At 39.0% G+C, this 288358-nt stretch overlaps 2 protein-coding genes across 6 annotated transcripts; both read left to right on the top strand.

Moving 5' to 3' along the window:
- The first annotated feature begins 62945 nt into the window (after positions 1 to 62945).
- MYRIP (myosin VIIA and Rab interacting protein) lies at positions 62946 to 262217 on the top strand. 5 transcript variants are annotated; one of them, XM_087947207.1, is made up of 17 exons: positions 62946 to 63300; positions 114642 to 114797; positions 155208 to 155429; positions 193375 to 193511; positions 195523 to 195584; positions 201488 to 201607; positions 204416 to 204496; positions 206144 to 206191; positions 209839 to 210016; positions 212314 to 212951; positions 215055 to 215291; positions 251450 to 251644; positions 251987 to 252148; positions 252349 to 252450; positions 252930 to 252990; positions 255813 to 255934; positions 258196 to 262217. In XM_087947207.1, exons 2-17 carry the CDS (start codon positions 114688 to 114690, stop codon positions 258226 to 258228), a joined length of 2508 nt encoding a protein of 835 aa, XP_087803333.1. In that variant the 5' UTR covers positions 62946 to 63300; positions 114642 to 114687; the 3' UTR covers positions 258229 to 262217. The 5 variants fall into 5 exon arrangements, with proteins under 5 accessions (XP_087803333.1, XP_087803331.1, XP_087803332.1 ...); XM_087947205.1 differs by having other exon boundaries at positions 206039 to 206191; XM_087947206.1 differs by having other exon boundaries at positions 62946 to 63643; positions 206039 to 206191.
- LOC148128894 (uncharacterized) lies at positions 70140 to 71261 on the top strand. Its single transcript, XM_087947320.1, is given in 3 exon segments — positions 70140 to 70260; positions 70263 to 71038; positions 71040 to 71261. Coding segments are annotated over 3 exon segments (1119 nt in total).
- Positions 262218 to 288358: the final 26141 nt, after the last annotated feature.

Here is a 288358-nt window from a genome sequence, read left to right as displayed (position 1 = left end):
AGAAAAAAAGAAACAATAGGACAGGGATGGTGGGCATGTTGGTGCGCTTATGCACGCCCCCTACAGACCTTTTAGGAAAGGGGTGAGATCAATAGTAGACAGTCTAAGGTTAAAGTTTTTGGGGTTTGGGGAAGAAACCACAGAGTCAGGTAGAGTATTCCAGACATTGACCACTCTGTTACTGAAGTCATATTTCCTGCAATCAAGTTTTTTGCTGCGGTTTACCTTGAGTTTGTATCTATTGTGTGCTCCTGTATTGTTGACAGGTTGGACATTGCAATATATAATTTTATGTACTATACTTAGATCAGACCGAAGGCAGCGTAGTTCTAGGTTTTCTAGGTCTAGAATTTCAAGTCTGGTGTCATAAGGTATTCTGCAACGAGTAGAGGAGTGGAGAACTCTTCTTGTGAAATATTTCTAGACTTTCTCAACTAATATCAGATATGTAATGCGGGTTCCAGACTGATGAGCTGTATTCAAGTATAGGTCTAGCAAATGTTTTGTATGCTTTAGTTAGTAGTGTGATATTACCAGAGAAAAAGCTATGCAGGATTAGGTTAATAACTCTTAATGCCTTTTTGGCTATGTAGTTACAGTGGGCTCTAGCACTTAGATCATTAGAGATGAGTACTCCAAGGTCCTTGACAAAGTTTGGATCATCAACAAGGTCTTGATTATTCAGCCTGTGTTTTATTTTCTGATTATTATTTTTTTTGCCAATATGTAAGACAGAGCATTTATTTGTTGAGATTTGAAGTTGCCATTTGTTTGACCATTCTGACACATAGTCGAGGTCTTTTTGAAGGGTAGCAGTATTGTTGGTGGTGTTGAATAGCTTTACATCATCAGCAAAAAGAATGCAGTTGCTCTTAATATGACCTACATGATAATGAAAGATCCAGCAAAAGGGGCAACACCAGGCAGCTACAGGCCAATTACCTGCTTACCAACAACTTTCAAATTGTTATGTGGTGTGGTAGTTGATGCAATCCAACAGCATCTCGTTGAAAACAATCTTTTTCCACCTGAACAGAAAGGAAACTGCCCCAATAGCAGAGGAACAAAAGATCAACTCCTAATTGACAAAATGATTTTGGAAAACTGAAAGATATTATTATTATTATTATTATTATTATTATTATTATTATTATTATTATTATTATTATTATTATTATTATTATTAATGCTGTTTGTATCAAAACAAATTATACCCAGAGGCTACACTGTTCATGTATTGATATTGATGTAGATTTAAAAATAAAAATCCAATAAAACTTTAAAATATGATTCTCTCTTAGTAATTTCAACTAGATGTTAAAAAACATAGATAGGCTGGGGTGGGGTGGGGGGAAACCTAAAGGGATAAGTCTTTCAGTGCTACTGTATGGGATTGGTTAACAAAGTTCAAAATCACTTTCAAGGAATAGTCATTAATATTAAATATCACTCTGAAATGCTCAAAGTGCATAAAGTAGCCCTTTCTGAAGAAGGTATTCCAAAATCGGAATGCCAGCACTGGAAATGTTCTTTGTTTAGTAGCCAATCTATGAAAGTACACTAAAGATGTTAAATCCAATTCTGTAAATTTAAGAGAAGGAAATCCTTTATGTAATCCGTCTCCAACTGTTTTGGCTTTAGCGTATTAAAGCCAGCATTTTAAATATGTCACAATACCAGACTAGAAGTTTCTTTCTTTAATTGCATATGCTGCTCTTAAGCCTTCTAATCACTCTAAGCAGCTCCAAACCTTGACCTATTTTTGTTCTGTGCTCATTCAATGAACACAAAAAGAGTTTTTGCTATCCACTATCTACACAGAAAGACTGTGAAAGAAATGCCAATAACCTGGATTAACCATCATGAATCAGAAACATGTCTATGGATCTGAATTGTCCAACATCAAGGACAGACAGAAACTGAGAGATTTAAGAAAAAAGAGAAATTGGGCTAGCATATGTGGTGGACTTGTAAAAAAGCAAGGAAATTTTGGCAACAAATCCAGATGTGGTTAGAAAAATAGTTGGACAATGTATAGAATTTAAACCAGAAATATTTCTATTAGGAATTATAACAGATGGTCAATCTGTAAAGAGTCAATATACCTAATATTACACATTCTTACAGTAGTATATGTCCAGCAATGAAAAAGTGAAAAAACACTCCTTCAGAAAAGGAGATAATAAAGAAGATATTAGTTTGTGTAGTATTGGACTAATCTGTTCTAACGTTAATCTATGTTAGAATTAAAAAAACAAAGGGGAGACAAAATATTATGGAACATATATTATCAATGGCTGGAATTAAGAGGTGGGAATCGGAACATGAAATAACCAGGCTAAGTAGACTCGCAATGGGATACTATATATGTATTAGAATGAATATGTTGGTCAAAAATAATTGTACAAGATTAGTAATGTATAAGTAGTGTATATGGAACAGAGGAGGATGTCCTATTTCAGTGGTGTCGGATAACGGGAGATATAGGAGACAAGGGGAGGGGGCAGGCATGGGGAATGTGACCTCAGTGTTTAGTACCAGACTTGTGTTCTTCCCCCTTGCACTCACCTCATTTTTCTGGTCAGCAAATCTGTTGTGGCCCTGGTCTTAGGCTGCTGCTTTTAAATGTCTTGTTGCTGATTTGATCCTCGAAAAGAAGGCTGATCTTTTTTTTTTTCAAAATTTTATTAAGTAAATTATTAAAAACATTGGAAGTGGTGTAATCATTCTGACAATCCTGTTTGTAATACATATTATGGCATAGAATACATATTTTATATACATATCTACATTTATACATCTGTACATCTATACATTTATGCAATAGTTTCCAATTCTAGTCATCAGTACTGCCAACTCTATTCTCTTTTAATTCAAATCTTTCCTTTTTCCCCACCATTGATAAAATTATCCCATACTTTGTAATTCTATCTCTTCTTTATCTTTCATCTCTAAAGTTAATTTATCCATCTCAGCACATGTCCAGATCTTTTTATTATGTCATTTTCATCGGGAATTTCTTTATCCTTCCATTTTTGAGCAAAAGTTAATCTTGCTACAATAATCACATGTATCATTAAGATCTATTTAAGATCTATTTTCTGTTATAATTCCAAGAAGAAAAATTCTTCTTGAGGTGGCTTGAGGAGATGCCCTACCGTCTCCTGAAGCCACCTCTGAATTCTCTGCCAAAATTCCTGGGTTTTTCTACATCTCCACCATATGTGATAATATGGACTATATTCTTTAGAGCAATTCCAGCAGTTAGATGATATATTTTGATGCATTTTAGACAATTTTCTTGGAGGAAGTTGCCACCTATAAACATTTTATATAGGTTTTCCTTATACAATGTAGCCAATGTTATTTTTTTTTATCTCCCATAAAGTTTGTCAATTGTCCAAATCGATACCATGCCCAAAGTTTTTTCCCCATGCCAGCATCGTTTCTTTTACCTGCTCTTCCTCTAGCTTACAATCCAATAAACATCTATAAATTTTCCTTATCATTTTGTCCTTTGATCCAAGTAATATTTTGTCCAATATCATAGGCTGTCTACTGATCCCCCATTCTTTCATATCTTGTTTGTATCTTGACTTGTATCTGGACTTGTAGGTAAGCCCACCATGTCTTTTAGTTCCTGTCTTGATTTTAATTCTCCTGCCTCATTTATGATGTCTTTATATGTGATAGTTTCCCCTAACTTGAAGAAATTCAGGTGGATTAAAGCTTTGAGTGTGGATAGCCAAACTGGGGTTTCTATGTATGTTTGTTGTTTGATTTTATTCCATACCAAAAGTAGTGCCTGTCTAATCTGATGTGAAAATATCAGTGGGCATCATGTCTGCCATACCACAGAAAGGCATGCCAGCCTGATTGTAGATTATGTCCTTCCAATGCTAACAATCTTCTATTTTTTAAAGTTATCCAATCCTTTACCCAGATAAGAGATGCTGCCGGAAAATATATTTCCCAATTTGGAAAACCAAAGCCTCTTCTTTCTGTGGTGTCTTGTAACCATTTTAGTTTAATCCTGGGTTTTTTCTTTTGCCATATAAAATTTAATGTTATTTTGTTTAATTTGCCAGAGAACTTTTTATCTAATTTTACCAGTATGTTTTGAAAAAGGAAGAGTAGTTTTGAGAGAGAGAGGTAATTCATTTTTATCACAGCTATTCAACCCATAAAAGATAACCTTAGGCTTCCCCATCTTTCCAGGTCTTCTGATATATGTTTCATTAATATACCATAATTGTCTTCTCTAATTGTTGTGCATCTTGCCAATATTTGAATCCTTAAATATTTTATTTTGTTAACTATCTGGATGCCCATTATCTTAGTCAATGATTCTTTTTGTTTGTTTGTCATATTAGTAATTATTTTAGTTTTGTTTTGTTAATTTTCAATCCTGCAACTTCTCCATATTCTTCTAATATTTCTAAAAGTTTTGGTCCTAAATGTTGTGGTTCTTCCAAAATAAAGACCAAGTCATCTGCTTGTAATTTAAATATTTCTTTCTTAATTTCTAGGCCTTTTATTGATTTTCTTTTCTAATTATCCTTGTTAATACTTCTAACATTAGTATAAAAGTGGGGATAATGGACAGTCTTGCCTCGTGTCTTTTTGAATTTTCTGTTGTTTCCCCATTTATTATTATCTTAGCTTCCTGTTTATTATATATTGCTGATATTACATTTATAAATGTCTGACCAAAATCCATGTATCTGAGTTGTTGTAGAATGGAATCCCATTTAATCAATAGCCTTTTGGGCATCCAAAACAATAGGGCCACCTGCTCCCCACTGTGTTCTTCATAAAATTCCAAGGTATTTAAAATTACTCTTATATTATTTTTAAGCTGTCTTTTTAGTAGAAAGCCATTTTGATTAGTATGTATGAAATTAGTTAAGAATTTTTTTCAGATAATCAGCTATTATTGATACAAAGATCTTATAGTCCATGTTTAAGAGAGATATTGGTCTATAGTTTTTGATAAGTTTTGGGTCTGTGTTTTCCTTGGGGATAACTATGGTTGCTTCTCTTTATGTTTGTAGTATTTTGTAGTATTTTCACCTCTTCCAGAACTGCATTATATACTTCAAATTAAACATTTCCTAAAATTTCTTGCTGATCTTTATAGAGCTCTGCCAGAAGTCCATCTGGGCCTGGTACCTTGTTATTTTTTTGTTTATTTATCACCACAATCAGGAGTGGGATTCTACCAGCTCGGACCAGTTCAGTAGAACTGGTTGTTATGATTCTGCACAGTTCAGAGAACTGGTAAATCACGCCCCTGGCTGGCCCCGTCCCTTCCTGCCCGCCCACTAACCACACCCTGCCCATTTATTCCTCATCTCACCCACCATTGCTAACCTGCCTTCTCCCGCCATTGCTGCCTGCTTTCCACCGTGGCCCTGATCTCCCTGGGTGAGTGAGCCTACACATAAGCCCCAGTCAAGTTGGCTCCTGGGCCAGCCTAGGACACTGTGCTGTCCCTCCCCCCTGTCCCCGGGCTTGCCTGTCTTGCTTCACAACAACCTCGCCTGCCCCCCCCCCCACTGCAAGGCCATGGCTGGGCTGGCCGGGAGAGAAGGGAATGTTCTCTTTCTCCCCCAGCCATGAAGAACCCACAGGACAATGGTAGCACTGGCTGGGAGAGAAGGGAACATTCTCTTTCTCCCCCAGCCACAAAGAAGGTGTGGGGTCATGGCAGCGCTGGCCGGGAGAGAAGGGAACGTTTTTCTCCCCTGGTGCTGCTGGATATGGCCAGGGGAATGCCCCGGTGTGCTCTGCTGGTGCTGGCACCAAAGCTACCCAATGAAATTCCCCACCATCAGCGCATTTCCAGGACGCTTTGCCACCTCTCTCTCCCCCTCTACCCCCCTCTCTCTGTGTGTATGTGTCCCTCAAAGCCACGGCTGAACCAAGCCAGCAAGTTCTCCCTGGCGCTCTTCGTTACTTCTTTCATTTCTTTGTTTTGGAATCCAGTGAACAACGATTGCCAGCCGTGGTGGAAGCATCCCTTCAAGCGACCCTCCTCCTCCTCCTCTCATGACTGGCAGCTGTGGTGGGGTGGGGGGTGCACATGCATGGCGAATTGTTCCTCAAGTGAGTGCCAAAGCACAGAAAAATCAGGTGCGAAGCGGGCGGCTACTCGCTTAAAGAGCATCCCCCTGCGTGTGCACCCCCTCTGCCCCAGCCATTGGTCACGAGAGAAGGAGGAGGAGGAAAAGGATCGCCCGAAGGGACACTTCCACTGTGGCTGGCGATAGTTGTTCAGCCAGTCTGGATTCCAAAAAGAAGAAATGAAAGAAGTAGCGAAGAGCACCAAGGAGAGCTTGCTGGCTTGACCCAGCCATGTCTTTGAGAGAGAGAGAGAGAGAGAGACAGACAGACAGACAGACAGACACACACACACACAGAGAGAGAGAGAGAGAGAGAGAGACAGAGACAGAGACAGAGACAGAGACACAGAGAGAGGGGGGAAGATAGGATGAGGGGCAGAGAGAGAGATACACACAGAGAGATACAGGAAGAGAGCCATAGAGAGACACAGAGAGAGAGGGGAAGAGAGGGGGAAGAGAGAAAAAGAGGGAATGAGAGAGGAAAAGAGAAAGAAAGAGAGAGAGAGAGAAGAAAAGAAAGAAAGAGAAAGAAAGAAAAAAGAGAAAGGAAGAAAAAGGATAGACAAAGAAAGGGAGAGATGGAAGGAAGGGACAAAGAAAAAGAAAGAGAGGGAGGGAGGAGAAAGTGAATGAGATATATGTATGGATAGATACATGGAGGGAGGGAAGGAGGGAGAGAGAGAAAAAGGAGAGGAAGGAAGGACACAAACCCTGGCTTCAGAAGACTCTGAAACAGCATAGTTTCCTAGGGCTGGAAGGGATCTCAGAAGTCATCTTCAAGTCCAACCCCCTGCACCAACAGGAGATCCTTACAGAATCATAGAATAGCAAGGTTAGAAGGATGTGTGTGCATGTGTGTGTGTGTGTGTGTGTGTGTGTGTGTGTGAGAGAGAGAGAGAGAGAGAGAGAGTGAGAGAGAGAGAGCAAGAAAGAAAGAGGAAGGGAGAGAAACAAAGAGAGAGAGAAAGAAAGCAAGAAAGGAAGGGGGAGAGAGAAAGAGCAAGAAAGAAAGAGGGAGAGAGAGAAAGAGCAAGAAAGAAAGAGAGAGAAAGAGCAAGAAAGAAAGAGGGAGAGAAAGAAAGAGGGAGAGAGAGAAAGAAAGAAAGAAAGAAAGAAAGAAAGAAAGAAAGAAAGAAAGAAAGAAAGAAAGAAAGAAAGAAAGAAAGAAAAAGAAATAGGAAGGAAGAAAGAAAAAAGAAATTGGAAGAAGGGGGGAGAGAGAAAACTCTGCTATTATTTTTAATTGTACCATTATTATCATATATTAATATTTTGCATTGTCCCTACACCTAGAGTGATTTTACTGCCTTTCTTTTGCCAAGGTATTTTTCAGGGTTTACATAATCTATAATCCAGAGCATAAATACATGTGTGTTTAACAGAGTTGAAAGGGACTATGGAGGTCTTCTCGTCCAACCCCCTGCTCAGGCAGGAAAACTGAGCATGCCTCTGAGTAGAGGTCCTGGGAAAGGTATCAGAATAACAGAATAACACTTAGAAGGGACTTTGTGGGGGAACCCTATATCATTTCAGAGAAATGGCTATTCAATCTTTTCTTAAAAACTTCCAATGATTGAGCACCCAGAACTTCTGGTGGCAAGCAGTTCCACTGATTAATTGTTCTCACTGTCAGGAAGTTTCTCCTTAGCTTTAGGTTGCTTCTCTCTTTGTTCAGTCTTTGCTTCTTGTTTGCCTTCTGGTGCTTTGGAAAATACATTGTCCCCCCTCTTCCCTTAAAAGCCCATTGCCTATCACACTCTTGAGCAAAGCATGTGAGCCATTTCTTCCTTTCAGTGGTCCATGAAAATACATCTATAGTACGCAGATAATAAAGTCAAAAAAATGGCGAACAACATTTTTACAGAACTATAAAGTTGATGCTGGGTGTGACAAGGAATGGCTGGGAGGGGAGGGGCCAGGTGAGGCACCCCTTGACATGAGTGACATTGAGGTGGTCATGCCCACACAGTCACATGACCACCAAGCCACGCCCAGCCAGTCAAGCCATGCCCAGCCAGCAAGTCACACCCACAAATTAAGCCACGCCCACAGAACCAGTTGTTAAGAAATTTGAAACCCACCCCTGACCACAATTATTTCTGATAGTCTTCATTTAACATATTTTTTTGTTTCTTCTGTTATTTTCAGTATGTGTTCTTTTTTAAGACATTGTATCACTTTATCCTCTGTAGTATAACTGTCTTCCTTATATAATTTCTCGTAGAACCCCTGAATTATATATTTTTCCTCCTCTTGGTGGCATATGATTGACCATGATTGGTGTCTATTTGAGTAAAAGATATATTCCCCTGTTCATTCTGTGATTTAGCAATCCAACTTTTCTCTCTCTGTTTTTTCAATTTATAGCCTAACCATCTACCCAATTTATTGGCATTCTCAAAGTTTTGTTTCGCCTTTTTTACTGTTGTTAAAAAAGTTGTCATGCCAACTTTTCTTTCTCAAGTATATTGTGTTTAATTAAATCCATTTGTTGTTTCAAATTTCTTTTTCATGGTTTTTCCTGGAGTTCCATTTCCAATCTTTTATATTCTTCTTCCAGAATTCTCTGTCGCTGTTTTTTCCCCTCTTTTTTTGCCATATATGCTATTGCCACCCCCACTCATGCAAGCCTTCACTGTGTCCCAGATAGCTTGTAGGGAAGTATCTTCTTTCTTATTTTCTTTGAAAATGAAACCCCAGTACTTTTCCCATTTTAGTTCTGAAATCTTTTTCTTTTAGTATTGATCTTTGCAGGGTCCATCTTGTTTTATTTCATCCTCTCCAATTAACTATCATATGATTGTGATCCGCCCATAAATTCGTTTCTATTTCTACATCTTTTATTTCTGAATTGATTATTTTTGACATCCATACCATGTCAATCCTTGACCATGATTGGTGTCTATTTGAGTAAAAGATATATTGCTTTTTCTCTGGATTTCTTTCTTTCCATATGTCTTGGATGTTTAGGTCTTCAGCCAATTCGGCCTTCTTTTTCTTTTTACATTTGATTAGCCAGGATCTTATATTTTACATACAACACTATCCCTCTCTTTTTTTGTTGGTCTAATGAGGCTAATGTTTTTCTGAATTTCTTATATTCTAGCAAATACTTCTGATTTTCTTTGATATGTACTTCCTGTAAAGCTATTATGTCTGCCCTTTGATTCTTTAATTTGCTAAAAAAAATCCTTTGCACCGGAGAGTTTTATCCATTTATATTCACTGTTAAGATCTTACATCCTTCTCTCATCTCTTTACCTAAATTTAGATCTTGTGCTTCTTGTTGCTCTAATCTCCTTTGGTTCTTTATCCCCTTTCTCATAAACCTCTATACTTTCTTTTCTTACATTTCTTTTATCTTTAATATACAATGAACTTCCTTCCTTGTTCAGTCTTTCTATCTCCCTTACTCGTTAGTAAAGTGTTGATTATGAAATTCTTCTGCTTTATCAATCGAGTCTAGCCCGTATCTTTTGTCTGTGATACCCTCTGGAGTCAACCATCTGAAGCTTACATTGTATCTGATTAGTTTCATCATTAAAAATTGACAGGGTCTTCTCAAGTCCCTTATCTGTCAGCTTTGGAAGCCATATTCCATGCTGCCACATAGCCTGGGAGAGTGGAAGAGGGGTGATTTCAATTAAGTAGCTCTAAGTAGACAAAATAAAAGTATTTGTTAGTTCAAAGTCATTTAGTATGGCACAGGATGAAATAAGGATCTTACTTTTGGATAGATCATGATTGGGCCATGTGATGTGATGACGACCAAGGAGGGATAGATTTGTAGTTTAAGAAATTGTGGAAAGCCAAAAAAACTTTTAAATTTGGGTTTCCACAGATGTGCTATTCTAATAAAGATACTTTTGAGATCTGTTTGTCTTGGAGCTACTGATTGGAATGGAGGTTTGCTGGAATGCTGACATTAACCCAAATCTACATTGAACTCCAGCACCCCAAAGGGGGGCTGTCAGGGATACTGAACACCAGCACTGATTCCAAAGATGGAGCAGTGCAAAGACTCAGAAAAGATGGAAGAAGATAAAGAAGGGGCTGTGGGGCTGGACATCAGAGGACTAATTGAAGCCCCCGGCCCCACTTCTGAAGAGGTGATGCAGGCATTAGAAGTTGCAGAGGAGAGATGGAGGTTGGGAGCCCGGCCCAAGGAGACTGACTCATGGAGAAGCTGCCAGACAGAGCTGAATCCAGGAATGGGACTGGAGGAGAAGCTGCCTCTTTCTCAAGCCCTCTATGAATGGCCCACAAGACAGAGTGGAGAAGTGGGGGGATGTTGGGATCAGACACCTCCCAAGACTGCAACCTGTGGCCTCCATCCCAAAGCCAGTCATTGGCAGGAATCCCAGAACAACTCCAGCAACTTAAGGTAGAAAATTATGTCTCACAGCCACAACCTCTCCAGACAAGCTGGATCTTAATGCAGCCTGCCTTTACTGTCCCTAGTCTGAGAAGGGAAGGGGGAATCAAGGTGGCATCAGTTGGAGAGCCTCTATGAAGCAGCCCAGGCCAGCAAGCTCGAGTTTCAGAGGAGAGACGGCTGATGCAGTTGACATTGGGTACATTACAAACCCCAAGCCCTCCCCCTCCACAACCAGAAAGGAAATTACCCCCTGCAGAGTATTCCTCCAGGGTGGGGATTTTATCCTGGTCAAGGGTGGGTCCAATGCCAGTGGATGCCAGCACCCATTGCACCAACTGGTCCAGAAACACTCTGGCCCCAAAAAGAATCAGTGATCCCTTTTCAGCAAAGGGATCTGCACATGCAGCAGATGGCAGCCACCCCCGTCTTTCTGTCGTGTGGAAGAAAGCAACAAACAGCCTCTTCACAGCAGGTGCCCAATCATCAGAGCAACCCTGCAGAGGCTTTTCTTCCAGAGAGCCCCAACTCAGTCGGGCCTCGGAGTATCCCTGCAAGGTTCATACGTTCCTCATCAGGCTCCATTCATTCCAGCTCAACCCGCAGTTGCTATAGCGATCCCACTCCCCCCCCCCTTAGACCAGATTAGATAGCTTTTAAAGCAACATTTAAGGCCTCCTAGGAGAACTGTGGCCAGACGGCCTCTGACCAGACTTGCTGAAGCTGCTGCTACCTGACCCACAAGAATGATAAAGTGCTATCATTGGTGGCCAGGGTGGCCATAGAGTAGCTGACTGTTTGGCATCTGCACCTGTTCCACAAGCTCCACAACGAAGGCCTAGGACCAGGGGTTGAAGAAATCCAAGGAAGCCTCCAGACACTAGCCAGTTGGCTAGACACACATGGAAGGTCCCCTCCACACAGACAAGAGCAATGAACTTCCGACCTGAAAAATTGTCCCCAGAGAAGCTGATGAAGAAGACGATCCTATGGTGAGTACTGCCATCACACCTTTTATAGTCAAAGTGAAGTTGGTGGTGCTTGACATGGGGAGGCAGGCAGTGGTGGGATTCAGCCAGTTCGTGCCAGTTTGGGAGAACCGGTTGTTAAACCTTCTGAGCCATTTGGTGAACTAGTTGTTGGAAGAAATCATTAGGGCAGAGAACCGGTTGTTAAATTATTTGAATCCCACCACTGGAGGTAGGGGAGATAGAAGCCGTAATAGATATCAGGTGTTCTAGATGCCTTATTGGCCTCCCCATCATTGAACAATTAGGAATAAAAACTAAAAACCTGAAATTCCCCATCAGGTTTGAACAAGTAGATGGGACTTTAATTGGGGGAGTCCCAGCCACCCAAATGACAGAGTTAATCAAATTAGAGATGGGCAGACACTGTGAATTCATACATTTTGTAGTGGCTCCAAAGATGTCAGAATCTGTCATATTGGAACTTGCTTGGCTGGATAAATGGGCCCCTACCATCAAGTGGGAGGACAGATACTGAAAAATCATAATTGGGGTTGGACCACTGCCCCCTTCCTCCCACAAAGAAATTGCCACCCAACAAAGATCCCCAACCTGAAGTAACAACCACTGCTTCAGACTCTCCTCCAGGTGTGCCCCAAGTCCCCAAACAATACAGGGACTTGGCTGAGGTGTTCAGCAAACAGGAATGCAATGTTTTACCTCCCCATCAAACCACTGATTGTACCATAGAATTAGAATCTGGGGCAAAACTGCCAAAACCAAATATGTATTCCATGACACCAGCTAAAATGAATGAGTTGAGAAAATACATCGATAACAATTTGGATAGAGGTTTCATTGAACCTGCCAAATCTAGGTTGGCTGCCACAGTGCTGTTCAAAGAAAAGAAAGATGGTGTCCTGAGATTATGCATGGATTTTAGGGACGTGAATGCAGTATGCATAATAAACATGTACCCCCTCCTCCTCATGACGGACTTATTAAATCACCTGTCTAAAAGCAAGGTCTTCACCAAACTAGATCTGAGAGAAGCTTACTACAGAGTCAGCATAAAGGAGGGAGATGAATGGAAAACTGCTTTCAATTGCCCTCTGGATAATTTCCAATTCTGAGTCATGCCTTTCAGACTCCAGGGGACTCCCACAGTATTTATGCAACTCATCAATGCAATCTTACATCCATACCTATACAAAGGGATCCTTGTCTACCTGAATGACATTCTTATATTCAGCGAAACCATCAAAGAACATGTCAAATTGGTCAGACAAGTGCTGAAAAAACTTTTAGCCATCAAGTTATATGTAAAGCTGTCAAAATGTGAATTCCACCAAGAGTCACTGGATTACCTAGGCTACCGAATATTCAACCCAGGAATTGAGATGTTTGGGTTTTGCCAATTTCTATAGACAATTTATTCCTTCTTTTGCTGAAGTCACCCTCTCTTTAACAGAGTTATTGAAAACTGGGCCTTCCCTGACCAAACTGAAGCCCAATTAACCCCTTGCTTGGACAATGGACTGTCAGAAATCTTTTTAAACTTTAAAACGCCTATTTGCCATTGAGCCAATTTTCCAGCAGCTGGACCTGACCAGACCTTTCATAGTCCAAGCTGATGCTAGTGATGTGACTGTTGTGGCCATTCTTCTCCAAAAGGACACTCAGAACCAGCTAATGCTTTGCGCTTATGTGTCCAAAAAATGGACAGACATAATGCATAGGTGGGTGGTTTGGGAAAAAGAAGTGTTTACACTGGAAGGACTTTACTGTCTTGGAGGCATTTCCTGGAAGGGGTGAAGGACCCGTTTGAGGTGTGGACTGATCACAAGAACCTCAAGGCTCTAAAGACACCTCGGAAGCTATCACCTAAACAAGTCCACTGGGCTCAATACTTCAAGCAGTTCAACTTTAACATGAAATATATCCCAGGAGGGAAATAAATACTGACAGAAGCCCTGTTGAGAAAACCCCAATTTGACAGTTGCCAAGAGGAAGTAATGCAAACTATGATATTAGAAGCCCAACCAGCAGGCCACGTAACCACCCAAGGCCAACCACAGCCCCAGGCGCCTAGAATACAAACTGATGACTGAGTTGAAAGCAGTCCTTTTGCCCAATCCCTGATTTGTTGAGCATCAAACCGATTTGACAATGAGCGAGGGATTGGCTTGGAAAGGGACAAAAATTTATGTACCCAATACTTTAAGACTAATGGTACTGAAGCGTAGCCATGACTTGCGGTTGGGGGGACACTTTGGGTTCTTAAAAACCCTACACTTAGTCAGGAGACAGTTCTGGTGGCCAAAAATGAAACCTGATGTTGAAGACTCCCTCTCCTGGGGGAGCTGCATTGGTTGCCGATTTGCTTCCAGGTGCAATTCAAGATGCTGGTTGTCACCTTTAAAGCCCTTCATAGCTTGGGACCAGGTTATCTGAGGGACTGTCTCTTGATGATCACATCTACCCAACCCATCAGAGCGGGGAGGCAGAGAATGCTGCGGGTCCCATCCCTGAGGGAGATACACCTGGTGGGGCCCAGAAGAAGGGCCTTCTCCATGGTGGTTCCCTCTCTCTGGAACATCATTCCCCTGGAGATTAGAATGGCATCCTCTCTAATACTCTTCTGGAAGGCACTGAAGACCTGGTTCTGCCAGTGGGCCTGGGGAACCCAGAACAGGATGGAGCCCATCAAATGGCTCATGTGATCTGCTCATGGTGGGGGGTGGGAGTTGGGGATGATTTTTTATTTATTTATTTTCCAGATTTTGTTCTATTGTGCTATATTTATTTGATTCTTTTTGTTAGCTTTTATTGTTTTTTGTTTTGCATATGGTTTTACATTCTGTAAGCTGCCTCAAGTTGCCATGGGTGAATAGGCAGCAATATAAATTCAATAAATAAATATTATTTGTCTTTCACTTTGGTGTGTATGATGGAGGAAATGCCAGGATGGTCATGCTGTGTTCGATATACCTATATGTAAATAATAAAAATATATTTAAAAAAAAGAAAAAAGAGAAATTGGGGAGGAGGAAGAACACTTTTTCAGAGTATATCAGTAATGATATTCTTTTTGTTTAGAGGAGTTCAACTGGAAAGAATATTTATATTTTAACAAATAGAAAGGCGGCTTTCCTTTAGACTTCACTACACTAAGGTAAATCCGAACACTAAACTAATCCCACCACCAATAGGATCCCAGTACTTATCCTATTACCTGTCCTAAAGATACCTATCCAGAACTTTGGGAAACTAGCTTAGAATTAATTAAAGATTGGAATAGGAAAAAGAAAGGGGGAAAAAAAGAACAGGTTAAACACATAAAACATGGTCATGATCTGGTTCTTTTCACTCACTATGCAAAGACCTTAAATTTGATATCTGCCAAATTATATCAGGAAGAATTATTCAATCTTTTGCTTCCAAAAATTTTACCATATGCTTACACACAAAGAAATGCAGAAATGCTGGTTCCTGACCTTCAGTTTGTACTTGTGAATGTCATAGACATTTAGTGTTTCAGTGTTTACAAATATCACTGTAAAGCAAATAACAATTTAACTAATTAAGTAACAAAATATCTACAAGCAACAAAGCTCAGGGAACACCAAGGGCTCCAAAGTGTCAGTAAGAATGTACCGTAAGTAAGAATATATGTAGTCTGTAAATGTAAAAATATGCAGACTTGTATGTCATATCCCGTTGGTTATTGTATCATTGAAATGTATAATTTGTCCAGCTTTGAAATTTCTAGTCTGTGAGATGATTTGGGCACCTATTATCTATTGGATCTTCATTTCATATTTAATAGGCAGTCTAAAATATCTGCTCCAGTTTTATCATACTTTTCACACAGAAGTCTAATTATGATCAATGAGAAGAATATAAATTTAGATTTTTGGCAATCATGCAGAGAATAAGCAACTGCTGTGCCAATCAAATGGCACCCAGATTTATTGCATTCACTCATTTCCCTTGCATGCATGTTGATGAATGAGACATATCCTATAGATGTTAAAATGCTAAATGAAATGAAATCCATTGATTTAATGGGTATGCATTTTCACTCAACCTGAACTGATCTCATTCATAGAGTGCCTCAGATTTCATTCAAGTGAATTTGTATGCCCATTTGATAAACTCATAAAGAGGAAAATCCTTTTTATTAAGAATAAACATGTGACTTTGCATTCAACAAATTGGAAAACCCAGGTTTGACACTGTATGAAATCTGGGGTTTCCAAAGTTGGAAACCCCACATTTCCTCCCAACACTTGCCCAGGCATGAAGATAGTTTATTCATTCCTCAAAGACTTGGTTTGTGGGATGCTTTCTTAATAGGATTTCATTTTGCTGTTGACTACATAAAATTGCTTAATAATGATCAAATATAAGCATTTCTATTGTTTGGAAGTTTATTTAGTTTTGCAACTTGTTCTTCTTTGTAATGCAGAGTATACCATTTTAATTATTAGTACCCTAAATATATACTCTAAATACATGAATAAGATAATGAAAATACAGTTTCCTATTGATAATAATTCTCAGCATCTCTACTGGGTTTCCTGTTTTGAAGATGTTTCCTTTTCCTTTCTTCAGAAGGTGATTCCAGTACTTACAAAATGGAAAGATACATGTAGTTCAGAGGTGGGATTCAATTTTTTTTACTACTGTAAAATCTCCAGTCAGATTTGGTATTTGCTCAACTACTCAAAATTTATCCAGAACTGGTCAGAACCTGCTGAATACCACTTGTGATGTAGTTCCTACAAAATTAGAGCTATGGATAAAATGGATTTTAGCAATTTGGATTAGATTCAGTAGTCTTGACTCTAATATAATAGGTTCTCTCTATAGATAAACCAATAGAGATCTACTCAATTATCTAATGGTTTTGTTGGATAACAAATAACAGATAATCAGAGTTGGAAGAGATCTTGTAGGTCATCTAGTCCAAACCCACACCCAAGCAGGAGACCCTACACCAGTGGTTCCCAAACTTTTTCAGTCCACTGCCCGTTGGTGCTACAAATTTATCCTTGGTTTCCCCCTGGGGGGACACCAATCCCAGGGATGGGATTCAGGGATTTGAATCCCAGGGATGGGATTCAAATTTATGTGGACATGGCCTAATTTGAGGGCATGGCTTGCTGGTCATGTGACTGGGTGGGCGTGGCTTGCTGGTCATGTAACTGGGGGGGCATGGCTTGTTGGTCACATGACTGGCTGGTGCAGCTTGCTGGCTGGGTGTGGCTTGCTGGTCACATGACTGGGTAGGTGTGGTTTGGTGGTCATGTGACTGGGTGGGTGTGGCCAGGTGACTGGCAAACCAAATACAAGTGGTCCTCACTTAATGGCCAGTTGTTTAGCAAGTGTTCTAATTTATGACTGGCCTCCCCAGAGATACTTGACCTGTTTTTGGAGTTTTGACAGTCATGCACACACATACACACACACTCCCTTCTAACCCTCCTGGAGCAGGTCATTGAACTAGAATCGGCAAAGCATCTCTGATTAGATTCTAGTAGTGAATAAAATCTAATCAGAGATGCTTTGCCAATTCTTGTTTATTTGTTTTATTTTTATTTCTTTATTTTATGTTGATGAATTGCATTGGCATGTGTGTCCCTTCTTGTGCACAACCCAGAAGCTTTTGTGATTGTTTGCAGCAAAAATTACCGATCTCTGGCTTTGCTCTACTTTTCAAACATGCCGCCACTGCTGCATTCTAGGTGCCGGCCCCGCAGGTCCACTCCATTGAGCTTGCTGCACCTGAGGGATGTGCCCAAGCAAGTCCAAGCGGAGTGGTGCACCAAGTCAATGGGGTGATCCTGAGAGAGGGAAAGAGAGAGAGAGAAAAGAAAGAGAGGGAGAAAGAGAGAAGGAAGAAAAGAAAGAGAGAAGGGAAAGAAAGAAAAAGGGACAAAGAAAGGGGGGTGGAAGGAAGGGACAGAAAGAAAAAGAAATAAAGGAGGGAGGGAGGGAGGAGAAAGATAATGAGACATCTATTCCAGTCCAATCACCTGCTCCAGCAGGGTTAGAAGAGAGTGAGTGTGAGTGTGTGTGTGTGTGTGTGTGTGTGTGTGTGTGTGTTCTCCTTGTAATTTACCAGTACATTTTGCCTTCTTCAGAATTGGCACTGTAATACATTGGGGAAAAGTAAATTTTTAGGGATCTGGTCCAATGAATCCTGTTTAAAGCCTCAACAAAATGTGAGAGCTTTCTGATAGTCTTGACCATATTTCATCCACAAAACCTTTAATAGAAGCCAAAGACGTTTCAATGTGCTGGCAAAGATGTTTCAATGTGGAAAAAGGGCCTCAGTCTAAACTAGGCCTCATTTCAATCTGATGCATCATCTCTCTCTCTCTCTCTTTCTCTCTCTCTTTCTCTCTCTCTCCCTCTCCCCCTCCCTCCCTCCCTCCCAGACTGGCTTTGCTCTACTTTCCCAGGTAGGTAGATAGATAGATAAGTAGGTAGGTAGGTAGGCAGGCAGGAAGACAGACAGACAGACAGACCTTTTGGACATATGTATGGATAGGTAGGTAGGTAGATGAGAGATAGATGAGAGATAGATGAGAGATAGATAGATAGAGTAGGTAGGTAGTAGGTAGATAGGTAGTAGGTAGGCAGGCAAGCAGGAAGACAGACAGACAGACCTTTTGGGTGGATGTATGGATAGATAGGTAGGTAGGTAAGTAGATTGATAGATAAGTAGGTAGGTAGGTAGGTAGGTAGATATATTGGTAGATAGATAGATAGGTAGGCAGGCAGGCAGGCATTTTGGATGAATGTATGGATAGATAGGTAGGTAGATAGGCAGGCAAGCAGGCAGAAAGATAGACAGACAGACCTTTTGGATGTATGTATGGATAGGTAGGTAGGTAGGTAGGTAGGTAGATAAATATATATATATAGAGAGAGATAACTAGGTAGGTAGGGAGGGAGGGAGGGAGGTGGATAGACAGACAGAAAGACAGACAGAATGTGACAGCGGCGGCACTTTGGGAAAGTAGAGCCACTCTGGCTTTGCTCTATTTTCCCAACGTGCTGCCGCACCGGAGTGGTGGAAGGGGCTCAATAGGGTGAGCTGGCGGAGCCAGTGTGTCGAACGCAGTGGCCGGCACATTACAAAAGTAGAGCAAAGCTGCCTGCCCTGGGCATCCTCCCTGCTCCAGGAAGGAGGGAACAGCACCACACTCTACGAAGTGAGTGCCCTGGGGGGGGCAGCTTGGGAGGCAGATCCCTGGTGGGAGGGGCAGCCTGTGAACTTGCTGTCAGGCATGGCAACTACAAAGAGGGGCGGGCTTGGCTGAGTGGGATATTGGGCATGTGATCAAAGCCCCCCTTCCTCTGCCTCCCCCTAGGTGATCCACGGATGCCATTGACTGTTGCACCAGAGTGGTGCATCGGAGCTGCCACATTTGAGGCGTTGGCTCCAGAATGGTGCAGCAGTCAATGGGGTGACCTTGAAGGGCTGGTGTCTCGAACACCCTCCTGCCACCTCTTAGCGCTCCCTGCTGGCCCCCTTGCCTCTTAGCACCCCCTAAGGCATCCCACTGCCCCCCAGGGGGCAGTACTGCCCACTTTGGGAACCACTGCCCTATACCATTTCTGATAAATGGCAATCCAATCTCTTCTTAAAAGTCTCAAGTGATGATGCTCCCACAACTTTTTTTTAAAATAAAGTTTTACTGAGTTTTAACAAAACAAATAAAACATCTTATTTGAGTACAGCATAGTTCCGGGTTATCACATTTCCATACAGATACAATTTCATATACATATTCATCTTATGTATTCAACTTCATATCTTATTACTCTTTTTCCAACTTCTCACTATTTCTCCCTTTATTTCTCTTAATTTTCTTTTATGGTTATCTCATTTTCTTCTTATTTCTTGTATTTCTTTTTTTCTTTTACCTACATTTCTATATCTTTTTATTCATTATATTATACTTTCGTCTGTCTTGTTTACAATTTCATATGTTCTCTTCCAACATTCTTAAAAAGCAAATTTCCCCCTATGATTGCCAATCGAAGTGCAACACCTTTAAATCTTATTGTTATTATCATATGAAATCTCATTAAACATTGAATTTGTGCATTCTAAAATTATAACATTCAAATTTCTAATATCTATTTTATATCATGTAAATCTCATCATTCAGACTCTGCTTGGTACTTCACCTTGAAAATGTAAAAAGAAAAATTCTAAAAACATAGTTTTATACACACACACACATTAGTAAACAAAATAGTTATTCAAATTCATTCTAGTACTGGTATGAGCCTTGTAAATCTTTCACGTTTCTTTTCAATATTTATCAATCTTTGAGAACTATTGAAATGTTTTCCTCCCTTCTTCATTATTACTTAACTGTTAATAAGCATACCATTGGATAGTCATACAGTTTTATCTTATACATGATTTACTATTAATAAGCAAAATATTTATTCAGAATCATTCTAATAACTGGTATAAATTTCCTTATAAATTTCCTTATAAATCTTTCACATTTCTTTTCAATATTTTATCACTTTGGAAACAATTGCAATGTTTCCCTCTCTTCTTTATTATTGCATTAATTATAAATAAACATACCATTACATAACAATACAGTTTTATCTCATAGATTATTATTTCATTTCTAACTCATTACAGTATTCTACTGTCACAACACTATCTTTTGTACCTTTGCAGAATCCTCACTTTTAACTTAATTTAACTATTGTCAATGTGTTTTCTAGCTGAGCAAATACCTTTAATCCTGGTACATTTCCCCTTTTTGTTTAATTCCTGCTTTTGTCCCTCATAAGTTCTTTCCCTTTCTATCTTTCCCCCCTTTTCTCATCCCTTTTTTTGTACCCTTCTCTCTAATTTTCCCTTCTGTAGTTTTGTTTTCTGCTTCTCCTTGCTGTTATACTTCTTTTTCAGACTATTTTTCTTTTTGACTGTTCCCTTTGATCTCAAACTTTTAACTCCCACAACTTCTGAGGGCAAGCTGTTCCATTGATTGATTGTTCTCACTATCAGAAAGTTTCTCTTTATTTCCAGGTTAAACCTCTCCTTGTTCAGTTTCCATCCATTATTCCTTGTGTGGCCTACAGCTGTTTTAGAAAATAGCTTGACCCTTTCCTCCCTGTGGCAGCCCCTCAAATATTGGAAGACCGCTATCATGTCTCCCCTGGTCCTTCTCTTCACTAGACTAGCCATGCACAGTTCCTGTAACCATTCTTCATATGTTTTAGTCTCCAGTCCCATAATCATCCTGGTTGCTCTTCTCTGTACTTTTTCTAGAGTCTCAATATCTTTTTTATAATGTGGTGACCAAAACTCGATGCAGTACTCTAGGTATGGTCTTACTAAAGCTTTATAGAGTGGTATTAGTATCTCACTTGATCTTGATTGTATCCCTCTGTTAATGCAATTTAGGATTGCATTAGCTTTTTTGGCTGCTGCTGCACACTGCTGGCTCATATTTAGCTGGTTGTCCACTAAGACTCCAAGATCCCTCTCACAGTTACTGCTATTGAGCCTGGTTTAACCCAGTTGGGTAGTTTTGGTTTTTCTTGCCAAAACTTTTCTCTACATTTTCTCTACAAGATAGACATCTGTGAAAGTGGAAAGCTGAGAGAAAAAACCTCTTCCTTAGAATAGTTACTGAGCTTGTGGTTCTTTGTAGTTTAAGATTTTTGGGGGGGAGAAGTGACAAGACTGTGGCTGAGGAGGAGGAGGAAGTATACATCATAAGAAGAGACATATCAGAGACTTCAACATACAAGAACATTTGATGAATTAAGGAAGGGAACTTTTGTGGAGAAAAAAACCCTGCAAATTAAATTGGGGGCATCTTTGTAATGCCCCAAAGTGAAGGACAATGGATATGTGGTGTGTTGGGAGTTAGTAGTATTTTTATTAATAAGAATATTAGCATTATTATTATTAGCGTTAGCATTAGCATTTAGGTTGTTATTGATAGGGGGATTATTATTATTAAGTATTAGTACTAATATATCTCTCTTTGTTTTTAATAAGATACTGACATTTAGCACTATAAGTATTCCTCTTATTCTAATTATTCTTATTATGTTATTCCCATTGATATGGTAATTTATAAGTTAATATAAAGAACAAAAGATAGCTTAATTAAGACAAGGTTGATATCCTGGGGTTAGTACAGATAACCTAACAGCGTTGAAGCAGTGGAGGGATATATTGGTGGGAAAAAGAAGTGGGATTGTTGGATTAAAAATAACGTGGTAAGGAGGTTGTTAAATATGACAAGTATCACAAATTTATCCAAGATTGGGACAGGGAGGAAGCAGGCTGCCCAGGCCTCATCTGTTACTTTGAGCCTATCCAATCAAAGATCTATTGATGAAATGATGCAAAGAGTCTAACTCATCTAAAGATCTACAAATTATGCTACAATCAATGCAGGAAGCCATGACAAGGAACCATGAGGAAATGAAGTAGGAGAGGTAAGAAATGATATGGGAGAACTTAAAGAAAAGATGCAAATGATGAATGAAAAATTTGAAACCTTCCAACAAGAGACACGAGAAATGAGCAAAAGCTACAAGAGGTGGAAGAGAGAACGCAGAAAGAAGAAAAAAGAGTGGACAAAATAATTGAGAAATTAATCCAAGCAAATAAAGAATTAGAAATGACTGTTATCTTTTTAGAATCCGAGGCACATCATTTACACTTCTAGTATGTAAAAGAAGAAAAAGGAGAAGATTTACCAGAAATGACGTTGGAGCTGTTAGGGATATACACCCTAGCAGAACGTGCAACGGCAGTCTAGCAGGCAGGCAGATATGTGAGATAAAAACGTTGTAGTAGCTTACACTCAGTAAGACAGATACACTGTGCAAGTTAAATAGTTTTTATTCCAGCAAGAGTTATAGCATAGTCAAATGGTCCATATGTCATACACTAAGTTCAGTCAGTCCGGGGGTTATGCAGTTTGCAAAGTCCAGTGCTCGAAAAAGAGTTCATTAAACTTACAATCAATCAGTCCAATGATATATCTCTTTTGCAGTCAGAGACATGAAGAAAAATCAAACCCCTTTTCTTCTCTCAGCAAACACGCAGTTATCACCATCAATCCATCATTGTCAGCATTCCAGTAAAAGCCGTCAAACAGTGAGCTCTCTTGCTCCCTCTTATGGTGATTTTACAACCGCACTCAAAATACCTGGTTTACAGTTTAAAGTGATACATACACTCAAACTCACTAACATAGTTTATATATTATTTTACCCAAACTAAGTTAGGTAACCAATGTTATCCCTAACATTCTCCCCTTTTGGATAATATAATTATATATAATTATATATATATATATATATATATATATATATATATATATATATATATATATATATATATATATATATATATATATATATATAAATTAATTATATATATATATATAAATTAATTATATATATATATATATATTTATAATTTCAACCCATAGTTTTCACAACTTTCCTTGTGCTTTACTGCACCTTGGGCTTTTGTAAATCCATCTGCAAAATTTTCTTCAGTCATGCAATAGACTAATCTTATCAGACCATTTTTCACAGATTGTCTAACATTCAAATATCTAAGGTCAGTGTGCTTAGATCTAGTTTTTACAGCAATATTTGTAGCCAACCGTATGGCTGCTTGATTGTCCTCATACACTACAATGGCATCGTTAACAGTTACTCCCATATCTAACAACAACTGTTTATACAGAATTAAATCAGTACATAATAATGATAAACATGAAAATTCTGCTTCCATTGTGGATATACTTATATGCTGCTGTCTAATTGACCTCCAACCAATCAGTGTTTTACCTAATAGTATAGCCATACCTGAAGTTGATTTTCTAGTTTTTATATCTGTTGCAAAACTTGCATCAGCATATGCACTTAAAATCAAATCATCTTTTGGCTCTAAATACAATGCATAGTGCACTGTCCTTTTAAGATACCTTAATATACGCTTTAGCGCTTGCCAGTGACGTTCATTTGGTTCAGCATTAAATCTCGCCAATTAATTAATGCCATAAGCAATATCTGGCCTTGTCCAATTACTTATATATGATAAACTACCTATTAATGACTGATAAATAGTCTTATCAAATTTTGAACTTTGAGCATCAGTACGACAAAATTCCTGACTCATTGGAGTTTTTACCGGTTTACAAAGTTCCATTTTATACATTTTTAGCAATTGGTATATTTTATCTTCTTGTGATATCTTAAAGCCACTATTGGTTTTGTTTATTGTCAATCCTAAATACTGTCTTATTTCTCCTAAATGCTTTAATTTTATCCTCTTACTTAATAATGATATTATCTCAGTAGCTTCATTATTAGTCTTCGTTATTAAAGCAATATCATATGTAAACAACAATAATAATGATACTATTCCATTTGTCTCTCTTGAATAAACATGGATCAGCTAAACCTGCTTTAAATCCTATATTGTTTAACTCTTTTACAATATATTGGTTCCATTCATAACCAGATTGTTTCAATCCATAGAGACTCTTTTTCAGCTTCCAACAGTCATTATTATTTTTATCATCCTTAATACCTACTGGTTTTCTTAAATATATAGTGTGCTGCAATGGTGCATGCAGATAGGCAGTTTCTACATCTAAATGATTTATAATATAATTTTTCTTAGCTGCCCACACTAAAGCTGCTCTCAAGGCTATTGCCTTTAAATTTGGTGCAAATACTTCATCATAATCACATGCAGTTTGATTAAATCCTTGAGCTACCAACCTAGCCTTATGGGTAACAGTCCCATTTTTACCAGTTTTTAATTTAAATATCCATTTGCAACCAATGGACTTTTCACCTGGAGGTAATTTGGCATTTTCATAAACTTTCATTTCTTTTAATGAATTTAACTCCTTTTCCATTGCCTTTTGCCAATTTTCCTGATCCTTTGCAGGATACATCCTAAGTTCTTCAACACTAGTTGGAACTTTACTAACTTGGCAAACTACACTTGCTTGATACCTATCAGGTGGTCTGGTTACACGTGTAGAACATCTAGGTATTACAGGGCTTACAGGTGGATTTTCATGTTCTACCTGTTCCTGGTTATCTATTTCTTCCTCTTCTAGTATTTTTTCCTGTTCTGGTCCTATATGCTCTTCATGTACTTCCTCTTTAATTGTGCTCTTCTTATTACTGATTTGTTCTTTTGGTCTTTTGTAGGTTTCTATAATTACTTCCTTACTTGAATCTTGTTCCAGTTTTTCCCATCCTACATGTTCCAGGAATTGTGCACTAGCACTACAGTAAACTCTAGATGTACCTTTTCCCCAGAATCTGTATGATTTGTGATTAGATTCATAACCTACAAAGAATAACCTTTTAGCCCTATGTTGCCCTTTCTTTCTCAGTTGTGTAGGGATATGCACCCATGCTGGTGCTCCAAATGTGTGCATGTAGCTTAGGTCAGGTTTTCTGCCATGCCACCGTGTGAATGGTAATTCACCTGTTGTTGAATTAACAACATTATTCAATATATGATTACCACACATTGCTTCTCCCCACAAAGTTTCAGGTAATCCTGAATCTGACAGCATAGTACGAGCCATTGCTTGTAATGTTTGGCCTCGTCTCTCAATAAAGGCATTATGTTGTGGCCTATATGGTGCAGACTTTTTATGTTCAACACCTGCCATCTTCAGTTTATTTTGGAATTTATTGTTTATAAATTCCATACCGTTATCAGTGATAAGAGTTACTAATTTCTTTTTAGTTTTTCTTTCAGCGAATTTAAGCCAATTAAAGAAATTTTGATATGTTTCCGTTTTGCTTTTCATTAGATAACAGAAACCATATCTGGAATAATGGTCCATTATACTTAGTATGTAACGAGCACCTCCCACACTTGGTTTTTTTAGGACCTATATTATCAGCAAATACTACCTCTAGAGGCTCCTTTGTTTTAAATCCATTAACTCTATTTGCTGGTATCACCTTGCTTTTCTCTTGACTACAAGAATTGCAGTGCAAATACTTACTGCAAGGTTTCAGTTTTATACCCTTAGATAGTTCTACCATTTGTTTAAGCATTTTAAAATTTATATGCCCTAAACGTCTGTGTAACAAATGTATGCACTCATCATGAGGTTTAACATTATTATAAACTGTGTTAGCCACCTCTAAATTATCATTTAACACATACAATTCACCTCTTAAAGTTGCAGTCACTTTTTACATTCTTTTTCAATTATGCAATTGTCTCCCCTAAAGGTAATTACATAACCTAGTTTAACCAAAACTCTAACCGAAAGCAAATTAAACTTAAGTTGTGGTACATATAACATTTTTACATTTTCTTTTATGCAAGAACAATATGCTATACTTTCACCTTTAGCCTTAAGTTTCCATCCATTAGCTAACGATATCTGCTGTGAACTCGTGGACATCTTAACAAATCTTTTCTTATCTTTCGTTATGCAGTGTGATGCTCCACTATCTACCACCCATAAATTATTATTCACAGTTTCGTTGCTATACATGGCTAACTCTATGCATTCTTTATCCTTTTGATGCTTTTTGCTTTCTTGCAGAATCTAGCCAAATGTCCTTTTCCTCCACAATTAAAACATTTTCTAATTGTATACGCTGACGAAGATATTTTTTCTTCTTCACATTGTGGTTGTTCCCTTCTGAGTTGATCCCTTTCAAGCCTTCTCCTGGCTTCTTCAATTAATCTGCCAGTAATGTCAGTTAGTGTAAGGTTATCTTTTGGCAGAACTTCAAGTGAAGTTACGTAGTCATCGTAGCTCTCATCCAAAGAAGACAAAATGATATAAACTTGGTGTAATTCAGTGAAGATAAGTTCTTTTTCATGCAGTTCTTGAAAAATTCTCTTCATAGAGTTTATATGACTCAGCATGTCTCCATTCTTTTGAAGATGTGTTCTAAACAGCTTCCATGTAAGATTAATATGTACTCCTACACTGTCTCGAACATAAATCTTCTTTAAATTCTCCCAACATTTCGCAGCTGTTTCTTCTCTACGTATATGGACAAGCTGCTGGTCAGAGGGTGTCAGGCCTATTATACAGAGAGCTTGCTCATTCTTCAGTTTATATTCTTGTATTTTCTGGGCATCATCCTCATCCTCCGGATCCCATGCATCTACCTCTGGTGGGTTTTGTATTATACTCCACAAACCTTCTCTTCGTAGAAGTAGGCTGCATTTCATAGACCATGAAACATAGTTTGTTCCATCCAGTTTGGATATGAGAGACAAACTTTGTAAATTGACTTGTGCCATCTTTATCTGGATATGAAAACTATAATTAATAAAACACAGCTGTCTGTTTACAGTATTGTGTTGCTACACAAACTCTCACTCTATATAAGCCTGTTATATCCTGGTTAGTCTGACTGTGCACCTGGGCCCATAACCAGTGTTAGGGATATACACCCTAGCAGAACGTGCAACAGCAGTCTAGCAGGCAGGCAGATATGTGAGATAAAAATGTCGTAGTAGCTTACACTCAGTAAGACAGATACACTGTGCAAGTTAAATAGTTTTTATTCCAGCAAGAGTTATAGCATAGTCAAACGGTCCATATGTCATACACTAAGTTCAGTCAGTCCGGGGGTTATGCAGTTTGCAAAGTCCAGTGTCGAAAAAGAGTTCATTAAACTTACAATCAATCAGTCCAGTGATATATCTCTTTTGCAGTCAGAGATATGAAGAAAAATCAAACCCCTTTTCTTCTCTCAGCAAACACGTAGTTATCACCATCAATCCATCATTGTCAGCATTCCAGTAAAAGCCGTCAAACAGTGAGCTCTCTTGCTCCCTCTTATGGTGATTTTACAACCGCACCCAAAATACCTGGTTTACAGTTTAAAGTGATACATACACTCAAACTCACTAACATAGTTTATATATTATTTTACCCAAACTAAGTTAGGTAACCAATGTTATCCCTAACAGGAGCTATTAGAGAAGAATAGAATAGGGAATAGAAGAGATGTTGGGAATAGAAGAGATGTTGATGGAAATAAACGAGATCTACAGAAATCATACAAACTATGCAAGATGGCACAATCTACCAAAAGAAATTCATGTCGGATTTGTGAAAAAGTCAATTCAAGATGAAGTTCTCCACAGGACAAAAGATGAACCAATAGAATACAGAGGGAAGCAGCTAGTAGTGCTTAAACAGGTACAGAGAAGAGTTAGAGAGCAGCGAAGACCGTATCAATTTTTGACATCAAAGCTGACTAGACATAATATTAATTTTAGATGGTTGATGCCAGAAGGTATAATGGTCTCATGGCATGATAAAAGATACAGAGTGGACACCCTGGATAAGGCAGATGAATTCTTTTTTAAAAAAATTTTATTGGTTTTTAAAACAAACATAAACAAACAAACATAAAAACATCAAGTCATTTTCCATATATATACATACAGTGTGCTGGTTGGTTTACAAATTGTTTTGTGCTTCCATTTCGTAGTCTTCAATTACAATTACATTGTATATAATCTCGTATTTTCAATCAAATATTAAATACATTAATATCATTATTAATCAATCATTTGACTATACTTTTATTCATTCGTGTTTTACAAAATAATCATATTTTACTTAATTTGTTTTATGACACTTCATATTATCATCCCAAATCTATCCTAGAATCATTTTGTAGATATAATAAGAAAAGAATACATCTTTATATAGTTATTATTTTCTAAAAGTCTACATATTTCATTACTATATTTTATTGTCTAACCATTGATAGAATAGATCCCAAATTTTATAAAATTGATTATCATCTTGTTCTCTAATTTCAAATGTCAATCTACTCATTTCAGCACATTCTAATATTTTCTTAATGATTTCCTCCTGTGATGGTGTTTTCTCATTTTTCCAGTTTTTAGCAAATACAATCCTAGCCGCTGTTAAGACATTTACAATCAGGTATTTCAAGTCTTTACTATATATTTCAGGTAGAATTCCCAATAAAAATATCTCTGGTTTCAAATCTATATGTTTTTTTGTCATTTTTTCCAACCACGTATGGATTTTAGTCCAATATTTTTTAGCGACCGCACAAGTCCACCACATATGGTAATGTGAGCCAGGTGTCTGATGACATTTCCAACATTTTGCAAAAGTTTTAACTTTATTCTCACTTTCTTACCTTGCCATATATATTTCAACACAATTTTATTTAAATCTTCAAAGTAATCTTTTCCAAGCCTAATTGGAATTGTTTGAAACAAATATAAAATTCTGGGTAATATATTCATCTTGATTGTTGATATTCTCCCTATTAATGACAGTTGTAAATTTTCCCATTTCGCCAAATCTAGCGCTATCTGCTGTTTAAGTTAGATATAATTATTCTCTTTTAGTGTACTGCATCTTGCTGTCAAGTATATCCCCAAGTACTTGATCTTATTCGTAACCTGAATTTTCAATAGGCCTGCCTGTTCTTCCTTTTGTCTTGATAGCGTATTCTTTGTCAAGATCTTTGTCTTATCTTTATTTATTTTCAAACCAGCCACTTTTCCATATGTCTCTTTCTTTTCTATCAATTTTGATGCTGTTTCTAGTGGGTCTTCTAAGATGAAAACCAGATCATCTGCAAATGCTTGCAACTTAAATTCTTCCTTTTTAATTTTCATCCCTTTTATATTCTTTTCATCTCTTATATTTCTATTTAGCACTTCCAAAGTTAACACAAACAACAGAGGTGATAGTGGGCGTCCTTGTTTTGTTCCTTTTCTTATATCGATAGAGTCTGTCAGTTCTCCCTCTATCATTACCTTTGCCGTTTGCTTAGGATATATAGCTTCTATTGCTTGAATAAATTTTCTAGCAAAGCCCATCTGTTCCAGCAGTAATAACATGAATCGCCAATTCACATTATCAAATGCCTTCTGTGTATCTAGAAATATCAGAGCCATTTGTTTTTCAGGATGTGCCTCGTAGTATTCCAAAGTGTTATAATTTTATAATCTGCATTTAGTAGGGAAATAGGTCAATAGTTCTTGATTTGTAATGGATTGGTCTCCTCTTTTGGAACGTGTGATATAAGCTTCTGTCCGTGATTTAGGTATCCTCTTCTTTAACATAACTTCATTCATAACTTCTAGCAATGGAGCTGGCATCGGAGAGGGTGGAGCTGGCATCGCGATGATACGGCATGTGATCTTGGAGGTCTGAGATCGCTGCCGATATCTTTGCTCCTGGACAGTCCAATCGGATCTAAACCGTCCCAAAGAGACAGTGAATGTAAAGCGCACATCCTGTCGATCCCAGGGATACCGCAAAGTCCCTGGTAGATCCAGGAGAAGCTCTTTTTGCCAGTGGCAAAGAGGCAGCCATTAAAGCTGCTGAAGTTGGGACAGCTCCGAAACGAAAGAGAACGGAAAGAGAGAGTGTGCCGGTTTGGTGAGAACTTTTTCTTTATTTTAAGATTTGAAAGGACACCCTAAGGAAAAGAAAGAATCTGTAAAAGTTTTGACAGAAGTGATTAAGTGGCGATTTTAAACAGGAATGTCAGAATAATATATATATTTTTTTCTCATTGCTGGATTTTCTACACATGATTTTATATTTTGAAACTGGACTGGTTTTTTTCTCTTCTTTCATCTATTCTTTTTCTCCTTTTTGACTTTTTAATATTTTAGGCTAGAGACTCCCTTTTAGTTATTTCTTTTTTTAAAATATATTTTTCTTTTTTTTATTAATTCTTCTATTTTGCTTGGAAAAGGAGAGGGAAAGTGAAAGCAAAAGAAACTTTGTAACACTGCCAACTAGAGGCTTGTAAATATTCTATTTCTCTTTTGACCAGGCAAAGGTGAGAAAGAACTGAGACTTCTTTTCAAGGATATTGCTATTTGATAAGATAGAGGGAAGAGCATGGGAGAGTATTATTGCAGGTGCTCTTCTGGGTTTCTATCAACAGCTGGAGTCTGGTGTTGAAGCTTACAGGAAAAGAAAAGGTGATAAGTCTCTGGAGAAGAGAGTTATAACAAGAGCCTTGGATAATTAAACAAAGTGCAGTGTGCTCTTTTTATTTTTTTTAAGCTGCGCTACCCTTCCTCATCACTTTACTTTTTGTAATAGCTATTTGGATTTTTGGCTCTTTGGAACTTGTGTTTGTTTTTTTTCTTGTCTTTGGAAGTTAAATTTCTACGCTTGCTTTTTTATTTTAAAGGAAAAGCTTTAGTATTAATGATTCCCTTCCTTTTCTTTTTAAGGGAGAAGCCTTTTTTCTCTCTCTCCCTTCCTGGTATTTTTGTCTTTCCATCTACCTTCCATATTGGGTTGTTGTTTTTTGGTTTATTTTTTTTTTTGGCCTTCTTTTTTTTTCTCTTATGCATCCTTTTATATTTGAGACCTCTTAATTGGATTAAGGTGTTGAAGAACCTGAACAATTTTTTGCTTCTTTCTTTAGCTTTTTATTCTTCACTTTTCTGCCTTTTTTAGGATTTTACAACTTTTTCTTTTTTGTGTGTGTTTATGGTCTTTTCCTTCATTTTTGAATTTTTACTGTTATCTAACCAATTGATTGGATTAAGGTATACAAGAACCTGAAGAAGTTTTTTTCTTTTTTTATTATTATTACTATTTGGCTTCTTTTTTCATACTATTTTTATTTGGAACTGCAATTGGTTATTTCACAATTGGATTAAAGTCTAGAAGAACCTGAAGATTTTGAATTGCTTAAAATGAGTAGGAAATTAACAGCTCCTAGTTCCTCAACTTCTACTTCTTCCTCTCCACCATCTGCAGGACAACGTTCAATACAGACAATGTTAAGGCAAGAAAAAGAACAAGAAAAAGTGACCCTGCAGATGATTATGCAAGGAATTCAAAATATTCAAACAAGATCAGAGAATATTGAAAAGAGAATAGGGAACATTGAACAAAGAACAGGGAAAACTGATGAAAAAGTGGAGAACATCTAACAAATGATGATGAAGTATGATGAGAGACTCCAAAAAATTGAAGAATATAAACAAAGAGACAAGAAGATTGGAGACATCGATAACAGATAAACTGTGGTTGAACAAGATAAAAGTGGGATGCTGAGATGGGAGATGGACAGATCAGAATTTTATCTTAGATTCCAAAACATAGAGGAAGAAAAGGGACAAAGCCTAGCTGAGATAATGATAGAAATATTGGCTGAAGCTTTGGAAATAACTGAAGAGAAGATGATGGATGGAATAGATGAGGTCTATCGAGTCTTCACATCAGATTTACAAAGAAAGCCATTAAAATGCAAATATTGCAAGTGGCAAGAGAGAAAACATTGAAATACAAAGAGAAGGAGATTGTGGTCTTGAAACAAGTACCCAGAAGAGTGAGAGAGATGAGAAGAGAATACCGATTCTTGACCAAATTGCTACTTAAAAAAGAGGTGAATTATAGATGGCTGATTCCAGAAGATTTAATATTCACATGGCAAGAACAGAGATATAGAATTGACTCAATTGAGAAAGCTGAATCATTTTACACAGAATTTTTCAGAGGGAAAGAGGAAGAGGCAGAAAAAGAAATTTCACTAATTGAATTCCAAGAGGACTGCCAAATGACGACTGAAAAAGAAGGTGCAGTAGGTGGAAAGGAGGAAGCCAAAGAACAACATGAACCAAGATCCACGTGAGCTGTCAAACCTAACTACAAAATATAACCATGGAAGAGAAAAAATGAATTACAATGAATATAAATGGACTTAATTCAGCTGTTAAAAGAAGGAAAACCTTCTATAAATTAGAGAAATTAAAATTTGATATAATCTGCCTCTAAGAAGTACATATTAAAAAACAATATGAACAATTGTTGATACAGCCAAAATTAGGGGAAATATTTACTTCCTTGACACAATGTAAGAAAAGAGGAGTGGTTTTATATATTAAAGAGACCATCCCAGCACAATTGATTTATACTGATGATGACGGAAGAATACTAATGGTGGAAATAATGGACAATACGAAAACACTCCTGATTGCAATCTATGCCTCGAATGACAATCAAGAAGAATTTTATAAAAAATTACATATGAAAATAATTGAACTGGACTATGCTAATTTAGTTATGATGGGAGATTTTAATGGAATTGTAGATAATAAACTGAATTATACAGCACAGAAAACAATAAAGCAAAACAGAAAGACTCTCCCTAAATCTTTTTTTTAATATGGTAGATGAAATAAACTTAAAAGATACATGGAGAGAAGGAAATGCTAAAACTAAACAATACACCTTCTACTCAAATAGACATTTATCATGGTCCAGAATAGATATGATATGAATATCAACAGAATTGTTAACTAATATTCAAGAAATAAATACTGAAACAAGTACTTGGGCAGATCACAATCCAATGACAATTAAATGGAAAGGACAAAGAAGAAGATCTAGATGGACATTAAATAATACTATTTTAAAGGAAAAAGACTTCACACAGTGGATGGAGAAAGAACTGGCTTTTTTCTTTAGAGAAAACACAAAAAAAGATACATCAATCCAGAATGTATGGGATACAATGAAGGCATATGCCAGAGGCTTGATAATAGACTATGCAAGGAAAAGAAATACCATGAAAAGATTAGCCTCTAAGGTATTAGAGGATGAGTATAAAGGACTTGAAAAGAGCTACAGAAAATGCCACAGAAAAAGGACATTAAGTTAAAAATGGATATAACCAAACATAAAATGGCTCTAATAGAAAAAGAAGAATTAGCACAGAAAATTAGAGGTGCTAAACAGAACTACTTTGAAGATGCAAATAAACCAGATAGATGGTTAGCATATAAATTGAGAAGGGAGAAAGAATCAAGGAAAATATTGCAATTAATAGATGACCAAGGCCAAGTTTGCTATGGTAGTAAAGAGAAGAAGGAAATCATTCGAGACTATTATGGGAAACTATACACACAAGAGAATATTGATGAGGAAAGAGTTAAACAGTATTTACAGAATGCTAATTTACCCCAGATACCTAAAGAGGTTGAAACAATGTTAGAAAGCAATATAACGATGATGGAGTTAACTGAAGCATTCAAGAAGCAAAATAATGGAAAGGCACCACGCCCAGATGGACTTCCGGCAGAATTTTACAAAGCAGATTAATTCTATAACCAGACCTGTGGCAGTGAAGAAAAACTAGAAGAGAGGGAAGTAAGAGAAGAAAGAGACTCAGAAGAGAAGGAATCACAACCCAGAGAGAGGGGAAATGGGAAAGGGGAAGGAACAGATAATAAAGAGAGAAGATTTAAAGAACTGAGAGAAATCAGAGCTACAAGAAGTATAAGACCTAGATAAAGGTGGAGAAATGCAGGAAGAAAAGATTTTATCACTGAACTTTAATGCTTTAAATTCCCCCCTAAAAAGGATATTTTAAAAACAAACTTAATAGACTGAATTTGGATATAATAGCGATACAAGAGGTCCACATAAAGGAGCAGCATAAACAGCTACTGGACCACCCCAAATTGAGGAATATGTTTACAACATTATCACAACACAAGAAAAGAGGGGTAGTGTTATACATTAAGGAGACGATCCCGACTAAACAAATTTATAAAGATGACAAGAATTTTGATTGTGGAAGCAACATTAAATCAAAAACAGGATGTACTAGTAGGAATGTGTGCCCCGAATGGGGGTCAAGAACAATTTTACAGAAAGCTACACAATATCATTCGAGAGACAGAATGTGATAATATTTGTATTTTGGGAAATTTTAACACAATAACTGATAAAAAACTGGATTATAAAAGCAACAAAGTAAAGAAAGGAATCAGAAGAATACTACCTAAAACCTTTTTTAAAATGGTAGATGAGTTGAGTGTTCAGGATATCTGGAGAGAGAGAAATCAGGGGAAAAAATCAGTATACATATTACTTGAGTAGTCACAAATCATGGTCTAGAATTGACTTGGTTTGGATGTCGACAGAATTACATTGGGAAGAAGTAAAAATAGATATAAACCCCTGGGCAGACCACAATCATGTGAGAGTTAGTTGGAAAGGATGAAAGAAAACTGTCAGATGGACTCTAAAAAGATTTATTTTAAAACATGAAAAATTTAGATTGAAAATGGAGGAACAAATGTGTCTCTTCTTCCAGGAAAATAAGAAAGATGATATAACTTTACAAAATTTGTTTTTCATGAGATAGCAGAAACCGTACCATGAGTAATGGTCCATTATACTCAAAACATAACAAGCACCTCCCAAACTAGCTTTCTTAGGACCAATTATGTCAGCAAACACAACCTCTAAAGGTTCTTTGGTGTTAAAACCATTCAGTCTGTTTGCTGGAGTAACCTTGCTTTTCTCTTGGCTCCAGGCATGACAGTTTAAGTACTTGTTACAGGGTTTTAATTTTACTCCCTCGATAATTCAACAGTTTGCTTCAGCATTTTGAAATTAATGTGCCCAGACGTCTATGTAGTAAATGTATACATTCATCATGTGGCTTAACATTGTTATAAACCGAGTTAGCCATCTTCAACTGGTCATCATGTATCACATATAAATCATTCTCTAAAGTAACAATAAAACTTTTACCCTCTTTCTCTATTATACAGTTATCTCCCCTAAAAGTTACTACATAACCAATATTAACTAAAGCCCTTACTGATAGCAAATTAAATTTCAGTTTAGATACATATAACATGGAATCAATTATTAACCAATCCATTCATCCTCCACTTAGAGACAAACAACCTACTCTCCAATAAACAATTTGGTTTCAGAAAAAAACTATCCTGTAATCTGCAACTCTTACACTGCAAAAACATATGGACGACACAACTCGACCAGGGCAAAGCAATAGACGCAATCTACATAGACTTCTGTAAAGCCTTTGATTCAGTGGTACACGACAAACTACTCCTAAAAATAAAATCCTATGGTATCTCTGGACAACTGAATAACTGGATAGAAGCATTCCTGTCAAACAGACAACAAATGGTCAAAATCGGAGCGCCCTATCAAATCCAGTACCTGTCAATAGTGGTGTCCCCCAGGGCAGTGTTCTAGGACCAACTCTCTTCATACTCTACATAAACGACCTCTGTGATCATATTAAGAGCAATTGCGTTCTCTTCGCTGATGATGTAAAGCTGTTCAATACCACAGACAATACTGCTACCCTACAAAAAGATCTTGACTATGTATCTGAATGGTCAAACAAATGGCAACTTCAAATCTCAACAAATAAATGCTCTGTCTTACATATTGGCAAAAATCAGAAAATAAAATACAAGCTGAATAGTCAAGATCTTGTTGATGACCCAAGCTCTGTAAAGGACCTTGGAATACTCACCTCTAATGATCTAAGTGCTAGAGCCCACTGCAACTACATAGCCAAAAAGGCATTAAGAGTTGATAACCTAATCCTCACGTAGTTTTTCTCTGGTAATATCACACTACTAACCAGAGCATACAAAACATTTGCTAGACCAATACTCAAATACAGTTCATCAGTCTGGAACCCTCATTACGTATCTGATATTAGCACAATTGAGAAAGTCCAGAAATATTTCACAAGAAGAGTTCTCCACTCTTCTACTCATTGTAGAATACCTTATGCCACCAGACTTGAAATTCTAAAACTAGAAAACCTTGAATTACGCCGTCTTCGGTCTGACTTAAGCATGGTATATAAAATCATACATTGCAATGTCCTACCTGTCAATGAATACTTCAGCTTCAACCATAACAACACAAGAGCACACAATAGATACAAACTCAAAGTAAACCGCACCAAACTTGATTGCAGGAAATATGACTTCAGCAATAGAGTGGTCAATGTCTGGAATACTCTACCCGACTCTGTAGTCTCTTCCCCAAACCCCAAAAACTTTAACCTTATACTGTCTACTATTGACCTCACCCCTTTCCTAAGAGGTCTGTAGGGGCGTGCATAAGCGCACCATCGTGCCTACCGTCCCTGTCCTATTGTTTCTCTTATTCTTTTATTTTTCTTATATGTACCCATTTCATGTATTCACAACTATGTATACACTTATACTTATTATCTTGTAAACAATTGGCAAATCAAATAAATAAATAAAATAAAATTAAAATAAATAAATAAATAAATAAATAAATAAAACATAGTTAAATGTTCGTTTATACAAGAACACTATGCAGTACCTTCACCAGATGCATTAAATCTTCATTTGCCAATGATACATGTTGCTTACTCGTGGACATCTTTACAAACCTCTCTCTACCTTTAGTAATGCATTGCCATGCTCCACTATCAATAACCCACAAATCATGGTTTACAGTTGAATTGCTAGAAATAGCTAAACTAACATTCTTCTTAGCCTTCTGGTGATTACCAGTATTCTGTCATTTTCCCTTCTTACAGAATCTACCTATATGTCCCCTAGCCCCACAAGAAAAACGTTTCCTAACAGTATAGGCAGTTGAACACAAATCCTCTTCTTGTGGTTGTTCCTTTCTCAGTTGGTCCCTATCCAGCCGTCTTCTTGCCTCTTCTAACAACCTTCCGGTTATGTCAGTCAATGTCAGTTTATCTCTGGGCAGGACTTCCAGTGAAGATATGAACTCATCATAACTTTCATGCAATGAAGAAAGAATGATATAAACTTGATGCAGCTCTGAAAATATCAGTTCCTTTTCATGTAGCTCTTGAAAAGTTCTTTTCATAAAGATATTTAAAAAGAGTTTTATATATATAACTATACAGTTAGATATATTGATTTTTTACTTAGACATTTACCTTGCAAACATAGAGTATAATTGGGAATTCTGCTAATTGAACATAGGGTGATTATTTTATTTTCTTCTTTCCCTTCTATTGGATACAATAACCGGAATGCTTTCTGGAAATTATTAAGTATAAAACTAATTGGTATTTAAACCCAGATATATTATAATATATATACTCTAGATTTAGACTTAAGCTATAATTAATTAAGCAGAGTTTAGTGTAATTACTTAATTACTTTTACTTAATTTATTTTATAAATGGTTAATCAAGATAAATAATTAATCCTGTATATTTATTTAATGATTGAAAGTTCTAGGTAATTTATACTTACAGTACAGTTAATAGTTTAATTAAATTCTTCTCTTTATATTTTGTATTTATATTAATATAGAATTTAGATTATCTGATGTTTATCATAATACTTATGTGCATAATACTTCATAATGTAAACTGTAAATTATACTTATATTGATGCATATATAGTTATATATCTAAAAAGAATTTTATATTGATATCTATACAGTTAGATATATTGATTTCTTATCTGGATATTTATCTTGCAAATATAGAATAGAATTGTGATTAGTGAGACTTTAAATAAGAACATAACGTTATAAAAGCTCTTAACAAGTACCATACCTCATTAACAGTTAAATCTTAAGAAAAATTATTTTAAATTGTTTAATGCCAATTTGGGATAATGTTTATAACATTCTTAATAATCAGAGCGAGATATTAGAAGAAATGTCTACTATAACTACCACAATGAGCAAAACAGGAAAGAAGATTACATCAATTCCAACACCCTCAGCAAAAACAGATTCACCGAGGATACAAAAAAACAATAGAAGAAATGCTAATGGCAGAGAAACAAAACATCACTTTGAATGTTAACATTCAAAGCTTGTTACTTACACTACAAGAATCAATGGCCAAACTTCAAGAAATAATGGTAAAGAATCACTCAGAAACAAGAGATGATATTAATGAACTGAAGGAGGAAATGGGAAAGTTAAAAACAGTAATGAGATCAGATATGTCTAAAGTTGATGAAAAGGTAGGGTCAATTCAACAAGCATTGGAAAGAAATGAACACACAATAAAGGAAGTAGAGAAAAGAATGGAACAAACAGCGAAAAAGCTAAATGGTAGACCAAAAAATAAAAACAGTGAGTAAAGAGATGGAGGACTCCCTGATCTATATCGAAATGGACAAAGCTGCGTCGTACCTTAGATTTCAAAATATAGTGGAAACTAAAAACGAGGACCTAGAGCTAGTGATGGCAGAAATTTTAGCCAAAGTTCTATATAGAGACAAGGAGGAAATGCTAAGGGAATGGATGATGTATACAGGGTCAGCACGAGTTACACAAGGAGAAACAAACTTCCAAAAGAGGTCCATATTCGATTCATGAGGAGGAAAGTTAGGGACATCACTATAAGATATCTAGAGAAGAAGCTATAGTAAGGCTATATACAAAGGAAAGGAGATCCAGATCCTCAAACACATCCCTAGAAGAGTAAGGGAGCAGAGAAGGGATTACAAATTTTTGGCTACACAGTTAAATAAGCAAGACATTCTATTTTGGTTGATCCCAGAAGGAATGTTGGTTTCTTGGGAAGAAAAGAAGATTAAAATAGATACTCTAGAAAAGGCACAAGAATTGTATGAGCAACTAGCGGGCTCAGAAGATCAAAGTAGCAAAAAAAGATCTAGACCCAAATTCTCAAGAACACGACCAATCAAAAAATAAAGAAGAAAAACAAGAAGTAAGAAAAACTAACCAGCAACAACAAGAAAGAGAAGACCTTAAATCAATGAACATAACACAAAGGGAAATAAGAATGATCAGGAGACAAAGAATCAGACATAATTAGAACTATGGAAAAAGAGATGAAATTCTTATCCATTAACATAAATGGCTTAAACTCAAAGACAAAAAGACAAAGGATTCTGGCAAAGTTGATAAAACAAAATGCAGATATTATTTGTTTACAGGAGACACACATTTTAAAAACAGATGAAAAATATCTAGATTGCCCCAAATCTGGGACAGTGTTTACGGCTTCTGCAGATAATGAAAAAAAAAGAATGAAGTAGCAGTTTACATTAAAGAAGAGATAAAGGCAAATTTAATATTTGAAGATCCCAAAGGAAGAGTTCTGGCAATAGAAATACAGATAAACTTTTAAAAAATTCTATTGGTGGTAATTTACGCCCCTAATGACAATCAAAAAGAATGTTATAAAGCTCTATATGATAAAATCATTGAACTGGAAAGGAGAAATATCTGTATCATAGGTGATTATAATGCTATAGCAGATTATCATAAAGACTATAATAGGGGGAACAAGAAGGGAAGGAAAAAGAAAAGAGAACTACCCAAAATATGTGAATGATTAAAGAATTAAATTTAATAGACATATGGAGAAAACTAAATCCAGAAAAGAGACAATTTACCTTCTATTCAAATCCCCACCAGTCATGGTCGCGTATTGACATGGCATGGATGAGTATAAAATAATTGAACTGGACTATGTTAATATTTGTATGATGGGAGATTTTAATGGAATAATTAATGACTGGTTGGACTATAAAACACAGAAAACAACAAAGAAAGTTAGAAAGATACTACCAAAATCCTTCCTTCAAATAACAGAAGAATTTAATTTAAAAGATGCATGGAGAGAGAGAAATGCGGAAAGTGAGCAATATACTTTTTATTCAAACAGGCACACATCCTGGTCTAGAATAGATATGACATGGATGTCAGCAGAATTATTGACTAATGTATGACAGATTGAAATAGAAACAAGCACTTGGGCAGATCATAATCCAGTGTCAGTTATTTGGAAAGGACACAAGAGGAGATCTAGATGGACTTTAAATAATATGATACTGAAAGAAAAAGACTTTAAACAGAAAATAGAGAAAGAACTTGTTTTCTTCTTCAAAGAAAATAGAAAAGAGGATACATCTTTACAGAATCTCTGAGGCATGATGAAGACCTACACAAGAGGCTTGATAATAGATTATACTAGGAGAAGAAACAGAAAACAGAAAAAGACATTTCAGACATTAGAGGATGATTATAAAAGACTGGAAAAAGATTTACAGATGTCCCCACAAAAAAAAGACATTAAAAATAAAATGGATATAATTAAACATAAAATGGGACTAACAGAAATAGAGGAATTAGCACAAAAAATTAAAAAAGGCTAAACAGAATTTCTTTGAAGATGCAAATAAACCAGGCAGATGGCTAGCTTATAAACTGAGAAAGAAAAGAGAAGCAAGAAGAATTAGTCAATTGATAAATAAAGAAGGACAGGTTTGCTATGGAAATGAGGAGAAGAAAAAAATTATACAAGACTACTACGGAAAACTGTACTTTCAAGAGAATATTCAAGAAGAAAAAGTTAAGCAATATCTTCAGAAAGTGAACCTACCTCAGATACCCAAAAACATTGAAACAATGTTAGAAAGTAGTATAACAATGATGGAATTAACAGAAGCCTTAAAAAACAGAATGCTGGGAAAGCACCAGGTCCAGATGGTTTACCAATGGAATTTTACAAGACTTTTCAGGAAATATCAAATTTTCATCTTTTAGAAGTTATAAATGAAGTTATGCTAAAGAAAAGAATACCAAAAACATGGTCAGAAGCATGTATTACACTTATACCAAAGGAAGGTACAGACCTGCAGCAAGTTAAAAATTATAGACCTATATCTCTATTGAACTCAGACTATAAAATATTTGCTTCAATTTTGGCAGAAAGACTAAAAAGAAATAATTTTATTCATACTGATCAAAATGGATTTCTGCTAAAGAGACAAATCAAAGACAATGTGAGAATCATTTTGGATACTCTGGAATATTATGAAGCACACTCTGAGAAGCAAATGGCCTTGATGTTTCTAGATGCTCAAAAGGCCTTTGACAATGTGAGTTGTTGATTTATTTTATTGCAATTGATACAAATGGGCTTTGGAAAGAAATTTATCCAAGCCATTGAAACAATATACCATGAACAAACTGCAAAGGTGATGGTGAATGGAGAATTAACAGAATCCATAGATATAAGAAAAGGGACAAGGCAAGGCTGTCCATTGTCACCTCTGCTGCTTGTGTTAACATTGGAAGTGTTGAACAGGAATATCAGAGAAAAAGAAATAAAAGGAATGAAAATTAAAAAGGAGTATAAATTTCAAGCTTTTGCAGATGACCTGGTATTTATATTAGAAGACCCATTGGAAACAGCACCCAAATTAATAGAAAAAAATAGAAGAATATGGAAAAATAGCAGGTTTGAGAATAAACAAAGACAAAACAAAGATACCCTGTTTCTCCAACAATACGGCCTCCCCCAATAGGAAGTCCCAGCATGTTTTATAGGCATGAAATGAAATTAAGCCCCTCCCCCAAATTAAGGCCTATATTAAAACATGCGAAATGGGGGAATGGTGGGGGGCTTGCCATTAGGAAGTACTTTTGTTGCACACCCGGATATGGTGCTGCCTGCATTGACCCCGATACGAAGTGCCCCACCAACGCCGAGGTCAACATCCAAGCCTGTCGCTGCCCGCCCACCCAAAGATGCAAGGGGGATTAAGTCACCCCGAAAAGACGGCCTAGCCATTTTTTCGGGCTCAAAAAAAAAAAAAAAATAAGACCCGGCCTTATTATATGAGAAACACGGTATTAACAAAGAATATGTTAGCAAGACAAAAGAAAGAGTTGGAAGAAATTTTAAAAATACAGGTCACAAACAAGGTTAAATATTTAGGGATACATATTACACCAAGATGTAGTATGCTGAAGGAAGATAACTATGTTAAACTCAAACAGCAGATTGTGACAGATTTGATGAAATGGGAAAAATTGCAACTATCATCGATTGGGAGAATATCCACAATTAAGATGAATATATTGGCTAGAGTTTTATATTTATTCCAGACAATTCCTATTCGATTAGGGAAAGAGTTTTCTGAAGATTTAAATAGAATTGTGTTGAAATATATTTGGCAGGGTAAAAAAGCAAGAATAAAATTAAAACTGTTACAAGATGCAAGAATAAGAGGAGGGTTTGCCTTGCCCAATTGAGAGCTATATTACCAGGCGACAAGTTTGATGTGGGTAAAGGAATGGATAACACTAAGGAACAGTAAATTATTAACTTTAGAAGGCCATGACTTGCTGCTGGGATGGCATGCCTTTCTCTGGTATAAGGGAACTAAACACAGAGGTATTTTAAAAGACATTATATTTGTGAGGCATTGTTTTTGAACTGGGAGAAGATAAAAAGACAATATTACTTAAAAATTCCAACATGGATATCAACTATTGAAGCTTTTTCTTATCCAATAATATATAAAAAGGAACAAACAGTTAGATATGGGTAGATATTGAATGAAAAGGGCAAACTTAAATCTATGCAAGCATTGGAAGAACAAGGTGTAAAAATGAATTGGTTTTCATATTTGCAACTACAATCTAGGTTTAATAAAGACTCTAAGGCAGAAGGTATTTATGATAAGTTGGCTGATTTAGATAAAATTTTGATGGGTACTGATGAAAAGGTAATTTAAAAACTTTATGGACATCTATTGGAATTTAATTTGGAGGAGGAACAAGTTAAAGAAACGATGATTGCTTGGGGGAATTTTTTTGGATATGGGATTGATTTAGAAAAATGGCAAAAATTGTGGTCTCAAAATTATAAAATGACAATGTCAACTGCATATAAAGAAAATGTGTATAAGATGTTTTACAGGTGGCACATACCCCCGACGAGACTTGCGAGAATGTTTAAGAATAAATTGGATAAATGCTGGAAATGTCATCAGATACCTGGTTCATATTACCATATGTAGTAGACATGTTCAGACGCAAAGAAATATTGGACTAAAATCCACACATGGTTGGAAAAAATGATAAAACAACATATAGATTTTAAACCAGAGATCTTTTTATTGGGAGTCTACCGGACATATACAATAAAGAACTGAAATATTTGATTGTAAATGTTTTAACAGCGGCTAGAATTGTATTTGTGAAGAACTGGAAAAATGACAAAATACCTATGTAGGAGGAAGTTATCAAAAAAATTATGGACTGTGCTGAAATGAGTAAACTGACATTTGAAATTAGAGAACAAGAAGACAAGCAATTTTATATGATATGGGATTTGTTTTATCAATGGTTGGATAAAAAGGCATCGTAATGTAATAGACTAGATAATTTTATGATAGAAATTTAATAGATTGATATAAAACATAATATAGATATATATAACCACTGGTTGAAAGTATAACATAAATTTTAAAATAAAACTTAGAACATCTCGTATAAAATGATGAAATAAATAGTTTAGTCATGGATGATTAATAACTGATAAATATATAAGCATATGTTAGTTCGACAATATAAGACTGATATAACTTGTGAGTAAATGACTACAAAAGGATAGCACAAAAGATATGTAACCAACTGACACACTGTATGTATATAAAATGGAAGATGGTTTTATGTTTTTATGTTTTGTATGTATATGGTTGTTTTAAAAATAATTTTTTTAAAAAAAAATATCAATCTTCCTATCTAGTATAAACACACACACACACACACACACACACATATATCATATTCTGCATTATATTTTCTCTATAGATCATCTATACATCACAAAATGCTATTTTCAATATATTCTTATACATCCCAACACATTGCCTTGCAGAATCCCCTTCCTTATTCCTTATTTTTTCACCCATTATCTCTCACTCTTTGAACAGTATACCTTCTTTTCTTCCTTTTTAATTTCCTGTTCCTCTTTATTTTCTGGTCCTTTTTCTTAATTCCCTTTTTCCCATTCTTATTCCCCCTCCTTTCCTCATTCAAGTTATTAAACTTTTCTCTCCCCCTCTTTTGATTTTTCTTTTGCACTTCCTTTTTCTGCTTTTTCCTTCTCTTTTTAACCATTTTTTGAACCATTCTCCCTTTTATCATCCCATCAGACCACAAATTTTTAATTCTAATTCCTTTCCCCCCCCTACTTAAGTAATTGTTGTTCATTTTGACCTTCTGAGTTGGCTTCTTCTTTATAAAACTCCCCCCCCCTTCTGGTTTATTAAGTTTTTGTGTATGCTGAGTCACCATTTCTAATTTCTGTAATACATAATTACACATTTATTTCAAGTTTGATTTTTATCATGTCCCTTGTATCTTGCATATCCAATCTTATATCTTGTGAGTCCAGTCTTATATCAACAAGTAGCTCCTCTATTATATCTTCTCCTTTTTTCTTTTTTCTTTTCTCTTCCTTAATAGCTGAAATCCTCTTCTTTCAATCCCAGAGCCCAGTATATTATTTCAGCCATTATGTTTTGAATTTATTTTCAACAATTCATACTCTTGAGTCTTTATTCTGAATCCTCTAATTGGCCTCTCAACTGTTTCCCAAATTACTGGCAATAGTAAAGTTCCTTTTATTTTCTTTCAAGTTCCAAAATCCAAAGTCTCAAAAAGACCAGACACTCATTTTAAAACATACTAAAGTTTTCCTGTACCATCAGGTGGCAATCTTGAGTCTTTTTCTTTTTAACTTTCTTTGTTGAATATGGAAGTACTGGAAGAGTATGGGGAAATAGCAGAATAAAAATAAGTAAGGATAAAACTAAAATGATAGTCAAAAATATGTCAAATAAACAGAAAGATGATTTGGTTAAGGGAATAAATATTCAAATAGTGAAGAAAGTAAAGTACTTAGGAATACAGTTAAGAGCAAGGTGTATAATAATTAAGGAGGATAATTATAATAATTTAAGTAATCAAATAAAGGCAGACCTGGAGACATGAAAAACTTGAAACTCTCCTTTATGGGCAGAATTGTGGCAATAAAAATGAATATATTACCCAAAATACTTTTTCTATTCCAAAACATACCTATAAAATTAGGAAAAAATATTTTGGAAACTTGAATAAAATAATATTGAAATTCATTTGGCAAGGGAAGAAACCAAGAATTAAACTAAAACTACTGCAAGAATCTAAAGAAAGAGGAGGGTTCGGTCTGCCTGATTGGGAATTGCATCACTAAGCTACCACACTCACTTGGGTGGGAGAATGGATACATTTAAGGAACAGGAGGCTATTAACGTTGGAGGGTCATGATATGCAATTAGTATGGCATGCATTTTTGTGGGATGGAAGACATATGGCTCACCAGTATTTCCAAAGGCATCATATAAGACAAGCTCTACTGGGGGTATGGACAAAAGTTAAAAAAAAACAGAATTATATGCAAACTTTCCAGCATGGCTCTCCAACATTACAAATGTTGGTACATCCACAAATTTCATTAATTTGGGGGAAATTGTTTCATATAAAGATATACTAAATGAAAAGGGGAATTAAAATCTATACAAAAATTAAAAGAAGAGGGGGTAGAATTGGAGTGGTGGACATACCTATAAATTCAATCACATGAAAGATAGGAAGAATGGGGTATTAAGAGAGAATTAATGATACTAGATAAAATTCTATTAGAAACGGATGAAAAATTGATAAAGACCTATTGGGATACAAAATGGAGGAAGAACAAGTTAAAGAAACAATGGTAGTGTGGGCCAAAATTTTTGGCTATAATATTGAATTGGATTGGCAAGCTTTATGGGAAAGAAACAGGAAATTAACTTTAGCCACATCATATAAAGAAAATTTATATAAAATGTTTTATAGGTGGCATCCTCCTCCAGCAAGCTTGGCAAAAATGCTTAGGAATTTATCACTGCAGTGTTGGAAATGTAATGTATTATCATATGTGGTGGTCATGCACAAAGGCAAAGGAATTTTGGTGGCAGATAAAGACATGGTTGGAATAAATGCTTGGCCTAAATTTAGAATTCAAACCAGAATTATTCCTATTAGGAATTATAAAAGAGAGACTTAGCAAAGGGTTGATATATTTAATACTGTATGTCATAATAGCTGCAAGATTGGTTTATGCCCAAAATTGAAAAAATGGAGATATTCCCTCTGGAAGAGAGACAATAAAGAAAATACTGGTCTGTGCAGAGATGGACAGACTGATGTTAAAACTTAAAAATAAAGGAGAGACAGAATATTATGAAGTTTGGAATAAAATGTACCAATGGTTGGATCTGAGGAAAAGGAGTCGGAACAGAAAATATTGATGAATTGTAGAATTGATATTGGATGATATTTATGTAAATACAACAGAGTATAGTGGATAAAATGGTTGTATAGAAATATCAAATCATGATGTTTATGTTATGAATATACAGGAAATGTTAATAGTATAACTTTAGTAATGTATGATAAGTACAAGGTTATTCATTCTATGTAATGGTATGTATGGCAAAGAAAATGCCAGAAAAGTCGCACTATGTCCAATATTTTAATATTTACTTAATAAAATTTATAAAAAAAAGAAAAAGAAAAAAAAAGGTGACAATCAGGCCAGAAATGTATTAACAAGAGAGATCAGAGCAGCAAAAAGAAGCTATTCTGAAAAGTTAAGGAATCAGTTCTCAATGTAGAAAACCTCCTTCCCAGGCAGAAGCAAATCAACAACTAGCAGACCTGAATGTGTTTTACTGCAGGTTTGAAAGGAAACTACAGCCACCTATCTCCACAACCCCCATCTCAAACACACCAACAACAGCCAAGCCTCCTACAATTGACCACATCTCAAACACACCAACAACAGCCAAAGCTCCCACAACTGACCCCAATCCATTGGGTTCACAACCTCTGGTGATCACAGAAAAAATTTCAAGATCTATTTCACAGACAAAAGTCAGGAAAAGCACCAGGGCCAGACAAGATAACTCCTTCCTTAAAAGTCTGTGCTGAGCAATTGGCCCCCATCTTCACCCAAATCTTCCATAAATCACTAGAGATGTGCTATGTTTCTTCTTGCTTCGAATGCTCCATCATCTCAGTGCCAAAGAAGCCCTCCACCAGGGAACTGAATGACTACAGACCAGTTGCTCTAACATCTGTAGTTATGAAAACCTTTAAAAGGCTAGTGCTGTCCCATCTGAAAACCATCACGGATCTGCTGTTAGATCCCATGCAATTTGCCTACCGAGCGAATAGATCAACAGATGATGCTGTTAATATGGCTCTGCACTACATCCTACAACTCCTTGAATCTCCAAATACTTATGTGAGGGTCCTCTTTGTTTTTTTTTTTTAAAACAAGTTTTATTAAAAGTTTCAACAACAAACAAATCATTACATATTAAATCTTTCCCTGTCTTTCTACAATAATTTCCCCAATATTCTCATAAAACACAAACACAAACAAACATAAAAAAAATCTTTTAGTAAAGTACCTTGGCCCCAGTTACCTCTCTTTGCATGGGCTAGAATAATAGCGCATATCACTCTTCACAATTCTATCTTATTTAATCCATCTTAATTAAATCATTAAATTTGTATCTTTTGCCCATTCATTATCCCTCTATCTCTTCTTATAATAAAAAGAATTTCTCCTGAAATCACTGATCAGAGTATGATGCCTTTCTATCCTCCCCCTAAGTTAGTAAAATTAACATTCAACATAACAAATACCCAATTTAGTTCTGCTTGGTACATTCTATCCACCAAAAATGTTTAAATACATTGTATCCTCCTTTCCTTCGATATTTTATTACATTTTAAAAATCAATCATTATTAAAAACTTCAACATTTTAATTTCTTATTAAATCTTAAACCATTCTAATTTACTATTTCAAATATAAATGTTACAATACCATCTTCTGTACCTTAGCAGAATCTTTCTTACAGAAATTTATATTTCATCCTTTGTCTCTAAAAAAAATCCCTCTTCTCCCATCCAATTTTAAAGCTTTAAGGCTTTTCTCCGCCTTTCCCCTTTCTTTCTTCCCCCACCAAATCTTCCTACCCCCCCTTCTTCTTCTAACCTCTGCCTTGCTGGGATCCCTTCTCTGTTGTGTTCCCTTTTTCTCTTGTTTGTTATCATTATATTTACTTTGCATCATATTTTTCTCTTTCTCAAATGTTTTTTAGATCTTAAGTCCTTCATTTTCCTTGCTCTCTTCCTTCCTTCTTCCTTAGATAAGTTTTGGGATTCAATGAAGATGGCGTCTTCGTCTCTTCCTTGTTGTTCTTCTTCCGTTTCCATCTGTTCCATTGTCTGTTGGTAATTGACCAGCGCCATTTCTAGAAATAAAAAAGCTTTTTCCATGCCATCTTTGCAGGCTGCTTTTGTTTGCTCATATTCATCCCTCAGGTCTTCAAAAAGGAAAGCCATTATAAATAAATCTTTTCTTTTCTTTATTCCTCTTTCTTCTTACACCAACCAAATATTCCGAGAGAAAGGCAAAACAATCCCAAAATCCACAATCCTCAATAAATCCAAGCAAGCCAAAATTCCCCCTTCCTCTTCCAGGGGTGGTATCAAACAAATAAAAAAAAAGAGTCCAAATCTATATTTTAAAGCCTTATTAAGATTATATTTCTGTCCTCAAGTCTTCAAGGCATCTCCTCCAACAAGATCCAAATTTATATATTTTCTTTATCCTCTCCCTTCCGGCTTAATTCCGTCGGGAGGGAGAGTAAACTTTCCCTTCAGCACCTCAAAATAGCCGCTTTTTTTTTTCTCTTGTGGAAGAAATCATCAGAAAACCATCTTTTCCAGGAATTAAATTAGATAAATCTCAAAGCCCTGGGTCGACCAAGAAGAACTTTCACTTTCAATAACTTTCTCTTCTTCCTCCTGCGCATACTTGCCCGGCTGTCAACTTCTTTGTGGCGGCCATTGCGGACCGCCGCTGCACCGTCCTGGTAAAAGGGGTTCTGCCGGCCAGGAGGGGGTCTGCAACACCCCAAACCCTTCCTCCGGATCCCCCTTACCTTCAGCTACCCTGCAGGGCAGCCTTGCTCCGCACCCGTCCGGGTCGGAGCCCCAAAACGGCTAGCGCGGCAGGATCGCGCAGCTTCGCGAATCCCTACCGCTCGCGAAGCCGACAAACCGGAAACTCGAGGGTCCTCTTTGTAGACTTGAGTTCAGTATTCAATACCGTCATTCCAGACATTCTTCTAACTAAACTAAACCAGCTAGTGGTACCTGAACACACATGTAAGTGGATCATAAGCTTCCTAACAGACCAGAATCAGCAGGTAAAGCTAGGCAGAATCACTCTGATACCTGTACAATTAGCCCAGCCCCCCCCCAAGGCTCTGTGCTTTGTCTACTTCTCTTCTCCAATGACTTTATCTCAAATGACTGCATCTCAAATGATCCATCTGTTAAAATACTGAAGTTTGCAGATGATACAACAGTGATTGTTCTCATTCAAGACAATGACAAATCTGCATACAGACAGGAGGTTGAACAACTTGCCTTGTGGTGTGACTGGAACAATCTGGAACTGAACCATAGAAATGGTGGTAGACTTTAAAAGAAACCATAGAAATGGTGGTAGACTTTACAGGCATGATATTCCCCTCTGAAAAAAAAAAAACGGGCCGGCCAAAAGAGACCCCCACCGCGTGCCAAGAAATCGCTGCCCAGCTCCCTTTTCCTGCTGCTCAGCGGCCTCCGCTCGCACCGCCCACCCGCCCGGGCTCCGCTCGCACCACCCACCCACCCGGGCTCTGCTCAGGTATCCGGCTGGGGCTGTCAGGAGTTGCTATCGCCGGCGTGGCTCCGCGCGGCTCCAGTCCCACGTTGCCTCAGGAAGGGAAAGGCAAAACCAGGAGCCACTGCTGCCGTTGCAAAGCGCCACCGCGGCTCTTCCTTTTTGCCTTTCCCTTCCTGAGGCAACGTGGGACTGAGCCACGCAGAGCCGCGCCAGCGGTAGCAACTCCTGACTGGGCCTCCGAGGGAGGGGAAGGAGGAGAAGAAGGGGGAAAGGGGGGCGATTCCCAAAAAATCGGAATTCCGATTTTAATCGGAAGAATATCATGTCTGACTTTAGGAGAAACCGTAGAATGGTGGTAGGCTTTAGGAGAAACCCTCCCATACTACCACCTCTTACAATACCAGACAACACAGTATCAACAGTAGAGATCTTCAAATTTCTAGGTTCCATCATATCACAAGACCTAAAATGGATACCTAACATCAAAAACATCATCAAAAAAGCATGTTCTTTCTGCACCAACTCAGAAAGCTGCTGATACAGTTCTACAGGGGAATTATTGAGTATATCATCTGCACCTCTATAACTTCTATAACTGTCTGGTTTTGTTCTGCAACCCAACAAGACAGAGAGTAATTAGGACTGCAGAAAAAACAATTACTACCAACCTGCCTTCCACTGAAGACCTGTATACTTCACGAGTCAAAAAGAGGGAAACATTATGTAAAAATATTTACAGACTCCTCACATCCTGGACATAAACTCTTTCAACTCCTACCCTCAAAACAATGCTATAGAGCATTGCATACCAGAACAACTAGACACAAGAACAGTTTTTCCCCGAACGCCATCACTCTGCTAAACAAATAATTTCCTCAACACTGTCAAACTATTTACTAAGTCTGCATTACTATTACTATAGCTACTAATCCTCCAATCCTTCCTTTCATCTATCTCCTCCCACTTATGACTGTAACCTGCTGCTTATATCCTAACAATTTTTATTGACTGTTTCCTAGTATGATTTGATTGTACCCTGTGACTATTATTAAGTGTTGTACCTTATGATTCTTGAATCTTGATGAATGTATCTTTTCTTTTATATACACTGAGATCATATGCACCAAGACAAATTCCTTGTGTGTCTTATCACACTTGGCCAATAAAGAATTCTATCTATCTTCTATCTATCTTCTCCCCTTGCATCTCCCCAAGAGGTGAGAATTTTTCAGGCATCTGGGGTGCCAGGCAACGGTTATAAATCATGTAAAAGATTATACAACAGACAATGTAAGAAATAGGATATTTAGGATACATAGAGAGGAAAAGAATTACATGTATCAAATCCAAGCCTCCCCTCTTTCTTCCATCGAAGAATGTTAGATACATGGATCTGACACTGACTCTCCTAAAAACCAAAAGGAAACTTTTGCTCCATCTGGTGCTGCTACCTGGGGTCCTGAGCCCCAGCCACTTACCTGGTCTACCGGGCAGCAGGAAGATTCAGGAAAGATGGAGGAGAAGATGGTGGATGGTGGCCACCGGCAGAGAAGCTGCCAAGAGCCTGCAACTTCCCCCCTCACCCCAGCGGGTGGCAGCTGCTGTGGCAGATGTGGAGCGCTAGTTGGGCACCTGGACCAAAGTCCATGCCAAGTGGCCAACCACCCAGGAGTTTTACTGGGCAGAGGAAGACATTGGTGATCAGGACAGAGCCAGTGGGAGACTGCCATGCTGCCTCAACGAGGGAGAAAGGGACCACAACCCTTGAGTTGAGGTTGACAGGACCTTTGAATCTCAGCAAGTCTGGAGAGTGGAAATATCAGATTGCAGCCCACAGCCAGGTTCTGGAGAAGTTGCCACAGAAGCTCAGCCAGCTAAAACTTGGCATCATGGGGTGGCAGCAACAGTCTGGACAGGCAGTGGCAGTCCTCAGCCAGCCAATATTTATGTTCCCTAGCCCAGAGGCACCAATCTACTCAAAGAGTAGTTCCGATGCCACTCCCGTTGACAAAATCCAGCACACGGCAGTCTCCCCAGGCAGACCTGGTATGCCTCATTGGTGGCCCAACCTGTTAGCCCTCCACCGCCTTCTTCGGCTCAGTGGAGCCATGGGCTGCAGCATAGCCCCCCAATGATGAAGGCCCGCCAGTCCATTGAGACAACCCCAGATGCCCCCAGCAGGGCAAGTGCTGCCCAGATGGGCTTACTACCAAGGTCAGGGCTGGATCCACCCCAACCCACTTCAGAGCCCCTTTAATGAGAGCTCAGACAAGCTGGCCTTCTTCCTGAACCAAGTCTGTATCCATATTGACTGCTATGGGGATATTACCTAACTGACAAAGACATGACCTCTGCCATCACTGAAAATGTGGAGGGTGAAGCAGCAGATTGGGTGACCCAACTCCATGACAAGGGTACTCCAGAGCTCAAGAACATCAATCAGTTCCTACAGGAACTGAGGGTGAGGTTTGAAGACACAGCCCAAGGTCATGAAGTGGAGGTGGAAATCAAAACAATTAGATGAAGGGGTCACCCTGCCAAAGAGTACGTCGCAGAGGCTTGCTGGGAAGCTAAGGTACTGGCCTGAATGCCTCATGATGCACTACTTCAAGGAAGGCCTGCATAAAGAGCAACTCAATGCCTACATCATCTGGGGACTCCCCAAGCACATCCACAACTGATATCAGATGGCAGTTCCACCCATGTCGAGCTCCATCCATACCCAAAAGAGACACCAGAGAAAAAACCCAAGTGGCAGGTTGGCCGGTGGCCCACTTCCAGCAAAGCAGAAAAGCACCCTAGAGGGACCTCAATGATATCAATCAAATGCTTTCAGAACAGCCAACAAGGCCACTGAGCTTCAGAGTGCCTGGCACTGGCTCCTGTCCCCCAACTGAGGACCCCAGCACCAGCAAAACCCAAAAGGCAGTCATGGAAGCCCGCTGAGAAGGGGAAGTTTGCCTGTAAAGCTGTCTAGGTCCCCCTTCCTAACAAAGGAGTGGGGGGAACTCCTCCACAAGAAGCACCACCGCGGGCAGCTGGAGGCAGTAGTGACAAGAGTGAGGACAACCTGATGGTAAGTAGAGTCATCGATCTGTTCACTATCAAATCAAGGCTATGGTGCCCAGGACAGGAGCTCAAGGAGAAATAGAGGCCACCATAGACACAGGCTGCACCTGCTGCCTGATCATCCTCCCCCTCTGCCAGAAGCTAGGCATCCAAACCCCTATCCAGCCCATATGCTTTGAGCAAGTCAATGGGTCACTAATTGGGGGGGGGGTGCCACTCTGATCAGCGAACCAGTGTGATTACAGATGGGCTGCCACTGGGAACTCATCTAGTTCATGGTGGCACCAAAAATGACTGAGACAATCATTTTGGGACTGGACTGGCTATACAAGTGGGATCTGACCATCTCTTGCTAAGACAGCTACTGGAAATTAAAGCTGGCACTAGGTTCCCTCCCACTGCCTAACCCTGTGGGGGGAAAAAAGCCAAGCCGCCAGAAAGTGAAAAAACAGTCACCACAGCGGAGATACCATTGGGGAGCCCACAATCCCCAGAGAGTACCGTTACTTGGTGGAAGTCTTTAGTGAGGAAGAATGCAATGTCCTCCCACAGGCTGCCCCACAGACTGCCATAGAATTCATGCCAGGCAATAACCTACCCAAACCACAGATGTATTCCATGACCCCAAGGGAAATGGCTGAGCTAAGGGAATACATGGATACTAACCTGGCCCGAGGATTTATACAACCTGCAAAATCCAGAGTGGCTACCCAAGTTCTCTTCAAAGAGAAGAAAGATGGGTCAATGAGATTATGTGTTGATTTTAGGGGAATTAACATAGTGTGCATGGAAAATACTTACCCATTGCTCCTCATGAAGGATATGCTAACCCACATAACAAAGGGAAAGATATTCACCAAGCTGGATTTGCAGGAGCTGTACTACAGAGTGTGGATAAAAGAGGGCTACAAATGGATGGCTGCCTTTAACTGCCCCCTAGGCCCGTGATGGTGAACCTATGGCACGTGTGCCACAGGTGGCATGCAGAGCCACTTGTGAGGGCACGCAAGCCCCAGCCAAACTTACTTCACTGCACATGCACGCACCTCCCAGCTAATTTTCGGCCCGTTTGAGGCCTTTTTTGTCCTCCCAGAGGCTTGAGGGAAGCCTCTGCAGCCTATGGAGGCCAAAAAACAGGCCCACTTTGTCACTTCCTGTATTTCTGGAAATACCAGAAGTGACAAAATGGGTCCATTTTTCAGCCTCCAAAGGCTGCAGAGGCTTCCCTTGAGCCTCTGGGAGGCTGAAAAAGGCCTCAAACAGGCCAAAAATCAGCTGGGAAGTACACACATGTGCAGTGCAGGTAAGGGGGCAGTGGGGGGATTGTGCACGCATGCACAGGGGGCGTGGGGACCCCGCACACATTGCCTTCTGGGTGCTGGCACACGAGCTCACGAGCGTGAGGATGTGCGCAATTTTCAGCAAAAATTTTCAGCCCAAAAAGGCTAGCCACCACTGCCCTAGGCAGTTTCCTATTCAAGGTGATCCCTTTGGATTACAGGGAGCCCCCCTGTCCTCATGCAGTTAATAAATGAAGTGCTACATGAACACCTATATAAAGTTCTTGTGTACTTGGACATTCTTTTTTTAATATAGTTTTATACATTTTTAATTAACATATATAAGCACTTTGTGAACAATGTATTGACATTGTCATCTTCACTGAAACCCTAGAAAAGCATGTCAAACTGGTGCGCCAAATCCTGAAAAAACTTGTAGCTAAACTATACGCTAAGTCAAAATGCAAAGTATAAGCATGTATAAGTATAAGTATAAGTATACTCAGTACTTGCTTTGGGCCCCTTTTGCAGCAATTACTGCCTCAATGCAGCGTGGCATGGAAGCTATCAGCCTGTGGCACTGCTGAGGTATTATGGAAGACCAGGATGCTTCAATAGCGGCCTTCAGCTCTTCTGCATTGTTCGGTCTCATGTCTCTCATCTTTCTCTTGGCAATGCCCCATAGATTCTCTATGGGGTTCAGGTCAGGTGAGTTTTCTGGCCAATCAAGCACAGTAATCCCATGGTCACTGAACCAGGTTTTGGTGCTTTTGGCAGTGTGGGCAGGTGCCAAGTCCTGCTTGAAAATGAAGTCAGCATCCCCATAAAGCTTGTCTGCGGAAGGAAGCATGAAGTTCTCCAAAATCTCCTGGTAGAGGGCTGCGTTGACCCTGGACTTAATGAAGCACAGTGGACCAACACCAGCAGATAACATGGCTCCCCAAATCAACAGAGACTGTGGAAACTTCATACTGGACTTCAAGCATCTTGCAGTGTGTGCCTCTTCATTCCTCCTCCGGACTCTGGGTCCTTGGTTTCCAAATGAGATGCAAAAGTTGCTCTCATCAGAAAAGAGGACTTTGGACCACTGAGTATCAGACAAGTTCTGTTTTTCTTTAGCCCAGGTAAGACACTTCTGACATTGTTTGTTGTTCAGGAGCGGCTTGACAAGAGGAATACGGCATTTGAAGCCCATGTCCAGGATCCATCTGTGTGTGGTAGCTCTTGATGCACTGACTCCAGCCTCAGTCCACTCCTTGTGAAAGTCCCCAATACTTTTGAATGGCCTTTTCCTGACACTCCTCTCCAGGCTGCAGTCATCCCTGCTGCTTGTGCACCTTTTTCTTCCACACTTTTCCCGTCCACATAACTTTCTATTAATGTGCTTTGATACAGCACTTTGGGAGCATCCAACTTCTTTTGCAATTACCTTTTGAGGCTTTCCCTCCTTATGGAGGGTGTCAATGATGGTTTTTTGCACAACTGTCAGGTCAGTGGTCTTTCCCATGATTGTGATTCCTACTGAACCAGACTGAGAGACCATTTAAAGGCTCAGGAACCCTTTGCAGGTGTTATGGCTTCATTAGCTGATTAGTGTGGGACACTTTGAGCCTAGAATATTGAACCTTTTCACAATATTCTAATTTTCTGAGATGAGCTGTAAGCCATAATCATCTCAGTTATGACACATCACGGCTTGAACTAACTTGCTTTGCATGTAATGAGTCTATCTCATATATTAGATTCACCTTTTAAGTTGCATTACTGAAATAAATGAACTTTTGCATGATATTCTAATTTTTTGAGTTTCACCTGTATAATGCCTTTCCAAAACAATGCCTACCCAGTTTAAAAATCCAATTTTCTATGTTTTTCTCCCCTTGGTTCCTTTTTTTCAGATCTAGGATTTTTCTCTCTATGGTTGTTCGCGGCTTTTAAGAAATAGTTCTGAGAGTCTCTTTTCCTGTATTTTCTTTCTTTTTTTCTTTTAAAGTTAGGGTCTGAATAAAAAAAGGAATCTTCTCACCCAGTTCCAGTCACTGTTCATCTACACTGCTCCTGCGCATTTCTTTGTTGCCTTGGCTGTCCAAGCTTCATGGCAGCCATGATGGATGCCTCTTCTTGTCATGGATGAGGGAGGAAGCCCTGGGTCAAGCAGTGTTGTGGTTAGCCAGCAGCAGGTGCAAATGGCTGAGGAGAGCGATGACTCTGATGAGGGGCCAAGACCATCAGGGAGTGGACTGCTGCCTTCAGAGATTGTGGGGGCTGACAGCAGTGACGAGGAGGTTCCCAAGGAGCCTGTGCCAAGTGCACATGCATGAAGGATTACTCGGAGGAAAGAACAATTACAGCAGCACAGGCGAATTGGGAGTAAGGCTGCAAGGTAATGGCCCTTCCCTCAAGAGGATAAAAGCCAGGTTTGAAAAAGCATTCTGTGCAGAAAGCAAAGAAGCTCTGAAACTCAACTGGTGGACATCTTAGTTTGTGTTTGGAGAATTCTGTAAATTAGTTCTTATCTCTGGGTTTTTGGCAGCCTTGACAAACAACTTTCTTGTCAGAGCTAATTGGAAAGCAGCCTTTTATCTGTAAAGGAACAGAATTGTGATTAAACCTTAAAAGGTGGGGGCTGCTGCCTTTGTCTGTGTTTGCTCTCTGGGAACCTGGATGGGTCAGAACAGTTTGCTTTCTGCCACAAATGAAACTAATTTTACTGCGAGATGGAACAGCTTCGAGCAGAGAATGCTCTGTTGCAAAAACAGCTGGCCTTGTTATCTAATCAGGTAGGTCAGCTCCAGGCTTTCGCTGCTCCCCCTCCTCCTCCCCCTCCTCAAAGAAGATGCCCGGTTGCTGTGCCGGATAAGTTTGACGGCAACCATTCTATGTTTCCAGCATTTTTGGGACAGTGCCAGCTCTTCATTAGTTTGAGAGCAGAGGACTTCCCCACTGGCTGGGATAAGGTGGGTTTTGTAATTAGCCTGCTCTCTGGATCTGCAGCACACTGGGCCACAGCCTTGCTGGTGCAGGATAGTGCTCTGCTGAATTACTTCCAGGGGTTTTGTGACCATCTGCAGTTGATGTATGAGGACCCCATTAAGACCCAGACTGTTGCTTATCATTTGAAAGACTTGCAGCAGGGACAGCAAGCCTTGCAGGAGTACGTCAGCGAGTTTTGGCTGCTTAGCCAGGATTTGGCCTGGAATGAGGCAGCACTTATGGACATGTTCCAAGATGGGCTGGCAGACGAGTTGCAGGATGAGCTGGCAAGGGTGGATTGTCCTGTGTCCCTCAACGCATTGATTCACCTGTGCCTGAGGATCGATGCCTGCCTGCAGAGGCGGAACTGTTGCTGTGCCTCCCAAGAGCCTCCTGTGGCCCCTGTTGTGCCTGAGACCCCGTTCCCATGGGAGGAGCCCATGGACCAAGGCATCGCCAGACCCCGCTTGTCTGTGATGGAGCACAACAGACGGCATGCCAAGGGGTTGTGTCTATACTGCGGAGAACCTGGACATATGGCTGCTTCGTGACCCAAGAAGCAACAAGGGGTGTCAGTCCCAGTGCCTGCTCCCCAGACCCAGTGAACTGGCCAATAGTTCCCAGGGGATTCTGGCGCATGCTCTGGTGGATTCCCATGCCACCACAAACTTCATGGATGTGGCCTTCATAGAAAAGTATGCAATCCCCCAGTGCTCCTCTGCTTGTTGAGACCATCAATGGCCAGGTGCTTTTGTCTGGGCCTATCAAGGCCGCCACCCAGGCCTTGCACCTAACTATTGGCTTGCATGAGAAGGCAATCTAGTTTTACCTCACTTCTGGATTGCATTTCCCTGTGGTCTTGGGCTTGGCGTGGCTTTCGACTCATGACCCCCAAATGCATTGGTCCCAGAACATGATCACATTCCCGAGCCTGCAGTGCGTGGACCACACCCATCAAATCTGTGCAGGGCAGGTGATGAGTCCACCCAAGGTGTCTGTGCCTTCGGAACTAAAGGACTTTGCAGATGTTTTAGTGAGCAGGAGGTGGACCAATTGCCCCCGCACTGGCCTTATAATTGCTCCATTGATCTGGTGCCCAATGTGCCCCTTCCCATGGGCCGTTTGTATTCCATGTCAGATCCAGAATTGGCCATGTTGCGGGACTTCTTGGACAAAAACCTCGCTCAGGGGTTTATTAGGCCATTGTCATCGCCTTTGTCTGCTCTGGTCCTATTTGTGAAGAAAAAGACAGGCGACTTGTGCCTGTGCTATGACTATTGTCGGTTGAACACCATCACAGTGTGCAATTGGTACTCTCTGCCTTTGATTCCAGAACTGATGGAGCAGCTCCGGGAGGCTACCATGTTCATGAAGTTGGCCCCACGTGAGGCATACAATTTGGTGCGGATTCAGCTCGGAGATGAGTGAAAGATGGTGTTTGGGACCAGATACGGGCATTTTGAAGATATGGTCATGCCATTTGGGTTGACCAATGCTCCCACCATCTTCCAGCATTTTATGAACAACATCTTCTGGGACCTCCTTGATCAGTTTGTTGTGGTTTACCTCAATGACATTTTGATTTACTCTAAATCGAGGGATAGCCATCTGCACCACTTGCACCTGGTTCTACAATGGCTCCAGGAGAACTGCTTGTATGCCAAGTTGGAGAAGTGCCAGTTCTTCCAGTCCACCATCGAGTTCCTGGGATACCGCATCTCTCCGGAAGGCATTTCCATGGAGCCGATTAAGGTTGAGTCGTTGCTTAGTTGGCAACCTCCCCGGTGAGTGAAGGATGTCCAGAGACTCCTTGGGTTTGCCAGCTATTACTGGACCTTCATCCCCGGCTTCACTTCCCTGACTGTGCCTTTCACTCAGCTCCTCCAGAAAAGGGTTCCATCAGGCATGATATTCCCCTCTGAAAAAAAAATAGGGGCCGCTCGCCCCGCCCGCTGCTCGCCCGCCCGCCCGCTCGCTCGCACCGCCCGCCGCTCATCCCGCCCGCCCGCCGCTCGCCCGTCCCACCCGCCGCTCGCACCGCCCGCCGCTCGTCTTCGCCCACCCGCCCGCCGCTCGTCCCGTTCTATCACTCCCTTGTGGTTCCTGAATGGCCGGCCTGTCCACTCCGCCAACCTGACCCTTCCCTGCCAGCACCACGCGATGAAGACAATCCATTGGAGTACGAGGTCGCCAGTATTCGAGACTCTCAGTGGTTGAAAGGGCGATTTCAGTACCTGATTGAATGGAAAGGGTACGGACCAGAGGCGTTCAATTGGGAGGATGTGACTTCCATCCATGCTCCAGATTTGGTAGACGCATGTCACATGCAATTCCCGTCTCGGTCGCATCCAGACTATCAGACCCGGGGGAAGGGCCCTGTGGTGAGGGATAGTGTTGTGGTTAGCCGGCAGCAGGTGCAGATGGCTGAGGTGAGCAATGACTCTGATGAGGGGCCAAGACCATCAGGGAAAGGACTGCTGCCTTCAGAGATTGTGGGGGCTGGCAGTAGTGATGAGGAGGTTCCCAAGGAGCCTGTGCCAACTGCATGTTCACGAAGGATTACTCAGAGGAAATAACAATTACAGCAGCACAGGTGACTTGGGAGTAAGACTGCAAGGTAATGGCCCCTCCCTCAAAAGAATAAAAGCCAGGTTTGAAAAAGCATTCTGTGCAGAAAGCAAAGCAGCTCTGAAACTCAACTGGTGAACATCTTAGTTTGTGTTTGGAGAATTCTGTAAATTAGTTCTTATCTCTGGGTTTTTGGCAGCCTTGACAAACAACTTTCTTGTCAGAGCTAATTGGAAAGCAGCCTTTTATCTGTAAAGGAACAGAATTGTGATTAAACACAATCCATTTCTGGAGCCAGGGCAATCTGAGTAGGAGGGGATGCTCCATCCCAGAAACTCAAATTCTCTTGATTGTCCCCCATCCACATCTCTGGCTCAGTAACAAAGTGAGCCAGGCCTTCCCCAGCTACCAATCCTTCCAACTGGCAAAGTGCTATGGGCACTTTCAATATCCTCAGTCTCAGCCCTAATGTCAGCTTTGGAAGCATAGTAGCACGAGATTTCTTGAGCCTGGGAAAATGGGATGGGGGAATTTCATGGAGCGTATGTGGTTAGATATAATAGCATTTTTCTTTAAAGTCAAGGTCATGTTATTTCAGCACCTGGCTGAGGAATGGTTGAGGGGATGTCTCAAGTTGGGGTGGATGGTGATTGGGGCATGTGATGCAATGAGGGGCGCAGGGGGTAGATTTGTAATTTATTTATTTTTTATAAACTTTCAGATTCGGGATTTCCCAGATGTGCCAGTTTACTACTCTAATAAAAGGAAACTTTGAGAACATGTCTGTCTTGGAGTTATTTGTTCATTGCTCTGCACTGTGCACACACATCCATACACACATCATTCCAAACACCACACACTAATACCGGGAGCTCAGGGCCGCTGCGTGCAAACATGCCATCTTGGTGGCAGAAAGGCAGGATCAGGAATGGTGGAGGAGGGGGGAGGGAGAGGGGAGCAGCCTAACTGCCTGTTTGGTGGCAGAAAGGCAGGATCAGGAACGGGAGGGAGAGGAGGAAAGTAGCCTAACTTGCTTAATGTCAGACGCGCCTCTGTTCAAAACCCAAGAAAGAAAACCTCTGACTCCCTGTTTGTAAAGAGGTTCTTTTACTGAGTTTGAAATGATAGCAACGAAAGAAAAGCAAGATCTGAGGCAAAAGGTGCGAAAGTTACATACTGAAAATTTTCCCAATTCCCTCCCACAGGGATCCATGCTGAATACCCAATCCCCATTTCATATGGTGTTATGTGGGGCACATCTTCAGGTGTTTTTTGCCCATCATGGTATGCGGAGACGGTTGACCTTGACTGGGTATAAACAAGTCCATTCAGCTGTGCAGTAAATCATGAGCATCCCTGCCTTTTGGTTCACACACAGGCCGTCTTCACTCCAGCTCAGTTCCTCACCCAAATGCCAATCTCCCCCTCTCCCCATTACTATGGCAGCAGATAGCAAGCAAGCATCAAAGAGCAGTGGCGGATTAAAGCTCACTAAGCACTGACAAATTTTGGTGCTCCCCTCCTTTGTACATACAGTACAAACGAAGCCAAGCTTAGGCTACATAAAAGTTTTTGTGGTGCCCTCTTTGGGTCTGGTGTCCTAAGCAAGTGCTTAGTCTGCTTAAGGTTAATACACCATTGTCAAAGAGGCTGACACAGGGAAGAACACACAGCAAGAGACACCCTAATAGGAAGTGTTCTTATTAAACAGGCTGTTAAAGGTATAATATCTGATCAGTTTTTAAATCAGTACCCTGACAGAAGGAAGATTATAATGCAAAGGAGTCAGGATCTGAGGGAAGTCCTGTCTTAGCACTTGGCCATCAGTAGCCCTGTTGCCCTTTCACCATCCCCTCCCCTTGACCTCTCCTGGTGTTCTCCCATCTTATTGCTGATGCTTTGGTTACAATGCATAGAAAGGGAATGGCATCTCTGACTTTGTCCTCCTGCATACACCATGAGCAACCTGCCCAAGAACGAGCATAGCATCAGCAGCCTTGAGGAAGAGGTAAGCACAGCCAGGCATCCCCTTGGGGAAGCGGGTTGGTGTGGTTTCTGGGATCCCAGTGCTCTCGGAGCTCAAGGGCCAGGCTGGGCGCTTGCCCTCTACTGCCCAGGGCTCCAGGCAACCTCCAGTGCTGTTCAGGGTGTCCTCTGCATGGCCTGAAAGGGACGGCAAGGCTCCTCTGGTGGACAAGGGTTGGCGCTCATCCTGGTCTCGCCTTCCTCGTCTGGAGACAACGGGATCCCCCAAGCATCGCCTGAGCCACCACAGCCCCCCCCCCACCGCCACCCACACGAGCGATGTTGAGCTGGCCACATCCACTCTGGCCACACTCCCTTCCATCAACCCTGATGCAGCCGTCAATGAAATTGAGTTTGGCACCCGCTTTACAGGATAATAACAGCAGCCTGTCTTTTTCCTCTTTCTGATAAGTTGACCTCCAAATGAATAAATTGTGGCTCTTCAGGGAGATTTTTTTCCATATATATTACACGAGTTTTTTGTTTTTCAAAACAGAAACACAGGAAATAGCAGTTCCAAAAGAAGGGGAGGGTGCTTGAGAAACAGGAACGAGCGGAGAGAACGAGCGCGCTACCTTTCCGACTTTGTGCAAATCCTTTCTTAATCCTTTGTAAAGTAAAACTACTATTAGTTGTAGTTGTAGCTCTGTGAGATTTGGGAATAGCATGTGGCTCCTTTTTCTCCCTGTCTTAATAACTCCCCGCATTCCAGAGCATTCAAATTTAAACTGAGATTTCAAGGCAGGGTTCTTTTAACCTAAAGCTCCGTCCATTCCTTTCTCTGCTTAAGGATACGGTACATACCAAACAACCCTCCCCCCTCCTCCAAATCCCGTCAGCTCCGGTCTACAGTTGAATCTCCCTTGCTCCGAAACGAAGCTCTTTTCGTCACCAATCATCTAGCAATAGCTGTACGTGCAAAGCGGTTTCGCCTGTTATTTCTAGTGCACGTAGACGTTGTTTGGCGCGTGTATGTTCTTTCTTCCATTCCTGTTTTTGGAGAAAATAGCAAGAGCGTCACGCCTTGCTTGGGCAAAGGCGGAAAGGTAGCGCGCGCGTTCTCTCCGCCCATTCTTGGTTCTCAAGCACCCTCCCCTTCCTTTGCAACTGCCGTATTTTCTGATTGGCCGCTTGGTGCCCCGGCCAGGTGTCAGCAACAGCAGGAGCTAAGACTGCAAGGGGTGAAAGAGACAGTCTGAAGACTGAGGCATATGGTCGCCTGTGGCTATCACGTTTTCTTTAATTCAGTGGTGATAGCCTATAGGCGCTTGCTACCAAAGAAGATTCTGATCAAAGCCAGGAAAAATTCAGAACTGCCCCCTTCTATGACAGCTGCCATACTAATGTAGAGGAAGGCGCAACCGGCTCTCTTATCTGACTTTTTAAGACGCTTGCTTTATACTGGAGATACTTTAATTTTGGGTTCTCCTCCTGCTCTTGGTGTCGGATATTGGAAGTACTGGACTGATGCACACAACTCCAAAGGTTAGAGGGGTTCTCCCCTTCTTCCTGTCATATGAGTTTAGATGCCTGAAAATGACAAGCACCTAAAGATGTTCCACCACTGCTTAGACTTGTGGGAAGGGGACACAGAGGGGGATTTTAAGGAATTGTTGAACCAGCTTTAATCTTCAGCTTTGGACCACTTTGCTGAAGAAAAGAGGGAATGGGCTGGAACTGGGATTGGTGGGCTAAGAAATCAGAGAAGTTATCTGATAGCTTCCATTTTGCTGCATCTTTCTTGCATTATGCTGTGAGATCATGGACAACTGTCTACCTCTTTGCTCTCTACCACTCTCCTTTATTGCAGTGCCTACTGCAAGGAAAGGTAAAAATGTCTGCATTTGGAAAACGATTTTGATGCAGTTGCCACCTGGATTCTGCTGAAATGTGTCTTATAGAACTGCAAGCAGCATTACCTTTGTAGGTCTTAGATGGCTCTTGCAAAGAAGGTATTAATAGCTCTGATGTAATTCCACAACAGAGGGAAATAATGCTATACATTTAATATATAATCTCTCAAATTCTTTATTTCTTTATGGAATTTATATCTCCCCAAAACAGTCTTTGCAGATACACCCAATGGTTGCAATAGATTGAAATTATAATTAGAACTGTATGTTTATTATGTTTCAAATACATTAAGATTTATGCAGTGAACTGAGTTGTTAATAGAATCTTGTTAGCAGAAAGTGATAGAACTAGAAAGTGTTACAGCTTTTTTTAAAAAAATGAGCATAATTTTACTGTTATTTACTGAAAAATCCATTAAAACCTTACATTCTGTTAATTGTGTGCTTAGGTTGTAGTTTTCAACATCTTTTCTAGTTTAGAAGTCAGTGCACTAATCCGTTTTAGCTAAAATTAGAATGATTGGGTATTAGTACTGTTTATTGCTGTTTTTATCCATAGTCTTACATAAGTGTAAGGATGTATACATGAATGTAACTTCAAGTACACTTGAGAGCATAGTAAAGTTGACTTTATGATGGAATTCAATTTGATTTGTAAGAAGGTATTATATAGTAGACAGTAAAATTTTCAATAACTGTGCTCTGGCTTTTCTTCTTTCTTTCATCTGATTTAATTTAACCATTAATGTAGCTGGGCCTGGCCAGTAAGCTTATTAATTTACACAAGCAGGATCTGATATCCTTCCAGGCATGCAGCTTAGATAAAGGGAGTTAGAACCCATCCCCTGTGGGTTTCGTCAATACAAAGAAGCAACATGTTAATCCACCCCCCTTTTCTGGGAACGTAGTTGAGAAGAGATTCCCAGGAAGTTTGTTTCAGAGCTGGAATTTTTATGGCCCCTTTTCCTCTTGCTATCTTTCCAAGAGATGACAAGTTTCCAGGCATCTGGGGCTCCAGTCCACTGTTGTAAATCGTGTAAAGGTCATACAGATTCAGTACAAGAATTAGGATGTTCAGGTTACATCAAAAAGGATTAATTGTATTAAAAAAAAACCTTCTTCTTCCATTGAAGAATGGCAGGTACACAGATCTGACAGATGAGCTGTATTTGAGAATTGGTCTAGCAAATGTTTGTATGCTCTAGTTAGTAATACAATATTACCGGAGAAAAGGCTATGCAGGATTAGGTTAACAACTCTTAATGCCTTTTTGGCTATGTTGTTACAGTGGGCTCTAGCACTTAGATCATTAGAGATGGGTACTCCAAGGTCCTTGACAGAGTGGGAGTCATCTACAAGATTATGTCCATTCAGCTTGTATTTTATTTTCTGATTATTGTTTTTGCCAATATGTAGGACAGAGCATTTATTTGTTGAGATTTGAAGTTGTCATTTGTTTGACCATTCTGATACATAGTCAGGGTCTTTTTGAAGGGTAGCAGTATTGTCAGTGGTGTTGAATAGTTTTACATCATCAGGGAAAAGTACACAGTTGCTATTAATATAATCACAAAGGTCATTTATGTAAAGTATAAAGAGAGTTGATCCTAGAACGCTGCCTAGGGGGACACCGCTGTTGATAGGTACGGGATTTGATAGGGTGCTCCCTATTTTGACCATTTGTTGCCTGTTTGACAGGAATGCAGCTATCCAATTATGTAGGTGTCTGGAGATGTTTTAGAAATAGTTTGTTGTGTCAAAGGCTTTACAGAAGTCTACGTAAATAGCATCTATTGCTCTGCCCTGATCGTGTTGTATAGTCCATATATTTTTGTAGTGTAGGATTTGCAGATTACAGGATAATTTTTTTTTGAAACCAAATTGTTTGTTAGAGAGTAGGATGTTTGTCTATAAGTGGAGGATAATGGATTGGTTAATAATTGATTCCATGACTTTGCAGGTGACACAACATAAAGAGATTGGTCTGTAATTTTCAACTAGGCTGGGGTCTCCCTTTTTGAAGATGGGGATCACCATAGCTAGTGATCATGGGTTGGGCAAGGAGCTGATCCTGAAAGATTTTTCAAAGATTATGCTTAGAGGTTCTGCTATAGCAGTGGAAAGCTTTTTAAAGAAGTAGGCACACAGTCTGTCGGGTCCAATAGATAGAGATGGTTTTAGACTGTGTAGTGCTTTTTCGACATTATCTTCTGTAAAATCGATATGTATTAGATCGTTGTAATTGTCTGTGGTTCAACTATGAAATATTGGGCATGAGCCATTGCTGTTTACAAAGACTGAGCCAAAGAATGTGTTAAAGGGGTTGGCTTTAATGGTTTCATTGTTACAATCAGCTGTTAGGTCCTTTTAGGGGTTGGTTGTTGTCTTTACATGATATTATATATCTGAGGAACCATCTCTCCCTAATGGGACTAGCCTGCCCCACTCGCACCAGTGGAAGAGGTCTATTAAGGAATTCCAGCACAAAGGTTCAAGGAGAAGAACCTTTTCCACTGTGGCCCCATTCCAATGGAACACTCGACTACCAAACCTGAAAAATGCTTCTGGCCTTCTAGAAGATTATTAAAACTTGACTTTGTTGGTTGACCTGGAGACCTGAGCAGGACACTTACTGCTGTGATCGCTGACTGTTCATCCATCTCTTTATTATGAGTCAGCTTATTTTAAAATCTTAATCTGTGTAGTTTTAATGTTTTAATATTTTAATTTCCCCCCACTTCTTTTATAGCTTGTAAGCTGCTCAGAATCACCTTATAGGGGAGATGTGTTGCATAAAAATTAATAACTAAAATAAAGAAATAAAATAAATCTGGGAATTTTCAGATGATAACCCATCTGGGCAGAAACACAAAGGGAAAACAATTGCTGGGCTTGTTTGATTATATAATTATACATTTGTAGTTAAGAAAGAAAATGACAACTTAGAAAAAATGATTTGTCTTAACTACTAGTGTTATATTTGTGTATTCTTAAATTATTAAAACCAAATTGGAACACTGAATCAAAATACTTTAAAATGCAACGGTGCTCCATTAAGTAAGGGATTTAAACGTACAGTATCTAAATGAATGAATTTAATGAATTTAGTGAAGTAATTTAAATATAAAAAATGCTGTTCCTTGTCCTAATTTAAATATTGGAATATATAAAAAAATATTGGTCTCGGATGGAAATTTATGATCTAGGTTGTGAAACTGAGTAAAACATTAATTTCAATAAGAATTTTTTTAACATACCTTACATTTTACCCTTTGACCATATCCTAAGTTTGCAACATTTCCTATTAGTATCATTTTGTGAAAAAAAGAATATATCTGATTTCCACTCAATTAAAATGTCTATACGATTATTAACAATTAAGGTTTCTTATTTATTTTGGTGCAACCTTACATTCTAGGTTTGAGAGGCTACAGAATATGATGAAAGCCTTTGTTTAGTGGCAAAATATAAGATAAATACTATATTCAACATAACAAATACGATATAATAGTTTTTCACATTGTTAGAATGCTCAGTTGAAATACTGTAGAAACAGCCAAAAGAAATTGAGTTGTAAGTGGATCATGCATGCCATATATGCTAGAAGACTATGGATATACAGATAGAACCTGAATTACAATGGCAATTGGGACGGGTATTGGTATTGCTATGTGATAGTTGTAAAATCTGACATCACACAAAGCAGCATTGCAACAGCAATCTAGATACTCTTCATTGCTATGGTAACCACAAGATATGCATGGGTCATTAAGTGAGAAGCAGTAGGAGTCCCAGATAAAGACCAAAGTGATACTATGGGGGTGAGGTCCTGGAACATCCAGGTCAGGCAAGTCGAGGGAGAGGGAGTTGGGGAAGGGTGATGCACATTGATGCATAGGTGTGAATACGTGTGGGAGAGTATGGGATATATATATGTCTGAGCATGGGAGGGAGACCTACAAAGGAGGATCTCGCTTGGTGTGTAAGAAGGCAAGAGGGAGACTTACCAGAGCAGCCTGTGACTGATCTTTTGAGCTTCCCTGTTGATTTTCCATTTGTGAAACTGGAAGGAAAAGTCACAAATAATGATTACAACTGCCTTCTATCAGTTTTGTTTTGGCATTGCTAGCACTTTTGTCAAATTAGTACTGTTTACCATATCTTAATGTTCTTCATTAGGTGTTGCTGCTAATTTGATACTTATTTTCTACTTGTCTCTTGTATTCGTCTCTTGTATATGGCTTTGTAAGCTTCTCTTAGGTTGCACTTAATATAAACTTAATTAGATGTTGCAGCAGTGGTCTACACTTTTGTAGTGATAGTAATCACAATAAGTTCATATACTTATTGCATTTGAGGGGTTTTATGGATGTTATGAACATATACCCAAAAATATATGACACCAGTCACTAATAAAGGTTGTTAATATATTTTATGGACCAAAATCCTCAACAGAGATAAACATCTTTGCAGAAGGAATTCTACATGAAGGAACCTGGTGTCTCTAGTTAAAGGTCCTCAAGTAGTGTAACTGGGAAAGTTCCAAACAATTAGGATCTTAATTGGGATCTAACATCTTTGATCTGACCTCCTTCCATGGAATTCTTTCATTTTGTAATGTGTTTTTATTTTGTCAGCATGCTTTCCTGTTTTAATATTCAACATTATCTTTATTTTTTTATTTTGCTTATAATATACAGGACAAGAATAAATCACTTTAAAGAAACAGCTATAATTCTGTACAGCAGTGTATTGCTACATTTAATCTGTTTTGTCTGTTGGTGATACTGAAATAATTTTATTTCAGTTCTGGTATCACACAATTTTTTTGTATAACAATAGCAACAATAATAATAAAATATTAAGAAATAAGAAAAAAAGGCCTTATTGCAACAAGGGGATGCACAAATTGAAGAGAAATGGCTAGAAAAATATTGTGATTTGCAAATTGAAGTTAGGGTTGCAATTGTGGAGGAAGAAATCAATATGAGCTCTTGGAACAATACCCAAAGGGCTGCCTAGATACTGTTGGGCTCATGATGGAATCTATGTGCCCAACACTGAGGCAAGGGGTCCTGACGCTCGCTAGCTGCCTCTCTCTTCCTTTTCGTGGCGGAGCTCCTACACCAGCTGGGAGCACACTGATAGAAGCGGCGCTGATCAGCATCAACACTGCGGCTGCACGAAACTGAGTGAAGCTGAAAAGACGGACTCATAGCTGTTCAGCGGTCTCTGTTTGGCAGTTGAAGCATGCTGAGAGGAGTGGCAAAATGTGGGAGCGCTGTTGGCATAGGACTTACCTGCCTATTGTTTAGGAACGATTGATTGTGTGTGCAGGGTGTTGGAGGTGTAGGTGGTGGGTTTGATTAGGCGTAAGTAGGTGCAGGATGGGGGCGATGTAGAAAAGGGCAGAGGTAGGTGATAGGTTTGATTAAGCATAAGTAGGTGTGGGGTGGAGGCGCGGGTAAGGAAGGGCGGATGTAGGTTAGTGGGTGGGGTTGAAAGACAACTATAATAGGTGTTGGGAGGTAGTAGCTCTCAGCACTAGCTTTGCTTGCAATTGATCCAGTGTTGCCTTTTGGGACTGATAAACTGAAGAAATAAACCCTCCTTTCTTCAACCTTTACTTGTGAGTATCGTAGTCTGTCAGTAAAAGTTCTCAAGTGCCCAGCAGGGCTGACAGATACATGGAAATTTTGAAATTATTAGACCTGAATGTCCTGACTTTGCCCTTGGTTAGGACTTGAACTGCTAAGTTTTTACCAGTCTCAAACTGTGAATCGAACTGAAAATTAAATATATAAAAATAAAAAATAGTAGTAGTAGTAGTGGTGGTAATTGGAACCCTTGGAGCAATACCTAAAGGGCTACCTCACTATTTGGAAATTCTGAATTTATCAGACTTGAATACCCTGATTCTACAAAAAAACACCCTATTTGGAACAGCTTATATCATCCGACGCTATCTTAACAGTTCCTAGGTCCTTGGTTAGGACTTGAGCTGTTGAGCTAACAACCAGCCCCAAAGGCTGTGAATCTCACCAAAGATTAATCACCATAATTGTCAGAGTATATTCATGAACTGGAATAGAGCATGGTAACAAGGTCAGCCAATAATAGGCATAGCAACTAAATCAGTCAATGAGGATAGTTTGGAAACTGAAACTAGAAGTAGCCTAGGCTGGAAACTGAAACTAAAAGTAGCCTCTTTTATTAAGCTCTGCAACTCTGCAGCTATGTTAAACTCTGCAACTCTGCAGCTATGTTTGAGTTCTGAGTCTGTCTACTGAGATGAAACTGCTTCTCTCCTATTGCTTGCCTGCTGTCTATTGAAGATGAAACTAACTTGCTTGCTTGCTGAAGACTGGAGCTCTGCCCTGAACTTGCAACATGTTTCTGTTTGAGTTTGCTCCATGTTGGAGAAAACTACAATTGGTTTGTAAAATCTACTTATGTTTATAAAGATGTTAAATGAAGCATCAGCCATCTGTGTTTATTTTTCTGGCGCTGAATTACCGCTGCAAAATTAATAACGACAATGACAACAACAACAACAACAACAACAACAACAACAATAATAATAATAATAATAATAAAATGTGCTGCACCCACATAGTGACATTGACAGGCTATATTTGCCCAGAAAAGCAGGCAGCAGAGGACTTCTGCAAGTGAAGCAGACTGTTGAAGAAGAGAAACGTGCTCTGGCAGATTATGTGAAAGATAGTGTTGAACCAGCTTTGATGGAGGTCAACAATAGGAAGCTGTTCAGAGTGCAGCAAACCAAAGATCAATATAGGAAAACAGCAATGCAAACTCATGCTGACAGCTGGTGTAACAAAGCACTGCATGGACAGTTCCTTGAAAAGATCCAAGGAAAAGTAGATAAGGAAAAGACCTGGTTATGGCTGACCAATGGAACACTGAAGAAAGAGACAGAAGGCCTGATTCTTGCAGTCCAAGAACAAGACATTAGAACAAATGCAATCAAAGCCAGAATAGATAAATCTGCTGATGACCCCAAATGCAGACTCTGCAAAGAAGTGGATGAAACCATCAATCACATACTGAGCTGTTGTAAGACAATTGCTCAGACTGACTACAAACAACATCACAACACAGTCGCTCAGATGGTCCACTGGAATTTGTGTCACAACTACCAACTGCCTGTAGCAAAGAACTGTTGGGACCATAAGCCTGAAAAAGTGGTCGAAAATGAGCATGCAAAACTACTGTGGGACTTCCGAATACAGACTAATAAAGTTTTGGAACACAACACCCTGGATATCACGATTGTAGAGAAGAAAAAAGTGTGGATCGTCGACGTTGCCATACCTGGTGACAGCAGACTCGACGAGAAACAACTTGAAAAAAACCACCAGATATCAGGACTTGAGAATTGAACTGCAGAGACTCTGGCATAAACCAGTACAGGTGGTTCCAGTGATACTCGGCACAATGGGTGCTGTGCCTAAAGACCTAGGCAAGCACTTGAAAACAATTGGTGCTGACAAAATCACCATTGGTCAGCTGCAGAAGACCACTTTACTGGGATCTGCTCGCATAATCCACCAATACATCACGCAGTCCTAAACACTTGGGAAGTGTTCGACTAGTGATTTGTGATATGAAACCCAGCATAATTATCTTGTTTGCTGTGTACCCTGTTTTTTGTATAATAATAACAACAACAACAACAACAATAATAATAATAATAATACTCATCATCATCATCATCATCATAACAATAATGTAATAAAAATATAAAAGAAGCCAAGCACTCTCTTTTAAATATATATTCTTAGAATTTTGTTATTTTGCTGATGTTAGCAAAATGTGGTTGATAGCAATATGTCATGATAGAATGTATAGTTTCAGTTGTACTTGCTATTCTCAAAAAGAAGTATATGCAAACTATTAATGTATAACAACTGTGATTGTATTATGTATCTTTCTATTCAGAACCAAGAAACTAACGTTTATTTAACAAAATAATAATAATTCTACAACATATGTACAATTTTAGGCTTTCTATATTGAAATATAGTTCTGACATTGCTTATCTCCAGTGGCTGCTTAAAGATGAACAATCTAAAATTACAGCGCAGGTGGCTAGATTCTGTGCAGGAGCACAGAAACATGTGTCAAACCCACTACAGCTATTTTATACAATAAATATGGCAAATCCTTTTTCATTTCATGCTTTTTCATTTTCCTTTTAGTAATAAACTGAAAATGGGCTACAGAGTTTATGGATTGTGATTTTAGTATAGTTAGATCATGTATAATTGACAGACTGGATTTTATCATAGATTTTATCTGTTATTTATTATTTCATACTAGAATTTTTAATTGTATATTTATTGAGCGTTTTTATTTGTTCTGGTCTCTGGTCTATGACAGTAATAAATTCTGACATATTGAAATATGAATGGTATATATTAAAATAGTTCTTTGGCTTTAATTTCTACTAATATTTCTCCTTCCTTTTCCTGATACAATACATATCAGACAATGAGAGTTTGTCATGGACATGGATGCTCATGATTTTGATCTTGTTCTTTCTAAAATGGATAGACTAGGTAGAAAGAAACATTAGATAAGATTTTTTTCTTAGTATTTTAGTATTTATTTGATTTGTCAATCGCTTACAAGATACAGGTATAAGAATAAACATAGTTTTGAATACATGAGATAGATACTTATAAGAAAAATAAAAAAACAATAGGATAGGGACGGTAGGCACGATTGGTGCGCCTATGCACGTTCCCTACAGGCCTCTTAGGAAGTGGGTGAGGTCAATAGTAGACAGTCTAAGGTTAAAGTTTTTGGGGTTTGGGAAAGAAACCACAGAGTCAGGTAGAGTATTCCAAACATTGACCACTCTGTTGCTGAGGTCGTATTTCCTGCAATCAAGTTTGGTTTGGTTAACCTTGAGTTTGTATACTTCAGCTTCAATCATAACAATACAAGAGTATTGTTATGATTGGAGCTGAAGTATTCATTTGCAGGTAGCACATTGCAATGTATGATTTTATATACTATATTTAGATTGGACCGGAGGCGGCGTAGTTCTAGTTTTTCTAGGTCTAGAGTTTCAAGTCTGGTGGCATAAGGTATTCTGCAATGAGTAGAGGATAATAGGCCACGTCTCTGCTTAACCATACTCGTACAAGTTCCATCTCCTTCATGTATGCTAACCTACATGGCCAATAGAGATTTTTAAAGTTATACCATTAGGCCCTAATTATCACAATCTTACCCTTACCCTACAGGGCTCCCCAAACTTGGCAACTTTAAAACTTGTGGACTTCAACTCCCAGAATTCTCCCAGAAGCATAGCTGGCTGGAGAATTCTGGGAGTTGAAGTCCATAAGTCTTAAAGTTGCCAAGTTTGAAGACCTCTGCCCTATTAGATACTCTACTTCAATTTATTCCTAAATGTGAACTTGTGAGTGAGATGATTGCATTTAATCTTGGGACAAATTGAAGTTTCTGTATAAATGTGCTAGCTTTTTAGAATATTTTTCCTGCCAGGATTTTTGAAGGCTTGCCTTCTAATATTAATAGTTGTCTGTGTGGTTTTCTTTCCCATGTGGCGCAGTGGTTAGAATGCAGTACTCCAGGCTACTTCTGTGACTGCTGGTCATCTGCAATTTGGCAGTTCGAATCTTACCAGGCTCAAGGTTGACTCAGCCTCTCATTCTTCCAAGGTCGGTAAAATAAGGACCCAGATTGTTGGAGGCATTATGCTGACTCTGTAAGCCGCTTAGAGAGGACTGTAAAAGCTCTGTAAAGTGGAATATATGTCTAAGTGCTATTGCTATACTGTACATGTACAGATTTGTGAGAAAAATGTAGAAACCTCCAAAAGAGGAAAAGAAGAGGTAATAAAACACATTAAAATTGTTCAACAAAGTAGTTTAAGTAAGATTATATAGTTAAGAACAAAATAGGTCCTAGAATCTAAAATATATTCTTAAAATTTCCTCTTGGATAACTGGGTAGCAGAAAATGAAATTTTCAGAAGTTGAAAAGAAGAAATAGATGAAGAAAACTAAAATATCTGGAAATAGAGGTTTTGTAAAAAAAAAAAAAGGATAGACATAGTATGTCAGTGTAGCTGTATTGAAGCAATGTGATAGGAGGACGGATTTAAATTATAAGTTTTATTTATTTACTTTAAAAATTGACTATAGAAGAAAAATTAAGCTAAAGAAATGAAAGTCATGAGAAAATGAAAATGAATCATTGCAAAAACAATTTGCCACCATTTACTACCATATATCTCTAAACATCTTCCTATATTTACAAACCATCCTTGCCTCCACCAAATCCATGTAATATTTTATATTGTTTTCTGTTCTTTAAGTATTTCACTTCTCTAGTGAATCTTTTAACTCCAAATAAGTACAATTTACTCAGTCTTTCACTTTTTCATTGCATATTGACTCTTCTATCATATATTTGTTTTGTGAATCAGTGCACATTAATTTCCCATATATGATTAAACCATGTCAACATACTTCTTTAAATTGATCACTAACTCTTGTATTAAGTTATAGTCACTCAGCAATGATTATTTCTTGAACCCATCTCTTCTTGCTTTAACCCAAATAACTTCTTAATTATACCATTTCCATTATAGTCAACTTAATTTTATGTTTCTTATCACATACCGAATTCCTACTTTCAGATAATAAAGTGGATACTAACATACTGTTAACATATAGCCAGCTTCACTTTTCAACAATACTCATCCTCACAATAAGGCCAGGCCTCATTTTCTTTTGATCCCGAAAAATGGCTAGGCCGTGTTTTGGGGGTGACTTAATTTCTCCCCCACACCCTCAACTAGAGCGCCCCACAGGCAGCCATGCCTCACCACCAGCTGCTCCTAACAGCTGATCATGGCGGAGCACAGAGGGCTCCCTACCCCCGCCAAGCACCTTTGCTGCAGACCTGGGTATGGTGCTGGCTGCAGGCCAGGTCAGTGGGCGGGCAGCGGCGGTGTGGATGTTGGCCTCGGTGGTGGCAGGGTACTTTGCACCGCTGCCGGTTTCCCTTCTGCCCTCACCGCGACTTATGCTGTGTTCAGACAGCTGCCATTGGACAAGACGCGGAGGCTGGAGTCCGTGCTGGACATCATGGCATGGTGGTAGCGGAGAAGTGGCCCTTCCAGTGGGTGGAGGAATGGTTCGAGTGCATTCCTCCGCCAGCAGTGTTTCAGCCGCTTCTCGGGCAGGGGAGCCGCCTCCGTAGCTTCCACGGTTCCTGCCGGTGGTGGTGCATCTCTCACCAGCACCGTCTCCAACAACAGCAGCAGCATTGGCAGGACAGACCCTGCTGCTGACAAGAACCGCCTGCCCTCCCACAGGGGCATCACTTGGCTTGACAGCAGCTGCGTCGACAACATCCTGCAAGTTGATGAGTCATTCGGGCTTCGGTGAGTGGAAGCGGCAGCAGGAGGGTGATGCCATTGTTTCTCTTCCCCCATGCCTCACTTTGCTTCCCACCCCAGAGCTTTGGGTCACGGTCTCGTCCCCTGTACGGTCGGGCACTCTCCTCTTGCTCCAGCCGCCCAAACCCCCCATGGACCTTTCCCCCCTTTTTAAGTTTTCTTTACTCTCATTCCCTCCATCAGTTCCCTAAGAATACAGACTGGCTGGGCAGCTTCCTTCCCACCCCGGTAGTTTTAAAAAGGGAACCATCTATCCATTTTGCCCTTCGATCAGAGGCAAACCTTCCAATCCAAACATAAGAGAAAGGGAATCATCCTACAGACACTTAGCACCAAGCTTCCCAGAGGATTCTCCCGAAGGATTCACCCAAAAGAAGGATTCACCCCCTTAAATGCACTCCCCACCTTCATCTCCTTGAAGAGCAGAAAAAGGATGGAAATCCACCTCCTGGATTTCTCCTGGCACATCCCAAAGACACTCTTCCCTCTCTCCCTCCCTCCCTCCTTCTTTCCCTGCCAAGCTTCCCAGAGACTTCTCCCAAAGTATTCACCCCAAAGGAGGATTCACCCAAAGGATTCACCCCAAAGGAGGGTGGTCTTTGGGATTTGCCAGGAGAAATCAGGAGGTGAATTTCTGTTCGAAGGGCAAAATGGATAGATGGTTCCCTTTTTAAAACTACCGGGAGGGGGGGGAGGAAGCTGTCCAGCCAGTCTGTATTCTTAGGGAACTGACAGAGGGAATGAAGGTAAAGAAAACTTAAAGAGGGGGAAAAGGTCCACGGGGGGGGGAGGGGTTCGGGCAGCTGGAGCAAGAGGAGAGCGCCCAACCATACAGGGGACGAGACCTTGACCCGAAGCTCTGGGACAGGAAGCAAAATGAGGCACGGGGGAAAAAGAAATGATGGCATCACCCTCCTGCTGCCGCTTCCACCCACCAAAGCCCGAATGACTCATCGACTTGCAGGACTTTGTCAACGCAGCCACGGTCAAGCAAAGAAATGCCCCTGCGGGAGGACAAGCGGTTCTCATCGGCAGCGGTGTCTGTCCTGCCAATGCTGCCGCTGTTGTTGGAGATGGCGTTGGCGAGAGAGGTGCCATCACCGGCAGGAACTGTGGAAGCTACGGAGGCAGCTCCCCCACCTGAGAAGCAGCTGAAGCGCTGCTGGTGGAGGAATGTGTTTGAACCATTCCTCCACCACTGGAAGGGCCATTTCTCTGCTACCGCCATGCCACGATGTCCAGCACAGACTCCGGCCTCTGCGTCTTGCCCAATGGCAGCAGTCTGAACACGGCATAAGCTGTGGCGAGGGCAGAAGGAAAAGCTACGGCGGCGGAGGAAGCAGCGGCGCAAAGTGCCCTGCTGAGGCCGACATCCATGCCACCACCACCCGCCTGCCCTCTGACCCGGCCTGCAGCCAGCACCATACCCGGGTCTGCAGCAAGCATAGTCTAACAAAGCAATTTCTTTTTTACTTATTTTTTTTCTTGCAGACTTAACTTTTCTTCTTAAAGGCATAGTATCATATCATGATACAATATGAGCCTAATATCTAGTATGTAAACATTCTCTATGTCATTAATTACCAGTGCTATTAATATTTTCTGATCTAGTTTTAATAAAAAACATTACAAAATTAATCTTTGCATGTTATCATTCTTCATAACCTACAGAACTGGTAGGGAACCTGAGATTGGCAAATGTTCCTCAGACAAATAAATATTTTAACTTCTGTTGTTTTCTGGTCCATTGACCAAAATAGTGTCCCAAGACACTTTATCTTTTCAGCATTCTTCTTCTCTGGATAATATCCTGAATATTTTAGTGACTCAACCAACATCCCATAAATCCTTATCAGTGTAGATAATATGATCCATATTATCAATCACAGCATCTTTAACTGCCAGCAAAACTATGCCAGTTATCCTGGGTGTTTTTAAGATTTCTCCTTTTTTGTCAGCCTATGAGGACCATATCCTATAGCCTATGACCTGCCTCTGAGGACTATATCCTATTCAGAGCATAGCACAACATAGCACATTATCAATAAAGTAAAATATAGATTTGGAACTCAATTTGTTTTGGCTATTCTCTCCTCCCATTGCCCCTCCAGAGATTACGTGGATATGGATATATATTATCAAACCTGTGGTGATTGCATGCTTATCAAAAAAGAGGTATATATGTGATGATTATATATTCTTTCCATACTACCATTCTATTTTCTTGGCTAAATCTCATATGAAAACCAAAGCTTCCTTTTTCTTTTTGATTGCAATAGCAATATAGAACTCATGGAAGGTATTAAACAAAAGTGATGCACCAGTGGCACAACTGTCCCATTTCCCACCATAGCATTTCTGCCTTATTTCCATGCCTATTGGGGAGAACTCCTACTGCTGTGCAAATCCTTCTCTGTCTACATTCAACTGGGTTTCTTAGTTTCATGACATCTACTGTCTGGGCTAACTTTATATTTAATTGAATATTTTAATACAATTTCTATGTGTGTTAAATCTGCAGATAATAATAAACACTATTTGTGATGGGTAGATTTCTGAATCATTCAGTGTTTACTTAGCACATATAGCAATAGCACTTAGACTTATATACTGCTTCACAGTGCTTTACAGCCCTCTCTAAGCAGTTTACCGACTCACCATATTGCCCCCAACAATCTGGATCCTCATTTTACCAACCTCGGAAGCTGAGTCAACCTTGAGCTGGTGAGACCCAAACTGCAAACTGCTGGCAGCTTTCAGTAGAAGTAGCCTGCAGTACTGTATTCTAATGACTGCGCCATCACGGCTCTTACAGTTACAAACATATACAGTCCCTATTACTTTTTCTACTGAATACTGTATATTTAAATCAGAAGCCAAAAATCGAATTTCATGAAGAATCTTTCTAAGGTCAAGGGTGATTGGTATCTGCTAAGATCATTAAGTCAGCTTTCTCTAGCTTAGTAGACAAGATTAGCCCATTCTTGCAGCACACTTCACTTTGCAGAAATGAGGCAATCTTTCAACTCTTTCAGATTTACTGTTCACAATTAAAACTCTAATTACTGTCTCTAAAAACAAAGCAAAACAAAACAAAAGTCCTCAATATATTTTGTGCTGTTCTTATCTATTATCTCTGCAATAAATAAGGAACCATTCCCTTAGGCAGCTTTCCTTTTGTCTGAGCTCTTGAATAAAATAAAACCCATATTGCTTATCCTTCCTCAAGTGGAACAGCAGCAAATAGAAGTCTTCCAAGCATAATAAATTATCCTGCAGGCATTCAAAACAAAAGCAGCAGCTGTTGCACCAACCTGCACATAGTGTAGGCCAAACAAATCCATTTGCTGAAAACAGGCATACATTGTTCTATATTGTGGCTTGGTCAGAAGATTTTTCTGCCTTAAATCCCTGATAGAGTGGGGAGAAACTATTATTAATCATTCTAGGAGAACCTGAGAGGGCGGAGCTGGTGTCGCGACGATACGGCATGCGATCTTGGAGGTCTGAGATCGCTGCCGATATCTTTGCTCCTGGACAGTCCTATCGGATCTAAACCATCCCAAAGAGATGGTGAAAGTGAAGAGTGCATCCTGTCGATCCCAGGGATACCGCAAAGTCCCTGGTAGATCCAGGAGAAGCTCTTCTTGCCAGCAGCAAAGAGGCAGCCAATAAAGCTGCTGAAGTTGGGACAGCTCCGAAACGAAAGAGAACAGAAAGAGAGAGTGTGCCAGTTTGGTGAGAACTTTTTCTTTATTCTAAGATCTGAAAGGACACCCTAAGGAAAAGAAAGAATCTGTAAAAGTTGTTTTTTTTAAAACAATTTTATTGGTTTTTAAAGACAAACAAAAACAAACAAAACATAAAAACATCCAGCTTTCTTTCATAAGCATACAAACAGGTATTTTCTCATTTTTCCAGTTTTTAGCAAATATAATCCTAGCCACTGTTAATACATTTACAATCAGGTATTTCAAATCTTTGCTATATGTATCAGGTAAAATTCCCAATAAAAAAATCTCTGGTTTCAAGTCTATGTGTTTTTTTGTCATTTTTTCCAACCACATGCGAATTTTAGTCCAATATTTTCTAGCGTCCTCACAAGTCCACCACATATGGTAATATGAGCCAGGTGTCTGAAGACATTTCCAACATTTTTCGGATTTATTCTTCAACATTCTTGCTATTCTTGTCGGGGGGAAATGCCACCTGTAAAACATCTTATACAAATTTTCTTTATATGAGGTTGACATTGTCATTTTATAATTTTGAGACCACAATTTTTGCCATTTCTCTAGATCAATCCCATATCCAAAGTTCTTCCCCCAAGCAATCATAGTTTCTTTAACTTGTTCTTCCTCTAGTTTAATTTCCAATAAATAACCATATAATTTTTTAATCACCTTTTCATCAGTACCTGTCAAAATCTTATCTAAATCAGTCAATTTATCATAAAATCCTTCTGTTTTAAAATCTTCATCATACCTTGAATGTATTTGCACATATGAAAACCAATTCATCTTTATACCTTGTTCCTCTAAATTTTGCATCGATTTAAGTTCACCCTTTTCATCCAGTATTTCCCCATATCTAACTGTTCCTTCTTATATATTATAGGATAGGAAAATGCTTCAATGGTCGATAACCAAACTGGAATTTTCAAATAACATTGTCTTTTAATCTTCTCCCAATTTAACCACAAAGACTCCCGTATATGATGTCTAGAATCTGTAAAAGTTTTGACAGAAGTGATTAAGCGGCGATTTTAAACAGGAATATCAAAGTAATGTTTTTTTCTCATTGCTGGATTTTCTATACATGATCTTATATTTTGAAACTGGACTGGTTTTTTCCATCTATTTTTTTTCCTCGTTTTTGATTTTGTAACATTTTAGGCTAGAGACTTCCTTTTAGTTATTTCATATATATATATATATATATGTATGTATGTATGTATGTATGTATGTATGTATGTATGTATGTATGTATGTGTATATATATATATATATATATATATATATATATATATATATATATATATATATATATATATATATATATATATATATATATATATGGATCTTTGGTTATTCAGGTTTTCTCCGCGTAAGATTCAAAGTATCTAGGCAACGTTTCGATGAAGTCTCATTCATCATCTTCAGGCTTGCTTCTTCGGCTCTGTGCTTCTCAGAGTGATGTGAGCTTTCAGCTGCTTCTTCCTTCTAACTGCCAGTGTGTGACTTGACTGGGTGGGGGCTTGGCTGCGTTCCGATTGGGTGGGGTGTGTTCTCATTGGTTGGAGGCTTGGCTGTGTTCTGATTGGTTGGGGGCTGGCCGTGTTCTGATTGGCTGGAGGCGTGCTCTGTTCAGGTGGGGGCTTGGCCGTGCTCAGGCTAGTCCCAGCTGCTGGGGATTTGAGCTGGTGAGCTGGGATCTTGTTGTTTGGCTTTGAGTTCGTGGTCGTGCCACATCTTCATGGTGGGGGTCAGTTCGCTTCATGTATGGCTCAGATGGGTTTGAAGTGGGTAGTGATGCAGCTGCAGTGCGGCTTCTGGTCTGTGGTCGTGTCTCATCTTCTGTGTGGGTGTGAGTCTGATTTTTACGTGGAAGTGTGGTGGTGGCATCTTGTGTGGCCTTCGTGGGTGTGGGTCTGGTGTCATTCATCATGTTGGGTACTCGTCTGTTCATGAGGGCGGGTTTCCAAATGGCTGGTAAGCGGGAGGTGTCATCTCTTTTATTCATGCTATGTGGGCGTTTTTCTATCTCTATGGCTTCTCTGATTATTCTGCTGCTGAAGTGTTCAGTTTTGGCGATAGTTCTGGTATTTTTAAAGTCAATCTCATGTCCTGTGGCTTTGAGGTGTTGGACCAGGGAAGAGGTTGGTTCTTCTTTTGATTGAGTTCTTATGTTCTTCAACGCGTGCACTTATTCTTCTGTTAGTTTGTCCAATGTATGTGGTGAGGCAGGCAGTGCAAGGGATTTCATATACTCCTTGGTTTTCTAACTCGATTTTGTCTTTAGGGTTTCTTAGGATGGTGGATATTTTTCTGTTTGTGCAGAATGCTGTTTTAATGTTGTGTTTTTGGAGGATCTTGCTGATTTTGTCTGTAGTGCCTTTTATATATGGGAGGAGGGCTTTGTCGTTCTCTTGTTCTCTGTCTTGGATTTTGGTTGGGGTTTCTTTTTGGATTAGGTGGGTGATCTTCTTTCTTTGAAATCCATTGGCTGTTAGTACGTTGGTGAGAGTGTTTAGTTCGGTTTTTAGGTGTTGTTCATCAGCTAAGCATTTTGTTCTGGAGATGAGTGTCTCAGCTACGGAATTGATCTGTGCTGGGTGGTGGTGTGAGAGTGCGTGTAGATAGCGGTTTGTATGTGTTTTCTTTTGGTAGATGGTGTGTCCTAGGGAGCCATTGGGTTTTTTGTATACCAAGACATCTAGGAAGGGAAGTTGATTGTTAGCTTCTGTTTCCATGGTGAATTGTATTTTGGGGTGTAGGCTGTTGAGGTGTGTGAGGAAGTTGTTCAGTTTTTCTTTCCCGTGTGGCCAGATTATGAAGGTGTCATCTACGTATCTGAGCCAGAGTTTGGGTTTGTGATCATATTTTTCTAGAGCTTGTGTTTCAAAGTGTTCCATGTAGAGGTTTGCGATGACAGGTGAGAGGGTGATCCCATGGGTGCTCCTTCTATTTGTTTGTATTTTTGTCCGTTGTAGGTGAAGTATGTATTGGATAGACAGTGATTGGTCAGATCTAGGATGTGCTGGGGGGTTGTATTTGTTTTGGATGGCTGTCAAGGCTTCTTTTATTGGCACTTGGGTGAAGAGGATATGACATCGAAGCTCACTAGTAGGTCGCTGGGTTGTAAGTTTTGTTTCTTTATGATCTCGATGAACTGGAATGAGTTTCTTACATGTGAGTTGATGGATTCTGCATAGGGCTGTAGTTGTTTGGCGAGAAATTTGGCTAGGTTTTGTAGAGGTGAGCCTATGGAGCTGACTATTGGTCTAAGTGGAGTTCCTTCTTTGTGTATCTTGGGAGACCATAAAGCTTAGGGCATCTGGAAGATTTCTCTCTGGGTATGATTCTTTGCTGGATTTCTTCACTGATGGGGAGGCTTTTATTTTGGATCTGGTGGTTTTTTCTAGGTAGGTGGTGGGGTCTGTCTTTAGGGGTTTGTATGTGGGGTCTAGGAGTAGGTTGGTTAACTTGGTTTGGTAGTCAGATGTGTTCATAACCACTGTCGCGTTGCCCTTGTCTGCTGGTAGGATTATTATGCTGGTGTCTTCTTTCAGGTTACGTAGTGCAGTTTGTTCTTCTTTGGATAAGTTGCTTTTGGGTGGTTTGCTAGTGCAGAGGATGTTGGTGATTTCGAGTCTGATTCTATTAGCATCATCAGGGTTGGTTTTGGTCAGGCTGGTTTCAACTCCGCATATGATGGTTTCTGTGGGGATGTGTTTGGGAGCAACAGCAAAGTTGAATCCTTTTGAAAGGACCTTGGTTTCGGCTTCGGTGAGGATCTTGTCTGAGATGTTGTGCACTGTTTGTTTCATGTGTGGCTGTGAGGGGAGAGGAGTTGGTTTCTGGCATTGTTGTAGTTTTCTGAGTTTGTTGGTGTGTGTGTCTGTCTTGAGGGTGGTCTGTGTTTCGGCTCTCCAGACAGCGAGTTGTTTGGATTTGTCCCAAAGTAAGGGGTGAATCTTGTTGCTGAGTCTGAGGTGAAGTGTGAGAAGATCTTTGTTGATTTGGACTAGGAGAAATCTTTTTGTGTGAAGTTCATTTCTAATTAGCGCCAATTCTGTTCTTTTTAGGATGCGTTTGGTGGCTGCTGTGTTGGTGTGGAATTTCAATTGGAAGCTTGTGGGAATTAAATTTTGATCTCGGCAGTTGCATAGGAATGCGAGGTCACATAAAATGGAAGCTCTTTGGACTTCAAGTTTTCATAAGTCCTGGTCAGATGGTGGGTTTCCTCCCGTAGAGGTGCAATATTTGTTTTCTGAGGTTCTCGCGGGTATTTGTATGTGGATCTTTGGTTATTCGGGTTTTCTCCGCGTAAGATTCAAAGTATCTAGGCAACGTTTCGATGAAGTCTCATTCATCATCTTCAGGCTTGCTTCTTCGGCTCTGTGCTTCTCAGAGTGATGTGAGCTTTCAGCTGCTTCTTCCTTCTAAACCCAATCGGAACGCAGCCAAGCCCCCACCCAGTCAAGTCACACACTGGCAGTTAGAAGCGTTTCGATGAATGAGACTTCATCGAAACGTTGCCTAGATACTTTGAATCTTACGCGGGAGAAAACCCGAATAACCAAAGATCCACATACAAATACCATGAGAACCTCAGAAAACAAATATATATATATATATATATATATATATATATATATATATATATATATATATATATATATATATATATACACACATATACATATACATATACATATACATATACATATACATATACATATATACATACATACATACATACATACATATATATATATATATATATATATATATATATATATATATATATATATATATATATGGATCTTTGGTTATTCGGGTTTTCTCCCGCGTAAGATTGGAAGTATCTAGGCAAGCGTTTCGATGAAGTCACATTCATCATCTTCAGGCTTCTGTCTTCAGCTCTGTGCTTCTCAGAGTGATGTGAGCTTGCAGCTGCTTCTTCCTTTTAACTGCTAGTGGGGTGTGACTTGATTGGGTGGGGGCTTGGCTGTGTTCTGATTGGGTGGGGGTGTTCTCATTGGTTGGGGTTTGGCTGTGTTCTGATTGGTTGGGGGGTTGGCCATGTTCTGATTGGCTGGAGGTGTGTTCTGTTCCCCACCTGAACAGAACACACCTCCAGCCAATCAGAAAACAACAGAAAGGAGGAAAGCAGAATAAAAGGGAGGTGGAGAGACAAGGGGGTAAAGAGGGCAAGGAGAAGAATAAGCAAGGGAGAAAGGAAGGGACGAGAAGCCTCAATGGTGGGGAGCAAGATGCAAAGAAACAAAAATCTTTTAGAGATAATGGATAAACTTTATTGAAAAAGGGATTCTGGAAAGGTACATAAGATTGTATTTTTATATTTGTACTTAGAAATAATCTTAGAAAATTGGAAACAATATGTAATTTAAAATGTGATAAAATATTTAGTATAATTTAGTGAAATTTTTGTCAAGAAAAAGAAAGCAATGAAATAAATGGGAGAATTGGAGTAGAAGGGGGAACATTTTAACGAAATAATGATTTAAAATATGTGATGTGGGGGGGGATAACTATGAAAAGCATAAGTGTTCCCATAAAGGCATGATATTTAATTGAAATGGGTAAAATGTTTAAGATATAAATGAATATTAATATTAATGATTAGATTGTGTTATCCTAGTGAATTTTTTTTGTGAAATGAGAGATTTGAAGTAGGAGAAGGGGGAACATTCTAATGAAATAATGATTTAAAATATGAGATCTGGGGGGAAAATAACTATGGAAAATAGGTGTTCCCATAAAAGTATGATATTTAACTGAAAAGTAATGTGTTAAGTGTTTAAGATATAAATGAATATTAATATTAATGAATAGATTTGTATTGGCATTGATAATATTGTATAATTTTAGAATGTACCAAACAGAATCCCAATGTAAGCTATGTATTCTATATTAAGTATTATAAATGTAGGGGAAAGAGATAAAGGCGTCATACTCCAATTAGTGTACAGGAGAAGTTTTGTTTAAAAAAGAAAGATAAATGGATAGCTGGAAACAGAACAGACAAAGAATAATAAATATTATGATTTGAATTGAGATGAGATAAATAAAATAAAACTAAGAAAATTTAAAAGAGATGAGAAGCTATATAGAAAATTGAAAATGGTAATAAGATATGGAATGGTATACAAAATGAATATGAATTTGAATTTGTGTCTGTACGAAGAGTTGTAACCCGGGACTAAGCAACTTTCAGAAAAGATGTTTTTTATGTTTCTATGTTTTGTGTTTTTGTGTGTCTATGTTTGAGCTAATAAAACCTTGGAGGAATGTTAGAAGAGGACAATTGAGAATAAAAGATAGAAGAGAATAAAGCAAGTTAGAAGGAAAAATAAGTATAGTGAATAAAAACTTATAAAAAAGATAAATATAGAAAAGAAATATAATTGAATAAAAGTAAAGGGAGAAATAATGAGAAACTTGAAAGCATATGTATGTGTTTATAAGGAGATGTGTCAATGGTGTATAAAATGTTTTATTTGTTTTGTTAAAATTTACAAATAACTTCCAGAAAAGAGGTTTTATGTTCTTATGTTTCATGTTTTGTATGTCTTTAAAAATTAATAAAATTTGTAAAAAAAAAAAACCCAGAAAGACTCTCCCTAAATCTTTTTTTAAAATGGTAGATGAAATAAACTTAAAAGATACATGGAGAGAAAGAAATGCTAAAACTAAACAATACACCTTTTATTCAAATAGACACTTATCATAGTCCAGAATAGATATGATATGGATGTCAACAGAATTAATAACTAATATTCAAGAAATAAATATTGAAACAAGTACTTGGGCAGATCACAATCCAATGACAATTAAATGGAAAGGACAAAAAAGAAGATCTAGATGGATGTTAAATAATACTATGTTAAAGGAAAAATACTTCACACAGTGGATGGAGAAAGAATTGGCCTTTTTCTTTAGAAAAAACAAAAAAGAAGATACATCAATTCAGAATGTATGGGATACAATGAAGGCATATGTTAGAGGCTTGATAATAGACTATACAAGGAAAAGAAATACTATGAAAAAATTAGCCTCTAAGGCCTTAGAGGATGAGTATAAAAGACTTGAAAAAGAGCTACAGAAAATGCCACAGAAAAAGGACATCAAGCTAAAAATGAATATAATTAAACATAAAATGGGTCAAATAGAAAAAGAAGAATTAGCACAGAAAATTAGAGGTGCTAAACAGAACTACCGTATATACTTGAGTATAAGCTGAGTTTTTCAGCCCATTTTTTGTGCTGAAAAAATCCCCCTCGGCTTATACTCGAGTCAGATTCCCCTCTGAAAAAAAAATGGTGTGGAGTCGCTGCCGCCGGAGCGGCCCCAGTCCCGCCGCCTCGGGAAGGGCGCATCCTGATACTTTCCTTGGTGCTCCGGGCAGAAGTAACTGGCCTGCTTCAGTCACAGTTCAGCAGAACACCCCACTAAGTACCCCAAGGTTTAGTGAACCATAAACCACTGTTGGCTCCAACAAGGGGACAGGCCAGGAAGAAGTAACTGGGATTTAGTAAATCTAGAATCATTTTAATCCCAATCCAGATTGAATTCATACAGTCCATACAGTCTTAACTCTGCGAAGCCTCGTTCACCAGCCCAGGCGGAAAGAGGAGCACCCGCTGCTCACGGGAACAGTTTACTGCCATTGCCCTCAAAGGAGGGCAACCGGACTGAATCCGAGGGCAGCGCTTGTTGCGTGCGGAGGCGACAAGCCCGCTCGGGTGGGCGTGTTTGCCCAGAGACCCCGGACGAAGCAGCGGCAAAGCTCCGCTGACATCTGCGGGCAGACAGGCGACGCGGGACCTTCTCCTCCAAGGGCGCCCGGTGCCTTTCTATCCACCCCGGCCCATCTCTTTCAAGCGGCGGCGACTGCGGGGCGGGGGTCGTCCTGTGGGGACACTGGTGGGCGCGGAAAGAGGGCGGCGGAAGAAGCTCCTCTCCTGCCCCGCCCGGGGGTGTCTTCCCCTTCTCCCGGTACAGGGAGCTCCGCAGCGCTGGGCGGGCGCCAAAGGCGACGCTCGGGGCTGGTCGGAACCGTCCGGCGCGCCCGATCCGATGCTAGCACAGCGGCTGCGCAGCTTCGCGCTCCAGCGGCGGCCTTCAAGCCGTGGCCTTTCCCTTCCCGAGGCGACGCGGGACTGGGGCGCTCCGGCGGCAGCGACTCCCAACAGCCCCAGCCGGGAAGGGAAAGGCAAAGGCGCTTTGCCTTTCCCTTCCCGAGGCGGCGGGACTGGGCCGCGCCGGCGGCAGCGACTCCCAACAGCCCCAGCCGGGAAGGGAAAGGCAGGCGGCGGCGACTCCCAACAGCCCCAGCCGGGAAGGGAAGGCAGGCGGCGGCGACTCCCAACAGCCCCAGCCGGGAAGGGAAAGGCAGGCGGCGGCGACTCCCAACAGCCCCAGCCGGGAAGGGAAAGGCAGGCGGCGACTCCCAACAGCCCCAGCCGGGAAGGGAAAGGCAGGCGGCGGCGACTCCCAACAGCCCCAGCCAGGAAGGGAAGGCAAAAAGCGCTTTGCCTTTCCCTTCCCGAGGCGACGTGAGATAGTGAGATCGTTTCCCAAATTAATTATTATTATTATTTTTAAACAAGTTTTATTAGTTTTTTTCAAAACACACAAGTCGTCATTATCCATTACATATTTAACCCTTTTTCCATTATAAATTTAACAAGTCAGATAAACTATAATTCTGTTTTAAACCATTTCCATATAAACATACAAAAACCTCTTATCCATTTTCTCTTTCATTCTCTTTACTCTTATTCCATTTTATTATTATCATTTCATCTATTTCTTTCTGACTTAGTTACCATTATTTTCATTCTATATTTCTGCAAGGTTTCATTAATTCTCCCCCCCAAAAAAACATATATACACAATACACAAAACATAAAAAAGAATCTTTTTGGAAAGTAACTTGGACCCAGGTATTTCTTTCTTCATGGACTTCAACTGTATTCATACTCATCTTACATATCATTACTTATTTTATTTACCATTCTAAATCTTCTATATTAACTTCTCCCCATATTTCATTCTTTTTAATTCTATCTTAATTAATCATCTTAATTTGAGTCATTATATTTGTATTTTTTGTCCATTCTTTATTGTACCTTTGTCTCATTCCTTTAAAAAAAAAAAAGAAGAAGAAGAAATTTCTCCTGAAATCACTAATCAGAGTATGATGCCTTTCTATCTCCCCACTAAATTAATCAAATTAATCTTTGAAATACCCAATCCGATTTTGCTTGGTACATTCTAACTAAGTAATACATCCAAAATAATTAAATACATAGTTAAACAATAGATCTAAATATTAAAAACAAATACTATAATGAAAATTTTATAATAACATCAATACCATAATCTTATTAAACTCTTTAATTAAAGCTCAATATTCTAAATCTCCTCTCATATTATATTTTAAAACCAATCATTATTAACATTTCAACATTTTAATCTCTTATCAACTCTTCAGCATTTAAGTTTTCTATTTCTAATACAATACTACAATATCATCTTATGTACCTTGCAAAATCTCTTTGAAGAAATTATACTTATCCTTTATCCCTAAAAAAAATTCCTTTTTTCCCATTTAATTTCAAAACTTTGTAGCTTTTCTCCACCTTTTCCCTTTCTTTCTTCTCCCAACAAACCTTTCTACCCCCCCCCTTTTTCTAGCCTCTGCCTTACTGGCTTCCCTTCTCTGTCGTATTCCTCTTCCCTTTTGTTTACCATCCTTATATTGATTTTGCACCTTGTTTTTCCCTTTCTTAAATGTTTTTTTAAATCTCAAGTCCTTTATTTCTCTTCCTTTCCCTCTTCCTTCCCTCTTGGTCGAGTTCTGAGATTTATTAAAGATGGCTTCCTCTCCTTCTTCTTCTTCTGCTGTCTTCATCTGTTGCAATGTTTGTTGATAGTTAATGAGCGCCATTTCCAAAAAAAGGCAGGCTTCTTTCAAACCAGCTTTACCATTTTTTTTTTTGCTTGCTCATAATCTTTTCTCAGTTCCTCAATAGAAGAAGCCATTATAAATCTTTTCTTTTCTTTTCTCTTACAACAGTCAGAATATTCCAAAGGAAAAATAAGACAATCCCAAAGTTATCAGTCAATCCAAACCAAGACAGAGTTCCCACTCTCTCCTCCTAGGGTGGTATCAATCAGAGAAAAAGAAAGTCCAAATCTGTTTCTTAAAATCTTATTGCAATATATTTTAGTCTTTCAATCCTTAAGGCATCTCCTCCAACAAAGTCTTAGCATACAAATATTTTTTTTTTAGTCCTCTCTTTTCCCACTCATCGCTTAAAGCCAGTTTTCACCTAAAAAAAAAATAGGTTTCTTAATATTCACTTTTTATTCCGTAGAAAAAGAGGGTAAGCTATCCTTTCAGCACCATTAAACTGCCTCTTTTTTCCTCTTCTCGAAGGTATCATTCAGAAAGTCATACTTTTCAGGAATTTTGTTAAATATGTCTTAGAGTCCTAGGAGCCAAGAAAAACTTTCTCCTTTCAAGCACTTTCTCCACTTCCTCCTGCGCATTCTTACCCGGCTGCCAGCTTCTTTGTGGCGGCCATTACGGACCGCCGCTGCACCGTCCTGGGAAAAGGGGTTCTGCCGGCCGGGGAGGGGTCTGCAACACCCCCAAACCCTTCTCCGGATCCCCCTACCTTCAGCTGCCCCTGCAGGGGCCTAGCTCCGTACCCGTCTGGGTCGGAGCCCCAAAAATGGCTAGCGCGCAAATCCCTGCCGCTCGCGGCCGACAAACCGGAAGTCCCAAATTAATTATTTTTATTTTTGAAATTTACCAGTAGCTGCTGCATTTCCCACCCTCGGCTTATACTCGAGTCAATAAGTTTTCCCAGTTTTTTTTGTGTAAAATTAGGTGCCTCGGGTTATATTCGGGTCGACTTATACTCGAGTATATACGGTACTTTGAAGATGCAAATAAACCAGGTAGATGGTTAGCATACAAACTGAGAAAGGAGAAAGAATCAAGGAAAATATTGCAATTAACAGATGAACAAGGCCAAGTTTGCTATGGTAGTAAAGAGAAGAAGGAAATCATTTGAGACTACTATGGGAAACTATATATGCAAGAGAATATTGATGAGGAAAGAGTTAAACAGTACTTACAGAATGCTAATTTACCTCAAATACCTAAAGAGATTGAAACAATGTTAGAAAGCAATATAACGATGATGGAGTTAACTGAAGCACTCAAGAAGCAAAATAATGGAAAGGCACCAGGCCCAGATGGACTTCTGGCAGAAATTTACAAAACATTTCAAGAATCGTTAAATCTTCCATTGCTAGAAGTTATGAATGAAGTTATGTTAAAGAAGAAGATACCTAAATCATGGTCAGAAGCCTATATTACACTTATTCCAAAAGAGGAGGTCGATCCATTACAAATTAAGAACTATAGACCTATTTCTCTACTAAATGCAGATTATAAAATCTTTGCTTCAATATTGGCAGAAAGACTTAAAAATATCTACATAATTTTATTCATCCTGATCAAAATGGATTTCTGCCAAAGAGACAAATTAAAGATAATATGAGAGTAATCTTGGACACTTTGGAATACTACGAGGCACATCCTGAAAAACAAATGTCTCTGATATTTCTAGATGCACAGAAGGCATTTGATAATGTGAATTGGCGATTCATGTTATTACTGTTGGAACAGATGGGCTTTGCTAGAAAATGTATTCAAGCAATAGAAGCTATATACTATAAGCAAACGGCAAAGGTAATGATAGAGGGAGAGCTGACAGACTTTTATTAATATAAAAAAAGGAACAAGACAAGGGTGCCCACTATCACCTTTGTTGTTTGTGTTAACTTTGGAAGTGTTAAACAGAAATATTAGAGATGAAAAGAATATAAAAGGAATGAAAATCAAAAAGGAAGAATTTAAGCTGCAAGCATTTGCAGATGATCTGGTTTTCATCTTAGAAGACCCTCTAGAAACAGCACCAAAATTGATAGAAAAAATAGAGACATATGGAAAGGTGGCTGGTTTGAAAATAAATAAAGATAAGACAAAGATCTTGACAAAGAATATGCTATTAAGACAAAAGGAAGAACTGGCAGACCTATTGAAAATTCAGGTCACGAATAAGATCAAGTACTTGGGGATATATTTGACAGCAAGAATAATTATATCAAACTTAAACAGCAGATAGCGCTAGATCTGGCGAAATGGGAAAATTTATAACTGTCACTAATCGGGAGAATTTCAACAATCAAGATGAATATATTACCCAGAATTTTATATTTGTTTCAAACAATTCCAATTAGGCTTGGAAAAGATTACTTTGAAGATTTAAATAAAATTGTGTTGAAATATATATGGCAAGGTAAGAAAGCGAGAATAAGTTAAAATTTTGCAAAATGCTAGAATTAGAGGAGGATTTGGTTTGCCTAATTGGGAGTTGTATTATCAAGCTACAAATCTGATGTGGGTTGAGGCATGGATAACACTAAGAAATACTAGATTGTTGACATTAGAAAGACATGATTTGTTGTTGGGGTGGCATGCTTTTTTATGGTATAAAGGAACTAAAACACGGGTACTTTAGAAGACATTATATACGGGAGTCTCTGTGGTTAAATTGGGAGAAGATTAAAAGACAATGTTATTTGAAAATTCCAGTCTGGCTATCGACTATTGAAGCATTTTCTTATCCTATAATATATAAAAAGGAACAAACAGTTAGATATGGTGAAATATTGAATGAAAAGGGTGAACTCAAATCTATACAAAAACTAGAGGAACAAGGTATAAAGATAAATTGGTTTTCATATGCACAAATACATTCAAGGTATGATAAAGATTCTAAAATGGAAGGTTTCTATGAATTTTGGATATGGGATTGATCTAGAGAAATGGCAAAAATTGTGGTCTCAAAATTATAAAATGACAATGTCAACAGCATATAAAGAAAATTTGTATAAGATGTTTTACAGGTGGCATTTTTCCCTGACAAGAATAGCAAGAATGTTCAAGAATAAATCTGAAAAATGTTGGAAATGTCATCAGACACCTGGCTCATATTACCATATATGGTGGACTTGTGCGAATACTAAAAAATACTGGACTAAAATCGGCATGTGGTTGGAAAAAATGACAAAAAAACATATAGACTTGAAACCAGAGATATTTTTATTGGGAATTTTACTTGAAATATCTGATTGTAAATGTATTAACAGCGGCTAGGATTGTATTTGCCAAAAACTGGAAAAATGAGAAAACACCATCACAGGAGGAAATAATTAAGAAAATATTGGAATGTGTTGAAATGAGTAGATTGACATTTGAAATTAGAGAACAAGAGGATAAACAATTTTATAAAATTTGGGATCTATTCTATCAATGGGTTAGGGTTAGGGTTAGGGTTGTATGTATGAATGCATACATTTACTGTTATGATCTAGATAAGCTGACATATCAGCCTGAGTTGGGCAAATATCATTAACCATAATTTCTATCAGCAGGAATCAGATTTGGTCCTTCAGGAAGAAGGCAACTCCACCTAACCCTGCAGCTAGCAGTAATTGTTTATGAACCAGTATATTTTTGCAAAAATTAAAAACCCAATATTGTAGGAGTCTAATTTTTACTTGTTTGTATACATTCAAACCTTCACAAACTCTGAACATGAATTTAGATCTTGTATAGTATGCCCAGGTTGGTCTGGAGTGGTGATATATATGGTTCAGTGTTATTAGCACATTAATGATATCACTAACAAATGATTTATCCTAGCAGTTTCATATAGATATTGATGAACAATGTAGAGTCCTGAGTCTTGGGACTTACCAGGTAGGTTCCACAATTCCACCCATCCACAGGGGAACTGCCCATTAAGTAATTGCAAAATGGTACCCATAAATGGTCGGTCATTCTATGGATGTTAGCATCTTCTAGACTTTAATGGAGATCATTCATCAGGTCAAAATATATTGTTTCCTCAAAAGGGAAATTTGGACCTGGGCATTAATTTTCTGTTTATTGAAAATAGCTTTTTCAAAAGTTGGACTATTGCTGACTATTTTAAAGTCAATAGTATCTCATTCCATGTTAAAGAAGCATTTAGTATTTATCAAATCAATCCTCATAGTTCTTTTCTTGCTATTCAAGGGAAATAAAAAAAATGTACTAGTATTTATAACATAGAGTATTCTGCCATTTCATATTTTGCAAATGAGGATAGGTATGATATGGTTGCCATTACAGGAACCTGGTGAGATGAAACCCATGACTGGAATGTACTGATGGATGGATATAATTTGTTCAAAAGAATCCTGAAAAAAAAAAGAAGGTGGAATTGCACTATATGTAAAGAATAACTACATATCAATAGAAATACACATGATCAAAGATAAAAACCCTTCAGAATGTATATTGGTCAATATAAAAAGGGAGGAAGTGACAATGTCCTAGGTATATATTACAGGCCACCCAACCAATCAGAGGAAATAGACAAACTCTTGCAACCAGTTAACAAATCTATGTAGGAAGTGGGAAATCAGACAGATTTCTAATCAACCTAGCTGACAACTTTGTCATCCAAAAGATAGAGGAGGGAACTAGAAGTAAAGCTATATTCGAGCTAATTCTTTTTTTTTTTTTTAAACAATTTTATTAGTTTTTAAAGACAAACAAAACATAAAAACATCCAACTTTTCCATAAGTATACAAACAGTGTGTCGGTTGGTTTACCAATTTTTTGTGCATCCATTTCATAGTCTCAATTACAGTTACATTACATAATGACTCATATTATCAATCGAAAATTATATACCCTAGTATCACTGTTAAACAATCATTTGACTATAATTTTATTCATTCATGCTTTACAAGATAACTATAGTTTACTTAGTTTATTTAATAACAAATCATATAATCATACCAGATCTATCCTAAAAACATTTTATAAATGTAATATCAAATAGAAAAGAAACAAATGTCTCTTTATATATTCATTATTATCTAAAATTCTAAATATTCTATTTATTGTATTTTATCATCCAACCATTGATAGAAAAGATCCCAAATTTCATAAAATTGTTTATCCTCTTGTTCTCTAATTTCAAATGTCAATCTACTCATTTCAGCACATTCCAATATTTTCTTAATAATTTCTTCCTGCAATGGTATTTTCTCATTTTTCCAGTTTTTAGCAAATACAATCCTAGCTGCTGTTAATACCTTTACAATCAGGTATTTCAAATCTTTACTATATGTATCGGGTAAGATTCCCAATAAAAAGATCTCTGGTTTCAAGTCTATATGTTTCTTTGTTATTTTTTCCAACCACATGCGAATTTTAGTCCAATATTTTCTAGCATCCTCACAAGTCCACCACATATGGTAATATGAGCCAGGTATCTGATGACATTTCCAGCATTTTTCAGATTTATTCTTGAACATTCTTGCTATTCTTGTCGGGGGAAGGTGCCACCTGTAAAACATCTTATACAAATTTTCTTTATAAGCTGTTGACATTGTCATTTTATAATTTTGAGACCACAATTTTTGCCATTTCTCTAAATCAATCCCATATCCAAAATTCTTTCCCCAAGCAATCATAGTTTCTTTAACTTGTTCTTCCTCTAATTTAAATTCCAGTAAATAACCATATAATTTTTTAATCACCTTTTCATCAGTACCTGTCAAAATCTTATCTAAATCAGTCAATTTATCATAAAATCCCTCTGTCTTAAAATCTTCATCATACCTTGAATGTATTCGCGCATATGAAAACCAATTCATCTTTATACCTTGTTCCTCTAAGTTTTGCATCGATTTAAGTTCACCCTTTTCATCCAATATTTCCCCATATCTAACTGTTTGTTCCTTCTTATAAATTATAGGATAGGAAAATGCTTCAATGGTCGATAACCAAACTGGAATTTTCAAATAACATTGTCTTTTGATCTTCTCCCAATTTAACCACAAAGACTCCCGTATATGATGTCTTCTGAAATAGCCCTGTGTTTTAGTTCCCTTATACCATAGAAAAGCATGCCAACCCAACAACAAATCATGTCTTTCTAATGTCAACAATTTAGTCTTTCTTAGTGTTATCCATTCTTTGGCCCACATCAAGTTTGCAGCTTGATAGTACAATTCCCAATTAGGCAAACCAAAACCTCCTCTAATTCTGGCATCTTGTAAAAGTTTTAGCTTTATTCTCGCTTTCTTGCCTTGCCATATATACTTCAAGACAATTTTATTTAAATCTTCAAAATAGTCTTTTCCAAGCCTAATTGGTATTGTTTGAAACAAGTATAAGATTCTGGGTAGGATATTCATCTTGATTGTTGAGATTCTCCCTATTAATGACAATTGTAGATTTTCCCATTTCATCAAGTCTGAGGCTATCTGTTGCTTAAGTTTAATATAATTGTTCTCTTTTAATGTACTACATCTTGGTGTCAAATATATCCCCAAATACTTGACCTTATTCATAACTTGAATTTTCAATAGGTCTGCCAGTTCTTCTCTTTGCCTTAATAACATATTCTTTGTCAAAATCTTTGTTTTATCTTTGTTTATTTTCAAACCTGCCACCTCACCATATGTCTCTATCTTTTCCAATAATTTTGAAGCTGTTTCTAAAGGGTCTTCCAAAATAAAGGCCAGATCATCCGCAAAGGCTTGCAATTTAAATTCTTAAATTTTTAATTTTCATTCCTTTTATACTTTTATCATCTCTAATATTTCTATTCAACACTTCAAAAGTCAATACAAATAGCAAAGGTGATAGAGGGCATCCTTGTCTTGTACCTTTTCTTATATTAATAGAGTCTGTGAATTCTCCCTCTATCATTACCTTTACCGTTTGCTTATGGTATATGGCTTCTATTGCTTGAATAAATTTTATGGCAAAACCCATCTGTTCCAATAATAATAACATAATTCTCCAATTCACATTATCAAATGCCTTTTGAGCATCTAAGAATATCAAAGCCATTTGCTTTTCGGGGTGTGCCTCATAATATTCCAAAGTGTCCAGGATTACTCTCATATTGTCCTGGATTTGTCTCTTTGGCAGAAATCCATTTTGATCTGGATGAATAAAATTGTTTAGGTATTTTTTAAGTCTTTCTGCCAAAATTGAAGCAAAGATTTTATAGTCTGCATTTAGTAAATAAATAGGTCTATAGTTCTTGATTTGCAATGGATCAGCCTCTTCTTTTGGGATAAGTGTAATATAAGCTTCTGACCATGTTTTAGGTATCCTCTTCTTTAACATAGCTTCATTCATGACTTCTAGCCATGGAATGCTCAATGCTTCTTGTAGTGTTTTATAAAATTCTGCCGGAAGCCCGTCTGGACCTGGTGCTTTCCCATTGTTTTGCTTCTTAAGTGCTTCAGTTAATTCCATCATTGTTATATTACTTTCTAACATTTTTTCAGTCTCTTTAGGTATCCTAGGTAGATTAGCATTCTGTAGATACTGTTTAACTTTTTCCTCATCAATATTCTCTTGCTTATATAGTTGCCCGTAAAAGTCTCAAATAATTTCCTTTTTCTCTTTATTACCATAGCAAACTTGGCCTTGATCATTTATTAATTGTGATATTTTCCTTGATTCTTTCTCCTTTCTCAATTTGTATGCTAACCATCTACCTGGTTTATTTGCATCTTCAAAATAGTTCTGTTTAGCACTTCTAATTTTCTGTGCCAATTCTTCTTTCTCTATTAGACCCATTTTATGTTTAATTATGTCCAATTTTAGTTTAATATCTTTTTTCTGTGGCATTTTCTGTAGTTCTTTTTCAAGTCTTTTATGCTCATCTTCTAAATCTTTAATGGCTTGTCTTTTCTTGATATATTTTTTTCTTATATAGTCTATTATCAAGCCTCTAGCATATGCCGTCATTGTGTCCCAGACATTCTGTATTGAAGTATCTTCTTTTTTATTTTCTCTAAAAAAGAAGGCCAATTCTTTCTCCATCCATTGTGCAAAGTCTTTTTCCTTTAAAATAGTATTATTTAATGTCCATCTCGATCTTTTTTTGTCCTTTCCATTTAATTGTCATTGGATTATGGTCTGCCCAAGTAGTTGTTTCAATATTTGTTTCTTGAATGTTAGATATTAGTTCTGTTGAGATCCAAATCATATCTAATCTGGACCATGATAAGTGTCTATTTGAATAGAAAGTATATTGTTTGGTTTTAGCATTTCTTTCTCTCCATATATCTTTTAAATTTAATTCATCTATCATTTTAAAAAAGGATTTAGGGAGAGTCTTTCTATTTTGCTTTGTTATTGTTGCTGTATAGTCCAGTTTATTGTCTACAATTCCATTAAAATCTCCCATCATAACTATATTAACATAGTCCAATCCAATTATTTTCATATGTAATTTTTTGTAGAATTCTTCTTGTTTATAATTCGGAGCATAGATTGCAATCAGGAGTGTTTTCATATTATTGTCCATTATTTCCACCATTAATACTCTTCCATCTTCATCAGTATAAATCAATTTTGCTGGAATAGTCTCTTTAATATAAAAAACCACTCCTCTTTTCTTAGATTGGGTCAAAGAAGTGAATATTTTCCCTAATTTTGGCTGTACCAACAATTGTTCATATTGTTTTTTAATAAGTACTTCTTGTAAACAAATTATATCAAATTTTAATTTCTCTAATTTATGAAAAAATTTCCTCCTTTTAACAGCTGAATTAAGTCCATTTATGTTCATTGTAATCAATTTTTTCTCTTCCATGGTTATATTTTGTAATTAGGTTTGACAGCTCTCGTAGATCTTGGTTCACGTTGCTCTTTGATCTCCACCTGTCCACCTACTGCGCCTTCTTCTTTTTCAGTCCCCATTTGGTCCTCTTGGAATTCAATTAGTGAGACCTCTTTTTCTGCCTCTTCCTCTCTCCTTCCAAAAAATTCTGCGTAGAAAAGTTCTGCTTTCTCAATTGAATCAATTCTATGTCTCCATTCTTGCCATGTGAACATTAGTCCTGGAATCAGCCATCTATAATTCACCTCCTTTTTCATTAACATTTTAGTCAGGAATCGATATTCTCTTCTCTTCTCTCTCACTCTTCTAGGTATTTGTTTTAAAACCACAATCTCCTTGCCTTTGTATTTCAATGTCTTCTCTCTTGCCACTTGTAATATTTGTGTTTTAATGGCTTTTTTTGTGAATCTGATGTGAACTTGTCTTGGTAGGTTGTTTCTCATCACATATCTTGTAAAGACTCGGTACACCTCATCTACTCCATCCATCATCTTTTCCTCTGTTATTTCTAAGGCTTCAGCCAGAATTTCTATCATTATCGCAGCTAAGTTTTGTCCTTTTTCTTCCTCTATGTTTTGGAATCTGAGATAGAATTCTGACCTGTCCATCTCCCACTTCAGCATCCCACTTTTATCTTGTTCAATGTTAGTCTGCTATCAATGTTTCCAATCTTCTCCTCTCTTTGCTTATCTTCTTCTTCAATTTTTTGGAAGCTCTCATCATACTTCGCCATCATTTGTTGGATATTTTCAATTTTTTCATCGGTCTTCCCTGTTCTTTGCTCAATGTTTTCTATTCTTTGTTCAATATTCTCTGTTCTCTTTTCAGTGGTGTCTGATTTTATTTTAAGATCTTGGATTCCTTGCATAATCATCTGTAGAGTCACTTTTTCTTGCTCTTTATCTTGCTTTAACATTGTTTGAATTAAACGTTGTCCTCCAGATGGTGGGGAGGCAGAAGTAGAAGTTGTGGCGCCAGAAGGTATGAGTCATCCTACTCATTTTGAACGATTCAAAATCTTCAAATTCTTTTAGATCTTAATCCGATTAGTAAGGTAGTCAATTATAATCCAAAATGGAAGATAAAAATAGTAAAAAGTAAAAAGCCCAATAATAGTAAAAAAAGAAAGAAAAGAAAAAGTTCTTCAGGTTCTTCTGAACCTTAATCCAATTATAAAATAGTCAATTGTAATCCAAAATAATGGATAAAAATAGGAAGAAGAAAAAAGCCCAATAATAATAAGAAAAAAATAAAGAGAAAGAAAAAAAGAAAAATAAAAGAGAAGTTTCTTCAGGTTCTTCATACCTTAATCCAATTGAAAAATCTCAATAATAAGAAAAAACAATAGGAATAAACCAAAGACATGGATGGAAGAAGCAAAAGTCCCAATAAAAAAAGAAAAAGGAAAAATTCTGAGGCTTTCCCTTTAAAATAAAAAGGAACATAAAAATATTACAAAAATAAAAGTTTACAGTAGAGCTGGTAGAGGGGGGTAGCACAACTAAAAAAAATAGAAAAAACACACTGCACTTTATTTAATTATCCAAGGCTCTTGTTATGACTCTCTTCCCCACAAGCTTCAAAGCCAAGCTTCAAGTATTTAGTTGTTGATAGAAGTCCAGAAGAACACCTGTAATAACACTCACCCGTGCTCTTCCCTCTATCTTATCAGATTGCAATGTCCTTGAAAAGGAGTCTTTCAGAATTCTCTCAACTTCAAATAAAATATTTTCAAGCCTCTAGTTGGCAGTGTTACAAAGTTTCTTTGTTCTCACTCCCCCCCCCTTTCCCAGGGAAAACGTAATAGAAGTTAAAAAAGAAAGAAAGAGTATGTATGTATGTATGTATGTGTGTGTATATATATATATATATATGTATATGTGTGTGTATATATATATATATATATATATATATATATATATATATATATATATACATACATACATACATACATACATACATACATATATATATATATGTAAAGAAAAATAACTAAAGGGAGCCTCTAATCTAAAAAGTTGAAAAATCAAAAAGGAGAAGAGAAAAAAAAAAGAATATATATAAAGGAAAAGTCAGTCCAGTTAACAACAGCTAAGTCGCAATAATCCAGTAAAAAAAGTAAAGGAATAAAAAGCCAAGCCTCACTTTGACATCTGTCTTTAAAAATCGCCGCTTATTCAATTTTGTCAAACATCTTACAGATTTCTTCTTGTTCTTAGAGTGTCCTTTCAAATCTCAAAATATTAGTAAAAAAAAAAAGGTTCTCACCCAGCCGACATACTTTCTCTTTCGATCTCTTCCTTTCCGGAGCTGTCCCAACTTCAGCAGCTTTGGGGCTGCCTCTCCACTGCCAGCAAAAGGGACTTCTCCTGGATCAACCAGGGACTTTGTGGTGTCCCTGGGATCCACAGGATGTGCCCTTCACTGTCACCATCTCTACGGGACAGTTTAGGTCCGTTTGGACCGACCAGGGGCGAAGATATCGGCTGCAATCTCAGAGCCCCGAGATTGCAAGCCGTACCGTCGCGACGTCAGCTCCGCCCTCCTATATTCAAGCTAATTCTTACTAATAGAGAAGAAGTGATAATTGATAAGAAGAGTGGAAATTGCTGGAACCTTGGGTGAAAGTGATTGGAATTCAATATAATGCAAACACAAGCAATAGAATATAATCCAACCAGTGTCTTAAACTTTAAAAGAGCTGACTTTAACTCAGAGAGAGCCTAGGAAAGATTCCATGGATGAAAACCCTAAAAGGGAAAACAATTCAAGAAATGTGGGAAACTCTGAAAAATGTGATCATAAAAGCCCAGTGCAGCACAATACCACTGAAAAAAACAAGAAATCCAAGAAAAAACCCAGCATTGCTGCACAAAGATCTCTCTGACAGACTCAAAGACAATAAGAACAAGTACAAAAAATGGAAAGAAGAATACATAACTAAGGCTGATTATCAGCAGATAGCCAGAATATGCAAACATGAAGTCATGAAAGCAAAGGCTCAGAACAAACAAAGACATGCAACAAAAGTCAAAGATAATTTTTTTAAAAAAGTTTCTTTCAATATATTAATAACAAGAAAAAGTTAAGGAAACAGTAGGTTCATTAAAGAGAAAAGATGGCAAGGAAGAAACAGGCAGTAGGGAGAAAGCAGAGCTACTTAACTCATTCTTTGCATCAGTCTTGATGCAAAAAGATATTATATGTACCAAATGTACAAAAAAAGAACCTACTGTGAAAGGCAAACTAGAAATAAAAATTAAGATACGTAAGAAAATGTTAAGAGAACACCTATATGACCTTGACGAATATAAATCACTGGGACCTGACAGATCACACCCCAGAGTTCTGAAGGAGCTGGCATATGTTATCTCAGAACCAGATCTGCAAACAACTAGAAGCAAATAAAGTTTTAACTATCATGTTTTCCTGAAAATACGGTCTATCTAAAAAATAAGCCCTAGCATGATATGTGTATGATATAAGCCCTACCCTAAAATAAGCCCAAGTTAAGATCTACCCACTTTGTCCCACCATCTGGTTGCTCAAGGCTGCAATGGGGCAGAAGGCTGTGCAGCAAGCTGATGCCATGGTCACAAGGTGAGGTGAGATTACGCACCTCAAGGCCCCTGCACCAGGCCACTCCCCACTTGACAACCTACCTCACCTCTTCCCTTTCACTTCCCTCCCGAGACAGACTGCCATGCAAAGGAGGAAGCGCGGGGAAGGCTCGGTCCCCTTACCTGGTCCCCCTCTGCTGTGTCTGAGCAAGGGGGGAGTGACAGAAAAGTCATCCACCACTGTTGCATATCAACTGTGTCCCCCACTGGAGGGGCTTTCTTCAATCCTTATCTCTCCCAACCTGCAGATCACCTGCTCAGCAGCAGCCTCCTCCTCCATCTGCCACACCATCTGCTCTTTGTTCACTGCCTGCCTTGTGTGGTTTCAAAGGTGGTAGCTCTGGAGGCTGCTGGTAGGAAGCAATGGTGGATGGAATGGGGGAATCTTTATCCACATATGATATAAATTCTCACCAGTCCCCCTACCACCACCTGCCTCATGGTGGTGGCACCTCTCTGCAGCATCCCTTGGCTGGCTAAGCTCTGGGAAATCTATGCTACCTGGAGTAGATCCACTTCCTGCCGGGCCAGAGGAGAGGATTTGCTTCTCACAGGGCAGGCCCATGACAAGAGGGCTGGACTCACATGTACACTCAGCTTCTTACAAAATCATACCTGTAGCTATCCTCAGCTGATCAGGAGGAAAACGTGTTTGCTCTGGATTTTAAGGCAGAAAATTCAAAGGCCCTGAGAAAAAGAATAAAGCTCTTCTGTTTGCAGTCCAAAGTGGGTGCCAAGGCCAACCCTGCAGAAAGTGATTTGCTCCTCCATGCAAAACTTCAAGGACTTTGCAGAATTATCAGGGAGGGGGAGCCTGGCCTTCCTCACCCAGGTCCATGTGGGGTAGTTTTCCCAGAACTTAGTGTCCTTCCATGTGAAGGAGGAACACAATGCTGGGAGGAGAGGTGGCAGAAAATGGGGCTGCCATTTTCAGAACAGAGAAGGGAGAAGCAGGACGATGCAGGCTGGTGAGAAAGTGGGGACCAGGAAGGAGGAAGGAAGGGGGAAGGAGCAAGAAAAACACACACACACACACACACACACACAGATCTGCAACAGAAGAGGGAGCCGTGCAGTGATCAAACCTGTTTGTGTGTGTGTGTGTGTTGTGGAGACAGAGAGAGAGAGAGGGAGGGAGGGAGGGAGGGAGAGAGAGAGAGAGAGAGAGAGAGAGAGAGATTAGATTAGATTAGATTAGATTAGATTAGATTAGATTAGATCCAGGGCTGGCGGTGGGGGTACTCCATACTGCCATCATTCCAGCTGCCTACTCTATTTATTTATTTATTTTATTTTATTTATTTTTGTCAATTGCTTACAAGATAATAGGTATAAGTAAAAAACATAGTTATGAATACATGGATACATATAAGAAAAATAAAAAAATAAAAGAAACAATAGGACAGGGACGGTAAGCACATTGGTGTGCTTATGCACGCCCCCTACAGATCTCTTAGGAAAGGTGTGAGATCAATAGTAGACAGTATAAGGTTAAAATTTTTGGGGCTTGGGGAAGAAACCACAGAGACAGGTAGAGTATTCCAGACATTGACCACTCTGTTGCTGAAGTCGTGTTTCCTGCAATCAACTTTGGTGCGATTAACCTTGAGTTTGTATCTATAGTTTGCTCTTGTATTGTTATGGTTGAAACTGAAGTATTCATTGACAGGTAGCACATTGCAATGTATGATTTTATATACTATACTTAGATCGGACTGAAGGCGGCATAGTTCTAGGTTTTCTAGGTCTAGAATTTCAGGTCTGGTGGCATAAGGTATTCTTCAACAAGTAGAGGAGTGGAGAACTCTTCTTGTGACTCTTCTTTCTGGACTTTCTCAACTGTGTTAATATCAGATACGTAATGTGGGTTCCAGACTGATGAGCTGTATTTGAGTATTGGTCTAGCAAATGTTTTGTATGCTCTAGTTATTAGTGTAATATTACAAGAGAAAAAGCTATGTAAGATTAGATTAACAACTCTTAACTCCTTTTTGGCTATGTAGTTACAGTGGGCTCTAGCACTTAGATCATTAGAGATGAGTGCTCCAAGATCCTTGACAGAGTTTGGATCATCAACACGTCTTGACTATTCAGCCTGTATTTTATTTTCTGATTATTATTTTTTTTGCCAATATGTAGGACAGAGCATTTATTTGTTGAGATTTGAAGTTGCCATTTGTTTGACCATTCTGATACATAGTCAAGGACTTTTTGAAGGGTAGCAGTATTGTCTGTGGTGTTGAATAGCTTTACATCATCATCGAAGAGAATGCAGTTGCTCTTAATATGATCACAGAGGTCATTTATGTAGAGTATGAAAAGAGTTGGTCCTAGAACACTGCCTTGGGGGACACCACTGTTGACAGGTACAGAATTTGATAGGACACTCCCAATTTGACCATTTGTTATCTGTTTGACGGGAATGCTTCTATCCAGTTATGCAGGGGTCCAGAGATACCGTAAGATTTTAGTTTTAGGAGTAGTTTGTCGTGTACCACTGAATCAAAGGCTTTACAGAAGTCTATGTAGATTGCATCTATTGCTTTGCCCTGATCGAGATGTGTAGTCCATATGTTTTTGCAGTGTAAGAGTTGCAGATTACACGGTAGTTTTTTCTGAAACCAAATTGTTTATTAGAGAGTAGGTTGTTTGTTTCTAAGTGGAGGATGATGGATTGGTTAATAATTGATTCCACGACTTTACAGGTGACGCAGCATAAAGAGATTGGTCTGTAATTTTCAACTAGGCTGGGCTCTCCCTTTTTGAAGATGGGGATAACCGTGGCTTGTGACCATAGTTTTGGCAAGGAGCTGGTCCTGAAAGATTTTTCAAAGATTATGCTTAAAGGTTCGGTGTCAGCTCCTACAATAAAACACTTTATTCACAGTTCCTGGTGTAGCAATGTGTGTTTTTTGGCTTCCTCCAACAGCAGCAACAAACGGTAAGTCCGAGCAAAGCCAGCGCTGAGAGCGTCTGCCTTTTAGTGCTTTTTATAATCCCTTTCCACCTGCCCCTGATAACTACCCAACATCCGTCACCCACCCTCATTTCACCTATGGTGGAAAAGCCCCCAGATAACACCTCCCCTTTACCCCGGGTCTCTCTCTACCCCGATCCCCCATATGACATGCCGACTAGCCAATACTATCTTTCGAAATGTTCCCTGGCTGGGCGCATTGAGAAAGAGAGGTGTTTTGCTGAGATCGTTGCAAAACACTGAACAGTTCACAAAGCAACCCTGCAGCCCGCCATGCCGAACAGGTGATCCATTAGTCTCCTGGCCAGTAGCTACGATGACGTATCGAGCTTCGTTTCATCGGTAGCGTTGGTTACACCTGATGGGGAAAGAGGTTGCATTTGGTGTCGTCAGCTGTCATCAACCCGGGGTTGTCAGGAAGGATCACTTGCCCCAATCTGGAGGACGTGACTATGTGTCGGGCTTCATTTGGCAGTAGTGTTGTTGAAGCCCGACATGCGGCCCCCTCTACCATGTGTCTCTCTGAAACAAAAAAACAGACAATAACTATCCTGTATATGCAATTACCCCCTCCCTGCCCGCTTTTGTGGGGTATTTCCTATGGAACCGCCGTCGCAATCGGGGTGCGGATACATCTGTAAATGGTATCCATGCCGCGTCTGATAGTGTGTACCCCTTCCAGCTAATTAGATATTGCAGGACACCCAATCGTTGACGTGAATCAAGTATCTCGTCGATTTTGTAATGGTTATCACGTACTGATCCCGGCATAGTCGCTCTCGGTTCTTGTCTGGCCATATTGGCCAGTTTTAGTAGAGTAATGTGGAATACGGGATGAATTCGTTTAAAATGAGATGGCAGTTGAAGCCCCACCATTACTGGATTTATTGCTCGTAATATTTGAAATGGTCCAATATATTTTGGTTCCAGTTTTTTCTTATTTAAACCCAGGTGTATGTATTTTGTTGATAAATAGACCCAATCTCCAATATTATATGGTTTTGGTTGGATCGTTTCTTGTTGCTTTGGGTTGCATACACTTCTTGGCCTTTTTTCAATGCGATTCGCACTGAGACCCATTGTTTCGTAGTATTGGGAGTTTCTTGTGGTTGTTCAGCTTCGGCCATTCCTGTATAGGTGTAAATTCCATCCCGTTAACTATTTGAAAAGGAGAATAACCAGTGCTACTATGTTCCACATTATTATATGCGACTTCAGCATATGGCAGTAAAGTTGTCCAATTGCTTTGTTGTGAATCAACATAACACCGGAGATATTGCTCAATGGCCGCATTAACTCGGCTGCTCCATTGGTAGCCGGATGGTAGGCTGTACTCAACCCTTGTGTCGATCCAATCGCACAGATGAATTCACGCCAAAATTTGGATGTAAACTGCACTCCTCTATCAGATATAATCCATTTGGGTACTCCATGTAATCGATATATATGTTGTATAAATAATTGTGCTAGTTTCTTAGCCAATGGTATTCCTTTACATGGTACAAAATGTGCCTGTTTTGAAAATAAATCGATAACAATCCATATAACTGTGTACCTGTTTATTATCTGGTGAATCCACTATGAAATCCATCCCAATTTCTTGCTACGGTTTCGTTGGTTCGGATACAGACTGCAATAGACCTGTTGGTTTTCCTATTTTTGTTTTATTTATCATACAAACTGGACAGGACTTCACATACGTTTCGATATCCGATTGCATGCCTGGCCACCAAAACTGTCGTTTTGCTAAATGTAATGATTTCAGGAATCCATAATGTCCTGCTTGTTTAACATCATGACATCTTTTCAGCACCACTGATCTTAATACATTTGGTACATAAATTTTGTTCCCACACCAGACAATACCATCTTACATTTTGATTTGATTTACATTATGTGTCAACCAATCATCTTCTGCTAACAGTACAGGCAGGTCTGGTGCTAGTATAGTGGCTTTAGATCCTGCGGCTCGATCAATTATTGGTATAAGTGGTTGGATTGTGGCCTCACGTTGACTACGATACTGTGGAAGTCAGGATAAAGCATCCGCCATAAAGTTTTTCCCTGCTGGAATATGTTTCAATGTGAACTTAAACCTCCTAACAAATAAAGCCCAACGAACGTGTTTCGGTGATAAACGACGTGGATTCTGGAGGGCTTCCAAATTTTTATGGTCCACACCTCAAAAGGTTTTGGACTGCCCTCCAACTAATGTCTCCAGGTCAATAATGACCAATGAACCACGAAAGCTTCCTTCTCCCATATTGCCCAATTACGTTCAGTTGGGCTGAATTTATGAGAAGTGTATGCATACAGGTGTAAAACCCCATCTGCATTCCTTTTCAGTAGCACAGCTCCTACTGCTACGTTGCTGGCTTCTGCCTGGACAGTAAAGGGTAACTCTACATCTGGATGTTTCAACACAGGTTCTCTCACAAACAACTCCTTTAGGTTATTGAATGCCTGTTGACATAGCTCTGTCCATGGCAGCCTAGTATTTGCCTTTGTATCTTTAATCCCTATAGTTTTTGTCTTCAATAAATCTGTCAGCGGTAGAGCAACATCGGCAAAACAGGGAATGAATTGCCGATAAAAATTTGCAAACCCCAAGAAACTCTGCAGCTGTTTCCTAGTAGTTGGGGCTTGCCACTTTAACACGGTTTCTACTTTCTTGGGATCCATCTCAATACCTCGTTCAGCTGTCCACCTGTTCAAATTTAATGGGTACATCCAATTTGATGACGTTTAAACTTAGTTTGTCCACCACCCCTTTAGTTATCAAATGCCTCGTGCATCCAGAATCAATTAGTACCTCCACCTTGATTCCTTGTTCAGTCTGCTTATTCCACAGAAAAACAGGCAAGATAAAAGGATGGATAGGTTTACTCAACATTGGGTCATTGGGTGGCCCACCTTCTAAGTCACAGTCGGCTAAAACCGTAGTTGGTATACTGGGACTATTCTCCTCAGTGTGATCATCCGGTGATTTGCTTCTAACACCCCTCACTTTCTCCTGTCCATGCCAATCACTCCTAGTTGATCTGGTTCGGGTACTTTCTGGACCAATCCGAGGCATTCTCCCCAACGTCAAAGGGGGTATAGGGCATGCTACAGCTCTGTGTCCTGGTCTATTACACCAGAAACATTTCATTATGCCTCTACCACTTAGAGTTAGTGCCCTTTTAGTCTGAGGTTTTGTAATTGGATCCATAGTTTTATGTGTTTGGACATCACTTTCAAGTTTAGGTTTCAAACACCGAAGTCCGTCATCTAATTCTATTGATACTTGATATCATTCGGTAAGCCTAACATGCGAGCCCCTATAAAGACAGGCTTGATGCAACTTAGGGTCCAGACCTTCTTGAAAAAGATGTATCAATGGACTTTCAGGTAATAACGGCAGTTTACAAATCACTCTTCGAAATTCATTCACATATTCCCTGGCCATTCTTCCTTTTTGTTTTACAGCCAGAAGATCTTCTTCGGCTCGTTTATCAGCCATTGTATCCTCGAATCGAGTTTGTAAGGTGGCTAAAAATCACCCTATATCTCCCAACTCTGCCCTAGTGCGAAACAAATCGAGTTGTTATTGGTACATATAGTTTGATGACTCTTTTGACTTCAAGTAAAAATATGTTGTAATGGTCTTCAATAGTATTGCATCCAGTGAATAGAAATTGCCAATCTAGGGATGAGAGATTGTTGTCCATAAGATCATAGTTGTCTTTTCTGAAGCTATAATTGGGAATTCCGTTGTTGTGATGATTTTTGTGGACCTATGTTGAGACAAAAGTCAATCATGTTGTGGTCACTGTTGGAAAAGGGTTCTTTAATTTGTATTCTGTAAATTAAATTCAAACTATTGCAGAAGATGGGATCGAGGCAGTTGTTAAGTCTAGTGTTGTTGGTTACTAGTTGTTCTAGTCCCAGATTTGTTACTGCATTGTAGAAGGTTGCATGTGTGGGTTCAGTTGTACATTCATTAGGGTCCAGTTAATATGAGGTAGACTGAAGTCACCAAGAAAGATAAAAACGTGTGGGCAGGATGCTGCCCATGTTAGTAGTATATTTAGCTTGTTTGCATGTTCAATGTCATAATCAGGGGCTCTGTAACATAGTAAGAACCGAAATGTGATATTTAAGGACAGTTCATAGACGATGGTCTCAGGAATAGCAAGCTCCTGGGTAACTTGGATGTTTTTTAGATGTAGGGACTTTTTTTTTTTTGAACAAATTTTATTAATTTTTAAAAACAATACACAAACAAACAAAACGTAGAATATAATAACATAAAACATCTTTTCTGAAAAACAAATAAAACATCTTATTTAAAGACAGAATAATTCCAAACTATCACATTTCCATACAAGCACAGTTTAATATGTATATTTATCTTATCTGTTCAATTTCATATCTTTTCCCACCTTCTCTTTATTTTTCCCTTTCCTTCTATTCAATTATATTTCTTTTGCCTTGGATTGTATATATTCATTATATCCATCTGTCTTATTTACAATTTCATTGTTCTCTTCCAGCATTCTTCTAGCATTTTATTAATTCAAACATAGACAAACAAAACACAAAACATAAATACATAAAACTTCTTTTTGGAAAGCGGCTTACCCCGGGTTACATCTTTTTATACAGACATACTTTCTATACTGATTCTGCTTAGTACATTCTAAGTACTACATTTTAGAATAATAAAACAAAAAAATAATACATACTTTCCATACTGATTCTGCTTAGTACATTCTAAGTACTACATTTTAGAATAATAAAACAAAAAAAAAGAGAATTAAGTTTATAATATAATAAAAACAATATTCCATAGAAAGTTAAACTCTATTGTTAAATCTTAAACATTTTTATACATTCCCTTTAATGCATTATTCACTCATATAATATTTCAGTTTTCTAATTCAATTTCAAATACTAATATCTACAATACAATCTTATGTACTTTTGCAGAATCATTTTTTAAGTTATATTTTACCCTTTGTCTCTGAAAAAAACCTGTTTTTTAACATCTTGTTTTAAACCTTTATGACTTCTCTTTCCTTTTTCCCTTCCTTTCTTATCAATTCTAGCCTTTTTGCCCCCCCCCTCCCATCTCTCAAACTCCACTCTCTTGATCTTCCCTCTCTGTTGTATTTCTCTTTTCTGTTGCTTTCTGACATTGTATCGATTTTTCATCTTATTTTTCCCTTTCTTGGTTGCTTTTTTAGGTTCTGAATTCTCCATTTTGTTTTCCCCCTTTCTCTTTTCTTCCTCAACTGAGATTGTCTGTCCATTAAAGATGACTTCTTCTTCTTCATCCCAACCTTCTCGTTGTTGTATTTCTTGATAGGTAGAAATCGCCATTTCTAAAAAATGAAAAATAGATCCAGAAGAGCCCTTGCCTTCTTGTTCCTCTTCTTTTAACTTTTGAAATTCCATTTGTAATTCTTCAACTGATAATGCCATTTTTTTTTCTTAAGAGCAACCCAAATGTTTTTAGTCTTTCAAGAAATAGTTCCCAAAAATCCCAAAGTCACAAAGCAATCCAAATCAGAACAAATTGTTTCATTTAGCACTTTCTTCTTTTTATATTTTTTCTTCTTGGGGTAGAATTCAGTTACACAGTTCCAAAGTAATTTTTTAGAAGTCTAATTGCCACTTATTTCTGTTCTTATAAACTCCAAGCAGTCTCCTTCAATACAATCTTAAAATAAGTTCTTTACCTCTTCCCTCCCACTTATAGCAAAAAGATTTTAGTTTTTAATTCCAATGTTCAGAAATCTTTTATCCCCTTGGCTTTAAATTTCAGGTTTAGTTACCTTCTGTGCCCAAGCAGGTTTTTCCAATTTCCATCAGCTATTTCCATGGGGAGGGAGAGTGAGAGAAAATAACTTTCCCTTTGAATCTTCTTCCGCCGCTTTCACAGTCTCCTTGGGAAACAATGTATCATTCAAACGATTAAATTTCCAGGGTGTTTAAAGGTTCCTTATTGTCCCAGTTCAGCCAAAAAACTTTCACTTTCTCCGACTTCCTCCTGCACAATCTTACCCGGCTGCAGGCTTCTTTGTGGCGGCCATTACTGACCGCCGCTCCACCGCCTTGGGAAAAAGGAGTTTAGCTGGCTGAGGAGGGGGTTTGCAATACCCCCAAGTGCCTGCCCGGATCTCCTCTCTCTTTGGTTGCCTCTATGGGGCAACCATATCCTCCAGATCCAGCTGGATCGGAGGCACTTCGGCGGCGAGCGCAGCAGGGACTGCGCACGATCGCAGATTCCTGCCACTGCCGAAGCCTTGCAAACCGGAAGTCTCAGATGTAGGGACTTTTTATAGAAGATAGCAACACTACCTCCTCTACGGATTTCATGATCTGATCAGTAAACATGATAGTCTCTTACTGTGGTAATGGAGTCAGGGAGAGATGCGTTGAGCCATGTTTCACAGACAAATATAATGTCGAATTTAGCCATATTTAGTAAGAGGAAAAATTCAGGTATTTTATTTACAAGGCTTCTTGCATTGAGTAGCTTGCATTTAAGGCCAGTTGTGGTTGGAATAGAGGTAGTTAGGGGCATGCATGCCTAGTTTTGAGTGATGTTGGATTGATGGGGTGGGGTTGGATGCAGAGTTGTGGGTTGTGTGACTTTTTTTTTGATGCAGTCAGCTCTGTAGTCAATGTATAGATCCTTTTCTCCATTGTCTAGACGGTTTTTGAGTTCTACACAGAGTTCATGGGAGCAGATTCTTTGCAGTATGGATAAGTCTGGTCTTGAGTAAAGTTTTTTGTGGTTGGGATTGGTTTTTGCAATGGCGTTTATTGTATGAATGAATATGCATTTGCTGGACTCATTTTTGCATACAACTCTACAAAATCTTGGGGCCACAGAGCCATCATTGTATTTGAACTCAGGGCCATCTCTGGTTATTTCAATGATATCTTCAGGAGAGATGTTTGTTGTATTTGAGTTGCTTATGATATCACGAACTTTGGTGATGTCGTCTGATTCGTTGATGTCTTCTGAATAATGTCAGTTGGTGCTCCGTTCAAAATCCAAGAAAGAAATACTTAGACTCTTGTAATTAGAGAAAAGATATCTTTTACTGGAAGTCAAGTGGTAGCAACAAGAGAATTCTGAATCTGAGGAAATAGGCATGTACAGCACATATATCAAGGGAGTGAAATGTTCCCACCCCCAATAGTTCAAACGGTTCTTCCAATTAAAAGTTGTGAACCTCATCATGTGGACATCTTCAGGTGGTGATGATTAGTTGACCTTGGCTTACTCAGATAAAGGTTTGCAGTTGCACAGAGAAGAGAACGCCAAGCAAGAAATAGAAACCCTCCTCAGTTTATACAAGATTAGTTAGTAACACCTCCAGTCTGTTTCCCATACTTTTCCCCCTTCCTCCCCCCGTTACTCATGACAGCCAGAAAGAAGATCTTGAAGGCTGACAGGAAGTTTCCCTGGGGCCCAGGAAGGCAAAAAATGGGGTGGGGTGCTGCATCCCTCTTCATTTTTTGCTTTCTTGGGCCTCAGGGAAGCCTCCTGGGTGAAGCAGTAAGTAAGCGAGGGGAATCATAGGAACAGCTGATCATCAGGAGGGGGAAAAAAGAAATACCTTAAGGAGTGACTGGGCTGAAAGGAACGCAGTCAGTGATGTCGGGCATGTGCGCATTGTTGTGCATGCGTGATAAGGATTGACTGGGAGGGGAGGGACGGGCAGAGAGAGGAGGGGCCAGCCAGGGGCACAGTTGCCAGTTCTCTGAATTGCACAGAATCATAACAACCGGTTCTATAAAACCGGTCTGAACTGGTAGAATCCCACCCCTGGTATTTTGAAAATATCTCTCAGCTGCTAATTAAGTTCAAAACTGAATGTAGCTATAAATGTATGTATGATTTTAACATTATATGGATGGGAATAAAATTACATAACTGAATGTATTCCCAAATACAGTAATAATAACGTCCCACCACATTGAGAACTGAATATTAGAATCTAATTCCTGATTCTTCCAAAGCATTCTTGTTTGTAGTCAAAAGAATGCTGGTTGAGGAGAATAGTTGGAAGAGCTGAGTCAGTTTGAAATTCCATAATTGATTGTTAAGCAGAATAAGGTGTTTTTTTTTTAAGCAGATGTTGGTGTCAAATTTTCCTTTTCAAACTTCTCTCTGCATCCTGTTCCCCTCAAACCCCAATTTAAGTTACATTTTGCATTGAAATGAAGAAAGACTGTAGGGTCCTTGATGCTTTTTGAGCTTCGTTGTTTTCTTCCATGCATTTCATTACCCAACTAGATAACATCATCAGTGCTAGTTGTGAGTGTTGTTTGCTATCTTTTTAAATACTAGTGGATTGCTCTGTCAGTGTTAATGGGAGTGGTCTTGATGGTTCCTTGATTAGGCTGTTCTTTATTATTAGCTTGTTTGTCTGAGTGTGTAGTTTTTTGATTATTTTATTGTTGGCTAGCATTAATCTTGATGTTAATCTTTGTTTCTCTGAGTGTTAATTGCTGGCTAAGAAGTATTTTGATATTTTGGTTTACTTTTTGGCTTTGTGATTATTTCTTTTGAATGATATGTAAATATTGTTTATTTTTGTGTGCTTGTTGAGAGCTGAATTATCTGAATGCCAAGCTTCCATGATTTCTTGACTATTCTCTAGTGTTTTTTAACTTTCCCAGTTAAATTATGATTAATTTTATTCATGTGTTGTGAAATTAAGGAATTGTCATCATATCTTCTAGTTGGTGTTGATGGATACAATCTATAATGAAGAGAAAATTTGTAGAAAAACATTGTGCTACAAGAGAATGAAATGAATATAGGTAGTCCTCGATTTACAACCACAATTGAGCCCAAAATTTTTGTTACTGAAACAGTTGTTTTGCCCTATTTTACCACCTTTCTTGCTATATTTGTTAAGTGAATCACTGTATTTGTTAAGTTAGTAACATGATTGATAAATGAATCTGGCTTCTCCCTTGATTTGCTTGTCAGAAGATTACAAAAGATAATCACATAACCTTGGAATACTGCAGCTGTCATAAATATTGTCAGAATATGCACAGTGTGATTAGGTGAGACAACTCAGGAGCAAATACAGTAATGTGTGGACATGCTCTCCCCTGATTTCAGTTGTGCTTTATATACAGTCTGCTTGTCAGCAACACTTTACTGCCTGCAGTCTCTCTAACGTATACATTGTGCAATGCCTCCTAGCACTTTTTTGCAGACTGGAGACCCTTCATGTGTCTCAGTTGACTGTCCTCCAAAGCTAGAATTATACTGGGTAATGCCTTTTCATTTCTTCTCCAGTCCCCATCATCCAGGACTGCTGATGGATTAGTAACTATCATTCACAACTCCTCCCTTCTCAAGTACATCTCCATCATTACACCCCAGGAGAGATAGTTTGTCTCATTCAACCAAGACACCACAAAACCTCCTTCCATTACACTGATGGAAGCCATGTTGCTTGTTTCTATTAGAAGCACTAACCACTAACAAACCACAATGCACAGCCCTTCTGACTTTAGAGCAAGCTCTCACTGGGTTTCTCCTCTCTCTAGTTTCTCTAGCCACTCCAGCCTTCTCTCTGGTCTGGCCCCATAACCTGTCAGAGTGCGCACAGTGTGACTAGGTGAGACAACCCAGGAGCAAATACAGTAAACAGGTTTGTATTTACATATAATGGTTTTATTCCTACAAAGTATACAAGTACTTTGATACAGGCCTTGAACAAACAGCAGTCAACAAATTACAGCACAGAAGTACACACTGAGAGAGAGATATACCCTCACAGGGCCTCTCTTATATTACAGCCTCTTAAAGCAGTAGCAGTCAAATAGCCTTGCTGACTCATTGCTACCATTGCATCATCATTATATCAGTACAGTATTACAGCAGCTGTTCACCTATTAAATCATCATTACCCTGACAAATATGAACTAGTTGCCAAGCATCTAAATTTTGATTATGTGGCCATGGCAGTAATGAAAAACAGTCATAGATCACTTTTTTCAGTGCTGTTGTAACTTTGAATGGTCACTAATTAAATTGTTGTAAGTTGAGAACTACCTGTCTGTACCCATTTGTTCCTGCTATGCAGACTTTAAAATCTGTTTTACAATTTTCTTTCACCTCTTTAAGCAACATGTATTTAAATCTCTTCAAAATATACTAATACAACTAATCATATAACTAGCATCTTAGGAGTGAAATTAAAATGATACTTAAGCACAGTTCACTAATATGTGAATTACAGTATATTTAGTTATTGTCTTCATTCCTGAATAGCATGAAATTAAATAATTGCCAAAGTTTTAAAATATAATTGCATTATTTTCTGTCTTCCATCCTTCTCTTTGTTTCAGGGTTTTAGATACTTTTGTTAACAGAGCTCATTGAAGGTAACTAAATATGAGAAGAAAATTAGACTTGTCTGACCTGACTGATGATGAAGCTGAACATGTTCTTCAAGTGGTCCAACGAGATTTTACCCTCCGCAAAAAAGAAGAAGACCGACTGAAGTAAGTATTAAGACAAATACATCATTTAGAAATTAGAAAATTATTTATTTATTTATTATGCATCCCCTGTTTTATACTCTGAACATATTGCATTATAAATTAAATTCTTATTAGATGCTTAACAAAAACAGGCCAGTAAAATGCGGATTCTAAGGTTTGCAAATTGGCATCAAATAAACAAGTTTTATTCTAACAATTCATATTATTGTATCAAGAGTTTTAAAAAGGGCAAATCATTCAAGCAAGGTCAGAAAATTACTGCTACCATTACTATGATTTCTGATGCCTCTTTGTTCTTAGAACTTGACACATATAGTATAGTCATAATTTTTAGAGACTTGAAGCAATGTATCCTGTCCTCCCTCAGCTACTTCTTAAATTATTATATACACTACATTATATCTAAGAGTCTTCTCTCTTTCTCTGTCTCTTTCTCTTTCCCTCTAGTTAGAGATAAAATATAGCAAATATCAGATATGTACTAGATGAGGTGTTAACATACAAACATCATTATTGTATGTGTGTGTGTGTGTGTATGTATGGCATTCAGCTTTGTTCAGGTATTTTCCCACGTCATAGTAGTGGTGCTTTTAAAGTTGTAGAAAATACCCGAACAAAGCTGAATACCATACATATATATATATGTTTTCTTAAGTTTTCGCGGGTATTTATATGTATGGTATTCAGCTTTGTTCGGGTATTTTCCCACGTCATTATAGTTGTGCTTTTAAAGTTGTAGTGACGTTTCGGCAGAATCTCATTTGCCATCATCAGGCTTTTGTATTGGGTTCATCTGTGTGTCAGGTTTTCACAGCGTTTTAAATTTGGTGCTAGCCTCGTGCTGTATTAGAATGTTTTTTTCTTCATCCTGATTGGTTGGGAGTCTTGGTCTGTGTGTATTGGTCTTGGAGTTTGCTGTGTTCTGCTTGATTGGTGTTTCTAATATCTTCTGTCTGTTTTGTAGTGTTTTTTTCTCTTGATTGGCTGGCAACATTGTGTTTCATGTATTGGGGGCATGAATAGACTCCACCAGACTGTCAATTAGCTGGAAGCCTAAACTCACAAAGAAAAAAAATCTCCACAACACAAGCCAAGCAAACACCTGGGCACAAACAGACCCCCCCCCCCCCGATACCTCCAGCCCAAACACACCCCAACCAGCCACCCAGATGAAACCTAGTTTCCTAATAAATGATAGCCGGCCATTCACCCGAAGCTAAGCCGCACTAAAAGCCCCTAATACACGAAACACAATGTTGCCAGCCAATCAAGACAAAAAAACGTCCTAGTGTCTTGTAATTTTTTTGCCTGTTGATTGCTTCCATTAACTCCCTCATTGTAATTCTTTCATTTAATATTATTTTCACTTCGTCTGGTACTTTTGGTAGGTTAACTTCTTCCATATATTATTTAATTCTGTCTTCTGGTATGTTTTCTAAAATTTACTATATAATTTTTCATAAAATTCTTTTATTATTATTTTCTTGTCTTCATTTTTATGTTGGATTGTACCCGTCTCGTCTCATAGCTTTTGTATCAATTTCTTTTCTTTCTCTTCTTTGAGCCTAAATGCCATCCATCTCTCCGACTTTTTGCATTTTCAAAGAAATTTTGTTTAGCTGCCTTAATTTTTTGTGCCAGTTCCTCTTTCTCTTAAGATATTTAATTCATATTTTACTAGTTCCATTTGATTTTTACCATTTCTTTTTTGTGGAACTTTCTGTAGTTCCAATTCTAATCCTTTATATTCTTCTTCTAATTACTTTCTTCTCTCCTTCTTTCCCCTATTTTTTCTTCCTATATAGGAGATCGCTAACCCTCTGAAATATGCCTTGGCAGTATCCCATACATTTTGCAGGGACAGTTGTCCATTTTTTTTAAAAAAAAGAATTCCATTTCCTTCTACATTTTCTTTATGAACTCTTTATTTTCCAGTAGTGACTGTTTTAATGTCCATCTGGATTTTCTTGTTTGACCTTTCCACTTTAGTTTTATTGGGCTATGGTCTGCCCAGATACTTGCTTCCACTTCTATTTCTTGTACATTCTCTTGTAATTCCGATGACATCCATGTCATGTCAATTCTCAACCATGATTTGTGTATATTTGAGTAGAAGGTGTATTGTTTTTTCTCTGGTTGTATATCCCTCCAAGCATCTTCAGTTCCTCCATCATTTAAAAAAAAGTCTTTGGTAATGTTCTCCTTGCCTTTTAATTTGTTTTGCTACTTTTATAGTCTAACTAGCCAATAACCTGGCGTTGCTGGATATTTATTTATCCCAATCCTGTAATAGACAGGAAAATCCTGTAGTCGGGACTAACACTGTTGTACTATCTGTCACGCAATTCTTCTATTCCTCCACAAGAGGGAGCCCTGTGAAGCCGTTACCATGGCAGAAGCCATTTTAAGGCACACGCACACACACACACCAAAGGGTGTTAGGGGTGTCTTATTCTCCACAGTATTTGTTTCCAGAGTGTAAGTCATCTGTGTACCAAGTTTGGTTGAAATTGCTCGAGGCATTCCAGTGTTACGCTGGAACATACATACACATAGCCTGTAAGGCCCAGACTCTCCCCTTCAAGCGATAAGAATGAACTTCTGAAAACTGGATATTTCAAAAGGAATTCTTTATTGAAAAGGAAGTTATCCAGGTGATAGTCAAAGCAGGATCTAATATGCCTCCAGGCATGCAGTATAGATAAAGGGAGTTAGAACCCCTCCCCTTAGTCTGATGTGGATTTCATCAATACAAAGAAGTAACATGTTAATCCCTGCCCCTTTTTTTCTGGGAACATAATTAATAAGCGTTTCCCAAGAAGTTTCTTTCAGAGCTGAAATTTTTATAGCCCCTTCTCTTGCTATCTCTCCAAGAGGTAACAAGTTCCCAGACATCTGTGCTCCAGTCCCCAGTTGTATATCATGTGCAAGTTATACAGATTCAGTATAAGAATTAAGATATTCAGGTTACATCAAAAAGGATTACTTGTACCAACCTCCCCCCCTTCTCCTTCTATTGAAGAATGGCAGATAGCAATTCAAAAGTGTTCAAAAGTGTTCCAAAAGTATTCTGTTCAAAATGGTTCCAGTTTATTATCTGCTAGAGCCAGAGAGCTGTTAATTTTGCACAGTCGTGGTTCTTCCATTCTCTGTTCCAGCCTCCCAGACTAAACAAGTTACAGATGTCAAAAGGGTCTTCATGTTCCATTCACTATAATTCACATCTCAAGGCCATGTCTATTCACAAGCCCTTTCACTTTAAACACTTTCTGTGCCAGCAAGAACCAGTAGATGGCGCACTTGTTCTGTTCTGTTTCCTTTGTTTTAATCGATCCTCCTTATCTTTAAAATTTAGAAACTTTTTCTTTTCATAGCCAAAAGTTCCAAAAATTTTGTAGTGAGGCCAACAGAGACTCAACCTCACTAGTATCTCACCCTCCTCTCTTTTCCATTCTTCTTGTGGCAAAATGGTAAATTCTTTCTAACTTTTTCCCTTCTTAATGTCTGAATGCCTTTTCACGGCCAGTTCTTTTTTATTTTATTTATTTATTTGATTTGCCAATTGTTTACAAGATAATAAGTATAAGCGTATACATAGTTGTGAATACATGAAATGGGTACATATAAGAAAAATAAAAGAATAAGAGAAACAATAGGACAGGGACGGTAGGCACGTTGGTGCGCTTATGCACGCCCAGTTCTGGAGGTGGAAGGTTTAAGTCCCTCCCCCTATTCTTTACTCTCTCTTGATTTCACTTTGATTTAATCCAATTTAAGGGAGAACTAATTCTTTTCTTTTCTTTTGAAGTATAGGTCAACTAAATCTCAGCACACCGCTCCACAATCTTCTCCTTTTAACTTCCTGGTCTGGCTGCCACCACTTCTGACAGCTCGTAATGGCTGTCTGTCACTCCACGCCAGTCTGAGAGGTTTTCCTCTGCTCCTACAGGGATTTGCAAGCTCTCTGTGCTGCTCTGAGTATCCTTCACCAACCCTACAGGGTTGGCTAGGGTCTCCAGAGACCCCCAGGCAGGGGGATTTTGATCATTTCCATGGAGCTTGTGGAATCCTGTCTCTCAGCCACTGCAGTGCTAGTCACGCCTCTCTCTTTGGATAAAATTTTTGGGCTAAAAAAATAGGCACCAGGGCTTATTTTGGGGAGATGTCTTGTTTTTTTTTCTATGTAGAGCAGGCAGCAAGCATGCAGGAGTGTGACGGGATGTTTGATACATACAATGAGGTGCATGGGGTAAAGACGCAGAGCTTCGAAGTGAGGCAGCAATTGAGCCAATCTTAGAGCATGGGGTTGGACTAACCATAACAGAGTTCAGTCAGGGGGGCATACGTGCCTTTCCAGTGTCAGGCCGGCCACTGCAACCCCATGGCAGATGTGCTGGGTGGGGGAGGGAAGAGCACTGAGGCATTGGCAGCCTGGCTGACACTCTTCCAGACAGAGTGGAATCCCGTTGCAGCCGCACAACTCCCTTCTAATACAAAAACACTATTGTTATACCCTCTCAGTTTGAAATACAATTTTTGACGTATAGTGTTAATGTGATATGCTATATAATTATGTTGCATAAAGAAAATATGTGCAGTACTGTTTTTTTCAGTAAATTGTAAATTCAGTAAAATGTGGAGTGATACAAGGATATAAGTAGTTTTTAAAATACTAATTATAAAATTTATTTTAATTGCTAAAGTCATAAATTTAGTATCACTTATAATCCTATATAATAGTTTTCCACACTTCAGCACAAAAGTGGAAGCGTTTTAATGTTTTTATTTAAGCACTTTTTTGGAAAAGGATGGGAATATAGTCTGTAGACTCATTCTGATATCCAAACAATTCACAAGTGGGTGGATCAAAAAGACAAAAAATAAAAGCTCAAAAAGTCTAGAAAAAGGTTTTGGTTAATAATTTCACTTCTTACTAGAGCAATGAACTCTATGTGCACTTAACAATTTTGCACTGAAAAACAAGAATTGCATTTGTACTTCAGTATAATTTTTATTTTCAGCATAATTTATTCCCAATTGTTTATATATTTTTATTAAAGGTTTTAAATGGAATAAGAATTATTGCAAAGTAAATTAGAATAAAAAATAAAAAAGAGAGAGCAATAAAAGAAAAAGCTAAATGTGCATAAGAAAAGAAAATAGAAAAAAAAGAGAGACATACCAAGAGATGCAGAGGTATACAGGAGTAGCTTCTGTTGAGGTAATTCCCCTTTAGGAGAATGAGTGCACACAGGGAGACGTAGTGAGAGTGGTGAAGAATAACACACAACCAGCACACAGATACACTGTATAGTAAAAATGTAGGTTTTTACTTGCAATAAACGTTTAAGCAAAGTTCAACAAACAGTCCAAGTCATTCACAGTTAAAGCAGTCAGTTTGCAGTCCCGGGATAATCCAATAACAACAAAGTCCAGTATCAAAAACAATTCAGTAACAGACTTACATCAAACCCAAGAATAACGATGATCAGCGACAGTCAATAGGGAAATGCAGGAAAGGCAACACTCTCAGCAACAAGAGAACAGAACAACCCAGGTTTCTGGCTCCATCTTATGGCCGTTTTGAGGAACCACACCCAATTTCAATTTTAGCATTTTCTTGAAGAGACAGTATTAAAATGTCTATCCTGGTTTATATATTTTCCAACCCAACTGTTAGGTGACTTACATTCCTAACAGCTTCCAATATTTGTCACATCAGTTATAAGTGCAATTATATTTTAATACCTTTCTAAAATTATATGACTCTCTTCATTCTGTATTCTACCATATTTAATCATTAACATCACAAATCAGAAGTTCATATTTTTCAAATTCTATGGATAAGACCAATCCGTATAAGATATTGTCCTTTCTCTAATCGAAGAAGTCAGTTTGCCCATCTCAACAAGTTCTGTAAGTTTCACCAACCATTCCTCCATAGTGGATAGTGCTGAATTGTTCCATCTTTGTGCATATAGTAATCTTGCACAATAATCATATACTGAAATAATCTTCAGTGGTTTTTTTTAACTCTTTATCCATTAATCGTGAAAGGAAATGTTCTGACTTCAACTGAACATTAATCTTTAAAATATTCTGTATCAATGTATATGTTTTTTAAAGCTTTTACAAAAGCTTTTTTAAAGCTTTTACACCAACTTGCTTAAAAGGCTTTCATGTTGTTCACATTCTAGATACTGGCATGATGTTTAGTTTCAAAGATATATTATTTTTAAAAAACTCTCTTAAAATCTTAACATAAAGTTCACCTTTTATTCTTTTATTTACCCATTGGTGTATCTGCCAAAATTCTTAGCCTAGTGTATTATATGTTCTTTAATCTATTCTTCCTCTGTTTCAAATTTCAATTAAATTTTATACATTTTACTTCTTTATTATACCCAATGGATTTGTTAATACTTTTTAAAAATTATATGCTAGCTGATTATTAGGCCATTCCACTAAAAGTTACCGTATTTTTGGAGTATAAGACGCACTTTTTCCACCCCCAAAAGTGGGTGGAAATGTCTGTGTGTCTTATACAGTGGATGTTGCCGAAGTACCACCCCCATTATTTCCTTGCAGCAAACAGCCTGTATCAGCTTCACCACAGCCTGATTGGCACAAGCAGCTGATTTTCGGTTGGAACTGCCTCCTAATGATCAGCTGTTTCAGGCTGCAGGGATGGCCATAGCCTATTGCCCCCTCTGTGTGCCACATTTTTGGCCTTCGCATCCTATTTTTAGCCTCTGCCCATCCCATTTTTGGTCTCAGCGCACTCCGTTCTTGGCCTCAGCATACCCCATTTTCCACCTGTTCTGATCTCCACCGCCTGGAATGGGGCAAAAATGGGGCACATGGAGGCTAAAAATGGGACATGCAAAGGCTGAAAATAGGATAAGGAGGTTGAAAATGGGGTGGTGGAGGTGGCAATAGGCTATGGCAATCCCTGCAGCCTGAAACAGCTGATCATTGCGAGGCTGATCCAATCAACAATCAACTGCTTGTGCTAATCAGGCTGTGCTGAAGCTGAAACAGGCTGTTTGCTGTTTGCTGCAAGAAGGCAAATCGCTGGAGGCAGAGGCAGATTTTTTTTCTTGTTTTCCTCCCCAAAAGCTAGGTGCGTGTTATACTTTGGAGCCTCTTATACTCTGAAAAATATGGTAATTGTAGATTACATGAAGATTTCCCTCTATTTTATTCATGAACAACTGTGTAAGGTAAGCCAAGTTAAGAGTGCCTAGTCATTTATGAGTTTCCATTGCTGTGTGGACTTGAACCCAGGTCACATTAATTCACAAGTTTCAAAACAGTTAAATTGGGAGAACTTAATATATAGTTATTATCTTTACACTGTGATCTTAAGTATATATACTCACGTATTACTTATTTCACAGTGCTTTGAAACATACAATAGAACAGAGAAAGCATTTTTAAAATAAAACACTAATACCACTATGTCTTTTCCAAGGCTTGTCTAGCTGCTCTAAAAGTACAGGTTGGTCTTGAGGTACAATATTTATTTCACTAGCAAAGCATCCAAGCAGAGAATCCCTGTTTTGAAATCTGAGCTAGCTCTCAGAGGGTGGGGAGAATGGATTGTTGGCAGATGCTGCTTGTTGAATTCTCCCATTTGGTCTACCAAGAGAGGCCTGTTTCCTTCCCTTTTCCCACCTCCTGAGCCCTGCAGATCATTGCAAGGTAAGTGAGTGATTGTGAGGGGTGGAGGAGGCCCAAGTGACTATTGGCCACTGTTGTGGAGCGGCGGAAGATACGAGGCAGACACCAGAGCTAAACAGTAAAGACTTTATTCTGAGAATAAAGGGTTGCCGCGGCTGCCGGGGCTAACAGGCAGATCAGCTGGCGGCAACAGCTGATGCCGTTTGACAGCTCCTTTTATAGCCGGCTGTCAAACGGCATCAGCCAATGGGAGCGATCGGCGCTCCCGCCAGAACAGCGGACCAGAGTGGGGACTTCCGTCAGTTCTGTGAATACAACACTCCTTTCCCCTGGCCAGGAGCATGCGTAGTCCTGCAAATAGGCCGGCCGCCTGTGCAGGCGGCCGGATCGTCTTAGTCTTGGAGGATCCAAGTCTTTGTTTTAGTCTTCCTTCATCTTTTAAGATATCTTTGTGATTGCCTTTTTTTGGTTATAGAGGTTTGGGTACGATATAGCTTCTAAGGAGGAAAGACAACCTGGAATTTCCATGTAATTTTGCGATCTTATCTTATTTCAAATTAATATTAGAACTTGTCGGATTTTATATCTCACAAAGTATTGATGTGTTGTATGTCTATTAGGCCATAAATATGCACATTAGCCCAAATATGCAATTTTGTAATCTGTACTTAAAAGATATATTGGCCTATAATTTTGGATTCTTCTCTGATCTATACCTTCTTTTTTGATCAATACTATATTGGCCTCTCTCCAGGAGATTGGTATTTTCCCATCATCAAGCACAGACCTCTAATAAATATTGGTTCAGGGTGTTCTAATGTTCTTTGTATAGCTATGTAGGTATGGCAGCTGGGCCCACTGCTTTATTGTTTTTTTTGTTTTTGTTTATTGATTGCTTTAATTAATTCTGACATGGTAATATTATCATTGAGCATTAATTTCATGTCTTCTGGGATCTTTGGTAAATCAGCTTTCCTTAGATAAGTTCTAATCTTTTTTTCTGAATGATTTTCATTTCTTGTATATAATTTTGCATAGAATGTCTGGGCAATGTCTTTTTTGGAGCTCTCATCATAATATACAGTCCCTTCTTCATCTTGCAATTTGTTTATTCATTGTTTTTCTCTATAATTTCTTAATTTTTGTGCCAGCCACCATTCAGGTTTATTGGCATTTTCAAAATAGTTTTGTTTAGTTAGTTTAATTTGTTGTGCTATTTTCTCTGTCTCCAAGATATGTAGTTTATGTTTCAGAAGATCTAATTCGTTTTTCAAGTTTTGATTATTAGGTTCTGTCTGGTGCAGCACCTCTATTTGTTTAAGTTCTTGTTCTAATTTTTCTCGATATTGTTTATTTTGCCTTGTTTCTTTTGGCTGTATATGAAATTGTTACACCTCATATGTATGCTCTGGCAGTGTCCCAAATAGTTTGAATTGAAATATCATCTTGTTTATTTATTTCAAAGAAAGTGTTCAATTCTTTTTCTATCATTGTGTTGAATTCTTTTTCTTTGATAATTGCCCTTTGAAAAATCCATCTTGGTATCCTTTCCATTGTATACTTATAGGATTATGATCGGCCCAGGTATAGTCACTTTATATATTTCGGAATCTAAATCTTTGGATATCCAAGCCATATCAATTCTAGACCAGGTTTTGTGGCAGTTCAAGTAGAATGTATAATTATTTTCATTATTCTTTCTCTCCAAAGGTCTATCAAATTCAAGTCTCCAGTCATTTAAAAAATTTTTGGGGGGAGTATTTTTTTCCCCTTTACATGTACCATTATGTTTATGGTCTCTTTTCCTGTCCACAATCACATTAAAGTCCCCAACTATTCATAACCCATCGTACTCTATATCAGAAATTATGTTATGTAATTTTTCATAGAAATACTCTTGGTCTCCATTTGGTGCATATATCAAGGCAATTATTATATTTTTGTTATTTAATTTAATCTCAATGATTAGAATTCTCCCTTCTTTGTCTCTGTGTATCTATTTTGTCTTAATTTTATTTTTTATATTTATGGCTACACCTCTTTTCTTTTCCTGGTCTAGTGATACAAACAGGTTCCCTAACCTAGATTGTTCTAGTAAATATTTTTGATCATGTCCTATGTGGACTTCTTGCAGAGCAATTATATCAGTTTTCAATTTTTGTAGTTTGGTGAATATTTTCTGACATTTTGTTGGTGAGTTAAGTCCATTAATATTTATTGACCAGATCCCACATTCTTCATCTATTTTCTTAATTGTATCTTGTTCTCATACTTCTCGTGACTCTAGCTTCTTGGGACTCTTCATATTTCTTTCCATGATATTCTATCTTATCTCCATCTCCTCTTCTCTTAGGTCTTTTCGTTTCTTGTATTCTTTTTGTTTCTTCTATTGTTTGTCCTGGGACTTTACCTTCAATTATATATTTCTCTTCTCCTTGATCTCCTGAATCTTCTTCAATGTTACAGTATTGCTTGTAGAAATCTTCAGCCTTTTCTACAGTGTCAAGCTTGTATCTTTTTTCCTGCCAGGTTACCATTATTCCTTCCAGTGTTAACCATCTAAAATTGATGTTATTTTTATTTAGTCTTGCCATCAAAAACTGGTAGTTTCTTTTCAAATCCCTCATTCTTTTTGGAACCTGTTTTAGCACTAATATTTGTTTACCTTTAAATTCAAGATGTTCATCGCATATTCGATGTAAAATTTGGTCTCTAATCGATTTTTTTGTGAGTCTTCTTCCACAGCTTGTTTGGACTCTGTATATCTCATCCATTTCAGAAATCATTTCCTCTTTCTCAGTCCCTGAAGCTCCCGTCAGTAGGTCAGCCATCTTTTCTGGCAGGTCTTCTTTTTCTTCTATTATATTTTGAAACCTGAGGTATTGGGCAACTCTCTCTGCTTCTAAAAAGATCACGGATGTTTCTAGGTGAAACCAGGCTCAATAGCAGTAACTGTGAGAGGGATCTTGGAGTCTTAGTGGACAACCAGCTAAATATGAGCTAGCAGTGTGCAGCAGCCACCAAAAAGCTAATGCAATCCTAAGTTGTATTAACAGAGGGATACAGTCAAGATCAAAGGAAGTACTAATACCACTCTATGAAACCTTAGTTAGACCACACCTAGAGTACTGCATCCAGTTTTGTTCACCACATTATAAAAAAGATGTTGAGTCTCTAGAAAAAGTACAGAGAAGAGCAACCAGGATGATTAGGAGACTGGAGGCTAAAACATACAATGAACGGTTGCAGGAACTGGGCTTTGCTAGTCTAGTAAAGAGAAGGACCAGGGGAGACATGATAGCGGTCTTCCAATATTTGAGGGGCTGCCACAGGGAGGAAAGGGTCAAGCTATTTTCTAAAGCTCCTGTAGGCCAGACAAGGAATAATGGATGGAAACTGAACAAGGAGAGATTTAACCTGGAAACAAGGAGAAACTTTCTGACAGTGAGAACAATCAACCAATGGAACAGCTTGCCCTCGGAAATTGTGGGAGCACCATCACTTGAGATTTTCAAGAAGAGATTGGACTGCCATTTGTCAGAAATGGTGTAGGGTCTCCCGCTTGGGTTGGACTAGATGACCTACAAGGTCCCTTCCAGATATTATCTGTATCTAGTTCCTTGTTGGTTGAGATAAATTTCTCATTCATCTCCATAAATTTATTTTCTTCTTTGGAGAGTCTTTCTTCTACTTCCACCAGTTTTTGCTCATTTTTGGTAATTTGGACCTGAAAGGCTTCAAACTTCCTATCTATCTGTTGCATTCTTTCTTTTAATTCATTTGTATCATTCCTTATGACACCAATCTCTTTTCTAAAATCTTCATGATTTTTAAACATGGCTTCTTGGTTTTTAACATGACTTTTTGCATGTTCTGCATCATAGCTTGGAGATCTTTATAAGAATTAGATAGTTTCCCCTAGATCATGTCTTCTATTGATTTTTGTGTCAAGGGGTTAGAAAATATCATCGAGCCTTGTGATGTATTCCCCCCCATCGCCTCTATATTTGTCAAATTTGGGTTGCTTGCCATATTAAATAAACTTTTCCAAAAGTTATTATTTAACAAAATATCCCATTTATGGCTTCCACCTCTTTGACCATCCACTGTTGGTTTTTATTTTATGTCTTGGATTGGGTATTAACCAATTATCTATTGATGATGTTTTTAAAACTTTTTTTCCCTTTTGCCCCTTTTATGCCCTTAATTCAGTGGAGGAGGGGAGGTTTTGGCCCTAGATAAGAAATTAATAATTAGAAAACAACAGGAATGAAAACCCAATATCAAGGATATTACTTTGACCTTATGAGATTATCAGTTATAGTAGTTTATAATAGAGTTCTCTACAATAACCCCAAAGTGTAGTTAGTCTTTCTTAATCCTATGTAAAAAGTTTTAACAGAGAAATATCTTCTATTTATATTTAGCAATAACTATATTCAATATTCAATGGAAGTTTTAAAGGATAGGTTATAGATTATTATGAATGTTTATATTCTGAAAAGATATATAGATATACAGATATATGATTTATAGAGCTATAGAAAGATATTTTCCCTTTTCAGAAATCAACTTAGTTCAATATATATAATGTAGTTATATAATTATATAAATACAGTACAGTTTTCCACAGTCACTTCTCAGGTTTGTTTTTCCTTCTCTTGTTTTTTTTTAAATGCTAGCAATTATATCCCACAGATGTTCAGCAGATGTCTCTCTCTTCTAGTTGTCACACTCTATTTTGCAAAGTATAGATTATAGAGACTCCATATTTCTTTAAGACTTTACCACAGTTTCAAAATTTCCAAGTCTCTATTTAGTTTATTTTTCTTTTTCACAGCCTATAAAATATCAAAAGTTAATACACTATAAGGTTTCTTTATATTCTCTTCTTTTGCCCCTTTCAGCTTTGTTCAGTTCTTATTATTTTCTGGTTTCCTTTTCACTAGTTCTTTCGCTGTGCAGCACCCTTGCCGCTACCGTTAAGACTTCCTCAGCGCTCACCTCTCACCAGGTTCCACAGCTCTGAAGTCTTATTTGCGCTCCCTTCCACCACTTCGCACAAAAAGCCTAGGGGAAAAAAGTAAAGATCACCGTTGTTCTGCTTGTTGATCCAAAACGGATTTTTACCAATGAGACAAATAAAGAATAACACTAGGACAGTAATCAATATATTAGAGTATTATGAGGCCCATCCAGAAAACAGGTGGCCCTAGTTTTTCTGGATGCTCAAAAGGCCTTTGATAAGGTCAATTGGCAGTTTATGATTCAACAGATAAAAGGAATGAAATTTGGAGATAGATTTGAAAATATGATGGAGTCAATTTATTCCTCCCAGAAAGCAAGTATAATAATAAATGGGGAATGTACAAGTCCATTTGAAATAATGAAAGGTTGGTTGTCCATTGTCACCTCTGCTCTTTATCCTGACATTTGAGATTTTGCTAATAAGAATAATATTGAATCAGGAGATAAAAGGGCTCAAAATAAAACAAAAAGAATATAAGGTCCAAGCATTTGCCAATGACCTAGTATTCTTCATAGAAGAACCATTAGAGATGGGACCCAAATTAATACAGGAGATAGAAAAATTTGGGGAAATAGCCGGCCTTACAATTAACAAGGAGAAAGCCAAAATGATAATTAAAAATCTAACAGATAAACAAAAGAAGGAATTAGAGAAAGGAATAGTATTGCAGCCTACAAAGAAAGTTAAATATTTGGGCATATAGCGAGATGCTCATCAATAAAAGATAATTATAAGAGTTTAGTACAACAAATAAAAAAAGACTTAGAGAGATGGGCAAAAATACAATTATCCTTGTTAGGAAGGATCGCTGCCATCAAGATGAATATTCTACCCAAACTACTTTATTTGTTCCAAACGATCCCTGTGAAATTAGATAAGAATTTTTTTTCGGAGTTAAACAAAATAACCACAAAATTTGTAGGGCGGGCAAAAGAGCAAGAATAAAACTAAGTGCACTGCAGGATAACAGAAGCAGAGGTGGCTTTGGACTATTATAAAGCAGCAGGCCTAACTTGGATTAAAGAATGAAATAAGAGAATTCTATTTTTAGAAGGACATGATCTACACAGGAAGGGTGGCATGCCTTCATGTGGAGTTCCAAGGGTAAGGCCCATACATATTTTTCTTGGTTTTAACATTTCTTTCTCTCCATATATCTTTTAAATTTAATTCATCTGTCATTTTAAAAAAGGCTTTAGCGAGAGTCTTTCTGTTTTGCTTTGTTGTTGTTGCTATATAGTCCAATTTATTGTCTACAATTCCATTAAAATCTCCCATCATAACTATATTGACATAGTCCAGTCCAGTTATTTTCATGTGTAATTTTTTGTAGAATTCTTCTTGTTTGTCGTTCGGGGCATAAATTGCAATCAGGAGTGTTTTCATATTATTATCCATTATTTCCACCATTAATACTCTTCCATCTTCATCAGTATAAATCAATTTTGCTGGGATAGCCTCTTTAATGTATAAAACCACTCCTCTTTTCTTACACTGAGTCAAAGAAGTAAATATTTTCCCTAATTTTGGCTGTACCAACAATTGTTCATATTGTTTTTTGATATGTACTTCTTGTAAACAAATTATATCGAATTTTAATTTCTCTAATTTATGAAAAAATTTCCTTCTTTTAACGGCTGAGTTAAGTCCATTTATATTCATTGTAATCAGTTTTTTCTCTTCCATGGTTATATCTTGTAATTAGGTTAGGCAGCTCTCGTAGATCTTGGTTCATGTTGTTCTTTGATCTCCACCTGTCCACCTACTGCGCCTTCCTCTTTTTCAGTCCCCATTTGGTCCTCTTTGAATTCAATTAGTGAGACCTCTTTTTCTGCCTCTTCCTCTCTCCTTCCAAAAAATTCTGCGTAGAAAAGTTCTGCTTTCTCAATTGAATCAATTCTATGTCTCTGTTCTTGCCATGTAAACATTAGTCCTTCTGGAATCAACCATCTGTAATTCACCTCCTTTTTCAATAACATTTTAGTCAGGAATCGATATTCTCTTCTCATCTCTCTCATTCTTCTAGGTATTTGTTTTAAAACCACAATCTCCTTACCTTTATATTTCAACATCTTCTCTCTTGCCACTTGTAATATTTGTGTTTTAATGGATTTTTTTGTAAATCTGATGTGAACTTCTCTTGGTAAGTTGTTTCTCATCGCATATCTTGTAAAGACTCGGTACACCTCATCTACTCCATCCATCATCTTTTCCTCTGTTATTTCCAAGGCTTCAGCCAGAATTTCTATCATTATCGCAACTAGGTTTTGTCCTTTTTCTTCCTGTATATTTTGAAATCTGAGATAGAATTCTGACCTGTCCATCTCTCACTTCAGCATCCCACTTTTATCTTGTTCAACCACTGTTAGTCTGCTGTCAATGTTTCCAATCTTCTCCTCTCTTTGTTTATCTTCTTCAATTTTTTGGAATATCTCATCATATTTCACCATCATTTGTTGAATATTTTCAATTTTTTCATCAGTCTTGCCTGTTCTTTGTTCAATATTCTCTGTTCTTTGTTCAATATTCTCTATTCTCTTTTCAATAGTATCTGATTTTGTTTTAATGTCTTTAATAGACAAATTAATGTCTTGGATTCCTTGCATAATCATCTGTAGAGTCACTTTTTCTTGTTCTTTATCTTGCTTTAAAATTGTCTGAATTAAACGTTGACCTCCAGATGGTGGGGAGGCGGAAGTGGAAGCTGAGGCGCCAGAAGGTATGAGTTGCCTACTCATTTTGAACGTCGAAATCTTCAAATTCAAGTAGCCAATTATAATCCAAAATGGGGGGTAGAGGTGGTAAAAGATAAAAAGCCCAATAAAAGGAAAGAAAAATTCTTCAGGTTCTTCAAGACTTTAATCCAATTATAAAATGGTCAGTTGTAATCCAGGATAAAAAATGAAAATAAGAAAAGGAAAAAAGCCCAATAATAATAATAATAATAAAAAAAAGAATGAGAGAGAAAATTTCTTCAGGTTCTTCACACCTTAATCCAATTAAGAGGTCTCAAAAGTGAAAAATAAAAAAACAACAAAAAAAACCATAAAGATGAACCAAAAATATGAATAGCAAAAAAGAAAATCCCAATGGAAAAAGAAAAAGGAGAGATTCTGAGGCTTTCCCTTTAAAACAGAAGGCAAAAATAGAAATCTTACAAAAATAAAGATTTGTTTTTTCCTTTAAGGAGAAAAAAAAAAAGGAAAGGAGTACAGTAAAACTGGTAAGGAGGGGCGGCACAGCTAAAAATAAAATAAAAAAGAACACACTGCACTTTATTTAATTATCCAAGGCTCTTATTAAAAGTCTCTTCTCCACAAGCTTCAAAGCCAAACTTCAGTTGTTGATAGGAGTCCAGAAGAACACCTGTAATAACACTCTCATGTTCTTCCCTCTATCTTATCAAGTTGCAATGTCCTTGAAAGAGAAATCTTTCAGTTCTCTCAACTTCAAGTAAAATATTTTCAAGCCTCTAGTTGGCAGTGTTACAAAGTTTCTTTGTTCTCACTCCCCCCTCCTTTCCCAGATAGAACCTAATAGAAGTTAAAAAAAGGAAAGAATGTGTGTGTGTGTGTGTGTGTGTATTTTCTGAGGTTCTCGCGGGTATTTGTATGTGGATCTTTGGTTATTCGGGTTTTCTCCCGCGTAAGATTGGAAGTATCTAGGCAACGTTTCGATGAAGTCTCATTCATCATCTTCAGGCTTCTGTCTTCAGCTCTGTGCTTCTCAGAGTGATGTGAGCTTGCAGCTGCTTCTTCCTTTTAACTGCTAGTGGGGTGTGACTTGATTGGTTGGGGGCTTGGCTGTGTTCTGATTGGGTGGGGGTGTGTTCTCATTGGTTGGGGGTTTGGCTGTGTTCTGATTGGTAGGGGGGTTGGCCATGTTCTGATTGGCTGGAGGTGTGTTCTGTTCAGGTGGGGGCTTGGTTGTGCTCAGGTTGGTCTTAGTTACTGGGGGATTTGAGCTGGTGAGCTGTGATCTAGCTGTTTGGCTTCGAGTTCGTGGTCGTGCTGCATCTTCATGGTGGGGGTCAGTTCGCTTTATGTATGGCTCAGAGGGGTTTGAAGTGGGTAGTGATGCAGCTGCAGTGCGGCTTCTGGTCTGTGGTCGTGTCTCATCTTCTGTGTGGGTGTGAGTCTGCTTTTTACGTGGAAGTGTGGTGGTGGCATCTTGTGTGGCCCTCGTGGGTGTGGGTCTGGTGTCATTCATCATGTTAGGCACTCGTCTGTTCATGAGGGCGGGTTTCCAAATGGCTGGTAAGCGGGAGGTGTCATCTCTTTTATTCATGCTGTGTGGGCGTTTTTCTATCTCTATGGCTTCTCTGATTATTCTGTTGTTGAAGTGTTCTGTTTTGGCGATAGTTCTGGTATTTTTAAAGTCAATCTCATGTCCTGAGACAAGACAAGATCCTCACCGAAGCCGAAACCAAGGTCCTTTCAAAAGGATTCAACTTTGCTGTCGCTCCCAAACACATCCCCACAGCAACCATCATATGCGGAGTTGAAACCAGCCTGACCAAAACCAACCCTGATGATGCTAATAGAATCAGACTCGAAATCACCAACATCCTCTGCACTAGCAAACCACCCAAAAGCAACTTATCCAAAGAAGAACAAACTGCACTACGTAACCTGAAAGAAGACACCAGCATAATAATCCTACCAGCAGACAAGGGCAACGCGACAGTGGTTATGAACACATCTGACTACCAAACCAAGTTAACCAACCTACTCCTAGACCCCACATACAAACCCCTAAAGACAGACCCCACCACCTACCTAGAAAAAACCACCAGATCCAAAATAAAAGCCTCCCCCATCAGTGAAGAAATCCAGCAAAGAATCATACCCAGAGAGAAATCATCCAGATGCCCTAAGCTTTATGGTCTCCCAAGATACACAAAGAAGGAACTCCACTTAGACCAATAGTCAGCTCCATAGGCTCACCTCTACAAAACCTAGCCAAATTTCTCGCCAAACAACTACAGCCCTATGCAGAATCCATCAACTCACATGTAAGAAACTCATTCCAGTTCATCGAGATCATAAAGAAACAAAACTTACAACCCAGTGACCTACTAGTGAGCTTCGATGTCATATCCTCTTCACCCAAGTGCCAATAAAAGAAGCCTTGACAGCCATCCAAAACAAATACAACCCCCCAGCACATCCTAGATCTGACCAACCACTGTCTATCCAATACATACTTCACCTACAACGGACAAAAATACAAACAAATAGAAGGAGCACCCATGGGATCACCCTCTCTCCTGTCATCGCAAACCTCTACATGGAACACTTTGAAACACAAGCTCTAGAAAAATATGATCACCCAAACTCTGGCTCAGATACGTAGATGACACCTTCATAATCTGGCCACACAGGAAAGAAAAACTGAACAACTTCCTCACACACCTCAACAGCCTACACCCCAAAATACAATTCACCATGGAAACAGAAGCTAACAATCAACTTCCCTTCCTAGATGTCTTGGTATACAAAAACCCAATGGCTCCCTAGGACACACCATCTACCAGAAGAAAAACACATACAAACCGCTATCTACATGCACTCTCACACCACCACCCAGCACAGATCAATTCCGTAGCTGAGATACTCATCTCCAGAACAAAATGCTTAGCTGATGAACAACACCTAAAAACCGAACTAAACACTCTCACCAACGTACTAACAGCCAATGGATTCCAAAGAAAGAAGATTACCCACCTAATCCAAAAAGAAACCCCAACCAAAATCCAAGACAAAGAACAAGAGAACGGCAAAGCCCTCCTCCCATATATAAAAAGGCACTACAGACAAAATCAGCAAGATCCTCCAAAAACACAACATTAAAACAGCATTCTGCACAAACAGAAAAATATCCACCATCCTAAGAAACCCTAAAGACAAAATCGAGTTAGAAAACCAAGGAGTATACGAAATCCCTTGCACCGCCTGCCCCACCACATACATTGGACAAACTAACAGAAGAATAAGTGCACGCGTTGAAGAACATAAGAACTCAATCAAAAAGAAGAACCGACCTCTTCCCTGGTCCAACACCTCAAAGCCACAGGACATGAGATTGACTTTAAAAATACCAGAACTATCGCCAAAACAGAACACTTCAACAACAGAATAATCAGAGAAGCCATAGAGATAGAAAAACGCCCACACAGCAGTCGGTTCTTCTTTTTTGATTGAGTTCTTATGTTCTTCAACGCATGCACTTATTCTTCTGTTAGTTTGTCCAATGTATGTGGTGGGGCAGGCAGAATCCAAACCCGGAGCCACAACACTATCCCTCACCGCAGGGCCCTTCCCCCGGGTCTGACGATCCGGGTGCGGTTTCGAAGGGAAACGTTCATGAAAGTCCCGAATAATGTCTGGAGCATGAACTGCAGACGCATCCGTCCATGAGCAAACCTCCGAGTCATCCACTCTCCTCCCGACTAAGTACTGAAAACGACCCTTTAGCCAATGCGAATCAGTAACGCTGACCACCGTGTCATCAACAGCAGCCTCCTCACAGGGCATTGATGGGGAAGTCGTACCAGCGGGAGCACGCAGAGGACACTCCGGGGAGTCAGGAACCAAAAGGGAGTGATGGAAGACAGGGTGAATGTGCATGGAGCGCGGTAAGGTGAGTCGGTATGCCACAGGGTTGATAACCGCCTCAATCGGGAATGGACCGATGAAACGATGGTCCAACTTCCTAATTGGGCGATCGATCCGAAGGTGTCTTGTGGATAACCACACCTTGTCACCCACAGCTAACGGAGGCGTTGCTCGACATGATCGGTCCCCAAACCGTTTATAATCTTCTTTTGCCCTTTCGAGTTGTCGTACTACTAAACGGTGAACTGCTTGTAATTCCTCCAGAAAATCTTGTGTCTCAGGAACCGGGAATCCATCAACGTTAATGGGAAGAAGCGCGGATGATAACCCACATTCGCAAAAACGGCAAGCTTACACGAGTGGAGGTGTGCTGCGAGTTATTAAAAGCGAATTCTGCCAATGGGAGGTATTTCGCCTAATCGTTTTGTCGCTGATTGACAAAACACCTCAAATATTGGGTAAGAATGCCAATCACCTTCTCAGTCCCACCATCAGTTTCCGGATGGTGCGCTGACGCACACCTGAACTTGTAACGCTGCCATTAACTGTTTCCAAAACTGCGCAGTAAACTGAACCCCACGATCAGAAACCACTCTATCCAGCAGTCCATGTAGACGAAAGATATGCTGTAAAATAGCTGGGCCGTAGTGGGACGATGGTAATCTCGACAGGGAATGAAATGAGCCATTTTAGTCAGCATATCAACTACCACGAGCACTGTCGTGAAGCCCGACGAAGATGGTAAATGTGAGAAAGTCCATGGAGATCGCTCCCCATGGTCTGCCCGGAGTCGGCAATGGTTGAAGGAGTCCAGGGGCGCACCGACGCCGCTTTCGCTTGCCTACACTGGACGCAAGAAGCGACATAAGAAAACACATCGTGACGAACCCGAGCCCACCAAAAAGTCCGGGTGACCAAATGCAAAGTTTTATAAAATCCAAAATGGCCAGCAGCGGGGTTATCATGACATTGCGTCATGATGAGAGCTCTCAGCGACCTGGTGGGTACGTATAATAAACCCCGATGTTGGAGCAAGCCCTCTTCAAAGGACCATGGGGAATCAGGTCCAACGTCCCCCCGTCTCTGCTGCGTCCACGCATCCAATCGTTGCGTCTCCCGTAAGCGAGCCTGCAAATCTACTGGATCTTGAAGTACGGCCAAGGATTCTGGTGGTAACACCGTTCGTAGAGGAAGAGGATCCTCGGGACCGATATACTCGGGCTTCTGAGACAACGCGTCTGCCCTCCGATTCTGTCCACTTGGAACATAAGTGATGGAGAAATTGAACCTTGTGAAAAACAACGACCACCGAATCTGGCGTTGGTTCAACTTCTTAGTGGTGGACAAATGTTCCAAGTTTCGATGATCTGTCCGAACCTCCACCTTGTGCCGAGCCCCCTCTAAATGATTTTCTCCAGGTCTCAAAGGCAGCCTTAATAGCCAACAACTCCTTTTCCCAGATGGTGTAATTGCGCTCAGAAGCTGTGAGCTTCCTAGAATAGTATGCGCATGGGAAAAGAGGTGCGCCATCCTTCGGAGCTTGTAACAGTACCACTCCGATAGCGACATTAGAGGCATCTGTCTCGACCACAAATGGACGATTCGGATCAGGATGCCTCAATATCGGCTCGGCCACAAACACTTTCTTTAAAATTTCAAAAGCCTGTTCTTGTGGGGGCCCCCACAGAAATGGGACCTTCTTACGGAGGAGCTGAGTTATGGGATCCATTAACTTAGCAAAGTCCGGGATAAAAGTCCGATAGTAGTTGGCGAATCCCAAAAGACGTTGTACGTCCTTGACTTGACGAGGGGCTTCCCAACTACACAACCTCAACCTTTTTAGGGTCCATAGCAATGCCCTCGGGAGAAATGATGTGCCCTAAAAACTCTATCGACAACTGAAAAAGAAACACTTCTCCAGTTTCGCGTAGAGTTTATGCTCCCGAAGACGCTGAAGCACTTGACGAACCTGCTGAAGGTGGTGATCTCTGGACAGAGAGTAAATCAAAATATCGTCCAGATACACCACGACAAACCTATCCAGCATGTCCCGGAAAATGTCATTCATCAAATGCTGGAATACAGCGGGAGCGTTGGTCAGACCAAATGGCATGACGGTGTACTCGAAATGACCATAACGAGTGCCAAATGCCGTCTTCCACTGGGTCCTTCTTGCGCATCCGAACCAGGTTGTAGGCCCCACGCAGATCGAGTTTAGTGAAGATTGTAGCCTCCCGCAACCGCTCCATCAATTCCGGAATGAGCGGCAAGGGATAGCTATTCGTCACTGTGATGGAGTTCAACCGTCGGTAGTCGCAGCATAGACGAAGTTCTCCGACTTCTTTTTAACAAAAAGAACGGGAGCCGAAAGAGGGATGACGAGGGTCGAATAAATCCCCGAGCTAAGTTTTTATCTAAAAACTCTCGGAGTGCAACCAACTCGGGCTCGACATGGAGTATAACCACCCCTTTGGCAATGGAGCATCCGGTATCAGGTCCACAGGACAATCATAAGCACGATGTGGTGGTAATTGGTCTGCCTCCTGTTCGCTGAAAACATCGGAGAAGTCCGACAGCTCCGAAGGTATTGAGACAGCAGGAGCGGCGATATCTTGGCCAGCGCAGACATGTCTCAGGTGGTCCACACATTGGAGACTTGGAAAAGAGATGGCGTTCTGCGCCCAAGCCACCAATCGTGCAAACGCAGCCAGGACACTCCGAGCACCAAAGGGAGATGGAGGTTCGAGGTGACATAAAAACTTATCGCCTCCTCATGATCCCCAATAAGCATACGCACTGGCTGGGTGGCGAAACGAATGGGCCCAGACTTGAGTTCACGCCCATCTACGGTTTCCACCTTAATGGGTGGATCCACAGGAATCAAAGGAATTTCAAAATGTTTGACAAAAGCACAGTCCATAAAGCTGGTTGTAGCCCCTGAATCCACCAGCGCAACGGCGGGAATTCCCTCCTTCTGGGACTGCAAAAAGATTCGAGTGTCCAAAAGTAAATGCCAAGGAGGGCCAGGATTTACTTCAGCAATTTGGGGTGGGGGTGTAGGATGTGCCCGACCTAGGGTTTCCCTGAGGTTGGGCCTACCCCGTTTCCCGACGGGCCAGGAGTGGTTTCGGGCACAGGTCTGCGAGTCCCTCTCCGAGTGCAGGAATTTACAAAATGTCCCAGACCCCCGCAATAAAGGCACAAGCCTTCCTGGAACCTTCTTGAACGTTCTCGTGCCATTAAGCGAGGGCGGAGTGCGCCTAACTCCATCGGCTCCTCAGCCTTAACCGTGGTTTGGAAAACTCTCGGTGGCGTGGTTTGTGCACAAGAAAATGAAGGTGGTTCCACAACGGGCCGTTTACTTCCACGTTGCTGTAAACGAGCTTCAATACGTAAGCACTGGATTACCAATGCATCCAAAGTTGAAGCCCGCTCTGCATGGATTAGCTCATCCTTGATGGCATCAGACAAGCCTTCCTGGAATGCAGCCATATGAGCTGGTTCATTCCAGTTAGAGTCCATACACAGCAAACAAAATTCTGCAATGTATTCCTGCAGGGAACGTTTCCCCTGATAAATGTCCCGTAACCGTCTATCCACAGTTTGTATTTTAATTGGGTTTTTGAACATAACTCATTTGTTGGAGAAAACCCTGGAAATTGTCCAACAACGGGCTATCTTGAACTAACAAGGGAGTAGCCCATTTGGCAGTCTGCCCAGTTAATAGACTAATCATAAATCCTACCTTAGCCCGGTCGTTTGGGAAGTCTTCAGGCCTCAGAGATATAAACAATTGGCACTGACCCATAAATGCCGGGAACATGTCCATTTGCCCTGAAAATTTCTCCGGCATGGATACTGGGCTTTTCCTCAAGGGAGGGGCAGAGGGAGCAGCAGCAGGGCTTTGCAAACTGGAAAGATGATTCATCAGTTGTGTCACCTGATTCTGAAGAGTCACATTGCTTTGAAGTAGTTGATTTATTTGTTGTTGTTGCCGCTCTACCAAACGCTGCAGTTGGTTTGGATCCATCTTGGGTTAAAGATGGTTTGTGTGGCCAGAAGCAAAAATGTTATGACTCCCCTTCAAATTCAAGCGAGCAAAACAAAAAGCAGCCGTTTCAGAAGTAATTCAAACAAAACAAAGTCCCACAAGATAACGGCTGGCATAAATCCCAATCCACAGCATACATCTTTACTCTGTCCGGCAAACCTGTCGTAGCAATAAATCTCAAGCCTCAGAGCTTCTGCTGTAACGTCTTCACTCTCAATTAGTCACTTTGCTTCTGGCGAATTCCACCAGGCCAGCTGTGTCCTTTTATTCACTTAAGCAACGTGCTAATTACCCTAATTATTGACTCGCTCTTCTCTTTCTTTCTAACTGGGTTTGTCTCCATAGCCGTCTTCTGTTCCTAACGTCTAACCATAAGTTTTCCAGATTCTCATCTCCGCTGGAAAACTCCCTCCTTCCTTCCCTGTCATCCATTCCCGGCTGCTGATCAGATAAAGCACCAGAGGAGGTTGAAGGTTCTGACCACTCTAATATTTCTGGTCTGTCATCCCTTGTTACATCCATCTCCTCATCCTGGTTACTATTCCAATCACTCAGCAATGCCGGTTCATATTTTTCTGCCATGTCTTCCTCACTTGAACTCATATCTGCCACAGGAGCAGAATCCAAACCCGGAGCCACAACATACATACATACACACACACACACACACACACACACACACACACACACACACACACATGAGAAAAAGATTACTAAAGGGAGCCTCTAATCTAAAAAATTAAAAAGTCAAAAAAGAAGAAAAAATAAATATGAAATATGAAATATGAAAAAAACCAGTCCAGTTAACAAAGCTAAATCACGATAGAAGCCCAGTAGAAAAAAAAAGTAAAAAAGTAAAAAGCCAAGCCTCACTTTGACGTTTCCATTTAAAAGCCGCCGCTTACTCAGTTCTGTCAAAACTTTTACAGATTTCCCTTTTTCTTAGGGTGTCCTTTAAGTCTCAGAATAATAGTAAAAAAAAAAAAAAAAGTCCTCACCCAACCGACACACTTTCTCTTTCAGTCTCTTCCATTCCGGAGCTGTCCCAACTTCAGCAGCTTGATGGCTGCCTCTCCGCCGCTGGCAAAAGGGCTTCTCCTGGATCAACCAGGGACTTTGCGATGCCCCTGGGATCCACAGGATGTGCCCTTCACTATCACCGTCTCTACGGGACTGTTTAGGTCCGTTTGGACCGACCAGGGGCTGAGATATCGGCTGCAATCTTGGAGCTCGATTGCAGACCGTACCGTCGCGATGCCAGCTCCGCCCACCACCCTGGCCCATACATATTTTTATAGACACATGTTAAGGAACTCTCTAATATGAATATGGGAAGAAATTAAAAATAAAATTATATAAAAATCCCAGGGTATCCACTATGGAGGCAATGATCCACCCCCACTACATTAGATCTAGGAAGAATGGCCAAATATTATGAAATTTTGGACCCCCAAGGAGCGTTAAAGATCAATCAGGAACTAAATGATCTGGGACTAAATATAGATTGGATTAAAAACAATAAAAATAAAAATATAAAAAAGACCAAGAGGAATTCGGAATTGAGATAGAACCAAATCAATTAGATAAACTAATGGCAGGTACAGAGGAAAAAATGATATCAAAGATATATAATTATTTATTAGAATATGATTTAACAGAAGAAATAGTGAAAGGACCGATGATATCATGGGCCAGGAATTTGGGACATAATATAGAGTTGGAGGATTGGGAAAAGATTTGGAAAAAAAATATACAATAACAAAATCAGCATCATAAAAAGAAAATCAATATAAAATGTGCTATCAGTGGTATCTAGCCCCTTCGAGATTGGCTAAAATGTATCCTAATTTAAAATTGTTGGAAATGTAAGCAATACAGGGTACCTTCTTTCACGTATGGTGGCTTTGTCCAAATTTAAGAAATATTGGACCAAAATACGAAAATAGTTAAAAGAAATTACGAAAGTCCAAATAGAATTTAAAGCAGAATTATTTCTTCTGGGAATTATTAAAATTATACATAAGAGATAAAATATTTAATCCTACATATAATAACAGCAGCAAGATTAGCACTCGCACAGTGTTGGAAAGGAGATTCAATACCGACAGATAGTTTAATTGTCCAAAAGATCTTTGCATGGAAATGGACAAACTTTCATTAGAATTAAAAGAGAAGGCTGACTCAGTTTATTATACAGTATGGGAAAATTGGTACCATTGTATAAACGAAAGAAATAAACAAATATATAAGGAACGTATAATTTAGAAAGATAGAGAGAGAGATAAGAACAAATAGGAGTATAAAATATGCACTGGAATAACAATTGAAATGAAAGCACTGTCAAAATGGATTATAATATATATAACACTTTTATTTTAAATATTTGTATTGTATTTTGTATTGTATTTTTTAAATTTTTCAATAAAGGTCTATTAAAAAAAATTTTAAATGTCCCTGAGGATTTTTAAAAATAAAGCTAATTATCACTTCCACATTACAAACAAAACTTAAAATAAAATTGATAATTTATGTCTTCTAATGTCTAGCTTTTGACTGCCTAGGTATAAATTTAATAAATAGTTTTATGGAGACACTGAATGTTTTCTTGCCCAAAGTTTCACAAAAATCCATGAACGATAGAGTTTGTGGCAAGCAGAAAATCTTTTAATAGCTATAAATGTTCTTAATTTATAGTTTTAGTAACTTGATTTAGTAACAATTTAGTTATAAAAACTGTTTGTAAAGTTGCTTGGCCACTGAACATTAACTGAAATCAACTTCAAAATTGAGGCTTATGGAGATATTGGAGGAATTTTATTTATTTTATTTTATTTATTTATTTTGTCAAGCGATTATAAGATAACAGGTATAAGTATAACATAGTTATGAATACATGAAATGGATACATATAAGAAAAATAAAAAGAAACAATAGGACAGGGACGGTAGACACGTTGGTGCACTTATGCACGCCCCCTACAGACCTCTTAGGAAAGGGGTGAGGTCAATAGTAGACAGTCTAAGGTTAAAGCTTTTGGGGTTTGGGGAAGAAACCACAGAGTCAGGTAGAGTATTCCAAACATTGACCACTCTGTTGCTGAAGTTGTATTTCCTGCAATCAAGTTTGGTGAGGTTTACCTTGAATTTGTATCTATTGTGTGCTCTTGTATTGATATGGTTGAAACTGAATTATTCATTGACAGGTAGGACATTGTAATGTATGATTTTATATACTATACTTAGATCGGACCGAAGGCGACGTAGTTCTAGGTTTTCTAGGTCTAGAATTTCAGGTCTGGTGGCATAAGGTATTCTTCAACAAGTAGAGGAGTGGAGAACTCTTCTTGTGACTCTTCTTTCTGGACTTTCTCAACTGTGTTAATATCAGATACGTAATGTGGGTTCCAGACTGATGAGCTGTATTTGAATATTGGCCTAGCAAATGTTTTGTATGCTCTACTTATTAGTGTAATATTACCAGAGAAAAAGCTATGTAAGATTAGATTAACAACTCTTAACTCCTTTTTGGCTATGTAGTTACAGTGGGCTCTAGCACTTAGATCATTACAGATGAGTACTCCAAGGTCCTTGACAGACTTTGGATCATCAACAAGGTCTTGACTATTTAGCTTGTATTTTATTTTCTGATTTTTTTTGCCAATATGTAAGACAGAGCATTTATTTGTTGAGATTTGAAGTTGCCATTTGATTGACCATTCTGATACATAGTCAAAGTCTTTTTGAAGGGTAGCAGTATTGTCTGTGGTGTTAGCTTTACATCATCATCGAAGAGAACACAGTTGCTCTTGATATGATCACAGAGGTCATTTATGTAGAGTATGAAAAGAGTTGGTCCTAGAACACTGCCTTGGGGGACACCACTGTTGACAGGTACAGAATTTGATAGGACACTCCCAATTTTGACCATTTGTTATCTGTTTGACGGGAATGCTTCTATCCAGTTATGCAGGTGTCCAGAGATACCATAAGATTTTAGTTTTAATAGTAGTTTGTCATGTACCACTGAATCAAAGGCTTTACAGAAGTCTATGTAGATTGTGTCTATTGCTTTGCCCTGATCGAGTTGTGTAGTCCATATGTTTTTGCAGTGTAAATGTTGCAGATTACAGGATAGTTTTTTCCTGAAACCAAATTGTTTATTAGAGAGTAGGTTGTTTGTCTTTAAGTGGAAGATAATGGATTGGTTAATAATTGATTCCATGACTTTACAGGTGATACAGCATAAATAGATTGGTCTGTAATTTTCAACTAGACTGGGGTCTCCCTTTTTGAAGATGGGGATGACCGTGGCTAGTGATCATAGTTTTGGCAAGGAGCTGGTCCTGTAATATTTTTCAAAGATTATGCTTAGAGGTTCGGCTATGGCAGTGGATAACTTTTTTAAGAAGTAGGCACATATTCTGTCCGGTCCAATAGATAGAGATGGTTTTAGATTACGTAGTGTTTTTCAACATTGTCTTCTGTAAAATCGATATGTATTAGATCATTGTAGTTGTCTGTGATTCGACTAGGAAATACTTGGCATGATCCATTGCTGTTTACAAATACAAAGAATTTGTTAAAGAGGTTGGCTTTAATAGTGTCATCATTGCAGTCTTTACCATTAGGTCCTTTCAGGGGTGGGATGGACCTTGAGTCTTTTAGTTTGTTGTTTACAAAATTGTAGAAAGCACAGGTGGAATTGGTGCATAGAAGGTTTTCCTCTTGTTTAATGTGATAATTGGTTCATTCAGTCTTTATCTGGTGGCATAAATTTTATATATAGGGAGAAGTAGCCAGATTAAAAATAAAGAAAGAAAAAACTAAACTGATAGTTAAGAATATGACAAATAAACAGAAAGAGGATTTGGTCAAGGGAAAAGATATCCAGATAATGAAGAAAGTGAAATATTTAGGGATTTATTTCACTGCAACGTGCACAATAATTAAGGAGAATAATTATGCTAAATTAATAATATAATTATTAATTAACCAAATAAAGGAAGATCTGGAGAGATGGAGAAACTTGCGGCTCTCTTTTATGGGTAGAGTAACAATAATAAAAATGAATATTTTACCCAAAATACTTTTTCTGTTTCAAAACATAGCTATAAAATTAGAGAATTTTTTTTGAAAATTTGAATAAAATAATACTGAAATTCACATGGCAAGGAAAGAAGCCAAGAATCAAACTGAAATTACTGCAAGAACCAAAAGAAAGAGGAGGGTTTGGTTTGCCTGATTGGGAAATGTACTCCAAGCTGCAACACTTACCTGGGTTGAAAGAATGGATAAGTTTAAGGAATAAGAGGCTATTAATGTTAGAGGGCCATGATTTGCAACTAGGGTGGCATTCATTTTTGTGATATGGCAGACATAGGGCACACCAGTATTTCCAAAGGCATTATATAAGACATGCTCTACTGGTGATATGGAACAAAGTTAAACAACAGAATTACATGGAAATACCGGTCAGGCTGTCTATGCTAGAAGCGCTGGTACATCCAAATATTACCAATCTGGGAAAAATTGTTTCATATAAGGATATATTAAATGAAAAAATGGAATTGAAAACTAGGTGAGAACTAAAAGAACAAGGGGTAGGTAGAATTGGAGTGGTGGTCATATCTACAAATTCAATCAAATTCAAAGATGTGAAACAGTGGAGTATTAATAGAGAACCAACGACACTAGATAAAATTTTACTGGGGATGGATGATAATTTGATAAAGATAACCCTAACCTATTAGATTACAAAATGGAGGAAGAACAAGTCAAAGAAACAATGATAGTATGGGCCAAAAACTTCGGGTATAATATTGAATTTGAAAAATGGCAAGAATTATGGGAAAGAAATAGGAAATTAATGCTGGCCACATTGTATTGTTTTATAAGTGGCATCTTCCTCCGGCAAGGCTGGCAAAAATATTTAGAAATTTATCAATGAAATGTTGGAAATGTAATCAAGTACCAGGCACACATTATCACATGTGGTGGTCATGTAAAAAAGCAAAGGAATTTTGGCGAAAGATACAGACATGGTTGGAAGAAATGATTGGACAAAATTTAAAATGGAGAGGAAGGAGCTGGAATAGAAAATAACTAGGATTTCAAAAAAGGAAACTTGATGTTATTTATGCAAATATATTTGAGTACAATGGATAAAATAAAAATATAAAAATTAGCAATGTACAAGATTTTATGTTGTAAATATAAATGTATATACTGGATAGAATAATTGTATACAATTAGCAACACATGATGAGTATGGCTAAGGCACCAGCCTAGAAGCTGTTCATTGTTGCAGAAACTGTGAGTTCTAATCTCACTTCAGCCATGAAAACTGTCTGGATGACTGTGGGCCAATCACTCCTTCTCAGCCAACCCATCTCATAAGGTTGCTGTTGTGAGAAAAATAGGAGGAAGAAGGAGTATTATGCATATTCACCACCTTAATTAATTTGTACTATAATAAAGGTGGGATAAAAATAAATTTAAAAATATTTTTTTAAATTATTTATGAAGGTATTTGGCTTTCTGTTTTTCTTATTTGGTACACAATTGATCAATGTTCTAATAATTTTATTCTGCCTTGCAACTGTGAAGGAAACACAGCTGTTTCATTGTTTTTAAAGTTAGGTAACTAGGACAAAATTGTTTATATAATTTTCTAATAAGCAGCCGATTGTCCTCTTAGAATGTTTCCATCTTCTCCCCTCTAACAGTTCTCTATAGCCCTTCTTTTTATAGGCTCATCTGGGATTGGTGCTAAACTGCTTTCTCCTCCATATGCAAATTAAGTCAGTGGTAGGGCTAAAGGAAGGTCCTGTTGGAAATGAGTGAAAGCAATTAATCTGCTGTAGTAAATTTTTATCAGACTGTTGCAGATACAAGAGGAAAAAATAGAAGATGTGTAATTTTCTAGTAATTGGAACCAGGACTACAGTCAATAAGTGATGCAGTCATAAAGTGCAATTTCACATGACTGAATCATTTAGTGGCAAGTTTGGTAGTTGCAGCTTTATTTAAAGTAGTAAATTAAAATAGCTTAACAAGACATGGGATGTTAAACAGGAAATGGCAACAGTCGCAGATAAGAAGTGCAAGGATGGGAGAGGATGGAAGAGGCCTTGAGTGGGCTGGCAGAGGCAGCATACTGATCTGTAGAAGCCTTGTGAGGGCCAGCAGTGACTGCTTGGAAATAGATGCTGCAGGTTGAAGAAAAGGTGACAGGAGCAACTTGAGATGTTCCCTGTTCAATTAACTGGTTGAGCAGAAGAAGAAATCAAAACAGAAATAGGTAAAACATGTAGAATAAATTCATGATATGCCAGCATTAGAAAAATACTAAAAGATCTCTTAGTTCACTTGGTAAGAAGAGAAATAAGAGAACAAATTTTAGACTGTCATTTCAAATCGAAACTGAAAATTAATAATATGGCTATAATTATCCTGAAAGAGATCCCTGTTAGAATTTTGAGAAAGTGAAAAGCTTATATCTTCTTAACAGACTTTCTGAAGGAAAGAAAAATCCCATTCTCCTGGGACAAACTTGAAGGAGTGATATTTACCTATCAAGAACGAACATAGACTGAATTTTATAGAAAAAGCCAAGGATTTCTTGAAGAAACATAACTAGTTTTGATCCAACAGAAGAAATGAATATGGATGAGCAATTGGATATGGACTAGCCTCAAACATTGAATACAGGAAAACAGGAAGGGGCTGAAAGGACGATTGTACAAGACTTTGCTACATTGTTCAAAGTTAGATAATAAATGCATAACATGGAACAGTAATAGGACAAATGTTCCATCAAAGCAGAAAAAAATATTTCACTATCTAAAGAAACTAAATGTTTATCTCATTTGTCTTCAGGAAACACATTATTAAGATATAATAGATATCTAACAAACAGAACATTAGGTGATGAATTAATCTCAGTTGTACCAAATTTTGTACAATTTTTTTGTATAAAACATACTAAATGTAAACTAATCAAGTTACTAGACAAAAAAGTAAAGGATCTAGAGCAGTGGTTCCAAAGAGGGTGGTACCGCCCCCTGGGAGGTGATGGGATGTCTTATGGGGTGCTAAGAGGCAAGGGGGGCAGCAGAGGAGTGCTGGAGGTGGGCCCCTTGCAGGGTGCAATTCAGGGATGGGATTCTACTGGTTTGTTACCATTCCTGGTAATTTGGAGAACCGGTAAAACAGGCCCCTGGCTGGTCCTGCTCCTCTCCGCCTTCTCCTCCATTCCCTACCCAGTCAGTCCTTATTGTGCATGCACGACCGCATGCATACGCGACAATCGCTGATGGCCATAGTGGCGCATTGGAGAAGCAGAACAAGCAAAGCCAGAGGTTGGTAATTTTTGCTGCAAAAAGGCTCCAGACGCCACGTGTTTTTTCCAGTGCGGCTGCAGTCCAGCCACACTGAAAAAAACGCTGCTGCTGCAGGCATTCATGACATGGGTGATGTGGGATGGTGGAGAGCCCAGTGACAAGAATGGCTCAGCCCTGGCTTGCCTTCCCTGGCAGCCAGCCGTGGGAGGATGGTAAAGTCACGGCCGTAGGATAACGAAAGAGGCAGTCGTGGGGAAGGAAACAGGGAGATTAAGGACTGGGGCCTCTGAAAGGGGAAACGGGGTGATGCAGGATTAGCCAGGCCTTTGACAGATTAGGCCATGCCTGCCTGGGCAGAAAAAAGGTAGATAGGTTAAGGAAGGGAGAGAGAGGGGGAAGGAGAGAAAGACAGAGAGAAAGACAGAAAGAAAAGAGACAAGAAAGGAAAGAAAGAGAAAAGGGAAAAAAATGGAGAGAGAAAGGAAGAAAAGGGATAGACAAAGAAAGAGAGGGGACGGAAGGAAGGGACAGAAAGAAAGAAAAAAGAAAAAAGAAAGGGAGGGAGGAGAAAGTGAATGAGATATCTAGTCCAACTACCTGCTCCAGTAGAATTAGAAGGGAGTGTGTGTGTGTGTGTTTGCATGGCTATCAAAACTCCAAAAACAGGTCAAGTAGCTCTAGGGAAGTCAGTCATAAATTAGAACACTTGTTAAGCAACGGGCCATTAAGCGAGGACCACTTATATTTGGTTTGCAGTCACATGGCCATCAAACCACACCTACCCGGTTACGTGACCACCAAGCCATGCCCAGCCAGCAAGCCATATCCACCCAGTCACTTGACCACCAAGCCATGCCCACAGAACCAGTTGTTAAGAAATTTGAATCCCACCTCTGGGTGGGAGGCACTGAGGATGAGTTTGTAGCACCAAGGGGGCAGTGGACTGAAAAAGTTTGGGAACCACTGATCTAGAGGAAACTCTAACCAGTCTGAAACTCAACCCACAAAATGAGAAACCCCAAACCTTGCCAAAAAATATGCCCAAATTGAACATAATAATGATCAACAACTTCTAAAAGAATTGACCTCTTAGAGGAAGAAGACAGATGGAAACATATCACCCCCAAAAAACCACAAACCTAGTACAAAACCCCTGTCCAAACCAACCCACTCTAATGCAGCACCACTGCTGCTAAGCAATCGATTTTATGGACTCTCCCTGGAAGAAAACATGCAAACAAATAGAAAAGAAGCACCATCAAATGTCCCTTTAAAAGTAGCACCCTCAAATGCTTCTGTGACAGATAGAAAAATACCCTAACTCTCCCTTGGAGAAAAAAAAGCGAGTGCTAGATTCAATTCTCAAGGGAACAGAGCCAGCCATCTGTAGACCAGACAGTCTATCCAGAGAGATATGTTGTCTCTCTGCAGCTAAATTAAAAGATGGGGTCTATTCAAGAAACAATTAAGAAAAATGAGGAGAGGATAAAAACAATTGAACTGCAAACAGAACAGACAGAAAAGAAATTAGAGGAAATGGATCTGAAGATTGCAGTACACAATAAAGAAGCGGAAGAATCCCTCATCCATCTTGAAATGGACTGAGCTTTGTTTTTATTATGATTTCAAAATGTAGTAGAATCAAAAGAGGAAGAACTAACAATTTTGATGGCTGAATTGATGGCAGACGCCTTACAAAGAGACAGACAAGAGAGGATTAATGAAATTGATGGTATCTATAGGGCATATACCAGCTATGCCAGACACCATAGACTCCCTAGAGAGGTCCATATAAGACTTGAAGGAAGGAAAGTAAGGGACATCATTTATAAAATTACTAGGGAAGAACCAATAAATTACAAGGGAAAAGAAATAGTCATATTAAAACAGATACCAAAGAGAGTACGTGAACAACGAAAAGACTACCAATTTTGGCGAACCATCTAAATAAAAAGAATATTCTATTTCGATGGATTACCCCAGAAGGCATATTGATTACATGGAATGATAAGAAAATAAAAATTGATAACCTGGAGAAAGGTCAAGATTTCTATGAGCAACTAGTCAGATCCGAAGAAGAAAGTGGCAGTAGGGAAGAACTGGATATACCAAGCCAAGAAGAACTTTGAGAAGAGAGAATAAAGAGAATAAAGAGAAGGACCAAGAGAAAGGGAATAGCGAGAGGACAGTGGATCAAGAAGTTAGAAACAGAAGCCAAAGAAGAAACTAGAGTAAATAGAAGATAAAAATCAGAATGGACATAAAAATGGAATGGGGATTGAAACTTTTGTTGATTAACGTGAATGGACTAAATATACCAACAAAAAGAAGATTATTATCTAAAATAGAGAAACAAGAATGATATAGTAGGCCTCCAAGAAGTGCACATCAAGAAACAGGATGAATGATATTTACAAAATAAAAAATTAGGAAGATTATATACAACATTAGCAGAAGAAAAAAATGGGATAGCGATATATATTAAGGAAGAAATATGTAATCCCATAATTTCCTCTAGTTTTTTTTGTTTTTTTTTTTGTTTACTGTTTGTTAGGTTTTTAAATAGCATTTTGGTCTTTTCCTTATTAATTTTTAATCCTGCCAATTTGCCAAATTTAGCTATTTCATTTAATAGTACTGGTCCCGAATCTATTGGTTCTTCTATGACAAATACCATGTCATCAGCGAAAGCTTGTAATTTATACTTCTGACTTTTAATTTTTGCTCCCTTAATTTCTTTAGTCGATCGAATTCTGTCCAGTAATGTTTCTAGGATTGTTATAAAAAGCAGGGGTGACATCGGGCATCCCTGTCTGACATCCTTCTTTATCTCGAATGGTTTGGCAGCTTCTCCATTTATCAATACAGTTGCATAAATTGTAGCATAAATTGAATTTAGCATTTTTGCAAAATTACCACCAAATTTCCTCAAGTTAGTCTGACACTTCATGAAATGCCAGTTAAGGTTATCAAAGGCCTTTTGCGCGTCCAGGAAAACAAGGGCCATTTGGTTTCCTGGGTGCAATTCATAAAATTCTAGTATATCTATTATCGTTCTCATGTTATACCTAATCTGCCTCATGGGAAGGAATCCATTTTGGGTGGATTTTGTTGTTGAGAGCTTTCTTTAATCTTTCTGCCATTACAGTCATAAAGATTTTATAGTCTGAATTTAGAAGGGATATTGGTCTATAATTCTTTATTTGATTGGCATCTGCACCCTCTTTGGGGATTAGTGTTATATAAGCTTCCTTCCATGATTCTGGAATTTTAGCTTCCAGTAATATCTCATTGCAAATCTCTAGCAACACATTTTCTAATATTTCTCCTATATCTTTGTATAACTCACTTGGAAATCCATCTGGGCCTGGTGCTTTATTGCTTTTTTGTTTTTTGGTCACCTCTTTCAATTCACTTAAAGTTATTCCTTTATTAAGTATCTCCTTTATGTCCCCTGGTAGCGGGTGTAAAGCTCCTTCTTTCAAATATTCTTCTATTTTGTTTAGATCAACTGTATCTTGTATAAGTTCTCAAAGTACTCTCTAACAATTACCTTCTTTTTTTCCAAATCAGTCTCTATTATTCCATTTTTGTCCTCTAATTGGTATATTGTTCTTTTTTGGTTTTCTTTTTTCGGTTTGTATGCTAGCCACCTACCAGGTTTATTTGCATGTTCAAAATTATGTTGTTTTGTATATTGTAGCTTCCTAATTTGTTCCTCCTGATCTAAGATGTTCATTTCATGCTTAGCTAGTGCCAGCTCATTTCCAATTAGCTCATCTCCCGGGGTTTCCATTTGTCTATTTTCCAAATCTTCTATTTTTTTTTATTAAGGTATTTAGTTTTTCCCATCTTTTTATTTCTATTTACTGTATATGCTATAGATATTCCCCTTAAATATGCCTTCGTTGTGTCCCAGAGATTCTGCAATGAGGTATCCTGTTTTTTATTGAATTTGAAGAAGCCAATTAATTCTTCCCTAATTTTTTGGATGTGGCTTTTTTCTTTCAGTAATTGCAAATTAAGTGTCCATCTGCTTTTCTTGTGGGTTCGATCTTTCCAAGTTATCTGTAGCGGGTTGTGGTCTGCCCAGACATTAGTTAAAATCTTTATATCCTGAATCTCCTTAAATAAATCACTGTTTACCCATGCCATATCTAATCTAGACCATGATTTATGCAGGTTGGAGTGGAAAGTGAACTGAGTCACCCTGGGTTCAACTTCCTCCACGCATCCACTATTACTAATTCTTCGGCCATCTCAAAAAATCTCTTGGGCAATGTATTCCTTTTTTTTTTTTTTTTTTTGATGTTTTTGTTCACAAGCATAGTCTTGATTGTTATTTGTAATTGCATTGTAATCTCCAAATATACAAATTCTTGGGTTGCCAATTTCTATCAATTTTTCATATAGGAGTTTATAAAATTCATTCTGATTTTTATTAGGGGTGTATATCCCCACTAATAGCGTGTTTTTATTTTGTATGACCACCTCTACCATTAATATTGTCCCCATTGTATCATTATAGATCAATTTTGAAGTTATTTCCTCTTTAATGTATAGCACGACTCCTCTTTTTTTTCTTCTGCAATGTTGTATATATTTTCCCCAATTTTTTATTTTGTAGGTATCTCTGATCCTGTATTTTAATGTGAACCTCTTGGAGACAAATTAGCTCTCTGATTCTCTAATTTAAAAAATATTCTCTTCCTCTTAGATGGGTCATTTAATCCATTGATATTCATAGATATTAATTTTATTCCTCTTTCCATTTACCCTCTAACTTCTGTCCCTCATTGGTTCTAGTCATTGTTTGACTCCTAGTTCTCACTCCTATCTCTTCTTGGGCGGCTATTTCTTCCCCTCTTTCCTTCTCTTTCTCTCTCTCCCTCCCTCTAATTTTAGGTTGTGATTCTTTTTGGCTTGAAGTCTCAGCTTCGTCTCTGCTACTCAGTTCCTCTTCTATTCCCCCTATTTGTTCGAAAAAGTCTTGTGACTTGGTTAAATTGTCTATTTTCACTCTCTTCTCCTTCCATGTTGCTAGGATACCCTCAGGAGTGATCCATCTAAAAGAAATACTTTTTTTATTAAGATAGTTAGTGAGGAATCGGTAGTCCTTCCTCTGCTCACGGACTCTTCTTGGCACCTGTTTGAGCACAATTACTTCTCTACCTTTATAGTAGGAAACTAGATCACTGCCGCCACTTTCCACCTTCACCCCTTTCACTCTGGATTTCAATAATACAAACAATTCGTCTTCAAACAATACTCCAGTTATAATCTGAAAAGTGTTTTTAGTACTGATATCTTGCCCAATCTCAGTTCGCTATCTCCTTGCTGCTTCCTTCCTTAATGGCTCGCCGCATCCTTGGATCTGCCCACGACAGGCTGACTTCTTTAACCCCAGAATTCGGGCTTTCTTCTTTGCCGCTTCGGGATTGCAACTCCTGATTAGACTCCAAGAGTCTCTCTTCCCTTTTGGTGATCATTCCAGGATCAAACCGCACCATGAGCGGCTATCCGAAGGCAAAAAACCTGATGCAGGAGAACAGAGTGAAGTTCTCCTGCACCACCACAACGCGACGTCACTGGAAGTGTCTCATCAGTACAATCCATTCTTTCATCCCTGTTAACTCCGCGGATTGGTAATATAGTTCCCAATTGGTTAGTCCAAACCGTCCACTAGTTCTTATATCCTGCAGCATTTTTAAATTAATTCTTGCTTTTTTTCCTTGCCATATATATTTTAGTATTATTCTATTAAGGTCCTCAAAATATTTTTCTCCAATTTTATCGGAATTGTTTGAAACAGATACAATAGTCTAGGCAATATATTCATTTTAATTATTGCTATTAGTGATAATTGCAATTTTTTCCATTTTTCCAGATCTATCTTAATTTGTTGTTTCAGTTTATAATATGGACAGGTTACCAGCAGAGTTATATAAAACCTTACAGAATTCTTTTAGTGACACAATGTTGGAAGTATTTAATGAACTATTGATAGAGGTGAAAGTACCAAACTCATGGATGGAAGCATACATTACTCTCATACCGAAACAATATTCTGATTTACATCAGATAAAAAATTATAGGCCAATATCTTTATTGAATGCAGACTATAAAATATTTGCCTCAGTAATAGCAGAAAGACTAAAGAGATTTCTAAATCAATGTATACATTCAGATCAAAATGGCCTTTTATCTAAGAGACAAATAAAAGACAATATGAGAATAATTTTGAACACTTTGGAATACTATGAAACACACCCAGAGAAGCAAATGGTGTTATCTTCTTAGATGCACGGGAGGCATTTGACAATGTGAACTGGCAGTTTATGCTAGCACAATAGAAAGAAATGGACTTTGGGGAAAGATTTATTAAGATGATTAAGGCATTATATTATAAACAAACCGAAAGGTGATGGTAAATGGAGAAATGACTAAAAAGGTCAATATTAAAGGAACAAGACAAGGATGTCTCTTGTCGCCATTGCTATTTGTACTGACTTTAGAAGTATTAAACAGAAATATTAGACAAGATAAGAAGAAAAAGGGAAATAAAAAAGGAAAAATACAAACTACAGACATTTGCAAATGATTTGGTTTTTATACTAGAAGAACCATTAGAAACAGGATCTCAACTGCCTCTGGTCTCTTGGTCTCCCACCTGGAAAAAGCAGCCAGGACTCACAGTTTGGAGTAATCGTCACTTTATTCCAGAAACTAAAACAATGCAACAGCGAGAAAGGACTTTTCCAAATAAAGCCAGCTCTGAGAGCCACTGCCTCTCAGCACTTTACATACCCTAGTTCCACCCCTCCCACTCTTCTCCCATGGGCTGTTCAGAGCATCCAGTAGTCGTGGGAGGTGCTTCAGTCTCTGCATATCTAGGCTGGGCTTAACCTGTGGAACGCTCCTCCTCCTCCACGGGACTCCTCCCCAGCATTCCCCAGTTTTGGCTCAGCCTCGTTGTGGATAGGCAGTGTTTTTTGTTCTTCCTTGGCCGACACAGGAGTATTACTCAGCAGGTTTGGATGTAGTCCAGTTCATTTTTTTCAGGCTTTTAGCCTCCAAATCACATTACGATCTCCTGACATTAGCTCTCTCCATCTGGTCATCGGAGATCATTTTCTGGCAGTGCTGTTTCACGCCCGAAGCAGCGGGCGGCTTCGGCATTGCTCTGAGCCCCCCCTCATCTGCTTGTTCTACCCCTTGCCATTGTGATTCCGCATTGCCTTTCCCTATATCGGCAATAGCGGCGTGGGCGTTTTCGCTCTCATCCGAGTCATATCATTTGATTTTTCCCCTCAGAACACCATCTTGGTGTGGAAAGCAGTAAGAATTCTTTCCACCCTTTCCCCACCATTCCTTTTAGCCACAAGGAGAAGCCGTAGGAGGCATTTCCCCACGCGGCGGGAGTTTCTTGCGGGGAAGCGCGCTCGCGCCAAAATTAACAGCCATTGTTTTTGCCTTTGTTTTTCAAAACTGTGTGGTCGCGCTATTTGTAACTCGAGCTGTGTGAGGTAGTTTTCCTTCCCGATCAGAGGTTTTTCCTTCTGATAACCTAAGGAATTATTACACCTCGTTTTCTTATTAGATTTGAGGCCATCCGTGTATTATTGTTGGCTCAGGGTTGACATGGGAGTAAGGTGGATGATGAATGGCCCCTCCCATAAGGATTAAAAGAAGAGCAAAAGGAGAGGAGGCTTTTGCAGGAAACAATTTGTTCGTTCCTGCCTCATGAAGATCTGTCTATGTAACCTAGAGACTCTTCCCTGTCAGCACTGCATGTGGAAATATTTACCGGGCAGCTTTAAGATAGATAAGGTCTGAGCTAATAATTATACCTTTGCAAGACTGTTTGCCTGGCTGTTGGCTGAATGTGAATGCAATAAATTCACATTCATTTAATAAAAGAGGTTTTGCCGGGACACAGAGTTTGCTTAGTACTTTTTGGGGAAGCCTAGGACAGAACAGTATTGAAGAGGTGAGAAGTAGGCATAGACCTATTCTGGGAAAAGCTAGTGGACAAAAAGTCATTTTATTTTAAACAATATAGTCAAAAGATGAACAGAGGTAGATGCAACCATTTCATATTGATTGATCAGTACCTACATGATAATAACACAGTTGAAAATCAGCCTCAAATATAAAATCTATCAAGAGCATTAATTAAGCCTATAATGTATGCAAAAAAGCAACCAATGACAAGCCTTATGCCCATAGGAGGTGCAGATTGACATAAAAACAACTAATAACAAGTCTTACACCCATGGGAGGCATAGATTGACATAAAGCTGCTTCTGCATGCATAAGTGGTTAATGGCAACCTCAGCAAAACACAGGAAGCGAGAGTTCCTGTGGTGCAGTAAAACTTTAAACACAGAGTTTGGATCCACCTGGTGGCGCGTAGGTAGTAAGTATCTCTCAATGGCTGAAGAAGGCATTTTATGGCCATGATTTGCTGCTCTTGTTGGATTACACAAGGCTGTCTGGACCCATTTCAGAAGATGCGCCTTTATTCTGAAAGACAAACACCTATCAGTTCTGCTGATGTAATTGTCTCTACAATTAAAAATAAATCATTTTATTTTGTTGAAGTATGTCCTGGCAATAGAGTGATACTACTCTTTAAATATAGTGTTATGTCAATTCTGTTTTTCTTTTTTTTCTTTTGGGATTCCAGTGAAATGAAACAGAAGCTTGATGAAGAGGGAAACAAGTGCAGCATCCTTTCTAAACACGGAAGATTTAATGAGCATTGTTGCATGCGTTGCTGCTCCCCATTTACTTTTCTCATCAATCCTAAACGACAGTGTCAAGACTGCAAATACAACATCTGCAAGAGCTGCAGTTCTTATCAGAGAAAAGAGAAAGCTTGGCTCTGCAACATGTGTCAGCAAGCTAGGTGAGTTTTTATTGTGACATGTTGCCTTCTGACTTCTTTTTCCCACTATTAAGCCATTAAGTCTAATGTCACATGAAAAGACGCATTCAGTATTCCAGAAATTTCTTATGGCACTGTTGGTTATTGATTCTTTGGAAAATCATATAAATTATTCAGAAGATTTTGCTTTCTTCATGAAGGAAATTGTTTATTTAATTGTGTTTTATTTTCAAGATGGTTTGATGAGATGATAACTCTGTGTCTTGACAGACTTCAACACTGGGCTCTATAACAAAATGAAATTCAATGGTAAAAAAAGTAAGGTTCTAATTTAGGCAAGAAAAACAAAATGCACAGGTACAGTATATGTGGTACCTTGCTCAATAGTAGTAACTGTGAGAGGGATCTTGGAGTCCTAATGGACAATCATTTAAATATGAGCCAGCAGTGTGCTACAGCTGCCAAAAAAGTCAAGTTCTAGGCTGTATAAACAGAGGGATAGAATCAAAATCACGTGCAGTGTTAATACCATTTTAATGCCTTGAAGACCACGCGTGGAATACTGCATCCAATTTTGGTCGCCATGATGTAAAAAAGAAGTTGAGACTCTAGAAAGAATGCAGAGAAGAACAACAAAGATGATTAGGGGATTAAAACATAAGACATTAGAGGTTAAAACATAAAGAACAGTTGCTGGAATTGCATATGTCTAGTTTGACGAAAAGGACTAGAGGTGAAATGATAGCAGTGTTCCAATATCTTAGCGGCTGCAGAAAGAAGAGGGAATCAAGCTATTCTCCAAAGCACCTGAGGGCAGGACAAGAAGCAATGGGTGGAAACTAATCAAGGAGAGAAGCAACCTAGAACTAAGGAGAAATTTCCCTACAGTTAGAACAATTAATCAATAGAACAATTTGCCTCCAGAAGTTGTGAATACTGCAATACTGGACACTCATATCTTTATCTTTGAACAATCCCATCATCTCCTTATGATTCTTTGTCACATTTTCATAAACGCTATTAAGTGTCACTAACATTTCTTCATACATCTTCATTGTCTCCTGTTGAGTCATTTTATAGTAGTTTAATATATTAAAATTTACTCAATATACCGCTAAGATTCCAGTGTCCCAATATCTAAAAACTCCAAAGAAATTTAGTCAGTCCCAGAATTATACTTCCAAATCCCCTATATTTATAGTCCTTAAAAGCTATACATTGTTGATTTATAATCTTTTTAATTTCCCAGTTTATGCCTTCCCAATTGTCTGAATGTTAAAGTCTTATTTATCTTTTTCTTTTCTTCTTCTTTTTCTCTCTCTCTCTCTTTTTCTATTGCCTTTCTTCTTTTGCCTTTAAGGATGTTCTATCAAGTAGCATCAGTAATCCAAATTGGTCCACCAGTTTCCTCAAGTCTTTCAAGTCCACCTTTCCTTAAACAGTTTCAATAGGGTTTTAGGTATTTGCTATTCAATTTGGCTTGAAGATTTCCAAATAGCTCAGGAGATATTTCCAGACATCCAAATCGCCTACTGAAATAGAATCAAGGTCAAGTGGCCTTCCAGATGTTATTTTTTTTCTCTCCTTTCTTTTGTATATATTAAACAATTGAGTTCTCACATTGCAGTAATCTTTTTCCTCCAGTAGGTGGCTCCCCTATTCCAGATCCAGCATTAAACAGTGTGCAAAAACCAAACAGCAGAATGTCAACTGATCAGGAGGGGTTAGCAATAAAGATTAACAAAGCAATTTCTCCCTATAATCAGTTTTCAAGATGTTGTTAGATCTTTTCCAGGCTTTCTGTGTCTTAAATCATTTAGTTATTTCTTTCACATCTGAGTCTTTAATCTTTCTCCGCGTATCCAGTCGCCACTTACGTAAAGTTTGGAGATTATTTTTTTAAAATATTTTATTTGAATTAAAATTCTAAAATAAAGGTTAGAAGTTATCTCACCCAGTTTCAATGCTCTGTCCACAAATCACTCCAGCACAAATCTTAGTGTCTTGGTTGTCCCAGCTTGTGACAGGCGAAAATGGTCGTCATCCCTGCTGCTGTTCAGAAGAGCTTTATTTGGATCAATGAGGAAATTGCAGTTTCCTCGTGGTCGACAAAGCACCTCTCCTTCACCACCCCTCCAGGGTGGCTTTGAGTTCGTAGAGTCTCTCGGCAAGTAGTTACCTGCTGATTTTCACGGAACCTGGCAGAGCTCCGCTAATTCTCCAGCTGTTCCCAGCGTGACATCAACCAGAAGCATGGGCCGCAAGTGTATTATCTTTTTTAAAAATTTATTTTTAATTTTAATTATGAGAATACAACACAATACATCCAACTTATCCTTGTTATGCATATATACATTTTACTTCATCATGAATAATCTCCTTATTTAATATATTAATTACTAATTAATCTAATCATAATTACTAATATTTTGACCTTGTCTTCTACTATATAATCATTGATAAAATTTATTCCATGTTTTATAATATTTTGACTCTCTTTGTCTTTTATTTCTAAAGTTAACCTATCTGATTCTGCACATGCCATAATTTTTCTTATTATTTCTGTTTCTGGAAGTATGATTTCATTTTTCCAATTGTAAGGTTTTTTGAGTGCAGCTCAGAATCTAATAAATCCAATGAAACTCTGAACACGAGGCTACTGATAATCAGTTTTATTTTCTGATATCAGAAAGGAAAAACTGGGCAACCTTTCAGTCTCCCACCTTAAAACAGCAAGGCAGAGAGAGAAAAGCAGGTGTGCGCAAAAACTTTTTCTTGAACTTTTATAGGTTACACAGCTAGCAAAGACCGTCATTGCTATGGAAACATTATTTCATATCAAGCAAAGCTCATGACTTTCTCAGCATCTCTACAAACAAAGAGACATTACTTAGATGGATTGGAAAGAAATACATTTTAGCTCAAAGCTTCATTTCTCACATTTTAAGTTACTGGGAAGAAGACATTCTAAGTTAGTTACAAGCAGATAGATGCATTTTGCATTTCTCAAGTAGTTACTTTGCTAGGCTAAGATTGGCTATTCGCCCAGAAGTTTTTATCTCTGCAGTTGGCTCATCTCCCAGCTCAGCATAAGTTACAATGGGGTTCAGCAAGGAAATCAAAGATTGGGCCAGACACACACTGTATATGCACTCTGTTTATGCTCCAATCCCTTCACAATATTGTGCATATAATATTCTAGCCGCCGTCAAAACATGTACAATTAGATACATTATTTCCTTCTTATATTTTTCTGATATTATTCCAAGAAAAAAAAATCCAGTTTAAATGGAATACACTCCCTCACCGTTTATTCTATCCATGTTTGAATCAGTCTCCAATATTTTTTTGCAGCGTTGCAAGTCCACCACATGTGAAAATGCCTCTATCCATAATGTAATCCTGAGACAATTCAAATTTACTACCAATTGCATTTTCTTCTTTTATGTGGGTATGAATTATAAGCCCAGAAGAAACATTTGAAAAAAATTCAAGTAGATCAAGGGTGTCAAACTCAAGGCCCGCGGACCGCATCCGGCCCATGAGGTGCTTAGATCTAGCCTGCAGAGCTGCCCTGGAAACAGCAAAGGACTGGTCCACAATGCCTCTGTCAGTGAAAACAGAGCTCAAGAGAGCCATGTGCAGCCCTCCTGGTCCCCATTTTCAGCCACGATGGCTTCCTGCGGCCCTCTGTTAGCAAAATAGAGCCCATTTACACTGGCAGAAGGGTAGAAAAATAAACTAAAAACAAAACAAATTTTAATGAGAGTGAAGAAGGGTCTAAGGAAAGTCCTGCCTTAGCACTTGGCCATCACAGATGCCCCTGAAACAAGTGACCGCGAGCTGGCCATGCCCCCCCTGGCCACGACCCCACAACCCCCCAGATCAAACACAATCCTGATACAGCCCTCAATGAAATCAAGTTTGACACCCTTGCAATAGATTATGTAGGTAAAAACCTTAGGTAAAAATATTTTGTATAAGTTCTTGCAATTATTATACATAGCAAAAGAATAAAAAACAGGGTCTTGGAATTAATAGATTCACATAGATTGTGTCACTGAGATTTACATTCTGCAACAATAGACAATCCTCCTTTCACAATGGAATCCTGGGAACCAATGAGATGATTGATGAATGAGAAAGAAGAGTTTGGCAAATATCTCACCAATCTCAACAAAATAGTGCTAAATTTATCAGGGGAGATTTAGAATATTGAGCTTTAATTAAAGAGTTTAATAAGATTATGGTATTGATGTTATTATAAAATTTATATTATAGTATTTGTTTGTAATATTTAGATTTATTGTTTAACTATGTATTTAATTATTCTGGATGTATTATTCAGTTAGAATGTACCAAGCAAAATCGGATTGGGTATTGGGTGTTATTTTAAAGATTAACTTGATTAATTTAGTGGGGAGATAGAAAGGCATCATACTCTGATTAGTGATTTCAGGAGAAATTTCTTTTTTTTAATAAGGAATGAGACAAAGGTACAATAAAGAATGGACAAAACATACAAATATAATGACTCAAATTAAGATGATTAATTAAGATAGAATTAAAAAGAGTGAAATATGGGGAGAAGTTAATATAGAAGACTTAGAATGGTAAATAAAATAAGTAATGATATGTAATATGAGCATGAATACAGTTGAAGTCCATGAAGAAAGAGATACCTGGGTCCAAGTTACTTTCCAAAAAGATTTTTTTTATGTTTTGTGTGTTGTGTATATATGTTTTTTTAGGGGGGGAGAATTAATGAAACCTTGCAGAAATATAGAATGAGAATAATGGTAACTAAGTCAGAAAGAAATAGATGAAATAATAATAATAAAATGGAATAAGAGTAAAGAGAAATAAAGAGAAAATGGATAAGAGGTTTTCGTATGTTTATATGGAAATGGTTTAAAACAGAATTATAGTTCATCTGACTTGTTAAATTTATAATGGAAAAAGGTTTAAATATGTAATGGATAATGATGACTTGTGTGTTTTGAAAATTAATAAAACTTGTTTTTTTAAAAAAATAGTGCTAAATTTATCATGGTAGACTAGATCAGGAAACAGATGTTACAGGAATTGATATAACTTTATTGTTATCTAGATTTTGAAAGCCAAACAGAATCTCTACATTTCCTTTTATTGAAAAGAGAGTGAGGACAGAGCAATCCGAAGTTTTGTTCTCCTCCCTTTCAGACTAGGTAGGCATTTAAATGATAAATTCCATGTTATTTCCATTTTCCTCTGTGCATTCTGCTCTTTTTACATAACTTAAGAGAAGTGATCATTCAAAGGAAGAAAATGCTATCCTTTTTTTTAGATGACAGGCACCTAAGTGTTCCAGAAAGGTCATCAAATTGAATCCAGTTACTTTGATAATTTTATTTACAAATTCATATTCAGTTACCTATACAACATATGTACTTGTATATAATGTGTGCATATGTATGTATGAATGTGTATTTTTACACTCTAGCGCAGGGGTCCCCAACCGCCGGTCCGCGGACCGGTACCGGGCCGCGGAACAAGCCTTACCGGGCCGCTGGTTGCTGGGCGCCGCCATCTTTTTGGTAAAAAAAGCAATTTTTCGGTCAAAAGATGGCGGCGCAGCGCCGGGTGAGCTTTTCGGGTAGAAAGCCATTTCTACCCGAAAAGCTCACCGAGCGCTGCGCCGCCATTTTTTTGACAAAAATCACTTCCGTGACATCACCGGAAGTGATTTTCATCAAAAAAAGATGGCGGCGCCCAGCTGACGCCAGGAACCGGTCGCGGCGCCAGCTGACGCCGGAACCGGGCCGCGCGGCGTCGAAAAGGTTGGGGATCCCTGCTCTAGCGCAAGGGTGTTAAACTCAAGGCCCGTGGGCCACATCTGGCCTACGAAGTGGTTAGATCTTGCCCGCGGAACTACCCTGCAACCAGCAAAGGACTGGCCTGCAGTGCCTCAGCCTGGCCCAGGCCAACCGGGCATTGATCTACAACCTGGTAGCAGCCCTCTGGGCCAGAATGTGGTGAGCCTTAGATCTGTGAGATTGGCCTGGAACCAGTAAGGGGCCACCCCTACCCACCCTCTGCCCCCTAAGCACCTACACAGGAGCCGGTGAGGACATATGGGGCCTGGCAACACTGGGGACCTGCAGGCTGACTGTGACTCTTCCCTTTCACCAAGGATGCCAGCACAATAGTGTTGTCACAGGAGCCAAGAAATGAACTGTAAATTGCAATACTAGTAAGTTTATTTTTCCAAAGTGTTAAATTGATGAAATAACTGAACACAAGCTTCCACAATCCATGTGTATGGTACAATCCTTCTAATTCCTTTAAGCCAGATAAAGCAGCATTTGGTATAACATTTTTTAACAGTAAAGTGAGAGCTTTTTCTCAGTGCTACCCTTCCATCATTGAGTTAACAGAAAATGTAAGAAATTTACTAAATAATGGTAGTTCCCTGAGGATTTGAAGTCACTGTAGTCAATTTTAGTCAAAGTCTAACATCAATTGTAATAAAGCACCAGATTTTGTACATTTTATATAGGAAACAAGGAAAATGCTGTTTTCACACCAGTGCAGCTAAAGATGATTTACACCTATCTGACTCCTGAGCAAGGGACAAGAAGAAAACAGAATTCTAAAATGTAGCCAGGGATGTGGTAGTTAAATGCAAGCAGGGAAAGTCCTGCCTTTTAAGTACAAAATCAACATTTTTAATATCTGGTTCCAATTGAGCATGTAATGAATATACAGCACTCCTGTAGAAAATTTGTATGTAAAACCATCAATTTTCAAATTAGTAAGTTATGAAGCGAAGCAAACAGAAAAAAATAGCCATCCCTCACAGATATGAAGACTGTGCTTGCAAGCCACATAAAACATTAATGCTGATTTGGGGGATTCTAAATTGGAATCATTAATGGAGCATGTTCAAATTTTATTTTTATAATTGAATAGGAGGCTATAATATATTACATTCAGTAGTACCTGATTTATTAATTCAAGAGATCCCGTCTGCTGTGGTGGTTAAGGTTTTAGATTAGGAAAAGACACTTTCAATTTCATCCATGGAAGTTCATTGAGTGAATTGGGGAATGTCGTTCTAGCCCAGCCTATCTTATCTCAGTGTTGTGCTGGTGGTGGGGAAGAAGAAGACAGAGTACTATCTATGTCACCTGGAGTTCCTGAAGAACATAGGGTATAAATGCAATCAATCAATCAATCAATAGACCTGAGCATCCTATTTATTTGTTTGTTACATTTTTACACTATCTGATTCCCAATGCTTCTAGATAGTTCACAATAAAAACATACAGAACAATAAAATGACCTAGTGATAAAAACAAGAAGGAAAGATGCCAATACTAGAAACATTAGAAAGCATTGGATGTCAGAGAAGGATGGTGGCACTGGATGTCAGAGAAGGACCATCAAATCAGAGGGCATGTATTATAGCTGAGAAAGTGCACTTTCAAGGTCCTGATTGTTTAATTGAAGAAACCTGGAGCAAGTCAATGTTGCCAGATCAGCTAGACAGACATTCAGTGATTTAAGGTTTCTGGGATATAATAAAATCATTTTCATTATGGAAATCAAAAATAAATATATTTTTCTGAATTTTTATTTTCAAATTAAAAAAACTCAGGGCTGAGCTTAACATTGCTGAGTTGTTTAACAAATGGTTCTTCTCTACCCAAAGAAATTTATATTCTGACTGTGTACACATTTCCAAATCTCCATAACTTCTCAACATGGGAGGTTAGAATATAATATGTAAGTTTTCAGGTAGATTTCACACCTCTATTTTTGTAAAAAGACAGAAATAGTTTGAAAATTAAAATTGAATATGAACAGATGCAACATAACAAAATCAGATGAGGAAAAATGCTTGATTTGTTAAGAATTTTGACATGCCCCAGAATAAAATGTTTATATACACTGTTGTTGCTCTTTAGCCCAATCTAGTAGAGGGACAAATACTAATTGTATTGTTTGAAGCTGACCCAACCCCTTTACCCATCAGCCCGCACGCACAAAACAAGTGCACTCTGGGAAGCCAGTTTCCATTTTCCTTTAGCATTTGGAGGAGACAGAATCATAAAGAAGAATCCACCTGTGGCACATGTTCATCCAAGGACAAACCCATATCCCCACACACACACACAGCATTGCTGATGAGATTTAGTTTATTTGTATTTATTAATTGTTATGTTCAGCAGCAACTCAATACTGCCTATCTTGTATTTGGTTCTCATTGTATGTATCCATATTTTCCCCAGTTTCACTGTATCCTGTTCTTTCAATAAAGCACCCAGATCTATGCACACAGTTTGTTTTATTGGAGGATATGTGGGTTTAGCTGCATGTCAAGATGCACACAGACCAACATAATGAGGACAGAACAGTGAAACAATGGCTACCCAGCAAGTGGGAGCCAGGATAATGACTATACAGAGACCTGCTACCTGCCAATGCAACGACCTGCATATTGCCATGCAGTAGTCTCTAGACAGTCAAGCACTTCCAGAAGACACCATGTCATAGAGCCGGGCATTTCATACAAGACAAGGTCTCAGGTCTCTAATTATTCCAAATAGTCATCTGCAAGTAATGGTTTTGCTGGTAATGGTCATAGTCACTGATTATCCTGGCCACCTCATGGGTTTTGCCCTTGGCCCACCCATGGAACCTGTCCCACTCCTGCACCCGATGCACTTCAGCATCACCAGTGGCCTCTGTCACCACCAAGGCTGCCAACACCTCACACAGGTCTATTAGGCCACTGCCATCACTGCCCAGAGCAACAGGCCCTCTCAGCCTGAAGAAGGCGAAATGGCTAGCTAGAGGTAGTAGAGCATGCCCAGGCCCAGCAAGCAAAAGTCTGCCACTGTGAGTAGGGAAAGCTGTATCTCCCCATCAGCACCATGGCTGCCCAGGCCAGCCAGTATTGTGTGCCTTCCCCCCCGTCTCTGCTGGGCCTGGGTGTCTATGGCAAGCGTTTCGCCACTCACAGTCTTTCTACCTGGCCACTTCACCTCCTTCAGGCTGGATGGGTCTGCTGAGTGGTGGCAGCGGCAGCTCGTGGCGGGGCCGAGATGCATTGGGTATGTGAGGGGAACAGCAGAAAAAGGAAACCAAGCACCAAAGAACATAGGTTGATAGAAAACAAGAGCATAGAAAGCTCAGAGAAACAGTGTAAGATTGGAAGATGTGGAAAAACCTACCCATAAGATTGGAGTCAGATAAGCCACCCCGTAGAGGTGGTGAAGAGGGAGGAGACTGCCAGCAGGGTTGAGGAGAGCCACATCTCTCCTCCTCAGCTGGCCATTATTCCCTTTCCTGAAGGCGGTTGCAGCAGAGGTCAGAAAAGAAGAACTCAACCGGAAAAGAATGTGCAGGAGGAAGATAAGAAGAGAAAGTCTTAGTTGACCGGGTTAAACTGCAAAAGCAACAATGTAAGGTACCCTGGAATTTAAACTATTAAAAAAAATAACATTGTTCCCAAAGAAGATTTTGAAGCAGCGAAGGACAGAGGGAAGGGATAGGATTTGGGTTTTTTTCTTCCCTTCCCTATACTGACAGCTAAGAGACTTAAGCAAGAAATTGAAAAAAAAATCCACTTTGACATCAATAGGCATTTAAGCTGAAAATAAAATGTCAAAGGGATAATAAAGATTTATGGATATTTAAAAGCTTTTAAAAGCAGGAAAGGAGAGAAAAAGAATAAAAGGGCAGGATCTGGAAAAATGGAGGAGACTGCCTGGAACTAAAAGGAATTTACAGTGAAACCTCAACAAGATTCCTAAAAGATACATTTTAACTGAAACTTGGCAACAAAATAATAGAACTCCAGGAAGAGAAAGTGGAAAAAAGAAGAAGAAACAGTTTTGGATTATTTGGATTACTTGGTGATCTTTGGATTTTTGGTTATTGTATTTAAATGACAAAAATCAATCGGGTGGTTGTTTAAAAGTGTTTAAAATGGCACCACTTTTAGAAGAACTGAAAATGGAACTTAAAAAGTACAAAGAAGATGCACAAGAAGGGAGAGGTTCTTTTGGCTTCGTATTTCAACTCTTAGAAATGGAGATCTGGAACTATGAGAAACAACAAAAAACGCTTGCAGAACAAGAAGATTGGGACAAAGAAGAAGCCATCTTTAATGATCAAGTAATTTTATGTGGGGGGGGGAAGGAAAGGGGAGGAAGAGAATGAAAAGTTTAAGATTTGAAAAAGCAACCAAAAAAAAAAAGAATTAAAAAAAAAAAGACCCAGCCTTATTATATGAGAAACACGGTAGCTGTTTTATTTATCTAGCTGTGTGAAATCTCTGAAATGTATGCTATTAGTTAAAATTTGAAGCTGAATTTCTAGATAATTTATTCCTATGTATAGTACATAGCAATAGTATAGTTGTATCATAATAGTATGAACTCTGTCAATTACAGTGAAACACAACATGATAAACTAGGGAGAATCATTAATCTGATCCAGCACAGCTTTTTGTATGTACTTTTATTCTGCAGTCAAAACATTAGCATAAACATCGATCCTTTATTATGTATATAAGGAATATCTGTAGTGTTACTAAGAAAATATATCATAAACATATTTCTTAATACATGCAATAATAAAACAAAAACAGATTTTTCTGGTAATTTAGACCTAAACAAGAGAAAGCATAAAGTCTAATAGTGAAATAATAATAGGTTTTCCCACATATGAAAACTGATATGAAATTTCAGCATATGGGAGGAGATCCATGCAGGTATCAGTATAAGTATTTCCCTCAGTTTATTGTTATTTTTTCTCATCATGGGATTTCAAGATATTCTGAATCACACCTGGTATGCTGTTACAAAAGGGAAATGCAGTATCATATGAGTCTGGATGTGTTTTGGAAGGAGATCCTCTCACATAGGACAGAACAGTCACAAAAGTGTGGAACATCTGTCAGAATAAAGTGAAATATAGTGGGACCTGGGGCCTGTCAATGAAGGAATGGATTTCAGCAAGCTATCAACAGAAGTACTGAAAAGGGAAATGGGGTCTGAGAGCTTCTTCATTCCAGCAGAGACAGCCATCAACTGGTGAACCATATCCCTTTTTTCATGTCTATGGTTACGTGAGTCCAGATAGGATGGGGTTAACTCTGCTTAGACCAGTTTGACTGAGTCTGCACAAATTCAAGCTCTGCCCCTTTGCTGAAGCCACTCCCCAGTTTATGACTCAGTCTTAGCCAGGACTCGATGTGTTTTACAGGGCTCCAATGTAGCTGTAATTGGAGCCTGATCGTAAAAAGGAAAAAAAGTTTTAAACCGACCTTTGAGGCTTGGAATCTGCTGGAGACTGGTGAGTGAGCTAATTTTAGCTTCCAGTACTTCCAGATCACGCGAAGGGCTCCAGGCTCAGCGCAGGGAGCCAGGACCACGTGGGAGGGCTCCAGGCGATCGGCCCAATAAGGGCAGCCAGCTGATTGGCACGGTAGCGCGCAACAGCAGAAATCGCTTGCGGTTTCTCTTTCACTTTCCTGGCTTGCTATTTGGATCGCCTTGGCTGCAAAACGCACAGTGCAGCAGCCTGCAGCAACAGCTTTAGGATCTGGCAGAGAGATTTGCAAACCACGGAGGAAGCAAAGTAGCCGCTTGATCGGGCATCGGTCCTATCCCAGCTGGCAGGGATTACCCCCAGCTGAAGGGCGCTATCGGCTACATTGCCAGTGCTGAGTTACAACGGTTGGTGAAACATCTCCAGCACTGACAAATCACGTGGGCGCCATTCTGACCTGTTTGCAGGTCCAAAACCTGGTGGGAGGCCGTCAGGGTGTGGCTGCAGCCCAGTAGTAGCCTTTTACAGGCTTGCTAAGCCGGCTAACCACGTAAGCTGATTAATTTCTTTCTGCATAAGGCTTTTTATTGCATTATTCCTTTGTGATTGGATTTATTAATACTCCTCCAAGCAGGTTCCCTCCTTTCCCTGCTTCTTTCTTGTGAATTAATTCATTCTCCAGGTGAGATGGCTGATAAAGAACAAGAAAGGGAGCCCAACCCTTCCACTTCCAAAGGAAAATCCAGGGGCAGACAGAAGAGGAAGGCCCCTGAAGCTAGAGCTGAACCAGAGGTCCAGAAAGAACCAAAGGGTTCTGGAAAAAGGTTGGAGAAACGCCACCATGTGGCTTCTGATGCTAGGTCAGGTCAATCTGCACAACCCCCAGTTTTACAACTGGAAGTAGGGCCTTCTACCTCTACTGGGCCACCTTGCCCTGGTATTTGGTCCTCTGATAATTCTTCTGCAGTTGGGGATCCAACTACTTTGGGAGACCTTGAGAGGTATGATAGGGAGCCTTCAATTGTGGAGGAGCTGCTTCCTCCTCCCCCTAAAAGGGCCAGACCTGTTCCTGAACCTTACAATTCTGAGGAAGAGGATGAGGCTGTTCATTTGGAAGCCATTATTGCCAAGGCTATCAGAAGGGGAGTGGTAGAGGCTCTTAGAGCGTCTAAAGGAAATATCTCTGAAGCCTCAAATCAATCAGAATCAGACAGGTCCTTTCAGGCCAGAGAAACCTATTCCTTCAGAGACAGAGATTCCCCAGGGCCTTCGCTACCCAGCATTTCAGGCAGAGCCCTTGAAGATGAGAAAAAAGAATCTGATTTCTCAGAGGATGAGGATATGGCCCCTCAAAGACCTTCCTTTACTGGTATTTTTGATGCATAGAAATTTAGGGCTTTATTATTCAAAGCCAATAAAACTGCAAAGCTGGGGCCTGGAGCTGATGTTGGTGAAACAGAGGATGATGGCATGGTGCCACCTGATCAACTTTTTGATGAACCAGCTGTAAGACCAGAAATGGTGCCTGTCCCTAGATTATTCCTCAATGTTATACAAAAACAGATGGAAGCCCCTGGTACTTACTCTTCGCTGTCAACCAATGAGAGGCCTTTCTTTTCCATGGGGCCCAAGCTAATCAGCTCCCTACAGGTATCTACAGTTGATGCACTGGTTGTGGCTATGGTATCTGCCTCATCCAATCTGGCAGATCGTGAAGAGGCACTAAAAGCTGAGGATAAGAAGATTGAGCAGTCCCTCCAGCGCACTCACCTGGCAGCCGCTTGGGCAGTTAAAGCGGCTTCGGCCACCTCCTTTTTCACAAGGTCCTCTCTATGGTGGCATCGCCAATTGCAGGAACGTGTCCCTGCATCTGACGTGCGAATCCATCAGGATATTCATAAGTTGGTCGCAACCGCAGAATTCACTGCAGTGCCAGGTTTGCCTCCAAGGCCATCGCCACATCCATAGCTGCCCGTAGAATGTTTTGGCTGAAGAGTTGACAGGCAGACGGTCGGTGCAAGTGGAAGGTGGCCTCTTCTCCCATAAAAGGGGACAAACTGTTTGGCGAGGTCCTGGAGCTGCACCTGGTTGAAACCAGGGACAAGAAGAAGTATCTTCATTAAATCAATGCTCCAGTTTTAGGGCTGCTCCTTCTTTTTTTTTTTTTTAATTATTAAAACAAACTTTATTTGCAAAAGATTAAAAAGATACAAACATACAAATATATAGAAATAAAAAATAGTAAACATACAAATAGAACAGCAAACATATTTCTTTCTATTATATTTGATATTAGGTTTGATAGTTCATAATAAACAATAATAAATAATAACTGGCAAGTATTCCTTATCTCTTATAGATTACATATTAATTAATAAATAACACATGTTACTCTACTATTACTATTGGATTATAACTGTATTATTTAATCAATCAAACCTTCATAATGTTTATGTAATAGAAGAGAAGCTTGAAGCCATTATTTTATACATTCAGTATATACAACTATATATAATATGTTTCCTGGGTTCATTTATTCTCTACATTCTTTTTCTTGCGCTCTACCCAGCTGTACCATTTATCCCAGACCAGGTAATACTCTGAATCATCCTTCCCATTTAATTTAAGTCTGAGCCTCTCCACTTCAGCACATTCATAATTTTTTTTGAATAATAATGTGTATCGGTGGTACGTTGGGCCTTTTCCAACATTGCGCCAAAAAAATTTATGCCGCTGTTAGTAAGTGGATGATCAGGTATCTCACTTTGGGAGGATAGTCCCCGTTAAACATCCCCAGAAGGAACAGTTCCAGTTTCCACTCCAGTCCGCATTCGATAATTTCTTCTATCCATATTCTTATCCTTGTCCAATATTTTTTAATCTTAGGGCATATCCACCAAAGGTGGAAATAGGTACCAAATTTCTCTTTACATTTCCAACAGCTTGGGTTTGCTGTTCGATATATTTTAGCTAATCTATAGGGTGCCAGATGCCATCTACATATCATTTTATATAGATTTTCCTTGTATGATATTGATTTTGTTAATGTAAGATTCTTTTGCCAGATTTCCTCCCAGTCGTCCAGATCTATATTGTAACCGAAGTTTTTTGCCCAGACTAGCATTGGTCCTTTCACAATTTTCTCAACCAATTCGTATTCTAATAGGTAATTATATAATTTAGATATCATATTTTTCTCCGGGCCCAGGATTATTTTATCTAATTGAGTGTCTTTTATTTCAAATCCATATTCTTTTACATGCCTATTTTTATTTGAAAGTAGGACCAATTGTCAATAATTATTTCATGGGTTTCTAACTCCTGAATCTATTTAAGCTTTCCCTCATTATCTAGAATTTGGTGGTATTTGAGCTTTTTGCTAATATTCATCGTGTTGGGATGGAACAACGTCTCCATTGTTGAAAGCCACCTCGGAATTTTAATGTAGTGGTTCCTTCTGATATCTGTCCAAATTTTAATCAGAGATTTATGTAGAGTGTGTCTGGAAAAATATGAATGGCTTTTATTGTTTGGGTTCCACCCTATTTGTAAATCATGGCCCTCAAGTGTTAAGATTCTTTTGTTTCCCAATTTAATCCAATCCTTTATCCATACTAATGTCGTCGCTTTGTAATACGTCTCCCAGGCAGGAAGTCCAAAGCCACCTCTGCTATTATTGCCTTATAGATAGATTTTTTTATTCTGTTTTTTTCCCTGCCCAAATGAATTTCATAACAATTTTGTCCAAGTCTTTAAAGAATTTTTTATCAAATAATATTGAAATTGTTTGAAATAAATACAAAATTTTGAGTAGGACATTCATCTTGATCATTGATATTCTACCTAATAATGAGATTTGCATTTTACTCCAATTTTTCAGATCCTTTCCAATTTGTTGCAATAATTTGATATAGTTGTCCTCCCTCAGGGTTGATGTTCTAGGTCTTAGCCAAATGCCTAAATATTTAATCTTATTTACAATTTGTAATCCCATCATTTCCTCTAGTTCTTTTTGTTTACTGTTTGTTAAGTTTTTAACTAGCATTTTGGTCTTTTCCTTATTAATTTTTAATCCTGCTGATTTGACAAATTTATCGATTTCATTTTATAATACTGGTCCCAAATCTGTTGGTTCTTCTATGACAAATACCATGTCATCCACAAATGCTTGTAATTTGTACTGTTGACTTTTAATTTTTGTTCCCTTAATTTCTTTGTTCGATCTAATTCTGTCCAATAATGTTTCTAGAATTGTTATAAAAAGCAGAGATGACAGCGGGCATTCCTGCCTGACATCCTTCTTTATCTCAAATGGTTTGGTAGCTTCTCCATTTATCAGTACATTTGCCTTTTGTGTGGCATAAATTGAATTTAGCATTTTTGCAAAATTACCACCAAATTTCATCAGGTTAATCTGGTATTTCATGAAATCCCAGTTAAAGTTATCAAAGGCCTTTTGTGCATCCAGGAAAACAAGGGCCACTTGGTTTCCTGGGTGCAGTTCATAAAATTCTAATATATCTATTATTGTTCTTGTATTATATCTAATCTGTCTCATGGGAAGGAATCCCTTTTGGTTAGGGTGGATTTTGTCATTGAGCACTTTCTTTAATCTTTCTGCCATTACAGTCATGAAATTTTATAGTCTGAATTTAGAAGAGATATTGGTCTATAATTCTTTATTTGATTGGCATCTGCACCCTCTTTAGGGATTAATGTAATATAAGCTTCCTTCCATGATTCTGGAATTTTAGCTTCCAGTAATAACTCATTGCAGATCTCTAGCAACACATTTTCTAGTACCTCTCCTATCTCTTTACATAACTCACTTGGAAAGCCATCTGGGCCTGGGGTTTTATTGCTTTTTTGTTTTTTGGTCACCTCTTTTAATTCACTTAAAGTTATTTCTTTATTAAGTATCTCCTTTATGCCCCCTGGTAGCGGGTGTAAAGCTCCTTCTTTCAAATATTCTTCTATTTTGTTTAGATCAACTGTATCTTGCTTATATAAGTTCTCAAAGTACTCTCTTATAATTACCTTCTTTTTTCCCCAAATCAGTCTCTATTACTCCATGTTTGTCAACTAATTGGTATATCGTTCCTTTTTGGACCAATGCCCTAAGGTGTCGTTGGCCTAGGGGGCTGCTGTATGTCTTCCCTCCTCTTCCATTGTTACCAGCGGTGATTCAGAAGATCTTGGAGGAGGAGGTATTGTTACTAGCTCCATACTGGCCCAGACGTCCTTGTTTTGCAGACCTGGTGAACCTCTCATGCTCCACACCTTGGAGAATCCCTCCTCTCAAAGTCTCTCTTCTCCAAGGAGAAGTCTCACACCTGGACCCTCAGTGGTTCCAACTGACCACATGGTGGTTGAGCAGAGCGCGCTGAGGAAGCAAAAGATTTCTGAGAAGGCCATCCAGACCGAACAGCCTTCCTAGCAGCCCGAAGGCCTTCCACTAACAGAATTTACCAAGCTGACCTAGCAGCCCGAAGGCCTTCCACTAACAGAATTTACCAAGCCACTTGGAAAGTTTTCTGCCAGTGGTGTTTGAAATCCAAGATTTCCCCCATTTCTGCTTCTGTGACCAATAGTTTAAACTTTTTGCAGGAGGATCTCGACAAGGGACTCTCCACTAATACCTTACATAGACAGGTAGCAGCCCTTTCCTCAGTTTTGTTTTTGCAGGTTCCCTGTCTCTCAATCAGACCATTCGCAAATTTTTAAAAGGGGCTTCCAACATAAGGCCACCAGTGGTTCACAGATTTCCCACTTGGGACCTTCCCAAAGTTCTAAAAGCCTTAATATCTCCACCTTTTGAACCACTTAAATCCATAACCTTGTACTTCCTCTCTCTAAAGGTGGCATTCCTCATAGCCATTACCTCGGCTAGGAGGATTTCGGAGTTAGCCACTCTTTCTGTCAAGGAGGGCTTGTGTGTCTTCCATGCAGATAGAGTGGTGTTGCGATTGGATCCCTCCTTTATACTTAAAATTAATTCCAGATATCATAGAGCACAGGAACTTGTCCTTCCCATTTTTTGTCCTACTCCTTCCCACTCTCTTGAGAGATCATGGCACACTCTGGATGTAGAGAGGGCTTTGAAGACTTACATCTGGAGGACCCTTCCGTTCCGCAGGATGGAGGCCCTGTTCGTATCATTTCAACCCAGTTCCTTGGGGTTGAAGGTATCGGCAACGATGGTGGGCAGGTGGATTAGGGCCTGCATTGCTAAGGCTTATCACATTTCGGCTCTTCCGATTCCAAGAGGAGTGACAGCACATTAAACAGCAATGGATCATGCCCAGTATTTCCTAGCCGAACCACAGACAACTACAATGAACATATTGATTTTACAGAAGACAATGTTGAAAAAGCACTACGCAATCTAAAACCATCTCTATCTATTGGACCGGATGGAATATGTGCCTACTTCTTAAAAAAGCTATCCACTGCCATAGCCGAACCTCTAAGCATAATCTTTGAAAAATCTTTCAGGACCAGCTCCTTGCCTAACCTATGGTCACAAGCCACGGTCATCCCCATCTTCAAAAAGGGAGACCCCAGCCTAGTTGAAAATTACAGACCAATCTCCTTATGCTGTGTCACCTGTAAAGTCATGGAATCAATTATTAACCAATCCATTATCCACTTAAAGACAAACAACCTACTCTCTAATAAACAATTTAGTTTCAGGAAAAAACTATCCTGTAATCTGCAACTCTTACACTGCAAAAACATATGGATTACACAACTCGATCAGGGCAAAGCAACAGACGCAATCTACATAGACTTCTGTAAAGCCTTTGTTTCAGTGGTACATGACAAACTACTCCTAAAACTAAAATCTTATGGTATCTCTGGACACCTGCATAACTGGATAGAAGCATTCCTGTCAAACAGACAACAAATGGTCAAAATTGGGAGTGTCCTATCAAATTCTGTACCTGTCAATAGTGGTGTCCCCCAAGGCAGTGTTCTAGGACCAACTCTCTTCATACTCTACATAAATGACCTCTGTGATCATATAAAGAGCAACTGCGTTCTTTTCACTGATGATGTAAAGCTGTTCAATACCACAGACAATACTGCTACCTTTCAAAAAGATCTTGACTATGTATCAGAATGGTCAAACAAATGGCAACTTCAAATCTCAACAAATAAATGCTCTGTCTTACATGTTGGCAAAAAAAATCAGAAAATAAAATACAAGCTGAACAGTCAAGATCTTGTTGATGATCAAAGCTCTGTAAAGGACCTTGGAGTACTCATCTCTAAGGATCTGAGTGCTAGAGCCCACTGTAACTACATAGCCAAAAAGGCATTAAGAGTTGTTAATCTAATCTTACATAGCTTTTTCTCTGGTAATATTACACTAATAACTAGAGCATACAAAACATTTGCTAAACCAATACTCTGGTATACACTGGGTCATTTAAAACAAAGGACTTGGCTAGAGGAGTCTAAGGGCGTGGCTGGTGAGTAATTGGGATGCAGCCTGTCCAGGATGGTCCACAAGCGGTAGCCAATCAGAAGTTCCACTGGTGAACGGTTAGTGGCAGCACTTGGGATAATATGTTGTATTAGCAGATATTTGGCCAGCTTAGTTTGCCAATTAGTGGGCCCCATTTTCCCTAGGGCTTCCTTTGCTGACCGAACTTTTCGTTCTGCCTGGTCATTTGAAGTTGGGTGAAAAGGAGCTGTCAATGTGTGCCTAATTCCTTGATTAGCAAGGAACATCTCAAATGTGGTAAATGTAAATTGGGGGCCATTGTCCGAAACTAACAGGTCCAGTAGCCCATGGATTGCAAACATGCATTGTAGGGCTCTAATAACCCTTCAGAGGTTGTGGTTGGCATTAGTGCCAGCTCAAGCCATTTGCAGAAGGAATCTACAACAACCAGGAAGGTCTGCCCCTGAAAGGGGCCCACCAGGTCAATATGGATCCTGGACCAAGGTGTCCTACAGTTTTCCCATCCCCCTGGAGTGGCAGCAGGAGGGGTTGGCCTGGTTGCCTGGCAGGGCTGACAAGTGCCAACCCATTTGGAAATTTGGTATCTATGCCAGGCCACCTCACATAGCTTCGTGCCAGTGCCTTCATTTTAACTTTCCAAGATGTCCCTTGTGTAAAACCTTCAAGACTGGAAATTGCAGCCTTTGGGGAATGACTACTCTGCCTCTTCAGAGCAAACAACCCTGAGTGGAAGATAGCTCTTGCTGGCGAGCCTGAAATGGCAGGAATTTAATAGCAAAGGGCCATCCCCTTCCTACCCAGTGATTGTCTTATCCCTAGCAGAATGGTGTGCAATATCAGCAGCTGTCAGAGGCAGGTGGAGTTCATCTATCAGGAGGACTGAAGTTGTTGGGCTGGATCTTCCACTCAGGTGGGCAACGGGCAGCGACTAGAGCGTCGGCATGGCTTAAGTGCTTTCCAGCTTGGTGGAATAGAGTGTAACAATAAGCTGCTAGAAATAAAGTCCATCTGGTCATACGGGGAGACAAAACCTGAGGGGTTTGACTGTTTCCAGAAAGAATTCCTAGTAGAGGTTAATGGCCTGTAACTAAATCAAAATGATGGCCATGAAGAAATTTGTGGAATTTTTTTAACTGATGCCACTGCTGCTAAAACCTCGATCTGACTGTAGTTTTGCTCAGTCTGTGATAAGGTTCTTGAGAAAAAAGCAATGGGCACTTTCTGGCCGTTAGGCAGTCTGTGGCTTAGGACAGTGTCGATGCCAAAAGGGCATCACAGACCAATACTAAAGGCAGGTCTTTATTTTTTTAAAAAATATGTTTATTGAAAGTTTTTAAAAAAAGAATATGTTTAAAAAAGAGAGAAACATGTTCTCACATTTTTGCAATGTTTTCATAGCAGTGTACATTTCTAAGTGTCAATTAAAGTCATTTGTTACAAGTAAATCTATAACTTGTTTCCTAGATTCTTACTTTTTTTTGGTTTTTATAACATACAAGACAATATTTATTTAATTATATTACTTTACATATATACATAGCTATATATACATTTATCATTTCCATTTTCCCTTGTTGTTTGTTTAATCAGTTTCACTAGACATCTTTACTTCTTTTTTATACAACCATTTGTACCATATATTCCAAGTTGTAAAAATCTCCCCCTCTTCCTTATTTTTTAGTAACATGGTTAGCCTAACCATTTCTGTACATTGGTGTATTTTATTAGTTATTGCCAGGTCCATGGGTGTCATTGTTGATTTCCACTTTTGGGCAAAGACTATTCTTGCTGCTGTAATGATATGTGATATCAGATGCTGGTGTTTTTTGCTCCGTGTTGGTTCTGTCATTCCAAGTAGAAAAGTCTCTGGGTTGAATTTAATCTTTAGTTTTGTCATCTCTTCTAACCATGTCTGTATCTTAGATCAGCACTTTTGGGCTTTAGGACATGTCCACCACATGTGAAAATACGTTCCCTGGCTAAAGTTACATTTCCAACATTTGGGTGACATAGTAGGGAACATCCTAGCAAGTCTTGCTGATGGGAGGTGCCAGCGATAGAACATTTTATAAATATTTTCTTGATATGAGACTGATAACATTAATTTATAGTTAATTTGCCAAATTCATTCCCATTGTTCTAATTCAATATTGTGGCCACAATTTTTAGCCCATGTTATCATACTCTCCTCAACTGTTTCCTCTTCTATTTTAAATTTCAATAAATAATTGTACATTTTGGTAATCATTTTTTTTACTTCCTTGTAAAATTTTGTCTAATTCCTGATCTGTATTATAAAATCCAAATTGTTCCTTGTCTTTTTTGTGTTTTTTTTGAATTTGAACGTATGGCCACCAACCAATTTCAATTCCCTGTGTTTTTAATTGTATCTGTGTTTTCAAGTCGCCTTCATCTGTTATTAATTTTTTATATTTTATTGTTTTGTTCAAATCCATAACATTGGAATATACTAGTGCCTCCATTGGAGATAGCCAGAGAAGTATTTTCACATAATGATTTCTTTTAATTCTTTCCCATATATATAAAACAAAGCCCTTCTCCAATGTCTTTGAAAGTAGCTATGGGTTTTATTTTTTCCACCCCAGAGAAACGCGTGTCAGCCAATCTGTAAATTGCAGCCTCCTATTGTCAATATTCTTTTGTCCTCCAGGTTAATCCAATCTTTGATCCAGGTACTCGCTGCAGCTTGATAGTATAACTCAAAGTCTGGGAGCGCCAGTCCTTCCTTGCTTCTACTACCTTGCATTAATTTGTATTTTACTCTAGCTTTTTTCTTTTGCCAAATAAATTTACTAATTCTTTTATTCAGGTCTTCGAAGAATTTTTTCCTAGTTTGACAGGCATGGTTTGAAAGAGATAGATATAACAGTTTTGGTAGTACATTTGTTTTAATGGTGGCTATCCTTCCCATCCAGGAGAGTTGTAAATTTACCCATCTATCTAGGTCTTTTTGTATCTGGTCTATCAACTTGTCATAGGCTGATGCCTTTATTGTAAAGCATTTCACTGTAAGCCAAATTCCTAAATATTTTACTTTTTTTGTTGTCTGAATCCCTAATTCTTTTGTCAGTTCCTCATTTTGCTTTTTAGTACAATTTTTAGTTATTATCTTAGTCTTTTCTCTATTGATTTTGAGTCCTGCTACTTTACCGAATGCCTCTATCTCTTGTATTAAATTTTTGCTTGATTCTTTTTGGGTCCTCCATTATGAAGACCATGTCATCAGCGAACACTTGCACTTTCACTTCTTATTAAGTTCACTCTGTCTCAGTCTCTGTCCAAAACAGCAAAAGACAATCAAAATATTTCAGTCAGAATGTCTCAAAGCTCTTCTCTCTAGATCTCCCTAAGAAAAAGTAAGGAAATCATACAAAAGACGTCTTTTCTCTCTCTGTCCTGGTCTACCGCCTGTCAAATTCACCATGCTGTTGCCATTTAATCTGCTCGATACGCCCACTCCTACCCCCAAATCCACCACTGTCTCAAACCTCAGTTCGGAGTTTCCTTCTCATTTAATTTTTAGAGTCTTGTTTCTTTCATTGGTCTCCCTTTTCAATCCACTTTTCACCACTATGCCACACTGCTTACACTCTTCACTTCCAACTCAAGTCTGCTGGGCTGCCGTTTCTTCGGATCGAGTCACAAAGACCGATCTCTTCCATGCCGGTTTTTGGGACTTTCCCCTGCAGGATCTGGGAGTCGCGGATCTCCCTCGATGCCCTAGGGTTTTCTCCTCTCTATCATCGTCCCCTCCAAGATCTGACCTCGCCTCTACGAACTACCAGATGCAGACTTTCAGACATGCAGAGCAGAGAGCCGTTTCTTCGTGCCACTACGATATGGTGCCTCAGCCGGAAGTCCAGCAGGTCTTTGTTAAATTGGATCAGAACACTGTCTGATGTCAATAGGGATTTGACAGTTTTAAAGGAAGAAGCTTCTTTTAGGCCCCATGTCCATGGAGCCTGCTTGTCTAATAGTCTATGCAGTGGCTCTGCTACTGAAGGTTTATGTGATAAAAAAGGAACTATAGAAATTTAGTAGAGCTAGAAAGGATTGTAGGTCAGTTTTGTTGGTAGGTGTTGGTAGGTGAATGGCACATACCTTGGATTTGATGGGATGAGTGCCAGCTGCATCTATGTGAGAACCAAGGAAGTCGACTTGAGTGACAGCAATGGTGCACTTGTCCCTTTTAAGTTTAAGTCCTGCTTTTTGAAAACATGTTAATACTCTGTATAAACATATGTTGTGCTTTGTCAGTGGCTGAGATGAGTATGTTGTCAAAATAGGTGATGACTTCTTGCAGTAAATGTTCCATGAGGCATTGAAAGATTCCTGGGGCCATGCTAACTCCAAACTGCAGGTGCTTGCATTTAAAGGCACCCCTGTGAGTGACTATAGTCTGAGCCTCAGCAGTGAGGTCATCAACAGGGAGCTGTTGATAGGCTTGAGCCATGTCCAACTTTGCAAAAAAGGAGCCTGCTCCCAAGGAATGGAGTAAGTGCTGAATGACAGGAACAAGGTAGATTTGTAAATATTTATTAATTGTGCTTTTATAGTCTGCACATATTCTTATGGAGCCATCCTTTTTAAGTGGAGTAACAATTGGAGTTTCCCACTTGGCGAAATCCACAGGTTCTAATATTCCCTGGGCTATCAGTTTATCAAGTTGTTCATCCACTTTAGGATGTAGTGCAAAAGGCACTCTGTGGGCTTAAGGTGGATGGGTGTGACCTGGGGATCCAAATTAAAAGAAATATGGGTTCCCATATAACAGCCCAGGTCATCACTGAAAACATCAGCAAAGTCATTAAGCAGGGTATCTTCCTCCTGTTACTAATGGAGTTTATGCCTCCCGCATGTAACCCCAGGAAGGCAAACCAATCCAATACTAGCAAGCTAGGTAGGGAACCATCAGTTATGACTAGTGGTAGGTGTCCCTTGAAATTTTGAAATTGAATTGTAAACTTGCCTTTCCCAATGACTGGAATGGAATGCCCCTGATAGTCTTGAAGAATTAGCTGGCAGTCCTGAAGCCTTTTCTTGGCCATTTTTGGCAGGAATTGCTTCAGAGTGCTCCAAGACACAATGGATAGTGAAGATCCTGTGTCTATTCCATTTGATATGGCTGGCCTTCAATAAACAGTAACACAGTATGTGAATGGTTAGAGCATTTTTTAAGTGATGCAGCTTAGTAGCAGGCTCTAGTTAGGGTAAAGCAGTCTTCTATTTGTTTTTGAAATTGTTGTGAAGGCTGGAAAGAGGGAGGCTGGTTGAGATGTTTTCCTGAACGGCAGACCCTAGCTAAATGACCCTTCCTCTGGTATTTCAGGCAAATGGCATTTCAGAATCTGCAGGTTGCCCAGAAGTGATTCCTGCCACAGCTCATACACATTGTCTGAGGCTGTGGAAATTTGTTTTCACCAGACCAGTTGTTTTTCTGTGAGGGTCATGGTTGTCTGAGGCGATTTATGTCATCTTCCTCATTTAGTAATTCTTCTGGGAAGATATCATCATAATGAATAGCTGTGTTTCTTTGCTTGCAGGGTTTCCTTGAATGTCTGCCACTGAGAGTGTTGACAGCTCAGTGGCTTGAGCTTCTTTGATTACCATTTTGAGTGTGAGATTGGCTTTGGCTAGGAGGCACCTTTGTAAATGGAGGTCTCTAACACTACAAACCAGCTGGTCTAACAGCATGTCATCCAGCTCTCTACCGCAATGAAGTGCGGCTGTGCTAAGCGCGGCCATATACTTGCTGATTGTTTCTCCCTCAGTTTGGTTCTGCCTATGGAAGACATGCTGTTGTGCTGTTTGGAAAGGTTTTGGTACAAAGTGGTTGCCCAGGATCTCCTGAAGGTCCTCCCATTCACAGACTTGACTGTCTGTGGAGCCAGCAATGTGGTGGCAGTGTCAAAGACAGCAGCCCCGCAAAAGCTTAAGAAGTACGCTTTCTTCCTATGGCTGGAGATCTCCGCTAGATCTGCAGCATCGAGGAAGCAGACAAAACAGTTTATATAGGAGTCCTAGGTTTCAGATGTCAGATGGAAGGAGGGAAAAGATGGGGTCGTAGTCATTTTCTTTATTTATTTCTGTGTGCCAGAACTTGTTAGTGACCTCAGCTCTGTATTTAGTAGTGGCAATCAGAGCTCTTTGTATAGTGACTAACAACTTGAGCAACTTACAGCTTGGTTGCCTCAATTCGCTGATCCCATCCTCGTCGCCAGTATTAAATAGGTGGTGGGAAATAATGGAGGTAACACAAGTGTAACTTCAGCTAACATTTATTTTAAACAAACGAATGGTTACCCATGGCTGCCACCAGCTAACAGGGCGGTGGGCTGACAGGCAACAGCTAGTGCCACTTGACTGCTCCCTTTTATACTCAGCTGTCAAACGTCTCAACCAATAGGAGCGGTTCAACTCCCATTTGAATTGCAGACCAGAGGAAGAACCACAGCCGAACACAACAAGTACCACTTCTGTGGGCAATTTAACAGGGACCCGAAAGGAGCCCCTAATTGGGCATCCCACAATCAACAGTGATGTCATCAATCCTTCAATCCTTTCAATCCAGAAACACTTCAGTGCTTCCAACATGATTGGAATAATAGTAGCAGCAGTTAAAAGTTACTAAATGTGTTTGTCATATGTTTATATAATAAAAGGCTTCCCTAAAAATGCAGGGGAAATAAGCATACGCAACTTGTCGGTTTTAATATTATTTCCAAAAGCCCATCACAGTAATAAATGTGAGTTAAAGATATCAAAATTCTTGCATTGCTACTTAAATTGAAGTGGATTGGTTTAAATGGGTGGTGTTTGTACTGTCCATACAAAATCTGACTTTTTACTGCTAGGGAAACAGATGTGGAAGAAAATCCAGTAGGGTAATAATGATGTCATAACCAATCAGAGTTCTTTGGAGTGGTATGGCTATAATCAGGGGTGGGCTGCTGGGGGCTTGGGAGATCCCCTAGCTAAGACTGCAGGACTCAGTGAGCCCCCAAATCCTGGCCCTGCCCTGCTCCGCCCAACCCCACCCTGTCCCACCTTATAGATAGCCTTTGCCATCCTTCGTTGCCTTCGTGTTGCCTCAGGAAGGAGGAGAATAGGGAGGAGCAGCAGTCACCGGATGCAGGGAGGGAAGAGCTCCTGTGTTGTGTGGCTCTCTTGCCCAGCTGGCTACTCAACGTCCCTGCCACAGCTGTGATCCCGGCCCAGGTCAGGAAGGTATTTCACCTGCGTGTATGTGCACACACGAGAAAGGGGTGAGAGTGAAAAAAGGGGAGAAAAAGAGAAAGAGAGAACTGAGAAAATGATGGAGGGAGAGAATGAGAGAGAGGAAAAAGATAAACAATTGAGAGAAGAGAGAGAAGGGGGAGAGAAAGGAAAAGAAAAAAAGAAAGAAAGAAAGAAAAGAAAGAAAGAAAGAAAGAAAGAAAAGAAAGAAAGAAAGAAAAAGAAAGAAAGAAAGAAAGAAAGAAAGAAAGAAAGAAAGAAAGAAAGAAAGAAAGAAAGAAAGAAAGAAAACTCTCTCAGACCTATGATGAAAGCAAGGGCAAGTTAGATCTCTTACCAAGAAAACTACAATTTGCTAGAAAGCACAAACTGGAAGCAAGTCTGATTTTTTTAAAGGAAATAACAGAGATGGCAAAAAATGCATCTGAAAATAAGATTATTTATAATTTTGGATAATGTATTATATTGTCAAACTCAAAAGAAATAAATATATATATGCTATTGCTGTTAGTACAATCTTGCCAGCTTCTATCAACTTAGAGTTCACTATGAAAAGATTACAGAGAAGTAATTTCCCACATTTAATAACTTTATTTTGGATTTGCTATCGTATTCAATGAGAAAGAAAAAGAAAGAGGGAAAGAGAAGAAAGGAAGGAGAGAAAGACAGAAAGCAAAGAGAGAGGGAAAGGAAAAAGAGAGAAGACATGGGAGGGAGAAGAGAGAGAGAGAGAGAGATTTCCCACAGCAAACACCTAGAGACATGAAACCTGGGTAGGTGTGGCGGGGGAGTCATGTGACTGGATGGGAGTGATGTTGAGTTGGTCAAACCCACCCAGTCACATAAACACCTAGCCACGCCCACCCGATCACATGACCAACTAGCCACGCCCACCCAGCCACATGCCCACCTAGCCAGTCATTAGGGCAGAGAGCCCCTTGCTAAAAAATTTGAAGTCCACCCCGGCTATAATAAATTGAAGTTAGGTTAAGGTTAAATAAAATTTAGATAAAAACCAATTGTAATTCAAAAGTAAATGACTTTGTGGAAGCATCTCTAAATTTATGCCTCACATCTTTTCTATTTTTCTTGGATGATATCTAGAAATTATTTTTTCACATTTTCTCTATATGATTTCTATATTTTTTCAATATTTCTGCCCACCATTTTAGCCTGACTTCATAAATGAATTCTATATTTCTTCCATTTTTCAGTACTGATAGACATACTGATATATTACATTACATATAATCTCTACACTAAATAAAAATATTTAGTAATTGAATAATTTAGTAATTGAATTTAATTAAAAAGATAATTTTATGTAAAACAATATTTTTTGAGATCAGGGCTTTGAATAATTAATAGTTATGTATTCACACCAGAAAAAGACAAAAAGTTATTGCCACTTTTTTGCTTTTAATATGTAGTAGTGTTCTTTATAGTTGGAAACAAATCCTCTCATGTGGGAGAGTAGAAGAAAAAGAACTTGCAAGGGAGAGAATGGAACAACTGTCAGTATAAAGTGTGTCCAGGGGTGGGATTCTACTGGTTCTATAGAACCGGTTATTGATTCTGCGCAGTTCAGAGAACCGGCAAATCGTGCTCCTGGCTGGCCCTGCCCACCTCTCCACCTTCCGTGCCCTTCTCCACCCAGTTAGTCCTTATCGCACATGTTGACTCCGTTTTTCTCTGCCCAGTCACTCCTTAAGGTATTTCTTTTTTCCCCCTCCCAACGATCAGCTGTTCCTATGATCAACTGTGCCAGGATTCCCCTTGCTTATTTTACGCCCCCAGGAGTCTCCCCTGAGGTGCAGGAGGCCCCAAAATGGAGTGCAGGGGGGTACTGCATGCCCCCCCACCATGCTCAGTGTTTTTCCTTCTGGGAGCAAAAACACCCACCCAAGAAGGGAAGCCTTCTGGGAGCAAAAACACCCACCAGGAGGCTTCCTTGAAGCCCAGAAGGCCCCAAAATGGAGGGGGATGTTTCTTTATATACATAATTATATGAATAAAATATACAATACCAATAGTAGATTCTTCCAACATTTTAACAAGTAAAACACAAACAGAAGCTTCAGAGCTCACAGCAGATTAGTTTCAGTTCTCAGCACACCACTCAGAGCAGATAGTAGAGAAAAGCCACACCCCAGACTCACTCTTTAAGTTTCAGTTTCTAATTCAACTCCCATTGGCTGATCTATTGCCATGCTATTCATTGACTGGCCTTGTTACCATATCTCTGCCAGTTAATGAATATTCTCACACTCCTCCCTTCATGACTAGAAGAAACATAATTCTAATTAACTTAATATTCTTCCCATGGTGCACTCCACCCAATGGCTTGGTCATTATGTTGGCCAGATTGTCTTCTGACGCACAGTGAAGCAAGCTAATCAATTTACATTTGATGGCTTCTCTTACATTACAATATTTAATGTCCACATGCTTGCTTCTATTTTTTTACTCTGACATCTGTTGCCATTTTTATGCAGGCAGCATTATCCTCATAAACTGATACAGCTTCATTTACCTTTACATTTAAATCTTGAAACAGCTGTATGTACCAAGTTATCTCTGAACAGAATTCAGACAAAGCAATACATTCTGCCTCCGCAGTAGAAATTGCTACAGTTGTTTGCTTTCTGGACTTCCAACCAATTAGAGCTCCTCCAAACTATATCACAATCCCAAAATTGGATTTTCTGGTTTTTACATCATTTGCATAATCACTATCAACATGGCGTTTCAATTTTAATTCTTCATAAACCTGTATTTGAAGACCCAAATTCACAATTCCCTTCAAATACCTGAAAATCCTTTTTACACCCATCCAATGTAATTATGTTGGTGCAGCAGTAAAGTGACTCAAAATGCTTACTGCACAAGCTATGTCTGGCCTGGGCCACTGTGACACTTATAACAGGTTCCCTATTGCTGACTGATATATTTCTTGATCAAAGGCTTCACTTTCATCCTCACCCAAACTGTTATGAAAATCTGTACTCATAGGTGTTACAATCTTTCATATTAAATCTCTCCAACAATTGTTCAAGTTTTCTTTTTGAACTGAAAATATAACCACCTTTCTCAGTCTTTTGTATCTCCACACTGAGATAATTTTTTATTTCTCCCAAATTCTTTAATTCAAATTTCTTTTCCATCTTATTAGCAAATTCATTTACCTGTGATACATCCTTTGCAATGAAGCAAAGATCATCCACAAATGCTAATAATTGACAATCCCCACTTTCTAGTGTATATGCAACCATCAGCCTTAATTCTTGAACCCAACCTTTCAATGCCTTATCTAAACATATATTCCAATTCCTGGCTGACTGCTTCAGCCCATAAATGGCCTTGTTCAATTTGTACACCATGTTAGGCTTTTTACTTTCATATCCTGGTGCATCAACCATGTAAATTTCTTCCTCTAATTCTGCATTGAGGAATGCAGTGGTTATGTCAAAATGCCAAATTTTATGACCATGTGCCAATGCTAGTGCCAGCCTGATGCTTTTACTCTTTACAGTTGGCATGAATACCTCATCAGAGTGCACATTTTTCATCTGTGAAAAGCCTTGTGTCACTAACCTTGCTTTATAGTGTACCTCCATTGGGCAGTACTTTCTTCTTGACACCCACATAGCAGCATAAATATCTCTCCACTGCAGCCTTCACTCTTTCGGCAGCTCTGTTGATACTAGGATGGAATGCTGTGCTTAGCCCCTGTGATGATCCCAGCAAATGCACAAAATCTCACCTAAAGTTGGTGGTAAACTGTACTCCTCTGTCCAAAATGATGCGCTGTGGCACTCCGTGAAGTCGATAGATGTGATTGATGAAAAGCTTCGCAAGGCATCACACCAATGGCACATGGTATGAAATGGGCCTGATAAACAAGTCTATCACTGTCCAAATTACTGTGTATCCATTGCTTTCTGGCAATTCTACTCTAAAATCTATTGGGCTCAGTCACTGATTGCAAAAGTCCAAGGGGTTTTCCAGGCCATGATTTTGTGGTTGCACATACTGGACAACTTTTTACATATTCTTCTGTTGCCGACCTCATGTGGGGCACCAAAACTGTCGTTTGGCTAAATGCAACATTTTAAGGAACCTGAAATGGCCAGCCTGCCTAACATTATGGCAGCATCTCAAAACAACAGGCCTTAGAGAAGGGGGTATGTACAATTTGTCCCCTTTCCACACTAGCCCATTCTTCACTTCAAACTGTGATGTATTCGCCTTTAGCCAAGAGTCTTCTGACAAGGAAGTTCATAATTCTTTCTTTAACTTGTCCTCTGATTGATTGACAATTGTTTGGGCAGTATGCTGACAGGAGGCATAATTGCCTGCACTACTGATGGCAGTTATACTTGGCCAATCTTGATAAAGCATCTGCCAGGAAGTTTTTTCCAACAGGAACATATTTCAGGGTGAAATTGAATCTTCGGAAATATTGCGTCCATCTAACCTGCTTTGGCAATAATCATCATGGGGTTTGGAGGTCCTTGAAGTTTTTATGGTCTTCCCAGATCTTAAAGGGTTCTTGTGCTTCCTCCAACAAATTCTTCCACATGAGCAATGCCCACTGCACTGCAAAGGCCTCCTTTTCCCATATGGCCCATCCTTGTTCTGTTTGTGTGAGCTTTCGGGAAGTGTGTGCTCATGGCTGCAGTTGGCCCTGGTCGTTTTTCTGTAACAGGATGGCCCCTACAGCCACATCGCTGGCCTCAGCTTGGATGATGAAAGGTCTGTTGGGGTCTGGATGTTTCAGCACTGGTTCCATGGCTTTTGAGTAGTACGAACACCTTCTGACACTCCTCGGTCCAGAGAAGGGCTTGGCCAGGTCAGGGTTTCGTCTTCAACTGTTTTGTTCAAAAATGGAAGATAGTGGCCCGTGCGCCTAGCAGTGCACAAATCATATAACTGTAAACCAAGAATACCAATAATACATTTACGGTTAGTGCGCTTGAGATTGTGATTTTATTTTATTTCAAAATGACTGGCTTAGTTCAGTGTAATACTTGTTTTACAGCTGTCTTTCACAATACTCTTTTCAAACTTGGATACTGTCCTCTTTGTAAAAAAAATTACCAGTCTAGATGGACAGAATACCTATCTAGAATTTCTAATCTGTGCTCTCCAAGCAGAAATTAGGGACCCAATTCAGCCATCTATTGAGCTGCCATGCTACTAGCTCCCACTACCACAAAGATCCTATAGGAAAAGAGCAGTATGGACAACCATGGGATCTGGCAGGGTGAGAGCTATGGACCATAAACACAAAGCTTTTGCTGTGTCCCAGCATAACAGATACAGTGCCTTTGCTGACCTTAATAGGGACACTAAAGTGACAGGTCAAGGTAGTTGTGATAATGATAACTCAAATAAGCCAGGGATCATGGTCCTAGAAGAAGAACTTACTGTGGAAAGGAGAAAGTTTGAATCAGGTATTATGCCCCAGTCATACAAGAAGACCGAGGCATCCAAAAAGAGAAGCCACCTTCTGGTTGGGGACTCAATTGTAAGGGACGTAAATTTAGGAAAGGATACTGAGGTTTGAAAGAGGTCAGGTGTCTACCAGGTGCTACTGCCGGCAGAGACAAGAAGCGTATTCTTAAGATAGTCAAGAATGCCAGCAAGGACTGTGATGTTGATGCTATTATACATCTTGGTACAAATGATCTGTCCCAGAAGGATGTACTTTCTGTTCAGAAAGACTTCCAGAGTTTGGGGTATGAACTTAGTAATATTGGCTGTAGGCCTATCTTGTCAGAGGTTCTACCAGTATACAAGGAACAAAAAGGGAAAGGGCACTGTGTATCAGAGTTTAATGTGTGGCTAAAGGAGTGGTGTAAAAGGGAAGGCTTTGGTTTTATTAGTCATGATGTCTGCAGCTGGTCCAATGAAAAACTGTACAAAAGAGATGGTTTGCATCCATCAAAGAAAGGGACTGAGTTACTTGGCATTAAATTCACAGATTTCCTGGATAAATATTTAAACTGAACAGCGGGGACAGAGAATTAATGGATTCAGAACATCTCTGTCCCCAGCAACCTAAAACTAATAAGGATACCAGTGCATGCAAAATAGATGTTTGTGCAGGTAAGATTATCAACTTTGATGCCAACCAAAACCAAGCATTTAATAGTGAGTACCATACCATGTGCATTAATCAAACAGGTGGCAAGAAAGTAGGAGCAGGCAGGCACAACACAGGTTATGTAGACAGTAAACACAGTGTCAGACATAAAGATCTCAAGTGCCTATATACAAATGCACAAACTCTGGGGAACAAACAGGGTGAATTCGAACAGAAACTTGGTGGGATGAAACCCATGACTGGAGCATACTGGTAGAAGAATACAAACTATTCAAAAAAAAAAAAAAAGACTCCATAAAAGAGGAGGTGGAGTTGCATTGTATGTAAAGGACCACTATATTGCTACAGAAATGCATGAAACCAAAGATGAAAACCTCCTAGAATGCATATGGGTCAACATAAAAGAAAAAAAGAATGACATGGCCATAGGTGTATATTATAGGCCACCCAATCAAGCAGAAAAAATAGATGTCCTTTTTGCCAGCCAACTAACAACCATATGCAGGAAACACACAACAATAGTAATGGGAGACTTCAGTTATCCTGTTATCAATTGGAAAACTAATTCTGCACCAAGTGAGAAATCAAATAAGTTCCTAACCAACCTAGCTGACAACTTCGTTGTCCAAAAGATAGAGAGTGAAACTAGAGGGACAGCCATACTGGACTTAATTCATACAAACAGAGAAGTGATAGAGGGAGTTGAAACTGCAGGAACCTTGGGTGAGAGTGACCATGTCATACTAGAATTCAACATAACACAAACACGAGCAACAGAACATAATGACACCAGAGTCTTGGATTTTAAAAGAGCTGATTTCAATAAACTCAGAGAGAACTTGGGAAAGATTTCATGGATGAAAATCCTAAAGGGGAAAACAACTCAAGAATCTTGGGAAACTCTAAAAAGTATGACCATAGAAGCCCAGACCAGCACAATACCACTGAGAAAGAAAAACAAGAAATCCAAGAAGAAATCAGCATGGCTGCACAAAGATCTCTCTGGCAAATTGAAAGAAAAAAAGGACAAGTACAAAAAATGGAAAGAAGGACATACAACTAAGGCAAAATATCGGCAGATAGCCAGAATCTGCAACAACGAAGTCAGGATAGCAAAGGCTCAGAATGAACAAAGACTTGAAACAAAAGTCAAAGATAATAAAAGAAAAGTTTCTTCCAACATATAAATAACAAGAAAAAAATCAAGGAAACAGTCGGTCCACTAAAGAGAGAAGATGGCAAGGAAGCAACAGGCAACAGAGAGAAAGCAGAACTGCTTAACTCATTCTTTGCATCCGTCTTCATGCAAAAAGAAACTATAGCTCAACCCACCAAAAATATAACTGTAAAAGACAGACCAGAAATAAAAGTAAAAATAAGTAAAAAAATAGGTAGAGAACATCTGTCTGATCTTGATGAAAACAAATCACCAGGGCCTGATGGATTACATCCCAGAGTTTTAAAGGAGCTGGCAGAGGTCATCTCAGAACCACTGCACCGTATCTTTCAAAGATCCTGGAGCACCGGGGAACTACCAGAGGACTGGAAAAGAGCTGATGTGGTTTCCATCTTCAAAAAAGGAAGAAAAAAAACAGACCCAGGAAACTATAGACCAATCAGCCTAACATCAATACCCGGGAAGATACTGGAAAAGATAATAAAAAAACAGATCTGCCAACATCTAGAAACAAGTAAAGTAATAACTAGCAGTCAGCACGGGTTTGTTAAGAACAGATCATGCCAAACCAATCTTATTTCATTCTTCAACACAGTGACTAAATTAGTAGACCAGCAAAATACTGTGGACATAATATATTTAGATTTCAGCAAGGCATTTGACAAAGTAGACCACAACCTACTTCTTAGTAAGCTAGAAAAAAGTGGAATAGATAGCACCACCACTAGATGGACTTGCAACTGGCTGGCAAACCATACTCAACGAGTAGTTCTTAATGGGTCTAAGTCCACATGGAGGGAAGTAAGCAGTGGGGTGCCACAAGGTTCCGTCTTAGGCCCAGTACTTTTCAATATCTTCATTAACAACTTAGATGAGGGAATAGAAGGGGAACTTACCAATTTTTCAGATGATACTAAGCTGGTAGGAATAGCTAACACCCTAGAAGATAGGCTTAAGATCCAGATGGATCTTGACAGACTAGAACACTGGGCCGTATCTAACAAAATGAAATTCAATGTAGAGAAAAGTAAAGTCCTACATTAGGCAAGAGAAACCAAAAGTACACATATAGACTGGGTGAAACCAGGCTCAATAGTAGTAACTGTGAGAGGGATCTTGGAGTCTTAGTGGACAACCAGCTAAATATGAGCCAGCAGTGTGCAGCAGCAGCCAAAAAAGCTAATGCAATCCTAAGTTCTATTAACAGAGGGATACAATCAAGATCAAGGGAGGTACTAATACCACTCTATAAAGTCTTAGTAAGACCACACCTAGAGTACTGCATCCAGTTTTGTTCACCACATTATAAAAAAAACGTTGAGTCTCTAGAAAAAATACAGAGAAGAGCAACCAGGATGATTAGGGGACTGGAGGCTAAAATATACAATGAACGGTTGCAGGAACTGGGCTTGGCTAGTCTAGTAAAGAGAATGACCAGGGGAGACATGATAGCGGTCTTCCAATATTTGAGGGGCTGCCACAGGGAGGAAGGGGTCAAGCTATTTTCTAAAGCACCTGTAGGCCAGACAAGGAATAATGGATGGAAACTGAACAAGGGGAGATTTAACCTGGAAATAAGGAGAAACTTTCTGACAGTGAGAACAATCAACCAATGGAGCACCTTGCCCTCAGAAGTTGTGGGAGCTTCATCACTTGAGACTTTCAAGAAGAGATTGGACTGCCATTTGTCAGAAATGGTGTAGGGTCTCCCGCTTGGGCAGGGGGGTTGGACTAGATGACCAACAAGGTCCCTTCCAACTCTGATTATCTGTATCTGTATCAAATTCTGTATCTGTATCAAATCTGTAAACGGCAAAACCACCTCAGCAAATGATGAGATAAACTGCCTGTAAAAATTGGTGAAGCCAAGGAAACTCTGAAGCTGTCTCCATGTGGTTGGATCTTGCCACTCCAAAACAGCCTGACCTTTTTGTGGATCTATCTCTACCCCGTTGCCTGATATATGATAACCGAAATAGTTCAGATAGGTTTAATGGAATTCGCATTTTGAAATTTTAATGTATAGTTTGGATGCCAATAACTTCTGTAACACCTTTCGGACTAATCAGATATGCTCTTCCATAATGGTGTTGTATATTAATAATTCTCCCAGGTGGACCAGGACTCCACAGTAGAGATGTTCACATAAAACCTCATTAATTAATTGCATAAAGACAGCTGTTGCTCCTTGCAACCCAAATGGCATCACCCGGAATTGATAACTGCATAGGGGACAATTAAAGGTGGTGTCCAACTCGTCCCCTGGCTTGATCCAAACCCAGTAGTACGCCTCTCACAAATCCAACTTAGTGAAAATACGACCTTTCACCAATGTTGCCAACACATCCTTCATTAGAGGCAATGGATACAGATTTTCTATGCAAACTGCATTCAGCCATGAAAACCTACACACAAGCATAAGCCAGATCCTCTGCACTGTTGTTCCCGCTGTCATATTCCACAGTGGCAGGTAGGATAGCACTCCAGAGGGTTAATGTAATTGCCCAGAAGATCATTGGTTGCTCTCTCCCCTCTTTGGAAGAACTTTATAGCTGCCTTAAGAAAGTTCAAAACATTCTCAAAGATTCATCTTATCCTGGGCACTCTTTTTTTTTTAACTATTACCATCTGGCAGATGGTACAGGATAATAAAAACAGGACAAATAGGCTAAAAAACAGCTTCTATCCCAGGGCAGTAACTCTGTTGAATTCTATTGTATAGTGCAATATTAATGCAATATCAGGGGTTTTCAATTCAATGTATAGAATGTGAAGGATGTGTGTACATAATGTACACTGAAGATGGTATTTAATCTCATTGTACGAGGAGCAATGACAATAAACTAAACTAAACAAATTATTACTTTTGTCATGAACTGCTACATCAGGAGACTGATATACAGTATGTCTTGCTTTCGTATCCATGGATTTGTTAATAGAGGAAGGAAGAAATTGGCATTGCGGTTCAAATATTCTAAAGCACATATTGTTTTACTCCAGGGACAAGCAGTGAGTAAACCTCCATCATATTTCCCTAGTGGCAGGTACTGTTAACAAATTGATCACATTTGAACTAGATCTAAAGAAATACAAATCTTGGTCCTTTTCAGAATGACTACAGATTATATGTACACACATATCTGGTCATAATGAAACTGCCTTCTTTTCCGTTAGATTTCTTTTTCCTCTCTCTTTCCCTCTCCCTCTCCCTTCCTCTCTCTCTTCCTCCCTCCCTCCCTCCTTCTCTCTCTCTCCCTCCAGTGGTGAGATTCAATATTTTTACTACCGGTTCTGTGGGCGTGGCTTGGTGGGCATGCCGTGACTTGGTGGGCATGGCAGGGGAAGGATACTGTCAAATCTCCATTCCCACCCCACTCCTGGGGGAAAGTTATTGCAAAATCCTTTTTCCTCCCCAACCCACTAACCTGCTTTCCAGCTCCATTCTCCTTCTCCTGTGCAGGGCAACAAAAGAAGACCCAGTCAATCAGCTGGGACTCGGGGCAAAGAATAGATGGGGGTGGGCCAGAGTCAGAGGTAGTATTTGCCGTTTCTCCAAAGTGCGCAAAATGTCTGCTGCCAGTTCTCCAGAACTAGTCACAACCTGCTGAATACCACCTCTGTCTCCCTCCCTCCCTCTCTCTCCCTCTCTCCCCCCACTCTCTCTCACATACACGCAAACATGGACATTGTTCAATGGCCATTCAATCTAATTTAATCTATACTAGTGTCATCATGCTTTACAGATACACTGGAACTCTAAGAATTCCTAGATTCCATTCATCATCTGGGAATTCTGGGAGATTTAGTCTCATAATCTGCAAACATCAGGCTGGAGGAAATCCCTTCACCACAGATACAGAACAGTAAACATGAAATAGACAAACTCTTTCTATCTCTGAATAGGCCATCATACTTACTGTGTAATTAAGAAAAGATCAGAAGATCTCATACCAATTTTATCATTAAGATGAGTTTTTATTAATTTAGGCATGTTGATTTCACCTCTGATCTTTGCATCTTTGCACCTAATTCCATGCAAAATATTATGATTTTTTTTACTAAAAACAAAAAAGCCTACCATATATATTTTTAAAACCTGTAAATTCCATTTCTGTAGTGTGTGAAGGAATGCCTATTTTTCTATTTACTTCAAAGGAGGAGGGTTAGCTAGCTGTTTTACCATTACTCTTTAAAGTCCTACACAAATTTATAAGATAAGATATACAATCATACTTATTGCTTTTCCTATACAAATAGCATTTGCATACTCAGGATACAGTTCTTCCATTTTGTCTCATATAATTACATGTAAAGATATTGGAATGTTAACATTCATTCCTGTCTATATCATTTTATACAACTTCAATTATTATCATAATTAATTGCCTAAAACCTATAATGTTGTCTATATAAGAATCAAAATGTATTCAGCTTGAAAATTAGGAGGACTACAGAAAAGCAAACCACAAAATAAAAATAAAATATTTTTATCTTTCACCCTACTTACTTTCAACCAAACAGAGCCTTACTGAAAATATTCAAAAATGCAAATTGTTTTGAAAGTATTGCTACTATGGTACAGTTATTTTAGTAATCCTAAGGTTTTGAAATTTCTTTTTTTCCCCCTCAGACTTTTAAGAGATCAGTCCCTGGAATGGTACTACAATAATGTGAAAAGTCGCTTCAAGTGTTTTGGAAGTGCTAAAGTTCTGAAAAATTTATATAGAAAACATCACCTGGAAACTGGAACTTGCTGTGACATACTAGGTAGAGAGAAAAATAATTTGTCTATCATGAATACTCATACAAATGTGGGGCAAAATTTTTACCTATGGTGCAGTGATCTAAGTATTATTATTGTATGTCAGGAAAAAGAGAGATCCAAGCATTGTATATGAAAGGATTGGCATTTTGTGTCATCATGCAAATAATATTGCCCTGGAAGTGCAAGATACAGGTAGAAATAACAATAGCATTAGGCTTATATACTGCTTCACTGCTTTATATAGTGCTTTACATCCCTCACTAAGGGGTTACAGAGTCAGCATATTGCCCCAACAATCTGGGTCCTCATTTTACTGGCCTCAGAAGGATGGAAGGCTGAATCAACCTTGAGCCTGGTGAGATTTGAGCTGCCAAATTGCAGGTACCCTGCAGTCAGCAGAAGTAGTCTGCAGTACTGCATTCTAATCACTGCTCTACCTCAGCTTTCCTCAACTTACATCTACAATTAAGCCCAAAATTTATGTTGCTAAGTGAGGCATTTGTTAAGTGTTTCCCCCCATTTTATGACTTTTCTTGCACAGTTATTAAGTGAAACATTACAGTTGTTAAGTTAGTAACATGTTGAATCTGGGTTCCCCATTGACTTTGCTTGTCAGAAGATTGCAAATGGTAATCACATGACCCCTGGACACTGCAATCATCATAAATATGAGTAATTGCCAAGTACTTGAATTTTGATCATGTGACCATGGGAATGTTGCAATGGTCATAAGTGCGAAAAACAGTCATAAATAACTGTTTTCAATGTGATTGTACTATTGTAATTTGAGGACTACCTGGAAAATAAATGCAGAAACTGATATTCAGTTCTTGGAGGTGCTTTGTTATTAAACATCAAGTAATACTGTATAATTCTAATTTTAAAATATTTTAGTTAGGGTACAGATTAGAATTTTATGATTATAGTAATACATATATTAATGTATATTAATACACATATTAACACATAAAATACATATACTATACACATATTCACAGACATAAATTGGTGGCTATACATAATAGAACATATATTCTTAATTACAAACGTCTTAGAATTTCTCACATGTAATATTCTATTTTTATTGAGCTGTTACACATTTATAGAAATCAAATGTGCAATAATTTGTATTGGCAGACTTCACAAATGGTTGCAATTAAGCCAATGTCTGCCACAATGTCTTGGGTAAAGAATTGTGAGTCAAATAAAGTCTCATTGGCCATTTTAAAATACATGGGAGAAGGAAGAATAAACAAGATTGCATTTTGGTTGCAAAGTGTATTTCCCTTTTTCATCAAATATGTTGGAGACATTTAGTAATTCAGTTTATGTGCCCATGAAGCATGACCTTTTTGTCCTTTCAAACAAGGCTTCATTTACTTTTCTGATTTGTGTGCGAGAGCTTCTCTTACACAAATTTACATAAACAACTGCTTTCATTTTATCACCAACTGTAATCTGTTTCTTTTTTTGTTCTTCCCAGAGCAAGACAATAATAGTATTGTCTACACCTTCCATTCAAGTGGAAGAAGAGTGATTAAACATCTCTCTGTACATTGAAATGATGACCTTTAAAATTTATTATGTACAAACTTTAAAAAAATTATTATGTCAAGCATTTTTGTGCAATCTTTCTTAACTTCATGTTCTATCTTTACATCAGTCAACAATATTTAAATCATTGATGGACTACTATATATATATATATATATAGCTACAATATATTTCTGAAGAAATTATAGGGATTTAGACCTTTTCTTGAAGGTGGATTTAATGCTGTCCCTTTAGGTGATATTGGAATTATAGCAGGCATTTCTAAACAAATGTTTTCTGTATGCATTAGCATTCACTTTCCAGAATTGCCAGGCAATCATATTGGCTGGGAATTGTAGGAGCTGAAATGCAACATATGTGGAATGGTGGGCTGGTAGTTACCGGCCAGTTCTAAAGCGAACCCTTCTATTTAGATGTTATATAATGATAATATTGGAAAGGTTTTTTTTTCTTTTCCAGAAGCAGGACATTTTTATGAAGGAACCACAGTAAATGAAGAAAGCAAATGTAACACTGATTCTGTGTTACAGACAGAGGGTAATGATGTTTAAATTTTACTGTTATTTTTAACTATAAATAAAATATTTGAATTGCAGTGAAATAACTTGGGATAAATATATGTCATTATGGCAATAACTTAAAACATGTTTATATACTTGCACATATTTTTCTTTTCACCATATCTCACTTTTTCCCTATGAAAACAATAAGTTTTGTATGCTGAATAAGAATAGATGTCAATGCTGAACTGAACCTGCTAGAGGCCATTTTCCTGGTTCATCATTGCCACACTGTACGGGAGGGGGGAATGCATTGTTAGGCACGATATTGAACTTTCTCATGAGAACCAAGGTCATCTCTCGATGATGGAGGGAGAAGGAGAAGTGTGCCTGAGGAGCTCCGCCAATTTGTTTGATTGACCAGTAATACTGGGGAGAAGGGATGATTACTGATTTTAATTATGCTGAAATCGTGGGAAAGATTGAGAGTTAGTTAACCAAGTGTGCCGATTTGATTTACCCAATAAAGAAATTCTTTGAGGGAACTCAAATAAAATGGAACTTTGAGAAAATGCCGGTCTCAGAGTCTATTGGTTTGGAGTTTGTTAGTTGGAATGCTGACACCCTGAAGTGTTGATGGTGGCTGCAACTCATTTATTCCCACCAGCCTTGGCTTGCCAAAGCCTAAGTCCAATCCCAATGGCCTGAGCAAAAAGCTGTTCTCCTGGGCCAGCAAGGCGGTGAGCCCAGCTCCTTGATGCAATCTCCCATGGCAGCGATGAGGGGCAAGCCTGAAGCAGAATCCTCCTCCCCGACAGCAATGGGCTGTGAGCCCTGGGGCCTAGCCAAAAGCCCACCTGGGTGGTTGGGTTATCCACCGTGGTCCTATTACCCAACACAGGGATAATTCCCTGGCCCATGGGCACCTCCTCCTCCACCACCTGTGGATCTGCAACAGATGAAAGCCACATTTGACAGGGATCCAGAGAAACTGGCATTCTTTCTCAACTAGGTGTGGGCCCATCTGAATTGTTATGCCCCAGGCTACCCATTGGATGTGGCAATGATGGTTAGAGTTAGGGTAAGAAGCCATGGAGTGAGTGACCAGACTTCACAATCAGGATGCACCAGAACTGGGGAACATCAATGTTTTCCTTGAGGAACTGAGGGCCAGATTCAAAGATGAATCCCAAGCCCTACAGAGTGAAGCAGAGATTCGAGAAGTGAAGCAAAGAGGCCGACCGGCAAAGGAGTATGTCTGAGAGTTCCGCAGAATGTCTGGAAAATTGTTATTAGCCAGAACAATTGCTGGCCTACCACTTCAAAGAGGGGCTCAACCAGGAACTACTCCGGGCCTGTATCTACCAATGAGTCCCCGAGCAGACCCAGGACTGGTACCAGATGGTGATCACGCTGGATCTTGAGCTGAAACAGTATAAAAGGAAGGGCGCATCCTAGGCAAAACCAAAACAGAGCCAGGAGAGGTGCCAGTTCAGATGATGGATGACTATACCCATGGCCATGGGATCACTTCCTGCCATGTCCCGAACTCCCATCAGTTGTGGCTAGCAGGGCCATTGGGCAGCCAAATGCTAGCACCCACACCAAAGAGTAATCTGGCAACCACAACAAGCCAAAGAAACTGCAGAGAAGGGGCCAAGGAAAACTAAATCTGACACACCTAAGCCATAGAAGTCTCATCTCCCTCAAGTGAGGAAAAGGGAACTCCGGCTAAGAAAAGCCAATAACTTGCAACTTATGACAGCGAGAACAAAGGTAAACGTGACCTGATGGTAAGTGAGGCCATCAACGCTTTCACCATCCCTGCAAAAATTGTGGTGCCCAAATCAGGAGCATAGGGAGAGATGGATGCCCTGATAGATTCAGACTGCACCCATTGCCTAATCAGCCTGCTGATGGTGCTAAGACTGGGAATCCATGGAAATTGCCCCAGGCAATGAGATTTGAACAGGTTGATGGGTCACCGATAGGGGGAATCCCCCACAATGTACCCAACTGAGCCAGTGCAGCTAGAGATAAGCCAACACTGGGAAATCATCTGCTTTATAATAGTCCCAAAGATGAGAGAGACAGTGATCCTAGGGCTTTCCTGGCTGGACAAATGGGGTCCAATAATCTGGTGGGAAGGGGGATGGAGGAAGATGAAGCTAGGAAGCAATCCCAGGGGAGGGACCACCCGACAAGCCCTTATCCAAAAGAACAACGAGAGGCTAAAGGTGATGTCAGAAAGCCCACTGGGCACTCAGCCAATCTCCAGGGAATACCGGGACCTGGCAGCTGTGTTCAGTGAAAAGGAACGTGACATGCTTGCCCACCCCCACCCCTCCACCGCTCCACTGTCTGTGCAATCAAGATCTTACCAGGATGAAAGCTCCCTAACCCAAGGGAGATGAAAGAACTAGGAGAGTACATAGACAAGAACCTAGCCAGGGGCTTCACCCAACCTGCCAAGTCTTGCATAGTGACCCCAGTACTGTTTAAAGAAAAGAAAGATGGACCCATGATATTATGCATAGATTTTAGGGGAATTAATGTCGTATACATAGAAAACATGTATCCACTCCCCCAATGAAAGACATGCTGGCTCACCTGGTGAAAGGGAAAATCTTCACCAAATTAGACCTAACGGAAGCATACTACCGAGTATGTATCAAAGAGGGGGGTGAATGGAAGACCACCTTCAACTGCCCTCTAGGGAACTTCCAATTTAAAATGATGCCATTTAGACGTCAACTAATCAGTTGAAGGTGCTACATGATCACTTGTAAAAGAGGATCCTAGTGTACTTAGATGACATTCTAATTTTCACCAAGACAATGGAAGAGCATGTCAAGTTAGTCCGCCAGGTACTCAAAAAACTAGTGACAAACCTACATTGAACTATCAAATGTGAATTCCACAAAACCTGCCTAGACCTAGGGTACTGAATATTGAGTGAGGGGATAAAGATAGATCCAGGGAAAGTGAAGGCCATCTTGGAATAGCAACCACCTCAAACCTGCAAGCAGCTGCAGAACTTCTTAAGCTTCGCAATTTTTTTACCAGCAATTCGTCTCCTAATTCACCAAGATAGCCCTGCCAATCACTGAAACCAGGAAGGGGGGCCCCAAGCCAAGATCTGGTCAGCCTCTAGAATGGACTATGGATGCCAGAGAGTATCCAAAATGCTCAAATGGCGGTTTTCAGAGGAACAAGTCCTTAAGCACCCAAAATCCGAGGAACCATTTATCATCCAAGCAGATGCCAGTGATGTAGCACTGTGGGGCAGTGCTCCTCCAGAAAATCAAGATGAAAGTCTGCAATCTTGTGCCTATACCTCCAAGAAACTCACTGACCCTGAAAGGGGAAGGGCAGTGTGGGAAAAGGAGGCATTCTTCATCTGATGGGCCTTAATAACCTGGTGCCATTTTTTAAAGGGGAGTAAAAGTGCTGTTTGAGGTCTGGACTGATCACAAAAATCTGGAGGTACTTAGAACCTCTCGGAAACTTTCACCCAAACAAAACTGATGGGCACAGTACTTTAACTGCTTTGATTTCCCTGGGGGAAAGAATTTCCTAGTAGATGCCCTGTCCCAGATGCCGCAGTACAAGAGCAACAGGGAAGAAGTGATCAACACTGTTGAGGTAATTCCCCATTAGGAGAATGAGTGCACACAGGGAAACATAATGAGAGTGATGTTGAATAACACATGACCAGCACACAGATACACTGAATAGTAAAATGTAGGTTTTACTTCCAGTAAACGGTTAAGCAAAGTCCAACAAGCAGCCCAAGTCATACACGGTTAAAGCAGTCAGTATTCAGTCCAGGGATAATCCAAATAACAAAGTCCAGTATCATACACAGTTCAGGAACAGACTTACAGCAACCCAAGAAGAACGACGATTAGCAACAGTCAATAGGGAAAAATGCAGGAACCAAAAACAGCGAACAACAGAACATCGACCAACTAGCAGCTAACAACAACAGAACTAACAACCCAGGTTTGTGGCTCCATCTTATGGCTGTTTGAGGAACCACACCCAATTGCCATTTTAGCATTCCCTTAAAGAGACAGTATTAAATGTCTATCCTGGTTTTTATATTTCCAACCCAACTGTTAGGTGACTATCAATTCCTAACAAACATCATCATCCCCATCACACAAAAGACAGTACAAGCCACTACAAGACAACAAACCCAGAAAGCATCAGAACAGCCCTGGGGAGAGTTCACCCAGAAATCTAAAGTTGAGTTAAAATCTGACCCCTGATTAAAGGACAACTGCCAACTCCTAACTCTCAGAGATGAACTGGCATGGAAGAGGTATAAGTTGTACATCCCTAGCACCCTCCAGATTCAAGTGCTACAAAAAAATGCTAAATAAGCTGGCCACTTTGGATTCCTAAAATATGGCACCTGACCAGGAACTAATTCTTGTGGCAGGGGATGAAAAAAGACATTGAGAGCTACATAAAAGGCTGTGCCATATGTGCAGCCATGAAAAAGAGGCCCAGGAAGCGCCCTGGATTGCTGCAGCAAGTGGCCAAGCCATTACAACCCTGGGAAGAGATCACAATGGACTTTATAGTAGAACTCCTGGAGCGTGGGGAAAACACTTTAATTTGGACTGTAATTGACCTTTTTTCCTGCTCTGATCTCCCATCAGCCAGTTCTCCCATCAGTCCAGTTCATGGCAAAATATTGGAGGGAGTTTGTATGATTGATTGGGTCCTCCCAAGGACTTAGCTCAGCTTTTTATCCGAGTACAAATGGGGTGACAGGACGTACAAACGCAATGATAAAACAGTATTTGAGGTGTTATGTTAACTACCAGTAAACTAATTGGGCAGACCTGTTGCCATTTGTTGAAGTGGCATATAATAATGCAGTCTGCAGCAGCACAGGACTAAGGTAGCCATGAGAGTAGAATTCATTCCCATGCCAGAGCTTTCCTGAGAACCTCCCCCCTCAGTCAGCTTAACAGAGCAGATGGGCTCACTACAAAACACTTGGATAAATGTGAAGAAGGCATTAGTCAAAGCCGCAGAAACACAAAAGGTAGAGGCAAATAAGAAACATTCTCCCCAAAAGACCGTTTCACATAGAAGAGAAAGTCTACCTCTCCACCAAGTACTTAAAATTGAAATTGCCATGTAGAATGAATGACTTATGTTACAAGTGCTATTTATAGCACTTAATCTTTTTTGAATGAACATTGAAAACATCTTTGATGGATGAAATTTGCTTTACTGAGCTTCTGGTATAATTGTTTTTAGTGCCAATGTATTCACACACACTGTTTTGTAATCTAGTTAGCCATCTAATTATAACTAAAAGGGTTTCTACATTTATTTATGTTAAAAATAAAGATATTTTCTTTGGGCACAAACTGTCATGGTTGACTCTACACAGCCCCACTTGCAATCAGACAACTGTAATAGAAGAGGGGAGAGAAGACATTGGAATATAAGGGAGGAAAATTTGGGGTGCAAGTGTGCTGACTGGAAGCCTGAGACAGACCTAACACCTCTAGATCATTCAGCTGAGAAAGTCCAAGGCAAACAGATTGCTCCCAAAATAAAGAGTGCCAATGACTGGGGGACAATAAATAATGGGAGATCCAGAGGGAAAGGGGAGAGTTTTCCTATGCTTTTTTTGAGTGAATCATTAGAACTGGCTTTTCTACTTATGTAACCACATGGAATCTTCAGTAAAGTTATATTCTTGTCCCAGGAGTTTCCCTTACTGCCTAACCTAGTAGGACAGTTGCCTTGACTGGACAGAAGAAATATTGTATAATACTAAAAGGAAAAAAATATCTGGTTTGCAGCAATGAATTATTGATGGGAGGATCCCTTTTTGGGGGAAAGCAGTTTCATTTCTATCTCAATTATCTTTTTCTTTGTATAAATGTCATGAGTATTTTTACCTTCCTTGCCTAGGACATAGCATGTTAAGCACTATTGCTGTAGCCTTGCATGTTGCAGAAGAAGTAATAGAAGAAGCTATTTCCAAGGCAGAGACATATAGTGACAGCTTGGTAAGAAAAATATTTTTTCCATTTAATAAAAAAAGTATTCCTTCTAGTCATGTGTATTACTTGCTCATAAAGAAAAGGCAGTAAATTTACAGGACAATATTATTACAGTTTATTCCAGTGATGGCGAACCTTTTTGGGCTTCTGTGCCAAAAATTTTGTGTGCGCCTGCACGTGCATGCTCACATGCCAGCACCTAGAAGGCAATGCGCGCACCCCCCACTCCCTGCAAAATACAGGAAGTGACAAAACGAGCCTACTATCCATCCTGCAAAGCCTGCAGACACCTTCCTCAAGCCTTTGGGAAGCCGAAAAAGGCCTCAAACCAGCCGAAAATCAGCTGTGAGACACACGCATGCGCAGTGAGGTAAATTTGCCTGCGGCCCATGTGCCAACACAAATGGCTCTGCGTGCCACATGTGGCACGCATGCCATAGGTTCGCCATCATGGGTTTATTCTATTCCATTATTTTATTCTATTCCTTTTCATTTTAAATTATTTTATATTTTATCATATTAATTATTCATTCATATACCATTTCCCTCCTCTTTATTATCACAGCAACAATAATTATTTTTTTACATTCTTTCTCCAAACTATCCATAAGTAAAAACAGGCAATATATTATCTATTCTACAAGAAACATAGAAAAATCAAGAGTAAAATTTATTTTTAAAAATAATTTGGTATTCCTGAAATATTTGGTTGAACAGATATGTGTTCAATTATCATTAAAAGAAGACATCAGGAAGACCAGCTGGAGTTTCCTTGGGAAAGAGATCAATAACTAGTGCATTATCACCAGCGATTCCTAGGTCTGAGCTCTGTGTTAATCATACCCACATGGAACCATAAGCAGAGTCTTCCCAAATGTATTCTCCTTATGATTATCTTGATCAACTTTTAGGTATGCATTTATACACAGGTGTGTACATGCATACCCTACAATATCTCCTGCCAATGTGTCCATAGATAGGTGGATAAATCCTGGAATGCTTCAGGCTTTCAATGGTGGGACTCAAATAATTTCACAACCGGTTCTTTGCCCTAACAACCAGCTGGGTAGGTGTGGCTAGGTGGTCATGTGACTGAGTGGGTGTGGCCAACTCAACACCACTCACATCGAGGGGCATTTCACCTCACCCAGCCTCTCATGACTATAGGGATGCTGCAATGGTTGTAAATATGAAAAATGGTCATAAATCACTTTTTTCAGAGCCATTGTAACTTGGAATGGTCATTAAATGAACTGTTGTAATTCAAGGATTACCTATACAAAAATACAAAAAAGTTTATTTGTTTGCAAAAAGCTGCTCTAAATACCAATAATTAGATTAGAAATGGGGGAATACACACTGAAAATCAATGATAGTTACAGCCATCATAGAAACCTAAAACTATTCTATCCAAATACTTTCCTTTTCATCAGCAATACTTGCAACCTGGACTTATAAATTAGGCAGGGTGCCAGAGCACCTTGAGGAATTTAAATAGTTAAAATGCAACAATAACTATCAGCAGCCAACTCTTGCTCATAAAGTGAAACCCTTTGGCAGAAAAGTCATTTAAGCTCTCCAGAAAGTGGGTGGGTACACTTGGGCTACAAAATGCCAAGCTAAAGAGACAACTTAACAAAGTATGTAGGGGACCCAGGTCAAGCCTCCCAAGTTTATCTGTATCACAGTAAAATTAGTACATGCTATAGATATCTAAATAAACTTCAAGCCTCTTGCCATGTTACTAAGCCTTATTATCATGAGAGAATACTAAAACGGTTTGGAGGATCCACACCCCTACCTCCTTTTTTCAAAATCTTACTATCAGTGAGCAATCATGTGCTTTGGCCACTCCAAAACAATGCAAGAGACTCCTGTCCCAAAGGTGCTTTTTCAAGCAGCAACTGGACTTTCTGGAAACCGAGGAAGTCCATTTGCCTCTTGAAAAAAGCACCTTTGAGATAACTATAACCTGGATGGCTGAAGAATCTCCATGGACAAGAGACTCCTGTGCTCAGTGAACTGACAAAGCATCTTTTCCCACCCAGGACAAGCAATCCTAAGATCCATTTGCACCACTTAAAGATACCAACTGGTCTCACTCACCACAAAAGATATCCTAAGGAAATCAGATTTAAGGAAAGATCACATGCCCCCAGAAAGGCAGTAAAAAAATCAGACAGACTGCCAAGCTTGCATCCTGCATCTTGAAAGTACGCCCCAAATGGACAGTGCAGGAACCACTAAAACAGTATAAAAAGCTTAAAACAACCCTTCCCCTTTAAGAAAGTCAAGCCCCTCTAGAGAAGCAGCTCAGGCGACAGACAAGTTTCTGCCTACAATCAAGAATGATTAGCTGTTACAATGTAACAAGGCTTAACTGGAGAGGCAGTTTCTGTAAACAGGGCAATAAAGATAAGGATTAGGCTGGAAACAACACAGAGGCACACCATAATGTTTCCTTCCTGACTTCCTGACAGGATTAGCCCTGTAAAGTGGGAAAAAAACAAAAGGCTGTTGGAAGGAGGTTTCTTCCAACAACTGGTTCTCCGAAGTGCTCAGAAAGTTAACAAACAATTCTCCCAAATAGGTACGAATTGGCTGAATCCCACCACTGTTTCAGGCTGACACACATATACACATACACTTACAAACACTGAACAAGTAAGCAAATCCCTTGTGTTTATGAGGGTAATGGATTTAATTTTATAAAATGGGATTTGTTTTATAGTGTTTGTTAAACCATTATGCACATTTTAAAATTTGAAATTTCTGAGTATTTATAATGAATGCTTACCTACATATCTTTTTAAGGACAAACTGTCTGAAGCTTGTTATTTGCAAGATCATAAAGAAGAATTGATACAAGAACTTGCTACCACCATTGTCCAGAAGGTATGACACAAGGGTTGCACTGTTTAGATGAATTTATCATTAAGAATAATAATGTATAAGCCTTTTTAATATTAATTTGCATTTGACATAATTTATTACAAACTGTAAGATCACACTATTTTAATCATATTTCCTAGTAGGGAACTACATAGTCTATTAATTTATGCAAGGATTTCTGGCTTTATAGATACTTTTGCTCTAATTAGTATTTTGCCTGTAAAACTGTTTTAAAACTGGCCAAAACTGTTTTTTGAGAATCCATAAACAATGAACACACTAATGACTAAGGAGAATTTATTGTTTAGCTATAACAAGTAAATTAAACAGAAACACAAAAAAGCAATGTACCAACAAGATGATCTCTCTTTAGCCGCCGGGAGCTTTATTTCAGGCAACAAAGATACTCAAAGACCTTTGGTACACAGCATTGAGTATTCCAGTCTTTGCAGAGGTCCATCTTAGTGAACAATTTGGCACAAAACTTTCACGGCCTTGCTTCCCTGATCAAAAGATTGCAAAACTTCACCTTGACTAGATAACTCTGGGATGGGAGTCAAAATTCTGACAAGGCAGTGTAGCTTGTTTGAAGAATACCCCACCCATCCCCTTTTTTAAAAAAATGAAAGAAATAAGCAGGTTCAGAATGAGCTATAAACTTCTAGACTTATCCTAATCGGAAGGAAGATCAAAATATATCACTAACACTTCAAAATATAATAACCTTCTGTAATGGCACAACATGAAGTGATGGACTTATGGTTTCATTTTAAATTATATTCTTGATTTGAAGCAGCATCTTCAAACAAGCTGTTTCCTCTATTATTGATATAGCTAACTATTCATAGTTGACAGTTAACTTGATCTGTCAGCTCAGCAAATCACATTTTTCGTTCTTGTTTCTATCAGAATTCAGTTTGACTGCTTGCTTTTTCTCCAGACATTGATTTAAAATCATTGATTTAAAACTGGAATATTTCCCTTTTTAACATATGATAAATTTTATTTTAAACAAATTTATATTATAACAAATGAAATATTGGACAAAATGTTTGTCATATTCTAAAATATGATATGGCATTTAGACCAGACAAGATATCCTTACTTAATGCTGGCCTATGATCATAATAAAGATTTGATTTGAAATGCCTTCACAAATACTAATATGTTTATGACTTATACAAAATGCTATCATATCTGTTTTAATGAATAGTATTTTACAATTGCTGGTTATCAGCAACCATTGGTGCTTTAGTTCTTTTCTGTTTATTTCATGTCAAATTTCACATACATGAGACTGATAACCCTTATATTATTGTACTTTATCATTTTAAACATTGTAATCACTACCCAATCCATTATAATGTACTTTTGTACATAGATTTAGGTAGTGGTGATCAAAAGCTTTAAAGAGCTAGAGCAAAAATTAAACTTTAAGATATATGGTTCACATCTTAATGATACAATTCTAAATTGCTAGTAATAGTTTATTATGAAATAGATATTTATTAGTCTACGTATAGTTTCATTTTCAACTTTCTATAGATTATGAGAAAGCTGACAGTCAAAACTAAGCAAGTAGAAGCTAGCTTTGAAAGGCCACAGTTCATGAGCAACAGAAGTGTGACATCTGCTATTCCTCCAATACAGAACAAGCTGACTTTTCAAAGGAGTCCTAGGAAGTCATATGCATTATGGGTAAGCTACTAAATTTGAAATTTCTCTTTCAAATGCTTTTTGCAGTTTTACTTCTTCTCAGAAATCTTTGCAGCTGTGTTGATTCTGTCTTCACAATCAGATAAGTACTAGGAAATACAGGTAGTCCTTGACTTACGACCACAATTGAGCCCAGAATTTATGCTTATTAAGTAGTATAAATATGTATTGTTAAATTTGTTTTGCCCTATTTTACAATTTTTCTTGCCACATTTGTTAAGTGAATCACTCCAGTTGTTAAATTAGTAACAGTTCAGTGAATCTGTCTTCCCCATTGACTTTGCTTGTCAGAAGATTGCAAAATGTGATCACATGACTCCAAGGACACTGCAAGCGTCATAATAATGAATCAGTTGTCAAGCATCTGAATGTACATCACATGACGACAGGGATGCTGCAATGGTCATAAGCGTGAAAAATGGTTATAAGTCACTTTTTCAATATCATTGTAATTTTGAATGGTCACTAAACAAACTGTTATAAGTCAAGGACTACCTATACAGGAAATCTATCAGGAATTTGCTGGACCTGAACATAAAGTTTTTAAAACAACATTCCAAATCCCCAATCTTTTTTTTATTTGCCTTCCTTAATGGACTGTGCAGAATGCTAGCTTTAATTTTTTATGTTTGTTTTATTCTGTTTGTTATCTGCCAAACCATCTTACTGTATTTTTTTCTCATGTTCTTAGTTTAATTTACTGTGCCATGTTTGGCCCAGGAATTATAGGTAGCATACAAATGAATAAGAATTATAATTTTGTTCTAATGCCATCTGCTGATTTAGTTTGCCATTGGCACCAACAATTTAAAGAAAAGAACACGAGGAAAAAGAATTTATGGATAAATAAAACTCTAGCTTTTTGTCTACTTTGGCAAATTTAAAAAAAAGTTTGCTGAAGATGTAAACAATCTATTCCTTTCCTTTAAAATAAGTTAAATATTTTATAATGCACTGCAACAAATACATCCTTCATTATCCTGGTAGTTTTCCTAAATACTTGTTCTAATTTGTCATCATCCTTTTGAACTGGGCAGAGTACTCCAGATTAGATTCGATTAATAAAGAGTATAATTAAATCATTATTTCCCATGATTGGAGATATATATTGATTCCATTTGATGATATAATCCATCATTTTCAAATTTTAATAGCAGATTTACAGAAAATAATTATAAGATGCTAGGTAAAGTATATTGCACTTACAAAAGTTTTCACAGTAATTTATACAGGTAGTTTCCAAGTTAAGTTAATACTTCAGGAACAAAAATATAACTATTATAAAAACTTAATTTATAGAAAAGGATCCGATTCAGTGACTTTGAATTTATAATAAACACTGGAAATTTTGATGAAATTGGCTCCAGGAAACATTGTTCATTGTTTCTTTGTAACAGTTCCAGTTTTATACAAAATCTACACTCTAGTACAGGTAGTCCTCGACTTACAACAGTTTATGTAGTGACCATTCAGAGTTACAAAGGCACAGAAAAAGTGACATGACTGTTTTTCAATTACAACCCTTGCAGCATCCCCATGATCATATGATCAAAAATCAGATGTTTGGCAACTGACTCATACTTATGACTGTTGCAGTGTAATCATGTGATTACTTTTTGCAACCTTTTGACAAACAAAATCAGTGTGGAAGCCAGATTCACAACAACTGTGGCAAGATATGTAGTAAAATGGGTAAAACTCACTTAATAACATAAATTTTAGGCTCAATTGTGGTTGTAAGTTGAGGACTATTTGTATTATAGTAATTTGAAAACTTGTGAAGGTGTCATTCTTCCAATGTGTCTTTGTGGGCCAGCGGTAGATATTCTTTGTGTGATTTATGTTGTAATATTTTCTTGGGCGATTCTGCTGTAATGTTTTAAGCTCTTTAAAAAAATTAATTATTAAAAAATGATTGGTGATGTTTTAAGTTTGTATTATAGATATTTTATAATTACACTATTGTGGCTATACATGAGATAATTCCATAGTAAATTATATTATATATATAATTAATAATTAATGCATTAATGTTGGAATGTTATTCTGTTAATTAGTATTCCCAATATTTATTTAATTCATTTAAAAAAATATAATTCTATCAGAAAGTATTTCAGAATTGCTTAACACAGAGGTGTCAAACTCAATTTCATTGAGGGACACATCAAGGTTGTGTTTGACCTTGGAGAGTGTGGGTGGTCATGGTCGGGGTGAGTGTGATCATTAAAGACATGTGGATTAAAGACATGTAACATCCTCAGCTGCTATGGGGCTTGACTCGTTTGTATAGGAGCAGATCTGAATGTATATATACATAATATTATCAGAACAGAGATGTTCAAAAGCTTAATGTGAGTTAAAACAACCTAAACAACATCCAAGGTATTATGTTTATACTTACTGGGTTGAATGATAAATTAACATTTAGAATCTTAAAATACTTTTAAACAAAACAATTCATTTCCCTTTAATTCATCCATATCTCCCTTTTAACAGACTGCCTTATTTATGGCATTTCTCCATCCCCAAACAACACAATTGTACACTCTTTGTTATTGCTTGGGCAATATCAACTCAGGTTTCCCTTTTCCCTGTTGAATCTGAAATATTCACTAACTCTATGTAGAATACTTTAGCTGACCCTCCCATTTTTCATTTTTAATAGAGTTCTTTGAAAACATTAACATTTTATTCCAGATATCCATTGTAAAGAGGAACACTGTACAACACAACAAAATCATCACAATATATTGCTAAATGTCTAAAAAGATTCCGAAAATATGCATGCTGTGTGACTACAACTGGATACACAATTAAATCTCACTGACTTTACTGAGTTTTATGCATACCTGACAAAAGCTACATTCTATCTGCCAGATTTGCACACTATCCAGTCATAATATGATTTGATTTTGATTCTGTGTGTTCTATAAATTCAGCCATTTGTGTTTTACACAGTAAATCACAATTTAGAAATAACCACTGGACCTTTTCACATGACATACTGCATTAAAAAAAATCTTACAGCTTGTGCATACTACCATATCCTAAATCCAATCATGTTGTGTGTTTTAAGTTTTTAAGCTCACTATATTGTTTACAAACCTAAAATAGGCTGAAAACGGGATGAAATGCCCCTTATTGGCCCCATACTGCTGTAGGAGGCTGTGTGGACCAAAAACGGGCCCCTGTGACCCATTTTTGTCTGCCAGACTGCGGTGGGGGCTGAAAACAGCCTGTTTGCGGGGCCCCGCAGCCCATTTTGGCCAGCAGATGTACTGCAGGCTGGCCCTTTGTTATTTCCAGGCCAATCCTATGGGCCAGATTTAAGCACCCCTGCGGGCCAGAGCCAGCCCCCAGGCCTTGAGTTTGACATCCCTGGCTTAACACATAATCAGTTTAAAAAAGGGCAGTCTCCCTTCCTAGCAATCATTTAAAGACATAACTTCAGCAGGGAAAAAGGATATATGAAAGGGGAAAGCAGTCACTGATTATGGTAATGGGCTAAGGATAAAACAGTCTATATCATTGGCTGATGGATATGCCCTGCTTTCCATTTTTTGTGCAACTTGAGAACATTGCTCCAGTCCAAGCTTGCTTTTCTTAAAGTTATACTTTTTTTTAAACAGAGATCCCAGTCTGCATTTTCACTGACTAATGAAGCTACAGCCCAAGACCCAATCCTCACATCATCAATGTTTGAATCTACCTTGAGAGAACCAAATGGCCAAATCAATAAACAAAAGCACAGGCTGTCTACATTTCCCAGTTGGAAGAGTGTGGACCAATTAAATGAACCAAATAAAGGCATGTAATATTTGTATGATATTTCTTGGCTCTGCAAAGAAGAAATAGCTATTTTTCATGTTCTTTTAGAATGGAGGAAAGAAGGAATCAGGCAGATCAATAATCTTCAGATTGAGAATAGTCACTGCTTTGTCATTTTATTTTTAAAATAGCTATTAAATTTTAAAAGTAATGGACAGCATTTCTGTAAATTATTCTAAGGATATACAGTACATTTGAAATATTCAGAACCTCTGAGTCATTAGAATAGGTCTTCTATTATTAATTCATTAACAATGAATAACTTTGTATTATTTGTAACCTGTCATGAAGTTTGCAAACAAAAAGGCCTGGTTCTGATGTAAAGCTGTGATCATTCTTTTCACCAAAATGTATTATTGTTACTAGAATTAAGCCTTGCATGACCCAAGACTAAACTGTTCACTTATTATTTCTGTGCTTTTTATCCCTGAAATCTTAGAACATAATTTTATGGTTCTGTTTTGTGAGAGATAAATGGACCTGGCAGTAGCGGTTAATACATGTGCAAACTTAACTTGTTAAGCTGTAACAATAAATGTTTATTTTAAACATTTCTCTTGGAAAAACATTTCAGAAGTTTGGCATGAACAATTGACTTCTGAGGCATTTTTCAATGCCTTTAAATTAAACAGATATTATTGAGGATAAATAGACTGTGGCTGTTTTATTAAATAAATATTACCAAAGCTGAAATCCCAACAGATTTTTTAAAATCACATTTAATGGTATTTAATTGTTTAAACTCTAGGGAAAAATGCTTTCAAAAAGCAATTGCGGTTACATGTATTTTATTTAAAATTAGATGCTGTTTAGAAAAGTATTTTGAATGCCAGGAATATACTAAATAGTTAGGAATTAGTGCTTTCACTGATTCAAAAATAAAATATCTCTTTGTAATTAAATGTGCATACAGGTAGGCCTTGACTTACAACCATAACTGAGCCCAGAATTACAGGTCAGAAAGCATGCCAGTTCTTAGTAGATCATCATATGACAAATCCAATTTTATGACATTTATAATATGTGGTAGTCATTAAGTGAATATGATGATCATAAGGCAAATGCCACAGTCATTAATTGAAAGCTGTGGTCATTAAGTGCACCCATTGTATACAATGGACATTTTTTGCCAGAAAATAAATGCCAGTTTCCAACATTGTAAATTGTAGTCACATGATCATGGAATGCTGCAAACAGCTCTAAATATAGCCTGGATTGCTCAGCAGGCAAAATGCAAATATGTGACCATGGGGATAGGCAGTTGTCAAATTTTGAATCTGAGTTGTTAATATCTTTTTGGGGGTGTATCATAACTTTAGTCATTAAGCGACCTGTCATAAATTGAGGCCTACCCATAGAAGCTTACTTAAGATTTTATATATAAACATTATAGCTTTAATTTTTAAGAATTTTAAATTTTTGCTTCTTTGCATTTAAGATCAAGTATAGCATCCTATTCGCTAAAAGTCTTATGTTGATTCAGTTATGCATAATATAAATCAATTGCAATAAATGGGACAGTTGGTCATAGATGACATTAATTTCAACTGATTTCTCTACATATGACTTAAATTTATATTCAAATCAGCCAGCTTCTTCTACGGTATTTGTAAAATCCCAAGCTATTAATTCTGGCAATGAAAGGACACTAGATGATATAATAATAAGTAGATCAATAGCAAGACTCTTGCTCAATACAACAAATGGAGTCCTTTACTAGAAATAATTGGTGGCTGTTAATCTGTCTGGATTAATAACAAACAGTAAGATGTTCCCATGCTTGCATTGAATTGCCATGTAGTGCCAAATTGTTAGACTTTATTATGGTCAGCAGTACTAGTTGCAAGGAAAATACAAACATATTTAGAAACATTTAGGTTTTCGGGAATTCTAAAATACACGTTGCAATCACTCTTGGGTTTTAAAGAAATTATTAACAATATTAATAAATAACAATGTATTTATCATGCTTTTCATCTGTGTAATATTATGTGTGGGTTGCAAAACAAAGTGTCCATTGTTTTGTAAACCTTTAAAATGTTTATTAAAACTCTGGCTCCGTTTCAAATTCATCAGATCAGTTGTGATTAATCATCTTTACAGTACTTTATCATAATATGTATGATACAATTTCATTTGAACTTTATTATTCTCTTGAAATTTATAAGATATAAAACAACCAAAATTTTACTTTTTGCAGTAATTGAAAAACATAGCATTTAGATCAGTAAAATTCAATAATAATGATACTGGAGTTTCTTTTTATATTTCCTTAGATTTTCCTCCTGTTTTACAAAGTACAGATGGAAATTGGGTAGCCTTGCAAAATGCCATTTTGCCTTGTCCACGAATGCTTGCCAAACCTAAGAGCCAAGTGTTCAAAGCTTTGGAGGAAGAATCCACTGTTGTTTCTGCTTATGATGAGATGGGCTCAGATAGCGAAGATAATGGTGACTGGAATGTGACTTTGAACAAACTACAGCAGAGACCTCAGGAGCTTTCAAATTATATTGAAGCTCAGCACAATGCTGAATGGAGTTATGACAATGAATTATACCAGTCTATGACTTCTCTATCACCTAAGGGGTTTACCATTGAGACAGAATACTCTGATTCAGAAATATCACCTGTTGATTCTTCAAGGGAGACTATAGTATCTAGCCTCTTAGGAATACATAAAGAAATTTGTAACAATAAATACAGAGAAGAAAAAACAGAGTTGAACGAAGAATTTGATGTTAATTTTAATCCACAGGCTATCAGTTTAAACTGTTCAGATAGTAGTGAAAATGAAGAAACCTATCATTACTTTGAAAAGTCATCAAAAAGATGGGAAGAAAGCAATGTTCTCTGTGAAGATTCATGCAAAAGCAAAAATTACACAAAACCACCTAACAACATGGGTACATATCAGGTAATGAAAGTTTGGTGATTCCAGAGGGGCAAGTGGTAAAATCTTTGCTATATTACATCGACAACAGTAACCTAAGTACAGCCAGTCATGGAAAGCTCTACTAATCATCATTGGTCCATTAACTATATGAATATATGTATGTTGCTAATGACAATTGTGCATTGAATAAATTGATCTAATCTGACACTTTGTCACTGAATAGGACTTGGCACTATGTATTACACAAGCTTCAAGAACAGTGGTTATGCTTATAATTTTTCTGATTCCTTTTCAATTGTTTTTCTGCTAAAATTATTTGTTGTAATTTACATATCCAGATTGCATTACTACATTATGAAACTAACTTTGGGAAAATAATATTTTTCTGGAATGTGATAGCCAAAATCACTTATATAGCTGACTATATAGCAGTAGCACATAGACTTATATACCACTTCACAGTGCTTTACAGCCCTCTCTTAGCAATTTCCAGAGTCAGCATATTGCATCCAACAATCTGGGTCCTCATTTTACTGACCTCAGAAGGATGGAAGGATGGGTCAACCTTGCGCCAGTGAGATTCGAACTGCCAAACTGCCGGTAGCCGGCAGTATATAATACATGACTAGAGCTGTATTTGCACAACTTTTAAAAAATAATCAGCCACGTTTTAGTTTGTCATGTTGCTTCTCGTGTCTCAATTAAATTTCAGTGCAAATATCTATAGGAACTACACTTGCAGACTTTTTTTCTGTTAATCACCAATTGAAGGAGAGGTTTACCATTGCCTTCTCCCATGCATATTAATTATTGCTTTTGCAATTGTCATGAAAATTATCATCCATTTACAGCATCTTCCTGTATAGAATATTTGTAGCTCAGGGTTATAAAAAATGAAAAGGCTTGTATAAATGGATTAATTTTTCCTTGGCAAGATTTGCTTCAATTTTTTGTCTGACTTGATCATTATTTATTCATTTTTATTTATATCTTCCCAATAGAAAAAAAGATTAATTTCCTGTTCAGCTTACTGTATTCTTACATTGCTTCTCAGCAGTGAGAATTGAAAATGTTTCCTGTCCCATTTTTATAATCTGAAAACCATACATGTAACATACATTAATATTAATAACTAAATATCTAGTACAGATAATCTTCTACTCATGATCATTCAAATTTAAGATGGTGTTGAATGAATGGATTTAGCACCACTGCCCAGAATTCCAACTTTTGTAGCACCCCTGCAGTCATGTAATGAAAATTTAGGTGCTTGGCACCATGCTCACTCTTACAACAAATGTTGCATCTCTCCCTCACACTGTGGGCTAGGAACCTCCACCAGCTAGGTCCACTGACACACGAAAACTTGTCATCAGTTGAAGGCCTTGACTAACAAGGCTCATCAGCGCACAAGCCTCCTTCTTCCCCCTTTATTCCCAAGTGGCCTAGTCTACTCCCCCCCAAAAAAAAAAAACTCTTGGAAGGTCTCAACTGGCTTGATCCATTTGTCGATGAAAACGTGCCATTTACCAGAAGGCTTCAACCAGCTAGACCTAGTGGTGTGTGGGCCTCCTACTTTACTACCATCAGTCCTGAAAAGCCTGATTTATCTTTCTCTTCTACCACTATCCCAAGTGGCCTCCCCTCCCACCCACCCCCTGCCTTCACTTTGTCCACTTACCATTCCTTTTCTCTGCAGCTTCTACAGGCATGCCAGTCCAATGTAAGGCTCAGCTAGAAACATAGTGGTTAGAAAAGCAATTGTTCTCAAGGCTGATGAAGGAGATAAGTCAGCCAGAGAAATAATCACATTGTAATAAAAATCCTAATAAAATGTTCGGGTTCTGTCCTGATGACTTAGATATGAAAAATATCATAATGATCATAAAAACTAAATTACAAAATCAAACATAGGGCTGAGATTATTTAATGTTTAGAAAATTGAATGCATGCTATTTGATATTGAAAGTTATTTTTTCCTTATATATTCATTATGTTGCAATTATCAGAATGCTACTTCATTGCTCTCATACATAGTTCTTTATAAGTGTGCCAAAGATTTCACTGTTTTCTTTTTGAGATATCTTGATTTAATTCTTTGCTTTCTGTTTTTAATTATTTAAGGTATTTGATAATTTATCAAAAATTGACATCAGTTGTGCCAATCAACATCAACAAAGTAAAGTACCCTCTATGGAAGAAAGGATGAAGGCAAGTTTATCTGAATTATCAATAAAAATAAAAAATAATAGAGAAGCGTCAGAGGAAGAGACATCAGAATCAAAAACAGCAAATGAAAACCAGAAATCAGGCTTTGCTTCAGAAACCAATAGTAAATGCTTCCAAGAAGAATTTAAAAAGGTAGTTAATACTTTTTGTCTGCATAGTTAGCAAATAACATCTAAGAAACAATCCCTTATCTTATTCCTTGAGGAATTGAAGTGTGGGAACTAGAGGCATGTGAAAGGAAAACTGTTTTCTTTCCCACCTATAAAATCCTTGAACAACCTGTAAGGATCAATCTCTCCCCACTTTCAAAACAAGTAAAACTTTGTATATCAAAAAGGAACCTTTTATTGAAAAGGGGTGAAAGCAAGTCTAAATTCAAAGCAGGCTCTGAGATCCCATAGGACATATAACTAGGAATTATGAAATTAGAAACCCCTTCCAACAGTCCGATGTGGATTCCACCAATCCGCAGGTATGAAGATGTTATTGTACCCGGTGTCTCTGAGAAAGCAGATAAGAAAAGTTTCTCAAGGCTGTCTTCTGGCATTGCAATCTACATGGCCCCTTGCATCCCACCAAGAGGTGAGAATTTTCTGGGCATTTGAGGCACCAGGCAACCCTTATAAATCAGGTAAAAGGTTATGCAAAAGACAAGGCAAGAAATAGGATACATAGAGAGGAAAAAGAACTGAATGTATCAAATCCAATCCCCCCTTTCTTCCACCGAAGAATGGCAGATACACGGTTCTGACATATTGCCTTCCTCAAAAAAATGAGAAATCCACCTGGAAGACATAAAACATGTGTTACATTTACAACTTAGGATGGTTTGTGAGGGTATTTTAGGTGGAATTTCCGTTAACAGTGTGGTCTCTTTTACATGTTTTTTTTTTTTGCTACCCATTCATTTTGGGAGGAGGGTAGGTGTTTCCATGCTACTAAATATTGTGTGGAGCCATGGTGAGTGCATGGGTCAAAGATATCATTAATTTCAAAATGTTGTTCTCCTTCCACCATAATGGGGGTTGGAGGTGTGGGTAAAGTGGGTCTGATCTTTGAAGTGATTTCTGGTTTGAGTAGACTGCAGTGAAATACTAGATAAACCTGTCCAAGTGTCTTAGGAAGTAGGAGTTCTACAGTGACAGGGTTAATGATTCTGATGATGGGAAATGGGCCAATGATTTTTGGTCCCAGTTTCTTAGAAGGTTATAATGATTGTAGGAACTTTGTAGACAAATATACGTTGAACAGTTTGGATTCGCTGCATTTTTTGTCAGCTTGAGCTTTAAAAGCTACTCTAGCCTCTTCTAAGGCTAGTCTGACTGCTGGCCAAGTGGTTTGCAATTATTTATCCACTCCTTAAGGGAAGGAATTTCAGGTTCCTTGGTAGGTAGCTCTGGCATAGGGTTGAATTCTTGTCCTGTGGCTACTTGGAATGGAGTGAAACCAATGTTACTGTGCACAGAGTTATTGTAAGCTACCTCAGCAAAAGGCAAAAGGTCAGTCCAATTGTTCTGTTGGTATTTAATAAAACTTCTTAAATATTGTTCTAACACCCCATTGGCTCTGTCACCACCACCCTCCCCTATTTGTCTGGGGGTGATGCAAAGAGCTCAACCCCTGGGCAGAGTCTAATAAGTTTTTAAAAGCCCACCAAAATTTGGAAGTAAATTGAACACCCCTATCTGTGATAATTCATTGAGGGGCTCCATGTAGGTGATAAATGTGTACTAAAATCATATTTGCTAGTGCCTTGACTGTTGGGATCTTCTGGCAGGGTATAAAATGGTCTTGTTTTGAAAAGAGGTCTGTTACAACCCAAATAACTGTGTTTCTCATGCTTTCAGGCAGTTCCACTATAAAATCCATAGAAATCTCTCTCCAAGGTGCTGAAGGTTCTGCTACAGTTTGTAGATGTCCTGGGTATTTTCCTTGCCATCTTTTTGCAGTGGCATAGGTGGGGCAGCTAGCAACATAGCTCTCAATGTCTTTTTTAAGGGATGGCCACCAGAATTGTCTTTTGATGAGGTGCAGAATTTTTAGAAATCCAAAGTGTCCAGCTATTTTGGAGTCATGGCATCATTTCATGAGGTCCAGTCTTTGGCTGGCAGGGACATAAAGTTTGTTCTCCACCGAGGCTAAACCATCCTTAAATAAGCAATTATTTTTGTGAGCCTGGAACCAGTCATCCTTAAGTTTGGAAGCCGTCATGTTGTCAGCAAGAAGTTCTTTTTTGGCTTACACTCGGGTGATTACTTCGGCAGCTAGCTGGGGTGTTTGGAGCATTGGTTTAACAATTTCAGTCTTTTTGCTTTTATATTGGAATTTTCTGGACAGGGCATCCACTAAGAAGCTCCTCCCTCCTGGGAGATACTTGAAAGTGAAATTAAAACATTTAAAGTATTGTGCCCAATGTACTTGTTTGGGGAAAGTTTCCATGAAGTTTTCAGTGCTTCTAAACTTTTTATGATCAGTCCAGACTTCAAAGGGGATTTTGTTCCCTTCTAAGAAATGTCTCCAGGTGAGGAGTGCCCATCGTATGGCATATTTCTTTTTCTCCCATATGGCCCATCTTTGCTCGGTTTCTGACAATTTCTTGGAAGTGTATGCACCACTCCTACTGCCACATCACTGGCGTCTGCTTGGATAATAAATGGTTGTTCTGGGTCTGGGTGTTTTAGGATTGGTTCAACTGAGAATAGTTGTTTAAGTTTTTTTGAATGCCTCCATCATCTAGGTAAGGGGTTGCCTTCATTTCGGTCCCCCCACTTCTTTTGTTTTTAAGTTTTTAATGGGAAGGATGATATTCGCAAAAGCCGGAATGATTTGACAGTAAAAGTTTGTAAAACCCAAGAAAATTTGTAGTTGTTTGTGGGTTTGGGGCAACTCCCAAACAATGACGGCTTTTACTTTTTGTGGATCCATCTCTATACACTCTTGGGATAGTCTATATCCCAGGTAGTCCATTTTTTCTTGGTGGGACTCACAGTTAGAGTGTTTTGCATAGAGTTTGGCAGCTTGGAGTTTCGTGAGAACTGCTCAGACTAGTTTTATGTGCTCTGTTTTTGTTTTGGTGTAAATTAAAATGTCATCAAAATAAACTAGGATCCCTTTGTAAAATGATCATGGGGCACTTCATTAATTAGTTGCATAAAGATGGCTGGGGCTCCTTGTAATCCAAAAGGGAGTAGTTTAAACTGGTAGCACCCCAACGGGGTGTTAAAAGCAGAGTTCCACTCATCCCCTTTCCTAATTCTGATGCGGTAGTATGCGTCTCATAAATCTAACTTTGAAAATATTTTTCCTTTAGAGAGGTGGGTCAGCATGTCCTTCATAAGGGGGAGTGGGTACATATTTTCCATGCTGATCATGTTTAAATTCCTAAAATCCATGCAAAGGTGTAAGATGCCATCTTTCTTTTCATGGAATAATACTGGGGCAACTATTTACAGTTGGGTGGGTTCAATGAAACCTCTTTTTAGATTTTTGCCAATAAGCACTCTGAGATCTAGTTCTCTGGGGGACATGCAGTACATTTTCGGTTTTGGAAGTTTAGCCCCTGGCAGGATCTCAATAGCACAATTCGTGGTGCGATGAGATGGAAGTTCATCAGATGCCTCTTCGCTCAATACCTCAACCAAATCCAGGTATTCTTTGGGGATGCTAGTGGGCTCAGCAGAGTGGCTGGCCACGGCCATTTCCCTGTTCTCTTTTCCTTCCTCCCTCCCTCTGGGATGTTTGCGAATGTTATATGTTTCTGGAAATGTACGGTTCCTCTCTTCCAATTTATTTTAGGGTTCCATGTGAGCCTTAGGACTAGCGGCCCTTCCATTCCTGGTGCTACAGTGAACATGAGGATGTCGCTATGGTCCCCCAGATTTATTTGTAATGGTTCTGTGGCAAAAATGGCTGTCACCCGCTACAGTCCTGTCTAACTGGCAGAAAGCAATGGGGTTTTGCATTCTCCTTAGATGTATTCCCAACCTTCCTATCAGGGTTGAGTTGATTAAGCATCAGGTGCCCCCTAAGTCTAGTAATGCTGCTACTTCCTCCTCTTTCCCTCAGCTTGGGATAAACAGTCTTGGGGTAGGGTGAGCCGTTCAATTGGGTCGCTTACCAGTGGGTCATCTTCCGGATCACTTTTGGACTAGCTCAGGTCTTCTCGGAATGCCGGAGTTTCTTCCTCTGGGTTTGGAGGGGAACGGAACTCCATAGCCTCTCGGCTTCTCAGTGTGGTTTCTTTTCCTTAGGGGATAGATTCTGCAGGTTTCTCCCCTGACTGGTGATCAGGCTTCCTGGCAGGGGTTTTTGAACAGTACTCAGCTGTGTGGTGCCCCTTCTTCCCACACTTAAAGCAACCTGATGGCCTCGGTACCATGGCAGTTTGAGGTTTGAATGGCTCCTGCTTCCCCTGGAGTGGGGATCTTCTCCAAGCTCTGCCAGTGTGGTACTGGTTTCAGGATATGTCGATCTCTGCCTCCTCCGCCACCAGGTACCATTCATACAGGCAGATAGGGGCCCTGCAGTGTACAGGTCTTTGTTCAGTCCATCTTTGAACCAGCAAACTAGAATATCTTCTGGCCAGTTGACTCAGCCACCAGGTCACGGAATTCCTGAGTTTATTTGGCTACAGGGCAATGACCCGGCTTTACAACTCTAATGGGGTTGCAGGCTTTGCAATTGGTGAGGGGGTCTTCATAGCATTGGCATAGGGCTACCATGAATCAATCAAGGTTTCACAGCTCTGAAGCATCGGCATTGTGGAGGATCACCATCCACCTGGCAGCTGCCCTTTCTAGGGCTAGGGTGACAACTCGTACTCAATCCCCCTGGGTCAGAAAATTCCGCCCATACTCTTGCATAGAGGTGAGGACTTGAGTGAGGAAAAACCCCAATTACTGGGAGTCTCTGTAGAATTTTACCCCCAAGGGGGGTTCTTCCTCTTCAGCTGTGGGTCCCTGGGTTAGCCAGGTGCAGTCACCTGCTCTGGAACAGCAAAAGGTCAGATATCTGGCATGGCTGCTGGTCCACCGGCTTGGTCAGCTGCTTGATCAGTCACAGCTGGATCAGGGGTGACGGCTCAGGCTCCTTCAGCTGCTGGTTCGCTCATTCTCCTTCATTGGTAACCCAGTTCACCTCAGATGTTGATGTTTCCCAAGACTTCCATCACGAATCGATTGATGTACCGCTTCAATCAATCATCTGCCAGCGGTTCCTCTATCAGTTTTTCCTGATCAGAAAGGGCTTCCAGTTCCATTTTCCACCCGGGTTTATGGCTACTGCCAGTGAAGATTACTACCCTGGTTCTTCCATCCCAGCTGTCTGGCTGGGTTTCTCCCAGCACTCGGCTTCCCCTTGCTCGCTGCTTTGTTAGAACATTAATGCAGGGTCCCCTCAATACATAGAGAGGAAAAAGAACTAAATGTATAAAATCCTATCCCCCTCTTCTTCCACCAAAGAATGGCAGATACGCAGATCTGACACAACCAGAACATGGTATACACAATATTTAGCTGTGTTGCTCACAAATTGCAACAGTATAAAATTGCAACAGTATAATGTGAAAATGTTGGGAAACTAAGTAGTGGTTACAGGAAACTATGTGCAGGCCATAGTGTGGCTTCTCCAGTCATCTCTTATCTCTTTTTAATATTCCCACACTTAATGCTGTTGCTGAAGGGATCCTATAACTTTTTAAAATCATTCTTCCAAAATCTCTTTAATTAAGCCAATATTAATAATCCAGTTTCTTTCTTTTTAAAAAAATATTTTTTATTGATTACATATTTTAATATTGGACACAGTGCGACCATTCTGACATTATCTCTACCATACACATTAAGATATAAAATGAATAACATAATCATACATTGCCAATTTTATACAATTATATAATATATACTATCCATTATATTCATTTATACTTACAGCATAAAACATCATACATTGCTAATTTTATGTAATTGTTCTGTCCACTATACTCATTTATATTTACATATACAACATCACATTTAAGTTCTGCAAATCCTAATTATTTTCTGTTCCGACTCCCATCTCTCTGTTCCAACCATCTATTCCAAATCTCATAATATTCTGTCTCTCTTTTAATTTTTAGTTCTAACATCAGCCTATTCATTTCTGCACAAATCAATATTTTCTGTATTATCTCTCTTTCTAAAGGAATGTCTCCATTTTTCCATTTTTGGGCTGTTATAATATGTAGTATTAAATATATCAATCCTTTGCTATATCCCTCTTTTATAATTCCTAATAATAATAGCTCTATTTTGAATTCTAAATTTTGTCCAACCATTTCTTCCAACCACATCTATATCCATCGTCAAAATTCCTTTGCTTTTGTGCATAACCACCCCATGTGGTAATATGTGCCTAGTACTTGATTACATTTCCAACATCTTGGTGAGATATTACTAAACATTTTCGCCAATCATGCTGCAGGAAGATGCCATGTATCAAACTTTTAATATAAATTTTCTATATATGATGTGGCCAATGTTAATTTTCTATTTCTTTCCCATAATTTCTTCCATTTTTCCAATTGTACCCAAAGTTTTTAGCCCATACTACCATTATTTCTTTGACTTGTTCTTCCTCTATTTTGTAATTTAATAGATTACATTAACCTTATCAAATTCTCATCCGTCTCCAATAAAAGTTTATCTAGTATCGTTAATTCTCTATTAACACTCCATTCTTTCACATCCTTCACATAATGTGATTGAATTTGTAGATATCACCACCACTCCAATTCTACCTCTTATTCTTTTAGTTCTCATCTAGTTTTAAATTTCCCTTTTTCGTTTAGTATATTCTTATATAAGAAATTTTTCCCAGATGAGATTTGGATATACCAATGTTTCTAGGGTGGAGAGCCAGAGTGGTATTTCCATATAGTTCTGTTGTTTAACTTTGTTCCATACCACCATTTGAGCATGTCTTATAAAATGCCTTTGGAAATATTGGTGTGCCGTATGTCTGCCATATCACAGAAATGCATGCCAGCCTAGTTGCATATCATGGCCCTCCAACATTAATAACCTCTTATTCCTTAAACTCCACTCTTTCACCCAGGTAAATGTTGCAGCTTGATAGTACAATTCCCAATCAGGCAAACCAAACCTTCCTCTTTCTTTTGACTCTTGCAGTAATTTCAATTTGATTCTTTACTTCTTTCCTTGCCATATAAATTTCAGTATTATTTTGTTCAAATTTCCAAAATATTTTTTCTCTAATTTTGTAGATATGTTTTGAAATAGAAAAAGTATTTTTGGTAAAATATTCATTTTTATTATCACTATTCTACCCATAAAGAAAAGTTGCAAGTTCTTCCATCTCTCCAGGTTTACCTTTATTTGATTTATTAAGTTAATATAATTATCCTCCTTAATTGTTGTACACCTTGCAGTTAAATAAATTCCTAGATATTTCACTTTTTTTTTTAATAAAGTTTTATTTGGGTTTTCACACATACAAAATACAAGTAAAACATCTTTTTTGAAAATAGCATGGTCCCGGGTTGCACTTCTTTATACAGACACAAACCTCAATTTCATGCTTCTTTTTGTATTCTATTCCATATCTTATACTATTTTACATTTTCTATATAGTTTTTCCCCTCTTTTAATTTTCTCAATTTTATTTTGATTATCTCATCTCAATTCAAATCATTATATTTATACTTTTGTCTGTTCTGTTTCAATTTCATATTATCTTTTCTCATTAAACACATTTTCTCCTGTAGTTACTAATTGGAGTATGACACCTTTATATCTTTTAATTACATCCATTCAACTCTTATTTAAACTTCAATATGTTAAGGTTATGACCTTCAATACAATACATAATACATAACTTCCAATCGAATTCTGCTTGGTACATTCTTATAATACACACTATATTCTCTAAAAAAATTGTAAATATGTAATATGTTTATAATATGTAATTATAAACCCTCATTCCATTCCAGTTCAGTTCTATCATTAATAATCATTAAAATTTTAACATCTTTAACACTTCTTTTCAATTAAATATCATACTTCCTTAAAAACACATATAACCTCCATAATTAATTTTTCCCTTATTTCTCTTCACATGTTTTATAAATCATTAAATATACCTTTTATTACATTTATTTATTAACAAGCATTCCACTGAATTGAGATAGCTATTTTATCAGACATTTTAATCATACATTGTTTCATATTTCTAAAATTATTTCTGTTTCTAATATAACCATACTATCTTATGTACCTTTGCAGAATCCCTTTTTCCATTAAATTTTCACCCATTCTCTCTAAATAGGCCCTGTTTCTCTATATTTTGTTTCTGTCCTTCTGTCCTTTTGTTTCTGTGACTTCTTTTCCCTTCTTTCTTCCCTCTCATCTTCTCCCTCTTCTTTGTCACAATCTTCTTGTTCTGCAGGCATTTCTTGTTGTTTCTCATAATTCCAAATCTCCATTTCTAAAAACTGAAATACGAAGCCAAAAGAACCTCTCCTTTCTTGTGCATCTTCTTTATACTTTTTAAGTTCCATTTTCAGTTCTTCTAAAAGTGGAGCCATTTTAAACAGTTTTAAACAACGACCCGATTGATTTTCGTCATTCAAAACAATAACCAAGAATCCAGAAATCATCAAGTAATCCAGATAGTCCCGAGTTATATCTTTTTCAACTTTCTCTTCCTGGGATTTTTGTTGCAATATTTCAGTTAGAATGTATCTTTTGGAAGTCTTGTTGAGATTTTGCTGTAAGTTCTTTTTTAATTCCAGGCAGTCTCCTCCCTTCCAGATCTTTTATTCTTTTTCTCTCCTTTCCTGTTTTCAAAAGCTTTTAATTATCCAGAAATCTTTATTATCCCTTTGACTTTTTATTTTCAGCATTAAATGCCTATTGATGTCAAAGTGGATTTTTTTCCAATTTCTTACTTAAGTCTCTTAGCTGTCAGTATAGGAAAAGGAGAAAAAAAACACCAAATCTTTTCCCTTTTCTCTCTCCTTCGCAGCTTAAAAATCTTCTTAGGGAACAATGTTATTGTTTTTTGATAGTTTCAATTCCAGGGTACCTTATTTGTTGCTTTTGCTGTTTTACCCGGTCAACTAAAACTTTCTCCTCTCACCTTCTTCCTGCACATTCTTTTCTGGTCGAGTTCTTCTTTGTGGTGGCCATTTCTGACCACTGCTGCAACCGCCTTCGGGAAAGGGAGTAATGGCCAGCTGGGGAGGAGAGATGCGGCTCTCCTCAACCCTGCAGGCAGTCTCCCCCCTCTTCACCACCTCTACGGGGTGGCTTAGCCCTGAAACCAGCTGGCTCGGGGTGCTCCAGCAGTGAGCATGGATCAAAGCCTCGCAGAGACGAGGTTTTGGTCTGTCGCTGAAGAAGCTCAAACCGGAAGTCCCGATACTTCACTTTCTTCACTACCTGGATATTTATTCCCTTGACCAACTCTTCTTTCTGTTTATTTGTCATGTTCTTAACTATCATTTTAATTTTTTCTTTATTTATTTTTAATCCAGCCATTTCTCTGTATTCCTCCAATGTTTCCATAAGCCTCAAACCTGATTGCAATGGTTCCTCTAGGATAAAAACTAGGTTATCTGCAAAAGTTTTCAGTTTGTAAACTTCTTTCTTAATTTCCAGTCCTTTAATTTGCATATCCTTCCAAATCATTCTCATTAATACTTCCAGTGTTAATATAAACAATAATGGGGATAGCGGGAACCCTTGTCTTCTACCCTTCTGGATTTTAAAATTGTGTGTCTCCTTGCCGTTCACTATTATTCTAGTCTCCTACTTATTTATATTTATAAATTTATTGCTGAAATTCATATATCTTAATTGTCATAGAATAAATTTCCATTTAACATTGTCAAACGCCTTTTGAGTGTCTAGAAATAGCAATGCCACTTGTTTCTCACTATGTAATTCATAATATTCTAATGTATCTAATATTGTTCTCATGTTGTTTCTTATTTGTCTTTTGGGCAAAAAACTATTTTGATCAACATGTATAAACTCATTTAAAAACCTTTTCAATCATTCAGCTATTATTAATGGAAATATTTTATAGTCTGTATTCAACAGAGATATAGGCCTGTAGTTTTTATCAGCATAATATTAGCTTCCACCCATGATAGTGGTATATTTGCTTCTCTTATAACAAGTTTTGTCCATGGTGATTTCAGCTGCAATGTCCCCTGCATGTAGGGGTGCTTCAGGCAGGTCCTGGATCACCAGAATGTGACAAGCTGGGGCCAGATCCAGCTCAGTCTGTGGTAGAGGTAATCGGTTAAGAGCATTGGCTTGGCCCATTTCTTTACCCAGCTTGTGGACTAATTAGTATGAGAATGCAGCCATGAATATGGACCATCATAGCATTTGTGGTGACAGAACCTATAGTGTCTCTTTGTCAGCTATGAAGAGACCAAGCAGAGGTTTGTGGTCTGTAAAGATGGTGAAGATTCATCCATATAAGAAGATGTGGAAGTTCTTAATGCCAGCCACTATGGCGAGGGCTTCCTTGTCTATCTGGGCATAGTTCCTTTCAGCTGATGATAACGTTCTAGAATAGTATGCAACGGGGGCCTCTCTATTATCTGGCATCCTGTGGCTTAATACTGCACCAATGCTGTATGGCAAAGCGTCACAGACTAGTGTTACTATGATTTTACTGCCTTGAACAGTTTGCCTTGAGTGCTCGACCAGACACTGTCCAGTAGGCAGTGTAACAGTTCTGCCAGGGTAGTCTTATGTAGTAAAAAGGTGGGGTAAAAATTGAGCAAGCCCAAGAATGCTTGAAGCTCCCCTTTGGATTTTGGTTTGGGGGCTTGATGAATTGCCTTTAGCTTTGCTTCAGATGGGTGATTCTGCCTGTGTTGATGTGGAAACCCAGGAATTCTGTGGATTCCACACCGATCTGGCACTTTTCCTTCTTGAGTTTTAGGCCTGCCTCACGGAAACGTTGGAGTACTGCATGGAGATGTTCCGCCAGGACTGCTGCTGATTCCCCCGTGATCAGGACGTCATCAAAGTATGAACAGACACCAGGAATGTTCTTCAGTGTTTGTTCCATAATACTTTGGATCAACGCTAGTGCTACGCTTGCCCCAAACTGCAAGCGGCACATTCAGAATGCACCTCTGTGTGTGACTGTTGTCCGTGCCTCTGCAGTAGTGTCATCCACTGGCAGCTGCTTGTAGGCCTGGGCGAAGTCTAACTTAATGAAGATTCAGCCTCCCTGGAGCAAGGTGAGGATGTGACTGCCACTGGTACATGGTGAGCATGCTGCTTGTTTATGGTGCACTTGTAATCTGCACTAAGCTCAACTGGGGTCACTATGGGAGTCTCCCAAGGGCTACAGTCCACAGGTTGGAGCACTCCCTGCTGTACCAGCTTGTCTAGTTCTGCATCAATTTTAGGCTTCAATGCAAAGGGAACCCTGTGCGGTTTTAATCAGATTGGAGTTACTGCTGGATTGAGGTTGAGTGAAATGGGTGCCCCTTTGTATTGTCCCAGCTCAGTGCTAAATATGTAACCATATTGTTGCCATACTGCTTCTAGATTGGCTATTTGGGTTCGATGAATGCCCTTTACCCTGATGCCCAGGGTCTTGAACCAGTCCAGTCCTATGAGGCTGGTGCACGGCCTCTCTATGACCACTACACTGAGGGGACCCTCAAACGCTCCAAATTGTACCCTAATAGTAGCTTTGCCCCTTACAAAAACATGGCGACTCTGGAAGTCCGTTAGCACTAAACTCGATGATTTGAGTAGGACTCACCATCAGCTATCCTTGCAAATGTGGTTGAAAGTCGTGGATGATATAATGGATAGGGCTGATCCAGTATCTAGCTCCATGAAGCATGGGACCCCTTGAAGTTTTAGTTGGAGTTTTATCTTTTCTTTGATGGGCCATTGAGCCCCTGATGCTATGCCTTCAACTCTGTTCTGTCCTGGGAGCCTTTTCCACTTGTGCTGCTGTGTTGCAGGTTTTGTTTTCCACCGATGACCTCTGAAAACTCTGGCAATGTGCCCTTGCTTTCCACAGGCACGGCATACAGCAGTGCAGAATCTGCACTCTGCTCTTTCAAGTTGTCCCCTGCAAGCTTGCGCAGCTCTGTTTCTACTATGCAAAATTCTAACTGGAGAGCATGATTGATGACTCTTGGCTATGGATGTGTCCCATTGGAGAATATGAATTATGATACACCCGGGGGGGGGAGGAAAAATCAGGGTCAAAGGTGACAATGAATTATGTGTCTCAGAGTTGGCTACACCCAGGCAGTGCCGGCATGTTAACTTCCAATAAATCCTTTTTAAGTTTTGGAAGTTTGGCTCGGGACTCATGATTTAAATGGGGGTAACTGCCAGAATCCTGACAGCTAGCCGACTCTCCATAATTCATCATCATTACCAGGACACCTGACGCCCGCACTTTTCAATCGCTTCCCAACATCTGGAATGTGTGGAGAGGAAGTCAGGTTGATATGGCAGAAGGGAGATTATCAGAGGAGAGCTTGCTCCAAGCAACCCAAATGCAAACAGAAGCTGATGATATAATTACAGCTGAAGCAGAGAAACCTGATCCAGTGAAGGAAAGAAAAACAGATGAGTACTGGTGGAAAACAAAACTCCCCAAAGCTTCCCCTATCCCAAAAGGGAGGGAAAGCCCCTGACCGAGCTGGGAAGAGTGGAATAGATGTGGGACTGGGAACAAGCCAGAGCCCCAAATCTCCTAATGGGATCCCTGGGCAGATCCATAGAGCAGCTGAGAGAGGAATTTGACAGGGCTACCATTAGTGATGATGGCCCATCATGCCACCCAAAACAGAGAGGAGTTTCCACAGAGCCTTCTGAAGTGAGGAAAAGCAGGCAAGATCACAGCCCCCCTTCTCTACCCAGCAGAAGAAAAGAGCCCACAGTGGCAACCAGTGCCTCCCCCATGCAGGAGGTATCCCCTTCCTCCTCCTGTGCGAACTAGAGCCGGGGAGAAAGCCACCTCAAACACAGGTTTCCAGAGAGCAACAGGAAGAGGGCAGAGCAGAGTTGTACGAACTGCCCCAGTTCAGGGGGAAATTTGATGGGGACCCAGACCAGCTAGCTCTATTCCTTGACTCAGCTGAGATCCACCTAGAATGCTATGGACACCTCTATCCCTCCCCTAGAGCCATGGTGAATGCCATTGCTGAGGTATTGGGGGGGAGAAGCAAGAGGATGGCTAGCAACCCTCCACAAGAGAAGCCCCCCTCCCCCAGCTGCATGATGCAGATGACTTCCTACAACTGCTAGAGGCCAGATTTGAGGAGGCAGAGGATGAGCTGTATGCAGAAGTTGAGCTCAGCAACCCCTAAAGCAGGGAGGGCATCAAGAAACACATCCATGAATTCAGGAGAATCAGTGGGAAGCTACCCCTTTTGCCTTAGCAGATGCTGGTTCATTTTTTCAGAACAAGCCTGGACAAACAAATTAACAAAGTAACCACCTATCGGGACATCCCAAACTGATTCTCTGAGTGGTTCCAAGTAGCCATAAAACTCGATGGGGCAGTACACGCTAGTGACATGAGGAAGCCGCCAGGAACCAGAAACAGAGGGCAACCAGACTGGGGGCCACCAAGCCAACGAAACAACACAGCACCACAATCTGCCTCAAAACCAACCCTCTCATGAAGCCCAATTAAATGCTACCAATGTGGAGGGGTAGCGCACATGGCAGGGGCATGCAGAACCCCAGATTCGAAACCAAGGCTGAAACCACCACCCAGGGCACGACCTGAACAAGGCCCCAGACATGCCACCAATGCATCCCAGAAGGCCCTTAAGGCTGCAGAGGTCCCTCTCCATCCAGCTGAAGGGGGAGGAACCCCGGACAATGATGACCAGTCACTGGATTCTTATCTTATTCTTATTGCCCTCATCTTCAGTGAGGACGAGGGTGAAAACAACCCAATGGTAAGTGGACCAATTCCCCCTTTTATCTTCCCAATATGGCTTACGGCCCCAAAAACAGGAAATAAGGGGATTTTCCAAGCTCTAATAGATTCAGGCTGCACCAGGTGCCTGATCAACCTAACCACAGTCCTAAAATTGGGGATCAGAGTGAAAAAGCTAGCTCACCCAATCTGGTTTGAACAACTGGGAAGAGCCTATGCCACTCACTTAACTGAACCTGTGAGATTAGAGCTAGCGGCTCATTGGAAACAATTTGATTTCTGGTGGCTTCCAAAATTACGGATGCAGTCATACTGGGACTTTCTTGGCTTAGACAAGTGGGGCCCGACCATTTGGTGGCAGGGGGACAGCCGCAGACTGAGGATAGCAAAGGGACATCAACCCCTTCCTCACCATTGAATAAAAGCACCACCCATGCAGGGGACCCCCTCAGAGAGTTCACCAAAACAACTGGCAGCCACCTCTTGACAGAACCCCAGAGGCCAGACTGATTCCAAGAGAATATCAGGGCCTCGCTGAAGTGTTCAGCAAGACTGAGTGTGACATCCTACTCCCCCCCCATCATGATACAGACTGCGCCATTGAAATCATTCCCAAGGCAAAACTACCAAACCCCAAAATGTATGCCATGATGCCCTGGGAAATGCAAGAAATGTGCAAATATACAGACAAAAACCTAGCAAGGGGATTCATCGAGCCAGCCAAGCCACAGGTCACAGCCCCAGTCCTGTTCAAAGAAAAAAAAGATGGGACTATGAAATTATGCATTGACTTTAGAGTGATCAACAGACTGTGTGTACACAATCTATACCCCCTCCCACTCATGAAGGACATGCTATCCCACCTGGCCAAAGGGAAGGTCTTTACCAAATTAGACTTCAGAGAAGCATACTATTGAGACCTCATCAGGGAGGGAGATGAATGGAAAACAGCGTTCAACTGCCCCCTAGGGAGCTTCCAATTCAAAGTCATGCCTTTCGGACTACAGGGAGCCCTGGTGGTGTTCATGCAATTAATAAATGAGGTGCTATACGAACATCTTTATAAGGAGGTCCTTGTCTACTTGAACGACATTCTCATCTACACTGAGATGATGGACAACCATGTACCCCTAGTGCGCCAAATACTGGAAAAATGTCTAGCAGCAAACCTGTATGTCAAGCTGTCAAAATGCTAATTTCACCATGTGCAATTGGACTACCTGGGCTAGAGATGGACCCCACCAAAGTACAAGCCATTCTGGGCTGGCAATCTCCTTGCACCCACAGAAAGCTACAAAGCAGTTTGCAAACTTCTACTGACAATTCATCCCCTCCTTCGTGAGGATTGTCAAACCCATGATGGACCTCCTAAATACAGGGAGTACAGAAACGAAAGCCTGCCTGGGATAACCCCTACAGTGGGACCTAACCTGCCAAAAAGCATTTCAAACACTGAAAGAATGTTCGCAAAAGAACTTGTGCTGAAGCACCCTGACCCTAAACAACCCTTCATCATTTTAGCAGAAGCCAGCGACATGGCAGTGGGAGCAGTGTTACTCCAAAGAAATGACCCAGGAAACCTACAGCCCTGTGCCTACACCTCTTGCAAGCTCATGGACATAGATAGGCAATGAGCTGCATGGGAAAAAGATGCTATTGCGATAAGATGGGCACTGCAAACCTGGCGCCACCTGCTGGAAGGGGGATAGAGACCATTTGAAGTTTGGACTGACCATAAAAAAACTGGAAAGCCTTCATGCTATGCCGTGAAAACTATCACCCAAACAAGACCGCTGGGCCCAATACTTCCACCAATTTGACTTTGTGCTAAAACACAAAGGGGGGAAAGAACTTTCTGGCTGATGCTCTCTCTCACATGCCCCAGTATAAATGTGAAAGGGAGGAAATCATAAATGCCATCATCCTCCCACCCAAATAGCTGCCCAAGTAACCACTGGATAACAACTCCGCGATCGACAAGACCAACCACAGACAACTTAACACAAAATTAAAAACCAAACTGCTAGCAGACCATTGGTCCCAGGACAATCAACGCATCTTAACAAAAAGAGATGACCTGATGTGGAAAGGGACAAAACTCTATGTCCCAGAATCCCTACACACTAGTCCTTCAGAGGAGCCACGACACCAAATCAGCAGGCCACTTTGGGTTCTTAAAGACTTTACACTTAGCTCAGAGGCAATTCTGGTGGCCTGGAATAAAGAAAGACATGGATAGTTAGGTGAAGAGTTGCATCATCTGCGTTGCGATGAAAAAATGACCAGGAAAACCTCCCGGACTGCTACAGGCAGCAGTGGAACCAACAAGGCCATGGGAGGAGATCACAATGTATTTCATAGTGGAGTTGCTGAAAAGTGGAGGAAACACGGTGATCTGGACTGTAATAGATTTATTTTCCAAACAGGCACATTTCATACCTTGCTACCCTCAGCCCACCAGTTAGCCAAGTGTTTTTGAAACACCTCTACTGCCTGCATGGAGTACCATGGAGAATTATCTCAGACAGAGGAGTCCAGTTCATGGCCAAATTTTGGAGGGAATTCCTGCAGACTATTGTGTCATCCCAGGCCTTAGCTCGGCTTTTCATCCAAGCACTAATGGGGGTGGCAGAAAGATTGAATGCCATGTTAGAGCAGTACCTGTAGTGCTACGTGATCAGCAATCCAATTGGGCAGACCTCCTGCCTTTTGCGGAGGTCACGTACAATAATGCTGTTCACAGTAGCACAGGACTAACCCCCTTCAAAGTAGTGAGCAGTATGGACTTCGTCCTAATGCCTGAGTTTCCAAGGGATTCCCCCCTCCTCAGTCAGCCTGACTGATTGGATATCAACACTGAAAGCAACTTGGGAGAGTTTCCAAAAATAGCTGGCAAAAGCAGCACAGAGCTATAAGAGACAGGCAGACAAACACCGAGCCCCGCAATGGCCATTCCAGGTGTGGGAGAAAGTCGGAGGGGTTTGAAGCGGGTAGTGATGCAGCTGCGGTACGGCTTCTGGTCCGTGGTCATGTCTCATCTTCTGTGTGGGTGTGAGTCTGCTTTCTACGTGGAAGTGTGGTGGTAGCATCTTGTGTGGCCCTCATGGGTGTGGGTCTGGTGTCATTCTTCATGTTAGGTACTCGTTTGTTAATGAGGGCGGGTTTCCAAATGGCTGGTAGGCGGGAGGTATCATCTCGTTTATTCATGCTGTGTGGGCATTTTTCTATCTCTATGGCTTCTCTGATTATTCTATTGTTGAAGTGTTCAGTTTTGGTGATAGTTCTGGTATTTTTAAAGTCAATCTCATGTCCTGTGGCTTTGAGGTGTTGGACCAGTAGAAAGCAGACTCACACCCACACAGAAGATGAGACACGACCACGGACCAGAAGCCATACCGCAGCTGCATCACTACCCGCTTCAAATCCCGACAACCCATACATGAAGCGAACTGACGCCCACCATGAAGATGTGGCACGACCATGAACGTGAAGCCAAACAACAGGATCACAGCTCAACAGCTCAAATCCCCCGGCAACTAAGTCTAACCTGAGCACAACCAAGCCCCCACCTGAACAGAACACACCCCCAGCCAATCAGAACACAGCCAAGCCCCCACCCAATCAAGTCACACCCCCACTAGCAGTTAAAAGGAAGAAGCAGCTGCAAGCTCACATTGCTCCGAGAAGCACAAAGCCAAAGACACAAGCCTGAAGATGATGAATGAGACTTCATCAAAACGTCGCCTACATACTTCCAATTTTACGTGGGAGAAAACCCGAATAACCAAAGATACACACACACACACACACACACACACACACACACACATATGTATATTGCTTTAGATTTTTTCAGTATACACTTTTGAATTTAATACTTAGAAATTATTCAGCTTTCTTCTTTCTTCCTTCTTCTTTTTCCTTTCTTCTGCACACCGTCATATTACTTTCCTCATTTCCTGTTTCCTCAGTCATCTTTAACTACTTAGTCACTTTCACTCTCAAATTGCACAGTCACAGCTTTCTATCAAAATAGTTCCACTCTCCGTTCAACTACAGTTCTCCATTAAAGTTCCAATTGTTCTCTCTAATGTCTCTTTTCTGCTCTACTAGTAATCAGTCCAAATCGTAGAAATTTTAAGTTTTTATTCACAATCTCGATCTTTTCTTCTGCGGTGCTCTCTCTCAGCTATCAAACTGTTCTGTTTCCTCCTCTCCCTTTCGCTCCTCTATCCCCCGCCAATTAGCTGCGGTATTCACTCTCTCCGGAGACTCCCTCTGTCAAAGTCTTTCAAAGGGCTCTCTTCTCTCACCTCTCAAAAACTGTCCCAGTCTGCCATTCTTCTTCTGATGTCTTGCGTTGTTCCACTTTCCTGCTTCCCGATCACAGCTGGCTGTCATAGCTTTGGACCCCCCATAGATGCCGGGTTTCTTTTGCACCAGATTCAAAGGGCTTCCCCTCATTACAGTGGGAGGTTGCTTTCCTCCACTCTGCTCCTAGGCTTCCCTTTCTAATTTGTGTGTCTCTCCAAGCTTCACGATGCCTCTGAGAGCTTCCAAGCATGAAAATTTGGATACAGGATTGCAGAGATTGCTCTCCTGCTCCACTCCGCTATGACCTCACCACCAGAAGTCTGATACATCTGGTATTCCATAGTAGCTTCTTAAAACCCATGGTCGGATTGAGCCTGAGGCCCCTACCTCATGAGCCCCCAGACCCCGTGGTCATAGGAGGCCAAACCCATTATGAGGTGCAGCGAATCCTCGATTCGAGACAACTCCAATATTTAATTATGTGGAAGGGCTACCCTTATCAGAGGCATCTTGGGTAAAGAGTAGGAACGTCCATGCCGATCGACTTGTGACAAGGTTCCATGCAGTAAACCCAACCAAACAATAAATTTGTTTTCTTTTTGTATTGTACAAGTCACCTTCAAGAACTGAGGGGAGCCAAATGTCAAATCATAAAATATTTCTATGGTCTTTTTAGAGTTGCCAACAGAAGGGGGGGAGCAGTGCAGTAGCTTGCAAGATTGGAGAATATTGGAGATTATGAATTATGATACACCCAGGGGGTGGAGGGAAAACCAGGGTCAAGGGTGACAATGAATTATGTGTCTTAGAATCAGCTACACCCCAGCAGTGCTGGCATGTTAACTCCCAGTAAATCCTTTTTAAGTTTTGGAAGTTTGGCTCAAGACTCATGATTTTAATGGGGTAACTGCCGAATCCTGACACATAACAGGGTTGCTGCCTTCAGGCCATCATCCATGATCTGGTTAGCCCAAGGATAATGTTCTACTCAGGAGACATATGAGCTCTACTGTTCCAAGTGAGTAATGTCAAACTCGTTGAGTCTTTCCGGTTTAACCATTTTGAGAGGACTCCTATAGTGCTGGTTAATGCCTGTCCTACTGCAGGTGGAGCTGGGCTGCACTTAGGAGTCCTGGGGACGTCTGTGCATCCGTGCCTCTAGTGTGTCTTACTGGCAGGCAGGGTGGGAAGAATGGTCCCACCAGGGCTTTTTTATCCAATCTGACACCTAGTGATTTCAGTGTGCCTCCAGTGTGGCTTACTGGCAGGTCGGGGTGAGGACTAGTCCTGCCGGGGCTTCGTTACCCAGCCTATCAACCAGTGACTTCAGTCTCTTGGTTAGCAGCAGCTCTCTCCCCTGCAGCATCTCATCTTTGTCACCACTATTGCGTAGTGGGCTTCAATAGGCAAGAACCAGACCAGCATAGCTGCAATAGCATTTATTGAATAAAAACAAAGACACTACGTTATCTATTTTATTTATTTATTTTTATTTATTTATTTTTGTCAATTGCATACAAGATAATAAGTATAAGTAAAAACATAGTTATGAATACATGGATACATATAAGAAAAATAAAAAAATTAAAGAAATAATAGGACAGGGACAGTAGGCACATTGGTGCGCTTATGCACGCCCCCTACAGACCTCTTGGGAAAGGGGTGAGGTCAATAGTAGATAGTCTAGGGTTAAAGTTTTGGGGGGGTTGGGAAGAAACCACAGAGTCAGGTAGAGTATTCCAGACATTGACCACTCTGTTGCTGAAGTTGTATTTCCTGCAATCAAGTTTGGTGCGATTAACCTTGAGTTTGTATCTATTGTTTGCTCTAGTGTTGTTATGGTTGAAGCTGAAGTATTCATTGACAGGTAGGACATTGCAATGTATGATTTTATATACTATACTTAGATCGGACCGAAGGCGACGTAGTTCTAGGTTTTCTAGGTCTAGAATTTCGAGTCTCATGGCATAAGGTATTCTGCAATGAGTAGAGGAGTGGAGAACTCTTCTTGTGAAATATTTCTGGACTTTCTCAACTGTGTTAATATCAGATACGTAATGTGGGTTCCAGACTGATGAGCTGTATTCGACTATTGATCTAGCAAATGTTTTGTATGCTTTAGTTAGTAGTGTGATATTACCAGAGAAAAAGCTATGTAAGATTAGGTTAACAACTCTTAACGCCTTTTTGGCTATGTAGTTACAGTGGGCTCTAGCACTTAGATCATTAGAGATGAGTACTTCAAGGTCCTTTTCAGAATTTGGATCATCAACAAGGTCTTGACGATTCAGCTTGTATTTTATTTTCTGGGGTTTTTTTTTGCCAATATGTATGTTATTTGTTGAGATTTGAAGTTGCCATTTGTTTAATCATTCTGATACATAGTCAAGGTCTTTTTGAAGGGTAGCAGTATTGTCTGTGGTGTTGAATAGCTTTACATCATCAGCGAAGAGAATGCAGTTGCTCTTGATATGATCACAGAGGTCATTTATGTAGAATATGAAAAGAGTTGGTCCTAGAACACTGCCTTGGGGGACACCACTGTTGACAGGTACAGAATTTGATAGGACGCTCCCAATTTTGACCATTTGTTGTCTGTTTGACAGGAATACTTCTGTCCATTTATGCAGGTGTCCAGAGATACCGTAAGATTTTAGTTTTAATAGTAGTTTGTCATGTACCATTGAATCAAAGGCTTTACAAAAGTCTATGTAGATTGCCTCTATTGTTTTGCCCTGATCGAGTTGTGTAGCATAAAGAGATTGGTCTGTAATTTTCAACTAGGCTAGGGTCTCCCTTTTTGAAGATGAGGATGACTGTGGCTTGTGACCATAGTTTTGGTAAGGAGCTGGTCCTGAAAGATTTTCCAAAGATTATGCTTAGAGGTTCGGCTATGGCAGTGGATAGCTTTTTTAAGAAGTAGGCACATATTACATCCAGTCCAATAGATAGAGATGGTTTTAGATTGTGTAGTGCTTTTTCAACATTGTTTCTGTAAAATCAATATGTATTTGATCATTGTAGTTGTCTGTGGTTCGACTAGGAAATACTGGGCATGATCCATTGTTGTTTACAAATACTGAGCCAAAGAATGTGTTAAAGAGGTGGTTTTAATAGTGTCATCGTTGCAGTCTTTACCATTAGGTCCTTTCAGGGGTGGGATGGACCTTGAGTCTTTTAGTTTGTTGTTTACAAAATTGTAGAAAGCGCGGGTGGAATTGGTGCATAGAAAGTTTTATTCTTGTTTAATGTGATAATTGGTGCATTCAGTTTTTTTTTTGTTGTTGTTTTTTAAACAAGTTTTATTAATTTTTAAAACACACAAATTATCATTATTCATTACATGTTTAAACCTTTTTTCATTGTAAATTTAACAAGTCAGATAAATTATGATTCTGTTTTAAACCATTTCCATATAACATACCAAAACCTCTTATTCAATTTCTCTTTACTTCTCTTTACTCTTATTCAATATCATTATTATTATTTCATCTATTTCTTTCTGACTTAGTTACCATTATTCTCATTCTATATTTCTACAAGTTTTTACTAATTCTCCCCCCAAAAAAAACATATACACACAACACACAAAACATAAAAAAAATCTTTTTGGAAAGTAACTTGGACCCAGGTGTCTCTCTCTTCATGGACTTCAATTATATTCATGCTCATCTTACATATCATTACTTATTTTATTTACCATTCTAAGCCTTCTATATTAACTTCTCCACATATTTCACCCTTCTTAATTCTATCTTAATTAATCATCTTAGTTTGAATCATTATATTTGTATCTTTTGTCCATTTTTTTATCATCCCTTTGTCTCATTCCTTATAAAAAAAGAAGAAAATAAGTTTCTCCTGAAATCATTAATCAGAGTATGATGCCTTTCTATCTCCCCCCCTAAGTTAGTCAAATTAATCTTTAAAATAATATCCAATACCCAATCCGATTTTGCTTGGTACATTCTATCTAACTAATACATCCAAAATAATTAAGTACATAATTAAACAATAAATCCAAATATTAAAAAAAGATACTATAATAAAAATTTTATAATAACATCAATACCATAATCTTATTAAACTCTTTAATTAAAACAATATTCTAAACCTCCCTATTATTAAATTTTAAAGCCAATCATTTTTAAACATTTTAACATTTTAATCTCTTATCAACTCTTAAACCATTACAATACTACCATCTCATCTTATGTACCTTGCAAAATCTTTTTTTTTAAAAAAAATTATACTTTATCCATTATCCATAAAAATTTTTTTTTCCATTTAATTTCAAAATATTGTAGCTTTTCTCCACCTTTTCCCTTTCTTTCTTCTCCCAACAAACCTTTCTACCCCTTCTTCTAACCTCTGCCTTACCGGCTTCCCTTCTCTGTCGTATTCCTTTTCCCTTTTGTTTACTATCATCATATTGGTTTTGCACCTTATTTTTCCCTTTCTTAAATGTTTTTTAGATCTTAAGTCCTTTAGTTTTCTTCTTTTCTCTCTTCCTTCTTTCTTGATCAAATTCTGAGATTCATTAAAAATGGCTCCTTCCTTTCTTTCTTGTTCCTCTGCTGTCTTCATCTGTTGTAATGTTTGTTGATAGTTAGTAAGCGCCATTTCTAAAAAAAGGAAAGCTTCTTCCACACCATCTTTACCATTTTTTTTTTGCTTGTTCATATTCTTTTCTTAGTTCCTCAACAGAAAGAGCCATTATAAATCTTTTCTTTTCTTTTCCCCTTCTTTCTTCTTACAACAACCAGAATATTCAAAAGAAAATAAAAAAAATAAAACAGTCTCAAAGTTATCAGTCAGTCCAAACCAAGGCAGAGTTCTCACTTTCTCCTTCTAGGGTAATATCAATCAAAGAGAAAGAAAGTCCAAATCTGTTTAAAATCTTATTGCAATATCTTCTAGTCTTCAAATCCTTAAGGCATCTGCTCCAACAAAGTCTTAGCATACAAATATTTTCTTTTTAATCCTCTCTCTTCCCACTCATTGCTTAAAACCAATTTTCACCTAAAAAAATAGGTTTCTTAATATCCAGTTATTTATTCCGTAGGAAAAGAGGGAAAGCTATCCTTTCAGCACCATCAAACAGCCGCTTTTTTTCCTCTTCTGGCAGGTATTATTCAGAAAGTCATACTTTTCAGGAATTTTATTAAATATGTCTTAGAGTCCTAGGAGCCAAGAAAAACTTTCTCCTCTCAAGCACTTTCTCCACTTCCTCCTGCGCATTCTTACCCGGCTGCCAGCTTCTTTGTGGCGGCCATTACGGACCGCCGCTGCACCGTCCTGGGAAAAGGGGGTTCTGCCGGCCGGGAGGAGGTCTGCAACACCCCCACACCCTTCTCCGGATCCCCTACCTTCAGCTGCCCCTGCAGGGCAGCCTAGCTCCGCACCCGCCTGGGTCGGAGCCCCAGAAGCGGCTAGCGCGGGCAGGGGATCGCGCAGCTCGCAAATCCCTGCCGTCGCGAAGCCGACAAACCGGAAGTTTCTCAATTGGTGCATTCAGTTTTTATCTGGTGGCATAAATTTTTGTATTGGCAACGTGACCAGATTTGTTTTTCCACCAAAGTGATTTCTTTTTGGATTGAAGCTTCCTTATTGTTATGGGTAATTTGTTTTTTCTGGTTTTGGGAGTTGTTAATGGTACATATAGTTTGATGACTCTTTTGACTTCAAGTAAAAATATGTTGTAATGGTCTTCTACAATATTGCATCCAGGGAATAGAAATTGCCAATCAAGGGATGAGAGATCGTTGTTTATAAGATCATAGTTGCCTTTTTTGAAGTTATAATTGGGGATTCTGTCGTTATGATGATTTTTGTGTGGACGTATGTTGAGACAAAAGTCAATTATGTTGTGGTCATTGTTGGAAAAGGGTTTGTATTCCATAGATTGAATTCAAACTATTGCAGAAGATGAGATCGAGGCAGTTGTTAAGTCTAGTGTTGTTGGTTACTAGTTGTTCTAATCCCAGATTTGTTACTGCATTGTAGAAAGTTGCATGTGTGGGTTCAGTTGTACATTCGTTAAGGGTCCAGTTAATATGAGGTAGATTGAAGTCACCAAGAAAGATAAAAACATGTGGGCAGGATGCTGCCCATATTAGTCGTGTATTTAGCTTGTTTGCATGTTCGATGTCATAATCAGGGGCTTTGTAACATAGTAAGAACCGAAATGTGATATTTAAGGACAATTCACAGACGATGGTCTCGGGAATAGCAAGCTCCTAGGTAACTTGGATGTTTTTTAGATGTAGGGACTTTTTATAGAAGATAGCAACACCCCCTCCTCTACAGATTTCACGATCTGATCGGTAAACATGATAGTCTATTACTGGGGTAATGGAGTCAGGGAAAGATGCGTTGAGCCATGTTTCACAGACAAATATAATGTCAAATTTAGCCATATTTAGTAAGAGGAGAAATTCAGGTATTTTATTTACAAGGCTTCTTGCATTGAGTAGCTTGCATTTAAGGCCAGTTGTGGTTGGAATAGAGGTAGTTAGGGGCATGCGTGCCTAGTTTTGAGTGATATTGGATTGGATGGGGTGGGGTTGGATGCGTAGTTGTGGGTTGTGTGACTTTCTTTTGATGCAATCAGCTCTGTAGTCAATGTATAGATCATGTTCTCCATTGTCTAGATGGTTTTTGAGTTCTACACAGAGTTCACAGAGCAGATTCTTTGCAGTATGGATAAGTCTGATCTTGAGCAAAGATTTTTGTGGTTGGGATTGGTTTTTGCAATGGCGTTTATTGCATGAATGAAAATGCATTTGCTGGACTCATTTTTGCATACAACTCTACAAAATCTTGGGGCCACAGAGCCATCATTTTATTTGCACCCAGGGCCATCTCTGGTTATTTCAATGATATCTTCAGGAGAGGTGTTTGTTATATTTGAGTTGCTTATGATATCACGAACTTTGGTGATGTCATCTGAATCATTGGTGTCTTCGAGACCAAATAAGATGGCATTTCTGTTCACGTTCCATGGTGTCTCTGATGAGTAAGGAGATATTATTTGTGGAATTATTTGAAGGGATAGTAATTGTTTGTGGCTGTGGTTTGGCGGTTATTTTTGGCTGTAGTTGTGATTGTAGTTGAGGTGGTTGTTGTGGTTGTTGTGGGATTTGATTTTGACCTGATAGGTACTCACTTATCTGTGCTGTATTTTTTTTCAAGAGATATTAGGCTTGCTTGTATAGTTGTTTCAAAACATGTTGCTAAGCTTTCTTTCTTTATTTTCTTTCTTTATTTTTATTTGTCAATTGCTTACAAGATAATAGGTATAAGTAAAACATAGTTATGAATACATGGATACATATAACAAAAATAAAAATATATAAAAGAAACAATAGGACAGGGACGGTAGGCACATTGGTGCGCTTATGCATGCCCCCTACAGACCTCTTAGGAAAGTGAGGTCACTAGTAGACAGTAGACAGTCTAAGGTTAAAGTTTTTGGGGTTTGGGGAAGAAACCACAGGTAGAGTATTCCAGACATTGACCACTCTGTTGCTGAAGTCGTATTTCCTGCAATCAAGTTTGGTGCGATTAACCTTGAGTTTGTATCTATTGTTTGCTCTAGTGTTGTTATGGTTAAAGCTGAATTATTCATTAACAGGTAGGACATTGCAATGTATGATTTTATATACTATACTTAGATTGGACCAAAGGTGGCGTAGTTCTAGGTTTTCTAGGTCTAGAATTTTGAGTCTATTGAGTGAATGAGTGATTCTATGCTTTCAACTCTATCAGGTAGGGTACTCAGTTTGTTTAGCTTAGGAGAACATGATGGACATAGATAAAATAATGTATCTGAATTTTTAACCATATAAGCTAGGCTTTTGTTTGCATTTCAGCAGGCAGGGTGGGCTAGATTGTCGCATAGGCGGCATTTGATGTAAATTTCACTTTCATTGATAGTTTCAAGACATGTGAAACATGTGCAGGAGTCTGGGAGGTCATTGGTAGAGATATTTTTCTTTAGTTTTGGTTTGGAGTTTTTGGCTGGCATGGTCAATGGCAATAATACACTAAACAATTACAATAGCTAGTTAATGTGATAGGTAGACAGTTACTTAATGAATGTTGGTAATTAATAAATATTAATTGATATGTTAGAGAACAAATCAAAAGTAAGGTTACTTATTACTAAAAATCAATCAATCAATTGGTTATTCAAATCACTCTAATCAAATAATTTTGCTAAGCAACAAACAGCCTAATTTATTACAGTAATTACTAAACACACTGGTCAATTTAAATCACTGATTTTACTAATCAGATATTCAGTAATCACACTATATGCACTAAACACTCAATCATGCTAATCAATAAAACAATAAATCAATTAATCATTTGATAAAAATTAATTATTTTAAAGAAATTGATTTGGAGATATCATCTAATCCTTGATATAGTTCTTGAGGTAGAAAGTTATAAGTTTTGAGATAATGAAAGTAATGTAGTATTGAGAGTCAATAAGTAAAGGGTTATTGCTTTGCATAGCTGTTGCTGATATCTGAGAATAGGTTTATAACTCCTAATAAACTGGCAGGAGGCCTCTTTTCCTGGGCTGGAGAAACAGCAGTTTCTGTGTGTCAAACAGGCTTTAACCTACTCAAGCTGTTTTCCTCTTTCCTCTTGAAAACAATCAGTGAGCAAGTTTACATGCTCTTTCTTGTTTTGTAGATTGAGTTTTTGAGATAGTAAAGATGCAAAGATGCTGAAGGGGGGGATCTCTGGCCCCTTCTTCAGCAGAGATAAACAGAACAATTCACAGGGAGGCAACAGGAAACTTTTTGTTTTTGTTTTCCCTTGATGAATGGGATTTCTGGCCCCCTCTTAGTCAATTTAAATACACTTTGAAAGTTTGTTGCTTTTAAGAGAAAGGGGCATGTAGATAGTCTTGCACTGGCAATTCGAACAGTTTATATTTTTACTATGTAGACTCAGATTTGTGTTGAGCATTCGCTCCTGGATTCAATATACTTCTGCTTCTATCACAGGAAATAAAATTGCTTCCAATCTTCACAGGAGTTCAGTTATAACAATACTTCCCTACTTATTGGGAGACCAAAGTTACTATCCTTTTAAAGAGGGAGTCCAGATTAGCAATTTGGTGAAGAGGGAAGAGGGAAGGAGGGGCAGCAGGGAGGGAAGCAGTCTGATTCACACCCTGGCTGCAAATGTCAGAAGACCGACTCACAGCTCCCGGTGCTCACCACCCTGCAAGGCTGGGATGAATCTCACCATCTCACCACCCTGCAAGGATGATCATAGAGCTCCCAGTACTGGCGAGCCGCACCGCCTTACCTTCCAGTAAAGATGGGTCGAATTGCAGATCGTTGAGCGCTTTGGAATAGAGAGCTTTTGAATTTAGCACTTACCGAGGAATGAGCTCTTTTCTGGTGTGCTGGTCAAGGATGGGAGGAATTGGAAATCTCCGAGTACTTTTGAATTGAGCGTTTACTGAATAATGGAGCTCTTTTCTGACTTGCTGGCAAGTCTTGGGCATTAGGCTTTCCACCTCGCCGGCTGAACCCGCAGGGATTAGAGGGCTTGTTGCCTGGCGCTGCCCGTGCCCACCGGAGCTTTTAGCTGCTCTGCTCTTCCCAGGGTTGAAGCAGCAAAACTATCTCTATCTATTGGCCTGATGACTTATGTGCATACTTCTTAAAAAGGTCTCCACTGCCATAGCAGAACCCCTAAGCATAATATATGAGATATCATTCAGAACCAGCTCCTTACTGAATCTTTAGCAACGGTTATCCCTATTTTCAAAAAAGGTGAGCCCAGCCTGGTTGAAAACTACAGATTAATCTCACTGTTGCATCACGTGCAAAGTCATGGAATCAATCATTAACCAATGCACCTATAGTCAAACAACCTACTCTTCAAAGAGCAATTTGGTTTCAGAAAAGATTTGTCCTGCAATCTGCTATTCCTACCACTGCAAAAACATATGGACTACACTACACAGGGTAAAGCAATAGATGCAATTTACATAGACTTATGCAAAGTCTTCAACTCAATGGTACATGACAAACTACTGTTAAAACTAAACGCTTACGGCATTTCCAGATCCCTTCATAAGTGGATTACTGCATTCCTGTCAAATAGACAACAAATAGTAAAAATAGGAAACGCCCTATCAAACCCTGCACCAGTTAACAGCAGTGTCCCCCAAGGCAGCGTTCTAGGACCCACACTCTTTATACTCTATATAAATGACCTTTGCGATCACCTTAAAAGCAACTGTGTCCTCTTCGCTGATGACGTAAAGATATTCAACATCACAGACAATGCTACCATCCTTCAAAGCGACCTCGATTATGTGTTTGAATGGTCAAACAATGGTAATACTGAATTACTAACTAGGACATACAAAACCTTTGCTAGACCAATACTTGAATACAGCTCGGCTGTCTGGAATCCGCACTGTATATCAGACATTAATACAATTGAGTGTGTCATAAGAAGAGTTCTATACTCCTCTGTTTACAACAGAATGCCCTACACCACCAGGCTTGAGATTTTGGACGTAGACAGCTTACAAAATAATCTGCTATAATGTACTACCAATCAATGACTTTCACCTTCAACCGCAACAATACAAGAGCACGCAACAGATATAAACTTAATGTAAACCACTCCAAACTTGATTGCAGAAAGTATGACTTCAGTAACAGAGTGGTCAGTGCCTGGAACACACTATCTGACTCTGTTGTCACATCCCCAAACCCACACTCCTTTTCTCTCAAACTAATCACTATTGACCTCACCCCATTCCTATGAGGTATGTAAGGGGCGTGCATAAGCGTACAATCGTGCCTACCATCCCTGTCCTATTGTTCCCAATTATTCATATCTATTTCCTGTATTTATACTTATGTTTATTATCTTGTAAGCTATTGACAAATAAAATAATAAATAAATAAAACTGGAACTGAGGAACTGCAGGCAAATGCCTGTGATTTATACTCTAGGCCCACAGGGCCTTAACCAATCATAAAACTAGAAAAAACGCGCCCAAATATAAATGTTCTAAATTTTCCTCCAAAACAGCTGGAGCTGATAGTTAGGGTCATCTAAAGGTTAATTTCACTTTAGCACAGTTAACACAACTATATACATTCAATACTTTGTTTAGGATGAAACAATCCATTTAGGCAGATAGTATATTGGTATGAATGTATAGCTCATTTCTATCTAATGAAAAGTTTAGGGGATTTGAGAATACAATTTTCTGGAAAGCAAGTAATGGGAAAGCAAGTAATTGAAAAACATTTTACAATTGCGTTATTATTTTAAATATATATTGTTTTATTTTTATTGTGCATTATCTTTGTCAGAAGGTCCTATAGACCTTATGGCAAATACAACTGAAGAAAAAAAATAAATCAAATATTTTAAGCATGCAGGGCCCAAAATGTGGTATTGATTTGATTGTCAAATATATATCTCTGAATTCAGTGGTTATCAGTTTTCTTATGCAAGTACTATTAAATAATTTTGTTTCTTTTTTCACAATTCCTTTATGAGAACAAATGTTCAATAATAGTTTTAAAATTCTGTAGTGTCCTTTTGTATAAAATATTAACCTGCATGCATACCTTCATGTAACTTATATGTGTGTGTGTGTGTGTGTGTGTGTGTGTGTGTGTGTGTGTGTACATGTATATGCACATATGGAGAGAGTGGCCCAACATATCCCAGGAACAATATCAGAGCTCTCTGTCCAGAAGAGTTCAGTGTTAGGAACAGCTAAGATATTACACAGAGCCCTCAAATTTCCAGGCCTCTGGTAGATGATCTGAGATTGAGGAAGACATATTTAACCCATGAGTGAGAAGGGATTTTTTATATATTCTAATTTTTCTCAAGAGATAATAAGTCTCACTTCCCTTTTTCACTCCCACAACAATCCTGTGAGATAAATTAGGAGTCTGTCCGAAATTACCATGACCTTCCATAGGGGAGAGCAGACTTGATCTTCTAACTTCTAATCCAATGCATCACACTCAGATAATCATTCTGTGGAAGATAATATATATAAAATGAGACCCACAGAATACTGTAGTAGGCAAGAAGACCTATAAAGTCAGTAGCTTCCTTTGGGCCTCCTACTTGCCCGTCTGTCTATAAATCTGTCCATCTATCCAGACATCCAATAGAAATCAACATAGTTATAAGGACCAGACTCTCTCTCCTTCAAACAATGAGAATTAACTTTTGAAAACTGGGTATTTTAAAAGGAATTCTTTATTGAAAAGGAAGACAGCAAGTCAAATTCAAAACAGGGTCTGATATCCCTCCAGGCAAGCAGCTTAAATAAAGGGAGTTAGAACCCCTTCCCTTAGTTAGATGTAGATTTCGTCAATACAACAAAGCAACATGTTCATTCTGCCCCTCCCCCCTTTTCTGAGAATGTACTTGAGAAGAGATTCCCGGGAAGTATCTTTTGGAGCTGGAATTTTTATAGCCCCTTCTCCTCTTGCTATCTCTCCAAGAGGTAACAAGTTTCCAGGCATGGGGCCCACCCTCCAGCCCACAGTTGTAAATCAGTACAAAAATTTAGGATATTCAGGTTACATCAAAAAGGATTACTTGTATCCACACACCCTTCTTCTTCCATTGAAGAATGACAGATACACAGATCTGACATATTCCCTTCCTCAAAAAAATGAGAAATCCACCTGGAAGACATAAAACATGTGTTACATTTACAACTTAGGATGGTTTGTGAGGGTATTCCAAGTGGAATTTCTGTAGTAATGTGGATGCTTTTACATGTTGTTTGGCTACCCACTCATTTTGTGAGGAGGGTAGGTGTTTCCAAGCTACTAAATATTGTGTGGATCCACGGTGAGTGCATGAGTCAAGCATATCTTTAATTTCAAAATGTTGTTCCCCATGCAGCATAATGGGAGTTGGTGGTATGGGAAGTGGGGGTCTAATTTTTGAAGTGATCTCTGGTTTGAGTAGGCTGCAGTGAAATACTGGATGAACTTGTCTAAGCCTCTTGGGGAGTAAGAGCTCTACAGTAGCAGGGTTGATGATTCTGGAGATGAAAAATGGGCCAATGAATTTTGGCCCCAGTTTCTTAGAAGGTTGTAATGATTGTAGGAACTTTGTAGATAAATATATGTGGTCCCCAACTTTGAACGGCTTAAGTTCACAGCGTTTTTTTTGTCAGCTTGAGCTTTAAAAGCTGCTCTGGCCTTTTCTAAGGCTAGTCTGACCACTGGCCAAGTGGTTTGCAATTATTTATCCACTCCTTAAGGGAAGGAATTTCAGGTTCCTTGGTAGGTAGCTCTGGCATGGGGTTGAATTCTTGTCCTGTGGCTACTTGGAATGGAGTGAAACCAATGTTACTGTGCACAGAGTTATTGTAAGCTACCTCAGCAAAAGGCAAAAGGTCAGTCCAATTGTTCTGTTGGTATTTAATAAAACTTCTTAAATATTGTTCTAACACCCCATTGGCTCTGTCACCACCACCCCCACACTCCCCTATTTGTCTGGGGGTGATGCAAAGAGCTCAACCCCTGGGCAGAGCCTAACAGGTTTTTAAAAGCCCACCAAAATTTGGAAGTAAATTGAACACCCCTATCTGAGATAATCCATTGGGGAGCTCCATGTAGGTGATAAATGTGAATTAAAAACATATTTGCTAATGCCTTGGCTTTTGGGATCTTTTGGCAGGGTATAAAATGGACTTGTTTTGAAAAAAGGTCTGTTACAACCCAAATAACAGTGTTTCCTGCATTTTTTGGGAGCTCCACTATAAAGTCCATGGAGATCTCTCTCCAGGGTGCTGAAGGTTCTGCTACTGTTTGTAGAAGTCCAGGGGATTTCCCTTGTCCTCTTTTGTGATGCGCAGATAGGGCAACTAGCAACATATCTTTCAATGTCTTTTTTGAGAGATGGCCACCAGAATTGTCTTTTGATGAGGTGCAGGGTTTTTTCAAATCCAAAGTGTCCAGCTATTTTGGAGTCGTGGCATCATTTCATGAGGCCCAGTCTCTGGCTGGCAGGGATGTAAAGTTTGTTTTCTACCTAAGCTAGATCATCTTTGAGTAAGCAAATGTTTTTGTTAGCCAGTCATCCTTAAGTAGTGCCTCCTTAAATTTGGAAGTCAATGCATTGTCAGTCAGTGGTTTTTCTTCCATTGTGCTTGGGTGATTACTTTGGCTGCAAGTTGGGTTGGTTGGATCATGGGTTTTACAACTTCAAGCTTTTTGCTGTTGTACTAGGGTTTCCTTAATAGGGCATCTGCCAAAAAATCCCCCCACCCCAGGAAATATTTGAGAGTGAAATTAAAATATTTAAAATATTGCACCCACCATATTTGTTTTTGGGAGAGTTTCCGTGGAGTTTTCAGGGCTTCTATTTTTTTATGATCAGTCCAGACTTGAAAGGGGATTTTGTTCCCTTCTAGGAAGTGTCTCCATGTGAGGAGTGCCCATCACACAGAATATGCCTCTTTCTCCCACATGGCCTATCTTTACTCAGTTTCTGTCAGTTTCTTGGAAGTATAAGCACATGGTTGCAATTGTCCACATTCATTGTTTTGGAGTAGAACTGCTCTTACTGCTACATCACTAGCATTCACTTGGATGATAAATGGCTGCTCTGGGTCTGGGTGTTTCAGGATTGGTTCTGCTGAGAATAGTTGTTTAAGGTTTTTGAATGCCCCCTTTGCATTCCATCATCCAGGTAAGAGATGCCTTGTCTTCTGTTTCTCTCCCCCTTTTGTTTTTAACAAGCTCATGATGGGGAGGGTAATATTTGCAAAATCTGGAATGAACTGATGGTAAAAGTTTGCAAAACCCAGGAAGCTTTGCAGTTGTTTGTGAGTTTGGTGTGGCTCCCAATCAATGACAGCTTTTACTTTTTATGGGTCCATCTCTATTCCCTTGTGGGATATTCTGTATCCCAGGTAGTCAATTTTTTTTCTTAATGGAATTCTCATTTAGAGAATTTTGCATATAGTTTGGCATTTTGGAGTTTTGTGAGAACTGCTCGGAGTAACTTTGTGTGCTCTTTTTTTTTGTTTTGGTGTAAATTAAAGTATCATCGAGATAAACTAGAACCCCTTTGTACAAAAAATCATGGAGCAGCTCATTAATTAGTTGCATAAATATGGCAGGGGCTCCTTGTAGTCTGAAAGGGAGTATTTTAAACTGGTAGCATCCCAGCGGGGTGTTAAAAGCAGTCTTCCACTCATCCCCTTCCCTTATTCTGATGTGGCAGTATGCCACTCGTAGGTTTAACTTTGAAAAAAAAAATCCTTTAGTGAGGTGAGCTAGCCTGTCCTTCATGAGGGGGAGTAGGTACATATTTTCCATGCAGATGGTATTTAAATTATGGAAATCAACGCAGAAGCATAGGGTGTCATCTTTCTTTTTGCTGGGACTGCTATTTTCGGTTGGATAAATTCAATGAAACCCCGTTTAAGATTTTTATTGATAAATGCTCTGAGTTCATTTAATTCTCTGAGGGACATGCAGTACATTTTCGGTTATGAAGTTTAGCCCCTGGCAGGATTTCAATGGCACAGTCCGTGATGCAATGTGGCGGGAATTCATCAGAAGCTTTTTCACTAAACACTTTGGCCAAATCCTGGTATTCTTTAGGGGTGTTAATGGGTTCAGCAGGCTGGCTGGCCATGGCTGGTTCTCTATTCTCTTTTCTTTCCTCCCCCCCGCCCAGGATGTTCGCAAATGCTACCTGTTTCTGGAAATGTACGGTTCCTCTCTTCCAGTTTATTTTAGGGTTCCATTTCCATAGCCATGTGAGTTCTAGAACTAGTGGCCCTTATATTCCTGGGGCTACAGTGAACATGAGCATCTTGCTATGGTTGCCCAGTTCTATTTACAATGGTTCTGTGGCAAAACTGGCTGGCTCCCCCGCTATAGTCCTGTCTAATTGGCAGAAAGCAATGGGGTTTTCCATTTTCCTTAGGTGGATTCCCAATTTCCCTACTAGGGTGGGGTTGATTAGGCACCGGGTGCATCCCGAATCCAGTAAGGCTTCTACTTCCTCCCCCTTCCTCAGCGGGGGATAAACAGTCTTAGGGGTAAAGTGAGTGGTTTGATTGGGTCGCTTACCAGCAGGTCGTCTTCTGGATAGCTTTCGGAGTGGCTCAGGTCTTCTCAGGGCATTGGAGATTCTTCCTCTGGGTTTGCGGGGGACCGAAACTTCTCAGCTTCTCAGGGTGGTTTTTATTCCTTGGGGGTTTGATTTTCCAGGTTTCCCCCCAATGGGTGGTCTGGTTTTCTGGATGGGGACTTTGAACATCACTCCATTGCACAGTACCCCTCCTTTCCTCACTTAAAACAGCCAGATAGTCTTGGAGTCATGATGATTTGGGGTTTGAAAAACTTCTGCTTCCCCTGGAGTAGGGATTTTCTCCAAACCCTGATTATGGGCCATGTTGATCTCTGCCTCCTTTGCCATCAGGTACCATTAATGCAGAAGGTTGGGGGCCCCATGGGCCAGGAAGGCAGTTTACAGGTCATCATTGAGTCCATCTTTGAACCAGCAGACTAGAATATCTTCCATCCAGTCAACTCTATGGGCCAGATCAAGAAATTCCTCAGTGTATTTGGCTACAGAGTGACAGCCTTGCTTTATGACCCTAATACAGTTGTGAGCTTTTCGATCAGTAAGGGGGTCTTCAAAGTGGTGGTGTAGGGCTGTCATGAATCAATCGAGGTTCCTCAGCTCTGGGGCATCAATGTTTTGGAGGGTTACCATCCATTGGCGGCTGCCCCTTCTAGGGCTAGGGTGATGACTCATACTTGGCCCCCTGGGTTGGGAAGTTCCACCCATAATCTTGCATATAAGAAAGGACTTGCACCAGGAAAAAACCCCAAGGGTGGGATCTTTTTCTGCAGTTGTAGGTCCTTGGGTTGGCCAGGGTTAATCCTCTGCTCTGGAATGGCAAGGGGTCAGGTATCTGGCATGGCTGCTGGTCCTCCGGCTTGGTCCTTTGCTCAATCAGTCTGAGCTGGATCAGGGGTGATGGTAGGGATTGTCTCAATTTATAGTTCGCTCTCTCTCCTTCTATGGCAACCTGGTTCATCCTGCACATTGAGATCTTCCAGGGCTTCCCTCACAAGACGATTTATGTATCATTTCAGTCCGTTATCTGCCAGTGGTTCCTCGATCTGGTCTTCCTGATTGGAAAGGACTTCCAGTTCCACTTTCCACCTGGGTTTATGATTATCATGGGTGAGAGTTCCTCCCTTGGCTCTTCCACCCCAGCTGTCTCTCTTTCCTACATTGAGGCTTCATGGAATTTTCGCAGGCAGCTTCAATATCTTCGATGGGGCACACAAAGCCAGTGTCTGGCTAGGTAGTTGTTGAAGTTTCTCCCCAGCATTTGGCTTCCCCTTTTTCTTTGTTATGTTCAGACATTTTTGCAGGGTCCCCTTGGTAGAGTGAAATTTTGGAAGGAGGAAAAAATAATTTCCTCTCCATGTTGACCACTATTGCAGACCCTGTTTTATGTAAGGACCAGGCTCTCTCTCCTTCAAACAATGAATGAACTTTTGAAAAATGGGTATTTCAAAAGGAATTCTTTATTGAAAAGGAAGACAGCAAGTCAAATTCAAAACAGGGTCTGATATCCCTCCAGGCAAGCAGCTTAAATAAAGGGAGTTAGAACCCCTTCCCTTAGTCCGATGTAGATTTCGCCAATACAAAGAAGCAACATGTTCATTCTGCCCCTCCCCTCTTTTCTGGGAATGTACTTGAGAAGAGATTCCTGGGAAGTATCTTTTGGAGCTGGAATTTTTATAGCCCCTTCTCCTCTTGCTATCTCTCCAAGAGGTGACAAGTTTCCAGGCATGTAAATCAGTACAAAATTTAGAATATTCAGGTTACATCAAAAAGGATTACTTGTATCCACACACACTTCTTCCATTGAAGAATGGCAGATACAAGGATCTGACAGTAGTTTTTCTAAACTAGTATTTTTCTAGCATCCATTCTTTATCTTTAAACAGAAATGTTCTGCAGCCTTCCTCTGCAACATATCTACTGAAGTCCTAAAAGTAATCAATGCAACAGAAGAATTCATTGCAGAATCCACAAAGCTATGTGATTTCCCAGCAGATACATATGAAAGAGGGAACAGAGAATTTCCATTAGGCACAAACGTTATCCAGCTTGATGGGCAGCTCACAACATTGGAAGAAAATGTAAGAGTGGCAGATAAATAACTATGTATATAACTATTCATGCCATTTAATGTTTTGAAAACATTAGAGTGATTAATTTTGTAGAAAATGGGAGCACTTCATTTGGAATACCAACTAAATGATTTTAAATCTTCATAATATTCTATTCTTGTGTTCCAATATTTAAATGGTCAACATTTAAGTGGGAACATTCTTGGGATGGTTGTATTTTATACAGCAGCTCATTAAGAGTAATTAAATAATATGTAAATGCATTGTTTGGGTTGGAACTTAAAACTTAATGCTTTACAAGATTCCACAATTCTGAATGTATTATTCAATAGTGGTACGTGATCTATCTAGGTCTATCAGGCAGCTGGCAGTGTATATGGCCTGGAGAGTCAGCTAAATGAACTTGAGGATGCAGCTCGTAAAATTAGCACCGTTACTGCAGAAGCTGAAGTAGCTGATCTAGAGGAACAAGTGACAACAGCTGCAGCACATGTTAATCATGCAGAGCTTCAGGTAATATTGACAACAAGCTATTTACTGCATGGATTTCATAACTTGCATTTGCTTGATACTTAAACTCCAGATATTAATCCATTGTTCATACATATATATGTAAAGGAAAAATATATGCAGTTAAAGATGTACAGTTCAGTAATCTGCACTTTTTCTTCACTTACTTTGATTTTCTTTTAAAAATGTACAGTTCTTTTAAGATTTCAGATATTGAGAGCAGAATTTCAGCCCTTTCAGTAGCAGGCTTGAATGTGGGTCCATATGTTCATTTGACAAGAAGACGTGATCATCAGACAAGTCAGGTGAGGAAAAGTACCTGCCATTAGTGACAACCTGAGTAAGGAAGACCTGTGAATTAAAGTAGACTTCCGTTTGCCTGGCAGTCTTGTGCTATTGAATGTATATGAGTCCCCAGTAAAATATATACACAATGTAGAATGGGAAATATATTTCCACTTAAGGCTACTAGTCGCTCTGCTTATTTCCCACTCTTTTCCTGCGGGATGCACATAATATACACAGGGGAAAAAACAAAACTAAAACTGACAAAAATAATAGAAAGTTAGAAAGTTATATTGTAACAACAATATAAATGCAGCTCTAAGATTTTCAATATATATTTTATTTAAACCAAAATATTTTAAAATTAACATAGCAATTAATTTGAAAATTCTTTGGTCTTACTGTATTATTGCATTTTAATCATATACACTAAATAAATATTTTGGGATAAATATTCTGGATTAAACTATAGTCATTAATAAAGGCATTTTTCCTATAGATGCATACAATAGACACATCCAGACAGCAGAGACGAAAGCTTCCAGCTCCACCAATGAAAGGTAATAATAACAACAATGATAAAACCTTATTTTTACTCAGCAGATATGGTCAGGCTGTTGTGAGTAGTATGATCAAAATAGAAACAGTTTACCTCATGGATAATTAATGCTATGGAAAATCCAGATCTTAGAATTAATTTTTTAAAAATGAATTATATGGAAAAATTGAATGGGAGCTAGAATTTGTACTTGGAATCAATTAGTAATTAATAATGATTTTTAAAATCCACTTATTACTTTAAAAGACAAATATTATTTAGTCGGCTCAGTGGCAGCATTTGCAATTAAAACGTCTGTTGATATAGCAACTGGACCTGCAGCATTTTCATTTTATCTACTATAAATGATTATTAAATGTTATGACATAAAACTCCCTACAATTAATGTTTGTAATCCTTGTATTGGGGATACATTAATTTGATAGGCAATGGAACAAAGAAGTAGAGATTCCTATTTTCCCTAGACTATGGGGAGAATGAAAGTATTAATACAAGAAACTTTGCACATTATTCAACAACCACCACAACAAAAATTTGGATTTAATTTGTCTTTTTTCCCTTTCCTATATTAAAACATTCACTAAGCATTCCATTTATTCTCACACACAATTTATTTCCATCATATACTGCTATTGCTGACCACATAATATCAGCCTTCAACTCCATACAGGTAATCCCTGGGTTACAAGCATTCCCTTAGTGAATGTTCGAAGTTACACGATAAGCGCCCCCTAACGTTTGCAAACAAGTCACAAAATTACAAATCTTACAGTACCAGAGCAGTTTTTTGCCCTTACAAACAACCGCTTAGGCTCTGCAACATTTGTCCTACATGTTGCCAGCTGAAATGGAGCTTTTGACGGGCGGATCCAGCCCTCAGAAGCTCTGTTTGGGTCTCCAGAGGCCTCACCTGGCATGTTGCCAACCCAAATAGATCTTCTCAAGGTAAGTTACCCAGTGTGGCAAGTTGGGAGGGTGAGGAAAGCAATTGTGGGGAACATGAGATATTGGGTTCTCTTAGGCAGGTGGCCCCCATCAGTAGGCCCCCATGGCCTTTCCCACCCTGAAATATCACATGTGCACTTAATGAGCCTTGAATTCGATTAGCAAATGCCTAGGCGAAAGGAGGGAGTTCAAGGTACAAGATTCATCCCATTAATCCTCAGGTTACAAATGAAATGGGCAGGCTCCATTACATTTGTAACTCGAGGACTATCTGTATTAGTGCAAAACATTGGTCTATATATTATCTTCCCTACATAAAACCACACTGCATTTTTCAAATTAAATTATCAAAAACAAACAAACAAACAAATCCACATTTAAAACACATTTTTATTTTTCTCTAAAAGGGCTTTTTTGTTGATGCAACTTATCTGATTCTTTAGGATACTATTTGATCCAGCTTGGAACACTAGAAATAGATTTCCAATTTCTTTCTCGAAGTAAGCAGCTGTTAAAAAGGAATATGACCAAATTCTAGTGCCTAGGAAGCTTCTTAATCTTATTTATTTATTTATTTATTTATTTATTTATTTATCAATCAATCAATCAATTAATCAACCAATCACATTTCTACACCACCCATGTCTGTAATATGATTCTGTGTAATTTACAATTTAAAAAATATCTAAACAGAATACTTTTGCCAAAATCATTTTTAACAATCAGAAATAATTATTTCACATATGACTTTCCAGATTTTTCAAGATTAAAAATAGTTGCAAAGTGTTTCCTATACTAAAATGTATCTTTACAATATGCTTTTGTTTGAACACAACAAGAATAAAATTGAGTTTTCAATAAAGTTAGTGAACTAGAAGTACAGGTAGTCCTCAATTTACAACAGTTCTTTTAATAACTGTTCAAAGTTACAGTGGCACTGAAAAAAGTGACATTATTGTTTTTCATACTTATGACAATTGCAGCATCCTCATGGTCACATGATCAAAATTCAGATGCTTGGCAACTGACTCATATTTATAATGGTTGCAGTGTCTCGGGGTCATGTGATCACTTTTTGTGGTCTACTGACAAGAAAAATCAATGGTGAAGCCAAATTCACTTAATAATCATGTTACTAACTTAACAACCGCAGTGATTCACTTAACAAGAAAGCTAATAAAAAGGGGCAAAACTCAACAACTCTCTTGCTTAGCAGCAAAAATTTTGGACTCAAATTTTGAGGACTACCTGAATTATATATTTAATTCCAGCTACACAATACAGGCATTTAAAATTTTTACAATCACAATAAATTTCCCTCTTTTGTATGTTTATTAAATTGATCGTACATTTCCCTCTTTCAAAAAAATTGGTTATACAGTATTGTTTTCCAGCAGCAATAGAGGAGATAAATAAATAATGAATGTTCACTAGTACAAAGAAGAACAATAATACCAATATTTTAGCAGGAGTGTCAGAGGAAGGAAAATACTGTTTAGAGTTTGAAACAAAGGAGAAAAGTACGTACAAATAGACATACATGTAATATATGTGTAATTAAAAATGTTTGTCCTATGTAAAAATATATAAATAAACATGTTTTTTATTTTATATTGAACAATTGCATGATTAGAAAAACTACTATTATCCCTAACTTCTCTGCCCCCCATATCTGTTCATAGTAGTAGCTGCTATTTGTGCACCTGTCCATTTTAATACATAATCAGAAACATCTAAACAAGAAAAATGCCAGATGAACACTAAGACCAAAAAATGTAAAACCTTCTAGTCATACCTAGCAGTTACATACTTCGCCTCCACTATCCATATGTTTCAATGCAAATATAATTATGAAAGAAGCTGGCAAATGTTTTTTAGGTGAAAACATGGATGCATCTTCAATTTCTTCTATTAGAACATTTAACAGGAATTTCATACTCCAAGGATCTCTGACACAAAGAACAAAAAAAGAAAAAAAAATCATTGCAAAGGATTTGATGGTAAGTATTAAATAAAAGTTTAGCATTCATTCCCAGATATTAGGAGAAAAGAGATTAGTGACAAAAAATGTTACAAAAATCATTTATATGATATCCAGTCATCTCAATCAAGTGTCATCCCATTCTTTATTAATGGAATAATGACAAATTCCATTCTGATATGCTGTCCTGGAAAACCTTACAGCTCTGTCCAGTATAGAAGTTGAATAATTAAACAATAAACTTAGTTAGAGAAAATATAGTTTTCATATTATTCAAGCCAGATATTTTGGTGCAAATTTTATCGGCAAATCATATTGAATTAAGCTACAAAATTCATTAAAATATTGTTTTATATGAGGCATTTTGAGACATATCATTCAAATAACAGGATATCATGAAATCGGTAAATCATATATCTAAGTGACATTTTGGTTCACTTGTTGGGAGAAAAGATGTAGTGGGTGAATAGTGGACAAAATATTATTGTCAGACTGAATTCATACGATTCTACCACCTTTGTGGTTTTCAGTATTCTTTTAAAATTTAGTTATGCTCCTGTTTAGAACTGATCAATGCCCATTCTTTGCCTAGTTTTAATTAACTAGAGCATGGATCAAAGTCAAAGCATAGAATATACTAGATAAAACCAGAAAAATCCAAGGAACAGTGTTATGAATGATAGCAAACTTTAAAAACACTAAAACAATTTGGCAATGAGCAGAGTCCAATCTACAAGTTCCTATGATGGGGCTCCAATTTATTAACACAATAACTCCAACATAAATAGTTCACAAGCTGTCAAACTAAAATAGATGTTGTTTGGCAGCTATATCGTCTTTACTGAGAATATTTAAATCCTGATGTCCAAGAAATTCTGCCCAAGATTAGCATAGCAAGTGAGTAGTATTTTCAAATCTCTTATTCTAAATGAGTCTCTTACTTTCAAGTAATTCTAGCATAATAATATATTGTATTTCATACATATAATAGAAGGGGAACTTAACAATTTGCAGATGATATTAAGCTGTCAGGAATAGCCAACACCCTAGATGATAGGCTCAAGATCCAGATGGATCTTGGTAGACTTGAACACTGCATCCTATCTAACAAAATGAAATTCAATGTAGAGAAAAGTAAAGTCTTACACTTGGGCAAGAAAAACCAAAAGTACAAATATAGATTGGGAAAAACCAGGTTTAATACCAGTAACTGTGAGAGGGATTTTGGAGTCTTAGTGGACAATCAATTAAAACAGTGTCCGGCAGCAGCCAAAAAAACCAATGCAATCCTAAATTTATTTATTTTATTTATTTATTTGATTTGCCAATTGTTTACAAGATAATAAGTATAAGTGTATACATAGTTGTGAATACATGAAATGGGTACATATAAGAAAAATAAAAGAATAAGAGAAACAAATTGCATTAACAGGAGGATTCAATCAAGATCAAGTGAGGTATTAATACCACTCTTTAAAGCATTAGTAAGGCCATACTTAGAACACTGCATCTAGTCACCACACTATAAAAAGATGTTGAGACCCTAGAAAGAGAAGAACAACAAAGATGATTAGGGGACTGGAAGCTAAAACATATGAAGAATGGTTGCAGGAACTGGGCATGACTAGTCTAGTGAAGAGAAGGACCAGGGAGACAGGATAGCAGTATTTCAATATTTGAGGAGCTGTCAAAGAGAGGAAGGGGTCAACCTATTTTTCAAAGCACCTGAGGCAGACAAGGAATAATGGATGGAAACTAATCAAGGAGAGATTCAACCTAGAAATAAGGATATTTTTTTCTGACTGTGACAACAATCAACCATTGGAACAGCTTGCCTTCAGAAGTTGTGGGAGCTTAATCATTGCAAGCTTTCAAGAGACTGGACTGCCATCTGTCAGAAATGGTGTCGCTTGAGCAGAGGGTTGGACTAGATAACCTACAAGATCCCTTCCAACTTTGTTATTCTAAATTCTAATAATGTTTTTACTGTAGATAGAACAGAGTTCTTCTGGAACATCTTTTGGGATTAACCAGAGAAGGTACTCTGATCGAATGTTTCCTATTTGTCTTCAAGATTTTCTTTCAGAGTCTTCAAGCCTAAGATGTTCTAAATCCTCTTTAGAGGAAAATCTTTCAGGAAGGGCCTGATACTATATAAATTTGACAAAAATAAAGAGAATACCCGCAGGATGGTCAATCTTATTTCCAACTGTCTTTTAAAAAGATCTTCCACTTTTTTATTGCTTTATTAAATATTTCTTCATATCTTTTCTGTTTTAGGAATCAACTATAGGGTCTTCTGTAATGTATTAGAATTACAAAATTCTACTGCCAATGACACACTGCCTAGGGCTGCACACTAGTGCCTTTATATAACAGCCATTATATACATCCAGTAAAAAAAAATCTTAAGAATCTACAATGCCTCAGTAATTGTTTAGATACCTCATTTAGAAAGATGTTCAAGTCTTCAATATTGTGGTCTGGTCATCAAAGCTCTGCCTTAAAGTTCTAAAAAGACTCCAGGAAGTACATCAAGTTTCAAGACGTCATGTTTTAAGATGCACTTTTATTCACACTGTCAATTGTACTAAAAGTATGTTACCTTTAGAAACAGTCTGTGTTTTTGTATTATTCTCAGTTCTTCAATTAATTTTAGTCATTGTCTGGTTTAAAGGTAAAAGAAAATATTAAATTTTATTCTATTCTGTGATACATATTTCCTGGGACCTTTTCAGATGTTCACAGTAATGCATGACATAATCAGAGCAATAAGAATTCCAGGAATAACTGGTAATCCTGAAATAAACTGTGGAGCAGGATGGCCAGAAAGGAAGTTGAAAGCCTAGGAAGAAAAACATTTTCCATTTTTAATTTCTACCTCCATTCCACTATGGCATATTCTGCTAGTCATTATACAAATGCCCTAATTCATATCAGTAGACGAATGTACTTGCTGATTAAATATACTTTCATCTAAATTAATTGAAATATCTTCCATCCTCAAAAAATAGTGAAGCCAGTTGAAGACACATCTGTATTTCCACCTGAGGTAAATTCTAATCTCAACTGTTAGAACTCAAAATCTAGCATTTTAAAATCTATTCCAAAAGCCAGCTTTAAGTAAATATACATTATTCCATCTCCAGTTATAGAAACTTCTTCAATTATAAAGTATATGTGATCATTCTATTAGCATTAATGTTTCTAAATGTGTATAATCATGTGTTTGAAATCTAGAAGCCGTTAGTTCCCTTTAGCACATTTATAATCTTGGCTCTTTTGTTTATATCAAAGCTTGTAAAAATAGATTTGGAAGCTTAGCCGCTACAAAAATAATTTCAGGAAATGGATTGGCTTAAGTATCTTCAATTCCAAAAACTTAGACAAGTGAGGCATTTCATTAATTCCCCTGGCTAGCTGGCCACTCATTTATATCTTAGCAGTTGCATGAGCAAAAATCTGGACAACAGAATTGAGCATATTGGAAATTTCAAAACAAGAAATAATAATTTAAATTTTGCCTGAATGCATACAAAGAAATAGTTTCCATGTATAGCTCTAGAGTCAGACATGATGTCTACCTGATTGTATTCTTGTGCTCCATTTTCATAAGAACTTATATATACAACATAGCAATTAGCACTTTAAAAAGGGGGTGCTTAAATCTGACCCATGGGGCCAGTCTGGAAATAACAAAGGATCAGCTTGTGGTGCCTCTGCTAGCAAAAACAGGGTGCAAGGGGGTGCACGTGCCCCCCCCCTGCACATCCCATTTTTTGCCTGGATGGCTTCCTACAAAAAGTTTTGGTTGGCAGGGTGCTGTAGGAGGTGTCCATCCTGTCTCCCCCCCTCCTCCAGCCGGCCTGCAGAGGAGAAGTACAATGCTGATCCAGCCCTTGAAGAAATCCAGTTTGACACTCCTGCTTTAAAACATTCGTTTCACCCAGAAAGCATGAATTAACTAAGAAAATCCAAATCTTCACCACTTTTGAAACATCTTTAAAATTTGGCCTGCAGTACTAAACACAATACTTCCGACTACAATTAGCATCATTCTGACTACATTATTATACAACTATAGAATTGCACCAATGATAGTTTCAATAATTTTGTTATGCATTTCTTGTCGCTCGTCTAAAATTTCTATTGATATTTGGTTGCTTGGTTTTTCTTTTTGTCAGACGAAATTATGCTATATACAGGCATGCAACTGTTATTTATCTTTTGTGGGACAACTAATCTGATGGCAGGATTTTGTCTACGATATCCATATATCCATATATGTATAATCTAGTAAATCCATATATCCATATATGTATAATCTGTTGTTCAGCTAAATTAGGTTCCTATACTATTGTAAATTACTCACTTTCAATCCACACTTTTTTCAGTGTTTGTGCAAGATTGACTCCCAATTTCTGCAGATCTATGTTAATTGAATGAAATGGTGGGTAGTTTACATATTTGTCCAATTACACTTATAGCTAGCATTGTGTGTGTAAAATGTTGAATCCAACTTGACTAATTTTAATAGATAATATATTGGCCTTTTTCAGGTAATGTGATATAAACAAAGTGAGTATGGAATAGAATGTTTTCCATAAGAGGCATGAAAAGCAACTACTGTGTTTAAAATGTATATTATTCAGTCATTTTTGAAAAAAATGTTTCCTGTTTAGGCATTGCAAACAAAAAGAGGGGGGAGGAAATCCCCCCCCTCAATGTACACTATTTTGGTTTTTACAAAACTTTACTTGTGCCAAATGTGCAAAGAATTAACTTACTGTTTAAAAGAAATAATAAAATGCGTATATTACAATATAAAATAATTATTCTGGCATGATCTGATTTCAATTCTTAGTATTAATGTTTATATTTAGATTATTCTTTTTTATAAAGAAAAATATTTTAATGTCAGAACAAATTAAGACAGTATGAGCCAATCTGAGTTGAAGTTAATGCTTGCCTTGTTATTATCTGCATTCTTGTTGAACAATCAACCACTGGAACAGCTTACCTTCGGTGGTTGTGGGAACTTCATCACTGGAGGCTTTCAAGAAGAAATTGGACTGCCATTTGTCAGAAATGGTGTAGGGTTTCCTGCTTAGGCAGGGAGGTTGGACTAGATGATTTACAAGGTCCCTTTCAAGTCTGTTAATCTGTTAAATGTTGTCAGGAATTCTTGTCAACAGAAACGATAAAAGAGTAAAACAAATTATTTATGAAAAACAGGTTTTTGAGCCCATGGCATTTACATATTTTCTGATTCAATGCTCAATGTTTAGAAATATAAATAATTGATTAGACTCATATAAATATGTAATTATGTATCTATGTATCCATTCTATGTACCTATTCATTCATATATTGGATGACCATATTAATATAGGAACATTTTCAGATATATACCAGAGTATTCTACCCATTTATTGGCCCTCCAAAACCCTGATAGTTCTCACCAATAATCCACAAAATCATATTAATTATATTTAGGCTTCAGATAGATGCAATGATTTTTTCCATGTATTCTTTCCACACTGTCCAATGCAATACATGAAGAGGTTACAAATAAGAAACCGAACAATCTGTTTGAAGAGTGTAAAAGATGCTGCATGTAAGTTTAAGTGTCAACTAAACTGAAGCTCTCTCAAATTTATCATTTGTAATGCATGATTTTTCTCGGGAACTTCCCCAGTATGACCAGCTTGTTTCTTCAAAGGTAGAACATCCCTGTCAAAGGTATGTTCAAGAAGATTAGCTTGTTTGCCAAGCATTTTACTCTTATTTTGAGGCAATAAAGTTTCTGGTTCTTTACATCAGAGTTTGGAAAGTTTGTCACCAAGGCCATCTGATATAAATTTCTTGTCAATGGTATTTGGTACTTGGGTTCTTCCATGTAAGAGGAACTTCTTTCCTACTTTGCCAGAACCATGAAACTGTTCTGGGACTATCACTCCTCAATTGTCATATTGAGTAAAATTAAACAATAAGCTCCCAACTAGTTTGCTTTTGGATCCTACTTTTCAAACATATCACGTTGTTCATTTCCACTTATTTCTTTATTAAATCCAGGATCTGTGAATTTAAATTTCTCGGAAAACAATGTTTAAAAAAGCATTCATTTCATCTTATTTAAGCCTAAAAATAAATAAATGGAACTCTTGTATAAGCTTCATTTCTGTAAGGTTTGTATACAGATTGAATCTGTACCTAAACCCTGTTACTTCAGAGGTCATCCTGCTTTATATGTCAATATGTAACAAGCCTAAAGCAAATAAAAAATAATATCACATTACTGACTATTTTATCAGGTCTATTTCATTTTTAATTACATACTTAAGCATAAAACAAAGCATAGCATATATTATCTGTTAAGTATGGAGAATAATGGAGACCAGACATCTGACCAGTGACTTCAACTCTTTAATAAAGTGATAAACATAACAGAGCAATGCAATGGGCAGCAGTAACCCTTTTATAGGGTTAGCTGCTGCCTTGGTAACCAATGAAATGTGCATAAGGTTCAAACTACTGACCAATAAGGACAGTCCCAAAAGTGGCCAATCAGGGACTGGTTCTGATCCAATCCCAAGGTGTTGTATAAGGACCAATCAAGTGTGCAGGTTTTCAACCCCTAATTTGCATTTAGGTTATTCACTTTTATTGATTCACAACACCCCTCCCCCTTGGGTTCCGTTTGAGGGGAGCTGTGATAAAATCCTCAAGATAGGCAGGCCGTTTGGTCTGCCTGGATGATTTCCGAGGCTCCACCGGGTTTTGTCTAATGTCCGGTTCCAGTGGAGCGTTTGGATGACCATTGTTAAGTTCTATTTCGCTGCACGGCGATTCCGTGCTGTATTCACTGTGGTTGTCTCTGCCACTGCGTGTTTCTTCGGGGTTTTGCAGTTCGTTTTCCCCCCGTATTAAAGTTCCCTGAAGACAACAACTCCCTCCCCGCTTCACGTTCCAGTGCTTCGCTGGGCTGTAGGGCTCCCGTTGACCTGCTATTAGTTGTATCAAAGTCAAATTCCTCGATACTCCCTCCCCCTTGAGTTGGTGAACCGGGGAAGTCATGGCCGCTGGGTGGTAATCTCGATCGGAGCTGGTCTATGTGGCGTTTCCACACCCTCCCATCGCCTGTTAGCAGGCGGTAAGATCTAGGCCCGGTGAGGTGGGTAACGGTTGCGGGTATCCATAATGGGTCGCCGGAAAAGTTTTTGGCAAAGATTAAATCGCCTACCTTAAATTCCCGGCATTTGCTGCTGGAGCCGAAAGGTTTTTCCGGTGCGAAAGCGGGTGGAGCCGGTCAAGGTGCGATCGTATTTTCCGCCCCATAAGAAGTTCAGCGGGTGTTTTGTTGGTTACGCTGTGGGGCGTGATGTGCTGCAATAAGAGGATTCGATTGATTTTCTTGTCGATGTTGCCAAATTCCATTTTATGCAGGGTCTTTTTCACAAATTGTACCATGCGTTCTGCACGTCCATTCGCCGCAGGGTGCGCGGGCGAGGTCAGCGCATGGCGGATGCCCGATCAGCCAGATATTGTTCAAAGGGCAATGCAGTGAACTGTGGGCCGTTGTCCGAGACCAACACGTCCGGAAACCTGTGCGTGGCAAATAGTCTGTTTAATTTATTAATAACTGAGTCGGTTGTAGTTGTGTGCATTCGATGAATCTCGAGCCAGTTAGAATAGGCGTCGACAGTAATCAGGAAAGTGTGACCTTTGGTAGGCCCCGCAAAGTCAATATGAATACGGGACCACGGTCCCCTCGGCGTTCCCATTCGGTTGGGCTTGCTTTAGGTGGGGCGTTGCTGACGTCCTGGCAACGCGTGGCACGTAGCGACCCAGGCCTCGATTCTTTGTCGATTCCCGGCCACCACGCATAGCTACGTGCGAGTGATTTCATCCGCACAATGCCCGGATGTCCCTCATGCAATACCGCCAACACAGTCTGTTGCAATTTGCTAGGGATTACGACTCGATCGCCCCACAAGATACAGCCTTTTTGGGAAAACAGCTCGGTTTGGCGGGCTTTGAAAGGCGCCCATTCAGGTGCAATTTGGTCCGTCGGCCACCCCGTTCAACCCAGCGTAGTATGTGTTGCAGAACTGGGTCACGTTTCGTTTCAAAAGCAATGTCTCTAGCCGTCAAGGGTGGTGTCTGTAGAGCTTCAATCTGTAGTGTTGAGAGGGTTGGGGCTGGATCCACAACAGCGTCTGGGAGCGGTGTTCTGCTCAATGCATCGGCGTGGAGAATCGATTTCCCCGGGCGGTGTTGCAAGGTGTAGTTGTAGGCCGCCAGGAATTCAGACCAACGGGTCATTCTGGGGGACAATATATACGGGGTTGGTTTATTACCCGCAATGATCCCCAGTAGCGGTTTATGATCAGTGATTATTGTAAACGCACGGCCATAAACATATTCGTGAAATCTTTTAACTGCAGCAACAATAGCTAAAGCTTCTTTGTCCAGCTGACTATAATTTCGTTCAGCTTTAGCTAAGGTTCGCGAAAAAAAACGCGATGGGGGCCTCCGTTCCGTTTGGTAACACGTGGGCCAGAATTGCCCCAACCCCAAAAGGTGATGCATCACACGTGATAGTGAGTGGCAGAGTCTCGTTGTACTGCATAAGTACTGAATCAGAAGTTAGCAATTTCTTTACTTGTTGGAAAGCATGTTGTTCCCGTTGTCCCCAAACCCACGTTGCTTTTTTGTCTAATAGTCTATGCAATGGTTCAGCTATTGTTGCTTTGTGGGGTAAAAACACATTATAGAAATTGATAAGTCCAAGGAACGCCTGTAGGTCTGCCTTGTTCCTTGGAATGGGTGCCTTTTTAATTGCTCGTAATTTGTCTTCGGTGGGATGAATTCCTTGGTTGTCCAGGAGATATCCCAAAAATTCCACTTTTTCGGTACATAACTGGCATTTATCTTTTTTTACTCTGAGGCCTGCATTTTGGAATCTTCGTAAAACCTCTCTGAGTCGTTTTTCTAGGATGTCTTTGTTAGGTGCGGCGATGAGTACATCGTCGAAATATGGGACAACGCCTTTTATCCCTTGTAACAACCTTTCCATTAAACTCTGGAAGATTCCAGGGCGACGCTACCCGAATTGGAGCCGGTTGCATTTAAATGCGCCCTATGTGTTACGATCGTTTGCGCCTCGGCTGTGGTTGGGTCTACAGGTAATTGTTGATACGCCTGGGCTAAATCTAGTTTGGCGAAAACTTTCCCGCCGCCCAGGAATGGAGTAAATGTTGCACTACCGGTACTGGATAAGCACTTTGCTGCAGTGCGTGGTTTAATGTGGCCCGGTAGTCTCCACAAATTCTTAGGGACCCATCAGGCTTGATAGGCGTCACTATCGGGGTTTCCCAACGGGAGTGCTCGGTGGGTTCCAGTACGCCCTGCGCTATCAGCTTATCGAGTTGTTCGTCGATTTTAGGCTTTAAGGCGAATGGCACCCGACGCGGCTTAAGGCGGATGGGTGCTATTTCAGGGTTCAAGTTAAACGAGATTGGGGTCCCCTTATACTTACCTAGTCCGTTCGCGAAAACGTCTTGGAATTCTTGCACGAGTGCTTCCTCCCAATCGACGCTTTCGGCCTTGTGGACTCCGGCTACAGTGATTCTGAGCGGTCTGAACCATTGAGGCCTAGAAGACTAGGCCTGTCTCGATCCACGACAGTCAGTGGTAGTGCGACGGTGCGGTCCTTGAATGAGACCTGGAATCTGCGGGATCCGACGACGGGAATTCGGTTGCCCTGATAGTCTTTGAGTATAACCCTCTGAGGGTTAAGGTCTTGGCGGCGAATCGTTGGAAGGAGCTGTTGGAGTGTTTTCCACGACACCATCGAGAGGAAGATCCCGAGTCTACCTCCATCACGCAAGGTTTGTTTTCGATGGCGACCTTTACTCGGATTTTCCCAGCATCAAGGGATGTAGCGTGGCCTATGGTGATTGTTTGGTGGGTCTCTTCCCGCCTGGTTTCTTCGCGCCTGGTGGAAGTGGTGGACGGCTTGTTTCTGTAGGAGTGGTTCAATTTTTCTCGGTGTGTGCCGAAGAATCCTGAAGACTGGAATTCGGCATGTCGGGGTTTGGAGTTCTGTTTGCTCCTGCAAACCTTTGTGATGTGACTGCGTGTCCCGCAATGGCGGCAAAGTGCGTCAAGGAATTTGCAGCCGGATCGTGGGTGATTCGCTCCACAGCCGGCACACGGTCAAAATGAGTGTTGTGAGGACTGGTCTCTCTCCGTTCGAAGTCGGTTGACCTCTTCCTCATCGCTGTCGGACAGGGACTCTAGGTCTTCGTGGTGCGTTGATACCGGGTGTCTCTCTGAGCGAGGCGAGGTATCCGTGGCGAGTTTACGAAGCGGAGCGTTGGTGCGGCGCATTTGGGCTGCCGATTTCTTTGTCGCCTCTGCTGCCGAGGCTTCTTTAAGGGCATCGGTGAGGCTGATGTCCCCCTTAGCCATAATTTTGCTCTGGATTGCGCCGTCTTCTAGGCCCAGAACCAGGCGGTCCCGGAGGGCTTCTTCTAAGTCTGCGAACCCGCAGAGGCCTCCTAGGTTCCGGAGGTCCGCGATGTAATTGGCAAGGCTTTCGCCCTTCCGTTGATCCCTCTGGTAATATTCGTGTCTTCTTACTAGGGTTGGTATGGAGGGCACGTAGTGAGCCTGTAGTAACGGCTCGAGGACGTCCCAGTCCATTTCTTTTACCTCTGCTGGCTTGGCAAGCGACTTTGCCATTTTAAACACGGTTGGTCCACAATGCGTTAGAAAGATAGCTCTTTTTTTGCCGGTTGTTGCATCTTTCAAGTTGTTAGTTTCCAGAAACATCTGGAACCGATCCATGTAGGCCTCCCAGTCTTCGGTCTCTGGATTGAATGGAGCGGGTGGTACGGCACCGCTGGCCATGCTGCCGTTGATGGTGCGTGTTCGACCACGTGCTCTGTTAGTTGCTCTGTAGATTAGTCAGCTCTTCGGTCTCCGAATCCCACCTTCGTCGCCAGTGTTAAGTATGGAGAATAATGGAGACCAGACATCTGACCAGTGACTTCAACTCTTTAATAAAGTGATAAACATAACAGAGCAATGCAATGGGCAGCAGTAACCCTTTTATAGGGTTAGCTGCTGCCTTGTTAACCAATGAAATGTGCATAAGGTTCAAACTACTGACCAATAAGGACAGTCCCAAAAGTGGCCAATCAGGGACTGGTTCTGACCCAATCCCAAGGTGTTGTATAAGGACCAATCAAGTGTGCAGGTTTTCAACCCCTAATTTGTATTTAGGTTATTCACTTTTATTGATTCACAACATTATCTATAACTGTTTCCAATATTTTTTAGCTGAGCTATAATCACTAGGAGATTTTCCAAATTAATATGAGTTACATCTATGATCTTATATTGTATAAACAAATGGATTCTCTAAAGTTAAATTTTATTTATCTAATATTTTATTATGTTCTCCTTATATATATTGAACTCATAATCCATTTTAAATAGTACTTATAGTCAACCACCTGCTTGAAGTATTAACAGGTTGGACTGAATCCATGTTCCCTCAGTACCCAAATAGGGTATTGAATACAGCATGCAACCCATCCATTTGCCAAATATGCATCTGCCATTGCTAACATCCAGAGAAGTTCACAAGATTCTTGAAATGGGATCACATCCTTAACAAGCAAAAATGCCTTTTATTTTTTTCCTCCTACTCCAATTAGTTACGTAGTTTAGAAATAGAATATCTTTTCTATTCAAATATCAAAACTTTGTAATTAAAGTTTTGAACGTAAACACTTATTATTTATGTATGAAATAACTTGCAACTAAGAAGCCAGAAGAAAGGAGTGGTATTTCAACAGAGAAAAGCAACTGTATTTTTTTTTTTTTCTGTTAAGAAGACTCAAAGTAGCCATTCATTAAATTGTGCTCCTTCCTATTTCTGTAAAGCAGGCCTCAAACTGCTTTACAGGAATAGGAAGTATCAGGCCTCAACCTCTTTTGTCCAAACTTGAATTGCCTCTTCCCAAATCGACCAACTGGTCGAACTCCATGGCCCACATACCAAAGAGGATTGATCTCAGGATCTGAAATTCAAAGTTGTGAATAAAGATGATTATATTAACACTTGACGCAATTAACAGTCATTGTGAAAATGGTATTGTGTTCATTGGTGACAACTTTTGTTTTTAAGAGACATTCAATATATAAAGGAAAATACACACTTTCAGTTTTCTTACATAGGGTAAAGGGCTTCAAAAACAATGATATTAGATCTGTCTTAAAACTAATTACCACTTAGTTCATAATAGAACCCCAATCTATAATTATTACTAATTGTCCAGAAAATTGCCCAGTATTCCAACTAAATTAGATCTTTTCTCTAGTCCACTTGGACTAGACGTGTGTTTATGAAAGGAATTGGATATTTTACTTTATTTACAGAACAGAATATTTTCATTTAGTAGTATTAGAGAAGAAATTGTTATATAGTTCTGAAATTAGCTAAGGTTTATTGAATTAATTATATATTTGCAAAATAGAAGTAGTCCTCGACTTACAATAGTTCATTTAGTGACTGTTCAAAGTTACAATGGCGCTGAAAAAAGTGACATGACCATTTTTCACATTTATGATTATTGTGACATCCCGATGGTCATTTGATCAAAATTCAAATGCTTGGCAACTGACTCATATTTATGACAGTTGCATAATCCCACCTTCTGCAACCTTCTGACAAAGTCAATGGGGAAACCAGATTCACTTAACAAATGTATGACTAACAATTGCAGTGATTTACTTAATAACTGTGGCAAGAAAGGTAGTAAAATGGAGCAAAACTCACTTAATGACTGTCTCTCTTAGCAACAGAAATTTTGAGCTCAATTGTGTCATAAGTCAAGGACTAAATGTAATTGTACAACTAGCTGATGTTTCATTATTCAATGGCAATGGCATATAAGGAAAATTTATATAAAATGTTTTATGGATGGCATTTGCCACCGGCAAGATTGGCAAAGATGTTTAAAAGTGTGTCCACCAAATATTGGAAATATAACCAAACACCGGGGACGTATTATCATATGTGGGGATATGTGTAAAAGCAAAGAAATATTGGACTAAAATATTGGACAAAAATGGTTGGAGAAAATGTTAAAACAACATATAGATTATAAGCCAGAAATATTCTTGCTAGGCATAATACCTGAAAAGTATAACAAAGGGAACCTATACTTAATATTACATGTCTTGAGAGCAGCAAGAATTGTATTTTCACAATAAAGGAAAAATGAGGAAACGCCCGGAGAGGAGGATGTAATTTAAAAAAATATAGACTGTGCAGAAATAGATAGATTGACATTAAAAGTCTTTTTAAAAAGAAAGAAGATACAAAGTATTTTCAAACATGGGACTTGTTTTATAAATGGTTGGATAGTAGAGATAGAAATTAGGAATGGGAAAAGTATTATTGTATAAAAATAATTTGATCCAGACAATACACTGTTCACTAAGCACGTGTTTATTATCATTCATCAGTTACTGCAGTGAGGAGGAATTAAAAATAAATTTTGCCAAGATCAGGATCCTTTCTTTTTTCCATATGCCTGAAACAGATAATCTTACAGTTAGGTGGGCATATCATTGAACATGCCAAAGACCTTTCAATATTTAGGGTTAGTTTTTCAAGCTTCTGGAAGGCAGGATGATAATCTGGTTTATATGTATTCCAAAATGCACAGTGGCCAACCATCTAAATTTATTATGTTGGTCAAGGATCTTAGTTAATACCTGCTTTAATAAATCTGTTTGAAGCTAAAAACTAAACATAACTGCTCATGCAGGACTCAGATAAAATCATAGAAAATATGACTACCCTCGACTGAGTCCAGAATAAATTTTGAAGAAGCATCTCCTTATCTCCACTGTGTACCAAGCGTGATATTTCAGCAGGAAGCAGTACATTTGAATCTAGTCTTTGGCACAATTTTTTTATACTCAATTGGTTCAGATAATAATGGCAAGTAATTTCAAATCCTCCCAGGTAAAAGAAATCCAAAGTAGACTGAGTTATGCTATTCTGCCATTAGGGACAAAACAAGCTAAATTAATCTTAGGACAAAGGATTTTAGATGTAGAAGAATCTGCTGCCCCATTCAGGTAATCTCTTGTAGCACAATATAGTGAAACCTCGGGCCACAACCATAATACGTTCCAGGACTTCGGTCACAACCCGATTTGGTCGGGAACAGAAGCGAGACTGACTGCACATGCACCTACAATTCTGCACATGCATGGAAGGGGAAATCACCGCAGCAGGGAAAATCGCTGCAGCTGTTTTTGATAGGCATCCGAGGATCTGTTTGCGACCAGAAGCAACAATTTTTGATCACCACCCAATTTGGTCACGAATAGAAGCATTCGTCACCCAAGGTTCCACTGTATTTAGTTCCTCTATGAGGTAAATGGGCAATTCTTAAAAAAATAATAAATAAAAGTGGGGGGCATCTAGAAATGCAGTGTTTTGTTAGCATGTTTATTGTTATGTATTGTAAACTTAAAAAATAAAATAGGGTTACTACTGGCATTTTAAACCACTTAAGGACTCCTTTCCTGTTAAGAAGTGTAGAAAGTTAGCACCCACCCTTCTCCTAGAAGAATGAAATATTCTAGGAAACATTAAAAAGGCAAAATATTATACCTCACTGAGAAAAGGAGAGACATGCTCTTGGAAAGCAGCCCCACCTTTGTTAATAGCCCCAGAAAGACAAAAGACATCTTATCTACAACACAAAAGACCAGGGTGATGGGATTAGCCCTCACTCAGATCCAAACAAGGACAAAACCATTAAGCCCCTTCATTACATCACCCAGTAAGATTCAACCAAGCTTGGGACGCAAGACAACCTACAAAGTTACCCCTGCATTGCCTCATGGGAGTCTGACAACCAATAAGGATACAGGAACAGGAAGCAAGTTCAAAGCCCAACAGAGGGTACAAATCTCTCTCCCTCTCTCACCCATGTGCTCTTTTTTGCCCAGGACCTCAATGTGGCCCTGTCCACCATTAAATCATCTTTCCAAGCAGTCTCCATGTTTCCAGTGCAGAGGTGGTATTCAGCAGGTTCTGACCAATTCTGGAGAACTGGTAGCAGAAATTTTGAGTAATTTGGAGAACCAGCAAATACCCCCACTGACTGGAGATTTTACAGTATCCTTCTCCTGCCACACCTACCAAGCCACGCCCACAGAACCGATAGTAAACATTTTTGAATCCCACCACTGTTCCAGTGTCTTTCTTCCCACTTGGAACTGAACCCAGATGGACATTTTTTCCACCAGGAGAAAAGAGTTGTTTTGCTTGGCCATGTTGTTAGCCTGTTATCTTCACAGTTTTTTAAATGTAAATAAAGCTTCAAAGCTAGATATCTAGTGACACAAAGGGTCAATCTTCCCATCTGCAATGATGGCTTACTATCTTTGTGGAGCAGTTAATGGGAAGAGGGTGTAACCTTCCACATACAGAATTGCCTGCTTCTTAGCTATCCTATCTCATGAATTTCCCAGATTCTTTCTTACCTGAAGGGACTGGTGCCAAGTGATTACCTTGTCATTCCTCTAAATCTTAAACCAAATCTAGGCTAGTGCCCCTCCTTCTCTGTTCATGGGAGAGAGGGCAACTGTTATTAACTCTGGTTGCTGCTCAGAACTCACTGTATTATTGGGCCCAGCATTATTGCAAATGCAATCTAGTAGCAGCAGTCCATACACTAGGTCTGATGCACCTCTCTGGGAAAATAAACAATAAATGCTATAACCTGGTAATCAAAACTCTGCAGCAAAAAACTAACCTGGAAAGATGCAACCAAGAAAATAAGTATCTCTGAACATTTCCTAGTTGTAATAAGGGAAGGCTAGAATAACAGCACAAGAATTTTGACCAAATGAATTCATTTCAAAGATCACGAGAATAAATATTTACCCATGCATCTAGTTGCTTCTGGAAATGTGAGGCAATTTGCACTGGGCAAATTTTTTAATAATGGTTATCAGTCTCCTTACCTTTCACATTGAATGCTGATGGTGTCAGAGGTGGTATTCAGCAGGTTCTGACTAGTTCTGGAGAACTGATAGCAGAAATTTTAAGTAGTTCAGAGAACTGGCAAATACCACCTCTGACTGGAGATTTCAGTCTCCTTCCCCTGTCATGCCCACCAAGCCACACCCACAGAACCGGTAATAAAAAAATTGAATCCCACCACTGGTGTCAAAATACCAAAGCAGTGATCCCATGGCTGGCCTAGACAATCAGGAAGATGAAATAGATTCTTCCAAAATGAAGACATTATCTTCCTACATCTCTACTACATATATTCCTCACCATACATTAAAACACAGGACATCACAGGGAATTTTATGGACAGGGAGATTGTTTTCAAACCTGCAGAAATTTATCCCTGTCCCAGGTATCCCCAGGGTCCCCTTAGAAATTTCCTTCTAGCAAATTAAAGGCCATTTTCCTTTCCACAAATCCTACTCTCTTTACACCACCCCTGCAAAATGAGATGGCTGAAACTGTCTTCTGTGAAACAGGATGTAAGAATGAACTTATTACCATTATGGTGATAACATATAAAATTTAATAAATAAAAACAAATATAATATTGTTATTATATTTGTTATTATATATATGTTATTATACTACCTACAGTTCTGTACGTGAAAGAATGATTTTTGGAAATACATGTTGACTAATGCCTGTAACAATAATGCAAAATATATTTAGTTCATCGCAGACCAACACCATGTTTTTAAGATCTGAGGTTAGCTGTAAGGATTGCTTCTCCTCCTAACTTAAGAAAGTGAAGACTCTTGAAACAAAGTATTTTGAAAGGAACCTTTTATTAAGCAGAAGTGACAGCAATACATTCAAAGCAATTTCTGAATACCCTTAGGCAAAATATGTAGAATTAAAGCAGTAGAGACCCGGACTTCTGTCACCTCTGGAAGCTAGGACCATGAATACCATGGCCCTGTTCTGAGCTCATCTCATCAAAGGGTGCCAACTGAAGCCATAGCCATCCTGGGGTGGTGGTGAAGAAAAGAGGGACTGGCTGGCAAGTAGACGAGAGCCACGTCTCTCCTCCCTGACATGGAAAGCCCGCTCATCTGAAAATGAGCTGTAGCAGTAACCAAAATGGTTGCAATGAAGATGGAGACAACTTGAATACCTAAGACTGTGCAGGAGTGAAGAGATGGTGAATTGTGTGAGAACTGGCTGAAAATATTTTTGAATTGCTAAACATAACCCTGATAAAGGTAACAGAAAAGAGGACTCATAAGAATTTTTGAACTAGCAGCAAATTAATATTGGAGAAGAATCTGTAAAATACTAAAAAGCTAATTTTAAAAACTGAAAGACGGAAGGAAAGTAAAATGAAGGAAGAATAAAGAATTTTTTTTAAAGAATAAATAGAAAATTGGACTTTGTGATTGGACAGGATTTGGTTTGGGATAGGCATTATTTAAAATGCTGTAATTAATTTACAAAAAGGAAAATATATTTAACTTGTTGAAATATTGGCAAAATTTGATGAAAAAGACCAAAGAGATTGGGGGGAAAAAGGTGAAAAGTGGAAACTGATCTAAGATTGCCACCTGCTGTCAAAAGAAAAGACAGTAGATCACTAAAGATTTGAAAAGATCTGATTTAAGAAGAATTGAAAGAATTAAAGGAATTGGATTACTAAAAGATTATAATATAAAATCTAATTGATGGAGAAATTTATAAAAGTATCACCCTTGGATTATTTAAAAGAACAGATTGATTAACTTTGGGACATAAAGATTCCTGGACATTGGATTTATAGTTTAAAAAGTGATGCTGGTTTGAATAAAAGATTGCTGGATAATTGGACAGAAGAAATAGAATAACAAAAACAAAGATGAGCAGAATATGCAAAGAAATTGTGTTGTAAGTACAGGCAATAAAAGATATTATGAATAGAAGATTGAGGACATTTTGAACAAAATACAGAGCTTAGCAGAAGAGCTGGAAATGGAGACACAAATAACAGAAAGAAAACAAGAGATTTGGGAATTTAAAAAAACAGAAAAATAGGACAGATGAAACAACAAATAAAAAGAAAGAAAAAGGGAAATAAAATTTGAAATGATAATCATTAATGCAATAAATCAAGGGGAGAATATTTTAAGGGAAAAGCAACAGGGAATGGAATTTCAGAGATAATATTTTGAGAGGCTAGGGACAAAATTAGATAACTGGAAAAAGAGATAATGGAATATAACAGAGAAGGGAGGAATGATTAAGGTCAAAAATGATAGAAAAATGGGAGACAAGCTAGGAAGCGATCAATTAATGCTTTAATGAGAGTAAGAGACGATGGTTGAAATGGAAAGGATAAGGATTCCACATGAATGTGTATATTATTATTCAAGATACATAATTGTTAATTGTAATAAACATGAAATTAATAACTTATTATAGGATTATTATAAAAGATAGATAATTGCTAACTATAATAAACATGAAAACTTGTAATAAACTTGAAATGAAGATTTTATTATAGGATTATTATCAAAGATATATAATTGCTAATGGTAATAAACAGGAAAACTAATATTGTATTGTAGGAAAAGAAATAACATGTAGAAATAAAATAGTATAGTGAAATATGGTATTAGATAAAAGTAATTATACTATTACTAGAATGGTATAATTTGCTAAACGTAAATAGGATGAATATTATTTTGTTTATATTATAATGAGACTAGAAAGGGGTTTTGTTTAAAACATAATAGTAGCACAACCAAGAACCAAAAAGGGGATAAATAATGGAAAATACAAATTAATATGAATTTATGAATGGTTATGAGAATTATATAATTTGTTAAACACTGCAAATATAATCATTAATATAACATTTATAATAAAAGAAGTGATGTTAAGAATATAGAGATTGGCATAAAAATAGTACACGGGAATATTGAATAATTAAGATTGAATATTTCTATTAATACTGAATTATATAAGAAAGTTAACAGTATCAATACAAAATTATTGTCATGTTTGTTCTAAAATGTAAAATACTCTGGAACCACACTGTTCACACAATGATATGTTTGTAGAAATAAAATAAAAATGTATTTTAAAAAGCGGTAGAGACCACTCCCTTTAGCCAAATGCGCATTCAGCCAATCCACAGGTGTGAAGATGTTATTGGACCAGCCACTCAGAGAAATAGATACGCAGGCATTCCCATGGCCATATTTGCTGGCTTTCAGAATGAAACAACCCACCTGGCCCTCCTGCCTACCACATTCCCTAAGAGGTGAGAAAATCTCAGGTGCTCCAGTGCCAGGATACAAGTTATAAAATAGCAGTTGTCACAGGCAATAGTAATGAATCGAATTGAAGAAACCCCCCCCTTCTCCCAATTGAATGGCAGTATCACTTTTAGGGATATGACATGCTGCCTTCCTTAGAAAAAAGAGAGATCCACCTGAAAAAAGATAGAAAATAAACTCATTATATCGTGTTTCTCACAAAATAAGGCTGGGCCTTTTTTTTTTGACCCCCAAAAAACGGCTAGGCCATCTTTTTTGGGATTACTTAATTCCCCCCTGCATCCTTGGGTGGGCAGGCGATGACGGCTTGGATGTTGACCTCGGTGTTGGTGAGGCACTTTGTATCGGGAGACCTTCTGCCACCGTTGCTTTCCCTTCTCCCATGCTGCCGCAGCGTTTAGAGCAACGCCACGGCGTTTGGCGCAGCCACACACGGCCAGCCAGGGTTCCTCCCTGCAACCAGAGCCTGGAGGAGACACTCGGCTTCAGGCGCTCCTGTCGCCGCCTTCCCTTTGCCTTCGAAGGCAAAGCCAATTCTTTTAAAAATGATGCCCTACTATCGGTACGACAAAGCCTCCCCTGCCCGAGAGGGCAGCCCAACCCCACGTGGGGAGGCGAATCTCCCAGGGCCGCAGTGCAGGATTGACCACCCCAGAAGAAGTGCCCAGCCGCCATTCATGCCTGGCGCCGGGCAGAGCGTGAAGAGCTTCACCTGGGGCTCCCAGCGCAGCTGACAGGTGGGCCTTCCTGCCCGGCAGCGGAGCTCATGCCAAGGCAGTTGAGTGCCTCCCCGCCGGGCCCTCCGCTCATCCTGCCAGGGCCACGCCAGAGCCGTGCGGGCTCGGCAGAGCTGGGAAAGAGAGCCGTGGGTGCGCGCCCACCTGCCAAGCAAAAGAGCCAGACCGACCCGAGCTTGGCTTCCTTCCCAAGTCCCTCCAGCCCGAACCTGAAGGGGCCACTGGGAGAGGCCACCCGAGGCAGTGATAGCGCCCACCCATCCATGGACAGGGAGGCAAGGCGATGGCCTGGCAGGCCCTGGCGGGATGAACGGAGGGCCTGGAGGGAAGGGCCTTCTGCGGTGTGCCTATCCTGCACTGTGGCCCCAGGAGATTCACCTCCTCACGTGGGGTTGGGCTTCCCTCTTGGGCAGGGGAGGCTTTGTTGTACCGATAGTAGGGCATCATTTTTAAAAGAATTGGCTTTGCCTTCAAAGGCAAAGGGAAGGCAGCGACAGGAGCGCCTGAAGCCGAGTGTCTCCGCCAGGCTCTGGTTGCAGGGAGGAGCCCTGGCTGGCCGCGCATGGCTGAGCCAAATGCCGCGGCATTGCTCTAAATGCCGCAGCAGCATGGGGAGAAGGGAAAGCAATGGTGGTGGAAGGTCTCCTGATATGAAGTGCCCCACCAATGCCAAAGTCAACACAGGCAGCACCATATCCGGTACTTCCTAATGGCAAGTCCCCCCGCCATTCCCCCTCATTTCGCATGTTTAATATAGGCCTTAATTTGGGGGGAAGGGCTTAATTTGATTTTATGCTGATAAAACATGCTGGGACTTCCTATTGGGGGAGGCCATATTGTTGGAGAAACATGGTAGTAAGTTAGCAAGGTTTGTTAGGGTATTGGGAGTGGAATTTTTTCAATAATGTAGGAGCCCTAACATGATGTTTAGCTACCCATTCATTTTTTGATGAGGGTAAATGTTTCCAAGAAAAGTAAGTATTGGGTTTTCCCTCTGTGGATCCTAGAGTCAAGGATTTCCTTGATTTCAAAGTGTTGTTCACCTTCTATCATGATGAGAACAGGTGGTGTAGAATGCAGGTGGTCTGAGGGGTGATATTGCCTCTCATTTGAGTAAGCTAATGTGAAATACTGGGTAGACTTGCCTGAGTGTTTTTGGAAGGAGTAGTTCCACTGTCACTGTCACTGATGCTGGGGGCCATCCCCCTCCAGGACCTGCTGATCAAGAAGATGACCCAGCGGATTTTCTGGTTTGCAAGGCTTCGGCAGCGGCAGGAATTCGCAATCACGCGCGGTTCCTGCTGCGCTCGCCGCCTAAGTGCCTCCGATCCAGCTGGATCTGGAGGATATGGTTGCCTCGTAGAGGCAACCGAAGATAGAGGAGATCCGGGTAGGGGCTTGGGGGTATTGCAAACCCCCTCCTCAGCCGGCTGAACTCCTTTTTCCCAAGGCGGTGGAGCGGCGGTCAGCAATGGCCGCCACAAAGAAGCCTGCAGCCGGGTAAGATTGTGCAGAGGAAGTCGGAGAAAGTGAAAGTTTTTGGCTGAACCGGGACAACAAGGAACCTTTAAACACCCTGGAAATTTAATCGCTTTGAATGATACATTGTTTCCCAAAGAAGACTGTAAAAGCGGCAGAAAAAAATTGAAAGGGTAAGTTATTTTCTCTCACTCTCCCTCCCCACGGAAATAGCAGATGGAAATCTGAAAAACCTGCTTGGGCACAGAAGGTAACTAAACTTGAAATTTAAAGCCAAGGGGATAAAAGATTTCTGAACATTGGAATTAAAAACTAATTTTTTTTTTGCTATAAGTGGGGGGAAGAGGTAAAGAACTTATTTTAAGATTGTACTGAAGGAGACTGCTTGGAGTTTATAAGACCAGAAATAAATGGCAATAAGACTTCTAAAAAATTACTTTGGAACTGTGTAATTGAATTCTACCCCAGGAAGAGAAAATATAAAAAGAAGAAAGTACTAAATGAAACAGTTTGTTCTGATTTGGATTGCTTTGTGACTTTGGGATTTTTGGGAACCATTTCTTGAAAGATTAAAAACATTTGGGTTGTTCTTTAAAAAAATGGCATTATCTGTTCAAGAATTGCAAATGGAATTTCAAAAGCTAAAAGAAGAGGAACAAGAAGGCAAGGGCTCTTCTGGATCAATTTTCACTTTTTAGAAATGGCAATTTCTACCTACCAAGAAATACAACAACAAGAAGGCTGGGATGAAGAAGAAGAAGCCATCTTTAATGGACAAATAATCTTAGTTGAGGAAGAAAAGAGAAAGGGGGGAAAGAAAATGGAGGATTCAGAACTTAAAAAAGCAACCAAGAAAGGGAAAAATAAGACGAAAAATCGATACAATGTCAGAAAGCAACAGAAAAGAGAAATACAACAGAGAGGGAAGATTAAGAGAGTGGCGTTTGAGAGATGGGGGGGCAAAAAGGCTAGAATTGATAAGAAAGGAAGGGAAAAAGGAAAGAGAAGTCATAAAGGTTTAAAACAAGATGTTAAAAAACAGGTTTTTTCAGAGACAAAGGGTAAAATATAATTTTAAAAAATGATTCTGCAAAAGTACATAAGACTGTATTGTAGATATTAGTATTTGAAATCGAGTTAGAAAATTGAAATATTATATGAGTTAATAATGCATTAAAGGGAATGTATAAAAATGTTTAAGATTTAATAATAGAGCTTAACTTCCTATGGAATATTGTTTTTACTATATTATAAACTTAATTCCTTTTTTTGTTTTATCATTCTAAAATATTGTACTTAGAATGTACTAAGCAGAATCAGTATGGAAAGTATGTATTATTTTAAGTGTTAAATTTAGGGGAAAGATAAAAAGTTGTCATACTTCAACCAGTGATTACAGGAGAAATATTGTATTAGAAAGAAAAGATAAATAGATAATTGAAAGAGAATGGACAAAAGATGCAAGTGTAATTATCTAAACTGAGATGAAATAAATAAAATAGAATTAAGAGAGTGAATAGAAGAGAGAAAATATATAGAAAATATAGAATGTTAAATAAGATATAGTATATTAAGTGAGCATGAATTTGATTTATGTCTGTACAAAAAGATGTAACCCGGGGTAAGCCGCTTTCCAAAAAGAAGTTTTATGTATTTATGTTTTGTGTTTTGTTTGTCTATGTTTGAATTAATAAAATCCTAGAAGAATGTTGGAAGAGAATAACGAAACTGTAAATAAGACAGATGGATACAATGAATATAAATAATCCAAGGCAAAAGAAATACAATTGAATAGAAGGAAAGGGAGAAATAAAGAGAAGTTGGGAAAAGATATGAAGTTGAACAGATAAGATAAATATACATATTAAATTGTGCTTGTATGGAAATGTGATAATTTGGAATTATCCTGTCTTTAAATAAGATGTTTTATTTGTTTTTTAGAAAAGATGTCTTATGTTATTATATTCTACGTTTTGTTTGTTTGTGTATTGTTTTTAAAAATTAATAAAATTTGTTTAAAAAAAAGAAGAAGATGGCCCAGCAAACCCTTCCCCCAGGCGGCATGCACACTGGGGCCCATTCCTGGCCAGCCCTGAGCCCTGCAACTGGAAAGAAAAACTCCCTCCCCTGGGGTGAAATTTGATGGGCATCTGCAACAATTGGGATTCTTTGTGGCACACATGCTCACATACGTGCAGGGTGTAATTTCCAGATCCAAGGATCCAGAGTGCTAGTTGTTATCCTAACCCTGGAGAGAGCCGCTACCAGATGAATGGTCACCCTACATAAAATTGACGGACCAGAACTGTGGAACTTTGACCGTTTCATGATGGCCGTGCAAGCGATTCGAGGATCCCCTCGCAGATAACAAAGCACACGACTGCATTAAAGTCATGAAGCAGGAATGGCAGCCAGTGGCAGAATATACTGAAGAATTCCAAGACCTCACGTGTTGTGTCATCTGGCCAGAGGACATTCTGGTAAGCTGTTTCATTCTGGTAAACTGTAGGCTGAGTGATAACCTCTACAATGGGCAAGGCCCGAGGTGCACAGAATAACCTACATGAGTAGTATCTTATTGCTGAAGAAGCTGAGATCAATATTGCTAGAAACCAGTACTGAGTGGGATGAGTGTGGAAGAAATCCCCACCCCAATGGAAGTGGGAGCCCTTCAAACCACAAACTGCATTTTCTTCGAAACCCTCAGCCTGTTTCAATTGTGGAAAGGAGGGGCACCAAGTTGTAGAATGTCATTCTCAAACACCCACCCGGAAACCAGAATGCCCGTCGAGGGATAAAACTTGCAAAACCTGGCCAGCCCAGGAAGGAGACCGCCCTGACAAGCAGGAAGACCGTAGAGTTTCCATCCCCTCCCTGCTTTGGGGAGGAAACTCTGGCACCTCAGCATGAAGAACCAAACTCATTCGGGAGCAATCCAGAGGATGAGCCACTGGTAAGCAAACTAATTGAACCACTCACCCTCCCCTTAAGACTTTTTATCCCCAACCAGGACAGGGAGATAAATATCTGCTTTATTGGACTCAGGGTGCACCCGCTGTTTAATCAGCCCAACCCTGGTAGGAAAATTGAGGATTAACGTAAAAAAGCTGAAAATCCTCATCACTTTTTGCCAATTAGATGGCTCAGTAGCAGAGGGAAAGCCAGCTTCTTTTGCCACCGAGCCTCTACAAATAGGCATGGGGAGTCACAATGAAATACTTACATTTATAGTGGCTTCTGGCATGGAATGGCCAGTAGTCTTGGGCCTTGCATGGCTAAAAAAATGGAACCACAAAATTAATTGGAAGCAAGGCACCATAAAATTTCAGATGCATTTAACTTTTGCCAAGGATCCACATAAAGAAACTGATGGGGTGGGACTTCCGGTTTGCAGGGCTTCGGCAGCAGGCAGGAATCCATGATCATGTGCGGTTTCTGCTTGGGCTCGCCACTGGAGCGCCCCGAGCCAGCTGGCTTCGGGGCTAAGCCACCCCGTAGAGGTGGTGAAGAGGGGGGAGATCACCAGCAGGGTCAAGGAAAGCCGCATCTTTCCTCCTCAGCTGGCCGAACTCCCTTTCCCAAAGGCGGTAAGAGCGGTGGTCAGAAATGGCCACCTTAAAGAAGCACTCAACCAGAAAAGAAAGTGCAGGAGGAAGATAAGAAGTGAAAGTTTTGGCTGACCGGGATAAAAAGCAACAACTAAGGTATCCTGGAATTTAAATTTTATAAAAGATAACATCGCTCCCAAAGAAGTGTCGGAAGCAGTGAAAGAAAGTGAAAAGGGAAAGTTTTTTCTTCTTCACTCTCCTTCCTTGCATTGACAATGAACAGAGCTGAATAAGAAATCGGAAAAATCCGCTTTGGCACCAATAGGCAATTAAGCTGAAAATAAAACTTGCCAAAGGGACAATAAAGATTTCTGGACATTAAAAAAATCATATTTTTTGTTATAAGCAGGAAGGGAGAGGAAAAGAATAAGGGCAGGATTTGGAAGGAGGAGACTGCCTGGAATTTAAAAGAATCTAAAGTTAAATCTCAATAAGACTTCCAAAGGATACATTTTAACCGGAACTTTGTAACTAAATAGTAACCCCAGCAAGAGAAAGTGAAAAAAGAAGAAAGTGTAAAAAGAAACAGCTTGTGTGTATTTGGATTGCTTGGTGACTTTGGGATTTTTGGTAATTATATTTGAATGACTAAAAACAATTGGGTGGTTGTTTAAAAAATTCTGCAATGGCATCACCTTTCGATGAACTGAAAATGGAATTTAAAAAAATATAAAGAAGAGGCACAAGAAGGGAAGGGCTCCTTTGGCTCTGTTTTTCAGTTCTTAGAAATGGTGATCTGCATCTACAAGAAACAGCAAGAAAAGACTGTGCAACAAGAAGATTGGGACAAAGAAGAAGCCATCTTTAATGAACAAGTAACTCTATCTGGGGAAGAAAGGGGAAAGGGGGGGAAAGAGAATGGAGAATTTAAGACTTAAAAAAACAACCAAAAAAGGGAAAAATAATGTGAAACGTGGATATAATATTGGAAAGCAACAGAAGAGGGAAATGGAGGTGGAGAGACAGGGGGGTAAAAATGGGAGAGAGAAGAAGAAGGGGAAGAAGGAAGGGAAGAGAAGTTGTAAAGGTTTGGAGCAAGATGTAAAGAAACAGGACTTATTCAGAGATAATGGGTGAAAATTTAATTGAAAAAGGGATTCTGTAAAGGTACATAAGATTGTATTGTTATATTTGTAATAGAAATAATGTTAGAAAATTGGAAACAACATATGATTAAAAAGTGGGATAAAATACTCAGTGTAACTTAGTGAAACTTTTGTGAACAAAATAAATGAAATAAAATAAACGAGAGAATTGAATTAGGAAGGAATGGGAACATTTTAATTACTCAATGCTTTATAAAATATAAGTGAAGTGGTGGGGAATTAACTATGGAAAGTTTATACTTCCCGTAGAAGTATGATACTTATTTGAAAAGTAATGTGTAAAATGTTAAGATTTAAATGAATATTAATATTAATGATAGAATTGAATTGGTATGGATTGTTGTTTTAATTATATTATATATTTATAATTTTTTCTTCTTTTAAAATATAGTGTGTATTTTTAGAATGTACCAAGCAGAATCCGAACGGAAGTTATGTCATACGTCATACTCCAATCAGTGATTACAGGAGAAATTTTGTTTAATGAGAAAAGATAGTAGACAGTGGAAACAGGACAGACAAAGAATATAAGTACAATGATTTGAATTGAGATGAAATAAATAAAATAAAATTAAGAAAGTTAAAAGAGGGGAGAAGCTATATAGAAAATGCAGAATAGTAATAAGATATGGAATGGAATATAAAAATGAGCATGGATTTGAATTTGAGTCTGTGAAGAGATGTAACCCGGGATCATGCTGCTTTCAAAAAAGATGTTTTATGTTTTTATGTTTTATGTTTTGTTTGTTTATGTTTGTTTTTAAAAACCAATAAAAATTTCAAAAAATAATAATAATAAAGAAATTGATGGGGCAGAGCACCAAGAAACAGCATGCAAAACCAGGCCATATTCAAAGAATACAAAGACTTGGCTCTTAAAAACAAAAGGGGAGGGCAACCCAAAACCGATGCAGCCTTTGAACTGGACAATGAAATGCCAAGCTGCATTTAAAGCACTTAAATGGGGAGGGCAGGGCTGATGTTGCAACGATATGACAAACGATCTTGGGGCTCCAGGACTGGTGTCAATATCCCCACAGCTGGATGGTCCATTTGGACCTGAACCATCCCGTAGAGATGGTAGTCAAGGAGAGCGCATCCTGTCGATCCCAGGGACACTGCAAAGTCCCTGGTTGATCCAGGAAAAGTTCCCCAATCCAGCTGCAGAGGAAAGCAGCCATTGAAGCTGCTTGAAAGGTTGGGACAGCTCCAAAATGGAAGAACAAGAAAGAAAGAAAGTGTATCAGCTTTTTTTTCTGGCAAGAGAGCACTCTAAGGGTGGAAAGATTTTAAGAATATTGAAGACAGAAGAGGAAACAGCGGCAAAAGTGAGCCTTCTGTCAAAATTAGATTTTTTTTACTGCATTTTTAAAAAATGATTTTTTTTAAACTGGATTGGACTTTATAATTATAATTAATGAAAAATAAATGTCAATGCTTACTTTAAATATTGGATATTTTGTTAGTTTTCTTTTTTCTCTTTAAAAGGGAATTTTATGCATTAGAAACTTTTTAATGTCTTGGTTACATTGTAATGAAAGAGTGAAAGTTAAGCAAAGTAAAGCAACACTGCTACTTAGAGGCTTTAAAAAATTCTTTTGATGGAACTGAAGGAATGAACTGTGAAACAACTTTTCCAGCCACAGATTGTTCACATTGAGAAGATAGAGAGCTGAGCTGTCAGCTGGTGCTCCATTCAAAATCCAAGAAAGAAATACTTAGACTCCATTAATTAGAGAAAAGATATCTTTTACTGGAAATCAAGTGGTAGCAACAAAAGAATTCTGAACCTGAGAAAATGGGCACGTAAATCACATACACAAAGTAATGGTAACGTTCCCACCCCCAATAGTTCAATTGACTCATCCAATTAAAAGTTGTGTATATCATCATGTGGGCATCTCCAGGTGGTGATGAGGCCTCTGTCCGTTGACCTTGACATATTTTGATAAAGAGTTGCAGCTGCGCATAACATAGAATAGAAACCTAAGCAAGAATTTACATCCCCCCAGCTGATACAGTTCTGTTTTGTAACACCTCCTGCTCACTTCCCATAACCATATCCCCCCTCCTCCCCCCATTACTTATGATAGCCGAAAAATGAAAAGCAAAGGGAGAAAATCTTGAAGGCTGACATTCGGTCCTCCTGAAAAAGAGACGTTAGTCCTATAAAAGATAAAAATAGAAGGTAACAGAAAATATACATGTAACACCATCATACTATTTTTTAGGGTTTATCAGAATATTTCGTACGAAATGCCTTGATAAGCTTAGGAACTCTAACATCCTTCTCATTCACCCATTCAGACTGGGAAGGAGGAAAATGTTTCCAAACAATCAAATATTGAAGTTGAACCCTTTGTTTTCGAGAATCCAAAATTTCTTTAACTTCAAAATGTTGTTCACCTTCAATTAACAATGCCACAGGGGGGTCAACCTGAGTTGGTCTCAAGTCAGAGGTATGTTCAGGTTTTAATAAACTAACATGGAAAACAGGGTGGATCCGTTGGAGGGTTTTAGGTAATTTCAGTTGGACTGTCACAGGGTTCACAATTTGTTCAATTGAGAAAGGTCCAACATACTTAGGTCCAATCTTTTTTGACTTTTGTGTGGTCAGCAAATATCTGGTGGATAAAAAGACCTTGTCATCAGCTTGATATGGTTTTTGTGGACTTCTCTTTTTATCTGCAAATTTTTTATGGGCTTGATAAGCATTACGGGTAACCGGCCAGGTAAGCTGGAGCTGTGTTATCTATTCATCTAATAACCGAATGTTAGGTTTCTCCTGAGGAAGCTCGGGTATGTGTACAAAGTCTTGTCCTGAAGCCACTTTAAATGGAGTAAACCCAGTACTACTATGTACCAAATTGTTATATGCCACCTCAGCGAATGGCAATAGGTCAGCCCAATCATCTTGCTGATAATTTATATAACATTGAAAATACTGTTCCAATATTGAGTTAGTTCTCTCACAAGCCCCATTGGTTTGTGGGTGGTGGGTGGAGTTTAAGCCCTGGGCGGAGCCCAATAACTTCAGGAACTCCTTCCAAATGTTTGAGGTAAACTGGACACCCCTGTCTGAGATTATGCATTCAGGAACCCCATGTAACCTGTAGATATGTAAAATAAACAGTTTAGCTAACGTTTTCACAGATGGGATTTTCGGACAAGGTATGAAATGTACCTGTTTGGAAAACAAATCATTTACTACCCAAATAACTGTATTCCCCCCACTTTCAGGTAATTCCACTATAAAATCCATAGAAATTTCCTTCCATGGAGCAGTTGGTCTAGCCACATTTGGTAGTAAGCCTACTGGTTTACCAGGAGGCCGTTTGGCTGAGGCACAGATAGGACAGCTAGCCACATAAGTCTCAATGTCCTTTTCCAAGGTAGGCCATCAAAATTGCCTTTTAACCAAGTGTAAGGTCTTCATGAATCCAAAATGTCCAGCAGCTTTAGTGTCATGAGTTTGCTGTAATATTTGGTTTCTCAGCTTTGCTGGCACATATAATTTGCCCCCCCACCCATGCCAATCCATCTCTAACTGTACAGTTATTTGAGTGAGCAAGGAACCAATGATCAAGTTTTAGAGCTTCTTTTAATTGTGCAGTTAAATCATTTGATAAATCAACTTCCTTCTTTTTCTGGGCTCTCGTAACCACTGGAGCTGCCAACTGTTTGGTTGGGACAATAGGCTGTACCACTTATTGGCGAGCATTATTATATTGAGGTAATCTAGATAAAGCATCCTCCATGAAGTCCCCCGGAATGTACTTCAATGAAAAATTAAAGCATTTAAATTACTCCGCCCAGCGAACTTGCTTGGGAGACAGCCTCCAAGACGTTTTCAAAGGCTCCAAATCTTTATGATCCATCCATATCTCAAATGGGTATTTTGCCCCTTCTAAGAAATGCCTCCAGGTTAACAGAGCCCAGCAAACTGCAAAAGCTTCTTTTTCCCAGATGGCCCATCTTCTTTCGGTTTCAGTTAGTTTACGGGAAGTTTATGCACATGGTTACAGAGTCCCCGTCTCGTTTGCTTGTAGTAACACCGCCCTGACTGCTACGTCACTTGCATCGGCTTGGAATACAAAAGGAGCATCCATGTCTGGGTGCTTGAGTACTGGTTCAGCAGCAAACAGTCGTTTCAGCTTCTCAAAAGTGGCTGGACATTCCATGGACTACTCCAGTAGTTTACTAGGCTTTGGTTTCACCTCCCCTTTGGTTTTTAGCAGATTTGTGATCAGCATTGCAATCTTCGCAAAAGCAGGGATAAATTGATGGTAAAAATTAGCAAATCCCAAGAAACTTTGAAGTTGTTTCCTGGTGAGGGGAGGGGCCCATTCCAAAATGGCATGAACTTTCCCCGGATCCATTTCTATGCCATCATGTGATATGCGATAGCCTAAATAGTCAATTTTTTCCTGGTGGAATTCACACTTGGACAACTTTGCATACAGCTCAGGAGCTCAAAGTTTTTCCAGAACTGACTGCACTAGTTTCACATGTTCATCATGAGTCTCCATGTAGATAAGAATATCATCAAGATAAACCAACACCCCTTTGTATAAATGTTCATGCAACACCTGATTGATCATTTGCATGAATACTGCAGGGGCCCCCTGTAGGCCAAATGGAAGAATGTTGAATTGGAAACAGCCCATTGGGCAGTCAAAAGCAGTTTTCCATTCATCCCCTTTCTTAATTCAAACTCGGCAGTATGCTTCTCTCAGGTTGAGTTTCATAAAAAAAATTTCCCTTTGGCCAAGTGGGCCAACATATCCTTCATCAAGGGGAGGGGGTACAGGTTCTCCACCAAAATTGTGTTGAGGTTTCTATAGTCCACACATAAACGAAGAGAGCAATCTTTCTTCTCACAGAACAATACTGGGGCTGCTACTCGGGGTTGCTAGCAGGTTGGATGAAACCACGTTCCAAATTTTTATCGATAAATGACCACAGCTTTTCTAGCTCCCACGGTGTCACCGAGTACAGTTTCGGTTTTGGGAGTTTCACTCCTGGCAAAATTTCAATGCTGCAATCTGTTGAGTGATGGGGGGAAGCTTGTCTGAGGCCTTTTCACTGAATACCTCCTTTAAGTCCCAATATTCCTCTGGAATTTTCTCCTCCTCCCTCAGACTCTCAGTGCCAGTGGAGGCCAGCTCAGTGGGATTCTTGCGTTTCAGTTGAGATTGCCCCTCCCCTTCTGGGAGTTGGTCAGTACATATGCACAATGATCCCTTCCTCCAATCAACATGGGGGTTCCATTTCTGGAGCCAGGGCAAACCCAGTATTAGGGGGTGCTCCATCCCAGGAGCCACAATAAAACACAAAGTCTCTCTATGCTTCCTCATCATCATTTCTACTGGTTCCATTATGAAATGTGCAGGACCACCCCCAGCTACCGATCCATCCAGTTGGCAAAAGGTTATGGGCGTTTTTAAAGTCTTTAGCCTTAAGCCCATTTTCTCTACTACCTCTGAGCTGATTACACACCTTGTGCACCCAGAGTCCAACAAGGGCAACATTTCCCCTTTGGCTCCCAATGTGGGTACCCTTAATCTCACTGGAACGGTCATAGGGCCCTTGAGTCATCTTCCAATTCGGATTCATTCTCTTCAGAAGAGATTGGAGTTCCCAGCTCCTCTCCTTTGGGAGCGGCGATCTCTACAACCTCCTACACTTTAAGCGCCATTTCGCAAGGCTTTGCTGGGGGTTTTCAGGTTTTCTTACTCCTCCTGGCACCCTCTTTGGCTCTAGTTTGGCACGGCAGTCTGCAGCCCGGTGACCTTCCTTCCCACATTGGAAGCATGCAGTGATCTTGGGTTTTGCCGCCATTCCTCCCTTTTGAGGTTTTAAGGCTTCTCGAGGGCTGGTGGGGGAGGACTTGCTCCAACCAAGACCCACCCAGTGTCTGTTTCAGGTCAGATCAATTTCCACCTTTGCTGCCAGCACATACCACAGCTGCAGCTCACTGGGTTCTCTTCTGGCAATACAGCTTTGATATACATCTTCATTCAACCCATCTTTAAAAGCTTCTATCAGGGCTCCCTGGGACCAGCCTCGAATATGACACGCCAGCTCTCTAAATTCCTGGGTGTAGTTGGCCACTGATCTCCGCCCCTGATTTATGGTC

The sequence above is a fragment of the Notechis scutatus genome, chromosome Z (genome assembly GCF_049901735.1).
Source record: "Notechis scutatus isolate UNSWTSFEM ecotype Mainland chromosome Z, rNotScu1.2, whole genome shotgun sequence".
In the NCBI taxonomy this organism is placed as follows: domain Eukaryota; kingdom Metazoa; phylum Chordata; class Lepidosauria; order Squamata; family Elapidae; genus Notechis; species Notechis scutatus.
This window is presented reverse-complemented; position numbering and strand designations above follow the sequence as displayed.

What these genes read in the sequence shown, in the direction of transcription:
- MYRIP (XM_087947205.1), top strand. Translation starts at nt 114,688, where the DNA reads ATGAGAAGAAAATTAGACTTGTCTGACCTGACTGATGATGAAGCTGAA. An exon ending in GCAAATGTAACACTGATTCT is followed by an intron (nt 195,585 to 201,487) that starts GTGTTACAGACA and finishes AAATGTCATGAG; the next exon opens with TATTTTTACCTTCCTTGCCT. An exon ending in TCACAACATTGGAAGAAAAT is followed by an intron (nt 251,645 to 251,986) that starts GTAAGAGTGGCA and finishes TGATCTATCTAG; the next exon opens with GTCTATCAGGCAGCTGGCAG.